The sequence below is a fragment of the Pinus tabuliformis genome, chromosome 7, assembly GCF_031772625.1.
Source record: "Pinus tabuliformis cultivar Carrire ecotype Pingquan chromosome 7, CPIR1, whole genome shotgun sequence".
Lineage (NCBI taxonomy): Eukaryota > Viridiplantae > Streptophyta > Pinopsida > Pinales > Pinaceae > Pinus > Pinus tabuliformis.
Window position 1 is genome coordinate 120,242,804 of NC_142293.1, and position 288,358 is coordinate 120,531,161.

The following is a 288,358-nucleotide window of genomic DNA, read 5'->3' on the forward strand; positions in this document are numbered from 1 at the left end:
TATGCTTACACTCAATATCTTCATGAATTCACTTTCACATTCACGTTCAGTTACCTGTCGGCGAGTCTGGGCAGCCTTGGCCCGGACTCTGCCTCACCAAGACAACATTGCACAATCCTAGGAGGGAAGGCTCTGTCTTCCTCTCCAAAAATGCGCATTTCTGCCTAGGATTTGTTCTCCAGGCTTGCTTTGTGCAAATCTGAGGGACAGTGACTGCTAGCCCAGAGAACTGTGCAATGCAGTCACTGAGTTTGCAACCATTGCCAGCTGAGATTGTGCATTGCGCAATTCCAACAGTCAGTAGCTAGACTGGATTGTGCATCGTGCAGTTCCAGCAGTCAGTCAGCGTCCCAGCAGCCCAGACTGTGCCTTGCGCAGTTTTGGCACTTAGTCTCCCGACCTCCCGGCCGAAATTGCGCGACCTTCATGATCAGTCACACAGGTATGTTGCAAGTCAATTCTCAAGTTTATTTTGGTTTTCGACTGACAGATTGCTTGCCATGAGTGTTGCCATGTCTCCAGGTATCGCAGTGTTCATATGCCTCTTAGCAGCATAAGTACAATGGTTTCCAGGAGAGCAGAGTCGAAGACACCGTTCAGAGCACACTTGGGGATGCAGTCAATCAAGTGTCTATGAGCTTTCCTACTCACGAAGATATCAACCTGTTCATAGGCAAGCACGTCAAGATGTGATGGTCGCAACATCACAACGAGTAGCATCATGAACGACAGCTGAAGGTAGCATACCAGATGCAACGAATGCAAGAGGAAGGTTGTTGACAACACGGAGGCGGAACAAAGTTGCAAGCTCAAGCGGATCCACTGATGATGAAAGCAAATTTGGAGACTCGGGCTATGAGGCGATGACGCGACATGAATATCGTGTGAAGATAAAGAATGGAACAAAGAGGGAGTTGCATGTGCTGAAATAATAACTCAAGGAAGAACATGAGCTGCACAGACAAGCGAATGAGTTGTAGTAGGAACATGAACAACAGGGGTCGCAACAGGCACTCATGAAACTGCGCCTGTACAAGTTATAGATCCATCCCAGTAGCTCGCACGGAGCAGGCATGGTGAGCAGTGTTGTTGATTGCATGCAAGGGATTTAGCAGCATGCATGTCATTGTGCTGGCGCATGCAATCCAACCCATTCAGCACACTCACCAAGGTGAAGAGAAGAAGCAAGTTTAACTGGAGCTAAACATGTAGTTGACAGTTGATGCGCATGACCACCAACACACACTCGAAGATCAGCACAGACACTTTGCATCAGTTTGTTTCCGGTTTGTCCACTCCCAAGAAGATCATGCACATGTTGAAAGATGAGTTAGATGGAGGAGCCATACCAATGCACCCAGATGCAACGGAGACAAGAGTTCCCTTCATCAAGATGTCACCATGGAGTGCATGCACACAATCAAGGATGACCAAGATTGGCATCAACTCACAAACTTCACCATCACAAGCATGTCAAAGAGTTGGTCTCACCACAACAACCCAAGTTTCAGTGATGTCTTGCATGGCTTGCTCAAGCCATTTTGTCTCACATGGGCACATGTGCATTGTAATGTAACATCTTAGCAAGTGAAGTTCAAGTGTCGATAGTTGGATGTAACATTCATAGAGTAGATGAAGATTCATGAGGTCAAATGAACTGTCACAAAGGGGAATGTCAAAGGTCACCCCACCCTTTTATATAAATAGAACCTCATAACTCATTGTAAAGGCTTTTTGGTCAGCCAAGCTTCTGATAAGACTATCTTGGAGAGAGCTTGGACAGTATTGTAACAAGCCTTGGCTTCTCCACTATGCAAAGCTAATATATCTCTTTGGAGGAGTAGGCGGTTGTGGCTATAATGTTCCGCTGTCAGAACTAGTGGTTAGACATGGATGTATTGTATGACTGAAACTTACATTTAATATAATAGAGCCAACATGTTTCATGCATATGTTGTATTGTATTCTATGCTATCTGGTTTACTCTAAATGATATATGTATTTGTTTGCTTACGCATGCATGTATGGACTATTCTGTATAAGTATGTATGAATCTTTCTTAAATGTGTTGTTGGTTTAACCATCACTTTGGATTTCTCTCTAACTTGATTTCCATCTTGTGATGGATCTTCGCTCGTGTGTCCCCTTCCAAGCTGAGTACTATTATAGGTTTCCAAGGGATGCACTCACCTCACCCTCAGTGTGGTAGAACCTCTCATGCACCTTCCTTGGCTTGCTGCAGTTGTCACACCCTTGCTACCAAAAGAGACATCTTACTTGCCTCTGTGCGAAATCGTGGTCAAGGCATTACCGTACAACCAACTGTTGAGACTCTTACACCAAACGGTTTGAGGTTTAATTGGGACTTCTTACCGGGGAGATCCCCTTGCATGTTGGTAGGTCCAGTACCATCAACATTTTGGCACTAGAAGGAGGGCCAAATGACAAGTTGAGTCCTCACATCTGTTTTGGACCTCTACATATCTATCATGACTAACTACCAAGTTGCTCTTCTGGAGTGTATGTCTTATGGAAACGATTTTATCTTCTCAAAAAAGCTCTCGGATAACTTTTCTCAAAAAACATATGATGGTGGAGGCCATGTAGCCTTGGTTAGGCACATGGTCAATGTTGTAGGCTCATGCGAAAGACATGGATTCTTTGAAGAATACATGAGTTGCACGTTGTTTGTCTACACGCTTCAAGGGCACCCAATGCACTGGTGTGCCACACTGCCGAGAAAATCTATTCATTCTCTTTCTTATATGGTCGCAAAGATAGAACGTGCTTTCAATCACTTCAATCGTAAAGCACTCAACAAAGAAATTATGAAATTATGAAAAACACCTAATGAATCTGTTGAACAGTTTCACACGTGCTTTTGTAATCTTGCATACTGATTCCCCGAAGATGATATTGATTGGGAATTTCTTGATGGGAGATTTGAGTATCTTCTTTACATATCTGAAAATCTGCAATTCTTGAAATCACTCGAATCCCACTCATACTCCAATGATGGAACTGCGCAATCACGAGTAGGCATAGTCGCTATCACAAGTGATTGTCCGCCTTCACCTAATCAAGCAGATCTACCACTGCGGAGTGATGTGGGATATCATGCACATACCTTTGTTGAACTGTCACATCCTCCCACCACACCTACTCTTGATATCTGCGCAGATTTGTCTTACAATCCTATTGGTTGTCATGAGGATGCATTCCCTCGAACTCCATCCTCGTGTCCTGTTGATCCTCCAGATTGTATTGCCTTGTGTTCTTCCATTCCATACTCCTCACCTGTTGTTGATGAGGATCAAGTTGTCGATGGAGTTGGTGTTATGCAGCCAACCTGTGCCATCATTCATGATGAGTGTGTGTGGGAATCTAAAGAAGAACCCGCGGTGAAGGATGGCTCCCTTCCATCTGCACCTCATCTGCTTCATCTTGACATCCCTCGTGATTCTGCCACTGCTGATTTCCCCTATGAAAACCCATTTCTGTATGTTTCTACTTTCAATCATTCGCAGGACACGTCGGATGCCAGTATATCATCACAGTGCGGAGAGGAAACATCGTCCTCCAGAAATCTGTCCAATCTGTCATCTATCATTTCTCAAAACATAGAGGGTGAAAATCTTTGCTTCTCATCTACCCCTCTGCCCGATTCATCAAATCATGAGGATGCCAACAAACATCCTAAATTTTTTGATCTTGGCTGTCGTGATCTCTCTACTTCTTCATATGATCACGATGTTGATTCAATCGTTGTTAATCTATCTAAGACACTGGTCTACAATGATCTATCTGTCAACGAAGTCGAAACCCCGCAGACTGTCGAGGCACTTTAGCCCGAGCTAATGGTTATGTCAGGCCCTCGCTGTCCTGAGGTTGGTTTCACTTCCGGTCAGGAAATTGTTGAAACACTCAAGGCTCCTCATCACTCTCTGCTTTGCATTGAAGATCAACCAAACACCCAAATTTTGCTTCCTCCACTCGAACTACACGATCCCATCGCTCATGCATTAATGGTATCTTACGTGGCCAACACACATGCACAACATAAGTGGTATACCTTTCTCACGTTTGCTTGCATGTGACAGTTAAGAGAATTCACACACTCAACATCTGCATGTAGTGTAGTACAACACCATGGAAGCTCCACAGAGTGCATGCCATGTGCTTTCACTCATCTCTGTTCTGTGGTCGCTTGTAAACTCAGAGTATGTTTGTCTTCACTTTTATATCTTTCTTGTTTGTTGGTTTGCATAGCCGTCTTGTTCGCAAACCATGCCTTCACCAACATGGTTTAACCAATGCGCCAGTGGTTGCATTGGAAGTATCACTTCACGTGAGATGGTCCATGCACTGTTAGCTTAGGAGTAGGAGTAGTGTTTTCTTTCAATCTGTTTGCTTGCATGCTTGTTTGCTTACTTGCTTTGTTGGTTTGTTTGCTTGCTTGCTTGTTTTCTTACTCGCTTTGCTTTCGCTTTTGCTTCTACTTCTTCTTTGCTTTGTTGTTTGTTTGCTTGTTTTGTTCATAGGTTAGTTTCACATGAAACCATGTATGACTCTTGAAACAAGCTGGGTAAAGTACGAGAGGACTTGTACAACTATCAACATTTGGTTATTTGTTGTCCGCTCTCTTATGTAAGAACTTGTTGTCTTCAGTCCATGATACATCAATGGAAAATATGTACTGTTCGAAGTGAACCTTGGTGAAAACACAACGCTTGCGCGCTCACTAGTATCACCTACTCTAGTTGGTTGTTTTTGGGTTAATCCTTGTCAGCTCAGTCAAGTAGAGTAAGGTGAGGGGGAAAACCTTAACAAACACATCGGAGGTATAATAAACTACTTCTCTACAGGAACAACCTATTCTTCTCTCAATAATTCAATATCCCTCTTCCGCCTCTGAAATGAATAAGTGCTATGCACAGTTATGAAGATGAAAAATGAAAAAATGAAAAAGTGAAAAAAAATTGAAAAAATGAAAAATGAATAAGGCGAAAGAAGAGAAAGGCTTCCTGCATAGAGAGGTGATGCAAGTAACTCCGTCGGGTACTGACCAAGCTCGCTGGCAGTAGAGCCATGCTTTTGTTCCTATGTGACTCCGACGGGGTACTATCCAGGCCTGCTGGTAGCAGAGCAACACCATAGATGAAACTAAGACTCTGACGACTATACTGCTTGTGCAACAATATACCCCTCAACCCCAATCAAAACAACTGCATTGACTTGACTTGGAATGTGTGTTAATCGACCAACAACGTTGTAGATACTACATCTTACAATCAAGCAAGTGTAGAAACCAAGACGAACTGAGAACTGAACAATACTTACAGAGGTGTTAGACTTGTTTTTCACGAACAAGGTCCATCCAGAGAGCTGGAGTTCTACCAGTGTACCGCCAAGTGTTGTAGCGGCTACAACCACCCTCCAAAATTTTTCCTTAGCTTCGTTTTGGAGCCTCCCTACCAACCTTCACAGCAACATGTCTTACTTCATCAAGTACACAAGATACAGTGAGTTTCTTGCATAGAGACAGTCTGTCGATCAAACCTTGATGCATTCCCCTCACAGGTTGTTCATCCAGACTTGGTCCAATAGTAGGCTGAGTAGCTCCTTCAAGAATTTGAGCAAATTTGGAGCGAAACCAACCTTCCCTCCAGAAATTGCACAATCCTAGCTGGCAGCCCGTTGGGCCCCAAAATTGCGCAATTCTGCTGAGCAAGTTTCACCCAGAAAATTGCGCAATCCTTCCCAGCTGGGCTACTCAGCCCAAAATTTGTGCAAATCTGGGTAGCAATCAGTTTCTCTGCTCAGAAATTGCATAAATATTCTGAGTAGCTCACCCAACTCCCAACTAGAAATGTGCATTTTCTCCCAGCAGTTGAGCAGCCTCTTGCATGTACAACTGAGTTGACCGGTTTCCTCCGGGACAAAGAAAAACAAACTTGCATGCATTCGCTGCTTCTCCCAAGGTAGCATGCAAATGCATCCCTTGTTTCAAGGATCTAGTTTTGGCTGTTGGAGGTTACATGCAAGGATAATTTCAGAAACCTCCCACTAAGTGTCGCTTTCCCTAGATTTGTGGCTTGCACATCACAACCTCGATTTTATCAAAACTCATCAACCGGACGCTGCAGAGCTCATTCCTCACATCAACCTTGCAACTCTAACATCCCACATTGCATCTAGGAGTTGTTGGCACATTCAGCTCAATTGTTTTGGGGTAAGCCTGCTTTCCATGTCTTGTGTTACATTTCTGGCGCTTTTTGTGTTTCGCTTCGTATGAACGTTGTCTCCTTGATTTCAGTGAGTGCTTGCTATTGTTTTGATACATACTAACATCGTTTTAGTTTTCATTAACATCTCACTACTGTTGCATGCATGAAATTGCTTTTCACGAATGGTCACCGATTCGGTGACTCGCCTCACCCACATGCATGTTTTTTTGTTTTCTAAATCTTTCATTCACCATTTTCATTCATGATCATTTTCTTATGCTTGCACTCAGTATCGCCATGCATTCGCTTTCACATTCGTGTTCAGTTTCCCGTCGGCGAATCTGGGCAGCCTCGGCCCGGACTTTGCCTCACCAAGACAGCATTGCGCAATCCTAGGAGGGAAGGCTTTGTCTTCCTCTCCAGAAATGCAAATTTTTTCCCAGGAGCCGTTCTCCAGGCTTTCTTTGCACAAATATGAGGGACAGTGACTATTGGCCTAGAGAATTGCGTAATGCAGTGACTGAGTATGCAACCATTGCTAGCTGAGATTGGGCATTGCGCAATTCTAGCAGTCATCAACGAGACTGGACTATGCATTGTGTAGTTCCAACAGTCAGTCAGCTTCCCAACAACCCAGATTGTGCCTTACGCAATTTTAGCACTTAGTCTCCTGGCCTCCCTGCCAAAATTGTGCAACCTTCATGATCCGTCACACGGGTATGTTGCAAGTCAGTTCTCAAGTTCATTTTGGTTTTCGACTGACAGATTGCTTGCCATGAGTGTTGCCATGAGTGTTTCCATGTCTCCAAGTATAGCAGGTGTTCATCTGCCTCTTAGCAGCATAGGTACAATGGTTTCCAGGAGAGTAGAGTTGAAGACATCGTTCAGACCACACTTGGGGATGCAGTCAATCAAGTGTCTATGAGATTGCCTACTCACGAAGATATCAAGTTGTTCATAGTTAGGACGTCAAGATGTGATGGCCACAACATCACAACGAGGAGCATCATGAATGACAAATGCAGGCAACATACTGGATGCAACGAATGCAAAAGGAAGGTTGTTGACAACATAGAGGCGGACCAAAGTTGTAAGCTCAAGCGGATCCACTCATGATGAAAGCAACTTTGGAGACTCAGGCTATGAGGAAACATCACGACATGAAGATCGCGCAAAGACAGAGAATGGAACAAAGGAGGAGTTGTATGTACTGAAGTAGCAACTCAAGGAAGAACATGAGCTGCACAGACAAGCGAATGAGTTGCAGCAGGAACAGGAACAACAGGGGGTGCAATATGCACTCACAGATGAAACTGCGTCCGTACAAGTTATAAATCCATCCCAACAGCTGGCATGGAGCAGACATGGTGAGCAGTGTTGTTGATCGCATGCAAGGAATTCAGCAGCATGCATGTCATTGTGTGCACGCATGCGATCCAACCCATTCAGCACACTCACCAAGGCGAAGACAAGAAGCAAGTCCAACTGGAGCTGAACATGTATTTGACAGTTGATGCGCATGACCACCAGCACACACTGGAAGATCAGCACGGACACTGTGCATTAGTGTGTTTCTGGTTCATCCGCACCTAAGAAGACCATGCGCATGTTGGCAAATGAGTTGGATGGAGGAGCCATACCAATGCACTCTGATGCAACAGAGGCAAGAGTTCGCTTCAACAAGATACCACCATGGAGTGCATGAAAACCATCACGGACGACCAAGCTTGGCATCAACTCATCAACTTCACCATCACAAGCATGTCAAAGAGTTGGTCTCACCACAACGGACCGAGTGTCAGTGATGTCTTACATGGCTTGCTCAAGCCATTTTGTTTCATATGGGGACATGTGCATTGTAATGTAACATCTTGTCAAGTGGAAGTTCAAGTGTTGATAGTTGGATGTAACAATCATAGAGTAGATGAAGAGTCATGAAGGTAGATGAACTGTCACAAAAGGGAATGTCACGGGACATCCCACCCTTTGCTATAAATAGAACCTCATAACTCATTGTAAAGGCTTTTTGGTCAGCCAAGATTCCGATAAGACTATCTTGGAGAGAGCTTGGACAGTATTGTAACAAGCTTTGGCTTCTCCACTGCGCAGAGCTAGTATATCTCTTTGGAGAAGTAGGCAGTTGTGGCTATAACTTTTTGTTGTCAGAACTAGTGGTTAGACATGGATGTATTGTATGACTGGAACTTACACTTAATATAACAGAGCCAACACGTTTCATGCATATGTTGTATTGTATTCTATCCTATATGGTTTACTCTAAATGATATATGTATTTGTTTTCTTACGCATGCATGTATGGACTACTTTGTATTAGTACGTATGAATCTTTCTGAAATGTGTTGTTGGTTTAACCATCACTTTGGATTGCTCGCTAACTTGCTTTTCAGCTTGTGATGCATCTTCGCTCCTGTGTCCCCTTCCAAGCCGCGTACTGTTACAGGTTTCCAAGGGAAGCACTCACTTCAGCCTCAGTGCGTCAGAACCTCTCATGCACCTTCCTTGGCTTGTTACAGCTGTCACACCCTTGCTACAAACAGAGACATCTTACTTGCTTCTATGCGAATTTGTGGTCAAGTTATTATCGTACGACCCACTACTGGGACTCCCTACACTAAACGGTATGAGGTCTAATTGGGACTTCTTATTGGGGAGATCCCCTTACATGTTGGCTGGTCCAACACCGTCAACAGTGGGAAAACCCATTATAATTTAGTTGCAAATCAATAGTGGAAACAACCATTACTAGCTATAAGGGGGCAGGGTTTCACTCTTGCCAGATGCTTCCAAGTCTTGAACAATTAACTTGTTTCCTTAGGCTTTAGGAAGACAAGCTCTTAGCCAAGAAAAAGGAATTTTAGACATGCTCGAGGCCCAATTTGTTTACATTTTTCATTTGTTTTATGAATATTAATTAATTTTTTCGAAAATTTTAATGTAATTTTTGAAAATGAGTTATAGCCTATAATTTTTTTAGTAATTCAAATATTTTACTAGAGTGTGCTACAATTAGATATGATAAAGCATTTAAAATTCTCTTTCATGTGAGCAATTTTTTTTACAATGTTTGCTTTGCCAATTTACATCAATATCACATCTTCATGCAAGGGACGTACTACAAGTTTAGCATCAAGCCCCACAAAGAGAGCTCTTTAGGACACTCCAGTGATTTGGAAATGGTACCGCCTAGGGCACCAAGTTTTATGGACTAACACCCAAGAGGCAAGTGAACCAATTGACCTACACAATCATGCCCTATATTACTAACTACATATGAAATACTACTACTCTATTGAGTTATATTAGCAAACAAAAGGTAGAATATGAAAAGTACCTCAATATTTCTTATATATTAAACATTGATAGATATCAAAAAGAAATTGTGATAACTATATGTATTTCAATTTCCTTTTTTATCTTAATCGATGCTTAATAGATATGATATAAATATAGGTGTACCCTGATCATAATTACAATTGAGTCACTTTTCATATTCCATATTCTATTACTTATATGCAATTACCAATCTAGTAAGCATCAAGAAGGATAAAAAAAATAAATGGAGATGCAAATTCTTATGCATAGAATACCTAAAATTTAAAAGGATCTATATTGGTATGTAGATCCATAAGAATATTTAAATATGCATACCAATGTAGATCCATTTAAATTTGAGGTATTATAAGCATAAGAATTTGCATCTCCGTTTATTTTATTTATGCTTACTAGATTGAAAATTGCATATAAGTAATAGAATATGGAATATGAAAAATACCTCAATTGTAATTATGATCAAGCTACACTTATATTTATATAAGATCTATTAAGCATAGACTAGATTAAAAAGAAATTGAGATACATATAGTTATCTCAATCTCTTTCTAATATCTATCAATGATTAATAAATAAAAAATATCGAGGTACTTTTCATATTCCACCTTTTGTTTGCTAATGTAACTCCATAGAGTAGAAATACTTCATACGTAGTTAGTAATATAGGGCATGATGTGGTCAATTGGTTCACTTGCCACTTGGGTGACAATTCATAGAACTTGGTGCCCTAGGTGGTACCAAGATCCAAATCCCTTGAGTGTCCTAAAGAGTTCTCTTTGTGGGGCTTGATGCTAAACTTGTAGTACGTCCCTTGCGTGAAGATGTTATATTGTTATTTCCAACCATACTAGAGGAAACTACTCCCATCCCTTTTGGTCATGGGGATACTCATGTGTCAATGGAAAATGTAGGTAGTACTATATTTGCTATTATTTCCACAACGTGCATTTTTTAGCATTGGTTTTTTTCAATTCTTATACTCTATTGATGGTTTTGACACCTTTTAATTGTATATATATTGTCATATTCATTGATTGCATTATTGTGCATACCCATTACATGATCATTAATAGGGAAAAAAATAGTGAATATCATCTATATTAGAATTAACATAATTGTGAGGTGAGCTTCCAATAAAGTAGAAGGGTTTCACTAGGATCGAGTATCAAATTTGAAGAATAGAGTCAAACATTAATTTGAAGAATTATGATTTGTTTAATACCTCTATATTAATATAATAAACTAAATTATGATTTTCATTTGAAATAAAAAATTACTATTGGATAAACTTTTTATACATATTTCTCTATGCAAATACAAACAAGCAAGTAGTATATATATATATATATATATATATATATATATATATATATATATATATATATATATATATTTCATTCCAATTATCATAATAACCCTAATTGAAATACATCAAAATATATTATTAGAACAAGCAAATATTAAAAAAATTGGCAAAGCAAACATTGTAAAAAAATTGCTCACATGAAAGAGCATTTTAAATGCTTTATCATATTTGATTGTTGCATATTCTAATAAAAGATTTAAATTATTAAAAATTTTGTAGGTTATAACTCATTTAAAAAATTACATTAAAAAAATTGAAAAAATCAATTAATACTCATAAAATAAATCAAAAAACAATGTAAGCAAATTGGGCCTATCTTATGCCCTAAAACTACTTTTGCTTTGCTAAGGGTTCACCTTCTTCAAACCTAAGGAAACAAGTTAGCTGCTCACCACCTAGATGCATCTAGCAAGAGTGAAACCCTACCCCCTTGTAACCAGCAATCACTATCTCCACTATTGATTTGACAACTAAATTATAATAGATTTTCCCACTTACCTAAAAAAAAAAAAAAATTTAATTTACTAAAAATTAAATAATAAAATAAATATTATATTTTATAGAGCTTTTATATACTTAATGAGAAACTCACTTCTAAAAAATTGGAATTTTCAAATCAAATCCTAAAAAAACAATACTCATCAAATTTTTCCACATACATATAATTGTCTCCATTACTTTCAATATGAAAATTGAAATTAATTGTTATTATAAATAGTTAATATTATTATAATCACTTACGAAGTGTTAAATTTAATTTGAGATATTTTGTTATTTTAAAATTTAATTTAATTTAATTTTTTTAATTTTAATATGAAACTAAAATGTAAATTAAACTAATTTTTAATTTGAAACTAAAAGTGAATAAATTAAACTATTTTTTCAATAAAATTTTAATCAAAAATTAAATTATTTTAAAAAAATAAATATTATTAAAATAAAAAAAAATACTAAATTCCTTTAATGGAAAAAACACAAATCTGAAATATAATATATATATATATATATATATATAAAACCCAAAAACATATATTGGCCTCGAAATGTTTTGTATCCACTCATTTCCACTATTGACACAATGTAATTACCAAAATTTCACATTATCTTTAAATTTTTCTTGTTTCCCTCCATAACTGTGAATGAACTTTTATTTTAAATTTTACTTTACAATTATAATTTAATGCTATTTTGTAAAGAGTTGGTGGAGTGTTTGAGGAGAACTGGAAGCCTCGAATTTACTGCATGACAGGACTACGCCATTGCTTTGACCTGTCGCTTCAATTTCTTTAACCTAACTGTGATAATGCTAATGGACCAGACAATTTCTGGTCAGCAAATTTTTCAGTTATATCTTGAGCCAAAGCTATTCGTTTGTTAAGTACATTTGAAAAAATATGGAATAGGAAGAGAGTAATGGAAATGGACTTGTGACCCGTGCCATGCCCATAGATATATTTCGCCGTCTCTGTAGTATACACATGCATTGAGGAACATCTAAATCTGGAGTATACACATGCATTTCATTTGCCAATCTGCAAAGGAAAATCTAAATCTGGTAAGAATCTGAGTTTTTATAAAGATTAATTTTCATATATAATATTTTAGTAATAAGCTAAAAATGAGTTGTTGCAAAAGGTATTGCCACACAGTACAAGGAGTTGCCACCACTGTCACATGGAATTGCCACAAGGTAGTTTCAACAACTACAACTACATAAACAACTATAGCTAAAAAAAACTCTCTGACGCTAACTAATTTTTCTTTTGCCCCTTCAAATTTTCAGCTTGATTGTTTAGATAAATTCACTGAAGCCAAGGTTTGCTCTAGAAATAATCCTCATGATGCCTTGCTTTCTACCTAATAACTATAAATCAAATAATTGAAGTACCCACACACCGAACACTAGAAGTATGCAGAGATACAAAACACCTGTGAACGAATCCCTTAATAACATACCTGTCTTTGCAGTTTAGAGAACTACATTTGTAGCAACACTCGATCCCGACCGAATGCATTCTTCATATCTCATTTAACTCCTCTCTTCTACAAACGCAACAAATTCAGTTTGAGGCAATAGGTGTGGTTGAAGCCAAGGCCTGCAAAGGGGCTAAAAACAACAACAACACGTTCTATTTTAAGAACCCTCAAAGCTCTTTAAAATATTCATTGAGAAATAATCATATTATAACACTCACAGTATTTAGAATAACATAAAGGAATAGATACGAGTATTCATAGTACTTAGACATGAGCCGTGAGCCCTATTCACGTGTATGTTATCTTTCTGTGCACAACAGTACAAAACGGAGTCAGAAACAACCCCACCTATGGAAATGGGCAACCCCTAAGTTCAGACAGGATATGCGAAGAAAAAGGTGTTACATTCCAACAAATTGAATTGTTTCAGTTCCCCAGTGCGACTGTTAATGCATATGCTTTAAGGCTCTATAATGCATCTCCTGCACAAACTCTGGGAAACCTACAACGCCATAAACAACCTCCAAGCCACCGATGACATTGGCGGTAGAGATCGCATATGTCTTCTTCAAGTCGACGCAGACTGCTCGTCTGTCCTCCTACTTGCGCGCATGTATGAAGATCACAGTGATCGGAGTCTGGAAAGGGTGGGCATGGCGATCACACAAACGATCCTGATGCAGGAGCTCACAACAGAGCTCGCCCTGGCGGACATTAGGCCGACAAGTTGCAAGGCGAACCACTTCTACTATTAGCTGATGAATTGGGTAAACAATCACAGGATTCAAATTTCAAATCTGGTTTCAAGCCCGCCAGTATTTCAAATTTCAAATTTAAATTGGATTGGATGGATCCATGGATGCGGATGGGTGTCAAACAACAGACGTTGGTAAACATTTGGAAACAACAACAGAGCTGGGGAGCGGACACAGAGGCTGTGACGGACTAGACAGCTAGCATCACAGAGAAATTTGAGGATGCCGAAGGGAGGAGGGCACAAAAAACTAAGGGGAAATCGTTGACTGGTTGACTGGTTAAGTACTTTCCCACCATCTTCCTTGGAATTAATTACCTCATCACCGTAAAACATATTTTAAAAAAATTGGGAGTTTAACCCAAATTGGGATACTGTTGAAATTTTCTATTGTTGGGTTAAAGCCTCGATGCCTAGGCCAAAACATTAACCTAATAAATCATAATAATAAGATGATAATGAAAAATGTGTATTATCAGAAAGATATGTCTATTAGTTAAAAAACACTTTTTATAAGTTTATAATGGGGACCCTGATTGTTATATTAATAATCATTTTATCAATTATTTATCTATCAATACATTTATACAATTATACATCTATTGTCTTCAATACAAACAATCACTAGTTTGTTATAAGGGTAATAGGTTAAGTTTGACTTTGGCTGTCGCCTAGACTACTCCAACAAGTTACTATTTCACCGTCGTAAGACAACAAAAGGGAAGAAAACAAGAAGGGAAATAAGTTACTTCAAGTGATCTCCAATGGAATTAAATACATCATCACCCTAAAGCAGACGATATCCAATGGAATTAAATACCTCATCCCCCTAAAGCATAATTAAATGATTTGGGAGTTTGACCCCAACTGAGATATTGTTGAATTCTTCTATCACTGGGTTAAAGCCTCAATGCCCAAGCTAAAATTTTATACTATATTTCTTTACCATTTATGAGCATCCCTGCTTTCCAATAACGCTATACAAATGTAGAAAAACAATTGTTTTAACCAGAAATAGATTTCACCGAGTATGAATAAAATCTGATTTTTCTGAACACCTTGAACCCATCTAGGATATACTCATTACAGTTGGGTTACAGATATGTACATTGATTTATGGGAAGGCTATACATATGTACATTAATGTACAACAGAATGGATGATGTGCCTACTGGCAATTTTTCTACTGGATTAAGAATCCCAGTTTAAAATATCACATACGTTTCAAGATTGTAGAAAACTATCCAAATGTTGCATAACACAGTATTAGAGCTATTGCATTTTGAAAAGAGAACTTGAACAGTAGTTGGTGTTCTCATTCTCTCAACCTAATTGTCCATCCATTCCTTGTTCAATTGGTATAGGACATTGAATCATTACACGCCTTAAGCAACCCCTGATTAGGTTGAAGGCAAAGCATAAGGTGTCAGCTCCCCAAGCTCTTTCTTTTCACTCTGCACATAAGACCACACATGAATTAGTTGCATATCTAATGTTGTCGAAAATGTCAAAGCGGTGGATAAAAAACATAAAGAAGCAATTTTTTTTTGGTGAAAATCTAAATAGTAACAAATAGAAGAGGAGTCTCTTTAATATACCACAACAATGTGACTCATCAATGCATTCAAAAGCATCAACAACTTCAAGTTCATAAAAAATCAAATGATCATCATCATTTCAATCACCAAAGAAAAATATAGTTTCAAAAAGCTGTGTCAAAATGCTTGAATGTTACCATCACGCTTGAGTAAGAATTGTGAAGATAAAGTGATTTAAATGATGAATGCTAATTACAACAGGATATTTCATGTAAAAAAAGATATAAAAACGTGTGTTAAGCCTTTCTTAATGTGTGTGCATGTGAATAGGTAACACATACGTAAGCAAGGAGCCACATAGAATCGGAAACAATTAATAAACACAGGCGAATCAAATCGAGATGGTCTATGGATTTATACAGGAATATATCCCATATGGCGATTAGAATCTTTCCTACACAACAAATTGTTGCCTTTGTTACCTACAAATTGTCTCTGTGTTGATTAATAATGAAAGAAATTGCATTCCTTGTAACAAATTCATGATAAACACGGCTATTAAGAATACAGAAAAAATTCCATAGGCTAGCACTAAACGTTCTAATAATCTTATGGCCATAAACATCTAATTGAGTTCAAAAGCTTTTCTGTAAAATTATGAATACGTTCACATGTTCACTCATAACTTGATTTTCTATGTTTTTAGCCATAACGTCAGACACATTTTCAAGGATTCACATTATATTCCCACATTCTGATGGTTACTGAACCATGGGGTGCTAGTCAGCTATTTTAGTCCTTTTCCATTTTCACAAAGGTACTCTTAGTGCAGACTTTTCAGTAATAATTCTAGGGATTTGTTTATCCTTCTAAAAATGATAAGAACAATGTTCCACATGTAAGACAACACATTGGAAACCAAACTCAACTATATATTAAATATTGATCTCAAAGAATGATGTACACAATGTACATTTAAATACATAAAGAAACCATTGATTTAGTTTCCAGGTCTTCTTGGACTCTAATTATTAAAGTATTCACCAAAACACAAACCTAATCCCGAAGATTAGTTGTCTAACATTCCCCCCTTACTCTGGAGGGATATATCAAAGTCCAAGAGCTCAAAATGCGAAAATTCATCTCAGCCAAGAGCTGAATGTCTCTTAGAAATAGTTTTTAAGGATGACCACAAACCAAGGATGGTGGTTTTTAAGAGAAAACCACAAACGATACCCATGTCTGAAACCTTTATAGTAGTGCTCAGAGCAATAAAAAATGTCAACTCTAGAACCATCAATGTAGTTCTTCGAACAATTCCGAATCTGGAAGTGCTCGTTCACAAAGAACTCATTCAGCAAAAAATTGAAGTCTCTCTGGCTACAACTCTGGCTCTAACTGATACAGGTTGTGGCTCATGCTCACTTGTGGATCTCTGACTCAACTCGCTTGACAAATCTTTGAACTTGTAGCAAACCATTAGAGCTCTATCAATTCCCCCCTTGTTAGATACAGGTTGAGAAGATGAAGTACTCTTCATCATTGCAAGGCTAGTCAATACTCTCGAACATATCCTGCGGTATGACCTGTATAACTTTTTGGTTGTTTTGGACCAATCCCAAGAAGCAATCCATCCAAAATTAATTCTCTCTCTTGTCGTAGTCTTCTTTCTGGAACATCCGTTTGCTGTTAGTTTTTGGTAGCATCAGATGTGCTCTAGCCATGAAAATTGGTGGAGAGGCTAAGGCACATGAGTTCTAAAGAACCTAGAAACCGTTTGATGAAATTCCACCCAGATTGTATTTTATTAAAATAATTAATATTTTTAATGGAGTTCCTAAGTCTAAACTTAGGAAAATCAAAATATTAATGAGTATTAATCAAAATATGGGTGAGAATGTTCTAGAAGACGGATCAAGTCAAGTTTTAATCTTAGCCGTTGAATAGAGACTTAATCTCGGCCGTTGAAGTCTCAACGAGAAAAGTATAGGAAGGAGACTTGGGTTTCATTTGAAAACAGACAAAGGGTTGATTAGTCAATTCGATATTCCTAGGGCGAGGTTGGCTAAGGAATTCAAACAAGTGATCAAGCAATGAGGACCAGAGGCAGCGCTGGAAGGAAGTGATTTCCAGTTCCAGTGAATATATTTCAGCGTAGACAGTGAAGGATCAGAGAGGTAGCACAGTGCTAAGGAGGGACAGCGCAACAACTGAAGGTTGATACAGAACTGTTGGGGGATAGCAAAGATCAGTGTCAGGAATCAATGTGGGTGACTGACAGATTAAATCTTGATTTCTCAGCAATAGACGCGGTAGCAGCAAGGGTGATGCAGTGAGAGGGAGTCTCCACGTAGAGGTTCACACAAAGACTGCACAGTGGGTCATCTAGGAGCTGTGACCAGTGCAAAATCTTTAGATTCAGTGTGAGAAAATTCTCACTATTTTTCTGTTAGTTATCTTCTCTGAGTGGATTACCATTTCTCTGGGGCATCAAGATTGTATTCAGAAATTTATTGCCAATAATAGTAACCAGACACCCTCAGATCTGTTGCACCGGTTTTTCCGCATTGGGTTTTTTCAGGCACTATTGTCCAAAAACAAGTGTCAATGTGATTGTTCATGTGCTAGTGTTTCTCTTGCTTTTCTCAGTTCATAATTTGTGAAGTCTGTAGCTGAATTTATTTTGATATTTACTGAAGCATTGGTAAATAACTTATTATTGTAAATAAGTAGGAGAAATAAATCAATCACTGCAGCATAATTTTTCACATGGTATCAAAGCGAAGATCAAGCAAGATGGCAGTAATTTCTGCAATATAGGGTGGTGGTGCCACATTGGTAGCAAATCGATCTCCAAAAGATTCACGCAGTCCCTTGCAGAAATTACCAGTAGAGAAAAATAACATGGAGAATAGTAGGGATCATAATATTTCCGAATTAGCTTCCAGGCTGGAAGAGGAATTTGCTTGCTTATCGAGTTCTGCATCAGTCGAGGATTGGTACATTGATAGCGGGGCTTCAACTCATATGATTGGAGAACGAGAATATTTCTCGAGCTATCAGGAGGAACAAATGAACTTCCAAATCACAATGGGTAACAGGGTGAAATGCACCCCAGTAGGAAAGGGAACCATTACATTCCAGACAGTAGCAGGAGATAGTCTTTGGGTCACTAACGTATTGCATGTGCCAGGTATGGGAATGAATTTGATTTCAATATCTCAATTACAAGATAAAGGATATGATGTATACTTCATCGGTAACAAAGTATATGTCAAGCATCCTAAGTGGAAAAAGAGGGCCTAGATTGGAACTCGAAGCAACAGGTTACAGGTTATATAAGTTGTAGCTCGAGTCTCCTATGGCACTGATGAGAAATAATGTCAGTGGAGAGAAACACTTGAATGAACTGTGGCATAGAAGGATGGGACACTTACATCATGGGGCATTAAGAATTCTCAAGGAAACTGTTATGGGGGTTACAGTGCTTCCTACCAAACATGATGATACATGCAGAGGCTGCGTACTACGCAAGTACGCCAAAGAGACTTATTCTAGAAGTAAAAATAGAGCTCAAACTGTATTGGGTTTAATACACTCAAACGTCTGCGATCCAATGTCTACAAGAGCTATCAGTGGTGTTGAGTATTTTGTCACCTTCATAGATGACCATTCTAGGAAAACTTGGATTTATTTCTTAAAAACCAAGGATGAGGTCTTTGATCGGTTTAAGGAGTTTAAGGCTCTAGTGGAAAACCTGATAGGAAGGAAGATCAAAATATTGCACTCAGATAATGGTGGAGAATACACAGATAAAAACTTCATAGATTTCTGCGCAAGAGAAGGGATCAGAAGAGAATGGACAACACCTTATAATCCAGAACATAATGGAGTCGCAGAAAGGAAGAACATACCTATTATTGGAGCGGCAAAGGTGATGTTATATGATCAGAATCTACCCAAGTTTTTATGGGAAAAAGCGTGCAACATGGTTGTATACATTCAGAACAGGACCCCTCACAGGGCTTTAGGAAAGAAGACGTCGGAGGGTGTTTTCATGGAAAAGAAGCCAGAAGTGAGTCACCTCAAGATATTTGGAAGTGTGGCTTATTGTCATATTCCAAATGAGAAGCGAAGCAAGTTAGAGCAGACTGCCGAAGTTGGATATCTCGTGGGTTACAACGAGACTTCAAAGGCATACCGAATCTACATTCCGAGCAATAGGAAGATTGTAGTAAGGCGAGATGTCAAGTTCATGGAAGATAGAGTTTTTAGGAAATCTCGAGAGATGCCTTTTGAAGAACACGCTGAGGATGTTCCTCTAGTCCAGCAACAGGGAACAAATCTAGTAAGAAGACAGATATCTGGTTCAAGCACTGTAACCAGTACTAGCATCGCCTCAAAAGAACAGAAGCCAAGAGTGTCACAACAAGTACAACAACAAGAAGAAGAACAGATGGAATCTTCTACCACCAATGGAAGGACTAGCCGAGAGGTACAACAGACTCTGAGGGACGCAGAGGAATTTGTTGGAGCTCCTAGAGCTGAGAAAAGGCAGCATAGACAACCTGATAGGTACCAAACATTGGTAGCTCAGGTCGAAGAACCCTTTAGTTTTCGTGAAGTTGTACAACACCAGGTGTGGGTGGATGCCATGGTAGAAGAGTATAGTTCCATTATGACAAATGATGTCTGGGAAATTGTACCAAGACCAGAGAACAGATCAGTTGTGGGTTCAAGATGGATCTACAAGATCAAGTATGCTGCAGATGGCAGCGTAGACAAGTATAAGGCTAGGTTCGTCGTGAAAGGATATGCTCAAAAGGAAGGAATAGACTATGAAGAGACCTTTGCCCCAGTAGCTCGGTATACCTCTATCAGATCCATTATATCCCTTGCAGCACAGATGGGATGGGAGATTCACCAAATGGATGTCAAGACAATGTTCTTGAATGGGGTGATAGAAGAAGAGGTATATATCGAACAACCAAAAGATTTCAAAACACATGAAAAGAGAATTCATGTGTGTAGATTGCATAAAGCCTTGTATGGGATGAAACAAGCACCCAGAGTTGGGTATGGTCAAATTGACAGCTACTTATAATAGTTGGGATTCATCAAGAGCGATGTCGATCCAAATCTTCATTATCTGTTAGTAAAAGATGAGCAGTTAATTTTTGGTATTATATGTGGATGATCCATTTTTTACGAGATCATCCAAACTCAGAGGATTGCAAGAAGAACCTGGAAACAAAATTTGACATGAAGGATTTGGGGCTAATCCACTACTTTCTGGGATTGGAAGTTTGGCAGTAGGATGGTGAGATCTTCCTTGGCCAAGGTAGATATGCGTCAGAAATTATGAAAAGATTCAGAATGAAGGATTGTCGACCTATGGCTATGCCGATGATTACCAATTGGAAGAAAATAGATGCATCCGGAGACAAAGAAGTGGACCCCACCTTATACAGACAGCTCATTGGATCGCTTATGTATCTGGTCAACACTAGGCTAGACATATGTTATGTTGTCAACACCCTTAGTCAGTTCATGGTGGAACCAAAAAGGGTGCACTGGGCAGTAGCAAAGCACATTCTCAGGTATGTGCGGGGAATAATCAATTTTGGATTAAGATACACCAAGGGCGATGATATCGAATTGAGTGGATTCACTGATGCAGATTGGGCAGGAAGTTCAGTAGACAGGAAAAGTACCACTAGGTATTGTTTCGGTATTGGATCTGGGATGACCTCTTGGTGCAGTAAGAAGTAGAGGTTTGTAGCACTGAGCTCGACTGATGTTGCGTATATGGCAGCTAGCACAACAACATGTGAAGCTATATGGCTCAGGAAACTGCTTGTAAATCTATTCAGGGAGAGGGTGGAAGCGACAAAAATCTTCTGTGATAACCAAAGTTGTATCAAGCTCTCTTACAATCTAGTGTTTCATGATCACTCCAAACACATTGATATTTGGTGTCACTTTATCAGGCACTGTGTTCAGCATGGGGTGGTGCAGTAGGAGTGTACTCCCACAGGAAATTAGGTAGCAGATGTACTCACCAAGGCTCTATTCTGAGAACAGATGGGTATGTTGGAAAATCCCTTTCAATAGCATGATGCAACATTTGAGAGGGAGTTGTAGTATAGATGTGGCAGTGGCAGTGGCAGTGACATGGCCATTACAGTAGCAACAACAACACAGTGTTGGTGGCTGCAATAGTGCAGAAAATAGATACTTCAGAGACAGAGCAACATGCAATTGGACATTGTTGCTAGAGCACATTTCTCGCTAAGAGGGAGTGTTAGTTTTTGGTAGCCTCGGATGTGCTCTAGCCATGAAAATTGGTGGAGAGGCTTAAGGCACATGAGTTCTAAAGAACCCAACAACCGTTTGGTGAAATTCCACCCGGATTGTATTTTATTAAAATAATTAATATTTTTAATGAGGTCCCTAAGTCTAAACTTAGGAAAATTAAAATATTAATGAGTATTAATCAAAATATGGGTGAGAATGTTCTAGAAGACAGATCAAGTCAATTTTTAATCTTAGCCGTTGATTAGAGACTTAATCTCAACCATTGAAGTCTCAACGAGAAAAGTATAAGAAGGAGGCTTGGAGTTCATTTGAAAACAAACAGAGGGTTGATCAGTCAGTTCGATATTCCTAGGGTGGGTTGGCTAAGGAATTCTAACAAGTGATCAAGTGTTGATTTGGGGTAGCATCGGATGTGCTCTAGCCACAAAATTTGGTGGAGAGGCTGGGGCACATGAGATTTCCAATACCTAGAAAGAGTTTGGGCAGATTCTAAATAGATCAAGAGATATTAAAATAATTAATATTTTTAATGGAGTTCCTAAGTCTAAACTTAGGGAAAATAAAAATTAATGTGTATTAATATGAATCTGTGTTAGAATGGTCTAAAAGACATGGATCAAGCCAAATCTAATCTTAGCCGTTGATTAGGGACTTAATCTCGACCATTGAGATGTCAACAGGAAAAGTATAAGAGGAGGCTTGAGGGTCACTTGAAAAACACACCAGGGTGATCAGTCATTCTATTCTCTAGAGCGAGGTTTGCTAAGAGAGATAGAATCAATGATCGGAGAGCAGTTGAGGGGCATTGAGTACAGAGAGACAGAGAGGCAGAGATAGTGCCAGAATAGCAGCAGAGTAGCGAGAGAGAAAGACGCAAGAGCAGCCAGTGCTCGCGCAGGGCCACGTAGAGGTAGCTAAGTGTTGCGCAGAGCACTAGAGGGGCCAGCGTAGCTAACGCAGAGGCTCAAAGAGATGACGCAGGGACTCCTGGGGCTGACACAGGCTAAGAGAGGCTAACGCAGGGCCAACACTAGGCTAGGAGAGGCTGACACAGTCCAGATTGGGCAGACGTTGGGGTTTCTGGGGCAAATTGGTGTTGAGTAGCTGCCGAAAGGATTATCCGAGGTTTCAGCCAGAAGATTTGTCAGAAACTGAGAGGTATTACTGCCAAGGAAATTCTCTGTTGGGTAAGCCAATTTTGGCACCCAGATTGTACTCTGATATTGCTTAATAAGAAAACCCTTAGATAGTTGCACTGGTTTTCCCACATTTGGTTTTTCTGGGGACACTAGTCCAAAAATAATGGTGTCATATGGTGTGTTTGTTCTTGTTTCTTTTAGTTGCTGATCTATAATATGTTGAGCATGCACTAGCGTTTATTTTCAGTATTTACATTGTAAATAACTTGTTAAGGAAAATAACAAGTAGGTAGGAATAAATCAGATAAAGTGCATGGAGGGTTTCTAACTAAGTAAATTTAGAAGCTTCAACATGGTATCAGAGCATGATTGCAGATCACAGGAGGACTAAAAGACATCAACCGAGCAGAGCAATAGCAACAGAAAACAGTTGTCCCGAGGTGACAAAAGTTGTTTCTAGTAGCGTAGAAGCCAAGGAGTGTGACGCAGAGCCAGCCAGGGCCACGCAGAGGAAGTCGAGAGCTGCGCAGAGCCCCAGAGAGGCCAGCGTTGCTGACGCAGAGGGCCAGAGGGTTGACGCAGGGCATCCCAGGGCTGACGCAGACCCATCCGAGGTGACGTAGGGCCAGCGTGAGGCAGAGAGGGGCTAACGTAGTTCACAGAGAGGCAGTTGCTGGGGTCTAGAAGGCTGCAGGAATATTGCAGAGTGGAGCTGGTGAGGTACTGTAGTCAGAACAGTACCTGATAGAGCAGGGCCAAAGGAGTTGTTACCAAGGGTTTCTAGCCGAGGAACCCAGATCAATAGTGCAGTTGCACAAGACGATCAGAGTAGGGGGCATCTCGACAAGTGGCAGAAGGATTTCCAGGAGGGAAATCAAGACTCAGAGGGAGTCTGGAAGAGAACTTCCAGACGGGAAGTAGAGACTAAGAGGAGTCGAACAGAGAACTTCCACGAGGAAAGTAGAGGAGCATCATGGCACTAAACGGGGTAAGAGACCATGATAGACTGGACGAAGCATCGAACTTCGCAGTCTGGAAGGCCAAAATCTTATCCGTGCTTGACAGGAATCGTGTCAAGAAGTTCGCCTCGAAGGTAATAGATGTCCCAGTCGACCCAGTGATAATGACAAGTATGAGGAGGTGATGGTGAGGGCCAAGAGCATTATCCTTAACGGGGTCAAGGATCATGTAGTACCACATATAGCCAAGAAGGAAACGACATTTGAGATGTGGGAGGCTCTCAAGAAGTACCAGCATACTTCTGTGCAGAGAAGAATGCTGCTGGAGAATCAGATGAGGTCATATCAGATGAAGAAGGAACAATCGATTAACACCTTCCTCGGAGGACTAAATGAGATCCGAGACTAGTTGACTGCTATAGGAGCGACATCGGATCAGGAGCTAATGGTGAGGACAACCCTAAATGCTGCCTTAGAAGATTAGGAAGTATTTGTCTAGAGTATACTGGGCAAAAGGACACTTCCACCTTGGGACGAGATGTGGGTAGCTCTTCGCCAAGAAGAGATCAGACGACAGTCGAAGACGGGTAGCAGCAGCAAGGGGATCAAAGTCAAGCAGGAGGAGGAAGATGTGGCCCTAGCATTTGAGGGAAAGCAGGAGAAGCAGAAGAAGAAAGATCTCTCCAAGATCAAGTGCTTCCACTGTGGGAAGCTGGGTCATTATGCGACCCAGTGTCCAAGGAAGAAGAGTGAGGGAGAGCCTTCCAAGACTAAGGCAGCGCCAGCACGCGCAGAGAAGGAAGTTTTGACAAACGGTGACTGTGCCATGAGTGCACACGCCTCACTTGAGCGGAAGTGGGGAGACATCGAGTTGTAGTTAGGCAGACTACAGGCGATGAGGGGAAGGATCCTCGAGGTACCCAGCCTCTTGGATTAGACCTTGCTACGGGAGCCCCGAAGAGGAGTAGCAAGACTAGATGAGTCGGGTAGAGACGGATGCAGATGGAGCGGTAGAGAGAGCTACAGTGTAAGAATCCCGATACAGCGTAAGGCTAGTAGGTTGCAACAGTGCGAGTGGCACAGGAGTGTAGCACCAATGCAGGATGGCACAAAGAGGTGTACAACGATGCAAGATGCAGGGAGTTGTTACAACAACGCAGAGGTTAGAGAGGGAGCACTTGTCAGCAACAGAGGGAGCTTCAACATCAATGGATGTCTCTAGCCCAATGGAGAGGTCAGATTGGGAGATCAATTACTTACTTCTCAGTAACTGAGTTGCAGTGCAATGGCGGGCAACACGATGCACATGATGAGAGGAGGTGCACTGCGGATGCATTGCTGGGTGAAAGGACCAGCAACAACACGGATGTAGAGGGAGCTGTTGTACAGATGCAGTAGTGGCAGTGGCAGAACCATGGGCAACAATATAGGATACAACGGTGCAGAGGATGGTGGGCAGCAAGCCTAGCATCAACATAGGTACCGATGTCGGATGATCAGAGTAATACTCAGTGAGGAGTATTGCTAGAGCACAATCCTCGCTAAGAGGGAGTGTTGATTTTGGGTAGCATCGGATGTGTTCTAGCCACAAAATTTGGTGGAGAGGCTGGGGCACATGAGATCTCCAATACCCAAAAAGGGTTTGGGTAGATTCTAAACAGATCAAGAGATATTAAAATAATTAATATTTTTAATGGAGTCCCTAAGTCTAAACTTAAGGAAAATAAAATATTAATGTGTATTAATATGAATCTGTGTTAGAATGGTCCAAAAGACATGGATCAAGCCAGATCTAATCTTAGCCATTGATTAGGGACTTAATCTCGGCCGTTGAGATGTCAACAGAAAAGTATAAGAGGAGGCTTGAGGGTCACTTGGAGAACACACTACAGTGATCAGTCATTCTATTCTCTAGAGCAAGGTTTGCTAAGAGAGACAAAATCAGTGATCGGAGAGCAGCTGAGGGGCATTGAGTACAGAGAGATAGAGAGGCAGAGATAGTATTGGGATAGCAACAGAGCAGCCAGAGAGAGACGCAGGAGTAGCTAGTGCTCACGCAGGGCCACGCAGAGGTAGCTAAGTGCTGCGCAGAGCACCAGAGGGGCCATGGTAGCTGACACAGAGGCTCAGAGAGCTGACGCAGGGCCTCCTGGGCTGACGTAGGCCAAGGGAGGCTGATGCAGGGCCAGCGCTGGGCTAGGAGAGGCTGACGCAGGGCCAGCACTGGGCTAGGAGAGGTTGACGCAGTCTAGATTGGGCAGACGCTGGGGTTTCTGGGGCAGATTGGTGCTGAGTAGCTGCCGAAAGGATTATCCGGGGTTTCAACGAGTAGATTTGTCAGAAACTGAGAGGTATTACTGCTAAGGAAATTCTCTGTTGGGTAGGCCAGTTTTGGCACCCAGTTGTACTCTAATATTGCTTAATAAGAAAACCCTCAAATAGCTGCACCGACTTTCCCACATTGGGATTTTCTGGGGCATTAGTCCAAAAATAATGGTGTCATATGGTGTGTTTGTTCTTGTTTCTTTTAGTTGTTGATCTGTAATATGTTGAGCATGCACTAGTGTTTATTTTCAGTATTTACATTGTAAATAACTTGTTAAGGAAAATAACAAGTAGGTAGGAATAAATCAAATAAAGTGCATGGAGGGTTTCTAACTATGTAAACTTAGAAACTTCAACATCAAGCAATGAGGATCAAAGGCAACACTGGAAGGAAGTGATTTCCAGTTCCAGCGAATATACTTCAGAGAAGACAGTGAAGGATTAGAGAGGCAGCACAGTGCCATGGAGGGACATTGCAGCAACTGGAGGAGGTTGACGCAAAACTGTTGGGGGATAGCAAAGATCAATTTCAGGAATCAATGTGGTTGATTGACAGATTAAATCTCGATTTATTAGCAATAGACGCAGCAACAGCAAGGGTGACGTAGTCAGAGGGAGTCTCCACGTAGAGGCTCACACAGAGACTGCACAATGGGTCATCCAGGAGCTGGGGCCAATGCAAAATATCCAGATTCAGTGTGAGAAAATTCTCACTATTTTTCTATTAGTTATCTTCTCTGAGTGGATTGCCATTTCTCTGGGGCATCTAGATTGTATTCAAAAATTTACTGCCAATAATAGAAACCCTCAGATCTGCTACATTGGTTTTCCCGCATTGGGTTTTTTCGGGGACTATTGTCCAAAAAAGTGTGTCAATGTGATTGTTCATGTGCTGGTGTTTCTCTTGCTTTTCTCAGTTCATAATTTGTGAAGTCTGCAACTGAATTTATTTTGATATTTACTGAAGCATTGGTAAATAACTTATTATTGTAAATAAGTAGGAGAAATAAATCAATCACTACAGCATAATTTTTCACATTTGAATGGTGATTGCACTTTTCACAATGCTCACATGGGTGAAGATCAAAACACCGATCTTTCACATGTCCAACCCTATCACAATGTTGGCACTGATCAATTTGTTCTGGAAAAACACCATCCAAAAATCCAGCACTTCAAAATTGTATAGGTTTAGAAAAATTAGGAATATGAAAATATACTTCCAAGACATCCTTGTTATATCCCAAACCAATTTTGTTTTTGTTGTGTACAATTTCTTCCCACGGTCTTATAAAGGTTTTGGGAACGACAGGCTTCACATCTGTATGCAAATGACTCTTGCATAGCCTTGCCTGAACATGAATTTCCGCTGCATCCAAATTTGCTCCTGAAGTGGTTTCATTGCTCTTCGACCATCATTTGGAAATAGGATCGTTTCATTGTACTTAAGACTCAATCTGGAGAAATTCAACTGTCTCCAATGCATCATGTAAACAAACTCTAATATCAACAAGACTTACTTTACTAATATTTACAGTTTCATCAATAGTGGAACTAATGAAATTGTTTAATATATCTATTACATTTTTAATTTAAGCCATTTTAGTCAATCTTGAGTGTCGGGTTCAACCGAAAATGCACCCCTTTTACAAAGTAATTTCAACTTTAACAAATTGACTGGTAGAAAGCACAAATCACAACGTGTAACAGATAACTTCAAAAAAAGTTAGCCAAAATCTCACATGCACTATGGCATTACAACAGAAAAACTCTCTACATGGCTACACGTCTTCACCAACATCACTACTTCCCCTTTAAGATCAACAATTCAGTGTTATTTTAAACTTCTCGACCACAGGCCCGAATAAACTCACTCCAAGAAAAGAAACATCAGGTTCAAGTACATGCCAGAAATATTCGTTAGGCAGTCAATTACCAATCATCTATAATAGCAGCTTCTTAATTGCAGCGAAGACAAGCAAATAATTATCTGACTTCAAGTCCTTCTTTACTGTATTAAGAATTAATAAAATCGTGATCCTCACTCAGGAACAACGTAGTGCAGTATACCCAATCTACTTAAGCAACAAGAATTAACAACAGTGAGTGGTATTGCAGCATCATACCTTCCTACAACGTCAAGACAACAAAGTTGGTGTCACCTTTCTCCGTAAAAATCCAACAACCACAAACAGCACACAAAACTTTGACAACACAAGACTCATAAATGACGATTTTTTGGACTTTTCTAGGTTATCGCTCAAAAAGTAACTACCCACCTCTATGTACACTGCAACAAAGAACTCTGGTGGATCTTCAAATTCATTGTTTTGGCTGCTTATAATGACGACAGCTTGGCCTTCAATTTCAACATCAAACAACAAGGCAGAAGCAGCTTTCAACCATTTTTGCCAAACATGCACAAATGTACAATGTTTTCTTTGGTTTTCATGCAAATAATTGCAATAGGAATATTTGGAGTAAAGAAACTTCCCTTTTCTTTTGGCTGGGTAACATCAATGACTATGATAACTCTTCAGAGCACTACGAAAACACTGGTTACATTCTTCAACATTGATGAAACTTGAACTTCTATCTAGATCAACTAATGCAACCAATTATGAATACAAAGAGAGCCAGAAACCGACCCCTTACATTGGATACCAGTTCATCCACTGAATTTACCATGGGGGGAGTCTCCAAATGTCTTGCCCACTTCGTCATACCTCTCCAAGATAAAAACAGTATCCAAAAACAGAATCAAGATGCGCAAAATCTGCAAGAGAGTGACCAAATTGAAGCCCCCTATAGCCTCATGAGTGTGGCCACTGTTGTTCGATTCCACTGGGATAAAAGATCACAACTAGAAACATGCGCCTACGCTCTAGAGTGCTTGCTAAATGTCACACCAGAGGATGGAGAGTCAAAAAGCTGAACACATTACATTTCCTGTGGCTTTTCATTTGCGAGCAACAACTTTCATGTTCCAAATATAATTTGCACAAATACTGGTCAATGTTAGTTTTGGTAGCATCGGATGTGTTCTAGCCTTGACATTTTGTGGCAAGGCTAGAATACATGAGATCTCCAAGACCCACAAATTGTTTCTGAAAATTCCACTTAGAAGTGTCTCAATAAGATTATTAACTGATTTTTAAATATTTCCAAAGTCTGAACTTAGGGAATATGGTTAATTAATCAATATTAATTGAGATAAGGTGAAAATCATCTAGAAACTCACACAAATCGATCCAAAGATGATCCTAGCCATTGATTAAGTTTTAATCTTGGTCGTTGGTGCTCCCACAGAAGATTATAAGAGGAGGTCAATGTGGTAATGGAGAATTTATCTAGTACATTACTCAGTTGCCCAGGCAGTTCGATTTTCTTAGAAGCAGCAACTCAGTAGAGAAGATAGAGCCAGACGGTGAATAGTAGGTGGAAGACGAGGGCAGTAGCATTCTGGAAGGAAGATTTCCAATACCTGGAAGAGGCAAAGGGAGGAAGGTCGAAATCTCCAGAGGGCTAGCGTAAAATCTGCACAGAGGGTGGCGCAGGGAACTCAACACAGCGCTGGGGAAGCGATTTTGGAGGCAGAAAATCTCTGTGGCGTGAGAGAAAATTCTCACGATATTTTTGCCAGTTTTTTCCTCGGATTAGATTGCTAGTTGGGCATCTAAATTATTGTACTTAGAATTGTTGTTGAATATTAATAATAAAACCCTCATCTGTTGCACTGGTTTTCCCAAGTTGGGTTTTTTCGAGGACAATTGTCCAAAAATAACTATGTCAAAATTATTGTGTGTGTGCTAGAATATCTCAATTTCCAGTATTTTATTTTCCGCAATATTTTTTTGGTGAAAATTGCAGTTGTGATTTTATTCGTTATTTGTCATAGCAAATAAATTGCATAATTAATTTTTGAGTTAGAAGAATAATTTCCAGTAGCTGCAATAGATAAAATTTCACATGGTATCAGAGCTTCATTGATCAGCCGAAGAGCTCAGAAGAGAAAAGAAGGAATTTCGCTGCTCAGTGTGGGCAGCAGGTCGAAATTCTCAAGGAGCAGCGCAATCTCTTTGTCATAATGCCGAATTACTTGAGGAAGATCGAATTTTCTGAGAGAGGAGCAGAAAAATATGATTTTTCCTGAACAAGTGATTCCAGAGGCAGAGGGAGCAGCTCAAATTTTCTTGTTGAGTAGATCTCTAGCTGGATGTAGAGGGTTTTTGCAGTAGTTTGCTAGAGTAGAGCCAGCTTCAAGGTGGAAAAGAGGAATAACACACTAAATTCTTTAAGCATAGCCATGGAAAAAAGTAACATTTAGGAGACTTCATATTTGTCTTCCAGATTGGAGGACGAATTTGCTTGCTTAGCAAGATCAGCTTCACAGGGAGTCTGGTATATAGAGAGTGGAGCATCAACTCACATGATAGGGGTTAGCAAATATTTCTCTAGCTACAAAGAGGAGCAGATGGCCTTCCAGATTACGATGGGAAACATAACGAAATGTACTCCAGTAGGGAGAGGTACCATAGGTTTTCAGGGGGAGTCAGGAGCAAGCACCAACACTACAAATGTATTGCATGTGCCAGGGTTGGGTATGAACCTGATTTCAGTATCCCAGTTACAGGATAAGGGGTATGATATTCACTTCGCAGGGAAGAAAGTGTATGTCAAACACACGAGCTGGAAAAAGGTGAGACAAATTGGAGTTCGAAGTAACAGATTGTACCAGTTACAAATCGATTCTCCAATGGCACTAATAGGCAGTGACAGTAGCAGTGGGAAGGAGTTGAATGAGTTATGGCACAAGAGAATGGACCATGTACACCATGGAGCACTCAGGATGACCAAGAAATGGTAACAAGGGTTCCAAAACTTGGCATTGAGCACAACGATGTGTGTAGAGGATGTGAACTTGGGAGTATGCTAAGGCAACATTTCCAAGAAGTGACAACAGAGATGATGGTGTGTTAGGACTTATACACTCAAATATTTGTGGCTCGATGTCCACTAGAGCTCTCAGCGGTGCCGAATATTTCGTCACCTTTATTAATGATCATTTCAGGAAAACTTGGATCTACTTCTTGAAGACCAAGGATGAGGTCTTCGATCGTTTCAAAGAGTTTAAAGCTCTCGTGGAGAATGCGACAGGGGATAAGATCAAGGCGCTTCGATTAGATAATGGTGGAGAATATATTGATAAAGACTTCACAAATTTATGTGCAAAGGAAGGCATCAAGAGAGAATGGACAACTCCATATAATCCATAGTAGAATGGTGTAGCAGAGCGGAAAAACAGAACCATTGTTGGAGCTGCAAAGGCTATGTTATATGACCAGGATCTACCTAGATTTCTATGGGAAGAAGCATGTAACACAACAGTGTATATTCAAAACAAGACTCTTCATAGAGCATTGGGGAAGAAAACACCAGAAGGAGTCTTCACAGGGAAGAAGCCAAAAGTTAGCCACTTCAGAATTTTTGGCAGCATTGCTTATTGCCACGTGCCAGATGATAAATGGACCAAACTGGATCAGACTGTAGAGAAGGGGTTCTTCGTTGGGTACAGCGAAACCTCAAAGGCATTCAGAATCTACATTCCTAGCAATAGGAAGATAGTAGTAAGGCGAGACGTGAAGTTCATGGAGGACCGAGCTTTCAGGAGATCTCGTGAGATGCCTGCAGGTGATTAGAATCAATCAACAGAAGCTCCTTTGGTCCAGCAGTAGGGGAAGCCACAGGGGTAGCCAATGGGATAGGGAAGAGGTCAGTCACAAGGGTCAAGTACTGTGACCAGCACCAGTGTTTCCTCAGGTGCAAGAAATCCAGGGAGTTCTCACTAGATGGAGCAGTAGAGACAGGATGAGGAGGAGCTGGCAGAACCTCCCACGACTAGTGGTTGAGCCAACAGAGGTTTGTTAGACATTAAGAGATGTAGAGGAGTTTATTGGAACTCCTAGGACGAGCAAGAGACAACACAAACAACCCGACAGGTACCAAGCTGTTAAACACACATGGGAAACATAAAATAGGAAAGATAAATCATGTGAGTTCATTTTTTATTAACAGGAGATATACATTTATAGTACATTATGTGACCATTGGGTTTCACATCCCAAGGTCTCTTGGACTCCTTTTGTCCATTCGGCTTCCACACTAACCCATTGAGGATTAGGTGTCCAACATTCCCCCCCTTAATCCGAAGGGTTATGTATGAGTCCAAGAAGAGAGCTATAATACAAAATGTGCAAAAATGCATGGCAGCACTAGGCTGAATGTGCTCTATGAAATGTTGGTACAAAGGGCGGTGGTTTAAGGATGACCACCAACACTGGAACGCTTAGTACAGTTCCTGGAACTCTTCCAAAAACTGGCAAGAAGCTGAAGTCTTCTGCTAGAGGAAGTGATCCTATTGTTTTAAAGAGGGAAACCTTCAACCATAAAAGGGATGTCTCACCCCGCATAAAAGGTAAAATTTCAACCTGAAAAGGGAAGTCTCAACCTGTGATGGTTTAAGGATGACCAACAACTCTGGAATGCTTAATGCAATTCCTGGAACTCTTCCAAAACTGGCAAGAAGCTGGTGTCTTCTGCTAGAGGAAGTGTTCTCAATTGTGTTCCTGGAATTCTTCTAAAACTGGCAAGAAGCTGAAGTCTTTTGCTAGAGGAAGTGTCCCAGATTACCAACTGAAGGCATGTTCATAGGCATCTTAGTCTCTGGCTACAACTCTGAAACTGGTGTGGCAGGTTGTGGCTCAGGCTCGCTTGATGTGACTTTGAAGCTTGTAGATGACCATCATTTCCCCCCCTGTCAGATACAAGGTGAGATGATGGAGAAAACTCAACTGCAAGATTGTTCAATACTCTGGAACAAGTTCTGACATGTGTTTGGAATATCTTCTTGGCTGTTGATGCCCATTGCCAAGAAGCGATCCATCCAAGATGAATCTTTGTTCTCGCAGGACGTTTGTTTTTGAAGCATCTGTGTGAAGAATGGCTAGTTTTATGACAATGCTTACATGGATGAAGATCAAAACAGTGATCTTTCATATGGCCAACTCGGTCACAGTGTTGGCATTTCACAATCTGTTGTTGTTGTTGTTGCTGTGGAAGAGGGGCAGAATCTGGAACAGCTGGAGGTGAACTGTCATGAATGAATCCAGCACTCTGAAACTGAATGGGCTTTGAGTAGTCTGGAATATGAAAGGACAAGTCCTTGTCATATCCAAGACCAGTTCTGTGCTTGTTGTGGACAAGTTGTTCCCAAGGTCTGATGATGGGCTTGGGAAGTGCAGACTGAGTTTCTGCATCTGCATGTACAACTGCTGCTTTATTTGAATGAACTGTAACATTATTGACTTGCTGTTGATGGGTGGTTGTCTCAATGTTCTGAACAAGTTCAGAATGATGTCTATTTTGATGTAGCTCTTCTTGTTGTAGCTGTGATTCAAGCTGCAAAAAATCAATCTTTTCCTGTGCATTTTGTAGACATGTCTGAATTTCTGAGAGAGATCCTATGCTGATTTGTAATGTGTCATCAACAGTAGATTGTATAAGAGTTTTCATGAACTCTAATACTTCACTGATTCTAGCCATTTTTCTTCAATTTTAGATTTACACCTTAAAAACTGATCACAATTATTACTTAATGCAGAAAAGTAATATCCACTCACAATACACAGCAATATCTTGTATAAATGTGCAGCAAATGAATCAGGGAATCAATGCATATATATATGTAGACAGAAACTATAATGGGTTTTAAATATAATGCCACAATTGGGGCAGTAGCAACTGCAAACTTGCTTGGATCCTTCAAGTACTCCTTTACTTTCAAATCAAAAATGATGGCTATCAAAACTTCAATAATTATAACACCATGTCATGGGCATTGGAATGAATCTCTAGCACGCTGAAACAGCAGTGATAGACCTCCTTACATGTCCAAATACTTAGCAAACTGTATAGTGCTGGTCATATATACCATAGCATTTTACCATGACCTTTCAAGAGCCTTCCAACTATCCACAGTTTCAGGAAAACCTCCAGGAGATTAGAGAATACTCGCCCCTGTATATGTAGCCAATTATTAAGGAGATTTGACTCTTTGACAATGATAAAATCTGCCCACAAAGGCCAACTCGAACACAAACTGATAGAACTTGATTTGAAGATGCTTTGAAACCAAATTTTCCTCTTGAAATAGGCTCCTCTTTGTCTAGACAGCTGTAAATATAAGAGCCTGAGCCACAACCTCCTGCACTGGAATTTTCTCAACCACCTCCACCTTCAACAGATGCCAAATGATGAAGAAATGGTTCAGAATATTGAAATTCTTTCTGAATTTGTTGTAAAGAATGGGCCTGAATTTGAAAATATGGCTCGGGCTAAGCAAGCAGGTAATCCAAAGTTTTCATTTTTATTTGATGGAGCACCCAGCAGTGATGCGGCAATTGGATATCAGTATTTTCAGTGGATGAAAAAAAGTGGGAACTGCTGGGGATGACCGAGATGTTTCCTCAAGTCCAGGCCATGCTTTCGAATCAATCTTCAAGTACCTGCCCATCCAACCTGTTGGAATTTTATCCCCAACTTTCAAATTATACAATCCCAACTAAAATCGAAATAATTCAGCTTAAATTTCCCAAGACAGACGCGGATTTATCAAATTTCACAATTCTGTGATCAAGCGGTGAATTAAGTGAGCTTTCTTTAGAGAGACCCGGCTTCAATCCACCAAGAACATGCCGCATTGTTACTGTGGTGAAGAAAGAAAGAAAAGCTGCTGACAACCGAAAAAATTAATCTAGAAACTCCAAGAACAAAAGTCAATGCACAGATATTGTTCTTTGGAACAACCTGAACACAGGACGAAGAAGACCAAATTTTTCATGGATCCACAGTTCAGTTTCTGGTATATTTATCGGTTCTTCGCAAGCTTCCTCATCGGCCTCCGAAGGACAATTAAACCCTGGGGAAGAGAATTGATGTATTTGAGCTTGCCGGAGTGCCAAGGCTAACAGAGCTCCTGCCGCGTACTGTTGTATGGATGACAACTCTTCCATTTACAGAAAGAAAGGAACCCCACGTTTCCTCTCACTCACAACAATCAATACCGTCATTGACCCGTCCTCACAACTCGGTATGAAGTTATAACAAGAACAACAACTATGACCAAGATCATCCGCCAAATAATCCGCCAAAATTGTTGCCCTCTAAAACAATTACACCATCAGAACTATTTATTTGTCAAGCCCTCAATTCTGATGATTCTCCATTGATTCTGAAACAAAAGAGCAAAGCAAAGACAGGTTGAAGAACCCAGAATTGTCAGCGTACTGTCAAATTCTTGCATATACAAAAGCGGTGTATACCAAAAACCGCAGAGCCCCTTCAACGCATCCGTCTCCCACGCATATACCACTCAATAATCCGTTGATACTACAAACGCTGTGTTAATAATGGGATAGTGTTGCCAATCAACAATTCAAACGCATATACCAGAACAAATACCATGTCAGTTCAAATACCATTCAACGTATACCATTCAAACGTTAAAGCAATACAGGTATCTCATTCAATATCGAACCATAACGCATTCAAACTTCGAACATAACGCATTCAACAGGAGCTGGACCTTCATCGATGGTGGCGAATCTCTGCAGTGGCACCGTCAGGCCTCAGCGCTAAAACAGGAAATGACAGTGCTATAATAAATTGACAGTATGGACAGATGTGCAGTGCTGGCAGAGGCAGGTTATTTCAGATCTGAGGGGAATAACGCAGAGTCAGAGGTCAGGTAACGCAGAACTGACATATATATAGAGACCACAAAACAAGTGGCTCAAACTGGAGCAGGACCAGCAATCGTCCGCTCTGATACCATGTTAAACACACATGATAAACATAAAATAGGAAAGATAAATCATGTGAGTTCTTTTTTTATTAACAGGAGATATACATTTATAGTACATTATGTGACCGTTGGGTTTCACATCCCAAGGTCTCTTGGACTCCTTTTGTCCATTCGGCTTCCACACTAACCCATTGAGGATTAGGTGTCCAACACAAGCATTGGTGGCTCAGGTCGTAGAACCTTCCAGCTTTTAGGAGGCAACGCAACATCAAGTGTGGGTAGATGCCATGGTAGAAGAGTATAGCTCTATCATGACAAATGATGTTTGGGAGGTAGTGCCAAGGTCGGAAGACAGATCAGTTGTAGGTTCGAGATGGATCTACAAGATCAAATATGCAGCAGACAATAGTGTGGAAAAGTACAAGGCTAGGTTCGTGGCAAAGAGGTATGCACAAAAAGAAGGGATAGATTATGAGGAGACCTTCGCCCCAGTTGCCAGATACACTTCTATCCGGTCAGTTATATCTCTAGCAGTGTAGATGGGATGGCAGATTCATCAGATGGACGTCAACGAAGCCTTCTTGAATGAGGTGGTAGAGGAAGAAGTGTACATAGAACAACCAGAGAGCTTTGAGACTCATGAGAGGCGCACGTATGTATGCAGATTGAAGAAAGCTCTATACGGACTCAAGTAGGTTGCAAGGGCATGGTATGGTAGAATTGACACCTACTTGTAGCAGATGGGATTTGTCAAGAGTGATGCAAATCCAAACCTTTACTATTTGATGGTAGAGGGTGAGCCACTCAATCTAGTTTTGTATGTGGATGATCTCTTTTTGACAAGATCATCAAGGCTCATAGAGGACTGTAAGAGGGACCTAGCAGCAGAATTTGACATGAAGGATTTGGGGTTGATGCACTACTTCCTAGGATTGTAAGTGTGGCAGAAGGATGGGGGGATCTTTCTTGGGCAAGGAAGACACACTAGAGATATTTTGAAGAGGTTCAGAATGCAGGATTGCAAACCCATGTCTACACCCATGATTACCAATTGGAAGAAGATAGATGCATCAAATGACAAGGATGTCGAGCCCACCTTGTATAAATAGCTCATTGGGTCTCTCATTTATTTGGTCAACACTAGGCTAGATATCTGCTTCGCAGTCAATACCCTTAGTTAGTTCATGGTAGAATCGAAGAGGGTACATTGGGAAGCAACGAGGCATATTCTGAGGTATATTTGCGGCACAGTCAAGTATGGGTTGAAATATACTTGAGGGGATGACGTCAGACTTTGTGGGTACACAAATGCAGATTGGGCAAGAAGTTCAGTGGACAGGAAAAGTACCTCCAGGTACTGCTTCAGTGTTGGATAATGTTGATTTGTGGTAGCATCGGATGTGCTCTAGCCATGAAAATTGGGGGAGAGGCTAAAGCACATGAGATCTGCAAGACCCGGAAATGGTTTGGGCATATTCTAACTGGTTTGGGAGATATTAAAATAATTAATATTTTTAATGGAGTTCCTAAGTCTAAACTTAGGAAAAATAAAATATTAATGGGTATTAATATAAAACTGGGTTAGAAGGTTTCAAAAGTCATGGATCAAGCCAAATCTAATCTTAGTCGTTGATTAGAGATTTAATCTCGGTCGTTGAAGGACCAATGAGAAAAATATAAGAGGAGGCTTGTCAGTTGGAAGACACACCATAGTGATCAGTCATTCATTTTGCTAGAGCGGGGTTGCTAAGCAGAAGTGAATCAGTGATCAACAACGAGGGGTAGTGACTACTGGGCAAAGAGGCAGAGACAGTGCCAAGAGACTAGCACAGAAGTAGAGAGTGAGAGCAGCAACCATAATAGGCCACGCAGAGCCCAACGGAGATAGCGCAGAGCCCAATGGAGATAACGCAGAGCCCAAAGGGACTACGTCATCCACACAAAGCGCAGAGGGAGTGATGCAGAGGGTCCCAGAGGCTGCGCAGTGCCTTAGAGGGTTGACGCAGAGGGTCTTGGGGCTAACGCAGTGCAATAGGAGGCTGACGCAAAGGCCAGAAGGGCCAGCGCTGAGCTTCAGAGTCACGTGAGAGGGTTTCGTGGGACAGGTTTTTTGAATGCCTGTTTCCGAATAGAGAGGTATTGTTGCCGTGTATTTTTTCTCTGTCGGGTGAACTGGTTAGGCACCCATTTGTACTCAAGGAAATACTGCATAATAATATACCCTCAAAATAGTTGCATCGGTTTTTCCGCATTGGGTTTTTCCAGGGACATTTGTCCAAAAATAATAGTGTCACTTGTGGGTTTGTTTTCTTTCAGCTAATGATCTGTAGATGTTGTGACTGTATTGTGTTTAAATAACTTGTTCAAAATTTACAAGTAGAAGAAATAAACCAGCAAAATACAGATTAATTTTCTAACGGATAGACTTAGAAAATTCAACATGGTATCAGAGCGTGGTTGCAGATCATAGGAAAGCTGAAGGCATCAGCTGAGCAGAGCATTTGCAGCAGATTTAGCTGTTTCGAGTGACAGAGTTGATCCTTGCAGAAAGTGACAGAGGAAGGGTTGACACAGAGGGACTGCGTCATCAGTCTAGGCCTAAGAAAGGCCAGCACAAAGGCTGAGGAGGGCAGAAACAAGCTCACGTAAAGGCTAGAAGGGCTGATGCAGTTGGCTGAGGGAGCTATCTTGCTAGTGCCGGGATTGCGCAGAGCCAAGAGGCTCAATCCTTCAGTTGCTGGGGCGAAGGAAGTTGTCGGCAGTTTGCCGGAGTGAAGTTGGTGGGGTACTGTGGTCAGAATAGTACCTAACAGGGCAAAACCAAGGTAGAGGGAATTGTTGTCAAGGAGGATTTCTAGCCAAGGAATTTGGATCAGTGTTGCAGTTGCACAGACGATTGGAGAGGGGCAACTTGACGGTTGGCAGAAGGATTTTTAAGAGGGAAATTGGGACTCAGGGGGAGTCCAGAAGAGAACTTCCAGACGGGAAGTAGAGAAACTTAGCAGAAGTCCAATCGAGAACTTCCAGGTGGGAAGTAGAGAGACTCGGAGGAGTCGACAGAGAAGAGCAGAGAGATGGTTGTGAATGGGCTGAGGGATCAGGATAGGTTGGACAGAGCATCCAACTTTGTGGTATGGAAGGCCAGGATCCTGTCCATTCTAGACAGACATCGCATCAAGGGCTTCGCCTTAACAGTAATGGCTATCCCAGTTAACTTGGTAGCTAATGAAAGGTACAAGGAGGCAATGGCCAAGGCAAAATGCATCATCCTTGATGGGGTCAAGGATCATGTGGTCCAACATATTGCCGAGAAGGAGACGGCAAAGGAGATGTGGGACACCTTGAAGACATTGTACCAACATACTTTTGTGCAGAGGAAGATGTTATTAGAGAATCAACTAAGTTCACACCAGATGCAGAAGAGAGAGCAGATAGATCTCGTCCTCAGTCGGTTGAAGGAGATCCGGGACCAACTGACTTCCATAGGGGCCATGCCGGATCAGGAGTTGATGGTGAGGACTGCACTTAACGCAGTCTCCGAGGAGTGGGAGACATTTGTCTAGAGCATACTGGGCAGGGTGAGTCTTCCAGATTGGGAAGAACTATGGGCAGCTCTTTGCCAAGAAGAGATCAGACAGCTAACCAAGAGAGGAAGTAGCAGCGAAGGAGTCTGGATCAAGAAGGAAGAGGAAGAGGATGCAGCTCTAGCATTTGCAGGAAAGCAGGAGAAGAGGAAGAAGAAGGACCTCTCCAAGGTCAAGTGCTTCCACTGTGGGGAACTGGGTCACTATGTGAACCAGTGTCCGAGGAAGAAGAACAAGGGAGAGGCTTTTGAGTCTAAGGCAGTGCTAGCGAAGGCGGAGAAAGAAGTCGAGGAGGATGATGATTGTGCCATGAGTGCTCATGTGCCACAAGAGAAGAAGTGGGGAGACATCGAGCTATAGTCAGGAGTACTATAAGCGATGAGGAGCAGGATCCTTGAGGTACCTAACCTCTTGGATTATACTTTGATACATGAGCCCCGAAGAGGAGTAGCAGGACTGGCGGATGTCGGTAGAGACAGATGCGGATGAAGTGGCAGAGAGTGCTACAATGCAGGAGTTCCTGGGTAATGCAAGGCTAGCAAGCTGCAACAGTGCGAGAGGCACGGGAGTGTTGCAACAGTGCAGGATGGCACAGAGAGGTGTGCAACGGTGCGAGATGCAGGGAGTTGTTGCAGCAGCGCAGAGGTTAGTAGAGGGAGCACTTGTTAGCGACAGAGAGGGTTTTAACATGGGGAGTGTTTCTAGCCTGACAAGGATGTCAGAAGTTGGGTGGATCAGTTACTTCTCAGTAGCTGAGTTGCAGTGCAGTAGCAGTTGACAGTAGCATGATGCAACATGATGAGAGGGGGATGCAGTGCAGATGTAGTGTTGGGAGGATGGACCAGCAGCAACACGGATGCATAGGGAGCTGTCATACGGATGCAACAGTGGCAGTGGTAGGGCCATGGGAAGCAGTACAGGATGCAGTAGTGCGAAGGATGTTGGGCAGAGAGGCCTAGCATTAGCACAGGTACCGATGCCGTATAATTAGAGTGATGCTCAGTGTGGAGTGTTACTAGAGCACAATCCTCGCTAAGAGGGAGTGTTGATTTGTGGTAGCATCAGATGCGCTCTAGCCATGAAAATTGATGGAGAGGCTAAAGCACATGAGATCTCCAAGACCTAAAAATGGTTTGGGCATATTCTAACCGGTTTGGGAGATATTAAAATAATTAATATTTTTAATGGAGTTCCTAAGTCTAAACTTAGGAAATATAAAATATTAATGGGTATTAATATAAAACTGGGTTAGAAGGTTCCAAAAGTCATGGATTAAGCCAAATCTAATCTTAGTCGTTGATTAGAGATTTAATCTCAATCGTTGAAGGACCAACGAGAAAAGTATAAGAGGAGGCTTGAGGGTCAGTTGGAAGACACACCAGAGTGATCAGTCATTCATTTTGCTAGAGCGGGGTTGCTAAGCAAAAGTGAATCAGTGATCAACAGTGAGGGGCAGAGAGGCAGAGGCAGTGCCAAGAGACCAACGTAGAAGTAGAAAGCAAGAGCAGTAGCCTGAACAGGCACGTAGAGCCCAACAGAGACAACGCACGGCCCAGAGGGACTGCATCATCCAGGCAGAGGGCAGAGGGAGTGATGCAGAGGGTCCCAGAGGCTGCACAGTGCCTTAGAGGGCTGACGCAAAGGGTCTTGGGGCTAACGCAGTGCAGTAGGAGGCTAACGCAAAGGCCAAAAGGGCCAACGCTGAGCTTCAGAGTCGCCTGAGAGGGTTTCGTGGGATAGGTTTTCTGAATGCTTGTTTCCGAATAGAGAGGTATTGCTACCGTGTATTTTTTCTCCATCGGGTGAGTCAATTAGGCACCTAGTTGTACTCAAGGAAATACTACATAACAATATACCTTCAAAATAGTTGCCTGGTTTTCCCGCATTAGGTTTTTCCGGGGATGTTAGTCCAAAAATAACGGTGTCACTTGTGGGTTTGTTTTCTTTCAGCTGATGATTTGTAGATGTTGTGACTGTATTGTGTTTATTTCAGTATTTAAATGTTTTAAGTAACTTGTTCAGAATTTTCAAGTAGAAGAAATAAACTAGCGGAATACAGATTAATTTTCTAACGGATAGACTTAGAAAATTCAACAGATAAGGGATGGTTTCTTGGTGAAGCAGGAAGCAAAAGTTAGTAGCACTGAGTTCTGTAGAAGCAGAGTATATGGCAGCCAGCATAGCGACGTGAGAAGCTATATGGCTTCAGAAGCTGCTAGTAAGCTTGTTCAAGCAGAGGATAGAGGCAACCAGTGTCTATTGCGATAATCAAAGTCAAATAAAGCTCTCTGAAAATCCAGTGTTTCATGATAGGTCGAAGTACATCAATATTCAATGTCACTTCATCAAATTGTGTACAACATGGAACAATCCAGCTACAATATGTTCCCACAGAAGAGCAGGTTGCAGATATACTCATGAAAGCTCTAGGGAGAGCTAAGTTCGTCCATTTTAGAGAACAGATGGGTATGGTGGAGAACCCGTTTCAGTAGTAGGGACTAGCTATTTTGGATGCTTTTTAGTTGTAGATGTTGCAGTAGCAGCAACAACAAATGAGAGGGAATTGTAATTCAGATGCAGTGTTGGTTGCAGTATAGCAGGGTCAGCGACAACACAGATGCAACATATATCAGAGTTGCGCAGTGGTGGCTGGGCAACAGCAGCCAGACATCAGTAGCGTGACAAGAGATGATGCAGAGACAAGGTGCTGCTATAGAGTGTGCAGTAGCACTAGAACATGCTCTTCGCTAAGAGGGAGTGTTAGTTTTTGCAGCATAGGATGTGTTCTAGCCTTGAAATTTTGTGGAGAAGCTAGAATACATGAGATCTCCAAAACCTAGAAATCGTTTCTGGAAATTCCACCTAGAAGTGTCTCAATTAGATTATTAACTGATTTTTAAATATTTCCTAAGTCTAAACTTAGGGAATATGGTTAATTAATCAATATTAATTGAGATAAGGTGAGAATCATCTAGAAACTCACACATATCGATCCAGAGATGTTCCTATCCATTGATTAAGTTTTAATCTTGGTTGTTGGCGCTCCAATAGAGGATTATAAGAGGAGTTCTATTTGGTAATCGAGAATTTATCCAGTGCAGATACTCAGTGGCCTAGGTAGTTCGATTTTCTCATAAGCAGCAGCTCAGCAAAGAAGATACAACCAGAGGGTGAGTAGCAGGTGGAAGAGGAGGGCAATAGCATTCTGGGAGGAAGATTTCCAGTTCCTAGAAGACGCAAAGGGAGAAAGGCTAAAATCTCCAGAGGGCTAACATAAGATCTGCGCAGAGGGTGACGCAGGGAGCTAACATAGAGGTTGGGGAAGCAATTTCGGAGGCAGAAAATAACTATGGGGTGAGGGAAAATTCTCCCGATATTTTTTCCAGTATTTTCCTCAGATTAGATTGTCAGTTGGGCATCTAAATTATTGTACTTAGAATTGTTGTTGAATATTAATACTAAAACCCTCATCTATTGCACCAGTTTTCCAAAGTTGGGTTTTTCCGGGGATAAATGTCCAAAAATAACTATGCCAAAATTATTGTGTGTGCTAGAATATCTCAATTCCCAGTATTTTATTTTCCGCAGTGTTTTTTTGGGTTAAAATTGCAGTTGTGATTTTATTTGTTATTTTCCATAGCAAATAAACTGCATAATTAATTTTTGAGAAACAATTTTAGACCAGTGCCTTCGATATTTGAATCAACCATCAATAAAACAAGCTATCCAGATCGATTTTCAATGTGTGATGAAAAATTGACAATAACACTACAGCATGCAAAGAATTCCAGATCTAAAATGATTATCGTTAATGACCATGAATTAATCAATCTTTTTCAAAAGCCAATATGATTTATCGCACTAGACTATAGAAGAATCATGAGAAATGCATTTAATAACACTAAGGAACTTTAAATTTAAATTTTTATTATTCCTTAGGCAATAATGTTTAATGGTAACTGAAAAATTTTAAATCTTTTAATGCGACGAAAAAACGAAAGGCATAAAATAAAAATTTTAATGGGCCATAGGCCACATTTAAATTTTCTTAACGTTAAAGCACAAACCCTTTTTATCTTATTTTTAAAATCTTTAGTCACCAAAGTTTTTAAAAATTTTATAATTTTTTAAATGTTCAGGATTTTAAATATTTTAGATTGTTTTTAGACTTTCGAAATTTTATATTTTTTTACATTTAAAATTTTGTAATATTTAAGATTTTTATAAATTTTTAGATTTTTAATTAGATATTTTAAATTTTATTTTTTATTTTTTTGAAATTTTTAATGTTTTCAGATTTTATTAAATGTTTTTATATTTTTAAATATTTTAGATTTTTTTTAAATTATTAGAAATGAAAAAGAATCAAGTCAAAATAAAAAATAAAAAATAAAATCAAAACAAAATCGAATTTGAAATAAGAAAATAATAAAAGAAATCAAAATCAAAAAACAATAAAATAAAATCAAAACTAAGTCAAATTCAAATGAAACTAAAAGATGTATATACCCCAACCCTAACCATATATCATGCAAATGAAAAATAAAAAAATCGAAAGTCAGGGTTGTTGTGTATGTGTGCAGGTGCAGCGATGGCTTGGACAGTGAAGGAGAGCAACGCACGGAAGCCATGAGAATGAAGGCCAAGGGTAACGGATTGAAGAGCTACAGCAGACGGATAGGGTATGAATCGTGGATGTGGAGGGAGGAAATGTTGTAGGTTGGAGCTAAGCAGCGTTTGGAGGAGGCTGCATGTAGAGGACAAGCAACCGAGGGAAGTGGAGCAACGGATCAGTAGATTGGCTGCGGGTGAGGGTCGAGTTAGGGAAAATCTGCGGATAGGTGATGGAGCGAGCAGGATAGGGACGCATGAAGGAGAAATGGAGCACGATGGAAAGCCAACGCTAGGGGAAGACACAAGCAGAGAAAGCTGCGTGGAATGAACTGCAAGTCGACGAGAGAAAGAACTCATGGAGAACTGAGTGAGGACAGAAATGAGATGGCTGGATGATAGTCGCAGAGGGAGAAGGAGGCTACGTAGACAAGCAGAGGGTTTGATGGGAGAGCTAAAGGGATGGACGCGGGGTTTTGATGTGAGCGTTTGCAGGTAATGGAGGTCACGTAGGAAGAAAGGGAGGAGCACGCAGAGGGATAATGAGGAAAGGGTTGCGGGAAAGGAGCATGTAGCAGAAGATCGAAGGAGGGTTCAGCAGGTGCATGGGGAAAGCAGGAAAAGTTTTGAAAGGCTGCTTTGGAGCTTCCTAAAAAAAATAAAAACGCAGGTGGCTGGGAGCGTACGAAGGATGGTGATAATCACTGAGACAACGAAGGTTTGGTGATGGGAGCCGCAGATGCATACACAGATTTGATAGACGGCAGCAAGGGCTCTAAAAAAAATTGAAAACGCATAGCAAACCCCACTAGGCAACAAATCCTAGAAACCAAACCCCTTGAAATTTACTAGAACTCCTTTACAAATTTTCCAGAAATCTTAATTTAAAATTTTGAACCAGCTTGCTTTAGATTTGACCTTGAAAACCTCACTGAAATTCCAGATTTGAAAAAACTAAATTAATTCCCTATAAAAATGATGCTAATGGACCTCGAGAGATCCAAATCTTACCCTGCAGGGCCTAGATCTAGACTTTGCACAGCTTTCAACTTCAGATCTTCCGCTGTAATACAACCAAAAACACCCAAACGATATACACAAAGACCCCAAAAGAACTAAAACCCTGAAAACCAAAGTCAGAAAACTAAATCTAATTACAGATCTATGTACATAAATGGCAGATCTATCAGATCTAGGGAGTGTGAGTTCGACTCTACTCCCAAATCTGATGATTTGCGGTTCTCAACAACGAGATCTAACGATATAACACAGAAAAATAATTTTTTTTGAATTTTAGAGGAGGTACTAAGCTTGAAACTCTTCCTGCATCACCCAATAAAAATATCTTATGATAAGCTCGGGATCAAATTTAAACTGGGCTCTTCAGAAAACATGGATCGGGAGTTCGCTGGTTCAGCCGAGAACTTCTCTGAATGCCCGATGATATAATAATCAAGGATTTTCCTGCAAAACTCGATTTAGCTGTCAACATAGAGCGAGAAAACTATAATAAAATTCAGATCTAATAGAGATACCTGCTATTATATTCAAGACTTAAATTACCATTCACACCCCAGCGACTGAGCAAGATACCTGTACTCAAATCGCTCTTCAAAAAGCTATATCAATGGCCAAAAACAAATATATGCATGAAAATAATATGTCTTACAGCGTTTCCATGAAGAGTAACACCAGCAGAAATTAACCCCAAAGCCTTTTTTTGTTGCTCATAAAAAAAATTACAAGAGAGAGCTTTTGGCTTAGTACACGATCAAAAGATCGGATGACACTGACTGGCAAATGACCTTCTATTTAAAGATAAATCCTCCAACGGCTAGTTTGAGTGATCCTTGTCAAAGTGATCTCGACCATTGATGAGGATCAAAATTTCTTTTAATCTCATCCGTCGAAATTTTAAATATTGAGGAAATTTCGAATTTTTCAATTAAATGCATTTTAATAAATTCAAAAATTAAAATTTTGCATTTATTTCCTCAAAAATTTGACTTTGACTTAACCCGAGAGACCTAAAACATAAAATTTAGCAAAATAATCAATTAACCTTAGTCCCTAGACCAGTTAAGATTTAATTTCTTAAAGGATCCACGAATTTTATCTCTAAAAAATTTAAAATTATTTAGGACCTAGGACCTACTAGGGGATAAATTATTTTTCTAACCCTCAAGACATTTTACATCATGAATTTTACATTTTTACATCTGAAAGGGGAAAACCCATTTGAACAAGACCCTCACAGACTACCCAGTTCTGCGACACAAATATAATCCAGCAGATCAAACAATTTGTAATAAAATAACCTAACAAAATAGTTAGGATTATTCCCAAATTACTTTTACATAGACTCAATCTAGCACACTAGGACTTCCCTAACATTCTAGTGACAAAATCCATTCCGACTTTGGGGTAAGGCTGAAGGAAAACTCTGCCGACCATGGGCTGGTGAGACAAAAAACCTTCCGGAATGTAGATCGCTGCCAGAAGATTAGGTTTACCTAGGCAATTACATACACGACACAGATCTACTAAGATTATGTACAGTTTACATATGCAGAAAGGGTTTACAATATAAGATGATCCTCAGGTTGATGATGATAGCTGGATGGCAGGAACACATCGATTAGGCGCTATCCCTTTTGCGAAAAAGGGGGTGTACTGCTATGGGTAGTTGACACGTAGTGGCCAATAGAGATTAATATTTTTTTTCACCCTCAAATATTTTAGTCATGGTGTTTAAGTATGAGGGACCATGCACTATAATATTTTTTATAACAAAATATTACAATTAATTCAACTCTCAAAGGGGGAATACACCTTTACATATAGACCCTCATGAAATTACCCAACTCTGCAACACAATATGATCTAGTATAGACCAAGTGGTTTGTAATAAAATAATTTAGCCAAATGTGTTTAAATTATCCTCAAACACACTTTTACAAAGATTCGATATAACACTAGGACTCACTTAAGACCTTGTCAAGAGATTCCACCCTAGCTTTGAGGTTTAAGCTGTAAGAAAAACTCTGCTGATTATCCATGTTTAGAAACACACATAATTCGGTAAGGTTAAAAACCTTACCAGGATGAAATAAGTTGCTTAAATCAGAGGTTTACTTAGGTGTTGTTACATAATTAAATGATCATACTAGCATCATTTACATTACAACTTGCAGAAATTGGATTTACGATGATAAAACTATCTTGGCTGATGACATTTGACTCACAAATTTTTTTTAATGACTTTGCATTCTGCTTCCTTGGATTGTTGACAAATTTTGGTCAACGGGGCCCATTATAACTTTTCAATTTGTTTTTAATTTGTAACTTTTGAAAAGAGCATTTCATCCCTTTGATTCATCAAGGGGATCCATTTTAAACTCTTCAAAATCCCCTTTCCAAAAAAATGATTCAATGTAACCTCTCTCTCAGCATCCATCATTCTATAAGGGATTTAGTAAAGTACATTTTTTCTTTGGAGTTAGGGGATTATTTCCCTAAGCACCCCCCCCCTTCCCCATTTGGGGAAGTGTCTTGTGTGTGCTTGAATGATTCTCTTTTGTTGTCAAACTAAAGTAGGATAGAATAATAACATTAAAGTAGTTGGCTAATTTTATTTCATGCAATATAGTTTTCTTATGCAAACTAGTTCCATTATTTCATGCTTCTAATTCCACTTTTGATTTCATTAAGAAATTTAGCTAGTTTCATTGTCGAATAAGGAAATTAACCTCTAACTTGTTGGTTGTAGTAGTAAATTAGGGACCTTTCTCCCCCTAAGTCTTCTTATTCTGAGATCGGGATCCCGGCAAGGATAAGGCCCGGGGAAGAAGTTAATTTGAAACTTGTTTAAATATTGCAACTAATTAACTTAATCTTAAGTGGCAAATCTAATTTAACTTAAAACAAACCAAGAGCACATTACATCACATTTTTATTTCAGCAATATTGCACTTGATCAGTTGCCTTTGTTTCCCATGTTTATCACTTATCTTTCCAAGGCATTTCCTTTTCAAGTACTTTGTTATTCATGCATTTATCACTACTTTAAATGGTTTTTTAGTTTTGGGCAATTATATTTTGAGTATTTTATTTCCAAGCACTTACTTTCAAAGTCATTTCTTTTACTTGTAATATTTATCTTTGCAAGTACTTTACATTTGACACTGATCTACATTTTCTTCATTTTGTTCATTGTTGCAATATCTCTACTTGTAAATGGTTATGGTCATTTTTCCCATGGAATCGATGTATATGCTTTGAATTCATTTGCTGCAAGTTACATATTGAAAAATGGATGTATCTTGGTCATTTTAATTAAGTCCTATAACTTAACTTGTTTAGCATGGATTAGTTAAGCTTTAGTTATTTCTATAGGGTCCACCCCCCTTAGCTTCGCTACGAGTTAGCCTAGATGGAAGAGTTGAGATTTAAGTGACAGCAACTCAACTCAAAACTTGCTCCTAAGACCACACCAAGCGGAGTTAAAGATTTTCTCTACAATATCCCAAGTGTGTATTCAGGCAGCAACAAGTCCCTCGACTTGATTGCCCTTGTTGGATTGGCACTAATCTCTACTTCCTTCCATCCCTCTTTTACTTCCTAAAAATACAAAAATGGTTGTTTTGTAAAAGGCACTCTTTCATCACCTTGTGCATCATTGCTTAGTTTTGGTGACTCTACTCAAGGATAGCCCCCTTCAGTTGGAGGAGAGCCAGCCTAAAGTGAAGAGGATAGGTTGCTCAGGTGACAGTGGTAACCATCATAGTAGTTCCCACTTAGGTTGAATCTTGTGGATTAGGGTTTTCATCATTAAGTGCAAGTTGGGGTGGTAACAATATGCAGAACTAGAAAACACCCTACACAATTCTTCATGAGTGACAGGAGGGAATCATCTGATCTGAGCTCAAGAATTGCCAAAGATACTACTGCTAGTTATGTTCATTCCTATGAATTGGAGACCTGAGAGAAGGTATCCAGGGACATGCAGCAGTGCTAGAGTTGGAAGCAATAAAAGATTGCAAATATGATCAAGCATTCCACATTGTAGGGTATGCTCAATTATTCCAGGGAAGTGAAATGTAATAAGGCTCAGTGGTACTAAACTGGCAAGAGAGCATTGGCCCAAACACCAATGTTTCAGACAGCAAGGCATAATAATCACTGAATTTGAAATGCAATAATTGTGTAACAATGACATCATAGTAACCTCACCTAGCTTAATTTTATAATGTTTAATCAATCTCAAGTAGAATACACACAGCTGGTGAAAATTTGCCAATAATCACAACATACTTGGAGAATTTGAAACTTAATTTGTGCAGCAATATTAATTGGATGCACCTTTCCAACTTCTATGTCTAAAGATTGTTTCATTGGTACAACTACCAAAAAATGATAAATAGAGGAAGAAATTGGGGAAGAGGGTACCATCAACTGAGACACATTCCACTCATTGCGAAATAAAAGCACAGGTCGCTCCCACTGCAAATCACTTTAAAGTCATGATTAGTATTTATTCTAGTGAGTTTCTATTATCATATTATAAAGTTCAAACAACAATTCTTGGATTCTTTTAACTACAAAATAGCACGATCAACATTTGAGGACTTTATGAATTTATGGAAGTGACGGAAATGATATCAACTCATATAAAAATGTTTTTGTAGGTCAAAATCAAATATTTGACAGAATTTTACTTCCAGATATTATATTTGAAGAATGGAAGGCCAAAACAATATATGTGTGCCAAATATACTTTTCATATTATCATAAAGTTCAAACAACAATTCTTGGATTCCTTTAACTACAAAATAGCAAGTTTGTGCTGGTCAACATTTTAGGACTTTATGAATTTATGAAAGTAAAGGAAATCATATCAACTCGTATAAAAATGTTTTTGGAGGTTGAACTCAAATATTTGACAGACTTTTCCTTCCAGATATTATATTTGAAGAATGGAAATCCAAAACAATATATGGGTACCAAATATACTTTTCATTTTTAAAGCCCTCCATATAATAACTTGCAGCTGTACTTTGGCTACTCTGTTGTGCCACAAGGGGTGTTTCTATTTTGTAAATATCACCCAGGATTTGCACTTGGCATCACCCACAAACACTTGGGTCTTTGTGCTGATACAAGTGTCATCTAGTGCACTAAACACACTTGAAAAGCGTTTTGAATTTGAACCTCAGAGCAATGTATATGTGTAAAATTTTAAATATTGTTGCAGTTACTGGTTATTACTGGTTAAATGGACAACAATATTTTTGGACAAATTGTCCCGAAAAAAACCCCAAGGTGGGGAAAAACAAATCTGCAGATGAGAGTTTTATTATTCTTCAGAAAATCTGTAATTGAAATAATACATAAACTGCTTGCCATAAATTAGCAAAGCACTGACAAATTAGTTACTTCACTTTTGGAAGCAACTTTGACCTCCTAGAAGCTATTTAGCCCCTTTGAATCAATTCAGCCCTCTTGTATGGCCTAGAATCGACCCACATGTGCATCCAGGGGAATCCACTAGCAACTCACACTCATGGTTGCTTAGGAGCGTGAAGCGGGCGCAGGGAGCGACATTTTCAAAAGCTCCCGGGTCAGGAGCGATTTTGGGAGCAAATTTTATATAATATATATTTTTATATATTTTGATGCATATATGTCAACAAAAGCATGTAGAATGATGAATTAGTGATAAAAAACATAAAAACATGGATTAAACCATATAACATCATTCATCTAGTAGTTATAATCTTCATCAACCACAAGTCCACAAATTACAAGTTCTCATTTATATAGCATGTAAGGGTGCACATAACCAAAATAGCATCGAATGCTACAACAAATACCTACATATCATCAAAATCATTGCCTATCTTGGGATCTTTGTCATTAATATCACCCTCTAAGCATTAACATAAGATAGAAAAAACGTAGCATGTCAAGTCAAGATTTTGTTTAAGTGATGGGTACCAGTGTTGCAAAAATCACGACTTTTTGAATCAGCCGATGTTATTGCCCGATTTTTATAAAGTTTTTTTTTCGAAAAAATTGTTGAAAAAATCACTATTCGATCGGAAGAAATCGTGGGGCACCAGGACAACGCGTTTTATAAGCGATTTGATGAGTTTTATTTCTCATTTTTAGTAGACAGCGGACTTGTTTGAGAGCTGAGGAGGAGAGGAAGGCGTCTACTAGGGCAGAGGAGGAGAAAAACGGGAGATTTTAGCATCTCAAGCAAGAGAACTTCGTGTTTGGACCAAATTTCTTCGGCAAACTGTGGTTTCCAAGTATGGGCACCAAATTTGACCATTTTGTTTTGGTTTTTTTCTTGTTTTTGCTTGGGTTTCTATAACCCATTGATTATCAATGATTTTTTAGTGGATTTGATGGTGTTTTTCTTTTCATTTTTGTTGCATAGAGCGAAGAGGGTTCATTTTGGTCAAAAATGCAAAAACTTGATTGTTAGATTTATTAGTTTAATTTTTTCTTGTGCTCTAATTTTTTGCATCAGTTTTTATTGGGTTTAGATTTTTTCTATTATTGTTGGATTGAGTTGAGGTCTTTTTTTTGGGTCAAAAATTCAATGTGTTGTGTCATGTATGTAATTTTATTTTTTATTTTTTAACTTGTAATTCTTATTGTGCCATAGGTTCAACTTCATCTTACATTAAAACTCAAGAGTTCAACCAAGTTACAAACATGCCAAGGAAATTGAACCCTCTGTGGGAATTTGGTGAACCTGATGGAGGGTTTGATAGATCAAACTTGTCTTGCAAGTTGTGTGGGCATCATATGTCAGGGGGGGTTTATAGATTGAAGTATCACCTTGCACAAATCCCTGGACATGAGGTAGGGCCTTGCAGCAATACAAATGCGGAAATCATCCGAAGAGCCATCAGATCATTGGAAGAATTAGAGCAAGACAAAGTGACCAAAGCAGATCTGAAGAAGCAACTAGCAGGGAGAGTGTTAGGAGGTGAATATGAAAGTGGCACTGGTTCTACTTCAGCATCAATGTCTACAACCAACCCTGTAGCTACCTCATCATTTTTTTGTTCCTAGAATGTTAAATTTAGGTATGTTCTATGGTAGAGCAATTTATTTCAATTTTCACAGTTAGCTCAATCTCTTTTCTAGATTAGCAATCACATTAGCATTAAAGTAAACTGCAGATAGAACATAAATATAAATCGCAGAAGACAAGCCAAGACAAGAGGACACAAGATGTGGTGCTAGCCAGGGACAAACCCCAATGTGGGAAAACCCTTGATCAATTCTTCTTATATGTTCTTCAATATTTTAGCATAGAGAGAGAGAGATAGTACGTTTACAACAGAAGTCAACACTTTGACTTATCTAGATAAGAGCATAGATCATCTCTAAGAATAAGATACATGAGATCAGTTGAAGACATGTTGCTTCAACTAATTCTCCAAGGTGACTCCTTCACCTATCATTGTGCTGCATTTCGTCATCATGCTACACCTCACCGCGCTACACCATGCTGCACCCATCATCACTATGATGCATCTCATCACACTTCATTAATCATGACTGTACCCATCATTGTACTGCATTATGTGCAATTGCTGCACCATGTTGCCATCCTGACCTATGTGTTGGTTGCACCTTGCTTGCTTGTTGTCCCCATGCTTGTTGTCCTTAGCATGCTTGTTGTTGCATGCTAGTTGTCCCTTGCATGCTAACTGTAACATTGCATGCTTGGTGTATTTGTTGGTAAGTACCATACAACTGTCCCAATGTTAGTTAGTTGTCCCTTGCATGCTGCTCTCCTTCGGAGACAGATGCTTCGGTTGTTTCAGCAGTTCTGGCAGTTCCGACTATTCCTGGTAGTTCCGGCAGTTCTGGTTGTTCCCGGTAGTTCTGGTAGTCCCGACAGTCCCCACAGCACCGACTTTTTCGACAATTCCGGCTTTTCCTGCAGTTCCGGCTTTTCCAGTAGTTCCGACATTTCTGGCTTTTCTGGCTTTTCCGGCAGTTTTGGCTTTTCTGGCATTTCCGGCTTTTCCAGCAGTTTCGGCTTTTCTGTCATTTCCAGCATTTCTGGCATTTTTGGTTTTTCCGGCTTTTTCAGCAGTTCTGGCTTTTCTGGCAGTTCTAGCTTTTCAGGCAGTTTCGGTTTTTCTCGCAGTTCAGCTTTTCTGGCATTTCTGGATTTTCCAACAGTTCCGACTTTTCCGGCATTTCCGGCTTTTTCAGCAACATAGAGCTTATTCTCCCATGATTGCATTTAAATCTAAGGCATGTTATCTAGGACAGCGTATACCCTAGGGCACTCCCTCTATCTCTCATCTTCATCAAACCCAAAACAAGATGAAGTGAGATCACAAGGGTGAGTGTGTGTGTGACAAATGACTTCAAGTCCTCTTCTATTTATATTAAAGCGTAGAGGTTGAATAAACATGTCTATTGGGCTTCTGAGCCTACATAAATTGCTGGCCGACTTGAAAATTTGTCCATAATCAAAATAAATTCATATCTTCATCTTATCGGAATCGGATGATCTTTAGATCAATCCTACACCTCTCGATGAGAGGGATCCAAGAAAAATATCAACTGCCATAAATAAGATGACCCACATGGAGTTTGGCCCTAGTTGCCAATTTTAACACTCCCTCTCAACTAGGGAGAACTCCATCTGCTGATCCATATGTCCGACTGTACTATCTCTGCCATCAGTGCCCTGCACTGCTTTGCTCTGCTTTGATATGTTGAGCTTTGCTTTGCTCTACTCTGCTCTGCTGAACCATGAAGAAGAAGAATTGACTGAGGATGTATCATACCATCCTCCACTGACCCAAAGTCAGTCTCAGAGTGTGTACCACTCTCACTGATCCCAGATCAGTATCATTGATCCTAGACCAATGGAGGTCATCCTAGCATAGGGAGTACGGTAGATACAACGATGTGTCCATCGATAGAACTACTATGGTCCCTATCCTCATTTCCCTACTCATTGATCAGATGAGAGGTACATCCCATGAGTCCCAGACTACATGGGTAGGATGCCTCGACAGGAGAACGAATCATCCTGTCAGTGGATGCCACGGAGAACGAATCATCATGGCCCACAGTCGCCATGGAGAACGAATCATCCTAGCCCACAGGAAAACAAATCATCATGTTCCACAGTGGCCATGAAGAACGAATCATCCTAGCCCACAGGATAACGAATCATACTGTTCCACAATCGACACGAAGAACAAATCATCCTGGTCCACAGGAGAACGAATCATCCTGTTCCACAGTTGCCACGAAGAATGAATCATCTTGGCCCACAGGAGAACGAATCATCCTGTTCCACAGTCGCCATGGAGAACGAATCATCCTGGCCCACAGGAGAACGAATCATCCTGTTCCATAGCGCACCACCAGGGGAGGGTGAGTCGCCCTGTGGTCGTATGTTGCTCCAGTAAGTACCCCAAGCCCCCCAGAGCTCCCAGAGCTCAATGCATGCAACATGCAGGACCCTTATAAGAAGGTCTCTCAACGACTCCAAGTCGTTCGGGAAAGTTACAGATTTGACCTTTCCCCAAGGCTTTGACAAAAAATGTCTACAACCTGTACATCAGTCTCAATGTGATGGAGCCTCCTCGCTCATCGACTTACCATATCCCAGATAAGGTAGTATCTGATGTCTATCTGCTGGAGCAATCATCGAATACGAGATTCCTCAATAATCGAATCCCACCTCTGGTTGTCACAGAGAATCACAGTGGTATTCATCATGTGTACAAACAGCTCACTTAAGAGCTTCTGCAACCATGCAGCTTCACACGAGATCATATTCGTAGCTATGTATTCGGTCTCGACAGTGCTTATAGCAACCAACTTCTGCTTCCTTCTCATCCATGATATCGAAGCAGAATCCAAAGAGAACTAGCACTAAGAAGTGCTCTAGTGATCCTCCACACTGCCTGCCCACTCAGTGTTCGAATAATCATGCAGTTTCATATTTCCGGCAGTGTCTCAATCCATGAGAGATTGTGCCCAGAAGATATCTCAGAAGATTCTTGGCACCAATCCAATGAGGCTCAACCAAATATGAGCTCACCATGCTAACTGCAAAACATACGTCCAGACGGAAGTTCACCTAGAACATCAACGCGAATGAGTTTATGAAACTCAAAGGCATTTCCCAAATCTGGTCCGACATCACTACCATATAACTTTTGAAAGTTAAGATCCTCGAGGTAGTCACAGGCTTGCAGTTTATCATTCCACATCCGAAATCCAACTCCCTCTTACTTCTGCAAATGAGAGGGTCTGCACCTGTCAGAAATAGGTTGTCCTCATAAGGTGTCGGTATGAGAGGTCTATCATCCACAACCTTCGGGTAATGGTTTGGATTGGTTTCACTCCTAGTGAATCTCAGCTTCATCAAAAAGCTATCAATCCTCTCATACTACGCCCGGGGTGTTTTGCTTCAAGCCATAGAGGGCTTTCTTCCACCTGTATACATGAGATTCCTGATCATGAATCTCAAACCCCTCGGGTTGTTCCAAACCTGTGGAGCTGCTACATGAGGGGAATGGTCCCCTTGTAAGATTCAAGCATCCCTGTCACCATCTGACTCACAGACCTTCGGTGCTATGTGTCAATGGGCATGGTCCCTAGTGGACTTCCCACAACTTGATATAACCCTGAACACAAAAACATCTTTGAAAATTCTATTTTCAAACACGTACCTTTCCATCGATGAGTGCCACCCTGAAACCTTTGACTTCCATTACTGAAATGGACACCAAGTTCTTCTTGCGATCATGTACATAAAAGAGATTCTGTAAATGAATTGAGTTACCGTCACTCAATTGAGGATAACATTCCCTACACCCTTTCCGAGATAGGTGGCATCAGCTCCAAGTATAATCCCACGATTGTTTCCATCTCTACCAAATTAGAGAGTGCACCCATCTATCCGATGAAGTGCCTTGAAGCACTACAATCAATAAGCCAGATTCCCAAAGAATCTGAAGGAGAGGGCCAATACAAGATAATGCTTCTTTATCTTATCAAAGACAAAATTTGATTCTTCATACATGGGGTTCCTTGCTTTCTTTGAAGAGTCGACCATTTCCTTGATGACCTGCATTACCAGTCATTCCTTTGATCATTGAATATATCCCTAGAATGATTGTTATCTTCATCAAGAGATGTGTCTCTGCCATTCAGACACTCCTTCGCATAATGGCCGAACTTATTGCAACTAAGGCATCTACCTTTCCTTTCACCCTTAGATCCGAACTTCCCAATGAAGTGATCTTTAGGTAAGCCATCAGAAACCTCCGCTGCACCATTCTAATAATATTCACTGCTTCGAATTCACCCTCGGTGAATTTGAAGAGGGATGAGGAATCCATTGATCCTTTTGTCCTTTCCCAACTGTCTTCGGTGATTGCTCTTTCACTCGTGCTTGGGCATTGTCTTCACCTCAACTCTGATACCATGTTAATTTAAGTATGTTCTATGCTAGAGCAATTTATTTCAATTTTCACAGTTAGCTCAATATCTTTTCTAGATTAGCAATCACATCAGCATTAAAGTAAACTGCAGATAGAACATAAATATAAATCGTAGAAGACAATCCAAGACAAGAGGATACAATATGTGGCGCTAGCCAGGGACAAACCCCAATGTGGGGAAACCATTGATCAATTCTTCTTATATGTTCTTCAATAGTTCAGCACAAAGAGAGAGAGAGATAGTACGTTTACAACAAAAGTCAACACTTTTACTTATCTAGATAAGAGCATAGATCATCTCTAAGAAGATGATATATGAGATCAGTTGAAGACATGCTGCTTCAACTAATTCTCCAAGGTGACTCCTTCACCTATCGTTGTGCCGCATTTCATCATCATGTTGCACCTCACAGCGTTGCACCATGTTGCACCCATCATCACTATGCTGCATCTCATCATGCTTCATTAATCATGACTGTACCCATCACTATACTGCATTATGTGCAATTGTTGCACCATGTTGCCATCCTGACCTATGTGTTGGCTGCACCTTGCTTGCTTGTTGTCCCTTGCTTGCTTGTTGTCCCTAGCATGCTTGTTGTTGCATGCTAGTTGTCCCTTGCATGCTAGCTGTAACATTGCATGCTTGGTGTATTTGCTGCTAAGTACCATACAACTGTCCCAATGTTAGTTAGTTGTCCCTTGCATGCTGCTCTCCTTCGAAGACAGATGCTCTCACTGTTTCGGCAGTTCTGGCAATTCCTAGCAGTCCTGGTAGTTTCGGCTTTTCCGGTAGTTCTGGCATTTCTGGCTTTTCCGGTAGTTCTGGCATTTCCGGCTTTTCCTAATCAATGAATGAATTGAATTGATTTACAATGAGCAATGAAGCTCAATAAATAATACAAATGTATTTACAGAAACAACAAGTTTCTACTAAGAAATAGAAATAGCAAGTTTCTAATAAGAAACTGCTAATAAGATCACAGATGATCTTATCTACATAAATGAGCATTAAACACTAAAATAGCATTATTCTAATACCCTCCCTTAATGCTCAATCTATTTACAACACCTATAGACCCTCTAAATTTTACAAACTTATCAGGACCAAGGGGCTTGGTGAAGATGTCTGTTGGCTGCTCCGTGGTGGGAACATACAGCAACTGAATGGATCCGTCTTCAACAAGCTGTCGAATGTAGTGACAATGGGTTTCCACATGCTTTGTTAGTTCATGGAAGACTGGATTCTTGGCGAGTTTGAGCACTCCCTGAATATCACGGAACAAGGGTGTAGGACCTGCCTGGGAGACATGCATATCCGCAAGCATACTTTGAAGCCAAACTGCCTCACAAGATGCCTTAACTACTCCCCCGATACTTTGCTTCTGCCGAGGAGAGAGCCACTGGCTGCTGCTTCTTACTAGTCCATGTTACAGCACCGGATCCCAGACTAAACACATACCCAACTGTAGATTTATGGTCATCAATCGAACCTGCCCAGTCGGAATCTGTGTAACCACTAAGTGTAGGATCTGAACTCCGAGTGTACAAAAGTCGATAATCAGGAGTGCCACTCACACACATGCTTCGCTGCTATCCAATGATCAGCGTTAGGAGCTGTCATGAAGTGTGAAATGTAGCTCACTGCAAAACTGATATCAGGTCTAGTGGCAGTAAGGTAGATGAGGCTGCCCACTAATTCCCTGAATAAAGATTCATCCACAAGTGGTGAGGATGACTAAGCTGAAAGTTTGAGCCCTGGTTCCATAGGAGTCGTGGCAGGTTTGCAATCCTACATTCTAAACCTGTCCACAAGACTTCTGGCATACTTGGACTAAGAGAGAAAGATGTTGTTCTCAGTCTGCCAGACTTCAACCCCCAAACAGTAATGAAGAAGTCCCAAATCTGTCATATCAAAAGTGCTGCACAAATCCTGTTTGATCCCATGGATCAAATGTGCTGAACTGCCAGTAATGATAAGGTCATCCACATAGACAACCACAAACAAAATATCATCACCAGTATGTTTGATATATAGGTTTGCATCAGATGGACTCTGCTGAAAACCATGATCTATTAGGTACTTATCAATTTTCATGTACCAAGCCCAAGGGGCTTGTTTCAGACAATAGAGTGCTTTGACTAATCTACAGACTTTCTGTTCTTAACCGGAAACCTTGAATCCTGGAGGCTGCGTCATGTAGACTTCTCCCTGAAAGTCACCATTCAGAAAAGCATTCTTTACATCCATCTGATGGACTTTCCAACTGAACTAAGCTGCTAAGGAAAGGATGAGCCGTATGGTACTCATCTTGGCTGTAGGAGCAAAGGTCTCCTCATAGTCTATGCCTTCCTTCTGTGAGAACCCTCAAGCAACAAGGCGAACCTTATACTTGTCTAGGGTTCGGTCAGCTTTGTATTTCACCTTATACACCCATTTGCAGCTAATGGGCTTCTTCCCTGCAGGAAGATCAGAAAGGGTCCAAGTGTGATTCTTCTGAAGACTCTGGAATTCAGCTTCCATAGCCTGTTCCCACTGAGGTATACCCTTAGCCTCTGAATAGGTTTGAGGCTCAAAAACACTGCGTAGGTTAGCCATAAGAGCAAAATCTATTGTAGGCTATTGTTTGCTCTTATTTCTGGAAGCTCTACCTTCAAGGAGCTCATTATCCTGGAGATCACCAATAGTTTTAGCCCACCATTTAGGCCAGAGAGTAGGAGAACCAATATCTGGAGTAGGTGGAGGAGGCTCAAGAACAACAGGAGTAGCAAGAGGAGGATTATTTTCCGGAGGAAACTCAGGTAGTGCATCATCAAACACTGATGTTGCATCATCCCTCCCATTAGGTGGACCTAACAGAAGAAGAACAATGTGAGGTTGATCCTCAGAACACTGCTCAGAAGGAGGAGACTGAAAGAACCCTCTGTCTTCATCAAATACTACGTCCCGACTGAAGATAAGACGATTAGTGTCTAGACTCTATATCTATCAGCCTATAGCCCTTGTGGTGATCACTGTACCCTGTCATCATGAGTTCCTGGCTTTTGGAATCCAACTTAGAGTGCTTAGTAGCTGGAATCCAAACATATGCAACTGAGCCAAACACTTTGAGGTGATTGATCTTAGGTTTACGGCCAGACCTAACCTCTTCTAGAGTCTTCCCCTTAACAGCCTGAGTAGGTGATCGGTTAAGAATATAGACAGCAGTAAACACTGCTTTAGCCCAAAATTTGTTCAGAACACTCCTGTGTTGTAACATGGAACGAGCCATTTCAACAACTGTACGGTTATAACGTTTGACAACATTGTTTTGTTGAGGAGTGTAGAGTGTAGTTAATTGGCGTTTGATGCCATGAGTATCACAGAAGTTGGAGAAAGCAGAAGAACAAAATCCCCCCCCCCCCGTTATCTGTCCTAAGAGTTATGATATTACAACCAGACTCTTTTTCGACTAAGGACTTGAACTTCTAAAAGATACTAAATACATCAGATTTATGTTTTAGAAAGTACACCCACATCTTTCTACTGAAATCATCTACAATAAGCAAAAAATATTTGCAACCAGTAACTGAAGATGTATTCATAGGACCACAAATATCAGCATGAATTAATTAGAGTACCTTAGATGCTCGCCAAGATTCTCCATCCTTGAATGAAGATCGATGTTGCTTGCCAGCTTGACAGGCACCGCACACTCCCAAATGCTGAATCTGAATATCAGGTAACCCTGACACAAGTCCCTCCTGAGATAGCTGAGAGAGATACTGAATGTTTAGATGCCCATATCTCTGATGCCACAAAGTGCTGATGGGAGAAACACGAGCTGCTAGAGCCACTTCTGGAGAATCACCAGTGTCAAGAAGCCTGTATAGGCCATGATCTTCTAGGCCAACAGCAACCGTAAGACGAGTTTCCCTGTCAATAATGGAGCACTTGTGCGCACTAAACACCACATCATGCTGAGGAGAGTTCCTCATACTCTGGCTGACATACAGCAGATTAATTTCCACACCAGGAACATAGTACACATTCAGGAAGATGAGTGTGCGCCCATCAAACTGGATCTAAACTGTACCTCTGCCAACCACTGTGTACTCTTCACCTCCGTCGAATACCACGAAATCACTGAAAGATGAGAAGTCAGTAAACCAGTCATGCCTGTGAGAGAAATGACGTGATGCACCAGACTCAATGTACCAGGCAGAAGACGAGGCATGATTTGAGGACCTCTTAGCCATAAAGGCGTAAAAAGCATATTCCTGTGGCTTAGAATGTTCTGCAACATTCGCTTTCTGATAAGACCCTCCCTGCTTCTTTTGTTCAGAAGCAATCCTCTGTCGGCAATCTTTCTTCATGTGGCTGAACTTGTGACAGTAATTACACTGCACATTTTTCTTCTTAGCAGGATCAGAAGGCTAAGAAGAACCTTTCTGCTGAAAGGACTGAGAGGATTGATATTTAGCAGCAAAAGCATTTTCTAAGGAGGCTGATGAAGCACCACTACCAAACTGTTGTTTCCAACAATCCTGCTGCAGGAGTTTGGTGCATAACTCTGGAAACTTCAGATCAACATTAGCGGAGGTAATGTTGAGTGTAACTATGAAGTGCTCATAAGGTTTTGGTCAGTGTTGCACACATCGCGATAAAATCGCGATAAAATCGTAAAATCGCGATTTTTTAATTTTGCCGATTCAAAGCGCGATTTTTATCGAAAAAATCGCCCCTTTTTTTTATAGCGATTTTTATCGAAAAAATCGGGAAAAAATCGGAAAAATCGGGAAAAAATCGGAAAAAAGCGGGAAAAAATCGTTTGGCACAAAAATATTCATTTTTTTTCAATTTTTTTTCAATTTGTGCCAAACGATTTTTTCCCGCTTTTTTCCGATTTTTTCCCGATTTTAACGATTTTTTCCGCTTTTTTCCCGGCGCCGATTAAATCCCGATCGCGATGTGTGCAACACTGGTTTTGGTAGACATTTCAGAGTGATGACTACCATATCTTCCTCCTCCATGGTCCGACCAATGGCTTCGAGCTGATCTCGAATGTCTTTAATCTTGTTAAGATGTTCTTGTAAAGACATACATTCGTCCATCATGATGGAGAACAACTGATTCTTTAGAAAGAAAGCTCTGCTCTTGTTGGATGTCTTGTGCAATTCCTTCAAATGTTGCCAGATTTCAGTAGTTGTCTTGCCGGAAGGAATCTGTGGTAACTGATCATCAATCATAGCGAGTTTGAGAAGCATAATAGCCTCTCGATTTTGATCATCAAACTTATCTTGATCAGCACCAGGTGTACCAAGACTGAGCTCTTTTCCCAAAACGAGCTAGTAAAGACGCCTATATTCAAAAATGGTCAACATTCTCTGTTTCCAGATGTTATAATTGGTGCCATTAAAGCGCTGACTGCCTTCCAACATCAAGTTGGTTAGCGAGGCCATCTACACGTTTCCCAAGACACAGAAAACAACAAAGGATTCCTGCATGGATTTCAATGCAGATGCAGGCTGATTCGGACAAAATCTGACAGGTGCTGGTGCAATATGAAATAGAACCAGAATGAAAACTCGGCCCTGCCAAGTAAACAATTAATTTCGCCTTCAGCAATATGTCCCCAACTTATCAGTTCTTTTAGGGAAAACAATCATACATATCAGCCTTTTAATTGGCCACGTCCAGCAGTGTTATTTCTTCTATAACACATCCCAGTCATATGCAAATTGCACCAGCAGCTTCCACGTCCAACCAACGAGATGGACTGATATGCAGCTTTAATATACCACGAAATAATCCAGTTTTGGTGCTTGAGATGGTACGCAGCCCAAGAATGAGTGGCAATAGACTGAACTCGTACCAGAGGCCCACTTCTTTCTGTCACTTCCAGAGCACGCAGGTAACAGAGAGATGACAACTCTGTCAATTTTGGAGTAGATATGCCTCTCCTTAACTCGTAGCTCAGCTTCTGCTTGATGTACGTACCCCCACACAGAAAATATAACTAGATTTACGTTTCCGATAGAGAATATAACTAGTCGTGCTTCCGACGTTCAAATATCGAGCGAGTAAACGTTCGGCGTCTGTAGACAAGTCCATGGGCTTCCTCCCACACACCACTTCCAACAGCAGAAATCGTCCGCTTATTCAACTTTGGGGACGCGATTCGATTTTTGAGGCATTTGCGTAAGCTTCGGGCTTGCGGCCACCCTTTCTGAGCTTGCATCCACCTTTCTGAGTTTGCAGCCACCTTTTTGAGCTTGCGGCCATCAAGAATAATTGTGCCAGCAGCAGCAGTCACCCATGCTCCTATGTCACAGATCAGGACGATTCCGATGACAATGTGACCGTGGCTCTGCAAATTGGGCTTCCAAATTCGAAGCTTCGAGAGTGTAGAAGCGAAGGTGCCAGAAGAATGATGCAAACCCGTCGAAATCCCGGCCCATTATACACAAAAGGCGTCGGTGATCACGCACGTTAGAACATGCGCCAATCCGTGGGCACAGGAATCCCTGGGCAAAAGGGATGAATCCACATTTGAAACCCTGGACCAATAAAGAACCCAAATTATCACAACTTCCTTGTGATTCAAGATGAAGCGATCTCTTTCCCGAGGAACCAAGGCGTTACGCGGAGTCCTGAAATACCTCGCAAACCCTAATCAAAACCACCACCAGCAAATGGCGATGGCAGACTTTGACGCCCAAAAAAAAAAATTCAGACTCCTAGAGAACATGAAATGAAGCACGAAATTTTTCAAACGATGAAAAAATTATTTCTGAAAAATACCCTAGCTCTGATACCATAATCAATGAATGAATTGAATTGATTTACAATGAGCAATGAAGCTCAATAAATAATACAAATGTATTTACAGAAACAATAGGTTTTTACTAAGGAATAGAAACAACAAGTTTCTAATAAGAAACTGCTAATAAGATCACAGACGATCTTATCCTACATAAATGAGCATTAAACACTAAAATAGCATTATTCTAATATTTCCGGCTTTTCTGATTTTTCCGACAGTTCTGGCTTTTCTGGCTTTTCCATCTTTTCTGGCAGTTCCGGCTTTTCCAGCATTTCCAACTTTTCCGTCATTTTCAGCAGTTTCGACTTTTCCGGCTTTTCCGGCATTTCCAGTTTTTCCGGCATTTCCGGCTTTTCTGGCTTTTTGAGCAACGTAGAGCTTATTCTCCCATGACTGCATTTAGATCTAGGGCATGTTATCTATGGCAGCGTATACCCTAGGGCACTCCCTCTAGCTCTCATCTTCATCAAACCCAAAATAGGATGAAGTGAGATCACAATAGTGAGTGTGTGTGTGACAAATGACTTCAAGTCCTCTTCTATTTATACTAAAACGTAAAGGTTGAATAGACATGTCTGTTGGGCTTCTGAGCTTACATAAGTTGTTGGCCAACTTGACAATTTGTCCATAATCAAAATAAATTCATATCTTCATAAATACTTATCAGAATCGGATGATCTTTAGATCAATCCTACACCTCTCAATGAGAGGGATCCAAGAAAAATATCAACTGCCATAAATAAGATGGCCCACATGGAGTTTGGCCGTAGTTTCCAATTTTAACATAGAACCACGGTTGGTTCACAACCATCTATACTTCAATGCTTAAAAAAAGGAGAAAGAACAAGTTGACAAGTTGTTGGGCAAGCTTCTCCTGTGGAGTGATATTCCTTTCAGTGTTGCAAGGAATAATCCATTTTTCCAGCCTGCTGTTGATGTTATTTCAATTGTTGGCCCAAGGTACAAAATCTCTTCTTATGATGACTTTAGAAGCCGCATTCTTCAAGATGAAAAAGTTGACTGCACCAAAATATTGGAGGAGTTTAGGGCATCATGGGCACAAACAGGATGCACTGTGATGTCAGATGGTTGGACTGACCAAAAGGGGAGAACCATAGTTTTCAAAACCGGCCTTGCTAACCGGTTACCGGTCTAACTGACCGGTTAGCAAGCCCACCGGTCGAAACCGGCCAAAAAACCCGGTCAGGCTAGTCATTTCTCCTTTTTTTGCCCTAAACTGGTCCTAACCGGCCAGTTTGTATCAAACCGGCCGGTTCCGTCCTAAACCGGCCGGTTAGGAGGCATGCCCACCGTTTTCAGAGACTGTTTTAAAAACACTGTTGTAGAGTCATTGATTGTGGGTTTTCAGAGATTGTGGCCTATTTGCTAAAGTGTATGGGTTGCTTGCTGGGGTGCTGGTTATCTCTGTGCATATTCTAGAACAACGTGCCATTCACTGAGGTAAAATTGTGCCTTATCTACTAGCAATATTTACAAGCCAGAAGTGAGAGTGTCGTTACCATTGTTGAAGGGAAACAACTATAAATAGACCCTTGCAAATCAAATCAAAGAAACGAAATACTTTGGAAGTGAGTGATTCTCCATGATCACAAAAACACTGGCCTGCATACTTATTTTGTGACTAATATTTATCTAGTAGTGGGCTGAGTTGTTGGTTTCTTCCTAGAGTTGGTGTTACTCATTGTTTGCTGAGCTTTGGAGCTGTGTATACCTTGAGGAGAGGTTGGACCTGCATGTTACTTCAAAGTTCAGATAGAGGTTTGCCATCACTTTGCCAGAAAAGAGCTACTGTCATATTCTCTCAGACTTGACCAGGTTCCCTCATTACCTCTTACTCTGTACATCTTTGAAGGCGGGTATAATGACTGTGCAATATTCCAGTATGTAGTTAATACACATTATTTCTACTTGGGTTAAAATTTTAAATACTTTGTAAATTTTGCTAGTTGGAGTTCATTTCTACACACTGAGTATTATATATGTTATGCTGAGACAAAGAAGCCCCAACTTGTCTACAACATTATGTTCTCCACATAAATCTTCCATTGGAAGAAACATCCAAACTCAAGTGAAACTTGCAATATCACCTACAACATATTGCAAATAATTGTTTGAGAAAATTACACAGAGAACAAATCCACTCCTAAGAGTTGTGTTTATAACTTTATCTATTCACTGGTATCTTCATAATCATCATTTGGCTAGAGGAACATTTGCACAAAGTCTATGGGTTATTAAAGCCATTGAATTGTATAACAGAGTGAGGATACAGCTATGCCTTGATATCATAGTAGAGTGCATACATCTTGTCTATTGTTGGTCTGGGATGTGTTAAATTTGTTCAAATGGAGTTTTTAAGACACTTCTTAAATCAACCTAACAGAGCAGTAGTTGATTGCAATGATTCTATGAGGCAGAACAACAAACCTTTCTATGATATGTATTGCACTCGGTGCCATTTTGATATATTCACCTTTACATGGTATATAAATGAGCAAACTTTGCATATTTTGTCTCTATTGGCTTGGAATCATGGTTTTAAATCTTAAAAATAGTTTTGTTTCATTAAAAAATAATTATTTAATGTATTTTTTTAAAACCGGTTCGTTTAGACCAAACTAGTCTTGGTTAGACCGGTTCCGGTCAGTAAACCGGTTCATTAGGTGGACCGGTCCGGTCACTAGTTCCGGTTTTAAAAACACTGGGGAGAACCCTTATAAACTTCTTGGTTAATTGTCCCAAGGGGACAATGTTTATGAAATCTATTGATGCATGTTCACATATCAAAGATGCAAAATTATTATGTGATTTGTTGGATGTGTTTATTTTGAAGGTGGGTGCAGAACAAGTTGTCCAAGTCATAACGCACAATGCTACAAATTATGTTGCTGCTAGCATGATGCTTATGGAGAAGCATCCTACTTTATTTTGGACACCTTGCGCTGCACATTGTATTGATTTGATGTTGGAGGACATAGGAAAAATTTCCTTTGTTAAAGATATTGTTGACTCATCAAAAAGCATTACAAAATTTATATATAATCACGCATCTATGCTTAGCTTGATGAGAAAATTCACCAACAACAAGGAGTTGGTGCGCCCCGCCATTACATGGTTTGCCACCAATTTCATATCTCTTCAATCCCTCTTTAATTCTATGTGGGATGTGAAGAGAATATTTCTTTCAGATGAGTGGCATGCTTTGACATTTAGCCGCAAACCAGAGGGAGAGGCCAAATGCAGATTAGTTTCATACCAGGGAAACTTTTGGGCGGGAGTGCAAGAGGTGTGCAGCGTTACTGAACCTTTGGTAAAGGTTCTTCGATTAGTTGATGGTGAGAAGCCCGCAATGGGCAATTTGTATGAGGCCATGGACAGGGCCAAAGAATCTATTCGAGCCTACTATGATGATAAATGAGATGACGGGTTTCAAAAACAGCTCCTCCTATGGGAAGTGATTAATGAACAATGGAACAACACACTCCATGGTCCCATTCATGCTGCAAGGATCTACCTGAACCCCGCATTTTCTTACCCATGTGGGTTCTTATTTGATGCTGAGATCAAGGATGGATTCTTAACCTGTGTTCAGAGGATGGTGCGATCTCCAGCAGAACGTGCAAAAATCTCCAAAGAAATGGAGATATACATGATGGCAGGTGGCACATTTAGCTTTGAGATGGCTGTGGTTGATAGGAAGACTAAAATGCCAGGTAATTTTTAGTTTGTTTCAAATTTCATTCTCTTCAAGTTCATAACTTCATACTTTGCTTCAACTTTCAAATTTCATTTTTTTCTTATGTTTATCTTATTTGTAATTTTGTTGTAGATGTATTGGTGGACTCGCTATGGTGCCAGAGTACGCCATCTGCAAAAGCTTTCCATTCGAATCCTCAGCCAAACATGTAGCTCCTTAGGATACGAGTGCAAATGGAGTGTATTTGAAAAAATACACAATAAGAAGCGCAATAGGTTAAACTTAAAACTTAAAACTTAAAATATTCCAAATTTCCAATTAATATTTTGAATTCATTAAACAATATTCTTTTATAATTATTATTTTATGATCTTTATATAGGTTGGAGTCCTAGCGACTTAATGACACGGTCTACGTCTACTACAATCTTTGATTGTGGGTGAGGCAACTTTAGAGGATATCTGATATGGAGGCCATCTCATTGGATGGGATTGACACCACTGATGGATGGGATCTCATTGTATATTAATATAATATGGGTGAAAAAGTTCTAAATAACGAAGATAAAGTCAAATCTCATCTTAGTCGTTGATTAGGGACTTAATCTCGATCGTTGATTCATCAATAGGAAAAGTATAAGAGGAGGCTTGAGGGTTACTTGGAGACACACCAAGTTGATCAGTCAATCCAATTTTCTAGGGAAGTGTTTGCTGAGAAATCGAGTCAGTGATCTGTTGTAGCGAGGGGCAATTCAGCAGGAGGTCGAGAATACATAGTAGAGAGGTAGAGAAAGTCCAAAAGAGACAGCGCAGAGCCTAAGAAGGCTGACGCAGAGGCAGCGAGGCATGATGCAGAGGCTGAGGAGGCCAATGCAGAGGACGCAGAGGGTTTAGAGGTTGACGTAGAAGCGCAGAGGTTGATGCAGGCAACACAGAGGGTTGCAGAGCTGACGCAAGGCTGAAGAGGTTGCACCAAGGTAATTTCGTGGGCCACACTGAGAGCTGATCAGCTGATGTGGAGCCGTAGAGGGTGACGCAGTTCCAAAGGATAGCGTGGAGCAGCGTTCGCTATCCAGCTAAGGGAACAGTGAAAATCAATGTGGGGCAAATCATCTGGTTGTTGATTAACCAGAATATCTGTCTCCGAAGAAAGATATTACTGTCGAGGACATTCTCTGTTCGGTGAGCCATTTCTGGCACCCTAGTTGTATTCAGAAATCTGCATAATAATAAAACCCTCATCCGTTGCACTGGTTTAGCCGCATTGGGTTTTTTCAGGGACGATTGTCCAAAAATAACGGTGTCCCTTGTGTTGTCTCAGTTTATTTCAGTTATTGATCTGTATATTTGTGAAGGTTGTTATTGTGTTTATTTCGATGTTTATATGATTAAATAACTTGTTAATGTAAAGAACAAGTAGGAGATAATAAGCCAGAAATAGCAGTAGGGATTTCTGATGTGTTAGATTCTAGTATTTTCACATGGTATCAAAGGGATTGCAGATCAGAGGAGGACTAAAGACATCAGCAGATGAAATCTGAAAATTTGCAGCAAAAGCAGCTATCCCGAGAGACAGCGTTGTTCCAGAGCTGAAGTGGGAACACAAGTGATGCAGTGCTTAGAGAGTGACGCAGAGGCTCACGCAGAGACTGCGACAGCATTTCCAGCCAAAGGAGGGCTAGCGCAAAGGCAGAGGAGGTCATATTAGGCCTACGCAGTGCTCGGTCATCTTTCTCATCGAAGAAGGATTGACATTGTGGCCAGGAGGAGCTGATCCAACTCTCACTGTCATTGCGCAGAGCCAGAAAGGCCCAATTTCTTCAGTTGTCAGGGCTAAGGGAGTTGTGCAAATTGCGAATTGAGGAGCTAGTGGGACGCTAATTCTATCGGTACAGAACAATGCCTAAGGAAACGGAACCAAGGTAGAGGGAAGCACTACGTCAATGGATTTCTAGCCAAGAAATCCGGATCCGAGTTGCAGCAACAAAGGAGGATTGGAGAGGAGTGATTCGACAGTTGGCCAGAAGATTTCTAGGAGGGAAATCAGGACTCAGAGGGAGTCCAGAAGAGGAGCAGAGATGGCAATGAATGGACTAAGGGATTAGGACAGATTGGACGGGGCTTCCAATTTTGTCATCTGGAAGGCCAGGATCCTGGCAGTCCTGGATAGACATCGCATCAAGGACTATGCCTTGAAGGTAGTGGCTATCCCAGTTGACCCAGCTGAGAATGAGAAGTATGAGGAGGCTTGGGCGAGGGCGAAGTGCATGATCCTAGACGGGGTCAAAGATCATGTCATACCACATATTGTTGAGAAGAACACAACAAAGGAGATGTGGGACACCCTGACCTCCTTATACCAGGGATCTTTCGTGCAGAGGAAGATGTTATTGGAGAACCAGCTGAGGGCATATCAGATGAATAAGGGAGAGCAAATAGATCCATTCCTTCTCAAGTTGCAGGAGATTCGCGACCATCTCGCTTCCGTGGAGTCTACATCAGATTCAGAGTTCATGGTAAGGACTGCCCTGAATGCAATCTCTAAGGAGTGGGAGACATTTATCCAAAGTATTTTGGGCAGGGCTACTCTTCCTGGTCAGGAGGAGATGTGGGCAGCTCTTTGACAGGAAGATCTCAGGAGATTAACCAAGGCAGGGAGTACTGGCAAGGGAGTCAGAGTCAAGAAGGAGAATGAGGAGGAGGATGCAGCTCTCACATTTGCGGGATAGCAGGGGTTACAGAAGAGGAAGAAGAAGAACATCTCCAAGGTTAAGTGCTTCCATTGTGGGGAGTTGGGACATTATGCATCCCAGTGTCCCAAGAAGAAAAGCAAGGGAGAGGCTTCCGACTCAAAGGCAGCTCCAGCAAAGGCGAAGCAATGGTTGACGAGGACGATGACGATTGTGCCATGAGTGCTCATGCACCTCTAGAAAAGAGGTGGGGTGACATCAAGTTGTAGTCAAGGGGACTACATGCAGGGGCAGGATCCTTGAGGTTCCCAAACTCTTGAATCACATCTAGCTACGAGAGCCCTTAACGACAGTAGCATGATGACAGGTGTCGGGTGGAGCAAAGTGTGATGGAGCAGCAAGGAAGGGCTAGAGAGCAGAAATCTGAGGCAACGCAATGGAGGTTGTAGCAGTGCGAGAGGCACAGAGGTGTTCGCAGCAGCGCAGTGGCAGCAGAGGCTGCATAGGATAGCAATAGAGGTAGCTTCAACATTACAAGGCTTCCAGACTGACCAAGATGCCAATATTTGGGTGAAGTCAGTTACTTACTTCTCGATAAATAAGTTGCAGTGCAGCAATTAGCAGTGGCAGTGCTATGGGTAGCATGATGCAACATGTTGAGAGGGAGCTACAGTACAGATGTGGTAGTGGCAGTGGCAGTGTCATGGGCAGCAGTATAGGAAGCAGTAGTGCAGTGGATGTGAGGCAGCAGGCCAAGCATCAGCACAGGTACCAATGTAGAGGATCAGTGTGATGCTTCTATGACGAGGCATTACTAGAGCACATTCCTCGCTAAGAGGGAGTGTTCACTTTTGGTAGCATCCGATGTGCTCTAGCCATGAAAATTGGTGGAGGCTAAAGCACATGAGATCTCCAAGACCAGAAATCGTTTGGAGAAATTCCACCCAGATATGGGTGAAAAAGTTCTAAATAACGAGGATCAAGCTAGATCTAATCTTAGTCGTTGATTAGGGACTTAATCTTGGTCGTTGATTCGTCAACAGGAAAAGTATAAGAGGAGGCTTGAGGCTCAGTTGGAGACACACCAAGTTGATCAGTCAATTCGATTTTCTAGGCAAGGTTTGCTGAAAAATCGAGTTAGTGATCTGTTGCAGCGAGGGGCAGTTCGGCAGGAGGCCGAGAATAAATAGCAGAGAGGCAGAGAAAGTGCCAAAGAGACAGGGCAGAACCTAGGAAGGCTGACGCGGAGGCAGCAAGGGTTGACGCAGAGGCTAAGGAGGCCAGCATAGAGGACGCAGAAGGTTTAGAGGTTGACACAAAAGCTGCAGAGGCTAACGCAGATAGCGCACAGGGCTGCAGAGTTGACGTAGGGCTGAAGAGGTTGTGATGAGGTGATTTCGTGGGCCAGACTAAGAGTTGATCAGCTGATGCAGAGCCGTAGAGGGTGATGCAGTCCCTAGAGGGTGATGGAGTTCTAGAGGATAGCTTGCAGCATCTTTCGTTGTCCAGCTAAGGGAAAGTTGGAATTTCTAAGTTTAACCAGTTACAAATTCTTCCTGTGCTATCTAATTTATTTCTTCCTACTTTTTCAATTACTTAACAAGTTATTTACCATGTAAATATTAAAAATAAATACAAGCACAGTATTAACAAATACAGATCAGCAACTGAAAATAAACAAGCAAACAAGTGACATCGTTGTTTTTGGACTAATGTCCCCGGAAAAACCCAACGTGGGAAAACCGGTGCAGCTATTCAGAGGGTTTTATTATTATGCAGTTTCAGAATACAACCTGGGTGCCAAAAATGGCTCACCCAACAAAGAATGCCCTCAGTAGTAGTACCTCTTAATCGAAGATAGATATTCCAGCTAAATCACCGGATGAACGATCCCACAGCAACAATGCAGCTTTTGCTGCTTTGCATCACTCTGATAGGGACTGCATCACCCTATCCAGCTCTCCGACTCCCAGTATGTCCCATGAAATTCTCCCAGCGCTGCCTCTATGCTCTGCATTAGCCTCTCTGGCCCAGCGTCAGCCTCTAGCCCAACATCAACATCCCTGTGCTCTGCGTCAACCTCTAGAGCCTCTGCATCTCACACGCTGGCCCTCTCTGACTCTGCGCAGCTCCTGGCTGCCTCTGCATGGCCTCTAGCTGCCTCTATGTGGGCTCTAGTTGGCTCTGCGTTAACCTCTCCCAGCTTCTGCGCTGATCCTCCCGGTACTAACTTTGCCTCTCTACTATGTATTCACTGCCCCTCAACTGCAACTCAGATCACTCACTCAATTTCCTCAACAAACTCTGCCCCAGAAAATCGAGTTCTTGATCTCTCTTCATGTGTCCTCCAACTGACCCTCAAGCCTCCTCTTATACTTTTCTCGTTGGTCCATCAACGACTAAGATTAAATCTCTAATCAACAGCTAAGATTAGATTTGGCTTGATCCATGACCTTTGGACCATTCTAACCCAGTGTTATATTAATACCCATTAATATTTTATTTTTCCTATGTTTAGACTTAGGAACTCCATTAAAAATATTAATTATTTTAATATCTCTCAAACCAGTTAAATTCTGCCCAAACCATTTATGGGTCTTGGAGATCTGATGTGCTTTAGCCTCTCCACCAATTTTAATAGCTAGAGCACATCTTATGCTACCCCAAATCAACAGGGAACAGTCGAAGTCACTATGAGGCAAATCATCTGTTTGTTGATTAGTCGGAATATCTATCTCCAGAGAAAGATATTACTGCCGAGGACATTCTCTGTTGGGTGAGCCATTCCTAGCACCCTAGTTGTATTCAGAAATCTACATAATAATAAAACCCTCATTTGCTACACTGGTTTTCCCGCATTGGGTTTTTCCAAGGACGGTTGTCCAAAAATAACGATGTCCCTTGTGTTGTCTCAGTTTATTTCAGTTGTTGATCGGTATATTTGCGAAGATTGCTATTGTGTTTATTTTGATGTTTTAATAATTAAATAACTTGGTAATGTAAAGAACAAGTAGGAAATAATAAACCAAAAATAGTAGTAGGGATTTCTGATGTGTTAGATTCAAAAAATTTCACATCAACTTAACACCTCTCTCTCTCTCCTCATTGATTGGGTACGGATTTCTGGGCCTCTCTCTCTCCACAGGTCCAAAATTTCAGGAGAGTGAAATTTCAGAAGGCCGAAATTTCAGTAGGCCGAAATTTGAGAAGCGAAATTTCAGGAGACCAAATTTCTGGAGGCCGAAATTTCAGGAGACCGAATTTCTAGACAGTTTGACCATGCGTTGACCAGCAACGTTGACCTATTTGACTGCATTTTTGGGTGAGATATTTCTGTTTGGGCAGACCGCATTTCAAGACACAGAAATTGAGGGCAAATGTTGACTTTGAGAAACGTAGACTATAGCTAGGGCTCACCGCAGAGTTGGCTCTTTGACCAGATTTCACTGGGTTGTTTTTGGGTTTTTTTGAGGGTTGATTCATCTTGTTGTTTGGAGGCTGAAGTTGACTACAGTTGACCAATTTGTTGAGGGTCAAATCTGCCCTGTTGACCAGTGTTGACTTTTCTAGTTAGGGCTCTTTTCTGCTATTATAAAGTATCAGATTTGTAAATTGTACTATCTCTCTCTCTCTGCTGAACTATTGAAGACAATAAGAAGAATTGATCAAGGGTTTCCCCACATTGGGGTTTGTCTGTTAAATTGGCAACTAGGGCCAAACTCCATGTGGGTCAGCTTATTTATGGCAGCTGATATTTTTATTGGATCCCCTCGTCGAGAGGTGTAGGATTGATCCAAAGATCATCCGATTTCGATAAGTATTTATGGAGATATGAATTTATTTTGTTTATGTAATTATTATTAAGCCGACCAGCACTTATGAAGGCTCTAGAAGCCCAACCGACGTGTCTATTCAACCTCTACACTTTTAGTATAAATTGGTGAGGATTCGAATTCATTTTGGACAGGTATTCTTGAGGTGATCTCCTCTCCACGTCTGGGTTTTTGGAAGGAGAGAACCAAAAGATACACTTGCCCAAGGTTGATGCCCTAACCGCAGGAAGCCACAGGCATATGAGGATGAGCAGCAGACAGAGTTGGATACGAGGCATGCAGGCCCTAATCTATAATGAATCCGACAGCACAACTCTTATACGCACAGCGATGAATGTTGAACGTTGGCATGGAAGCAATCCGCATGGCTCTTTTTCGGTTCTGAGATTTGGGACTACTATGCTCTGTCTACAAGACTTTTACTCCACAAGACTCGCTTGCTCAATCCACGGGACTCCTCTCGCATACCTGATCTGAACATGATCTCGAATAGGTATAATTGGCACTTGGATAATCATTATAATGCTATGATCTCATATAACATAACGTCATGATCTCATATGACATCTTTATATTATCCCTGGTCTCGACTTTGTGATATATAGTCTCTGCAATGTATGGTGTTAATCCTTCTGCGTCTATATATTGTCGATCTCGCTTTGTATGCTCTCCCTCTTATGTTCCAAGGTGGAACTGAGACTTTTCGGAAGGTTCCTCTCTGTATTCCACAAAAGTTAAGTCTCAGATTGATCTTATACGTCTGTAACAACTACAGTCTCAGATTACATAGATCTTTGGGCATCAGGTCATTGCATTAAGGGCATCGCACCATCACTACATCCATGGCACATTACTATGTGTTGATTAACAATAAGTATACACATTATGAATGGCGTTCGATTTATGGCTCAATGATTTGATCTCCTTTGCTCTTCAGTAACGTCACTCATGTAGTATTGAATCTTGGAGACAGTCATACGAACTCAAATACCTTTGGATGTTTTGAAGAGCAGTTACAGGTATACGCTGTTAAGAAGAGACGGACTTCTCATATCCGCAAACAGAAGAAGATTCACATTAGGGCTTGACTGCACCTCGGATGGGCATTAGGTGCAGTCATGGCAAAATCTCAGGTCCCTGATCTAATTCGATGAAGACGCAGCATTAACTAAGGTCTGGTGTAGGTTCCATTCTCAGCATACCTGTAGGTGCAGTCTAGATGAATCTCAGATCTCATACTTTGTAGATCATGGATGGATGAAGGAGAAAGGACTGCGGATAAGGTTACAACATTAGCATGAAGTCTGTGCTATTAATCTCAGCATATACATAAGTGTTTTTTGTGCCCTTACTATCCTCACTGTCTGGGTCTAATTGAGATCATAGTAATCCTGTAGTTTCTATCTCAATCTTAGCATTGATGTGATCATGTTGGAGAGTATTTAAGTGATGACTGTGTTTACTACACTCTAAGCATAATCTACAGTGATAAAATGGCTTACCTGTAGTAGCCCTATCACAATGAACAACAGGGATAGAATGCCATCTGTCAAGGCAGCAACATGATGATGATGCACATTAGTGATGATCATGGACATGAAGGGCAGCATGATGATGAATGATGAACATGGACATGAAGGGCAGCATGATGATGGATAAGATCATGGACATGAGCAACGTGATTAGTGAAGTATGGTGCAGTATGAGTGGTACAGCAAGAGAACCAGATGCAACACGATGATAGGTGAAGGAGTCACCTTGGAGAATCAGTTGAAGCAGAATGTCTTCAACTGATCTCATTGTTATAGAAGATGATCTATGCTTAGATCTAGACAAGTCAAAGTGTTGACTTCTGTTGTAATTGTACTCTCTCTCTCTCTCTTTCTCTGCTGAACTTTGAAGATAAAAGAAGATTTGATCAAAGGGTTTCCCCACACATTGTGGGGTTTGTCCCTGGCTTGCGCCATATCTTGTGTCCTCTTGTCTTGGCTTGTCTTCTGCATATTATATTTATGTTCTATCTGCAGTTTATCGTAATGCTGATGTGATTGCTAACTGTGAAAATTTAAATAAATTGCTCTAGCATAGAACATACCAAAAATTAACATGGTATCAGAGCTGAGGTGAAGACAATGCCCAAGCAAGAGTGAAAGAGCAATCACCGAAGACAGTTGGGACAAGACAGAAGGATCAATGGGTTCCTCATAATTCACCTAGGGTGAAGTCAAAGCAGAGAATGTTATCAGAATGGCGCAGCGGAAGATTATGATGGTCCATCTTAAGATCACTTCATTGGGAAGTTCGGATCTAAGGGTGGAAGGAAAGGCGGATGCCTTGTTGAAATAAGTTCGGTCGTTATGCGAAGGAGTGTTCGAATGGCAGAGACACGTCTCTTGATGAAGATAACAATCATTCTTGGGACATCTTCAATGATCAAAAGAATGACTGGTAATGCAGGTCATCAAGGAAATGGTCGACTCTTCCACGAAAGCAAGGAACCCAAAAATCTCTTTTATGTACCTGATCGATGTCCATCTCGGAAATGGAAGTCAAAGGTTACAGGGTGGCACTTATCGATGAAAGGTATGTGTTTAAAAATAGATCTTTTAAAGATGTTTTGAGTTCAGGATTGTATCAAGTTGCTGGAAGTCCACTAGGGACCATGTCCATTGACTCAGCACTGGAGGTCTGTGAGTCAGATGGTGACTAGGATGCTTGAATTCAAAAAGAAGCATGAAGGTACATGTCTGAAATGTACCGAAGGAAAATATTATAAGGGGACCTTTCCCCTCATGCAGCAGGTTCACAGGTTTGGAACAACCTGAGGAGTTTGAGAATCATGATCAAGGAATCTCATGTATACAGGTGGAAGAAAGCCATCTATGGCTTGAAGAAAAACACGTCGGGCATAGTATGAGAGGATTGATAGCTGTCTAATGCAGCTGAGATTCACTAGGAGTGAAATCGATCCAAACCATTACTCGAAGGTTGTGGATGATAAACCTCTCGTACCGGCACCTATGTCTGACAGATGCAGACCCTCTCATTTATAGGAGACAGAGGGAGTTGGATTCTGAATGTGGGAAGATAAGCTGCAAGCTTGTGACTGCCTCGAGGATCTTAACTTTCAGAAGTTATATGCTAATGATGTCAGACCAGATTTGGGAAATGCCTTTGAGTTTCATAAACTCATTCGCGTTGATGTTCTTGGAGAACCTCCGTCCAGACATCTGTGTTGCAGTTAGCATGGTGAGCTCATATTTGGTTGAGCCTCACTAGATTAGTGCCAAGAATCTTCTAAGATATCTTCAGGGCACAATCTCTCAGGAATTGAGATACACTGCCGAAAATATGAAACCTCATGACTATTCGAATGATGAGTGGGCAGACAGTGTGGAGGATCACTAGAGCACTTTTCAGTGTTGGTTCTCTTTGGATTTTGCTTCGATGCAGGAAGCAGAAGTCGGTCACTATAAGCACCGCCAAGACCGAATACATGGCTACGAGTATGATCTCGTATGAAGCTGCATGGTTGCGGAATTTCTTAGCTGTTTTTCTCTGTGACAACCAGAGGTGTGATTCGATTATTGAGGAATTCTGTATTCGACAATTGCTCCAGCAGACAGACATCAGATACTGCCTTATCTGGGATATGGAAAGTCGATGAGCAAGGAGGCTCCATCGCATTGAGATGATGTATAGGTCGCTAAAGCCCCGAGGGAAAGATCAAATTTGTGATTTTCCCGAACGACTTGGAGTCGTAAAGAGACCTTTGTAAAAGGGTCCTGCATGTTGCACACATTGAGCTCTAGGAGCTTTGGGGGGCTTGCAGTTCTATTGGAGCAACATACGACCACAGGGTGACTCACCCTCCCCTGGTGGTGCGCACTGAAACAAGATGATTCGCTCTCTTGTGGGACAAGATGATTCGCTCTCTTGTGTAGCAGGATTGATGTGTTCTCCTGTGAGGCCTGGATTGATGTGTTCTCCATGGCGATTGTAGCAGGATTGGTGTGTTCTCCTATGAGGCCTGGATTGATGTGTTCTCCATGGCGATTGTATCAGGATTGATGTGTTCTCCTGTGAGGCCTGGATTGATGTGTTCTCCATGGCAGCCTGGATTGATGTGTTCTCCATGGCAATTGTAGCAGGATTGATGTGTTCTCCTATGAGGCCTGGATTGATGTGTTCTCCATGGCGATTGTAGCAGGATTGATGTGTTCTCCTGTGAGGACAGGATTGATTAAGTTCTCCTATCGAGGGATCCTACCCATGCAGTCTGGGACTCATGGGAAGTACCTCTCATCTGATCAATGAGCAGGGAAATGAAGTTAGGGACCATAGTAGTACCGATGGACGCATCGTTGTATCTACCGTACTCCCTACGCTAGGATGTCCTCCATTGATCTGGGATCAATGATACTGGTCTGGGACCAGTGGTAGGAGTTGTACATGCTATGACGCTGACTTCGGGTCGGTTGAGACTGGTCTGGGACCAGTGGTACATACTCCGAGACTGACTTCGTGTCAGTGCAGTACTGGTCTGGGACCAGTGAGAGTGGTACATACTATGACGCTGACTTCGGGTCGGTTGAGATTGGTCTGGGACCAGTGGTACACTCTCTGAGACTGTGATACTGGTCTGGGACCAGTGGTAGGAGTGGTACTTACTATGAAGCTGACTTCGGGTCAGTTGAGACTGGTCTGGGACTAGTGGTATGCACTCTGAGACTGACTTCAGGTCAGTGGAGAATGATATGACTCATTCTCGATCAATTCTTCTTCTTCATAGTTCAGCGAAGATGAGCAGAGCAGAGCAGAGCCAGCAGAGCAAAGCTAGCAGAGCTTAGCCAAGCAGAGCAGAGCAAAGCCAGCAGAGCTGAGTAGAGCCAGCAGAGTTGGGCAGAGTAGTGCAGGGCACTAATGGCCGAGATAGTACAATCGGACATATGGATCAACAGATGGAGTTTCCCCTAGTTGAGAGGGAGCGTTAAATTGGCAACTAGGCCCAAACTCCATGTGGGTCAGCTTATTTATGGCAGCTGATATTTTTATTGGATCCCTCTCGTCGAGAGGTGTAGGATTGATCCAAAGATCATCCGATTCCGATAAGTATTTATGGAGATATGAATTTATTTTGTTTATGCAATTATTATCAAGCAGACCAGCACTTATGAAGGCTCTAGAAGCCCAACCGACGTGTCTATTCAACCTCTACATTTTTAGTATAAATTGGTGAGGATTCGAAGTCATTTTGGACATGTATTCTTGAGGTGATCTCCTCTCCACGTCTGGGTTTTTGGAAGGAGAGAACCAAAAGATACACTTGCCCAAGGTTGATGCCCTAACCGTAGGAAGCCGCAGGCATATGAGGATGAGCAGCAGACAGAGTTGGATACGAGGCACGCAGGCCCTAATCTATAATGAATTCGACAGCACAACTCTTATACGCACAGCGATGAATGTTGAACGTTGGCATGGAAGCAATCCGCATGGCTCTTTTTCGGTTCTGAGATTTGGGACTACTATGCTCTGTCTACAGGACTTTTACTCCACAAGACTCGCTTGCTCAATCCACGGGACTCCTCTCGCATACCTGATCTGAACATGATCTCGAATAGGTATAATTGGCACTTGGATAATCATTATAATGCTATGATCTTATATAACATAACGTCATGATCTCATATGACATCTTTATATTATCCCTGGTCTCGACTTTGTGATATATAGTCTTTGCAATGTATGGTGTTAATCCTTCTGCGTCTATACATTGCCGATCTCGCTTTGTATGCTCTCCCTCTTATGTTCCAAGGTGGAACTGAGACTTTTCGAAAGGTTCCTCTCTGTATTCCACAAAAGTTAAGTCTCAGATTGATCTTATACGTCTGTAACAACTACAGTCTCAGATTACATAGATCTCTGGGCATCAGGTCATTGCATTAAGGGCATCGCACCGACACTACATCCATGGCACATTACTATGTGTTGATTAATAATAAGTATACACATTATAAATGGCGTTCGATTTATGGCTCAATGATTTGATCTCCTTTGCTCTTCAGTAACATCACTCATTCAGTATTGAATCTTGGAGACAGTCATACGAACTCAAATACCTTTGGATGTTTTGAAGAGCAGTTACAGGTATACGCTGTTAAGAAGAGACGGACTTCTCATATCCGCAAACAGAAGAAGATTCACATTAGGGCTTGACTGCACCTCGGTTGGGCATTAGGTGTAGTCATGGCAAAATCTCAGGTACCTGATCTAATTCGATGAGGACGCAACATTAACTAAGGTCTGGTGTAGGTTCCATTCTCAACATACCTGTAGGTGCAGTCTAGATGAATCTCAGATCTCATACTTTGTAGATCATGGATGGATGAAGGAGAAAGGACTGCGGATAAGGTTACAACATTAGCATGAAGTCTGTGCTATTAATCTCGGCATATACATAAGTGTTTTTTGTGCCCTTACTATCCTCACTGTCTGGGTCTAATTGAGATCATAGTAATCCTGTAGTTGCTATCTCAGTCTTAGCATTGATGTGATCATGTTGGAGAGTATTTAAGTGATGACTGTGTTTACTACACTCTAAGCATAATCTACAGTGATAAAATGGCTTACCTGTAGCAGCCCTATCACAATGAACAACAGGGATAGAATGCCATCTGTCAAGGCAGCAACATGATGATGATGCTCATTAGTGATGATCATGGACATGAAGGGCAGCATGATGATGAATGATGAACATGGACATGAAGGGCAGCATGATGATGGATAAGATCATGGACATGAGCAACGTGATTAGTGAAGTATGGTGCAGTATGAGTGGTACAGCAAGAGAACCAAATGCAGCACGATGATAGATGAAGGAGTCACCTTGGAGAATCAGTTGAAGCAGAATGTCTTCAACTGATCTCATTGTTATAGAAGATGATCTATGCTTAGATCTAGACAAGTCAAAGTGTTGACTTCTGTTGTAATTGTACTCTCTCTCTCTGTCTTTCTCTGCTGAACTTTGAAGATAAAAGAAGATTTGATCAAAGGGTTTCCCCACACATTGTGGGGTTTGTCCCTGGCTTGCGCCATATCTTGTGTCCTCTTGTCTTGGCTTGTCTTCTGCATATTATATTTATGTTCTATCTGCAGTTTATCGTAATGCTGATGTGATTGCTAACTGTGAAAATTTAAATAAATTGCTCTAGCATAGAACATACCAAAAATTAACATTGTCCCTCGCTGGTGCCACATCTTGTGTCCTCTTGTCTTGGCTTGTCTTCTACTGTTTATGTTTATGTTCTATCTGCATTTTACTATCATGTTGATGTGATTGCTAATCTGAATATTGATATTGGGCTAATAAAGAAATTGAAGTAAAATTGCTCTAAAGCATAGAACATACCATTGTTGTCTAAAATTAACACTTTGTCAATAAATTCCACCCTCGCTTTTGGGTTTAAGCTGGAGGAAAAGCGTTGCCTATTATCCGTGTTCAGAAACACACATAATGGGGTGAGGTCAAAAAACCTCCTAGGATGAAATTCATCGCCAAAATCATAGGCTTACCTAGGTTATTACATAATTAAAAGGTCATACTAGCATCATTTCCATTACAATTTGCAGAAATTAGGTTTACGATGATATGGCAGGTGGTTGGTTCATGATTCTGAACTTTGAAAAACTCTGCACAACTACTTCCTTGAACTCGTGACAAAATAGGTGCAACATGTCCTCGAAATTCTGTTTGTAACTTTTCTATGTTGGAGAGGCGATAACGCACCTTGTTGACTCTGTCCTTATAATGATTAACATTTTCTTATAATCCTTTTGGGTTCACCATTTTGCCTTTTCTCTTGGCAGAACCAATTTTTTTTTGAATTAAATAATTTTAATAACTTTTGTTTTTTAAAGTTTATATATAAAAATTAACTATATAATAAATTGTTTATATAACTTATTATAATGAATGATATAACAAGTTATATTTTAATAACTATTATGCACTCCAATTGTTATATAACCAAATGTTGCATTGACTAACCTACCCGATATGTTGAAAAGTCACAGCAATTGGTCGGAGCTCTGACAAGGGACAGAACGGTTAGTCGGTGAATCGAGAGAGTGATACGACTGAGTGGAGCGGAGTGTGGGTCGGGCAGTCACGTCAATCAGGTCAAGGGTGGCGTTAAGGGTTTTTACAAAAATATTGAGCGGATTGTCAGGTTCTTCATGCAACAGAACACAACAAAACAAGAAGTATTCAATGGGGAAAGCATGCATTGTGGGAGAGACAGGGCAGCGGTAGCGAGGGTGTGTCGGGTTCTAGAGAAGAGACCGAGAATACGGGCGTGGAGTCGAGGTGCAGGCACATAAGCGGGGAACAAACGGCTACAAGGTTAGCAAGACAGTCGATAATGTTAGACGGGTAGCAGAGCACAGAGTTGAACACAATGATGGTGAGCAAGTGGACACAGTGGTGAAAGGAATGAATGGATGGTGCGAATATAAGGGAGAGATTGGAATGTGGCTCTGATACCACTATTAGAAGATAGAAAGCCAATATGTAAAGTAATTGTGTGTAGATTTCGTAAGTAACTGCAATAGGAATTGTATTATTGAATAAAATCTGAATGGTGATTACAATCCTTCGTGGTGGTGTGCCTATATAGGCATTGATTGGCCACGAAAGTGAGTGGTCACACCTTTTGACCTTTTCCCTTTCATAATTAATGGGCATTAATTAATTAAAATATTTCATTTATTATTAATATTATTATTTGATTATTGTTATTTATGAATATTTTATTCATAACAACATGCCATCGTACAAGGGTAGCTATAATAAACCCACACTTGGGTATATGAGTGCAGGAGGGAGCAATCGTGGTACATGAGTTACCACAGCCTTTGTTTTTCCACCCTTCTTCATATCTCTTTTGCTTTTGATTGATTTTTCTTCATAACTGCTCGTAGCTCCAAGGGATGAGAGCATGATGTGTAGGATACCGCAGTAAATACCCCCTTTAAGGTGGGGCAGTTCATTGCCCACAAGGGGTTGGGACAATCATGGATTCCTTAATGTGGAGGGGGCTCATATAGGGCCCATAGGAACTATTGATTTGGGGTAGCATCGGATGTGCTCTAGCCATGAAAATTGGTGGAGAGGCTAAGCCACATGAGATCTCCAAGAACCAGAAATCGTTTTGGGAAATTCCATCCGGATGAGGAGTTATTAAAATAAGTAACATTTTGAATGGGTTCCTAAGTCTAAACTTAGGAAAATAAAAATATTAATGGGTATTAATAAAGATAAGGATGAGAAGCTTCTAAGAGACGAGAATCAAGTCTATTTTAATCTTAGCCGTTGATTAGGGACTTAATCTCAACTGTTGATTCATCAACAGGAAAAGTATAAGAGAAGACTTGAGGGTCATTTGGAGATACACCAACAGATACTCAGTATCCCAAGGAAAATCGATTTTCTCAGAGAGGAAGGAAAATCGATTTCAGAGGGAGAGTTGCAGGGTGGAGGAAGAGGGGGTGACTAGCAGCAGTCAGGAAGTTCAGAAAGGGTGATGCAAGGGCTCTGAGAGACAGCGCAGAGGGAGACGCAGATCAGGGACGCAGTGGATGACACAGTGAAGGACAGAGCAGCGCAGAGCCAAGCAGGATGACGCAGGGCTGACACAGTTGGGAAAGGAAGTCCTCCAGGGTGTCAGAAAGTCTCAGAGAAAAGTCTCAGGTGTTTTCTCCCAGTGTCTATGTAAAAATCTTTCTGTAAAAGCGATTGTTGCTGAAGATTAATAAAATTGTCCTCTGTTGCACTGGTTTTCCCGCATTAGGTTTTTCCGAGGACAATTGTCCAAAAATAATTGTGTTGATGTGTTTGATTCTTGTGCATGTATTTGTTTCTGTATAATGGTGGGATATCTGCAGGAGAATTTATTTTGATATTTACTGAAGAAATTTTATAAATAACTTATCGAAAATAAGTAGGTAAAATAAATCAATTACTGCAGCATTAGAATTTTTGTTCAGAATTTTTCACAGGAACTAAGGTGATGGACATAGATAAGGAGTAGAGCCCATGTTTGGCTTTTGCCCACGTGCTAAATTTGTATGTCTTGACCATCTTTTGCATTTTGTGGTACATTTCCTGTTGAGAGTGGCTAAATTATGCTTTTTCTTTTCTTTTTAATTGTATCAACCTCTGAGGCATCGTTCTAGGCCCGACCCAAGGTGTGGGTACGGGGAGGGGGAGGCTGATGCAGGAGCATTCAGCCCAAAGAAAATCATTGTAATTAGTAGACATAGGGGGTCTTGTGTTTTTGGGAAATTAGTTTCCTAAGTCTCAAGTCAATTTAATATTTAGGCCTTAAGTGTGATTTAATTAGATGCTCTCAAAACAAATAAATGAGAACATGAGTAGCTCCATGATCCTAGGAGCAAGGGAGAGCTTTTAGGCATAAAATGGAGAATAAATGTGGACCATTGAGCGATAAGGAGGCTTTTCTGTTTTAAAATAGAGAAAAGATAGAATAAAGTCTCAAGGAGGCTTTTCTGCCATGTATGCATGCATGTAGAGCTTTAGGCTTTTGTTAGAGGATTGATCAGACCTTCAACAATCTGATCCAATGTTTTCATATATATATGTATGTAAGCCTACGGGCAAAGGAAGAGGCCACGAATAGTGGAAATCAGGCATGTGTGTCTGTGCGAGACCGAGGAGTCTCGGATGTAATCTGTCTTTTATAGTAATACATATACTAAGTTATTTCCTGTCTGTGCCAATATATTTAAGAAGCATTTCGTGAATGAATTATTATGAATTCGTAGGCCCTGCAGGTTGCAGGCAAAATTCTACAGGAAATAGAGGGACAGAGTGATCCAGAGGAATCACAATGAATTTCAAATCCAAGTGAAGAATAAGCGGAGGAAGAGTTGCACGATTTAGAAGAATCGAAGTGGGTCATTGAATCCATTAGAGCTCTGCAAGAAGGGCAAAGATCAAAGAAGAGCGAGGAGTTATTCAACTCAAGTGAAATCCAGAGTTAACTTTGGAGACGAGCTGCGAAGGAGCAGAAGGCCAAAACCTTTAATGAAGCCAATCACCGAAGAATTGAAGAAAACGCGAAGGATTTCTAAGTAAAGGGACGGACAGAGAAACGTGAAGAATTAGCGCTCAGCCACCATTGGATTTGGAAGATCCATGGTTGAAATTGCATTGCAATTAAGCCTGGGGGAATCGCAATGTATGTGTGCGATTAATCGTGGACCGTTGGATCATGGCCAGATCAACGGTCACGACTAAATCGCATATTGGCGATCAGAGGTGTTAAGGGCCAGCGGGTTAAGAGTATTGTGATATCGTCGATAGCGATATATCGGCGATCGGCGTCGGGCTTATCGGTGATCGGGCGTCGACGCGGGTGGAGATCGGGAATCAGCATTGGGAAAGCGACAAGAGGCGGACCCGACGTCATTATAAACGCGGGTCTATAAAATCTAAAGTCCAGAGTATACGGTTCTGGCAAAAATTCCTTTGTAGTTGCACTAAAGTGCGAGCGAGCCTTTTAAGGCTTATATATTATGTTTAACCGATCCGATAGTCATATCGGGGTCGGAGGGTGATAGTATATATATATATATATATATATATATATATATATATAGATATAGATATATATAACCATGTTGAACATGCGATGGCCGATTGCGATGAGGTATAGCCTCGAAAACCGTGCGAGCCTGTATGGGAAAGCGGAAAGGTAAGAAATGTGGGCTTTTCCTTTGTAATTGGAATTAAGAGGAAAACAGTGCCAATATATGGGTTATGTGCTATATATATATATATATATATATATATATATATATATATATATAGATATATGCGTGCATAAAGGATTTGAAAAGCTCCGAAGGGTTTAAAGTCCCGATATGAATGATTTGGGTGAAGGCTTTGATAAAGCCTTCAATGAAGGTTGAAGGGTGACTTATGAGTCCCGATCAGAGGTAAAGGCGAGATGATTAAAGTTTCTATACGCAAGAACGATGTATGGGCCGTAACCAAAAAAGGTCTGAAGATTTAACTCCATTGCTAAGTTAAATATCCTAGGACAATTGTGGATGCATCATCATGTGAATGCATACTGTGGGTATGTGTGGCCGGGTGTAGCCCTGCACCATTAGTGGTGTCAGAGCAGATCTGTATCAGAGCGGAATGGAGGTCAAAGTAGAATTACTATCAGAGCAGATTTGTAATCTGTAAAAGGAGAACTTTTGAAGTTCTTGGAAGACTGTAGCAGTTCCAGCAGAGGTTTGGAATAGCAGGAACAGAAGATTCCTTGAAGGAAGGAGAAAGCAAGATTGCTTAATGAAAGTTCTGAAGGAAAGAGGACTTGGAAACCAACCAGAGGACAATCCATTCAAAGTGCAGAAGAATGGGTGAAACAAGATCATGCTGAGATCTTGAAGGTATGTTCTGTTTTAAATTAAGAATGTGTGTTTTTATACTAATGCACAGGTGACAGCAAGAGAAGCTGTGAGAGAAGAACCAAGTGAGTTCTTGAAGATAGAGTAAGGAGAATACTCTGATAGAAAAGTGGCAGTGAACCTGAAGAATCCAATAAGAAATTGGATAGAGAGGACAGCTGAAGTGTTCTCAAGAGAGAGTGAGAGATTGCAGAAGCCTAGAAGGAGCAAAGGTGTTGCTCAAGAAGGAGAGGTTCCAGACAGAGGACCCATGCTTACCAAAAGATTGAGTGAGGAGAGCTTAGTGAGGTAAGGTTGCAGCCAGGAGGACTATCTGTTGCAGAGGCTTGTTGCAAAGGAGCTCATGAAGATAGAAGAAAAGAAGATGACTACTGATAGTCATAGCAGAGGTTCAAAGAGAAGCCACAGTAGAGGATATAAGAAAGAGGATGCCAAAGCAAATGGCAAGAAGATGAGTCAAGAAGAAATTGACAAAGAGGTTGTTGAATTAAAAGAACAACTCAATGCATTAAGGAGAATGCTTGAGGAAAGCCAAAGACTAGGTTGGGTCTTGAGGAAGAAGCCAGTGGAATGGCATGAGATGCAGAGAAGGCTATAGCAAAAGAAAGTAAAGTGGCTGAAGGGAAAACTCAAGGAAGTTGAGTTAGAAATGGAAGAATCCATTTGTAAACCAGAACAAGGGGAATTTCTGGGAGAAAGTGAAGACTTGAAGATTGAAACTTCAAGTGAGACCAAAAGGTATAATGATTTTAAATCTGACAATTTGTGTATGTTTACGGGGGAAGGAAAATTCGTTGATATTGTCATGAAGAAGGAAGAAGACCAGCAAAATCTAAATTTTGTTTTAGAAAAAGATGAGATAAATAGGTCTCATATACAGCTGGAGAAAGATATCAAGCAACCAAGTGAAGGATGAAGTTGGAAGAAGAGAGCATTGAAATGAAGTGCTTGCTAAGTGTGATGAGGAAATTAAACTGCTGGAGAAACTGATGAGAGAACTTGATGGTAGAACAAAAGCTACAGTTATAGTTTCTGAAGAAGAAGATGTGTCTCAAGTAGCCATGGAGACAAGAAGGTGTAATAATTTGTTTGCAAGTTCATTAAACAGCATGAATGAGTATGAGTATGTGATCAAAGAGATTGAGCAAAGGTTGTTTGAAGATGGTAAAGAGGCAGTAGGAAGCAAACAATTTCAAAGTGAAGATAATCAGCAGCAGGTTAAGGGAGAAGAAGTTCACTACTGTGAACCCAAGCAGGAAGACATCATTAGAACAGATGATGTAGAAGAGAGATTAACTGACAGTCTCATGAATTCTGCTGAGAATTCGAATCAGCATACTGATGTGTTGACAAAGGAGAAGGAGAAAACAGAGCAGCAAACTAAATTGTTGCCAAAGGAAGATAAGGCACAACAGCCTTATGTTTTTAATTTTAACAAGTGTTTTGAGTGTGCATGTTTTGTTGCAGATGCTAGAGGACATTTGGCACAAGCTGAGTCACCAGGTTCATGTTCGACTTCGAGTTCGGCGACCATGAAATTTGAATAAAGTTCGGCAACTAATATTTTGTCAATAAAGTTCGGCAACTAAAATTTTGTCAATAAAGTTCGGCAACTAAAATCAATTTAAAGTCAAATTCAAATAAATTTTTGGCTTAGCAAGAGAACAGGGGCTAGAAAAGTTGAGCATTTTCAAAAGGATTGTTAGCATAACAGTTAGAATTTTCATATCATAGTGATGTAGTATAATAGTATTCTTCTTATGAAATCATAAAACAACTAAATTGAACATTAAGTCTATGACTGGAAGTTACATAATTCCAAGATGAATGAATGCATTAACATTTGACACCCAAAAAAGTTTCTAAAAAAACAGCAGCAGTTCAATGCTTAAATGTAATGATTCTCCATGTTCATCTGAAAATAACAGTGCCTCAGGAGATTGTGGCAGAAGTTACAAGCCATAACATACATGAGGCTATTGGCTATAGATTGACAAGCAATCACTAACATTTTGTGCTTATCTTCAGCATTTTGGTGGCACATCTTACACGTTAGTTTTAATCTTACTTCCATAAACGTAGTAACAGGTTTCCAATTATACATTCCAAACCTCTTGATTGTTCTTTTTACATATGACTACTGAATGATATGAAATAATAAAACAAATGAGAGCTCATATTTCTTTCCATTCATCTGCCCAAGCAATAGTGAACTTCTCCAATATTCATCATGTTGAAAGCAAAACTGGGCAAGGTGAAAAAGGCATTTTAGAAAGCTCGGACTTTTGGGAAAATTCAAACAATATTTACACGTCTCCAGCTGGCAGCAACATTGTGAAATTAAAAAAACAATTCATGGTAAATTTGACAAAATGTAGTTCCACATAAAGATGCATTGAAAACGTCACACCAAAGTCTTGGCTAGCCAACATAAACATCAAGCCTGGTAAACACCAAAATCTGTTTCTTCAAGTTTCAGCAAACTAGAAATTATTAACAGCCGCTCGGTGTAAATTGTAATGTATCAGACTATCAGTGAAGACTCCCGGCAGAAACTTTCCCAACTGGCAACAATGACTTGTACATTGGTGACTGGACTGCAAACAATGAAACCCTCCAGCGAAGTTGCGATTAGCGAACAATGAAACCCGCGCAATGAAACCCGACAAACAATGAAACCCGCAGACTGTTCATTTGGTAAAATGCGCGTAAAAAACGAACTTCAACGAATTTTTTTCAACCCTAAACGAATTTTTTCGAACTGCAAACGAACTTCAACGATTTTATTCGCCAAAAAATTCAAATTCGTGATTAAGTTCGAGTTCGCCATAAAATTCGGCGAACTCGAACGATTAAATTCGTTTTCCTTTGAAATTCGGCGAATTTCGAACTTCAACGATTTTGTTCGCCGAATCTGGTGACTTAGGGCACAAGTGAACAGTCAAATAAAAGTGAAAGAAGAGAATTCTATGGAAGAACTCAATCCATTGAATGGAGAAATTAAATAGCTGAAAAGAATGCTGAACAGACATGATTCAGTTATGAGAGAGGGTGAGGATGATAGGGAGGCAGCAAGTAAAGCAAAAATGGCAGCAAGTAAAGCAAGAGCAAGTAAACCAAAGAATGAAGCAAGTAAAAGAAAAGTCAGCATAGAAGACAGCGACAGTAACTTGAAACAAAGAGAAGAAGACAGAAGTAAGATGCAGAATATGGACCAGCCCAAAATTATGTTGGACATAGAAATTGAAGAAATATGGCAGTAGATGATGAAGCAATTCAAATGGAGGAAAATGGTAACAACAGCAAGCAAGATCAATCAGAACTTGAATCTGATTGATAGGAAAAAGAAAATGGAGCAAAAGACAGCAAAAGTGCAGCGGTAGCAAAGGAATAAAGCATCTGGACAGCTATAGAACAAAGTGTGGGATCCAGGAAGACCAAGACCAGAAGACACATGATCAGGAAATCATGAATGTTTTCTACTTTGGGAGTCTGATGCAAGAGCATTCAGCCCAAGGAAAATCATTGTAATTAGTAGACATAGGGGGTCATGTGTTTTTCGGAAATTAGTTTCCTAAGTCTCAAGTCAATTTAATATTTAGGCCTTAAGTGTGATTTAATTAGATGCTCTCAAAACAAATAAATGAGAACATAAGTAGCTCCATGATCCTAGGAGCAAGGGAGAGCTTTTAGGCATAAAAGGGAAAATAGATGTGGACCATTGAGCAATAAGGAGGCTTTTCTGTTTTAGAAAAGATAGAATAAAGTCTCAAGGAGGCTTTTCTGCCATGTATGCATGCATGTAGAGCTTTAGGCTTTTGTTAGAGGATTGATCGGACCTTCAACAATCCAATCCAATGTTTTCATATATATGTGTATGTAAGCCTATGGGCAGAGGAAGAGGCCACGAATAGTAGAAATCAAGCCTGTGTGTGTGTGCGAGACCGAGGAGTCTCGGATGTAATCTGTCTTTTATAGTAATACATATACTGAGTTATTTCCTATCTGTGCCAATATATTTAAGAAGCATTTTGTGAATGAATTATTATGTATTTGTAGGCTCTACAAGTTGCAGGCATAAATTCTACACGACATAGAGGGAGAGAGTGATCTAGAGGAATCACAATGGATTTCAAATCCAAGTGAAGAATAAGCAGAGGAAGAGTTGCACGATTCAAAAGAATCGAAGTGGGTCATTGAATCCATTAGAGCTCTGCAAGAAGGGCAGAGATCAGACAAGAGCGACGAGTTATTCAACTCAAGTGAAATCTAGAGTTAACTTTGGAGAAGAGCTGCGAAGGAGCAGAAGGCCAAAACCTTTAAAGAAGCCAATCACCGAAGAATTGAAGAAAACATGAAGGAAGTAAAGGGATGGATAGAGAAGCGTGAAGAATTATCGCTCAGCCACCGTTGGATTTGGAAGATCCACGGTTGAAATTGCATTACAATTAAGCCTGGGAGAATCGCAATGTATGTGTGCGATTAATCATGGACCGTTGGATTGTGGCAAGATCAACGATCATGACTAAATCGCATATCTGCGATCGAAGGCGTTAAGGGCCAGCAGGTTAAGAGTATTGCGATATCGCCGATAGCGATATATCGGCGCTCGGTGTCGGGCTTATCGGCGATTGGGCGTCAGTGCAGGCGGAGATCGGGAATCGGCGTTGGGAAAGCGACAAGAGGGGGGCCCGACGTCGTTATAAACGCGGGTCTATAAAATCTAAAGTCTGGAGTATACGGTTCTAGCGGAAATTCCTTTGTAGTTGCACTAAAGTGCGGGCGAGCCTTTTAAGGCTTATATATTATGTTTAACCAATCCGATAGTCATATCGGAGTCGGAGGAGGGTGATAGTATATATATATGTATAACCATGTTGAACATGCGATGGCTGATTACGATGAGGTATAGCCTCGAAAACCGTGCAAGCCTATACGGGAAAGTGGAAAGGTAAGAAATGAGGGCTTTTCCTTTGTAATTGGAATTAAGAGGAAAATAGCGCCGATATATGGGTTATGTGCTATATATATATGCGTGCATAAAGGATTTGAAAAGCTCCGAAGGGTTTAAAGTCCCGATATGAATGATTTGGGTGAAGGCTTTGATAAAGCCTTCAATGAAGCTTGGAGGGTGACTTATGAGTCTCGATCAGAGGTAAAGGCGGGATGATTAAAGTTTCTATACACAGGAACGATGTATGGGCCGTGACCAAAAAAGGTCTGAAGATTTAACTCCATTGTTGAGTTAAATATCCTGGGACAGTTGTGAATGCATCATCATGTGAATGCATACTGTGGGTATGTGCGGGTGGGTTTTACCCTGCAGCAGAGGCTAACCCTTTGTGGACCCGAATGGGAAAAGTGATAAATGAGGTTAAAATAAGCGGAGGGGAGTGATGTATATGGTATTGAGAAGCGGAACCACACAACAAAAATCTGAATTTCCCATGTAGTGTCAGCCCTAAAGCTAATAGCCCATAAAGGAGATCCCATGGGACTAGGATACAAGGCTAACCACCAAATCGGGCAGAGGAGACGAATATAGACCTAGCCCACTCTTTCCACTGAATCACCCCACCAATCCATGCCGAAAAGTGTCCATGATAAGTAAACAAAGTTACCCAATTAAACGAATGAAAAGCCATACCTTCGAGGTTGGGAGGCCCACCTTTAAACATATGATCATAACAAATGGGCGAGGGATCCTATGGTTGGCTCAGGTGGCAAAGATAGTGGCACATCGAGTTATCTGGTGGCTACAAGGGTATGTTGGTTGTCGGCTAAGGACCATCTAGGAGAAAAAAATTCTCTTATGGATACTGTTGATCACTGAAGTGTACCCAAAATTTTTGAAGACTCTATGCCCGCGGATGTATCATAGGCTTCATGTACCATCAGAGTTCACTGTATCATCAGAGTTTTTCAACTCTATTTCTTCTTCTCATCTTCTTCTGTTGTACTCAGATTCCACAAGCCCTACGAGGATGATGTAAAGTGATGTTAGTATGATGATTTGAGGCATGTAACAAGCCTAGGTAACCTAGGACCTTTTCATCAAGTGAGTTTACTCTAGAAGGGTTTTTTTTCACTTGCTTAATTATTAGGTTCTTACGGGGACTTAATAATTAATTAAGTTTTTTCCTCCAAGCATAACCTAGAAGTTGGAGTGCAACTTGATGGTGAGGCCTTGGGTGAGTCCCAATGTCTAGAGTCATTGTATATTACCATAGTAGATCACTTGTAAAATTTCGTGGAATTTGATTAAGTCTAGGGGTCAATTTTTTAAGTTTTTAAATTTCCTACAGGGTGGAAATTTGAATAAAATCTAAATTAATAAGTGATGCCTAAAGAAGTCAGATGGAGTATGTGTGCTAAAATTTACACTTCTCACCCTCAACTTTCTACTATGACGCACTTTGAGGGGTAAAAAATAAGTTATAAACCTTCGAAACCCACTTTTCATAAGTTTTGTGAAAAATGTGGCAATTAATTAGCCCAACAATTAAATAAATGTGTAGGAATTTACAAGGTAAGTTCCTCAGATAGAACACCAGAGACACCGCTCACAAACAAATCACAGATCAATACACCAGTATTCTTAACATGGTTAAAACCCTCAAAGAGGGAAATAGTCCACAGCCCAAGCCAACGCGGCCACTTCAAGCAATTTATTAATAAGAGAAAAATAATTTACATAAGCTTCTCTCATGAACAGTCACACTACCAATGACCCTCCATGCTCTTTAAATAAAGATCATAGACCAATCGGGTGTTAAGCCACGAATCAAGTGTCGGTAATACCGAGGTGAGAATGAACCGTCAGATCACTACATATCGTCACCGTCGGATTGTAAGTTACAAAAGTACATAGTAAAGAAACACACTTTACCTAACTCTACACTAGACCAAGTTATACTTAACTATTTCCTATGTATCGGAATATCCTAACATAAGAACAACTTGGGATAGGATTGAAGGATGTACAAATATGACACAATAGGAGAAGGAAGGAGGCATTAGAGCCTATCCCCCCTTAGTGACAACTTCCTGAACTCCAACCATAAATCGAAGTTTAGTAAACTTCGCCTCTGTGAGAGCCTTTGTAAATATGTTTGCAACTTGATCATTGTTGAACAATATTGCACTTTAAGAACATGATCATGAATGAGCTTTCCGATGAAGTGCATGTGTAGTTCAATGTGTTTGTTGCGTTGAAGTTGGACTGGATCTTTGCATAGTTGAATGGCACTTTGATTATCACACCAAAGTGTAGTCGGCTGCTCCTGCTGAAAGCCAAACTCTGACAGGATCTGATAGCAACGGGGCTTACTTACTAGCTTCTACGATGCCACGATACTCTGCTTTTGCTGAAGAAAGAGACATGGCACTTTGTTTCTTGCAAGCCCATGTAATAGGTCCAGAACCAAGAGTGAAGACATAACCGGCAGTAGACTTCTGATCATCAGGGTCACCAGCCCAATCAAAATCAGTGAAACCAACCAACAAACGAGATGCTTTTGCACTGTAATGAATCTCAAACTGAACTGTACCTCGAACATAACGAAGTATTCTTTTAGCTGCTTTCCAATGACTTTCATGTGGGTTTCGCATAAACCGAGCAGTAAGTCCAACAACAAAGGAAAGGTCAGGGTGAGTATCGGTCAGATACAAAAATTTTCCTACAGATGATGATATAAGGTAGCATCAACTTCAGGGGAAGTACAAGTGACTGAAAGTTTGGCTCTAGACTAAAAGGGAGAAGGGGTTGGCTTACAATCTTCCATGTGAAAGTGGTGTAGAAGATCACGGGCATACTTGGACTGGGAAAGGGAAATACCTTCCTTGGATTACAAGACTTGAAGACCAATAAAATAATGCAAGTGTCCTAAGTCTGTCATTTCAAACTTCTTTTTAAGGTTGGACTTCACATGGTGTATAAGGTTGGGATCACTACCAGTAAGTATAAGATCATCAACATAAAGAACAAGAATGATAAGAGACTTGCCCACTTTCTTGGTGTAGAGAGTATTGTCAAAATGACACCTAGAAAAGCCAGTATCTAAAAGAAAGCTATCCATTTTGGCATACCAAGCTTGAGGGGCTTGCTTGAGACCATAAAGGGATTTCTTAAGCCGACATACAAGGCTGGAGTCTGTTTGTATAAAGCCAGGAGGTTATTCCATATAGATTTCTTCATGCAAGTCCCCATGCAAGAAGGCAGATTTAACATCCATCTGATGGACTTCCCATTTGAAAGAGGCAACAAGGGAAAGAACAAGGCAGATAGAGTTCATTTTGGCAACAGGGGAGAAGGTTTCAGTATAGTCAATGCCTTCAACTTGTGAAAAACCCTTAGCAACAAGACGAGCTTTATGTTTATCAACTTTTCCATCTGGTCCATACTTGGTTCTGTAAACCCATTTGCATCTAACAAGTTTTCGTCCCTTTGGAAAAGGAACAAGATCCCATGATCATTTGTCAGTAATGAATGATATTCTTCATCCATAGCTGTGTCCCAATCTAGATGGCCTGAAGCTTTTGCAAAGGTGTCAGGATCATAATTTGTTGAAGCTTGAGCTAGTAAAGAAGAGGCTCTATCGAATTGAGAATGTGTAAGTCACTAATCTGTAGGATCCAATGTTGCACGAAGCGGGAGCGAAGCGGAAGCGCGGAAGCGGAAGCGGAAGCGCGGAAGCGTCATTTTCCAAAAATCTAGGAAGCGAAGCGTCCGCGGAAGCGTCTGCTATATATATATATATATATATATATATATATATATATATATATATATTTATATTTTTTTGCATTTATACTCAAAACAAACATCCCAAATACCAAATTAATTGTAGAAGACATGAAAACATGCATATTTTTGCATAAATCAAGATAGATATGGCATCCATGATTCCATTGTAGTTACTAGTATGTACAACAATCATCTATATTCTAGCTATTACAAGCATACATCAAATTTTTAAGCATATTATAAAACATAAAACATTTAAGCATATTATAAAACATAAAACATAGAGCATATTATGATTTATCTAGCAAGTGAGCAACTGTCAACATTTGTCATGTCCAAAATTCAAATAATAATGTTTACAAAATATGTCACTTGGTCACCGCCAAGCCAAAAAGGTTCAAAATTCAAATTCACAAGTCTACAAGTCTAATGAGTAATCTATGACAAAAAGTAGTAGATTGTGAATATATCTACTAATCTCTCCTCCTTCCACCACGAATAGAACGTGGTGGCGGGCCTCCACGTGGTGGCAATGAAGAAGATGGTGCCTGTGTAAGTCGTGGCACTGAAACTGATGAAGAAGAACCCCCTGCTGTTGGTGTTGAACCATGGAACCTAGGAACCAAGGGACCAGATGGGGGTGGGGGTGGTGGCATATCAACACGGTCATCATCATCCTAGAATCGCTCAAAAAATTCATGCAAAAAAAAAAAACACTAGTTAACAAAAAAATTAAAAACATGAATTAGAGAAATGCTTTATAAGGGAAAATTGGAAAATTCATACCACAATGGACATACCTGGATAAGAGCATCCTCTAATTGCTCTAGTCGCAACACTCCATCCTCCAAATTGGGCTCCTCTGGATTCTTGTCCCAAATCAACAAGTCTTTATTAGACTTTGCATCTTCACAGTAATGGGACAACAATCGCAAGTTGTAATGAACATAAACCAAGCTCTCTGCCCGGTCTAAACTCAACCTGTTCCTTTTAACACTGTGGATGAAAGAATAAGAGCTCCAACACCTCTCTGCAGAAGAAGTGTTTACCACCTGTGATAGCACCCGCAATGCCAAACTCTGTAGAAGTGGAGTACCCCCTCCATGCATGTTCCACCACTCAAGAGCAGAAAAAGTCTCTCGATCTTTAATTGCATGCATGCTCCCAAATGGACCAGTGTTGAGCGTATAGTTGCTCACCTGTCTCCGTACCAATGCAGCGTCCTCCTCATCAGGGATTAATTTACTCAATGCAGCCATATATTTTTGGTGAAACTCTTGATCTTGGTGTGGTTTTCTCCTGCTTCTCCCCCCAGGTGCTGGTGTTGAAAGCCATGATGGATGATAGTATTTAGGTGTCAAAACATATGCTAATGCATGCAATGGAATATTTAGCATTTCCCATCGGTTTTGCACCTCTACACGAATATAATTGTACAAGGTGGTATCTCTAGGCTCAACAATGTCTTTAATCTGCCCCAACATGCTATCCATTTGCTCATACACCTCCCCAATTACTGGTCGATCTGAATCTGCAAACTTGATCATGTAATAAATTGGTTTGGTGAATTGCAAAACATATTTAACCTGTGACCAAAAGTAACTGTCAAGAACAGTGTCCTTGACTGCATTAGCACCATCTGTGTCAGTGTTAATTTCATCCCATGTTTCAGCACACACCAGATTAGTTAAAGCTTGTCTCACCTTCACTAGCCGCCTAAAGGTGAGGTAATAACTAGCAAATCTTGTCTTTGCAATTTTAAGCAATTGCAACTTGGAGTAAGTGCCATAGAAGTAGTTTACCCTTGTATGCCCTGTGATGAATTTAATGAGCTGCTTCCCTTTCCTGTAAACCTCAGCAATCCACCCACAATCTTTGTGTTTCACAATATCATGCATCAAAAGGTTCAATGTGTGAACCAGGCACCCAGACCAAAAGATGTGTGGATGAGTACGCTCAATAATTTTTCCTGCTGCCTTACAATTTGCTGCATTATCTATTATCACTTGAACCACATTATTCGGACCAACATCTTTGATTGATTTCAATAGGAGATCTGCAATGTTTTGTGCAGATGCAGTGATGGAGGAGGAGTCATGACATGCAATAAATACTGCAACACTAGAAGAAACACCAAGAACATTTATCAAATGTTGGTTTCTAATATTTGTCCACCCATCTGATACAATGGATACCCCAGAATCTACCCACTCATTTGTAAAACGTGTCAAAGCTCTTTGAACCTTAGCTTTTTCTCTTTCTAATAACACTGTTCTAGCTTTCTCATAGTTGGGGGCCTTGTATCCTTTTGGGGCTTCATTGATGGCCTTTACCATTTCATGCCAATAGGGAGAGCGAAGCACATTGAATGGTACACCGCAAGCACAAAGAAAACGGACTATCTTTCCATCCACATCATCCCTCCCAGCAACATTAAGGAAATCCCCTATTGTTCTTCTACCTCCAGAGCTTGCAGAAGTACCATGAGGAGATGAGCAACTACCAAATTTAGAGGTTGCACTTGATTCAGAATGAGTTTCTTGTTTCTTGTTTTTTTGTTGTGCAGCCATCTCTATTTGGATGTATTTTCTTCTTTCTTCAGTTGAAATGTTTGGGCAAATTTGTACCCCCACAGAACCCTTTTTTTCATCACTGTCCAGCACCCCACAAAGATTGTAGAAATTTTGAATAATTTAACACATATTCAACAGAGATTATCCTAATCATACAATTTAAGCGGAACATGTATAATACATAATCTCCTCTACGTTGATCATCAATTTACAGAAGCAAAAACATCCACAGGCACACATAGAAGCATCAATCAAACTCATAAACACAGTATGTATCCCGGGGAAAGCATCTCGCTAAAAACCCCACACTATCTGTATATTATATTGATTGAATCATGTAACATTACAAAGTACAATGCTTATCACAAGCAATCCAGTACCACGCCCTTCTGTTACACACAATACAGCTCAGATTTGATCTCCAAATCTATCCCACTGCTTGCCTTCCTCCACTACTCAATACCTGCTTGAGAACTGATGAGAATAGCTTCCCAAACTCGTTTTTCACCTGCAAAATAGTCACTCACTCTTTGTGGACGTGAGCAAAGGCTAAAATGTGGGCCAAATACGTGAGCAAACTCATTGGCATACTCAATCCCTTGATTGTGCAAGATCTAGTGCACAACTATAGTCACAACTGATAGCAATCTGATTCTCTAACACCTGTCCCTGCTGAACTGAACATGCACTGACATGCAACTGAGTTAACTGATGTATTCTATAGTTGTATTATGAGTTAATAATTAGTTTAACAACTCATCATTAGTCTATCTGCAGTTAGACTAACTGCAACTAGTTTAACCAAGTCAAACTGAACACAACTCCATCAACTCCACAATCAACTCCACCAAACTCAACTGATTGAGTTCTAACTGAAGTCATGCATGCAACAACTCAACTGACTCATAAGAAAAGCGTATTTCCTTCTGACAGCTGCATGTGCCACCTCTGTAGCTCAAACTGAAGTGCTCCAAGAGAATAAGATCAAGTTTATAGTCCAAATATTATTATGAGACAATAATATTTGACTTTTCTATTTTTGACAGCCAGTCTAAAAATAGACTTTGATCACTCACACTGTGATCACTCACACTTTCATCAAAAATAGAATTCCATCTATTTTTCCCAACTTGACCAATCATCCATAAACAGCAACCTACAATCCATAGACATGATCCATATGTTTAAAAATAGACATAGTCTAAAAATAGACTTGTGCCAAAAATAGCCTGCGGGCCCACTTAGTGAAGGCGACTCTTTTCACTAAGCTCCATCATCTTGTTGCACTCTCAACAAGCATTTCTTGTTGCACACTTTTCAACAAAGATGCCTCCTCAGACGGGTATATGAACCACAATATGGTTTTCCTCCATGACAACCATGAGGGCACACAAATTTGTAAGATCCACCACCCTTTCCCCCATCAAGTTTGGTCACATAGTTCCACAAGGGTGTTGATGTAGCTTTCCCATCTTGTGTTTCAGTGTCCCCTTCAAGTTCATCCCCTTCCTCTTCAAACCCTTCCTCCTCATCGTACATTGGGTCACTACTATTAGGACCATCACCAGTGTCCTCTTCTGTTTCTTCCCTTCTATTCCTCACCCTTGCCATCATTAAAACCAAGAGTGGAATGATACATAGAAGCCAAAAGAACACCATCTTGGAATATGGATATAGGTGGTGGACAACGGCAACCTGTAAATAAAGGAGCAAGTAGAAACAATGGGAAAGAGTAGGAGAGGGAGGAGAAAAATACAAAAAAAATTTCAAAAAAACAAGGGAGTTTGGGGTTTGAACTTACCTCTTTAGCTCTTGTAGATGAAGTCCTCCAAGCTCTTGCTCCAAGCTCCTCCTCCTTCTCCTAGCTCCTCCTCCTTCCCTTGGGCGCGCCCCTTTCCGCCGAAGCGTACGGAAGCGTGCGTGAAGCGCACGCTTCCTGCTCCGAAGCACCACGCTTCGGCGGCCCGAAGCGCCGTACGAAGCGCGCTTCAGAGCCGGCGCTTCAGAAATTCCAGGAAGCGCAAATTTTTTTACGAATCGCGCTTCCTAATTTCCGAAGCGCGCTTCGGAAGGCGCTTCGTACTGCGCTTCCGTACGGGGCGCGATTCGGAGCTTCGGAGCGGGGGGGGGGGGGGGGACGCTTCGTGCAACACTGGTAGGATCACCTACAAGAGAACCTGTTGCATCCCGAGTAGCACAGACCCATTTTGGAAGTTGAGGAGCTAAAGGAGGATCTTGAGAACGTGGGGGAGGATTATCATCCTCGTTGTCATCATCTGAAGAAGAAATATTTTCAGAAGTAGAAGGGATGGAGAGAGGTGGCACATCCGCCGAACTAGGCTCGTAGGCCAATATATTTTCAGCAAACTTTACATCTTTTCTAATGATAAATTTTCGACTTACATGGAATAAGTCTATATCCTTTCACATCTTCAGAATATCCAACAAAGATACATTTTTCATTCTTAGGTTCTAAAGCTTTATGTTTCTCATCTGGAATATGGGCCCATGCTTCACTTCCAAAAATACGAAAGTGACTTACATCTGGTTTAATTGACCTCCATGCTTCTTCTGGAGTGATATTCTTTAAAGCCTTAGTACGAGTGAGATTTACTATGTAATTTGCACAGTTAATTGCTTTTGCCCAAAAATTAAGACTAAGTCCTTTAGATTGAAGCATACAATTAGCCATTTCCTTTAAGGTGCGATTCTTCCTTTCAGCTACACCATTTTGTTGTGGAGTATATGGAACAATATCTTGCATTCGAATTTCATGCTCAGTGCAAAAGTTGATGAATTTGTTGTTAACATATTCTCCGCCATTATCAGATCTTAGCTTAAGAATTTGATGTCCAAATTGTTTTTCAACAAAGGCCTTAAAGGCCAAGAACATGTTAAATACTTCACTCTTGAGTTTTAAGAAGAATACCCAAGTGCGTCTGGAGAAATCATCAATGAAAGTTAAGAAATACTTGTAGCCAGAGAATGAAACAACTGGAAGTGGACCACATAAATCACTATGCACAAGCTGTAAATGGGTTGAGGCATGCCAAGAGGCACGTTTTTCAAAACTATCTCGATGATGTTTTCTGAGTACACATCCGGAACAAACACCATCTCTGCAAGATACCACAAGAAGACTTGTCACCATATTTTCTTTACATAGATTTTGAAGGGAGCGATAGTTTAAATGACCAAATCGCTCATGCCAAAGTTTGCTCACTTCATCATTATGAGCAACAAATACCGAGGGAAGATTTGATGACCCAAAGCTGTTAAACTTATACAACCTTGTAGAATCATCAGCAATGCCAGTAGCTAAAATCTGTTTAGGATCTCTTAGGTCCTTAATTACAACATTGTAAGGTGAAAATTCAACAGTTTTACCTTCACCTGAATGAGTTATCTGATATACAGATCGAAAGTTGCAGAATAAGGTTGGAACACATAATACATCATTAAATTGACCATTGTCTAGATGAACAGTTCCAGTCCCTACAACACTAAGAGATCTAACATCACCAACATATATATTTTTGGTGTTACACTCATTTAAAGAAGAAAACATGGCTTTGTTTTTGGCCATGTGATAAGAAGCTCCAGAATCAATGAGCCACTCATGAAAATGAGAAGAAGACACATTTAGTGCATACCCAAACCGAGATGCTTGACAACCACATGTAGAAAGTGTTATTCCTGATGATGAAGTTGGAGTTGAAGAGTGCTACAAATGGATGTTATGCTTCTTCATTGCTGCTTCCAAGGCTTCCATCTTTTTAAAGCATTTGGATTCTAAGTGGCCATCTTGATTACAAAAGTGGCAATGTTTATCAGTCTTCTTCCCTTTGTTTTTATTTACCTTGTCATTTTGTTGAAATGATTTTTCATTTTGAGACTAAAATTGCTTAGGACCCTTGTTTGGTTTAGGACCATTATTTTTAAGATACTGCTTCTTAGGATTCTTTGAATTTGGTTGGTGTTGGGCAGCTAAGACTTTCTTAGAAGAGTTTCCAAGATTAAGAAGACCAAGATGTAAGAGTTTTTCTTGTTCTCTTATTAAAGAATCACAAAAGGCATCAAAAGAGGGGGACTTGCAGTCTTGTCCTTGAGAAATAAAGGCTTCTCTAGTAGAATGGAAAGTGGAAACAAACACAGAGCAGGTTGGTCCCAACTTAGTAAGAATGGAATAGATAAGGCTACCATCTTCTTTCTTATATTCGTACATGCTCAAATGATGTGGAAATGAGGTGGAAATTCATCTAAAGGTCAAAGTTGAGTTACCAAGTGATGTGGACTCCACATAAGCCACAAATCAAGCAAATCGAATTTTTTGTGGAGAAGACAACGAGTTCCAGTGACAAGATCCACGATTTGAGGAAGTTAACTCGAGCTTCAAGGAGATATCATGAGTTGACTTGAGATTGGATTAGAGTTTACTTGAGTGAGGTGGAGAGTGGTCTCCTACCACTCCACTTCACTCTCCCACATGTCCTCTCATCTAATTCGAGCTCCCTCATCAAGGATTGCGTGGGCCTCTAAGGAAGAAATCAAGTTGCCACTTGGGAAATTCGAATTTGCATGAAGGAGCATTGGGATTGTCACCTATTTGTCTTGGGATTGTCACCATTTGCCTTGGGATTGGCTCCCAAACTTCTATATAATAGAGCTATGGGCTCTCACTATGCAATCATTGAAAACGAGCTATTGTGCTTGAGGAAGTTCTGCTCTTGTGTACGCTTATTTTCTATTGCAATAAAAGACTTTGGGGTTCACTTATGAGGTGTTGTTCTTCTTAAGCATGGTAATATCTTGATCATTGTGCTTCATGTTTTTACTTGTGTTATTGTGTTGATTATTTTCCACTATGCTTTTAAAGATTTCTTAATGTAGAGCTATCTTACATTGGCATTTGGTTTTGAAAATTTTCTCTAGATAGGGAATGTTTTAGTTGATTTTCCAATAAATCTCTAAAATTTATTTGTCATTGTATTTTTCTAAACCCTTATGGATCTAATGTGTATTTGAAGTTGTGTAGAAACATGGATCAAACCTCAAGCATGAGGGGAAATTTTTGAAGGAATCATTCCACTCTTGAGCAAGTTCATTGGAGAACCCGCATTTGTTGTCTCCCAAGACCTCATCTTACGATTTTGTGTTTGCAGGGATCTTTGGCCTTAGCTTGTATTTCAAGTCAAAATTCATTTATCTCAAATTCTTGTGCTAATATCAATTTTATTTTGCTATTGAAGAGCATGTTGAAGATTAGGCAAGGAGAGGAGTCTTGCTCTAATTCCTTGGTCTAATTTTGTAGAATATTTGTAGATATTATTTGCTAGCATTTCTCTTTATTTTCCACTAATCTTGAGGGTTAGTTTTGCAGAGAAAAGTCAGATTTTATTTGAGGATTGGCTCACCCTTTGTTGACAGGATTGAAGAGGCAAAGGCTTGAAACTACTTACCATTTGTTTGCAGGACCTTAGCATTGTTTGGAAGACTGATTTTTTGACAAGGTCGTGGACAAAAGAGGACTAGCCTCTCTTCTCTTGCACAAGCATTCATCTATCTTGGAGGTTGATTTTCAAATGCAAAAAGGCCTTGAGCATTTTCAAATTTGAGAGCCCTCTTGTTGTACTTCTTTAGTTATTAATTTTGATTTTCAAGAAGGAGATCTAGTGCTCAAAAGCATCACATGTTGTAAAGATCCTCCTTGAAGGTTTTCCATCTTTGTAGCAAGTTAATAAAAGATCTAATTTTCTTGCGGGAGCTTGGGTTTCACCCATGGCATCCCTTCTCTCCATTTAGGGAGAGAAATATGTGGGTGGATTGACTTTTGCATTCTCTTAGTTTTCATTTTATTTGCATGCTTAATTGGAAATTTACACAACCTCATCATCACATTTTTTTATTTAGATAAGTTTGCTACAATTTCACTTAAGCTTTGCATCTTCTATTTCATGTTGCTTTGAGCTACAAGTTAACACTTTACTTTAAGCAATGCATTCTTCACATGCAAGCACTTTACATTTCTAGCAAGCTTTAATTTAGTTTATTAACTTCTTTCTATTTAGCTTGGCAAATTGTTTCATGATCACTTGAGTACATGCTTCATTTCTATGCTACATTGTTATCTTGAGTATTGAAGCATTATATCATCATTGTCTACTTGAAACAAGTTTTATTTTCAAGCAACTTACTTGCATCATTTTAATTCACTTGCAATCGATTGCACATGCAACACTTGTAAGCTAACTTCCATTTATTTCTCCAATTGAAGTTATATTTGCAATTTATGTTGAGCACTATTTCCTTATTTTGAAGCATTGCAAACTAATATTTTTTTGGGAGAACTTACATGCATTCCATTTAGGCATATTAGCATAACTTGCATCTCTAATTCAATTTACCTCCAAGCATAAGCTTGGTTGATAGACATCATAGGGCAAAGATTTTCTTGGAAAATTCTTCCAACTAGTACAAAGCAAGGTAAAGTTGTGTGACCTTGCAGTTATAAAAATGGTTTGTCTCCTTGTAGGAACGAAGGCACACATGGTTTGTAAGGCTGAGAGGAAGGGTATCGTTAATGACTACTAGTGAGTCATCAGCCCCTCTTCCTTATAGTCACCCCAATTTTTACCCTTTGGCAAGAGTTTGAAAAGAAGATCTCTCATTTAGAATAGGCATTTAGTCTAAAACCTACCAAGATAATTGCATCTAACCTTAGTTAAGTGCATATCATTTTAACTCACTTTACTTTCAAAGTATTTTACTTGCAATTTATTTATATACTTGTTATGATGAACATCCATTGAAGTGATCATTTTATTGAAGTATTTCATTGAGCAAGTGCAATATCTTTTTGGGGCAAGTAAAGCTTTGGTTCATTTCATTTTTGCAAGTCATTTGCTATTTAACATGCTTTTGAATCATGAATGATAGTATCATTGCTTAAAGCATTTCTTTAAGAGCAATTATATATCTTGCAAATTGATATCATCTTTTTCTAACATTCATTTGTTTTGCAGGATTACTTGGTGTTTCATTTTGAAACATTTTATTTTTGAGCAAGTGTTTATTATTTTGAAGCAATCTTGAAGGCACTGGTTTTACATGTTCATCTTTGAATTATGTGTTGATGGTTATTGAGAATATCTTTCATTTCATATCTTGTATTGTTCATCATACTTGTTGAAACTTGCTCATAATCTTAAAGTAATCCAATTGACATTAATATCTCCTAGAAACCTCATATTTTTTTCATCTAACTTTTCACTAGGGACCACCCCCCTTAGCTTACCTAAGAGAGAGCTTAAAAGGAGAGAGATGGGAATAGGTGACAGCCTCATCTCTTAGTTTTGCCACCAAACCACACCTTGTGGGGTTAAGGGCTTTTCTCATACTAACTTAGGTGTGTGTGTTAGGCGGAAACTACAGATACCACCCACGGATGGTCGGTAATAGGCCAAATGAATTTTTCATATGAATAATGATCAAATAAGCAAATGCAAATAAAAGCCTAAACATCAATATGATACCCCCAATTTTTTGGTTCTTACAACCCCATATCCTGTTACAGATTAATGGGTGGGACAAAATAAGGCTAATCCCAGAAGCCTAGCAATCCTGTAATTACATGTATGACTCTATTTCTTTAACATAAATCACAGTTTATTGGGATGTCTACAAACCAAATAACCATCCCAGAATCACCATTAACATCCTGCAAAACTAGCCATTTCAAAAAAACTATGCACAAAAATTAAATCACTTAATCTACAGTGTTGAAGAACTCTTTGCAATGTATATGTTCTGCATTGGAAAATGGTAAACTTGATAATATAAGGATTCTTATTAGTATTTACCATGTCTTTTACTGTCACACAGTTATACAATTTTCCAGCCTTCTCTAGTGCTGGCCAACCTCCTGCAACCCATCTAGCAACACTAAATCCAAGTGGTTCAAGGTTGGTTTCGACTCCATATTCATGTGCCATCCGGTACTCAAAGACCTAACAATCAACTTTCCATGAATGTTACATCATAAAAGCCATACCAATAGAGAAATATGCTAAGCAGTAAAATTTCCCAAGAGTCTAATACCTCAAACTGAAGTTGGCCAATTGCTGCCAAGATAGGATCTGTTTTGGCCGAAACCACTGAGTAGAGAACCTGGAATAATCACCAAACTATATTCGTTAAACTGGTACCAAAAGAATCTGTTCAGAAATAAGATAACCATGCTTAACAAATGCAGAAGGTTTATGATCATAATGGTGAGAAAAAGATGCATGGTATAAAAATATAGAAGAGTGCTAACAAATACATGAAATCCTCAATCACAGAAGTAAAGGATGGGGCATTTTATTAATATTAGGATAAATTACAGGTATTGAAAATAAATATGGGAAAGACAATGACAGGCAATATGGGCTGTGCTTCAGTTAAGGATTATGCATTTTCAATACCATGGGGCAGAACTTATTTCAACTCGGGGAAAAATAAGTTCTTTGAGAATTGCATCACAATTCATATTCCAACCATTCAAAAAATGGTTGAGGCTTTGCAATAGCTGAAAGGCTCGTATATACGAACTTTATAGATAACTATGTCACATATCATCTTTGTGTTTGTTTAGAACAATCAATTCAAGTTAATTATAATCATCCATGACATCTATCTCATTTCTTTGTTATTTTGATGCAAGTGTAAAAAACTGGCAACTATACCCATCACTTTTGAAGTAGATCTGACTGTTGCACCCATCCCAGAAATCATAAGCTCAACTTTGGTCATGGAATATCTTTTTTTATCTGGAAAAATATGTCTTATATTACAAGAGAAAATGTACAGGATAGCTGAACTAGGGATCCCCTCTAAGGCTAGGTTAGCAAAGAGTGAGTGTTCTGATGGTCTCTGTACTTTTATCAGCACTTCAAGATGGTGAAGAATATCTTCTAGAATTGTTAGCGAAGAGTTGTTGGAAGCATATCAAGGATCAGTGACTAATTCTCCTTTAGGGAATGATTCACTCGTGGGCTGCCCTGTTTGGCAGTTGTAGCTATCTGGATCTATCATCTTTCATTGGGATTTGGCAGTGCCTAAGAGTTTATGCTCCATTTACCCTTTGGAAGATCAGGTAGAGGTTTGTTTTCGTGCATGAGGTCAGTTCTTTGCCTGCTTTTGTCCCATGTGGCAGTATGAGATATGTCACTAATCATTAACCAAAGGTGTTTACTGACGAAAGATGCAATAGCTTATTCTGTTTCTATTTCTGCACTAGTAAGTAGTAGCCTTGAGGATGTGGATATCAGTTCCACTGTATATACCCTTCCACAATTTTCATTTGCTGTTTGGAAATACTTTAAAGTAGATATATGACATATTTTTCAAAAAAGGGGAAAAAACCATTGATTTGAATTTTTAATTCTCAAACGACTGGATTGACTGAAATAGGGTCTACAACACCACCTCGTGCCTTCTGTATGAATTATCATTTAAAATTTCAAAGTGTCGGAATTCTAAATATCAAGCAAAAAAGAATGTAACATCAGTTTCAAAAGCTGGATTACTAAACTATTTAAGATACTAACTTCTTTCAGATGTGAAACATTGCAACGGCAACTATACAAATGTCGACTACATATATGATTATCATTTTGTTATGAAGATAAATTAACAGTACGAAAATGAATTTATGGAGGACTTGATTGCACCTGAACAGCACCTTCACCAACCAATTCATGAAGACCCTTCTGGAACTGTTTATATTTTGAGGGGTTTGTATTACGTAAATTACAGAATATGTCTGGGGAGAATGAAGGAATGCCTGGAAAAGACACTCTAGGACCAGTATAGACAGTATCACCAATGCAGAAAGTGTTCGGGTTGTTCAGTCCAATAACTGTAAAAAATTCAACCAACAACAACATGCATAATGTAAGAATGTCAATCAGCAAAGTCTGCAGTAGCCAATGGTTGCAAACAGTTATCAGATCTCAGCAATAAACCAAATTCAGGCATGTCCCTTAACTGAAGAATAGAACAAAAACACTTACCATCACCAGCAAATCCGACCTCCATTGTTGCTCTGCTCTGAGCAAACAATTTCTGTGGCCTTGTCAAAGTGATTGTTTTGCCAGTACGTGCCAGCTGAACTTTCATGCCCTTGCTAAACTGACCTGCTTAAGCAGCAAGGAAATGACAATGTAACTTAGGATCAAATGGTTAGTCTCTTACTACTTTATCTATCAATCAGTAAAAATAAAAGTAAAATTGCATCATGCAATATTCAGGAATCAATATGCAAACCTGAACAAACTCGAACAAATGCAACTTTATCCCTATGTTTTGGATCCATATTTGCCTGCAGCTGAGCATAGAACATTTATTTTCACGGGAAACTTTTAGTATATATATGATCACATATAATGATATTGGTATTATGACTAACGAGTCTTTTGGATGGTACAAAAAAATATGTAGTATCCAAAAACAATAACAAGTTCATCTAGGAAAAAAGTCCATGCAAAACAAGAAAACAATGCATTGCTAAGTGAATATTTATAAAAATATATGCACAAATCCTGGTATTCCAGTCTGATCTTTCAATTTATATTTAGAAGGATGCTGAAATAAACTGCTACCTAAAACGTAAAGAACACAGAACAAACAAGGTTAGATGACAATGTACTGTACATCAGATTCAAACCTGGGATCTCTTTTCCAAAAGTATACAAAACCAATATCAGTCCAACATAAAACCTAAAGGTTTTAACATATGACCTTCATGAACCTAAAATTCAACAGAGGTACCTATTACACACCCAAGTGGATGGCCTCTAGGAGAAAACTTTTCTCCTATTATGCTCAGCTTGCCAGCCAACAGCCCTATTTGATCTGCAGATAGCTACCATCAAAGGCTCTCCATCCATGCTCCAGTCAGTGCTTTATGACATTTAGCCTACTTATCACATGAAGGTGGGTCATCCATTATAAGGTACATTAACCATTTTTGTAATCAAGTGCTTTCAACTGATGCTTATTTTAGTATGGATCACAGGTTGAGTTGGATGATAGACCACTTTTGGTTGCATTCTTGTTCCCATGCTTCACCTTGGTGGTTATCCCTAGCCCCTAGTCTAGTGTGACGTTCTTTGAGGTTTTTCTTTCCATTGTCCAGGAGAGGCACAAATAGGAGGCACTGATTGTGTTGTGTGCACATGGTAATCCATATTTATCATCTTCCATCTTTCCCTCGTTTCAAGTCCCATCTTCAAGTTGATTGCTATCTATCACTGTGAAAATTCAGAAACCCGAATCCTATTGCAGCAACTGGAAATTATTCTCCTAATTGTTAATTAAATTTAACAATTTATTTATTGTTTCCTATAGCAAATACTGAATAACTCACACTGCAACCTACACAAATAAAACTGCAGAAGAATAAACGCTAGAAGAAATCCTAACACACACACATAAAATAACACAGTTATTTTTGGACCAATGTCCCCGGAAAAACCCAACTTGGGAAAACCGGTGCAGCAGATGAGGGTTTTATTATTAAGCAGCAATGAAATAATCTAAGTACAATCTGGATGTCGAATACTGGAAATCCTATAGAGAAATAACTAGCAAAAATCTAGTGAGGAATTTTCCTCACCCCACAGGCAAATCCAGGCTCTGACTGCAGCTCTAAGTGAGTTGTCCAAACTTCCTCTACATTGGCTCTGCGCCACCCTAGCACAATCCCTTCTGTGCTTAGTCTAATCAGCATCTGTGAAAATTTCTAAATCTAACACATCAGAAATCCCTACTGTTATTTCTAGTTTATTATCTCCTACTTGTTCTTTACATTAACAAGTTATTTAATCATATAAACATCGAAATAAACACAATAGCAGCCTTCACAAATATACAGATTAGCAACTGAAATAAACTGAGACAACATAAAGGACACCGTTATTTTTGGACAATCGTCCCTGAAAAAACCTAATGCGGGAAAACCAGTGCAGCATATAGAAAGTTTTATTAGTAAGAAAATTTTGAATACAACTAGAGTGCCAGAAATGGCTCACCCTTCAAAGAATTTCCTTGGAAGCAATACTTCTATTCAGAGACAGATATTCCCGCTGATCAGCAACTGGATGAACGATCCCACAGTGACTCCGACTATTCCTTGTGCTGGACAGCGAAAGCTGCTCCATGCACTCTCTGGAACTGCGTCACCCTCTTAGGGACTACGTCACCCTCTTTGGGTTTGCATCAACCAATCAGCGCTCAATCTGTCCCACTGAATCACCTCAGCACAGCCTTTGAAGCCCTCTGTGTCAACCACGTCAGCCTCTACGACTTCTGCGTTAGCCTCTACGGCTTCTGCATCAGCCTCTTGGCCCTCTGCGTCCTCTGCGCTGGCCTCCTCAGCCTCTGCGTCAACCCTTGTTGCCTCTGTGTCAGCCCTCCTAGGATCTGCATGTTATGTAACCAACTCGCAAAATAGAAGAAAAGATATATCAGCGACTTCAAAATCAGCCTCTTCGAGAGGGTAACCTCCTTTACATTACACAAATGAACAATTCTTGGATGATACAAATGACAAGACCTCCTTTCTATATATAGGAGTCTAAGGGGTCACAATATAATCAAAGCCAACATAACAATAATAATATAAGGGCACAACAATAATAATAGTGGGCTTCTATGGGGCACAATAATAACAATATGGGGACAATAGGGTCACAACAATAACAATAAGGGCTACAATGACAATAGTAATGGGGGAATCACTAGTATTATAGGGACCTAACATGTTGCCTCTTCCGGCACTCTGCTGCCTCTTTGAGATGTATTCTTCGGCCTACTACCAAACTGCCTCTCACTGCAACTGATCACTAGTTCGATTTTCTCAGCAAACCTCGCCCCAGAAAATCGAACTAATTGATCTCTCTTGGTGTCTTGGTCTGTCTCCAACTGACCCTCAAGCCTCTTCTTATACTTTTCATGTTGACGATTCAACGGCCAAGATTAAGTCCCCAATCAACGGCTAAGATTAGATCTGGCTTAATCATCATTATTTAGAACTTTCTCACCCATATTGTATTAATATACATAATATTTTTATTTTCCTACGTTTATACATAGGAACTCCATTAAAAATATTAATTATTTTAATATCTCTCCATCTGGGTGGAATTTCCCCAAACGATTTCTGGGTCTTGGAGATCTCATGTGCCTTAGCCTCTCCACCAGTTTTCATGGCTAGAGCACATCTGATGCTACCAAAAATCAATAGCCTCTCCTAAAGTCGTCTAGTTTGCTACTATCTAGGAAAATGTTTCTCCTGGCCCCTGGAACCTCTGTCCAGCCTCTGGCACTGAAACCCAGCTTTTCCCTAGCATAATTGAAATTGCCTCTAGAGGCTACTACGCTGCCCTAACATCAGCCTCTCTATGACTCTTCTGCCTCTCTGCAAATGCACTCACCAGATCTGGAAATCTTCCTCCAGTTTCATTGTCTCTGGCCCTCTTTCACCACTTCGATCTCTGACTTTCTCCGACAACTGACTGCTGCTACTCTGCAAATCGATCTGCTTAGAAATCGAACCTCTCAAGTGACTCTAGTGTATTCTCCATCACCACATCAATCCTTTATATCTTCCTGTTGGGACTTCAACAACCAAGATTAAATCTTAATCGATGGCTCAGATAATTTCTGGATTGATCCGTGTGAGTTTCTAGAGAATTCTCACCTTGACTTAATAAATTCTAATTAATTAACCAGTTTTTCTAAGTTCAGACTTAGGAAACATTAAAAAATAGGCTAATAATCTAATTAAGTCATCTCTAAGTGGAATTTCCAGAAACGATTTTTGGGTTTTGGAGATCTCATGTATTCTAGCCTCTCCGTCAAATTTCGTGGCTAGAACACATCCGATGCTATAGAAACTAACACTCCCTCTTAGTGAGGATTGTGTTCTCTCTAGTGTTGCACATCTTGTCACAACACCCTGTCTTTGTATCACCTTTTGTCATGCAGTTGATGTCTAGCTGTTGCTGCCCACTAACTACTGTGCAACTCTGACGCTGCTGATGCTGCTATATCGCTGCGAACTGTTAATTTGCACTACAAATCCCTCTTATTTGTTGTTGTTGCAACTGCAACTAAGAAGCATCCAAAATGTTGATTTGGGGTAGCATCGGATGTGCTCTAGCCATGAAAATTAGTGGAGAGGCTAAAGCACATGAGATCTCCAAGACCCAGAAATGGTTTGGGTAGATTCTACTTGGTTTAGGAGATATTAAAATAATTAATATTTTTAATGGAGTTCCTAAGTCTAAACTTAGGAAAAATAAAATATTAATGGGTACTAATATAAAACTGAGTTAGAAGGTTCCAAAAGACATAGATTAAGCCAAATCTAATCTTAGCCATTGATTAGAGATGTAATCTCGGCCGTTGAAGGACCAACAGGAAAGGTATAAGAAGAGGCTTGAGGGTCAGTTGGAAAACACACTGAGGGAGACCAGTGAGTTCGATTTCTAGAGCAGGGTTTGCTGAGAAATTCAAACTAGTGCTCTAGATTGCAGCAAGAGGTAACGAGTACGGATCAGAGAGGTAGGAACAACACTAAAAGATCAACGCGGAGATTAGAGAGGCAGACATAGAGGCAGCAGGATTGCGCAGTCATTGGAGGGCCTGCGTGGGCGACGCAAAGAGGCCCGGTGTTGACGCAGAGACGCAGGAGCTAATGCAGAGGGTCTGGGAGCTGCGCAGAGGCCAGCAAGTCTAACGCTGAGTCTGGAGGAGGGTGTTGGAGAATTTATATCTATTGAGTAAGCCAGTTTGGCACCTAGTTGTACTCAAGAATAGCTAAATAATAAAATCCTCCTCTGCTGCACCGGTTTTCCCACATTGGGTTTTTCCGGGGACAATTGTCCGAAAGTATCTGTGTTGATGTGTTTGATTCTTGTGCATGTATTTGTTTCTGTATTATGGTGTGATGTCTACAGCAGAATTTATTTTAATGTTTACTAAAGGGTTTTTGTAGATAACTTATTGGAAAATAAGTAGGTAAAATAAATCAGTTGTTGCAGTAACAGAATTTTCACATGGTATCAGAGCAAGTAATTAGAGACAGGAAGGGAAATCAATTATGGGTCGAGACCATGATGCAGAGGCATCTACGTCAGGAGACTCGCACAAATTTTTAGAAAATTGCACAAGAGACAGTAATTTCGATTTTTCTATGTTGGCTTCCAGATTGGAAGAAGAAGTTGCTTGTGTGACAAGCTCTGCATCATCAGAGGTATGGTATATACACAGTGGAGCCTCCTAGCATATGACGGGAATCCAAGAATGTTTCTTAGATTATCAGGAGGAAATGATGAATTTTCAGATCACCATGGGGAATAAGGCAAAGTGTACTCCAGTAGGGAGGGGTACCATAGTTTTTCAAACAGAAACAAGAGAGCAATTTCGTGCTACCAACGTACTGCATGTACCAAGAATGTGGATAAACTTACTTTCCGTATCGCAACTTCAAGGCAAGGACTATAACATTTTCTTCATCAAGGAGAAAGTATGCGTCAAACACCCGAGCTGGAAAAAGAAAGTGCAGATCGGGATCAGAAGTAATAGGTTGTATAGATTACAACTAGAATCACCAATGGCACTGATAGGCAGTCATGGAGACAAGGATTTGAATGAACTATGGCACAGAAGAATGGGACATTTGCACCATGGGGCTCTAAGAATTCTCAGGAAAACTGTAACAGGAGTTCCGGATCTTAGTACAGAACAAGATGATGTATGCAGAGGATGTGCTCTAGGAAAGTATGCCAAAGCGACATTTCCTAGAAGTAAAAACAGGGCCAAGAGTGTACTAGGATTGATACACTCAGATATCTGCGGACCTATGTCCACTAAAGCTCTTAGTGGTGTCGAGTACTTCGTCACCTTCATTGATGACCACTCAAGGAAAACTTGGATTTATTTTCTGAAAACCAAGGACAAGGTTTTCTGTCGATTCAAAGAGTTCAAGGCTCTGGTGGAGAACCTGACAGGGAAGAAAATAAAAGTTTTGCGCTCAGATAATGGTGGAGAGTATGTCGATAAGGACTTCACTGATTTTTGCGCTAAGGAGGGCATCAAAAGAGAGTGGACAGCTCCTTACAATCCGGAGCAGAATGGAATAGCAAAAAGAAAGAACAGGACTATCGTCGAAGCAGCTAGGGCCATGATGTATGATCAGGATATGCCAAAATTCTTGTGGGCAGAAGCGTGCAACAAGACAGTCTATGTTCAAAATAGAACTCCTTATTGGGCATTGGGCAAAATTACCCCAGAGAAGGTCTTCACAAGGAAGACACCTGAAGTCAATCATTTCAGGATATTTGAGAGCTTAGCATATTGTCGCATACCTAAGGAAAAGATGAAGAAGTTGGATCAAACTACAGAGAAAGGATATCTAGTGGGATATAGCGAGAACGCTAAGGCATACAGAATCTATCTTCCAAGTAGCAGGAAGGTAGTAGTTCGACGAGATGTGAAGTTCATGGAGGATAGGGCCTTCAGAAAATCTCGAGAAATGCCTTCTGAGGAGTAGTCAAAAGATGAGTCGTTGGTCAAACCACTTCAACCAACGGAAATAAAGAATTCATCCTCGGATCAGGAAGAATCATAGGAGGAGGAGCTAACAGAAGCACTTGCTACTTGAGGAAGAACGAGCAGGGAACTATTGGCATTATGACATAGGTTTGGCGCTATGACATAGGGGTTATCCTTGATGGCAACTCACTCAAATGATAGATCACAGTTCAGGGTCTCAGAATGAAAGAAAAAGAGATATACGCAGGTTCCTCTTAACCAAATAGCGTATATACGCGGGTTCGACGATCAAAAGGCACGTATACACGCGGGTTCGATGATCAAAAGGCGCGTATACATATGCACGCACTTTCATGCAAGGAAAAGCGCATACATGTGGGAAAAATTATTTTTGGTCCATGGTATTTAGTCCTTGGTATTTGGACCTATGGTTTGGACCATGGTATCTCGTCCGAAGTGTTGAACCCAAGTATTGGGTCCATGGTATTGATTCTCTATGGTTTTGTATGGTATTGAGTAAGGCCTACGACTATAAAAGGGGAAGGAGATCATTAGGCAAGGCATTCACTCAAGTATTGGATATCTTATGAAGAGCAAGATCTAGAATATTGGTCATTGGGTTATGGTGCATAGCTGGATCTGAACCAAGGAGGAACCTGAGCGCTAGAAGGATAAGTTTTTGGGTCAAGATCTTAAGGCTTGAATAGTAGTATCTCTGTGTGATTTTGATCTATTATATTTGGCGCATGACTTGATCTATAAATCTGATGATCTGGGTATAACTAATGTCTGAATATTTGAAAAGGGAAAATTATCTTTTATAGATCTGTATGCAGGTTCGGCACAACAGAGGTGCGTATACACGTCGGTTCAGTAATTCAAAACAGCGTATACGCCGGTTTGCCTTAATACAGAAGCGTATGCACGCAGGTTCTTCATCTTGAAGTAGCGTACATCTCATAAAATATGTTTTAGCTACTTCTATTTATTGCTGCAGTATTCTGGGTTCAGGATTGGTGTCTGGTTACTGTTATTGTATTCTGGTTACAGCATTCAGAGAAGTGATTGTTTGATTCAGTTTTGGTTGGTGCAAGGAGATTGATTGATGCAGATAGATTTGATGTTTGATTGATGTTATTGACGGATCCAGTCTGAAAATTTATGAAACGTGGTCCCTGGAAGAAAAGAGAAGGTTGTAGCCTTCTGTAGGTCAGCACCTACGTACTAGTACATCAGCTAGTACAAGAGCTAAGGGGGTTGTAGCTCCCTTCCAGGAGAAGCTGGAGAACGAGAGAAGGTTGTAGCCTTCTGCAGGTAGAAGCCTGTGTACTGGTATAAGACTGCACCAGTACAAAAATATTGTAAAAAGAAGTTTCTTATTAAAAGAAGATAGAGACGAATTGCAGCAGGTGGTTTTCACCCACATTGGGTTTCCACCTTATATCTTGTGTCCATGTGTGTGATGATCTGTTATGTTTTATTGCACCTGTTTACTGTTCTTCTGGTTAATGAAGTTCTGATGCACTGAATAAAGATCAACATTTAACGAATCATAAGTTTACTGATATACGTTGGTTGCCTTAAACGCAGTAGCGTATATACGCAGTTTCTCATAACTGAAGTAGCGTATACAAATCTGATTGTGAAATGAAAAATAATTGATTTGATAATACTGATTCACCCCCCCTCTCAGTATTATTTCCAACAGGAACTTCGTCAGATTCTGCAAGATGTAGAGGATTTCATCGGTGCACCAAGAAACAATAAAAGGGAGCGAAAACAGCCAGATGGATATCAAGCATTAGTAGCTCAGGATGGGGAGCCTGTCAGTTTACAGGAAGCTACTCAACATCAGGTTTGGTTGGATGCAATGGTAGAGGAATACAATTCCACAATGGTGAATGATGTCTGGGAAGTACTGTCGAAGCCTCAACACAGATCAGTGGTAGGTTCGAGATGGATCTACAAGATTAAATACGTTGCAGACGACAATGTGGAAAAATACAAAGCTAGGTTTGTGGCTAAGGGGTATGCTTAGAAGGACGGAATTGACTACAAAAAGACCTTCACCCCAGTAGCCAGGTATACATCTATTAGAACTGTAATATCTCTTGTAGCAAAGATGGGGTGGGGGATTCATCAGATAGATGTCAAAACGGCATTCCTGAATGAGGTGATAGAAGAGGAGGTATAGATTGAACAGCCAGAAGGCTTTGAGACACATGAGAAGAAGTCTCATGTATGCAGATTGAAGAAAACCCTGTATGGGCTAAAACAGCCACCTAGAGCATGGTATGGTCGAATTTATGGTTACTTGCAGAAGATGTGATTTGTCAAGAGCGATGCAGATCCAAATCTATACTATCTAGTTGTAGAGAATGAACCCCTAATCCTAGTATTATATGTGGATGATCTCTTCTTGACAAGATCATCCAAGCTCATCGGGGACTGCAAGAAGAATCTAGCCACAAAATTTGACATGAAGGATTTGGGACAAATGCATTATTTCCTGGGGTTGGAAGTTTGGCAACAAAAGGGGGAGATCTTCGTTGGACAAGGGAGATATACTACAGAAATTCTGAAGAGATTCAAGATGCAGGATTGTAGACCCATGGTTACTCCAATGACCACCAACTGGAAGAAAATTGATGCATCAGAAGACAAGGATGTTGATCCCACCTTATACAAGCAACTCATAGGGTCCCTGAAGTATCTGGTCAATACCGGGCTAGACATTTGCTACGTTGTCAACACCCTCAATCAGTTCATGGTGGAACCGAAGAGGGCGCACTGGGCAGCAGCCAAACATGTTCTCAGATATATACAGGGAATAGTTGATTATGGACTCTTGTACACTAGCAGTAAGGATATCAGATTGAGTGGTGTTGTCGCGCAGATTGGCACAACAACGCTCGGACCGGGGGCTGTCACTCTGATCCCCGATCCCTCCGTTTAAGCCTGTCTCCCGCGGCTAAGGGGGGTAGACCCTACGAGATAATGAAGACCAACTGCCAAACAGTTGGGTGGGAGACACGATACACGATATGATAAGCACTAGATGGATTTATAGATTTAATAGACCAGTGCCTTGTGGAGTTAATGTTTAAATGATTACTTTTTAAATGATATAGAAACATGGACCATGAACAGCAACCATCTATCATCAGCTAAATCACATGACCAAAATGATATCCAGCAATTGAAAACTTCGAAAAGATAAATGCTTAAAACCACCACGAGAATCGTAAATTATCAACCAGATATCATATTCGCATCTCGACTTGAAAAATTCAGATCTTAAGATATAACATGAAAAACAACTGGCAAAAATGATTTTCCAAATTTTTCATGTGATAAAATGAAACCTAAAAACCCTAAACCCTGATAGAAACTGCATAAAGCAAAAAATTTGAAACCCTAGATCAGAGAAAATTGAAACCTTAAGACAACTGATTAATTTATAGATTTGGCCCCTTAACAGCCAGATTCAGCAATAAGAACGGAAATATTTTAACGAAACGAAAATTTCAGATTTGTCACTGTGAAGAACTTCAGAAAATTTCTCATGCAAATCAAATAAATAAACCGAATGATAGACCCAGGATCAAATCCAACTGGGCTCAGCAAAAAATGCTTGCGGGAGTTGGCTGGTTCAGCCGAGAACTTCCCCGAACGCCCACAAAATTCCTTCAGAAAATGTTTTCTGCACAGCTCAAAATAACCGTCAACAAAGAGGGCAAAAATGCTGCTTGATCTCAAACAGTAATGGAGATACCTGCCATTACTTCAGAAACCCTAACAGCACCCAAACCCCAGCAAGTGAACAAGATACCTGTGCTCACAATACTCTATAAGAAGCTAATATTAATGGCTGAAAATAACATATGCAAAAAATGAAATGATCTCACAGCATTCCAAGAGAGTAACACCAGCAAGATATGGACCCCAAAGTCTTCCTTTATTAACCAGAAACAGATTTACAAGAGAGCTTCTTCCGTATCTGACTCACAGATCGAATGAATCTGAAATGACCAGCTAAGACCCTATATAAAGGAAATGATCCCAACGACTAGTTCGAATGATCCATGTAGAAATGATCTCGACCGTTGATGAAGATCAAGACATCTCTTGATCTCATCCGTCGATTTATTCAATTAATTTTTTATTATTATTTTTTAAATTTTTAAAATTTCTTATTATTTATTATTTTATTATTATTTTTAAAATTTTTAAATTTTTAAATTTTTTTTATTATTTTTTATTTATTTCATTTTTTAAAATTTTTAAATTTTTAAATTATTTATTATTTTATTATTATTTTTTAAATTTTTAAATTATTAATTTTTTTTATTATTTATTATTTTTTAAATTTTTAAATTTTTTAAATTTTTTTTATTATTTTTTATTTATTTCATTTTTTTAAATTTTTAAATTTTTATTATTTTATTTCATTTTTTAAATGGATCATCGAACTAAGCCTTTGGAAACATCACCTAGGACCTAGGACTTAGAACTCACGAGGGGATTTAAAACATTTTCAACCCTCAAGACACATTTCATGATGACTTTTTACAATTTACATCTCAAGGGGACAAACCCACTTAACACAGACCCTCATCAATCACCCAGTTCTGCGACACAGCTATAATCTAGCAGATTAACACACTAGGATTCTCCTAAAGTTCTAATGACAAAATGCATCCCGGCTTTGGGGTCAGGTTTGAAGGAAAACTCTGTCGATCCATGGATCAGTGAGACGAAAAACCTTCCGGGACATAGATTATCATAGAAAGTTAGGTCCACCTAGGCAATTCTACATACATGACTCATATCTACTAAGATTATTTACAATCAATACATGCAGACTGAGTTTACAATTAAAATGATGAAACTGCTGATGACTGCAGGATGGCACGGACACGTCGATCAAGTGCTGCCCCTTTCTGCCAAGAAAAGAGGGTGTACTGCATGGGAAGTTGACCAGTAGTGGTCAACATCTGGCTCTACTTGGGGACACGTTGCTGCTCTGTAGGAATGTGAGAATCCAGAATCTGCATCCATACAACACAAAACAAAATATAAGTAGCGTCCGTCCAAAAATCATCATATAACATTAAGCATAGTAAAGACAAAAGCTCTTCATTTATTAACTATCTAAAGCAGAAACGAAAATGCGGAACAAACAAGGAGTAGGGTTAGAAATACAATACAAAGGATGCCCCATGGCATCAGATGTGTTCAATATAGTGCATACTGAGCATTTGCCTGCTTTCAGACAAATCTGTCGGCTGCTTGTCGGATGTGCCATGTCCCATTTTGCATATGGTAGGACTCTTTCCTATCCGAAAATCAAGCTGCTCGCGGCCGTCTGATGCATCAAATCTTCTTCTCATTTTCTTTCTCTTGCGCTTTTTCTTTCTGGCTGGTTGAATTACTGATGACCTGGTACTTTCTGTCTCAAAACTATCAGATGAAGTATGTAAGATATGCGTGCTATGTCTTTCTTCATGTTGCATATGATCTTTATCATTCTTAAATCTGTCTGGATCACCCTCAATCAACCATCTTTCAATCGAATCAACAACCTCCCAATAATAAGATGAATCTTGTTGCAGCAAATGAGAAGACTCCTGATCTGTTGATGTTTGCTGGTTTCTCTTATCCTCTGTCAGTTGCTGAAACCTTTGAACTTGTATTTTAATGGCATCCATCTGACTAGAGTGTTCAACCTTTATAGCACTGATTTGTCTGGCATGGTGTTCTTGCACGTCTTTTATCACTTTAACATTCTCTTCCTTTATGTCCATCAAGCAATGCTGCATAAAATTTATTTCTTCTTCATGATTCGCTTGCATGTCAGCCAACTGATTGTTATGATTGAACGTTATGATAGTAATTTCCTCATCCATAGTTAATAAATTGTTTTGCATAGAGTCAATTTCCCTATCATGATCAGCTTTAATGGTCACCATATTCTCTTCTAAGACTGACATCTTGCTATGCATGTTTCCAATTTCTGTTTCATAATTAGTTTTCATGGCCTCAATTTCTCTAGCATGGTGACTTTGCGTGACCTCAATCTCCCTATTACGTTTTTCCAGGTGGGCGCATAAAGTTTTCACATCATTGACATAATTAGTTTGATTGATTTCCATATTCCTTACCAGCATCATTAGATTTCGTAAAATTTGCTTTTGCTCTTCCCTTTCATTGTCATTTGTCCCTGATTTTTCACTATCATGAACTTGATCTGCAATATTTCCGGTGGATGACACATTCTGACATGATGAATCGTCTTGGGATCTTTCAGCTGGACCTCTTATCAAATTACTTTCATTCTGTTGCACAATTTTAGAGGCAGAAGGAAGGCTGTTTGGACTATCATATCTATCTTTAAAAGCATTGAGAATGTCTTGTAAAGAAGTGAAAAAATCATTAGGAAAATTATTAAACCAATTCAAGGCATCACCCTCTAAAGAATGGACAAATAGACGCATCTTGAAATCTTCATGATTATATTGAGGAAATCTACAATATAAGATCATTACACAAGTAAACCTGTTTAAATGCTGTTCAACAGTGACCGAATCACCACCCGAGAACTTAAATAATTTACCAACGGCCTCTTTTGGAAGATCATGGAGATTATCAGTAAAATGACATGGTTTAAATGAATAATCCATGATGAACAATGAAGGATCAAATGGATGATAGAAAGAGATTTCTGCTCAAGAAAATTAAGAGATGAGAGAAGTGGAGTCGCCACTTGAACAATGAATCTGATTCTAGGATCCAAAAAGTAACCACAAGCAGATATGAGGAAAGCTTCTTGTCTGGGAAAAATGAGAAAGTGGAGTCGCCACCCAAACAAAAAACAGACCGAAGAGATGCTACTGATATGGCGAAAAATAAAGCAATAAAAGATCCAAATGATAACCCAAAAGGTTGAATTTGCCAGCTCAAAATGAGAGATGAGAAAGATGATAAGGTGAATGTCGATGAAACTCCGGGAACAGAAAAACTCTATCCCCGGCAACGGCGCCAAAAATGTTGGCGTTGCCGGCTCAAATGAATGATAAAAAGATGAACGATGAATGATGAAAAGTCGTTGAAACACCAAGGACAGAAAAACTCTATCCCCGGCAACAGCGCCAAAAAATGTTGTTGCGCAGATTGGCACAACAACGCTCGGACCGGGGGCTGTCACTCTAATCCCCGATCCCTCCGTTTAAGCCTGTCTCCCACGGCTAAGGGGGGTAGACCCTACGAGATAATGAAGACCAACTGCCAAACAGTTGGGTGGGAGACACGATACACGATATGATAAGCACTAGATGGATTTATAGATTTAATAGACCAGTGCCTTGTGGAGTTAATGTTTAAATGATTACTTTTTAAATGATATAGAAACATGGACCATGAACAGCAACCATCTATCATCAGCTAAATCACATGACCAAAATGATATCCAGCAATTGAAAACTTCGAAAAGATAAATGCTTAAAACCACCACGAGAATCGTAAATTATCAACCAGATATCATATTCGCATCTCGACTTGAAAAATTCAGATCTTAAGATATAACATGAAAAACAACTGGCAAAAATGATTTTCCAAATTTTTCATGTGATAAAATGAAACCTAAAAACCCTAAACCCTGATAGAAACTGCATAAAGCAAAAAATTTGAAACCCTAGATCAGAGAAAATTGAAACCTTAAGACAACTGATTAATTTACAGATTTGGCCCCTTAACAGCCAGATTCAGCAATAAGAACGGAAATATTTTAACGAAACGAAAATTTCAGATTTGTCACTGTGAAGAACTTCAGAAAATTTCTCATGCAAATCAAATAAATAAACCGAATGATAGACCCAGGATCAAATCCAACTGGGCTCAGCAAAAAATGCTTGCGGGAGTTGGCTGGTTCAGCCGAGAACTTCCCCGAACGCCCACAAAATTCCTTCAGAAAATGTTTTCTGCACAGCTCAAAACAACCGTCAACAAAGAGGGAAAAAATGTTGCTTGATCTCAAACAGTAATAGAGATACCTGCCATTACTTCAGAAACCCTAACAGCACCCAAACCCCAGCAAGTGAACAAGATACCTGTGCTCACAATACTCTATAAGAAGCTAATATTAATGGCTGAAAATAACATATGCAAAAAATGAAATGATCTCACAGCATTCCAAGAGAGTAACACCAGCAAGATATGGACCCCAAAGTCTTCCTTTATTAACCAGAAACAGATTTACAAGAGAGCTTCTTCCGTATCTGACTCACAGATCGAATGAATCTGAAATGACCAGCTAAGACCCTATATAAAGGAAATGATCCCAACGGCTAGTTCGAATGATCCATGTAGAAATGATCTCGACCGTTGATGAAGATCAAGACATCTCTTGATCTCATCCGTCGATTTATTCAATTAATTTTTTATTATTATTTTTTAAATTTTTAAAATTTCTTATTATTTATTATTTTATTATTATTTTTAAAATTTTTAAATTTTTAAATTTTTTTATTATTTTTTATTTATTTCATTTTTTAAAATTTTTAAATTTTTAAATTATTTATTATTTTATTATTATTTTTTAAATTTTTAAATTATTAATTTTTTTTATTATTTATTATTTTATTATTATTTTTTTAATTTTTTAATTTTTTAAATTTTTTTTATTATTTTTTATTTATTTCATTTTTTTTAATTTTTAAATTTTTATTATTTTATTTCATTTTTTAAATGGATCATCGAACTAAGCCTTTGGAAACATCACCTAGGACCTAGGACTTAGGACTCACGAGGGGATTTAAAACATTTTCAACCTTCAAGACACATTTCATGATGACTTTTTACAATTTACATCTCAAGGGGACAAACCCACTTAACACAGACCCTCATCAATCACCCAGTTCTGCGACACAGCTATAATCTAGCAGATTAACACACTAGGATTCTCCTAAAGTTCTAATGACAAAATGCATCCCGGCTTTGGGGTCAGGTTTGAAGGAAAACTCTGCCGATCCATGGATCGGTGAGACGAAAAACCTTCCGGGACATAGATTATCATAGAAAGTTAGGTCCACCTAGGCAATTTTACATACATGACTCATATCTGCTAAGATTATTTACAATCAATACATGCAGACTGGGTTTACAATTAAAATGATGAAACTGCTGATGACTGCAGGATGGCACGGACACGTCGATCAAGTGCTGCCCCTTTCTGCCAAGAAAAGAGGGTGTACTGCATGGGAAGTTGACCAGTAGTGGTCAACAAGTGGATTTACTGACGCAGATTGGGCTGGAAGTTCAGTGGATCGGAAAAGTACCTCTGGGTACTGTTTCAACATTGGATCGGGAATGACCTCCTAGTGCAGTAGGAAACAGAAATCCGTAGCTCTGAGCTCAGCTAAGGCAAAATATATGGCTGCAAGCACAACTTCATGCGAGGCCATATGGCTTAGAAAACTGCTTGTGAACCTATTCAGAAGAAAGATGGACGCGACCAGGATCATGTGTGATAATCAGAGTTGCATCAAGCTCTCTGAGAATCCAATATTTCATAATCGGTCAAAGCATATTGATATTCGGTGTCACTTTTCCAGAGACTGTGTCCAATGAGGAGCTATACATTTGAGCTACACTTCTACAGGAGAACAGGTGGCAAACATCCTTTCCAAGGCCCTTGGAAGAACAAAGTTTGATTATTTCAGGGAGAAGATGGGGATGATAAAGAATCCATTTCAGTAGCAGAAATGAGTATGATGTTGCAGTGCAGTAGCAGTCAGCTGTAGCACAATGCAGCATGATGAGAAGAGGTCGCAGTGCAGATGCAGTGTTGGAAACAAGGACCAGCGGCAGCACGGATGCAGAGGGAGTTTCAGTGCAGATGCAGTGTTGGGAGAAAGGACCAGCAACAGCACGAATGCAAACGGAGTTGCCATATAGATGCAGCAGTGGCAGTGACAGAGCCATGGAGCCATGGGCAGCAGTACAGGATGCAGCAATGCAGAGGATGTTGGGCAAGGAGGCCTAGCATTAGCACAGGTATCAATGCCGTATAATCAGAGTGATGCTCAGTGTGGAGTATTACTAGAGCACAGTGCTCGTTAAGAGGGAGTGTTGATTTGGGGTAGCATTAGATGTGCTCTAGCCATGAAAATTGGTGGAGAGGCTAAAGCACATGAGATCTCCAAGACCCAGAAATGGTTTGGGCAAATTCTACCTGGTTTAGGAGATATTAAAATAATTAATATTTTTAATGGAGTTCCTAAATCTAAACTTAGGAAAAATAAAATATTGATGGGTACGAATATAAAACTGGGTTAGAAGGTTCCAAAAGACATGGATCAAGCCAAATCTAATCTTAGACGTTGATTAGAGATGTCATCTTGGTCGTTGAAGAACCAACAGGAAAAGTATAAGAAGCTTAAGGGTCAATTGGAGAACACACTGAGGGAGACCAGTCAGTTCGATTTCTGGAGTGGGGTTTGCTGAGAAATTCGAGCTAGTGGTCTAGATTGCAGCAAGAGGTAGCGAGTATGGAACAGAGAGGCAGGAACAGCACCAGAAGATCAACGCAGAGATTAGAGAGGCAGACGCAAAGCCTCTTAGGCAAACGCAGAGGCAGCATGACTACGCAGTCACTGGAGGGCCTACGTGGATGACGCAGAGAGGCCCAGTGCTGACGCAGAGAGGCAGGCGCTGACGTAGAGGGTCTGGGAGTTCTGCAGAGGCTAGCAAGTTGACACTAAGTCTAGGGGAGGGTGCTGGAGAGTTTATCTCTGTTGGGTAAGCTAGTTTGGCACACAGTTGTACTCAAGAATAGCTGAATAATAAAATCCTCCTCTACTGCACCGGTTTTCCTGCATTGGGTTTTTCCAGGGACAATTGTCCGAAAGGATCTATGTTGATGTGTTTGATTCTTGTGCATGTATTAGTTTTTGTATTATGGTGTGATGTCTGCAGTAGAATTTATTTTAATTTTTACTAAAGGGTTTTCGTAAATAACTTGTTGGAAAATAAGTAGGTAAAATAAATTAGTTGTTGCAGTAACAGAATTTTCACACAAAATAATGAATTATCCATGTTCAATATGATGCATTTGTCTCCTGAGACTCTGACTGCTATTAGCATCTGCACTATCACTAACGAATCTGCGTTGTTGCTGACTCTACAACTGAGCCACCTGCTCTGTTGTCAACATTGCTCTGCGCTCCTCAGCATCTGACTACTACTAGTCTACAACTGTCACTCTGAAATCTGACTGCATCAACTGACACTGATCCATCCTGCTATTGAATACTACGGGCCCCCGTAGCAAGGTAATGATCCACGAGGTGGACTCCTCAAGCACCCTACCCAACCTTTGTAGCTCTCTGGGGCTACAATTTCAAATTACCCCACATCACTCCTGGCGGTATGGCTGCCATCATCGCGAAATCTTCCTCCAACCTGGAGGACAACCTATCTATCTCACCATGTGTTATCGTTTGGTCTTACGTCTCATGCTTGTACTTATTTCTAAGAGGACAATGGACACTAGGAACTATAGTGGTCCAACTCGCCACACCTAAAGCCTTGACCTTAGATAGGTCCTTCTTCTTCCTCTTCTACTCTCCTTGCCCCTAACTGGGACCCTTTGATGTGAGGACCACATTCTCGTCCTCCTTCACACCCTTCAATCCATTGCTACTGCTACCACTGATGGAGCTCTTTAGAAGTGCTCGCCTCAACTCCTCTTGCTATAAGTTAGCCCACATTATGTCCCATCCTGGTAGCATATCTCTGCCCAATATACTTTGGACCAGTGTTGCGGGGAGCGCCCCCCCCCCCACCCCGATCCCGCTCCCAATCCACACTCCGGGCAAGAGCGACTCGGAAGTGGGTCGGGAGCGTGCTCCCGTAAAAAAATTTGTGTTCCCTGCCTATTTCCAGAGCAAAGCAGGGAGCGTCGGTCCCGTCGCCCGGTAGCAGTCAGGGAGCGATCGCTCCCGACCACTCCCAAATTATAAAAATCGCTCCTAGAGCGATGTGAGCGACCGACGGGAGCGAAATGCGCGAAAGAGCAAAAAAAAATTAAAAAAATAATAAAATAAATAATAATAAATAAATAAAATTTGGCAGTAAAAAAAAATTGTGGAAAATTTGTGAGGGAGGGAGGGAGCAAGGGTTAAATAGACCTTCCCTCATTTCATTTCATCATTGTGAGAGTGAGAGTGAGATTGAGATTGAGAGAGGGCGATTGAGAGAGGGTGAGAGTGAGGAGCAAGGAGAGAGTGAGAGAGAGCACAGAGCAAGGAGCAAGAGAGTGAGAGAGCAAGAGAAAGCAAGGAGCAAGGGGAGATTGAAGAGCTTGCAAGGGGAGATTGGATGCCAAAGAGGTAGGCTCTACAATATTGAATAGAGTGTCTAGCAATTTTTTTTAATGTTTATTCCTAAATAAATAAATAAATTTTTCTCTATTTCCCATTCCCATTCCCATTCTATTTTTTTAAATTTTGCAGATTCAAAACTTCAAATTTCAAACATCATGGTTATATTTCTTAGCATTTTCTTCTTCTTGGTTCCTTTTTTGGTTATTATGGTGCTGAAGAGTAGAAAAAGGAGGGTTGAAATTGAAAATGAAGAAGGGGATGAAGAAGGGGGACATAGTGGATTTGATGAAAACCCCGGTGAAGAGGAGCTAGAGGAGAGTGAACATGAGTCAGCTCAAAAAACTAAGCAAGACCAAACCCCATTGTGGAAATATGTTAACAGGCCTGAAGCAAGGAAAGGGGGTGGAACCACTAAATTTCATTGCCCCCATTGCAACAATAATTACACAGGTTCATACAGCCATGCCAGAAAACACCTCTGCGGGAAAATGCCATGGGATGGAGATAAACAAATAGGAATCAAAACTTGTACATGTGTGTCAGCAGCGGATAGAGCCAAATACATAAGGGAAGAGGAGGAAGCGCAATAGAAATCGAAAAAATCAAAGGGTTTCTTTGAACCAAGTTCACAATCACATGCACAAAAAACTCCTTCAGCATCCTCCCAAGGCAGTGGATATGGAGGCACAGGGTCACCAGGTTTAAGGCTAGAACCATATCAAATTTCCTTCATGAAGGGTGTAGGAATGATGTGGATTCAAAAGTTTACAGGTTTATCTATGCATGTGGGATACCATTCAATGTTCTTCGCTCATCTTATTGGCACAAAATGGTTTCTACCATAAATGATGCCCCTAAAGGATACAAGAGCCCTGGGTATGACAAGGCAAGAACCGTTGGACTTGATCATGAAAAAGAAAAAATATCACATTCTTTGAATAGAATGACAAGTTCTTGGACTGACCATGGGGTGTCCATTGTATCTGATGGATGGACAAATGTAAAAGGCAAGCCATTGATAAATGTTCTTACTGTGTCTGTTAGTGGTGCCATCTTTCTTTTAGCATATGATTACTTAGACAAGTTCAAGACCGCCATCAACATTGTAGAACCATTACTTGAAACAATTGACCGTATTGGGCCATACAATGTCATCCAAGACATCACTGATAATGCTCCTAATTGTAAGGCAATGGGAGCAATTATTGAGGATAAATACCCCAACATATTTTGGTTTGGGTGTTTGATTCACACAATGAACCTTTTGATGCATGATATTGTTAAGAACAAAAACGAACAATACCCATGGCCTTTTCCACAGTCACTCAAGATTGGAGTTGTTGAAGATTGTGAGGACTAGATTTGGTAGCTATTACCTCACCTTCAAGCGCCTTTTGAAGGTAAGAGATTCATTGGCTAGCATGGTATCAAGTCCACACTGGTAGGTAATAAAGCAAAGGGCTACCAATGCAGCTGACAGGCAAGGTTTTGAACAGGTGGAGGAGGCCGCTCTTGATGGTATGTTTTGGGCATGTGTGAGGCAAGCATTGGATTTCACCAAGCCCATTTATCACATAATTCGGTTTGCAGATACAGATAAACCAGTGATTGGCGAGGTGTATGAGCATATGGATACCATGTTGGGGCAAATAAAAGATATTGTTCATAACAATGATCCCAACTTGTACAAATTGATTCACGATTGTGTGTGTATACAGTGGGATAAACTTAATGTTCCACTACATTGCTTGGCGTATATCCTTATGCCAAAATACTACTCTACATCTTGGTTGGGCCAACTTGCACCAGGGGGTGGGGTTAGGGCCAAACCTATAGATGAAGAGGTATCCACAAGATATTTGCAAGCATTAGAAAAGTTGGTACCTGACAGGGAGGAATGTGCTAGTGTGCGTCTTGAAATAGGCAGATACTTCAGTTGCTAGAGAAAGATTTCGGCGAAAATCACATGGAATCTCATTTGTCGACGCATTTCGAACCAACCAGTGTGGTTCATCGTCAGGACAAGTTGAAGAAACAGATCCAGCTTAGCATGTTATATAGACCGAGCAGAGCCTCCAACGGCTAGTTTGACCAACCGTTAATACTGACTAATGGACCGGGATCAAAATAATAGTTTATTAATAAATATTTAAAAATTAAAGGTCAATTATTTTTAAAAGGAAATTAGTTGCACTGGTTTGTTTGGTACCTTTCATGCAATGGAAGATAGAGACAGATTTGATGCTCTCACATGTTGGGAATCATATGGCGGCCATGGACTTTTGCCAAAATTCGTAAAAAAAGTTCTCTCACAGGTTGTAAATAGTTCTTCTACAGAGAGGTGTTGGAGCACCTACAGCTTCATACATAATGTGAAAAGAAACAGACTCAATGAAAACCGAGCAGAAAGCTTGGTTTATGTGCACTACAACTTGAGATTGTTGAGTCATTACTGTGATCGGGCTTATGAGAATCCAACATATAAAATTTGGGACAACCACCTAGAGGATAATAATTTGGAGGATGGCACTATACATCTTGAAGAACTGGAAGCGGAACTTATAAGAGAGGAAGATGAAGCAACAACCATGCCACCTCCACCATCCAGTAGCAGTGCTCGAGTTCTGAGTCTTGTTCCTTTGCAGTCACCGCCTCCATCTACACCCTCACGTGGAGGGCATGTGCCTTCTGGTTCTCGTCGTCAGGCTGTGTGGGAGACTCCTAGAAGACCACCACGACCTGCTCATACATGAGACACTTCTCGTGGCAAGGGCCACATGTAGTAGTAGATAATAGATTTACAGTTTACTTGTCTTTTCTAGTTTCTATTAGTTTTCATAACTGTTGATTCTTGACTCTTTCATATCATAATGATATTTTTTGTAAACAATATATGACCGTGACAATTTAAGTTTGAAGTTTGAAGTTGGCAATTATAACTCATTGGTAATGAGTCTGAATTATGAATATGATGCTTCGTGAAAGTTGTTTCATTTCATTTCATAATTCATTTTATAACATTTCATTTCATGTTAGATATTATTTCTTGTCATGGTTGAAGTTTAAACTTTAAACTTAGCTTACAAGTACAGCTTTGGTGATCAATGATGATAAATGTTATATATTGAATTTTCAATTTTGAAAACTTGAAGTTGAAACTTTAAGATTGATGAATCATGATTCACGAGACTCAATATGTTGTATGTTACTAACTTGTGGACGTGGTTGATGAAGATTATAACTTCTAGATGATTGATGTTATATGGTTGATGGTTCAATGATCAATCTATGTTTTTTTATGTTTTTTATATCTAATTCATCATTCTACATGTTTTTGTTGACATATATGTATCAAAATATAAAAATATAAAAAATATATATATTATATAAAAATCTCTCTGGGATTCGCTCCCAAACTAGGAGCTTTTGAAAATGTCACTCTTGCTCCTGTTTTCGCTCCTGCTCCCAAGTAACACTGCTTTGGACAAAGACTTGTCAATATTCTAAGTCATTGTTTTGTTGGCATTATGGCACAGGATTGGAGCTATGGCACAGGTGTTGTCCTTGATGGCAACTCTCTTTGGTAACAGATCTCAGTTCAGGTTTTCAAAATGAAGGAAAAGACATATACGCAAGTTCATCAAGACTAAGACGCGTATACACGCAGGTTATACGTTTCAAAGGCGCGTATGCGTATACACGCACTTTCATGCAAAGGAAAAGCGCGTATATGTTGGAGAACTTATCTTTGGTCCGTGGTAGTTAGTCCTTGGTATTTGAACCTATGGTTTTGGACCATGGTACCTCGTCAGAAGTGTTGATCTCAAGTATTGGGTCCGTGGTTTTGGTTTATTATGGTTTTGGACCGTGGTATTGTGGAAGGCCTAAAACTATAAAAGAGGAAAGAGATCATGTGGCAAAGTATCATCTGAATTATTATTGAATATCTGATAAAGTGTGAGATCTGAAATATTGGTGATTAGCATTGTGGAGCAGATCTGGATCTGAATGAAGGAGGAACCTTAGCGCAAAGAAGGATAAGTTCTATTGATGGGTCATAATCTCTTGGCTTGAATGATAATATCTTTGCATGATTTTGATCTGTTATATATGGCGCATGCGTGATCTATAAATCTGATAATCTGGGTTAATCAGTGTTTGAATATTTGAAAGAGTGAATTGTCTTTTGTAGATCTGTACGCAGGTTCAGTTCAGCGAGGGCGCGTATATACGTTGGTTAAGTGAAGGAAAACAGCGTATACGCAAGTTGTTTCATACGCAGAAGCGTATGCACGCAGGTTTCAGGCTATTAAAGTAGCGTATATATTTTGAGTTGTGATCTTGCTGCTTCTGTTTATTGCTGCAGTGTTCTGGGTTCAGATTTGGTGTGTGGTTACTGTTACTATGATCTGGGTACAGTCATCAGAGAAGTGTTTATTTTGATTCAGTTTTGATTGGTGAGAAGGTGATTGGTTAATGCAGAAATTCTTGATGTTTGATTGATGTTATTTGTGGATCCAGTCTGAAAATTTATGAAACGTGGTCCCTGAAAGAAAGAGAAGGTTGTAGCCTTCTGTAGGCCAGCACCTACATACTAGTATCTTGGCTAGTGCAAGAGCTAAGGGGGTTGTAGCTCCCTTCCAGGAGAAGCTGGAAAACGAGAGAGGGTTGTAGCTCTCTGCAGGTTGCAGCCTGCGTACTGGTAAAGGACTGCACCAGTACAATTGTAAAAAGAAGTTTCTAATTAAAGAGAAGATAGAGACGAATTGCAGCAGGTGGTTTTCACCCACATTGGGTTTCCACCTTATATCTTGTGTTCTTGTGTGTGATTGTCTTCTGCTCTGTTTTTACTGTTCCTGGTTACTGGTTAATTGATTCTGATACACAGATTAACAATCAACATCTGACAGATAAAGTAAATTATAAGTTTGCATTGTATACGCAGTTTTATTTCGACATAGTTGCGTATATACGCCGGTTTAATTAGTTGAAGTAGCGTACATCATATGAATTTGAAAAAGGGAATATTTGACTTAATAATACTGATTCACCCCCCCTCTCAGTATTATTTCCAACAATTGGAATCAGAGCAGGTCCTTCAAGAGAAGCTTGATCGCTTGAAGGAAGATCGTTCATCATGAGCAACTACGAGAGGGAAGCATCAATCAGGCCACTGATTTTTGATGGGACAAACTTCGTTTATTGGAAGGTAAGAGTTACTGTCTATCTTCAATCTCTTGGTACAGAAGTCTGGGATATCATAGATACAGGGTATACTTTTCCATCAGCAACTCCTACAGATCCGGCTGAGAAGAAGAAATATGAAACAAATGCAAAGGCGGTCAATACTCTATTAGGATGCCTATCTCAATCAGAATTTGTCAAGGTAATGCAGTTTAAATCCGCAAAAGAGATATGGGACAAGATTGTTCTGAGCTATGAAGGAGATGATCAAGTAAAACGAGCAAAACTTCAAACCCCTAGGATTCAGTATGAAAATCTCAGGATGTATAATGATGAAAGTGTGGCTAACTATTTTCTTCGTGTAGATGAAATTGTTAATTGTATGAAAAATTTGGGTGAAGAAATAAAAGAGGTTGTTGTGCTTGAAAAAGTTCTAAGATCTTTGTCCCCTAGGTTTGAATCTAAAGTTTCTGCAATAGAAGAAAAAGAGAATCTACAAAGCCTTAAAATGTCACAGCTGCACGGAATTCTAACTGCTTATGAAATGAGGAAAGGAGGTCCATCAGACAGGAGAGAAGTTGCCTTCAAGGCTTCAGGCAAAGGAGAGTACTATGAGTCAGGACACGTGTCAGAAGAAGAAGAAGAATCAAATTTTGTTAGAAATCTTCAACAGGGTATTGGACGGTTCCGAGGTAAGTTACCTTTCAAATGCTTTGCTTGTGGAAGAATCGGTCACTATGCTGCCAAATGTCCTCACAAGAATAAGATTGACAAAGGGAAGGAACATGTTAGATGGAACAAGAAACAGAATGCAACTAAGAAAAGTTACTACACTCATGAAGACAGTGATGGCCTATCAAATAGTGACGAAGATGAACGAGGTAATGATAATAAACTTTTAATGGCCTTTGAAGATGATGATTACATGCGCGCTATAGATGTAGATGGTTTTTATGAAGAGATTTCTCGACTCAAAATATGTTTAGAAGAAAAAGATATGATCATTGATACTCTGCAATTCCAACTTGATGAAAAAGAAAAATCTCTTGAGAAGTTAGAATGTGAAATTGTTGGCCTTAGAAAAGAAATTGAGAAAACAAAGGCTCTTAATCTTAAATTTGTTAAAGGATCTGAAACTTTGGATGACATTATCAATGTACAGCGTTCTCCACTAATCAAGACAAGTCTAGGTTATAATGGAGAAACATCTCAAGCATCCACCTCAAGGAGTTATCTTGATGCAGCAAGGAGGAATGAGCAAAAGCCCAATGGAGATCACCAGGTAAAGCAGGGACGAATTACATCAAGAACAAACAAAGACTACCAGGTAAACCAGGGGCAATCCATCTTAAGGGTGAACAAAAGCTACAACCAGCCACAAGTAAAAACTTCTCAATTTGCTTCAAGAATGGATGACAATAGAAATTACAATCATTTGGCTAGTAGATTTGATAATCGCAGAAGTTTCTTCAATGGCCAATGTTTCTCTTGCCATAAATTTGGACACAAAGCAGCTCAATGTGTTGCTTATAAGACAATCATGACTAGAGAAGCGCAAAAACAAAGAAGTATGACTGGGATTACGAAAAGGACCTATAACAACTTTTCGGCCCTTGAAAATGAAATTGAATGTTCTATTTGTAATAACTTCGGTCATGAAGATTCTGAATGCAGGAGCAGGTTTCGGCAGACAAAGGAACAAGCCTCAAGCACCAGAACATGGAGAATAAAGGAACCAAAAACAGAAAGATGTGGGATAGCTTTTTATGCAGAAGGAGAAGAAAATCTATGGTACATCGACAGCGGATGTTCGAAGCATATGACAAGTGATAAAGAAAAACTTGAATCATATACTGCTTTAGAAAAGGGAAAGAAAGTTTCTTTTGGAAATGATACCCCTGTAGCCATAAAAGGAAAAGGCAATGCTCAGTTGAAAGAAAAGGTCAAAGCTGGAAATGTTTTGTATGTTGATGGCTTGAAGCATAATCTACTAAGTGTCAGTCAGATGTGCGATCAAGGAACAAAGGTAATATTTCGATCAAATGGATGTAGTGTTTGTGATCTTGATACAGGAAAAACAATGATCAAAGGCAGAAGAACTCCAAATAATCTATACATATTTGAAAAAGGACAACAACAATGCTATTTGAGCAAAGGATGATGAACATTGGTTATGGCACCGGAGGTTGGGGCATCTAAGCTTTTCACAAATAAGGAAAGCATGCAAATACCAGGCAATTCGTGGTCTTCGAGATATCAAAATTCCAGACAACATCATATGCAAATCATGTCAGTTTGGTAAGCAAACCAGAACTAACTTCCCTTAGAAGGAAGGATCAGCCAGCAGGCCTCTTGAACTAGTCCATACAGATGTATGTGGTCCATTTAGGACAAGGTCACCTCGAGGAGAAGAATACTTTATATTATTCATTGACGACTTCTCTAGGATGGTTTGGTTGGGACTTATGAAACACAAGGACGAAGCATTCGAAAAATTCAAATCTTTCAAAGCCTTGGCTGAAAACGAATCAGATCATAAAATTAAGTGCCTCAGGTCCGACAGAGGTGGGGAGTTTACCTCAAATGAATTTTTCGATTTCTGTGAAGAACATGGAATAAGAAGGGAATTCTCTACAGCTAGGACTCCTTAGCAAAATGGAGTGGTGGAAAGGATGAACAGAACGGTCCAACAAATGGCTCGTGCTATGCTTGATGAGTCTGGGACTCCCGCAACCTTCTGGGGTGAAGCTGCATTTGCTGCGATTGTTATTCTCAACAAAACAAATGTCCGAGTGAACAGCACTCAAACTCCTCATGAGCTCTGGTATGGTGAGACTCCTTCGGTAAAGCATTTCAAAAATTTTGGAAGCAAATGCTATATTAAGAATAATGATGAACAGCTTGGCAAACTTGAACCTAGAGCAGATGAAGGCATTCTCCTTGGTTATTCTCCCCACAGCAAAGCATATAAGTGTTACAATAAAAGACTTGGAAGAATTGTTGACAGCATTGATGTAGTGGTTGATGAAAAAGGATACATTCCTAGGCAAGTAAATTATGAAAATATCAAACAGGATGAAGACTACTCTCCAAATCAGACTGATGATGAAGAAGAACCTCAAGAGGCACCAGATGAACAGATAAGGATAGAAGAGAAGACTCCATCCAGGTATGTTCAGAAGAATCATCCAGAATCTCAGATTCTGGGACAGAAAGAGGCAGGTGTACAAACAAGAAGAACAATTGCAGAAGCCTCAAGCTATTTGGCATTTCTATCCTCCACTGAGCCACAAGATGTAAAAGAGGCATGCAAAGATGAATGTTGGGTCAAAGCAATGGATGAAGAACTTGAGCAAATCGAAAAGAACAACACTTGGGAGTTGGTTCCTAGACCAAAAGATAAGAATGTCATAGGGACAAAATGGGTCTTCAAAAATAAGTTGAATGAAAACGAGGAAGTAATTAGAAACAAGGCCAGACTTGTTTGCAAAGGGTATGCTCAACAAGAAGGAATAGACTTTGAAGAAACTTTTGCTCCTGTTGCAAGACTTGAGGCCATCCGAATGTTCCTTGCTCTCTCAAGCTTTCAGAAGTTCAAAGTATTTCAAATGGATGTGAAATCAGCCTTTCTGAATGGAGACTTAGAAGAAGAAGTATACATTGAGCAGCCAGATGGTTTCATTCTTGGGAATGATCCAAATCTTGTATGCAGACTGAAAAAGGCTCTCTATGGTCTTAAACAGGCTCCAAGGGCTTGGTACTACCGCTTGGACAAATATCTTCATCAACAAGGTTTTTCAAAAGGATCAGCAAATAGCAATCTTTATATAAATTGAAAATGACAAATTGCTAATACTTGTTGTGTATCTTTGGCAGCAATGAAGAAGCTATGAGTCAAAGCTTTGCCTTGGTGATGCAAAAAGAATTCGAAATGTCTTTGCTTGGAGAACTGACATACTTTCTTGGATTGCAAATCCAACAAAATGAAGGCGGTATCTTCTTGTCTCAAACCAAGTACCTCAAGCAGATTCTGAAAAAGTATGGCATGGAAGATTCGAAACCAGTATGTACTCCTATGGTTACAGGATGCAGTCTCAGTGCAAATGATGAATCAGCAGCAGTACATCAACCAACCTATAGATCTATGATTGGAAGTCTACTTTATTTGACAGGTACTTGACCAGACATCATGCATGCAGTGGGAATAGTTGGAAGATTTCAGACAAATCCAAAGGAAACTCATCTTCAAGCAGTGAAGAGAATTTTCAAGTATCTTCAAGGAACTCAAAACTATGGCTTATGGTATCCTAGAAATACAGATCTCACTTTTCATGCTTATACAGATGCAGATTGGGCTGGAAGCGTGGATGACAGGAAGAGCACAAGTGGTGGTGCATTCTTTATGGGTTCCAAATTAGTATCTTGGTTCAGCAAGAAACAGAGTTCGATTGCTTTATCTACAGCTGAAGCGGAATATGTGGCCACTGCATCTTGTTGCACTCAACTTCTTTGGATGATGCAAGCCTTGCAGGACTTTCAAATCACTTGTACGCCACCTATCTCCATCTTGTGTGATAACACAAGTGCAATCAGCATTTCAAAGAACCTTGTCATGCATTCAAAGACCAAGCACATACCGATCAAGTATCACTTTCTCCGGGAACAAGTGTTGGAACAAAAGGTCAAATTGGAGTATGTTCCTTCTAAGGAACAAGTTGCTGATATTCTCACCAAACCACTGCCCAGGGAGACATTTGAATACCTCAGACAGAAGCTGGGAGTAGTTGATGTATCATCTTGCTGTTAAAACTCGCCTATTTTAGAGAAAAATGGGTGTATGCGAGTTTCCTGAGGAGGATCCGCATACATACGCCGATTTGTGCAGAGACAATCGCGTATATGGAGGTTTGATGGATATCAGTAGGGACAGGCTCTGGTTGAAGATATTCTGATATGGGTCTGACAGAGACCATCCGGCACAGGTTTAGGGGGAGCAGATAATCTTCTAATAATGCATTGTTGGCATTATCTTAGAAGCTTTTGGTTCTAGTTCACAGCTGTTGTTGGTTTCAGGTGGAACAAAGGCAGAAGGAGAACAGAAGGAAATCTTGGTTGCTGATCTGAATGGTGATTGACAGATGCTGCTGCTATCAGTTATTGGTGTCTTTCATAAGTCTTGTTTCTCTTTTATGGTGTCAAGGTCATGTAACGGCCTATTTTTGGTTTCCCCACTATGCCTGGGATGAACATGTAATGAACTTGGTTGTCATATGTAAATTTCTGATGTATCCCCACTTGGTTGGGTGGATGATCCCCACTTGGTTGGGTGATGGATGTATGTATTGAGTCTTTTGGTGATAGGTAGGTCTTTCATGATGTATATGTCTTGGTTGTTCTTGAAGAACATCTTTTGCAGATCTTGCCTACAGTCAGGGGGAGCATGGTCAGCACAACAGCGCAGAATTTTCAGCATGTACTCAGGGGGAGCACAACCCTTTAACCTTGATGTCAAAGGGGGAGAACGACTTTGAGGATTTTCGGTTGCCATCAAGTCCAAAGGGGGAGATTGTTGGCATTATGGCACAGGATTGGAGCTATGGCACAGGTGTTGTCCTTGATGGCAACTCTCTTTGGTAACAGATCTTAGTTCAGGTTTTCAAAATGAAGGAAAAGACATATACGCAGGTTCATCTAGACTAAGACGCGTATACACGCGAGTTATACGTTTCAAAGGCGCGTATGCGTATACACACACTTTCATGCAAGGAAAAGCGCGTATATGTTGGAGAACTTATCTTTGGTCCGTGGTAGTTAGTCCTTGGTATTTGAACCTATGGTTTTGGACCATGGTACCTCGTCAGAAGTGTTGATCTCAAGTATTGGGTCCGTGGTATTGGTTTATTATGGTTTTGGACCGTGGTATTGTGGAAGGCCTAAAACTATAAAAGAGGAAGGAGATCATGTGGCAAAGTATTATCTGAATTATTATTGAATATCTGATAAAGTGTGAGATCTGAAATATTGGTGATTAGCGTTGTGGAGCAGATCTGGATCTGAATGAAGGAGGAACCTTAGCGCAAAGAAGGATAAGTTCTATTGATGGGTCATAATCTCTTGGCTTGAATGATAATATCTTTGCATGATTTTGATCTGTTATATATGGCGCATGCGTGATCTATAAATCTGATAATCTGGGTTAATCAGTGTCTGAATATTTGAAAGAGTGAATTATCTTTTGTAGATCTGTACGCAGGTTCAGTTCAGCGAGGGCACGTATATACGCTGGTTCAGTGAAGGAAAATAGCATATACGCAAGTTGTTTCATACGCAGAAGCGTATGCACGCAGGTTTCAGGCTATTAAAGTAGCGTATATATTTTGAGTTGTGATCTTGCTGCTTCTGTTTATTGCTGTAGTGTTCTGGGTTCAGATTTGGTGTGTGGTTACTGTTACTGTGATCTGGGTACAGTCGTCAGAGAAGTGTTTATTTTGATTCAGTTTTGATTGGTGAGAAGATGATTGGTTAATGCAGAAATTCTTGATGTTTGATTGATGTTATTTGTGGATTCAGTCTGAAAATTTATGAAACGTGGTCCCTGAAAGAAAGAGAAGGTTGTAGCCTTCTGTAGGCCAGCACCTACGTACTAGTATCTTGGCTAGTGCAAGAGCTAAGGGGGTTGTAGCTCCCTTCCAGGAGAAGCTGGAAAACGAGAGAGGGTTGTAGCTCTCTGCAGGTTGCAGCCTGCGTACTGGTAAAGGATTGCACCAGTACAATTGTAAAAAGAAGTTTCTAATTAAAGAGAAGATAGAGACGAATTGCAGCAGGTGGTTTTCACCCACATTGGGTTTCCACCTTATATCTTGTGTTCTTGTGTGTGATTGTCTTTTGCTCTGTTTTTACTGTTCCTGGTTACTGGTTAATTGATTCTGATACACAGATTAACAATCAACATCGACAGGTAAAGTAAATTATAAGTTTGCATTGTATACGCAGTTTTATTTCGACATAGTTGCGTATATACGCGGGTTTAATTAGTTGAAGTAGCGTATATCATCTGAATCTGAAAAAGGGAATATTTGACTTAATAATTCCGATTCACCCCCCCTCTCAGTATTATTTCCAACAATGTTTAGTGTTAACCGTACTAGCTCTGAAGGTTGAGATGCTGCCCCAACAACTGCAAGTTGGTCTTGGACTTCCTCAATCCTGGTGAGAAAGAGATTTATGCCTTCCCCCTTCTGCATCTCAACTTTTCTTCCAGGAACATCTACCACTGCTCGGATGTACCCTAGTATAACATGGAGAGAGCTACCCACATTTCCCTGGCAGTATTCTTGATAGAAATATGCGAAACTATGTGATCTCGGACTCCATCCAAAATCATTCTCTTTGCCTGTACCATCTCCTTCCTATATTCCTTCAGCGGATTTGCATCCTGGGGAACTACCACCACATTATCTATGTAGGCTTTCTGACCATATTCATCTAGAAGGAAGGACATCCTAGCCTTCCACATGACATAGTTGGAAGCTCCATCTGAACTACCCTGATCTCTAAGCCTTGTTGTGGCCATATTTGATCAAGTCGAAAACTCCCTTTTTCCCTCTGCTTGGATGCTACTCTGTTATACGTACTCCCTTATGGAGTGAGGAAATTTGCACTCTGTTGACCCCTACTGGTCAACTACCCATGCAGTGCACCCCGTCTTTTCTTGACAAGAAGAAGCAGCACCTGATCAGCATGTCCGTGCCATCCTGCCATCATCAGCAGTTTGATCTTTCTGATTGTAAACCCAGTCTGCATGTATTAACTGTAAATAATCTTAGCAGACATGAAGTCATGTATGTAATTTGCCTAGGTGGACCTAACTTTCTGATGATAATCTACGTCCCGGAAGGTTTTTTGTCTCACTGATCCACGGATTGGCAGAGTTTTCCTTCAAACCTGACCCCAAAGCCGGGATTGATTTTGTCATTAGAACTTTAGGAGAATCCTAGTGTGTTGATCTGCTAGATTATCGTTGTGTCGCAGAGCTGGGTGTTTTGTGAGGGTCTGTATTAAATGGGTTTGTCCCTTAAAGATGTAATTTTGTAAAAGTCATGATGTAATGTATCCTGAGGGTCGAGAAATGTTGTAAATCCCCTCATGAGTCCTAGGTCCTAGGTCCTAGGTGATGTTTCCAACGGCTTAGTTTGATGATCCATCTTAAAATGAATTAAAAAATTAAAAATGAATAAAAATAATAAAATAATAAAAAATTAAAAAATGAAGCAAAAACCCTAACTAATAAAATAATAATATTTTAAGTTAATAAATCGACGGATGAGATCAAGAGATGTCTTGATCCTCATCAACGGTCGAGATCAGTTCTACATGGATCACCCAAAACTAGCCGTTGGGATCATTTCCTTTATATAGGGTCTTAGGGGGTCATTTCAGATCATCTGATCTGTGAGTCAAAGACTGAAGAAGCTCTCTTGTAAATTTGTTTCTGGTTAATAAAGAAGACTTTGGGGTCCATATCTTGCTGGTGTTACTCTCTTGGAATGCTGTGAGATCATTTCATTTTCTGCATATGTTATTTTCAGCTGTTAATAATAGCTTTTGTAGAGTATTGTGGGTACAGGTATCTTGCCCACTTGCTAGGGTTTGGGTGCTGCTAGGGTTTCTGGAGTAATGGCAGGTATCTCCATTACTGTTTGAGATCTAGCAGCATCTTTGCCCTCTTTATTGACGATTGTTTTGAGCTGTGCAGAATAACATTTTCTGAAGGAATTTTGTGGGCGTTCGGGGAAGTTCTCGGCTGAACCAGCCAACTCCCGCAAGCGTTTTTTGTTGAGCCTAGCTGGATTTGATCCTGGGTCTATCATTCGGTTTTATGTTTTAATTTGCATGAGAAAATTTCTGAAGTTTCTTACAGTGACAATCTGAAATTTCTTATCTTTAAAAATTTTCTGTGTTTACTGCTAAATCTGGCTGCTAAGGGGCTAAATTGTAGATTAATCAGCTGTCTTAGGGTTTCAATTTTCTCTGATCTAGGGTTTCAAATTCTTATTTTTGCTGGTTTTCATTAGGGTTTCTTCTGAAGATTTGATTAGGGTTTTATTCTTTTTCCTTTTTATTTGTTTTGCAGCTGCTCAGCCAGCAGATCCAAGCCACAAGAAAATGCCCAGCACTGAGCCAACTTGCAGTGAAAGGGAGGAGAAGTTCTGAAACAGCGTGGGTGAAAGCGTGCATTAAAAATGTGGTGATCTTTCTTCGACTTGCACCAGAGATCCGTGAGGCAAAGTCTGATCAGCGTAGAGAGTCATTTAAATTTCCAAACGAGCCACCTGCGTTATAAATCCAGCGCATCACGTTTGACTCAGATGATCGCCCATTGTGTTTCCCTTTAAATGCCACGTCAAGCTTCAGTCAAAACACATGCGTAAACGTGATTCTGTCGATCAGTGGCATTGTTGGAGGTCGTAGATTATAACAGCCATTGCAAAACCTTTCGTGGGCCTCAGATCGTTGTTAAAATTCCTTTGTTAATCAAGCAGAATCGAGCCCGACCTCCCTTCACGAGAACAAGCAGCAGTTTCACCCACGTTTACACATTTCTGATACGCCAAGAATCAATCCGAAAGCAGCTAGAGGTATCCGCCGTCAGCTTCATCGTTTCTGCAAAATCGATTCATGAACAGGTAAAAGCATTGTGCACAGATCCGCCATCAAGAACTGGAAAACGCAGGATATCCACCACCGGGCAAGGTAATTGCTTCAAGTACCTGCGTATCATCATCTCCAGGTATGCTTGCGTTTTTATTTTTCAGCGTCGGTAAGTCAGCTCGCAGGTCATTTTCGTGCCTAATGTTTTAAGCGTTCAGCGTTTTAATCGTAAAGAAATCGGAATTCAATTTGGCTTATTTTGATTTGGATTTAGGTTATGGTTTCATGTGTTAGGGTTAGCATCGATTTAGTTTTTTTTATTTGTTTTATTTAGATTGTAATTTGTTAGATTTGTTTTATAAATTTGTTTGATTTTTGTTTTAATGTATGATATAACAATAAAAATAAAAAATATAAAAAAAAAAGTCCATTTTTATTCAAAGTTAGAATTTAGATTTATTTCTTTTTACGTTGTTACATTTTAGGATTTTTATAATATATAAAAAAATAAAAAATAAAAGATTTTTAGATTTTAGTTTCCTTTTTTTTAAAATAGTTTTAGTTTTAGAATAGAATTTTAAAATTTAATTTTTTTGATTTTTTAGATTTTCATTTAAAAAAAAATAATAATAATAATAAAAAATAAAAAAGGATTTATTTTAAGCTTAGTTTTATTTAAATTTAGGATTCAGGTTAGGTTCAGTTTTTATTTTTGTTTTTTTTTTTTATAAAAAAAAAAAAAAAAAAAAAAAAAAATTGAAAAATATAAAAATTTGTGAAAATTATTTTTGCGAGATTCAGTGATTATCATGCTATATCTTTCATGCTGAATATTCTGAGTCGAGATATGAATTGATATCTGGTTAATGGTTTAGAATTTTCGTGGTGGCTTAAAGCATTTATCTTTTAAAATTTTCAATTGCTGGATATCGTTTTGGTCGTTTTAAAAGCATAGTGATTTAGCTGATGATAGATGGTTGCTGTTCATGGCTCATGTTTTTTATATCATTTAACAAGTAATCGTCTTATCCGCAATCTCTTAAGGCACTGGTCTGTCAAATTAATCAAATCCATTAAGTGCTATTATATCGTATCTCGTGTCTCCCAACCAACTGGTCGACAGTTGGTCTCATCATCTCACAGGGACTACCCCCCTTAGCCGCGGGAGACAGGCTTAAACGGAGGGATCGGGGATCAGAGTGACAGCCCCCGGTCTGAGCGTTGTCGTGTCAATCCGCGCGACAACACACTCAACTATTGCCAATCTACTTGGAAAATCGAACTTCTGAGACTTGAAGTTCGCTGAGAGAAATTTTCCCTCTGAGGTGCGTGCTTTTCTCTTCCACCCAACATTGATTCTGCTATTGCAAACTGTTGCAAAACCCTATACGTCCAACCAAGGAATTTGTGCAACTAAAATCTAAGTTGCAGTTTCTCCCTCTAACCAATGTTGCACGAAACGGGGACGTTTTTCGGAAGCGGGGATGCAGAAGCATCATTTTCCAAATATCTAGGGAGCAAAGCATCTCGGAAGCTTCTACTATATATATATATATATATATATATATATATATATATATATAGCTTTTATATTCAAAACAAATACCCCAAATACCAAATTAGTTGTAGAAGACATGAAAACATGCATATTTTTACATAAATCAAGATAGATATGGCATCCATGATTCCATTGTACATCAATGATTAATTATTCGAGCATCAACCATCTATATTCTAGCAATTACAAACAGACATCAAATTTTTAAGCATATTATAAAACATAAAACATTTAAGTATATTATAAAACATAGAGCATATCATGATCTATCTAGAAAGTGAGCAATTGTCAACATTTGTCATGTCCAAAATTCAAATAATAATGTTTATAAAATAGGTCACTTGGTCACCGCCAAGACAAAAAGGTTCAAATTCACAACAAGCCTACAAGTCTAATGATTAATCTATGACAAAAGTAGTAAATTGTGGGTATATCTACTAATATCTCCTCCTTCCACCACGAAGAGAACGTGGCAGTGGGCCTCCACGTGGTGGCAATGAAGAAGATGGTGTCTGTGGAAGTTGTGGCACTAAAACTGATGAAGACGAACCCCCTGTTGTTGGTGTTGAACCTTGGCACCTGGGAACCAAGGAACCAGATGGGGGTGACATCTCAACTCGATCATCCTCATCCTAGAATCGCTCAAAAAATTATTACCAAAAAAAACCACTAGTTAACAAAAAAAATTAAAATCAGGAATCAGAGAAATGCTTTATAAGAAAAATTCATACCACAATGGACATACCTGGATAAGAGCATCCTCTAATTGCTCTAATTGCAACACTCCATCCTCCAAATTGGGCTCCTCTGGATTCCCGTCCCAAACCTTAAGGTCTTTATTAGTCTTTGCATCATCACAGTAATGGGACAACAATCGCAAGTTGTAATGAACATAAACCAAGCTCTTTGCTCTATCTAAACTCAACCTGTTCCTTTTAACATTGTGGATGAAAGAATAAGAGCTCCAACACCTCTCTACAGAATAAGTTTTTACCACCTGTGATAGAACCCACAATGCCAACGTCTGTAGAAGTGGAGTAGCACCTCCATGCATGTTTCACCACTCAAGAGAAGAAAAACTCTCTCGATCTCTAATTGCATGCATGCTCCCAAATGGACCAGTGTTAAGCGTATAGTTGCTCAATTGTCTCCGTACCATGGCAGCCTCCTCCTCATCATGGACTAATTTACTCAATGCAATCATATATTTTTTGTGAACCTCTTGATCTTGGAGTGGTTTTCTCCTACCCCCCCCCAAGGTGCTGGTATTGAAAGCCATGATGGATGATAGCATTTAGGTGTCAAAACATATGCTAATGCATGTAATGGAACATTTAGCATTTCCCATCGGTTTTCCACCTCTGCACGAATATAATTGTACAAGGTGATATCTCTAGGCTCAACAATGTCTTTAATTTGCCCCAACATGTTATCCATTTGCTCATACACCTCCCAAATTATTGGTCGATTTGAATCTCCAAACTTGATCATGTAATAAATTGGTTTGGTGAATTGCAAAACATATTTAACCTATGACCAAAAGTACATGTCAAGAATAGTGTCCTTGGCTACATTAGCACCATCTCTATCAGCGTTAATTCCCTCCAATGATTTAGCGCATGCCATATTAGTTTATGGTTGTCTCACCTTCACTAGCCACCTAAAGGTGAGGTAATAACTAGCAAATCTTGTTTTAGCAAGTTTAAGCAACTGCAACTTGGAGTAAGTGCCATAGAAGTAGTTTACCCTTGTATGCCCTGTGATGAATTTAATGAGTTGTTTCCCTCTCCTGTAAAGCTCATTAATCCACCCACATTCTTTATGCTTCACAATATCATGCATCAAAAGGTTCAATGTGTGAACCAGGGACCCAGACCAAAAGATGTTTGGATGAGTACACTCAATAACTTTTCATGTTGCCTTACAATTTACTGCATTATCTGTGATCACTTGAACCACATTATTCGGACCAACATCTCTAACTGATTGCAATAGGAGATCTGCAATGCTTTGAGAAGATGCACTGATGGAGGACGAGTCATGACATGTAATAAACACTGCACCACTAGCAGAAACACCAAGAACATTTATCAAATGTTGGTTTCTAATATTTGTCCACCCTTCTGATACAATAGATACCCCACAATCTACCCACTCATTTGTAAAACGTGTCAAAGCTCTTTGAACCTTTGATTTTTCCCTTTCTAATAACATTGTTCTAGCTTTCTCATAGTTGGGGAACTTGTATCCTTTTGGGGCTTCATTGATGGCCTTTACTATTTCATGCCAATAGGGAGAGTGAAGCACATTGAATGGTACACCGCAAGCACAAAGAAATCGGACTATCTTTCCATCCACATCATCCCTCCTAGCAACATTCAAGAAATCCCCTATTGTTCTTTTACCTCCAGAGCTTGCAAAAGTACCATGAGGAGATGAGCTACCAAATCTAAAGGTTGCACTTGATTTAGAATGAGTTTTTTGTTTCTTGCTTTTTTGTTGTGCAACCTCCTCTATTTGGATGTATTTTCTTCTTTGTTCAGCTGAAATGTTTGGGCAAATTTGTATCCCCACAGCACCCTTTTTATCATCACTGTCCATCACCCCACAAAGATGCCTCCTCACACAAGTATATGAACCACTAAATGGTTTTTCTCCATGACAACCATGAGGGCACAAAAATTTGTAGCTTCCACCACCCTTTCCCCCTTCAAGTTTGGTCACATAGTTCCACAAGGGTGTTAATGCATCTTTCCCCTCTAGTGTTTCAGTGTTCCCTTCAGGTTCATCCCCTTCCTCTTCAAACCCTTCTTCCTCATTATACATTGGGTCACTCATATGGGGACCACTATTCTCTTGTTCTTCTTCCCTTCTATTCCTACTCCCCTTTACCATCATTAAAACCATAAGTGGAATGATACATAGAAGCCCAAAGAACACCATCTTGGAATATGGATATAGGTGGTGGACAACCTGCAATTAAATGAGCAAGTAGAAAGAACGGGAAAGAGTAGGAGAGGGAGGAGAAAAATACAAGAAACAATGTCAAAAAAATGAGGGAGTTTGGGGTTTGCACTTACCTCTTTAGCTCTTATAGATGGAAGTCCTCCAAACTCTCCTCTCTTTCTCCTCTCTTCTCTTCTCCTCTCTTCTCCAAGCTCTCATAAAATAAAAGTGAGAAAATGAGAGATGAAAGGGTCTTTAATCCGTTCACTCCTCACCCTAACCCAAGGTGGACCCACCCCCAACTGTGGCCCGCACAGTGGAAACGGTTGCTTGCCTGGTGAAGCAGTCGCGATCTGTACAAATCCAACACGAAAACATCGCGGATCGTACGCCCAATCTACCGTATGAAATGCGTTTCGGAAAAACCAAAACACGGATCGGGCCATACGGTTCTGAAATGGCAGGAACTGTCTTTTTCAGCCCAATCCATGTTTCGGTTTTTCCGAAATGCGTTTCTGAGGGCAGATCGCCCACGGATCCGTATGGATCGCTTTTCAGGCTTTTGATCCGGGGGGGACATATCACTCACGTGTTGAAGTTTCTAAGTCTAGTAGTTAGAAACCCTCCATGCACTTTATCTGATTTATTCCTACCTACTTGTTCAGTTACTTAACAAGTTATTTCTAATGTAAATACTGAAAATAAACACTAGTGCATGCTCAACATATTACAAATCAACAACTGAAGGAAACAGAAACAATCACACCAAATGACACCATTATTTTTTGACCAATGTCCCCAGAAAAAACCAATGCGGGAAAACCGGTGCAGCTATTTAAGGCTTTTCTTATTAAGCAATTTCATAGTACAATCTGGGTGCCAAAATCGGCTTAGCCAACAGAGAATTTCCTTAGCAGTAATGCCTCTCAGTTTGAGACAAATGTCCTGGTTGAAACCCCGAAAAAACCTTCTGGTAGCTCCTCAGCTCCAATCTGCCCTAGAAACCCCAGCGTTTGCCTTTCTGGACTGCGGCAGCCTCTCTCTGCCTAGCATTGGCCCTGCGTCAGCCTCTCTCTACCCAGCACTAGCCCTACGTCACCCTAAATGGGTCTGCGTCAGCCTCAGGAGGCCCTGCATCAGCCTTCTGGCCCTCTGTGTCAGTAACATTGGCCTCTCTGAAGCAGTGCGCAACTCCCGGTTGCCTCTGCGTGGCCCTGCATGAGCCCTAGCTGCTACTGCGTCACTCTCTCTGGCTCCTGCGTTGCTCTCCCCGCACTATGTCTACCTCTTTGTCTCTCTGTACTCAATGCCCCTCAGCTGCAACTCCAATCACTAATTCTATCTCTCCTAGCAAACCCCGCTCTAGAGAATAGAATGGCTGATCACTCTGATGTGTTCTCCAAGTGACCCTCAAGCCCCCTCTTATACATTTCTCATTGACATATCAATGGCCGAGATTAAGTCCCTAATCGACGGCTAAGATTAGATCTAGCTTGATCCATGTCTTTTGGACCATTCTAACACAGTTTTATATTAATCAACATTAATATTTTAATTTCCCTAAGTTTAGAATTAGGGACTCCATTAAAAATATTAATTATTTTAATATCTCTGAAACTATTTAGAATCTGCCCAGACCTTTTCTGGGTATTGGAGATCTCATGTGCCCCAATCTCTCCACCAAATTTCGTGGCTAGAGCACATCCGATGCTACCACAAATCAACACCCCCTCTTAACGAGGACTGTGCTCTAGCAATACTCCTCACTGAGTATTACTCTGATCATCCGGCATCGGTCCCTGTGTTGATGCTAGGCCTGTTGCCCACCATCCTCTGCACTGTTGTATCCTGTACTGCTGCCCATGGTTCTGCCACTGCCACTGTTGCATCTGTACGACAGCTCCCTCTGCATCCGTGCTGCTGCTGGTACTTTCTCCCAACACTGCATCCTCACTACAACTCCTCTCATCATGCTGCCCACTGCTGCACTGCAACTCAGTTACTGAGATGTAAGTAACTGATCTCCCAACTCTAACCTCTCTGTTGGGATAGAGACCCTCCTAATGTTGAAGCTCCCTCTACCGCTGACAAGTGCTCCCTCTCTGACCTCTGTGTTGCTGCAACAATTCCTTACATCTCGCACCGTTGCACACCTCTTTGTGCCATCCTGCATTGGTGCAGCAATCTTGTGCCTCTCGCACTGTTGCACCCTGCTAGCATTGCGCTATCTCGGGACTCCTGCACTGTAGCTCTCTCTGCTACTCCATCTGCATCTATCTCTACCCACATTAGCCAGTCCTACTACTCCTCTTCGAGGCTACCATAGCAAGGTCTAATCCAAGAGGCTGGGTACCTCGAGGATCCTACCCCTTATCGCCTGTAATCCACCTGACTACAGCTCGATGTCTCCCCACTTCCGCTCAAGCGGTGCGTGTGCACTCATTGCACAGTCATCGTCTGTCTCCACTTCCTTCTTTGCCCTTGCTGGCGTTGCCTTAGTCTCGGAAGACTCTCCCTAACTCTTCTTCCTTGGACGCTGGGTCGCATAATGACCCGGCTCTCCACAGTGGAAGCACTTGATCTTGGAGAGATCCTTCTTCTTCCGCTTTTCTTGCTTTCCATCAAATGCTAGGGCAACATCTTCCTCCGCTTCCTTTTTGACTCTGATCCCTTTACTGTTGCTTCCCCCTTTGACTATCGTCTGATCTCTTCTTGGCGAAGAGCCGCCCACATCTCGTCCCAAGGTTTAAGTGTCCCTCTGCCCATTATACTCTGGATAAATACCTCCCAGTCTTCTGAGACAACATTCAGGGTTGTCCTCACCATCAATGCCTGTTTTGGCGTGGCTTCTATAGTAGTCAACTAATCTCGGATCTCATTCAGTCCTCTGAGGAAGGTGTCAATCGGTTCTCCTTTCTGCATCTGATACGACCTCAACTGATTTTCTAGTAACATTCTTCTCTGCACATAAGTATGCTGGTACAATTTCTTTAGGGCCTCCCACATCTCATATGTCGTTTCCTTCTCGGCAATGTGTGATACTACATGGTCCTTGACCCCGTCAAGGATGATACTCTTGGCCCTCGCCATTGCCTCCTCGTACTTGTCGTTATCATTTGGGTCAACTGGGATAGCTATCGTCTTCAAGGCAAAGTGTTTGACACGATTTCTATGAAGTACATATAAGATTTTGGCCTTCCAGACTGCGAAGTTTGATGCTCCATCCAACTTGTCCTAGTCTCTTATTCTGTGTAGTGCCATGATGCTCTTTTACTTCCCTCCTGGAAGTTCTCGATCTGACTCCCTCTGATTCTCGATTTCCCTCCTAGAAATCCTTCTGCCGATGTCGAGATGCCCCCTACTCTAATTGTCTGTGGAACCGCACCACTGATCCAGGTTTCTCTGCTAGAAACCCTCGGTAGCAACTCCCTCCTCTTGGCCTTGCCCTGTCAGGTACTGTTCTGACTACAGTACCTCGCCAACTCCACTCTACAACGTTCCCACAACCTTCTAAACCCCAGCAACATGAACGTGAGAGCTCCTAGTCTCTACGCAATCCCGACACCAGTAACCCGGCCTCCTCAGCCAACTGCGTCAGCTCTCCTAGCTCCTGCGTGGCTCTGTGTGTGGCTCCCTTTGCCTCCCTTAACCTCTACGCTACCTCTTCCTGGCTCACCCTTGATGATGCAGGCACTGTGTCACCCTTCCCTTGTTGTTGCTTTGCTAGAAACAGCTTCTGTCACTCGGGACAGCTATTTTCTACTGCTATTGCTCCGCTCGGCTGATGTCCTCAGTTCTCCTGTGATCTGCAATCATGCTCTAATACCATGTTGAATTTTCTAAGTCTAGCAGTTAGAAACCCTCCATGCACTTTATCTGATTTATTCCTACCTACTTGTTCTGTTACTTAACAAGTTATTTACAATGTAAATACTGAAAATAAACACTAGTGCATGCTCAACATATTACAAATCAACAACTAAAGGAAACGGAAACAATCACACCAAATGACACCATTATTTTTGGACCAATGTCCCCGGAAAAAACCAATGTGGGAAAACCGGTGCAGCGATCTGAGGGTTTTCTTATTAAGCAATTTCATAGTACAATCTGGGTGCCAAATCTGGCTTACCCAACAGAGAATTTCCTTGGAAGTAATACCTCTCAGTTTGAGACAAATGTCCTAGATGAAACCTCAGATAAACCTTCTGGCAGCTCCTCAGCTCCAATCTGCCTCAGAAACCCCAATGTCTGCCTTTCTGGACTATGTCAACCTCTCTCTGCCCAACGTTTGCCCTGCGTCACCCTGAATGGGTCTGCGTCAGCGTCAGGAGGCCTTGTGTCAGCCTTCTGGCCCTCTGCGTCAACAACATTGGCTTCTTTGAAGCACTACGCAGCTCCCGGCTACCTCTACGTGGCCCTGCGTGAGCCCTAGCTGCTACTGCATCACTCTCTCTAGCTCCTGTGCTGCTCTATCGGCACTATCTCTGCCTCTCTGTCCTTTGTACTCAATGCCCCTCAACTGCAACTCCAATCACTGATTCTATCTCTCTTAGCCAAAACCTGCTCTAGAGAATAGAATGACTGATCACTCTGGTGTGTTCTCCAAGTGACCCTCAAGCCCACTCTTATACTTTTCTCGTTGACATATCAACAGCCGAGATTAAGTCCCTAATCAATGGCTAAGATTAGATCTAGCTTGATCCATATCTTTTGGACCATTCTAACACAGTTTTATATTAATCCACATTAATATTTTAATTTCCCTAAGTTTAGACTTAGGGACTCCATTAAAAATATTAATTATTTTAATATCTCCTGAACGTGCCCCAACCTCTCCACCAAATTTCGTGGCTAGAGCACATCTGATGCTACCACAAATCAACATACTGCTCTGATACCATGTGAAAATTTCATCTATCACAACTGGAAATTATTTTTCTAATTGTTAATTTATTTAACAATTTATTTGTTGTCTGCTACGACAAATATCAAATAATTCACACTGTGATTTTCACAAACAAAATTGCGGAAGAAAAATAGTGTTGGAAACTGAGAAAATCTAGCACACACAAACACATAAAAGTGACACCATTATTTTTGAACAATTGTCTCCGGAAAAACCCAACTTGCGAAAATCGGTTCAGCAGCTGAAGGTTTTATTATTAAGCAGCAATTAAATAATCTATGTACAATCTGGATGTCGAATATCGGCAATCCTGCAGAGAAAATACTGGCAAAAATCTAGTGAGAAATTTTCCTCACACCACAGGAAAATCCAGGGTCTGACTGTAGCTCCAAGTGAACCGTCCACACTGCCTCTACATTTGCTCTATGTCACCCTAGCGTAGTTCCTTCTGCGCTCAGTCTGAATCAGCCTCTCCTCAAGTTGTCTAGTCTGTTGTTGTCTCAGAAAAGGTTTCTCCTGGCCCCCGGAACCTTTGTCCAACCTCTGGCACTGAAACTCGGCTTTTCCCCAGCATCAGCCTCTCTGTGACTCTACTGCCTCTCTGCAAATGCACTCACTAGATCTGGAAATCTTCCTCCGACTTCACTGTCTTTGCCCCTCTCTCACTGCTTCGATCTCTGACTCTCTCTTCGGCAACTGACTACTGCTACTCTGGAAATCAATCTGCTCAGAAATCGAACCTCTCAAGTGACTCTGGTGTATTCTCCATCACCACATCAATCACTTATATCTTCCTGTTGGGACTTCAACGGCCAAGATTAAATCTTAATCGATGGCTCAAATCATTTATGGATCGATCCGCATGAATTTCTAGAAAATTTTTACCTTGACTTAATCAATTCTAATTAATTAACCAGTTTTTCTAAGTTCAGACTATGGAAACACTGAAAAATAGGCTAAAAATCTAATTAAGTCATCTCTACGTGGAATTCCCAGAAACGATTTCTGGATTTTGGAGATCTCATGTATTTTAGCCGCTCCATCAAATTTCGTGGCTAGAACACATCCAATGCTACAGAAACTAACAATCACCAAGATCAATTCCCTGATTTCCTCATTCTTGAGTAGGGGACCGAAACATTGACCTAAGAGGTTGATGCAACAAAAAGAAAAGAAAAAGCATGAACCATTTTGTGATTTAGTGGCATATCATTCAAAACCTTTTATCTTGACTATATTGACCTTGGATGAACTTTTATCATGTCACATACCTCAACACTAGGTCTAGTATAGTCTCTCTCTCTCAAGGGTTTTTTCGTGGAAACTCATTTTAGCTTTCTCCCAAAGCTCGCACCCCAATTGAGCATTTCCATTGAATGAGCCATCCTTGCCTCACTTCAAACCCTAGTATAAACACATTAATCACAAGTGAGGGATACTAGGACTCCTCCCATCAATGAAATTCCAAGAAGAGAAGGGGACATAGGTTGTGGTGACAGTGGGCCTTTGTTCCAAATTGTTGTCGTGCCCTCTAGCTTTAGCCTACAAACTAGGCTTGCTAGTTTGTGTAGCAACAAAGCCCAGAAAAATGATGTAATCTCCTACAGGAAACAAGTTTGAAACACTTGAAGAAAAACCCTCTCTACAAGAAACAAGTTAGCAAAAAACTTTGCACCGGAGAAGAGAAAGCCTCTCGGCGTAGAGAGGAGACACCCCTGCAACAACTCAGCCCTTTCAAACAAAAATTTATGATAGAGGCCAAGCCTTTAAATGATGCTTTCACCAAATCGATATGGAGAATCGCCTTCGAAAAAAAATTATGATCAAAACCTCTATAGAAATTTCACTTGGAAAGGAGGATAAGTTCCTCAAATGCTTGTGGCTCAATGAAAATATCCTCAAAATATGCTTGTGGCCTGCTCAGAAAATTTGTATCAGAGATTTGCAAGAAATTTTGAAACCCCAAAGCAAGCTTTTCCCAATTCAATCTTAGAAAAAAAGTTGTTAAATTAAAACCCTTGAGGATCTGTGCTTTAGGAGCAAGGGTGAGCCTCAAAAGGGCTCTCGGCATAGCAAAGAATTTCTCCAAAAAAATTACAATTAAAATCTAAAGATTAGAGCTTAAATCTTCTTCACAAAATTTATGCCAAATCCCTCCAAAGATCACCAAAATTTTTGCAAGTCATCAAGGCCAAAAATTTCGCACCAGAGGTAAGTAGGAGACCTTCTAGAGATTGCGGCCTTGAGAGACAGCCCTCAAAGAGCTCACGGCTTCCCTTAAAAAAAAATTGCAATTAAAATCCAAGCCTTAAAATATGAATCTCCTTCAAAACATGATGTCAAATCCCTTAAGGATTTATGGATTCTATGCAAAAAAAAGTCAAGGGATAAAGATAGGTTCTCGGCCTTAGTATGGAGCAAGCCCTAAAACACTTGCGGCCTTGATGAAATGGTTCCAACAACCCTCGGCCTTCACAAAAAAAATTGCAAATAAATTTCAAACTTCAAAATAGTCCTTTTCTTGTTGGATCTGAGTTTTAGCTTTTCAAAATCCTAGCGGTTAGGGTATGAGAAGAACAAATGAAGTCAAGAGGTTTTAATAGCAATGAGTAGGGGTTTTCCTCCATAAAAAAATTCAATTTTGCTTTTGATTCCCAAAATCCACTTGCAAATAAAATTTAACAAAAATTCCAATCCAAACCCCTATTTTGTTTTCAGATTTGCAAGGAGAGAAATAGAAGATCCACAAAGTTAGATATAAAAGGGTTAGATTATGTTGAAGTTTCTAAGTTTACTTAGTTTAGAAACCCTTCATGCACTTTTTCTGATTTATTCCTACCTACTTGTTATTTTTCTTTAACAAGCTATTTACAAAGTAAATACTGAAAATAAACACCAGTGCATGCTCAACATATTACAGATCAGCAACTAAAAGAAACAAGAACACACCACATGACACCATTATTTTTGGACCAATGTCCCCGGAAAAATCCAATGTGGGAAAACTGGTGCAGCTATCTGAGGGTTTTCTTATTAAGCAATATCAGAGTACAGCGTGGGTGCTTAAACTGGCCTACCCAACAGAGAATTTCCTTAACAGCTATACCTCACAGTTTGAGAGAAATCTCCTGGTTGAAACCCCAGAAAACCCTTCCAGCAACTTCTCAGCACAAAACTACTCTGCAACCCCAGTGTCTACCCAAACTAGACTGCGTTAGCCCCTCTCTGTCTCACGTTGGCACTACGTCAGCCTTTCTAGGCCTATGTCAACCCCAGGGGGCCCTGCATCAACTCTGGGAACCTCTGCATTAGTTGCGTTGGCCCCTCTAGTGCTCTGCGCAACACTTGCCTGCCTCTGCGTGGCCCTGCATGAGCCCTTGCTAGCTCTACGTCACCCTCCTTGGCTGTTGCGCTGCTCTCCGAGCACAATCTCTACCTTCTTTGTTTCTCTGTACTCAATGCCCTCAGCTGCTCTCCCAATCACTGATTCTATCTCTCTTAGCAAACCCTGCACTAGAGAATAGAATGACTGATCATCTGGTGTGATCTCCAAGTGACCCTCAAGCCTCCTCTTATACTTTTCCTGTTGACGATTCAATGGCCGAGATTAAGTCCCTAGTCAATGGCTAAGATTAGCTCTGGCTTGATCCATGTCTTTTGGACCACTTTAACACAGATTCATATTAATACACATTAATATTTTATTTTCCCTATGTTTAAACTTAAGGACTCCATTAAAAATATTAATTATTTTAATATCTCCTAATCTGTTTAGAATTTGTCCAAACCCTTTCTGGGTATTGGAGATCTCATATGCCCCAACCTCTCCACCAAATTTCGTGGCTAGAGCACATCCAATGCTACCCCAAATCAACAGATTATATACAGAATTTATACACAAAATACAGATCTACTAGATCTAAGGAGTATGAATACAACTCTACTCCTTGATCAGTAGAAATAAGCTTTACTTTACCCAGATCTAATATTTATTCAATAAAAGCACAATAATTGAGAAAAGTAGATTAGAAATAGATTGTCACAAGCTAAGGCCAAGAAAACCCTGCAAAATTCGTTAGATAAGTCTTTGATTGCAAGCAAAGTAGGCTCTTCAACTTCTTGTTTTGAGAGTTCGCTGGTCCAACCAAAGACGTCCCTAATGCCCAAGATCCGAATCACAAATTGATCTCTACACACTTAAGATAAAATTGCTAGATCACAAGGAGTTAGATAATACAATGAATCAAAAGATCTAGAGATACTTTCTAAATCGATTAATTTCAAAATGCTTCTCTAACATCAAATACTAATGCAAGATAAATGTGCAAATAGTAGATCCGCAACTGGCTAGTGAAATAACAATAATTTAATTTAAAACCGGTAGAGCATTAGGAGCAAAATTCAGAATGAGTTTTCCATAAAAGACTTCTTTAGTATTCATAAAATATTTGCAATACAAAACTGTGTCAGAGCTTCAGTAACCAAGAGCTTGACTTTTCATGTTACAAATGAGGAGCTTTGAGCTCAATCTATAGAAAAAATGAGAGATCTAAATCCCTCTCCAAGTGAAAATGACTAGGTCCAATGAGTTGCACAAATTTGACTTGATCCCAGAAGAAACGGCTAGTTGAAAGCTTGATCCATTTCAAAATAATCTCATCCCTTGATCTGGAGGAAAAATTTTGATTTCCTTGAGGATGGAGTTGAGCCTAGGCCAAAAATATTTTTTCCCAATTCCTTCCTCAAAATTTTCTCATTCAACTTAACCTCCTTGGACCAAAAATTTTGATTTTTCCTTGGAAATTAATTCTTCTTGGGCCGATGGTTTTTTTGTGGTATTTTCCTTGCTTGAATCGTGGAGATTCCTTAACTTTTTCCATGATTCCTTCCTCGGGAAAGTCCACATCTTTTTAATTATTTTTCCAATTGGAGAGAAATTTATTTTTCTCTCATTTTAATTTTCTAACCAATTTCCGGCTAATTATTTGCCATTTTTTTCCAAAAAATAAAAAAATGACTCGAGGGGTTTAAACATATTTTTCCACCCTCATAGTGTGTCTAGATAGAAAATTGAGAAGTTGAGGTGTAATTTTAAGCACTCATACCCCCTGCAACTTCTATAGATAACACTTTTTACATTTTACATCAAATATTACATAAAAATCCCGTTCAGCGGGGGAATTTTGACAATTAACAATTGACGTCTACACAACCAAATTCTGTGAGACTGTAGACATGATCTAGTATGACAATTTACATTAACTCTATACACTAGGATTCACCATAAAACCTCACTCTAGCTTTAAGGGATATTTGCGAGAAAAACTTAATCGATTACAAGTGTTTAAAAACACAAATAATGAGCTAAGAAAAAAACTCCCTGGAGTGAAAACACTCTAGCAAAAATCTTAAGCTACCTAAATGTGTTACATGGCTTTATATGCATCATACTAGAATCATTTTACAGCATGACCCATAGATCTGCAGAATTTGGATTACAACATGATGACTAGAAGCTGAAATGATGATGATGAAGTCTGAAAATTCTGGCTGTTCTGACCATGATGGCATGCTCAAAAATATACTCTAACGTGGGGTAGTTGATACTTGAGTGGTCAACAGGCCTCAACTGTTAGGAAAGATAGATCCAGTCGATCATGATCTAGTCCCTGGCTGCTTTCTGCACAGCCTGCACTTGGAGTCCAGGTTTTTCCATGTTTTCACATTGAGACATTATGTTTCTACATTATTGTTTTTGTTCTTTATACAAGAGACCTCTTTGTACTCCTACTTGGATCGACATCATTGTACTCGGGAGTCCAATTGACCTACTTTCATGGTCATTTGTTGGACATTAATATATTTATCTTATCTTATCTAATAACTAATAATCCCATCACAGATTGCCGACCAAGGCCACTCTAATAATGAGTAGGCAGCCTTGACATAGAATGGCAACCCATCTTAGAATATGATTGCAATTTCAGGTAGGCAACCAAGGCCCTTACCAATTCCTTTTCAGATTCACAAAACAAGGGATTGTTCACAATCAAATTTTGACTAACAGCATCAATGATCGTGATGTTGTATGCATATATTCTGCTATCAGTAGTATCTTGCTAAAACAAGAATTAACCCACAGAATCTTGAACTAATGTTACCCTGTGGAATAATGCATCCGAAAAAGACATGAAAAGTTTTAGGAGTCCAAGATGGATGCTTATTCTGAAAAGGCAATTGCTCTATATTAAATATTTACATTTCCAGAGATGTGGACGTATTTTGATGAATCATCAAGACTAAATCAAGTGTTTCATAAGAAGGTCAATAGTATATCGCCATATATAACTTCTAGTGACAGCACTGATGTCAAACAACATAGCCCACTGGAGAGGATACTGCTCTATCAAGAGACAGGGATCAAGCAGCTTAATCATATAGCCAATAATATCATATTGATTACAAAAAAAAAATCTTTGCACTTCAAGAAGAATACTCAGCACTTACTTTAAAGACAAACCCAGTGAAGTGTGGATAATCAGGTAGGATTTGCCCTATGTTGCTCTCGTGTGCACCAGGTTGCATGGCATATTGCAAGAAGCTGTCAAGAAACAATTCAACCTATACCATTTCGTTAATTAGAAATTTCATAACACTTAGGCATGGACAGTTGTGAAAGCTGGTGGAAACAGACCATAAATAACAGCAAAGATTGAATACTAGCATAGGCAAAATTCTTACCCCAAAATTATTCATAGCACTACCAAAAAATACAGGGGATAAATCACCAGAATGAATTTTTGCTACATCCATGAGTGGAAAGAGTCCTTCAATCAACTCAATTTCGTCCTGCCATCCAAACGAAAATCATAACAGCATTAAGTAAACTCGACATCAATAACAATTTTCAAACAAGCATCAAGTATACACATCCTCACCTCAAGCTGCTTATATAGATCAGATGGAATTATGGTATTCAGAGTAGAGTCACCAAAGGGAACAATTTTTACAGAGGCTTCTTTACTCCCATGTTTTGAATCTTTTTGGAATAAATGAACATTCTTGCTAGGTATATGATACAATCCAATGAACCTGAAAGAATGACATACAAAGTCATTTACAAAGTACAACAAAATTAGGACATGGAAGCTTTTACCCAAATATGAGCACTCTGGACAAAATGTGTGCTATGAGACATCATGGGTTTCTTCTAGACTTCAGTTGGTTATTCACATTCTGGTTCCAATAGATGCAATTACCTATCACCAGACCCTATAGGCCAGCTAACTGGATAGGTAGCAAGCCCAAACTCCTGCTCAATTTGATCAAGTAACTCCAGAGGTTCTAGTGCTGGACGGTCCATTTTGTTCATAAAAGTAAACACAGGAAGCTTCCTCATTCTGCATACCTGCCATGATATTCGATGTTAAAGTCACATTATTGTGTATGATGCAGTCAGTATCAGTGGCAGCAAGAAATACACTTATATGAAAAGATGATTATAATAATATACAGGACCACAAATAAAAAGGAAGCATATTAAAGTGAAACCTTTTATGGTTAAATATCTAACATCCAACCATAGGAACAAAGTCCTAGGGTACAGATGCTGGAACTGCAGATGTGATCAGGATAGAAAATAAACTATTTTCTCAACAACGGATAACAAGGCTTGTAAAATGCTTGTATCAAACATTTGTCTGGCATGTAAAGTAGCAGAAACAAATGTTCATAGAGGAGCACATGAATAGTTTTGTGGACACCAATATACTAGGATGAAAAATCCTTCTGCATTGAAATAATCTAGAAAGCTGGGGAGACTGAAGGAATCAGCAATTATTAATGTAATTGTCTTCACCTCAAAAAGCTTTTTAGTTTGTGGTTCTAGACCTTTTCCTGCATCCACTAACATCACTGCATTATCTGCTGCTGCTAGCGTCCTAAAGAAATTAATTCAGAACAAAATATCATAAGAATAAAAATGGCAAAAATGCAAAAAAAGAATCTGAAAGAGAAAACATTTCAATATTTTAATAGAAGTACTCACCTAAATGTATCCTCTCCAAAATCCTGGCACAAGAAGGTAATATTGAACAGTTAGAAATTTAGAATAAGTTGCCTGTAATGAAAACAAATTGCAAATACAAACATGCAAACACAATGTGCCCAGTGATACAGAATAACTTTTTGAGTATCCCATCTTACGGTGAAAACAAGTCCATGCTTTGAGTAGAGGTATGAATTTGTGCAGAGCTATATTTTAGCAAGAAATTTTAGCTTGCATTTTAGCTAGAAATTTATCTCCATCAAGGAATCATTTAATTTCTTCTAGAATTAAAAATCACAGAAATACATATTAGCCTTCTAACAGCCATAATAGTATAATACAATTGGAATCTCAAATTAAATGTTACAAAAAAACATATTGATGATGGTAAATAAAAAATACATTGATCACTGATTGGCTCCGTTGCCCACCGGAAGTGGGCACCCCTAGGAGAGCATTTTTTCTATTCATCTTCTTCCAGCCGGCAGCCAGAAGCCCCCTGACAGCCACCTTGTAGCCGATGTGATCTGCCACTTTATCTCCGCCACCTACATCAGTTGTATGTTCCCTCGCCCATTTGTCAAGAGCATATGTTAGAAGGTGGGAAATCCGGCTTGTTGAGCACTATGTGTCAACTACCCTATAGCAGTACACATTGCATTCCATCATGTTCGAGCAATCAAGCAGCCAAAGATCATCATCATCTTTCAGCATTTTTACCAAAAGTTGTAATCTAAATTTTGTAGCCTTGTGGGCCATCATTGTAAAAATGATTCTAGTATGACTATGAAGCCATGTAAAAACATCTAGGTAAGCCTTTGATTCTTAGCAAAGAATTTCACTCTAAGGATTTTTTTTACCCTCCGTCAATTATTCACATTTTCTAACCTAAATAATCGGCGGAGTTTTTCTCCCACATATACCCCAAAGCTAGAGTGGGGCTCGATGGTAAGGTCTCAGGTGTAGTCCTAGTGTTATCGAGTCTATGTAAATTCTCATACTAGATCATCTGTCATGTGTCGCAGAATTTGGTTGTGTCTAGAGGTCATGTTTTAATTGTTAAAATCACTGTTGATAATATCGGCGATATATAGCCGAATATCGGAAATATCGCGATATTTTCGGCGAGCCGATATATCACCCCGGAAATATCGGCGATATTTTCGAAAATATCGTGCGACGATCTAAAATATCGCCGAGCGTGTTTTTCCGCAGCTACAAAAAACGAAAATTGGTTTTTTTTTTCTTCATTTCTGTTTCTGAGTGTTGGAGAAGAAAGGGAAAGAGTTTTGTGGTGCTTGTCAAGGAGGGTTTGAAGATCAAACGACGATTATCACCACCAATTAAGATTTTTTTGTGGATCAAAGATTGAAGAATAGTGAGACAAACTTCATTTCTTCCATTAGCAGGTATGTTCTTAAAAACCCCTATGTTAATGATTTTTTCATAGATTTAGGGTTATGCTTGCTTGCCTCTTTGCCTAACAACATTTTGTTTCTTTGTTTTTTTCCATTTGCTATGGTTTTCATGCCCATGAACCAATGCAAGGGTTTTCTCCATATTTGGACAGCAAGCTTCATTTTTTTTTTTCAACTTTCTTATGCACCCTCTTATTGCCATTTTTCATTCACAATGCAAAATGCAAATAATGTAGTAATTTTTTTTGAATGAGGTTGTTATTACTTATTATTTTTTCATTTTGTGTTGGGGGGTTTAATGCCAATTTTTTGTTTTTTTTGTGCCCTAGGTTTGAATTAGTTCACTACAAATGTCAAATATGCCAAAAGCCTTGGACCCATTTTGGGAGTATGGGGACGCTGTTGGTGGGGCAAATCAGGCATATATATCATGCAACTTGTGTGGGACCAAGATGTCAGGAGGGATTACACGATTGAAATACCATCTGGCTAAACTCTCTGCATATGATGCAGATGTGATGCCTTGTATGGTTTATAGTGCAGAGGTTATACAAAAAGCTCGTGAAGCAATTGCTGAACAAGACAGAAAGAAAGCTGCTAGGGAGAGGCCAATGGTCTCAGATAGATAGCTGCTAGTTTTATTTGTTTTGCAACTTTTGCTACATATAAGTTTATAACTCATGATGATGAAATATTTTTAAAGTTTTATATATGTGATGTTGTTTTGTTTGAGTCCTTGATTGGACAATTATCACTATCAGGGATCAGCAGGATATGTGATGTTATTTTGTTTGAGTCCTTGATTGGACAATTATCAATTTATCACTATCAGGGATCAGTAGGATATGTGATGTTATTTTGTTTGAGTCCTTGATTGGACAATTATCAGGGATCAGCAGGATTTGGTATCGCCTTTGAATTTTGATGTATCATTTCAATTTGACATCATATATATCAATGCCTTCTTCATATTTATGTGCCAATGTGTTTAGTTCATGTTGTTATTGCTTTATATGTTTAGAAATCTGAAAAAAATGAATATATTATGCATTTTTTATGCTTGTCGATATTTGCCGATATTTTGCCGAGGAAATCTCTCTAAGTGAGACAACAGAGAGGTATGATTTCCAATTCGTGAGTTTGTAGAGGCAGAGGAGAGACGCAGTGCTTGAAGGGCGTAGTTTCTACCGGGGCAAAAATTAGCTGGAAAAGAATGAAGACACGTAGAAGGGGAATTTTCTCCTCAGAGAACTTTCTGCCAAAAAGTTCGAATTTCTCACTTGCTGAGCAGCTGAGCAGTGGTAAGCAGTGACTAGAGGAGTCAGTTCGACAGTTGGGTGAAATGGCATCACATGGGCTTAGAGATCACGACAGGTTGGAAGGAGCTTCCAACTATGTCATATGGAAGACCAGAATCTTATCTGTTCTGGAGGAACATGATCTCGAGACCTATGTCAATAGTGTTGTAGTTGTTCCTACTGACAACGATCAAAAGAAGAAGTACAAAGCTGAGCAGTGGAAGGCAAAGAGACTCATTCTCGATGCAATTCGAGATCATGTGGTCTCACACTTGCAGGGCAAGGCTACAGCCCGAGAGATGTGGGAAGCCTTGTCTTCACTGTATGAAGGCTCTTCCGAACAGCAAAAGATGTATTTGGAGCAGAAGTTGCAGCAGACTTTGATGCAGAAAGGAGAAGGGGTGAACCTCTATCTTTAGCATCTTCAAGACACTAGAAACCAACTTGCTACAATGGGGTCCACTCCTCAACCAACCACGATGGTGAGGATAGCCCTGAATGGTTTCTCAGATGAATGGCAAGTTTTCGTCCAAAGCATATTGGGCAAAAAGAAACTACCTTCATGGGAGGAGATGTGGGCGGCTCTTCAACAAGAGGAGTTAAGGAGGGACCTAGTGAAGGTCAGCTTCAGTGGCAGTAGTGGCAGTGGCACAAAGATGAAGGAGGAGGAGGAGAACCCAGCTCTGGCATCAAAGGGACAGCAGAAGCCAACGCAAAAGAAGGACATTTTGAAGGTGAAATGTTTCAGTTGTGGCGAGATGGGCCACTATGCATCCCAGTGTCTTTTGAAGAAAAAGGACAAGGATGAGAAGCATGATCCTAAGGCTGCTTCAACAAAGATTGACGAGGATGAGTTTGCCATGAGTGCCCACGCATCTCTAGGAGGGAGATGGGGCGATATTGAGCTATAGTCGGGAGAACTACATGTGGGCAGGATCCTTGAGGAGTCCACCTCTTGGATCAATTCCTTGCTACGAGAGCCCAAGATTCAGCAGTAGCGAGATGGACTTAGTGTCAGATGATGCAGTAGAGTGTTTGGAGGACAGATGCAGTAGCTAGGGACCAAAGACTGATCAGCGCAGAGCAAGGTTGGCAGCAATGCAGTTGGCACTGTGCAGGAGTCAACAGCAGCAACGCAAAAGATTCAAAGGGTCAGAATCAGCAGCAGTCAAATTCCAACATTCATTGTATTATGTTGGACACAGTGAAGTTCAACTAATTTTGGATGTTTTTCAGTTGCTTCTCTCAGAAACTAAGTTGCAGTACGGATGCAGTGTTAGCAGTGACAATGCTAGCAGCATAGCAGATGCAGCGCTTGAGAGGGAGTTGTGGTACAAATGCAGCAGTTGTAGTCGCAGTGTCATGGGCAGCAGTACAGTAGCAGCAGCAGCACAGTGTTGGTGGTAGCAGCAATGCAGAAAGGAGGTGCTTCAGAAACAGAGCAGCATGCAAGTGGACGTTGTTGCTAGAGCACTTTCCTCGCTAAGAGGGAGTGTTAGTTTTTGGTAGCATCGGAAGTGCTCTAGCCTTGAAAATTGGTGGAGAGGTTAATGCACATGAGTTCTAAAGAACCCAGAAACCGTTTGGTGAAATTCCACCCGGATTGTATTTTATTAAAATAATTAATATTTTTAATGACGTTCTTAAGTCTAAACTTAGGGAAATTAAAATTTTTTTGGGTATTAATCAAAATATGGGTGAGAATGATCTATAAGGCGGATCAGGGAATGTTTTAATCTTAGCCGTTGATTAGAGACTTAATCTCGGTCATTGAAGACTCAACAGGAAAAGTATAAAATGGAGGCTTGGGGTCCATTTGGAAATACACACAGAGGGAGAGAATTGAATTAGAGTTCGATTTTTGGGGCTAGGAAGCTGAGAAATTCGAACTAAGTGATCATTCAGCGGCAGAGAGAATCCGGAAGGACTTTCTGGAGAATACTGACAGAGAGGTGGGAGAGCTTGCAGAGAGGCAACGCAGAAGCCGGGAGAGTTGATGTTGGGCTAGTCTAGGCCCACGTAGTCCTAACGCAGAGCCAGAAGGGCCAGCGCAGAGCAAAAAAGTTACCTATCACGCAGAATCCAGAACTGTTGGGAACAGCCGGAACTGCCAGAACAGCTGGGATAGCTGACGCAGAGAGCAGAAGAGGTGACGTAGGGCTGATACAGAGCCTGAAAGGCTAACACATGGCCTACGTAGGGCCAGCGCATAAATAGCTGGGGTTAGCCAATCTTGTACCGGAACAGTGGGAATTTTGTCAGGTGCAATGAGGTAAAACTCACTCAGATTTTCCGCTAGTATTTTTCTCTGTAAAGGATTGCTAGATGAGCATCCTAGATTTGTATTCAGATAGTTCTCTTGCATAATAATAAAACCTCATAATTGTTGCACCGATTTTCTTGCATTGGGTTTTTCCGAGGACTATTGTGTCCAAAAATAAGTGTGTCCTATGTATCTTGTTCTTTGGTCTGTTTTTTGTTTAATGAGATCAAATATTTAATTAGTGTAGGCTGCAGAAATAATTTGCTTCATTATTCAGAAGAATAACTTGATAAATGTAATATAAAAATCAAGTAGGTGAAGTAGATTCAGATTTGTTATAGTAGGGGTTCCTTCGAGTCTAGGAATTTTCACATCTCCTAGCGTTCCAGTACAACAAGTCATTAGAGAAATCGAGTAAATGAGCTTACCTAACCATGGACCACAGGTGGGGACTTCATAATAGCCTTCCCTTCCATAATGGGCTTTGGGATATGCCAATGTCTCCTGAACTCCAAATGGGGTTAACCAAGTGCCCTATTAGGTGGTTTCTACTCCTAAAGAGAATAATATAGTCAAGGTACACCCTTCAAAAGGTGGTGGCATGTGGCAAATATATGAATGAAGTAGGGAATGAAAAGGGACAACCCTGGGTCACATGCTGGGGTACAAGGGTAGCTGATAAGAGGGAAGCCCACACTTGGGTTTATAATGTATAAGAGGGAGCAGTCGTGGTACATGAGGTGCCCCGACCTTTGATTTTTCCACCCTTCTTTTATGCCTTTCGCCTTTTTTATGATTTTCTTTGATTGACTACTCGGGGCTCAAGGGGTTATGGCATGATGTGTAAGATATAGCAGTGGAATCCCCTTTTTAAGGAAGGGCAGTTCATCGCCCACCAGGGGTTGGGACAATCATGGGTTCCTATATGATGAAGAAGGCTCATAGAACCTATAGGAACCAGGGTGATGGCCATAATGATGGAGTAGAGCTCATGTATTAGCTTTTGCCCGCGTGCTAAAATGTTTTTGTCCCGGCCATATTTTGCATTTTGTGGTACTTTTCCTATTGAATGTGGCCATATATGCTTGTAACTTTCTTTTTAGCTGCATCAACCTCTGGGCTTCATTCCAGGCCATGACCCAAGGTGTGGGCAAGGGGAAGAGGAAAGCTAACCCTATGTGGACCCAATGGAGGGATGTGGACCCAGATGGAAAAAATGATGGATGGGGCAATAATGGATGGAAAGAGAGTAATAGAAGCAGATAAGGGAGCGATTCCATGCAACCAAAATCAGGGTTTCCCGTGAAATACCATCCCTGGAACCAAATGGTCAATAAAAGAGATCAATCCAAAGTTAATTCCTAAAAGGGGTCTAGGGGACATAAGCACATACCTAGCCCATTCTTTTTGTAGATTCCCCCCATTAATCCATGCCCAGAAGTGCCCATGATAAGCAAACTACAATAGTCAATTTCAAAATGACAAGGCATATCTTTAGATTTGAAAGGCCCACCTTCAAACATACAATCATGGCAGATGGTCTAGGGACCACATTGTTGGCTCAGGTGGCCGAGAAGATGGCACAATGAGCTAGCTGGTGGCTACAAGGGGCCGCTAGCTGTCGGCTGAGGACCATCTTGGAGACAAAAATTCTCCTAGGGATATCACCCACAAAGTGTTGGTTAACACAGCCATATTGAGCATATACAGAATTGTAAACCCATTTTGGTGGTAAGATTGAAGGAGGACCCCTTTGAAATTACTAATATATCTTTTGCAAGACCTTTAACACACATTTGGGTGGACCTTTATCAAGATCATGAGCATTTTTGGGCAGATTTTTGTGTTGCCCGTGAGCCCTCTTCAAGGCAGCCCTCTTTCTTTGACAGGGTCGTGAGCTTTTAGAGGCCTAGCCTCTTTCTCCTTGTGCAATCTTTCAACTTCTTGGAAGTCTGATTTTATATGTAAAACAGTCCTTTAAATTTCAGATTTGAAGGTTCTTCTTTTATACCTCATTTGCAATCAATCTAGTTTATCAAGAAGAAGATCTAGTGTCCAAGCTTTCAAGCAATTATTGTAAATATCTTTCTTGAGTTTGGTTGAGGCCTTTGAAGGGTTCTCATCTCTTGTAATCTGTTAAATTTAGGTATGTTCTATACTTGGAGCAATTTACTTCAATTTTTCATATAAGCCCAATGACAATATTCAGATTAGCAATCACATCAGCATGATTGTAAAGTGCAGATAGAACATAAACATAAACAGCAAAAGACAAGCCAAGACAAGAGGACACAAGATGTGGCACCAGCCAGGGACAAATCCCAATGTGAGGAAACCCTTGGTCAATTCTTCTTATATTTTTCAATAGTTTAGCAGAGAGAAAGAGATAGAGTACAATTATTTGAAGTCAATAATTGACTTGCAAAATAGGAGATCAAAGATATTCTCCATGAGGTTGGAATTCTGACACCAAGGACTGAAGATATGCAGTATATGATAGGCCTAGAATTGCTCAACCAATTACCAGAATACTGAGGCTTTCCTTCAATAAGACTCTCCTTTCTTTGTTGCTTCACTAATCATGACAAGGCTGCTCATCTAGCATCTTATATATGTTGTAAGGACTGGTGCATATCTTGGAAATCCTAATCCCTGGTTAGGGCACAAACTCAGTGTTCTACAACACCCCACAATCCACCTATTTACTGCGGTTAGCCTTCATATAGTCCTCCAATGATATGTTGCCTTATAGGGTTGCTAACCTTCTGAATTCAACTCCTAAAAGGCCTCCAACTGTTGGCTATGTCCTGCGGCCTAGCCCAGCAGTGGACTGTAGCTGAGGTCCCTTCAATCTGTGTTCCAATCAGCCCTTTAAACAATGATCCCTTGCTGCTCCTTTAAGCAGCTTCAAATCAAGCTCAAGACCAACCTTATCTTGCCCAAATAGCCTTGCATTATACCATGTTGTCACCTGCAGTAATGTGACCCTTCACGCTATTGAGATACTTCCTTTTGCTGCGGCTAGGTCTATTCTTCTAACTGCGTCTAAGGGTCCCTTGTAAGTTGTGATAAGGGCTCCTCTAACTGCGGCTTTATGCCTTCATATGCTGTTGATTAGGGGCTCTCCAACTGCGGCTAATTGAGCTGCGTATAAGGCATTTTCATAACAGCAAATAGGAGCTTCATAAGACTACGTATGCGTCTCTCTTAATAGTAGATTAGGGCTGCTAATTAGGCCTCTTGTTGCTGCGGAATAAGGCCTGCGTTTAGGACATTAGGGAACCTCCAAGACAATGGCTAATACATCCTTTGTGATTGCGGCTAGGGCATGGCCAGATCTCCTTTCAAAACAGCGTCTAGACTTCCTCCATCAACTACGTAAGAACCCTTCCTCCACTGCGTCTAGGGCTTCTCCCTCTTGATCTCTCTAGCCACCAAACCCAAATGAGTGGAGAGAGATCTTTAGGAGAAGTGTGTATGCAAAATGACTTGAAGACCTCTTCTATTTATAATGAAACGTTGAGGATAAGTTGGGGTAATTTGGTTGCTGGCCAACCTTGACAAATTGTCAAATAACATAAATAAATTCATCTCTGTGTATACATGTCGGAATCGGATGATCTTTAGATCAACCCTACACCTCTCGATGAGAGGAATCCAAGAAAAATATCAGCTACCATAAATAAGAAGACCCACATGTAGTTTGGCCCTAGTTGCCAATTTTAACACTCCCTCTCAACTAGGGAGAACTCCATCTACTAATTCATCTGCCAGACCATACTATCTCTGCCATCAATGCAGTGCCCTACATTGCTATGCTCTGCTGAACTATGAAGAAGAAGAAGTGATCAAGAATGTCTCATAGCATTCTCTACTGAACCGAAGTCAGTCCTATATAAAGAGAGGGTTTCATACCACTCTTATTGATCCGAAATCAGTTCCAAATAAAGAGAGTGTCTCATACCACTCTTACTGATCTGAAATCAGTTCCAAATAAAGAGAGTGTCTCATACCACTCTTACTGATCTGAAATTAGTTTCAGATAAAGAGAGTGTCTCATACCACTCTTACTAGCCCGAAGTTAGTGCCAATTGATCCCAAATCAATATCATCCTAGCATAGGGAGTATGGTAGTACACGATACATCCATCGGTAGTACTATGGTCCCTATCGTCATTTCCCTACTCATTGGCCAGATGAGAGGTACTTCCAATGAGTCCCAGACTGCATGGGTAGGATGTCTCAACAGGAGAAGGATGAACCACTCATCCTGCCTACATGTCGCCATGGGGTATCCCAGGGGAAGGTTAAACCACTCACCATGTACACAACAAATCATTAGGGGAAGGCTGAACCACTCACCATGTACACAACAAATCATTAGGGGAACGCTGAACCACTCACCCTATGATTGTGTCTCAATAGGAGAAGGATGAACCACTCATCCTGCCTACATAGAAAACTACTAGGGGAAGGCTAAACCACTCACCCTATGGTTGCTCATCGCTCCAAGAAGTAACCCCAAGCCCCCCGGAGCTCCCAGAGCTCAATGTCCATGACATACAGGATCCTCAGGAGAGGGTTTCTCCACGATTCCTAGTCGTTCTGGAAAGTCAAAAATTTGACCTTTCCCAGGGGCTTCGTCAGAGTATCGGCGACCTGCACATCAGTCCCAAAGTGTTGGAGCCTTCTTGCTCCCCGTTGTACCATATCCCAGATAAAGTGGTACCTGATGTCTATATGTTTGGAGCGATCATAGAACACGGGAATCCCCAACAATCGAATCCCACTCTAGTTGTCACAGAGGATCACGGTGGTATCCAACACGTGTCCAAATAGCTAACTGAAGAGCTTCCCCAACCAGACAGCTTCACACAAGGCCATACTCGCAGCTACGCATTTGGCCTCAGCAGTGCTCAAAGAAACCGACTTCTGCTTCTTGCTCATCCAAGATATCGAAGTAGAACCCAAAGAGAACCAGCACCTAGAAGTGCTCTTGCGATCCTCCACAATGCCTGCCCAATCAGCATCAGAATAATCATGCAGCCTCACACTTCCAGCAGTGTATCTCAGTCCATGAGTGATTATGCCTCGAAGATATCTCAGAATATTCTTGGCACCAATCCAATGTGAGTGATGAGGCTTAGCCATATGTTGGCTCAACATGCTAAATGAAAAACATATATCCGGACAGGATTTCACCAAGAACACCAATGAGTTGACAAAACTAAGAGGCATTTCCCAAATCAGGTCTAGCAGCACTACCACTTTACTTCTTAAAGTTAAGCTCCATCGAGGTAGTCACAGGCTTGCAGTCCACCATTCCAAATTCGGAATCCAACTCCCTCTTACATTTGTAAATGAGAGGGTATGTACCTGTCAGAAAGAGGTCGTCCTCATAAGGTACTAGTATGAGAGGTCTATCATCCACAACCTTAAAGCAATGGTTTGGATCAGCTTCACTCCTAGTGAATCTCAGCTTCATCAAATAGCTATCAATCCTCTCAAACCGAGCACGGAATGTTTGCTTCAAATCAAGGAGAGCTTTCTTCAACCTACATATATGAGATTCTTGATCATGAATCTTAAACCCCTCGGGTTGTTTCTTGCTATTACATGAGGGGAATGGTCCCCTTGTAGGTTTTCCTTCGGTACATCTCGGACATGTACCTTCATGCTCTTCTTTGAATTTAGGCATCCTTGTCACCATCTGTCCTACATCGAGTAGGGCCTTACAATGAAGATGGGAAGACCTCCGATGCCATTGAAGAGATGAGTCACCCGACATGGTCCCTAATGGACTTCCTACAACTTGATACAAAGTGCCAACCCTGAACCCAAGAGTAAAAGCATCTTTAAAATTCCTTTTCCAAACACGTACATTTCCATCGATGAATGCCACCTTGTAACCTTTGTCTTCCATTGCTGAAATGGACACCAGGTTCTTCTTGAGATCAGGTACATAAAGAACTTCTTGTAAATGAATCGAGTTACCCTGATCTAATTGAAGAGTAACATTCCCTACACCCTTTACGGGATAGGTGGCATCATCTCCAAGAATAATCTCCAAGTTTGTTTCCTTCTCTATCAAATCAAAGAGCGCTTCCTTGTATCCGGTGAAGTGTCTTGAAGCACACCACTATCAATAAGCCAATTTCCCAAAGAGTCCAAAGGAGAGGTAGTGGAGAGGGCCGATATAAGATAATACTCCTTTTGCTTATCAGAAACAACATTCGATTCTTCATACTTGGAGTTGCTTGCTTTCTTGGAGAGTCGACCATTTCTTTGATGTCCCGCATTCCTTTTTCCTTTGCCATTGTACCTGTCATTCCTTCGATCATTGTTATTGAAGTTGCCCCTGGAATGATTGTGATCATCATCATGTGATGTGTCCCTTCTATTTGGACACTTCCTCGCATAATGGCCAAACTTATTGCAAGCAAAGCATATGCCCTTCCTTCCACCCTTAGATCCGGGCTTTCCATTGAAATGACCTTTAGACCCTACATGATTTCTCCTTTTGGCATGAGCGGAGAAAGCAGTGGGGTTGCCTTTATTAGAAGGCATTTCTTGCTCCACCATCTTGGTTTCTTCTTGAATGCATCTCGACATCAATTCTTCAAACCCTGGAATTCGATCATTATTGAGAATAGTGGTTCTCAATATATACCACTTAGGTGGGAGTCCTCCAAGGGTGGTGATAGTAAGTTCCCTGTCAGATATGATTTCTCCAATCGATAGAAGATCATTCTTGATCTCGGTGATCCTTAAGAAGTAGGATTGAATATCCTCTTCCTTGCCCTTCTTAATATCCTTAAGCCTATTTTTGAGAAATAAAATTTGATTTGCATCACTAACCTTGAACATGCTTACCAATCTGTCGTAGATCTCCTTGGAGGTGTTTAGATCAGAGATGTAGGCTACCAAACTCTTGTCAATGGAATCTCTGATAATCTTCTTCCCTTTGACTTCACCCTTGGTGTACTTGTTCTTTGTAACAACTGGTGCATTTGATGGAGGCTCGGGGATTTTGCCCTTCACATAATCCAGCGCTTCTTGTACTTCCAATGTCAGATCAAGAGACATCTTCCATCCGTGATAATCAGACTTTTCACGGAGCTTGTCTTCAACCGAGAAGTGGGATAAAGAACCCATTGAGCCTTTTGTCCTTGTCCAACTGTCTTCAGTGATTGCTCTTTCACTCTTGCTTGGGCTTTGTCTTCACCTCAGCTCTGATACCATGTTAAATTTAGATATGTTCTATGCTTAGAGCAATTTACTTCAATTTTTCATATTAGCCCAATGACAATATTCATATTAGCAAACACATTTGCATGATAGTAAAGTGCATATAGAACATAAACATAAACAGCAGAAGACAAGCCAAGACAAGAGGACACAAGATGTGGCACCAGCGAGGGACAAACCCCAATGTGGGGAAACCCTTGATCAATTCTTCTTATATTCTTCAATAGTTCAGCAGAGAGAAAGAGATAGAGTACAATGATTTGAAGTCAATACTTGACTTGCAAAATAGGAGATCAAAGATCTTCTCCATGAGGTTGGAATTCTGACACCAAGGACTGAAGATATGCAATAGATGATAGGCCTAGAACTGCTCAACCAATTACCAGAATACTGAGGCTTTCCTTCAATAAGACTCTCCTTTATTCACTGTTTCACTGATCATGACAAGGCTGCTCATCTAGCATTTTATATATGCTTTAAGGAATGGTGCATATCTTGGAAAACCTTATCCCTGGTTAGGGCACAAACTCAGTGTGCTACAGCACCCTTGTTGATTTGGGGTAGCATCGGATGTGCTTTAGCCATGAAAATTGGTGGAAAGGCTAAATCACATGAGATCTCCAAGACCCAAAAATGGTTTGGACAGACTATACCCGGTTTGGGAGATATTAAAATAAATAATATTTTTAATGGAGTTCCTAAATCTAAACTTAGGAAAAATAAAATATTAATGGGTATTAATATAAATCTGGGTTAGAAGGTTCCAAAAGTCATGGATCAAGCCAAATCTAATCTTAGCCGTTGATTAGAGATTTAATCTCGACCATTGAAGGACCAACGAGAAAAGTATAAGAGGAGGCTTGAGGGTCAGTTGGTGAACACACCAGAGTGATCAGTGATTCATTTTACTAGAGCGGGGTTGCTAAGCAAAGTTGAATCAGCGATCAGTAGCGAGGGGCAGTGAGTAAGAGGCAGAGAGGCAGAGACAATACTGAGAGACTAGCGCAAAAGTAAAGAGAGCGAGAGCAGTAGCCAATCCAGGCTACGCAGAGCCCAGCAGAGACAGCACAGAGGCCAGAGGAACTGCGTCATCCACACAAAGGTTGTTGGAGTGACGCAGAGGGTCCCAGAGGTTGCGCAGTGCCTCAGAGGGTTGACACAGAGGGTCTTGGGGTTGACACAAATCAGTAGGAGGCTGACGCAGAGGCCAGAAGGGCCAGCGTCGAGCTTCAGTTGTGCCGGAGAGGGTTTCGTGGGACACGTTTTCTAAATACCTGTTTGCTGTTATAGAGGCATTGTTGCCTTGTATTTTTCTCTATCGGGTGAGCCGATTAGGCACTCAGTTGTACTCAAATAGACTGCATAATAATATAACCCTCTGAATAGCTGCACCGATTTTCCCGCATTGGGTTTTTCCGAGGACATTTGTCCAAAAATAACACTGTCACTTGTGTGCTTGTTTTCTTTCAGTTGATGATTTGTAGATGTTGTGATTGTATTATGTTTATTTTGGTATTTAAATGTATTAAATAACTTGTTCGAATTTAAACAAGTAGAAGAAATAAACCAGCAGAATACAGATTAATTTTCTAACGGATAGACTTAGAAAATTCAACATGGTATCAGAGGGTGGTTGCAGATCACAAGAAAACTGAAGGCATCAGCTTAGCAGAGCATTTGCAGCAGATTCAGCGGTCCCGAGTGACAGAGTTGATCCTTGTAGAAAGCAACAGAGGAAGGAGTAATGCAAAGGGACTGCATCATCAGTCTAGGCCAGAGAGAGGCAGCGCAGAGGCTGAGGAGGGCAGAAACTGGCTCACGTAGAGGCCAGAAGGGCTGACGCAGTTGGCTGAGGGAGCTGTTTTTCTGGTGTCGGGATTGCACAGAGCCAAGAGGCTCAATCCTTCAGTTGTTGGGGCATAGGAGGTTGTGGGTAGTTTGCAAAGCGAAGCTGGTGGGGTACTGTGGTTAGAACAATACCTAACAAGGCAAGACCAAGGTAGAGGGAGTTGCGGCAGAGGCAGATTTCTAGCCAAGGAATCTAGATCAGTGTTGCAGTTGCACAGACGATCGAAGAGGAGCAACTTGATAGTTGGCAAAAGGATTTCTAGGAGGGAAATCGGGACTCAGAGGGAGTCCAAAAGAGAACTTCCAGACAGGAAGTAGAGAGACTCGGACGAGTTGAACCAAGAACTTCCAGACAGGAAGTAGAGAGACTCAGCATGAGTCGAACCAAGAACTTCCAGGCAGGAAGTAGAAAGACTCAGAGGAGTCAACATAAGAGCAGCGAGATGGTTGTGAATGGATTGAGAGATCAGGACAAGCTGGACGGAGCGTCCAACTTTGTGGTCTGAAAGGCCAGGATCTTGTCCATTCTAGACAAACATTGTATCAAGGGCTTCGCCTTGAGAGTGATGGCTATCCCAGTTGACCCAGTAGCTAATGAAAGGTACGAGGAGGCAATGGCTAAGGCAAAGTGTATCATCCTTGATGGGGTCAAGGATCATGTGGTCCCACATATTGCCGAGAAGGAAACGACAAAGGAGATGTGGGACACTTTGAAGACATTGTACCAACATACTTCCGTGCAGAGGAAGATGCTCCTAGAGAATCAGCTAAGGTCATACCAGATGTAGAAGGGAGAGCAGATAGATGTCTTCCTCGGTCGATTGAAGGAGATCCATGACCAGCTAACTTCCATAGGGGCCACGCCGAATCAGGAGTTGATGGTAAGGATCGCACTTAACGCAATCTCCAAGGATTGGGAGACATTTGTCCAGAGCATACTGGGCAAGACGAGTCTTCCGGATTGGGAAGAACTATGGGCGACTCTTCATCAAGAAGAGATCAGACAGCTGACCAAGGCGGGGAGTAGCAGCAAAGGGGTCAAGATCAAGAAGGAAGAGGAAGAGGATGCGGCTTTGGCATCTATGGGAAAGCAGAAGAAGAGGAAGAAGAAGGACCTCTACAAGGTCAAGTGCTTCCATTATGGGGCACTTGACTCGAAGGCAACACCAGCAAGGGCAGAGAAAGAAGTCGAGGAGGATGACGATTGTGCCATGAGTGCTCATGTGCCACTTGAGAAGAAGTGGGGATACATTGAGCAATAGTCAGGAGGACTACAGGCGACGAGGGGCAGGATCCTTGAGGTACCCAACCTCTTGAATTATACCTTGCTACGGGAGCCCCAAAGAGGAGTAACAGGACTGGTGGATGTAGGTAGAGACAGATGCGGATGAAGCAGCAAGGAGTACTACAGTGCAGGAGTCCCTGGGCAGCGTGAGGCTAGCAAGCTGCAATAGTGCGAGAGGCACGGGAGTGATGCAACGGTGCAGGATGGCACAGAGAGGTTTGCAACGGTGCGAGATGCAGGGAGTTGTTGCAGCAGCGCAGAGGTCAGTAGAGGGAGCACTTGTTAACGGCAGAGAGAGCTTTAGCATCGGGAATGTTTCTAGCCTGACAGGGATGTCAAAAGTTGGGTGGATCAGTTACTTACTTCATAGTAACTGAGTTGTAGTGCAGTAGCAGTATGCAGTAGCACGATGCAGCATGATGAGAGGGGGATGCAGTGCAAATGCAGTGTTGGGAGGATCAACCAGCAACAGCATAGATGCAGAGGGAGCTGTCGTATGGATGCAGCAGTGGCAGTGGCAGGGCCATGGGCAGCAGTGCAGAGGATGTTGGGCGGGGAGGCCTAGCATCAGCATAGGTACCGGTGCCGGATAATCAGAGTATTGCTCAATGAGGAGTATTACTAGAGCACAGTCCTTGCTAAAAGGGAGTGTTGATTTGGGGTAGCATCGAATGTGCTCTAGCCATGAAAATTGGTGGAGAGGCTAAAGCGCATGAGATCTCCAAGACCCAGAAATGGTTTGGACAGATTGTATCCAGTTTGGGAGATATTAAAATAATTAATATTTTTAATGGAATTCCTAAGTCTAAACTTTGGAAAAATAAAATATTAATGGGTATTAATATAAATCTGGGTGAGAAGGTTCCAAAAGTCATGGATCAAGCCAAATCTAATCTTAGCCATTGATTAGAGATTTAATCTCAGCCGTTGAAGGACCAATGAGAAAAGTATAAGAGGAGGCTTGAGGGTCAGTTGGAGAACACACCAGAGTGATCAGTCATTCATTTTGCTAGAGCGGGGTTGCTAAGCAAAGTTGAATTAGTGATCAGCAACGAGAGGCAGTGAGTACGAGGCAGAGAGGCAAAGACAATACTGAGAGACCAGCGCAGAAGCAAAGAGAGCAAGAGCAGCAGCCAGTCCAGGCTACGCAGAGCCCAGCAGAGACAGTGTAAAGGCCAGAGGGACTAAGTCATCCACACAGAGGTTGTTGGAGTGACACAAAGGGTCCCAGAGGCCGCGTAGTGCCTCAGAGGGTTGACGCAGAGGGTCCTGGGGTGACACAGGTCAGCAAGAGGCTGACACAGACGCAAGAAGGGCCAGTGCTGAGCTTCAGTTGTGCCAGAGAGGGTTTTGTGGGTCAGGTTTTCTGAATACCTGTTTCCAAATATAGAGGTATTATTGTCATGTAATTCTCTGTTGGGTTAGCCGATTAGGCACCCAGTTGTACTCAAATAGACTGCATAATAATATAACCCTCTAAATAGCTGCACCGGTTTTCCCGCATTGGGTTTTTCCGGGGACATTTGTCCAAAATAACGATGTCACTTGTGTGCTTGTTTTCTTTCAGTTGATGACATGTAGATGTTGTGACTGTATTGTGTTTATTTCGGTATTTAAATATATTAAATAACTTGTTTGAATTTAAACAAGTAGAAGAAATAAACCAGCAGAATACAAATTAATTTTCTAACGGTTGGTGCATATCTTGGAAAACCTGATCCCTAGTAAGAGCACAAACTCAGTGTGCTACAGCACCCTGAACACACCCCACAGTCCACCTATTTACTGCAACTAGCCTTCATATAGTCCTCCAATGATACACTGCCTTATATGTTGCTAACCTTCTGAACGGAGCTCCTAAAAGACCTCCAACTACTGGCTATGGCCTGCGGCATAGCCCAACAGTGGAATGTAGCTAAGGTCCCTTCAATTTGTGTTCCAATCAACCCTTTAAACAATGATCCCTTGCCCCTCCTTTAAGCCGCTTCAAATCAAGCTCAAGACCAACCTTATCTTGCCCAAACAGCCTTGTATTATACCACATTGTCACCTACAACAATGTGACCCTTCACGCTGTTGAGATACTTCCTTTTGTTGCGGCTAGGTCCATTCTTCTAGCTGCGTCTAAGGGTCCCTTGTAAGCTGTGATAAGGGCTCCTCTAACTGCGGCTTTAGGCCTTCATATGTTGTTGATTAGGGCCTCTCCAACTGCGGCTAATAGAGCTGTGTATAAGGCTTTTTCATGACAGCAAATAGGAGCTTCACAAGACTACGTATGGGTCTCTCTTAATAGTAGATTAGGGCTGCTAATTAGGCCTCTTGTTGCTGCAAAATAAGGCCTGCGTTTAGGACATTAGGGCACCTCCAAGACAGCGGCTATACATCCTTTGTGACTGCCGCTAGGGCATGACCAGATCTCCTTTTAGAACAGCATCTAGGCTTCCTCCATCAACTGTGTATAGAACCCTTCCACCACTACTCTAGGGCTTCTCCCTCTTGATCTCTCTAGCCACCAAACCCAAACGAGTGGAGAGAGATCTTTAGGAGAAGTGTGTGTGCAAAATTACTTGAAGACCTCTTCTATTTATAATGAAACATTGAGGATAAGTTGGGGTAATTTGGTTGCTGGCCAACCTTGACAAATTGTCAAATAACATAAATAAATTCATATCTCCGTGAATACATGTCGGAATTGGATGATCTTTAGATCAACCCTACACCTCTCGATGAGAGGAATCCAAGAAAAATATCAGCTGCCATAAATAAGAAGACCCACATGGAGTTTGGCCCTAATTGTCAATTTTAACATAATCAAATTAATAAAAGGTTGATTTTTTTGAGGGAACCTGGGAATTTTTCCCATGGTATCCCCTATTTAGAGGGAGGATCTTTGTTTGTGGGTGGACTAATCTCTTTAGTTTAGTTTCTCTAAATTCTCTTTTGTTGTTAATCTCATTCATGCATGGTTAGTCTCTTAACATAACATTCATATCTACTTTCATTTTACATAAATTGAGCTTGGTTAGTTTGCCATTTCCATTTCTTGAATACTTGTATTGTGCAATCTACATGCAATATTTCTTTTGAGCAAGCAAGTACTTTACATTTATTTGGAAAGCTTAGACTAGATTACTTACTTATTTACTTGGTTTCACAAGTCTCTTGAATACATTGCTTCATCATCTTATGTTCATATGGCATTTTGATTATTGTTGATGTATCTTAAAGCATTTTTATGTCATTTCATTTAAAGCAACTTTGGCATCTATTTCATGTACTTGCAAACAATCTATTTGGAACTTGTGGAGCTACATTGAACTAATTTTCACTTTCATTTTCCCATTTAAGATATTGGTACCATTTACTTGAGCAATATCTCTCATTTTGAAACATTGATATCAACACCTTTCTTTGGAAGCACTAATATTCACTCAAACATCTCATTTAGGCATTTTTAGTATTAATTTGCATCTTTAAAACTTACCTCCAAGCATAAGCTTGGTTGTATAGACACAATAGGACAAAGTTTTCCTTGAAAAATTCTTCCATTTGGTATGGAGTAAGGTAAAGTGTGTGACCCTGTAGTTATGAAGGTGGTTTTGTCCCCTGTAGGAACGACGACACACATGATTTGTAAGGATTAGGGGAAGGGTATCGTTAATGATGCCTTGTGCCTCCTCAGCCCCTCTTCCTTGCAAGTCACCCCAATCTTTACCCCTTGGTAAGAACTTGATAGGAAAATTCCTCAACTTAGGATAGGCATATAGTTTAAAACTAACCAAGATAATTGCATTCCACATTAGATAGGTTGCACATCATTTCAATTTAGTCATCTTTGAGCATTTTAAATTTACTTGCAATATTGTCTATCCCATGTACTTGTTATTTTAATGATGAATTGTCTCATTATTATTTGATGTCATTATCTCTTGTTACTTGAGCATTTCCTTTACAAGTACAATCTCTATTTATATTTTGCAAGTAATATTTTATAAGCTCATCTTGATCTAACATTGGTTTTGCAGGATTGCTTATCATTGTATTTTGAATTTCCATTTGAGCAAGTACTTGTCATTTACTTTGAGCAATTATTTGTTTAAGCATTGGTCTATGTTCTTTATCTTTTGAATGAATCATTGAATATTGCTCATATATATTTACTTGCTTGTTCATATCATGGAATCAAGTTATCTTTGATAAGTCTTGCATTAACCTTAGAACCTCATATTTCATTTACTGGCCTTCCTTAGGGACCACCCCCCTTAGCTTAACTAAGAGAGAGCTTTAACAGAGAGAGTTGGGATGAGATAACAGCCCCTTCTCTTAGTTTGCCACCAAGATCACGCCTTGTGGGGTTGAGGATTTTTCCCACACTAACCTAGGTGTACAAGCGAGGCAGCAACATCACCTAATGTTTCATTGAGTATATTTCAATGTGCTTCATGTTATCATTGTCATTGTTCTAAAAAATCTTGATCTTGGGATTAGCATATTCATCTAATTGAAGTACTTTGTAACTTTATTATCTCATTGAAGCATTGGCATTTTGCATCTTCCATTTTAAAATTTACCTCCAAGCATAAGCTTGGTTGTATAGGAAGTTTTAGGGCCGCCTTCTTCATCAAATTTGAGAGGCTAGACCCTTACTCAACTGTTAAAATTAGTGACCTTGCAGTTCTCTTGCGAGAAATCCTTTGTAAGAACGAAGGCACTAGGGTCGTTAGAAGCAAAAAGAGGTATCATTAATAAAGCCCTAGCTTTCTTCCTCAGACCTTCTTTCTACAACCTTATTTAAGACTAGTTTCAAAACAACTGAGGAGAAGGATTTCATCTAGATTAGGCATCTTAATTCAAATCAACGAATATATTGCATCTCACATAGATTAATCTGCATTTCGTCTGTCTAACTTTCTCTCTTGTGGCATACTGTTAATTTTGAGCATTATATTTTTATTTGCAATATCATATTGTCATTCTTGTATTTGTCTTTAATTTATTTGCTCATTGTTCCTTCATATTGTCATACTTCACTTGAGCATTTCTCTTGAAGTACAAGTTATTTTTCTTGCAAGTTGCATTTATCTACTCATAATTTAATATTGTGCCATTTCCTTGTACTAACGTTTTCCTTGTAGCGTTGCTTATCTTGTAACTTGAATCATTTCCATTTTGCAAGTGGTTTAATCTTTGTTGAGCATTGTCTTAAGGCACTGGTCTCTAGTTTTCTAATCTTGTTATTGCTACATTGATCTCAATTGGATCCATCTTCTTAAGATACACATTGCTCATTTAATAAACACACTTGCTAATTCTAATTCAAGTTTCATAGAGAGGTAGTTGCCTTGCCCTTACTCTCCTAGGACTTGTTATTTCAACAAGTGTCCCCCTTTCATTCATCTTTAGGGACTACTCCCCATAGCTTTTCTAGGAGAGAGCTTAAACAGAGTGAGTAGGGATCAAAGTGACAACCCCTACTATTAGCATTGCTCCTTAGGTGTACACTTTAGGCAACAACATTTTGTGGCGTCGTTGCCAGGGATAGAGTTTTTTTGTTCCTAATCTTTGACTAACCTTCGGTTCTAGCATTTTGGGTTTCTAGAGTTAGATTTATATTTGAGTGGCGACTCCACTTATTCCATGTTAATTTTAGGTATATTCTATGCTTGGAGCAATTTATTTCAATTTTCACAGTTAACTCAATATCTTTTCCAGATTAACAATCACATCAACATTAAAGTAAACTACAGATAGAACATAAACACAAATCGCAGAAGACAAGCCAAGACAAGAGGACACAAGATGTGGCGCTAGCTAGGGACAAACCCCAATGTGGGGAAACCCTTGATCAATTCTTCTTATATGTTCTTCAATAGTTCAGCAGAGAGAGAGATAGTACATTTACAACAGAAGTCAACACTTTGACTTTCTAGATAAGAGAATAGATCATCTCTAACAAGATGATACATGAAATCAGTTGAAAACATGCTGCTTCAACTAATTCTCCAAGGTGACTCCTTCACCTATCATTGTGTTGCATCTCGTCATCATGCTGCACCTCATTGTGCAACACCATGTTGCACATGCTTGCTGTGACATTGTGCCACTGCTACACAACGTCATGGCTGTCTCGTTGTGCCACTGCTGCACTATGTCATGGCTGTCCCATTGTGCCACTGCTGCACTATGTAATGGCTGTCCCATTGTGCCATTGCTGCATAATGTCATGGTTGTCCCGTTGTGCCACTGTTGCACTATGTCATGGCTGTCCCGTTGTGCCACTGTTGCACTATGTCATGGCTGTCCCATTGTGCCACTGCTACACAATGTCATGGCTGTCCCGTTGTGCCACTGCTGCACTATGTCATGGCTGTCCCATTGTGCCACTGCTGCACAATGTCATGGCTGTCCTGTGTATCCACCATGAACCATTGCAGCACTATGTACTTGTTGTCCTATGTATCCACCATGAAACATTGCAACACTAAGTACTTGCTGTCCTATGTATCCACCATGAAACATTGCAGCACTATTTGCAGCACTTTTGCTGTCCTATGTATCCGCCATGAAACATTGCAGCACTATGTTCACTTCTGTCATGCTGCCATAATGCCTTAGTCATGCTGCCACACAGCCTTAACAACTAGATAGACTATGATCCCACAGTCCTAGGAAACACACAATGTTGATCTGTGTGTTATAGGAGCTTGACTGGTCTTTAGACAGCGGACAAGATGTGCACCTTACAGCAGATATGAGGTGTAGAAGACTGTGTTTACTGCTGTTCCTTACTGTGACTGGTTGGGGCACCTATGTGCTACAACAACCCTCAAACAGTGACCTAAAACATCCCTCAAAAACTGCGGCCTTGTCAAGGGAGGGTCTCCTCCATTCGTGTCACTGTTCTGGGTACTTTTCAGCCCAAGAAGCCTCCACGCTATCCCTATTTTAGTTAGGCAAGGCCTGCGGCCTACCACAAGGATTGCTGTCACCTATTAGCCAACCAAACAGTGTCACCCTTACCTTAAAGCTGCCCACCTAACTTGGCCTCTTTGTAGCATGGAACAATCCTCCACGCAGTCACCAAGAGGTTCTAACAGCCCTAAAACACCCACGCTGTCCCTACCTTCTTTGCTGGTTAGGGCAGTGAGTTAGAGAGCCTCTTTACTGCCTCTTTTCCAGCATCTAAGGGCTGTCTCAAACAGTGTATAGATTAGGGCATCTAGGGTATGATAAAACTGCGTTTAGGGTCAGCTGTTAGGCCTCCTTCACCGTGATTGATCTCCCTTTGAACTGCAGCCAAACCTTCACAAGACCTGCGGCTAGGGCATCCTTCTTTTACAGCAAATAGGGTCTCCTTCTAGACCTGCGTTTAGGGCTTCCTCCTCTTAGACTTCACTTCCACTAAAACCCAAAACAAGTGGAGAGAAATCAAGAGCGAAGTGTGTGTGCAAATGACAATCTAGTCACCTCTTTTTATATAAAAACGTTGAGCACATGTGGGGTTTATTTCGTTGTTGGCTGACCTTGACAAATTGTCTTATAATACATGTCACAAATAAATTCATAACTCCATGAATACGTATCGGAATCGGATGATCTTTAAATCAATCCTACACCTCTCGATGAGAGGGATCCAAGAAAAATATCAGCTGCCATAAATAAGATGACCCACATGGAGTTTGGCCCTAGTTGCCAATTTTAACATTCCACCTTTTACAAGAGCGTATACTAGGAGGAATCTAGGTAGCCTAGTTAATTCCTACTCTGGATTGTGAAAAGGCATTCAGAGATCGATTAAACAAACTCACTTCTAGTAAACTTTTTGTTTATCTCAGACATGAAGCTCTCTTTGATATCCATTTGTTTTTTCTTAACCCTGTTGAACAAGACATCATGGACTTGTTCGCCCCCTGTAACTTTGCTAACATTCAAGGTCATCTGCATGATCTTCCAAATAGTGGCATTGACAAGTTGCCTACTTTCCAAGGTAACAATGCAATTAGTGTTAAAGCTCATCTCAAGGATTTTAGCACCTGGTTGGAGAGATATGCCAGAGGTGCTGATTATAATCATGAAGATGTGAAGATGAGCTTCTTTGTCCTTACACTACACAAAGATGCTTTGGATTGGTTTGCAGAAAAGATTGATAATTTGTTTAATTCATTGCAATCGATTATAAATGCCTTTAAGGATAAGTTTGGAGATAAAAAGGAAGAAAGGCATTTGCTTAGAGCTATTAGCACCACAGCTGGCTAGGAAGAAAAGAAGAAAGCATAGAAAGAGAAATGATATAAAAGATAAATCATCAGTGGTAAGTAGTGTCAGACCCCGGTAGGATAAAAGCCAGAAGAAAAATAAATAAATAAATAAAATTTGATGGCCACATACAGCACAACACTGAATAATTCAGCATCCTAAGCTGATCAAAATTGGACAGGGCACATCACATAAACAACCCATGGATCTGCCTGTGAGTAGGCAGGTTCTCAAAATGGAATTCATTGAACACATCTGATGCCATTGGCCATATTCTGTATTGTATTTCTAACCCTACTCTTTGTTATTTAAGTTATTGTTGATTTTATTTCAGCATTTCTATTTCATAGATTACAATTCATTTATGTTCTTAGAATAGATTTACATTTCATGTTAGTAGAGTACTTTCTATTTACAGAGCTTCTATTTCATGAACTCAATGTTATATGATGGTTTTTGGATTATATTTGGATGGACGCTACTGATATAAAATCGTGTGTTATGGAGCCAACCACTTGCTTTGGATCAATTAAATACCAGGTGACCGGATGAACAATTGTTGCTTAATCAATTCTTGACTATCCTAGATGAAATGCAAATCCTACAAACTAGGTGATATGCAAAAATCTTGATTGATTTTAATTATATGCCTAGTTAAGTGTATCCCTTGATCCTTATCTAGTTTGAGGCTAGTCTCAAAAGTAAGTGGCAAAGAGAAGTCAAGGTGAAGCAAGCAAAGGTTTGCTTAACGATCCCTCTCTTTGAAATCTAAAATACCCGGTGCCTTTAGCGCTATAGAGACTGTGGCTCTAGTGACTGCAAGGTCACCGTTTTAACCACTAGAGAGGGCTAGACTTCTCAAGCAAAGATGAAAGGGTGTTCCTATCTCTCTATCAACCAAGCTTATGCTTGGAGGTAAATTATTAATGCAAGACTAGTTCTAAGATGTCGATGCAAGATTATCGAGTGCTCTTGAGTTAAGATTGTTTATGTTAAGTACTTAATTGATTCTTAATTATCACACAAGAGTACTTAATAAATGAAGGACAATCTTAGATAAGATGAAGTGCTCAATATCACAAGTGCTCACAAGATGTCAACAATGTACCAAGATAAAAAATATCATCCATAAAATAGATTATCCATGAAACAATAATGCCAATAACTACAGGGTTCTTGTTAGAGACAATATAATGAATGATTGCTTAAGAGATTGACAATTAAATGATTAGTGTTCTTTAACCACAATTAGCAATTCTTCGAGTTACTCTAACAAACTATCACAATGCCGGTTTCATGTATGACAATTAGATCATCAATGCCAATGAGATGCCAATGTCAAAAGAAATTGAACAATATTAACCAAACAAGATGTTAGATCTTAAGCTTATGTGCTTGTGTGAGTGAGCTTATCAAGTGAAAAATTGAAACTTATGCAACTTATGCAACTCACAAGGGACAACAATGTATTAGTGTGTCAAATCACTCAATGCAAACAATGTAAAACAATTCCCTCCACAATAAGCAATTATTGTCAATAGAGCATAAACAACTAAAAGCCTTAACGTTAGCTATTTTCCAATGTTGTGACAGCAGCAAGCTACTTTGATTTAGAGCACTTTAGGATGCCAATTATGAGATGCATATGACCACAAAATGCAAATGAGGACAGCCATTGTTAAAATTATGTAACTGCAGTCAAATTCCACTTTGGACAGCTCATATGATGAAGATAATAATTGCAATAGATTCCTCTTTTCGAGAGGACAAAAATCGACCTCAAGATCACCTCATTTGGACGAGCAGAAGTTGGTTTTTGAATTTATGTTCCCACTCATGTATATTGGATCAGGTCGGCCCTACGCATATGTACAATTGGACAGGTCAGCCTCAACATCAAATGGACCCTCATGGAAGCCTATAAATAGAAGAGACCTCAAGCTCATTTGGACATATTGATCAAGCCATCTTCTCTTCTCTTCTATTGTCTTGGTTCGCACAGGTCTGACAGAGAAAGTTCGCACAAGGGTCCAAAACTACAGGGTTGAAGCTCGCACGGATCTAGGGTTTCTATTTCTCGGTCGCACACACGTAACTGAGTATTTTCAACCCCAAACGCATGCACAGAGTGGTCAAGGGTGCGTCTAGGAAGTCTCAGATGCTCACACATAAGCCTGAAGGGAGTGTCTGGGATTTCTGAAGCAGATCAGGGAGTTTGGTCCCCAGCACTGTTTTAAGAATCGGCCAACTCGGAACTGATTCGGCCGAGTTGGTCCGAGTCAAGCCCTCACCAGGTCAACTGGCCATCAAACCAGTTCAGCCGGCCGAGTTATTACCAAGTCAGCTGAGTTGTCTAACAACTCAGCCGGCTTGGTGACAGTGGCCCGAAAACTCAAAAAAACAACGATTTTTTTTACTTGCTTTTTGGTGAAGAGATTTGTGTTAAAAGCTGGTGGACACATGAATTCCATATTAGCTGACTGTTTTCATAGGTTGTTTACTTGTTCACACGACTTCTTGTGGCATGAATTGTTTAGTGCTTGAAAATAAAAAGTGATGAGTCTGGCGCTGGCAATTTGATAGGATCTAATGTTGTGAACTTTTTGCCAAGAACATGAAATCTCCTGTAAGAATGGAGCAAGACATTTGTTGCCTTCATTGTATAAAATTCCTCAAGGAACAATGTGAATTTCTAAGTAAACAATGATACTATCTAAGAACCATGTAATAAAGAGGGCACATGAAATTGAAACACTGATCAGACATGTGATCCTAGTTAGAATGTTTATAGGTGCAATTCTCTCTTGGAAGATGGCAGTTTATCTTTATACATATTACAAAGTTGATGGGAACAAACTTGAAGTTGCCCCAAGGGATCCTAAAACTAGAGAATAGCCACAAAATATTCTATGGGGTGTAGATGGGTCTGTCATGACTGCATGTAGATGTGGATGCAGAAGTTTTGGTGTTAGGGATCCTATATCTTGATCTGTGTCACATACAAATTGCTTTTGTAGTTCTTCTCATGAATACATCTATTAACATCCATCTTGGTGAGATGGTCTAAGATGATTGATGAGGGTACAAGATTAAAAATGAGTTACAAACTATGAAGCATGTAGATATGCTACCAGTGGTTGATCCAGATGATCTTGGCTCCTCTAGCAGTAGCCACTAGCCAGTAGTACTGGTCACAGTTTACTTTTGTTGTAGAGGCCATTTCTAGCCTCCTTGGTTATGTGTTTTTGTTTTGATCTCTATATCATCATCATGTATGTATTGGACAGTGCACTAGGTGCCATTTTGATATAATGGATATATTCATGAGCCTACTTTGATCATATGTTGTCTTCTATCTATATTCTAATGCTGTGTGTTTGGAAACATGAATGAAAATCTTTAAAATTATGTTTTTTTATAAATAAAAAAATATTTAATGTGTTTTTTACAGCGACTTAGTCATTGAAATTGAGTCGGCCGAGTCGATACCGAGTCGGAGTTGACCCTCAGCCGAGTCGGAGTTTTAAAACATTGGTCCCCAGACGCATGCACAGAGTGGTCAAGGGTGCGTCTGGGATGTCTCAGACCTCGCACATAAGCCTGAAGGAAGTGTCTAGGGTTTTTGAAGCAGATCAGGCAGTTTGGTCCCAAACGCACACATAGAGTGGTCAAGGGTGTGTCTGGGCAGCCTCAGTCGCTCGCACAGTAGCCTGAAGGGTGCGTCTAGGGGTTTGAGGCAGATCTGAGTGTATTTGTCCCCAGTCGCACACATACATTCACTAGGGAGCATCCAGGACTGCCATAATCGCTCGCACAACTCCTCCTCCATGCGTCTGGGACTAAAAGATGAAATTTCAGTATTCCGAAGACTCCGCTCAGTGACAACAGTGTTCAGCAGTTGACTACAGACAGTGACAGTACATTACAGTCCTCAGAATCAGGGTTTTGAGTATAAGCATGATTAGGTTCATTTCATGGATGTCATAGTTGTTTTACTAGTTAGTTGCATAGACGAAGATATGGATCATTGTACTCTCTTTTGCTAAATCATTTGATGAAAATCTAAGAAGAAGAAGAATTTGCAAGGGTTTTCCCCATAGTGGGTTTTGCCCTGGTCTCAGACCAATCCTGGCGTCTCTATGTGTGCATGTTTTTTTCAATTGTTCCTTTATGTTCCACTGCATTGATGATAATGATGTTGTTCTTTCTACATAGTTGCATATGTTGATGAATAATGATGTAAATCTGAATAATGTAATGATGATATGGGGTGAACTTAATGTGTTAATAAAGAAATGCAATTATCTAAGCAAAGAACAATATAGCCCTTATAAAAATTAGCATGGTATCAGAGTTGGGCTGAAGAAAAGTCATGGAGATCACTTCAATGATGACACCTTTGATGGAAGAAAGAAGAGTGTGGTGGAGACCTAAAATAATTCTAGGGTTTGAAGAAAACCCTAGGAAACTTGGTTATTAGGGTTAGGGTTTGAGAGAAACCCTGGTTTATGGAAACAATATGAGATATGAAACCTAGCATGGTCAATGTGAAGATGCTCAAGCACTTGTGAAAGATTTGATGAAGCCCTGGATGGGATAATCCCTAGTAGGCCTGGTTGGTTGATTAAAGGTAACACTGTTATGTGGACAATGGATGGTGATGGCTGGTTCAAGAGGGAGAGGATCACCTCTCATTGAAGATAAGTATTTCTTGACTTATGATGCCTCTTACTTTTGTTTAGACTTATGGATCGTATTATTATGTTTATTGTTTATACTTCCTGAATATGTATTTGAGTATATGGATGTTTTCTAACCTCCTTGATGAGATGTTATGAGTGGATCATTTTAAATGCAGGAAGAATGGCTAGAATTGGAAAAGGTAAAAAGGTACTATATGAATAGGTGACACTAGTTGCCTATGTCTAATGAGAAGGTGCACAGGTATTTGAACACTACAAGGTATTGTTTCAATGTTATGTTTCAGCTATTAAGCCCCTAAGGTATGATGAGAATGTCTCCTTCTCAAATGGTCCATGCATATGAAAGTGACTTGGATTTATGTTTCCTATGATGAAATGGTACACCTGGTGTTGAACATTTTGATCTTCTTGAATTCTATGAGGCTACCTAATGTTGATACATTGATATACTTGATGTTTGGCTAACATCTATCTGTTGAATATCTTGATCCTATAAAGAAGGCTAGCACCTTGACTCTAATAAATGATACTCTTGACACTTGACATGCATGAGACATGATGGATCTCATATAGAAGGTTACCTCATTGATTTCTATATACAATGGTATTGATAATGCTTGTGATGAGCATGATGAAAGTATGGGAAAAAGAGGTGAAACTCTTGTTGTGTTGATAAAGTTCTATCGAATGACCTTACTTGATCCTATTGATGATGAAAAGCATGGTAACCTTGATATAACTATGAGGTTGATATTCTAGATCATGTCTTGATATGATGAGTAACTATGAAACTGAATGCCCTAACTTGATGGATTGACTCGATAGAAAGTGTTATTGTGTTCACAATATTTGAGATATGATATTACATTTGTTTGTTGCCTTGAGTCTAATCACTCGATGAAAGATTGATGTCATGGTTACATGTTTGATTTGATGATAAAACAAATCTTCTATTAGATGACATTAATATAGACAGGTTGATGACATGAATGAAGAGGAATGAAGTGGATTCCCATTCAGAGGGAGAATCTCTCCTCAAGATTCTTACTCATATTACCATTTGCATTATATATTCTGTACTGTTGAAGTATGATTGATATGCATCTGACATTGTTGAACTGCAGCAAAGTTCTAATCTGAGAAAAGAAGAGTTTTCTCTAACTTAAAGCCTCAGTCACACGGAAGAAAGGCTACAGGTGCAACTATAGCCTCCCAGTCGCATGGAAGAAAGGCTCAAGGGTGCGTCCAAGGCCCTAAAATAAGTTCTGGGCTTATTCAACCAAAGTATAACATCTTGAAGAGTGTGACTATGGGTCCCAGTCGCACTGAGGAAGGCCTATGGGTGTGACTATGCCTGCCGAACACAGAAAAATGAAGTCTTGTGCATGAAATCATATGTTCATCGATGTGTTGCAAATAACAGAAAGATCTGAAAGCAAGAAAAGCTTGAATGTTTGCCATAATATGAACATGAAGATTGAACTTGTGTTTGCAGGTGACTGGGACATACATATAGATATGTCATTATGTTTGAAGTTTGTGCTACAAGAGTTTGGCATGATTTGGAGCAGTGTTTGGAGTTTTGACATGATGCTTGACAATGACTTAGAACTTTGACTTGATGATTGAGATATGTTTTGGACTATATATCTCTCTACGATAGCAAATTTCGATTTGACCCGATGACTAATGATTTGATTTGACAATTGTTGATTTGCCCTAATGTCAATGCTATGTGGGCATAGTGACCTTCAATGACTTATGTGGGTATTCGGAAAAATAGTTTTGTATTGGCCTCCTTGTTCCTAGCACAATGGTTAAAGTATTGATAATTGTGATTCAGTATGAAGATGGAACCTGCATGACTTATCCTTGGTGTATGCATTTGCATCTAGTGACAGAAATGACTTGTATTATGATCATAAGAATGACTTGATGAAGTTTTGGATTGATATTGCATGGTTGATGACAACTTGTTGACATGATAATAAATGAAGTCAAGACTTGATATGAGCTCTACCTATCACCTAGTTGAAAGAATTGATATTGTGATATTGATGACTTTGATATTAGTTTTGATCTGGCTTCTAAACTTTGATGAGTTGACTTTGTTGATGTGATGGTTCAACATTGATTTATGTAAGGTTGATTATGTTGGCTTAGTAAGGCATTATGTCTACAAAGAGAATTGCATGCAACAAGCTCCCCGATCCAGATATGTCCATATTTGACAGTTATCTGATGAAGTTAGGATGATGAGTTCCAAGGTATGGCTTTGATTTTGATTTTGGTTTTATATACTGATGGTCTACTCTTGACAGGTGATGAGCCTCTGATGATCTAAGTAAGAGGGAGATGACTTCTGAAGCTCGAAATGATGTATCATGGCATGATGAATCGATTTTTGAAATTTGAAAAAGAAAATCCATATTGCAAAGCTATTGCAGAAGTATTGGAAAGTGGAAATGCAAATCCTTGGACACTCTGATTTGAAGTTCAAGATGTTGTTGAACTTGACATGGCATCCGACAATTGATTGAAGCATTGATGTTCCGCTTTGAACATCCATCCATGTATGTATATATATATATATATATATATATATATACTTGATGTGCATAGAACCTGAATGAGTTCATGATTGAGCTGCTTCATTCACATTGAGTTGCCACCAAGCATCCTTTGAGATATCTGCATAAGATGATCAATTCTTGATCTAAGATATTATTTATATGATATGTGACCACATGGATGTATTATTGATATTTGAGAATCGAGATTATTGTTGATGAGCACATTTGGATGCTACTTTAGTATGAGATCTTCCATGATATCTTGGATGAGAGATCCATAGCTCGACCGAGGTTGAGCATGTTGCTAGCATGGCTAGCAGTGAGGCAAGATGAAGAAGCTCCTTAGAGAGTTGTTTGAGCATGATCTAGATATGACATGGATACATTGCGATGACAAAGAGTGGGATCTGATTGGCAGAAAATCCCATATATATAGTTGGGACTGAGATACTCTCATATATTGAGACAGTGCAGTTGTTCCAGACAAGCTTAGGCTTGTGATTGACACCTCCTTGAGAGGGAGGATGATTATGGTATCCCTTTGTGATTTATATGATTATTTATGATCTAACATGATATTTGATTTGATGTTTTGTATGAATATTAAACAACTGCTATTAAGACAAGCAAATACCAGATTTGAGTACGATGAGAGCAGCACTGATCGAGGACACTGAGCCAACTCTTCCTCCCTGTTTGAGCTCCCAAGGTGAGGAATTGAGATAGAGGGCTCCTAGGGTTGAGGGAACTCTGGACAATAGGGTATGACCCCTATTTGTTACCCATAGGGTTGGAGATGTTGCTCCCCTATCTTCATAGGGTCGGAGAATGTTGCTCCCCTGTCTAGTCTTTGCAGAGTATACCCCAGTTGGCATCATACCCACAAGCAGGGCTTGTCGAGAATATCACTCCCCGTTTGGCCAATGGGTTGAGAGTGTACTTGGGGTGTATAACCCAAGTCGATTATGATGCAAGTGTTCTACCACATGACTATTCAGGGTCATCGATGGGAAGATCAGTAGGAAATAGGATGGGTTGAGATAACCCTATGCGGTTTTGGGTTGAGATTGAGCTCCCTGATGTGATCCCAAGGTCGAGATGTGCTCCCCTATGTGTTTGGATATCCTATTGCTCAACATGGGGTGAGAGTGTCCCATAGGACCTTCCCCACTGTCATGGACATGAGGTAAGAGTGTCCATTAGGACCTTCCTCATTGTCATTGGTTTGCAGGTGGAGACGTGCTCCCTAATGATATGCTCTCTGATGATGATTGATGATGAGATTCCGAGTAGTAGCCCGCTGACAGAGATTCCGGACCATAGTCCGATGACAAATTCTTCTTCTTTTAGATTCGAGAATGTTCAGCATATGAGTAAGAACAATCAAGAGATAAGCAGGAATAAGCAAGGGATAGATCGAGATGTACATTGATGATTTGTGATGATGAGATACTTGAGATGGTCATGGCATGATGACTACATGACAGAGATGATCAATGACGATACATGATGACACTTGAATGGCATATTGATCGATGGACAAATATCGGCAGGTGGAATTCTCCCTAATTGAGAGGGAGTGTTAAAATTATGCAACTGCAGTCAAATTCCACTTTGGATAACTCATATGATGAAAATAATAATTGCAATAGATTCCTCTTTTCGGGAGGACCAAAATCGACCACAAAATCACCTCATTTGGATAAGCAGAAGTTGGTTTTTGAATTTATGTTCCTACTCATGTATATTGGATCAGGTCGGCCCTATGCCTATGTACAATTGGACAGGTCAGCCTCAAAATCAAGTGGACCCTCATGGAAGCCTATAAATAGAAGAGACCTCAAGCTCATTTGGACATATTGATCAAGCCATCTTCTCTTCTCTTCTATTGTCTTGGTTCGCACATGTCTGACAGAGAAAGTTCGCACAAGGGCACAAAACTAAAAGGTTGAAGCTCGCACGGATCTAGGGTTTCTGTTTCTCGGTCGCACGCACGTAATTGAGTATTTTCGACCCTAAAAGCATGCACAGAGTGGTCAAGGGTGCGTCTGGGATGTCTCAAACGCTCGTACATAAGCCTAAAGGAAGCATCTAGGGTTATCGAAGCAGATCAGGGAGTTTGGTCCCTAGACACACACACAGAGTGGTCAAGGGTGCATATGGGATGTCTCAAATGCTCAGGCATAAGCCTGAAGGGCGTGTCTAAGGTTTCTGAAGTAGATCAGGCAGTTTGGTCCCCAAACATACGCACAAAGTGGACAAGGGTGCGTCTGGGAAGCCTCAGTCGCTCGCACAGTAGCCTGAAGGGTGCGTCTGGGGGTTTGGGGTAGATTTGAGTGTATTTGTCCCCAATCGCATGCATACAATTCACTAGGGAGCATCCAGAACTGCCATAGTCGCTCGCAAAGCTCCTCCTCCATGCATCCAGGACCAAAAGATGAAATTTCAGTACTCTGAAGACTCCACTTAGTGACAGCAGTGTTCAGTAGTTGACTACAAACAGTGACAGTACATTAAAGTCCTCAGAATCAGCGTTTTGAGTATAAGCATGATTAGGTTCATTTCATGGATGTCATAGTTGTTTTACTGGTTAGTTGCATAGACGAAGATATGGATCATTGTACTCTCTTTTGTTGGTTCATTTGATGATGATCTAAGAAGAAGAAGAATTTGCAAGAGTTTTCCCCTGGTCTCAGACCAATCCTGGTGTCTCTATGTGTGCATGTTTTTCTTCTATTGTTCCTTTATGTTCCGATGCATTGATGATAATGATGTTGTTCTTTCTACATAGTTTCATATGCTAATGAATAATGATGTAATGGTGATATGGGGTGAACTTAATGTGTTAATGAAGAAATGCAATTATCTAAGCAAAGAACAATACAGCCCTCAGAAAAATTAATAGCCACTTTAGCAATGATGCAAATGGAGATAAGAGAAACAAGTTAGAGCTCCTTTTAGATGCCAAGATGATTGTTATAAATCAGATTTTATTACTTATGACAGTCATCTAATTTTCAAGAAATTAAGCCCAAAAATAGATGCCCAATTTATGCAATGCCTTATTAATTTGTTTAGATGACTTATTAACCAATTTAGGCCACTTTAATGAGTTTTGTACCATTGTTATCAAATGATAAGATAGCTGTGAGTAAACAGTGAGGAGACTTAGGGTTTGAGTGAGCAAACCAATATGCCTTTAGGCCTAGTAGAGGACTAGAGAACTTGCCCAAGATTTCTTCAATAGTTAGGCCACCTACAGCCACAAAATTTTACCAAATTCTCTGCCAGACACCCACTATTGGCTTTAGAAATCAAACAATACCCAAATCAGAGATGGGGGGGGAAGAAGAGGCTGAGATAGGACAACGCCAGGCCTAATAAGGCTAGCGGATAGGGTAATGGGGCTGCCAAGGGCTACAGAAAGGCCTTAATGCCTGCAGTTATGCTAGAAAGAAACCCTAAGGGTCTACAGTCAAGGCAAAAAGGCCTAATAGGCTTGTCGTCTAAGGGAAAGGAGGTTGTCGAGGCAAGGGAGAGGCCTTCTAGGCTTGCGGTAGCAAGAGAAGATGTAGCGACAGAGGGAGATGAGGCCACGGGGCCCATGGCAAGGGTGAGGGAGGCAAACGGAGGGAAGCAAAGGAGAAATAAGAGGCAGCGAGGGAGAGAAGAGGTCGATAAAGGGAAGAAAAGCCCACTGGAGAAGGGCTAGAGCAGGGTTGCGGGGGAGCACTCCGCCCCCCCACGAACTCACTCCCAATTCGCACTCCACTCAGGAGCTAGTCAGGAGCGCGCTCCCTTTAAAAAAAACGTTCCCTGGTTTTTAGGGAGCGATTAGGGGAGCTCCCTAGTCTTTTTTGCAAAAAACCATTTGCAATAACATTCCAAATGCAATTTTTGTTCAAAGAAACAAATAATTGTTGAGTGGGGCAACCTAATGATCAAACCTATGGCCCTAATATTGATATGTGATTCATGGTAATGTTAAATTCTTAAAGTAAAAGTCCTTTTACTTAAATTTTTAACATTACCATGAAATGACTCAGGATGTTTGAGAGTGGTTCCAACCTCATTGGATTTCATATGGAAAAAGTAGAATTTTAGATCTCATTCAAAATCCAGCAGACTTATCAGTTTTTCAGGATTTCAAGATTGGGGGGATTGCAATGTTTCCATTGGATTTTGTCATGTTTTAGGGTATGGAGCTCGTATTTAATCAAGAGCACCAATCCCTTTATGTACCTTGATGTTCGTGACATTGTTTGTCGAACTCCTCTATCACGACCCTACTAAAAATGTACCCATCACTCAAACAAAATCTTGACTTTACATGCTATGTTTTTTCTATCTTATGTCAATGCTTAAAGGGTGATACTAATGACAAAGATCCCTATACAGATCCAAAGGTAATGACAAATATGCCTCTGGATATTAATGCTTAGAGGGTGATATTAATGTCAAAGATCTTGATTTTCCAACAAGACTAAAAAATTAGACATTTCTTGTGGCGGAAAGAGGCCCAAGCATTAGCAATAGATAATAGATTTACTTGTCTTTTCTAGTTTCTAGTAGTTTTTATAACTATTGACTCTTTCATATTTATTATGATATTTTTTGTAAACAATATATGACAATTTAAGTTTGAAACTTGAAGTTGGCAAATATATCTCATTGGTAATGAATTATGAATATGATGCTTCGTGAAAGTTGAAAGTTGTTTTATTTCATTTCATTTTATAACATTTCATTTCATGTTAGATATTATTTGTTGTAATGGTTACACTTAGCTTACAAGTACAACTTTGGTGATCAATGATGATAAATGTTATATATTGAATTTTGAAAGCTTGAAAATTTAAGATTGATGAATCATGAGACTCAATATGTTGTATGTAACTATGTTACTAACTTGTGGACGTGGTTGATGAATTATAATTTCTAGACAATTGTTATATCGTTCAATCAAAGTTTTTTATGCTTTTTATATCTAATTCATCATTCTACATGCTTTTGTTGACATACATGCATCAAAATATAAAAAATATATATATTATATAAAAAATTGCTCCCAAACTGGGAGCTTCTAAAAATGTTGCTCCCACTCCTGCGCCCACGTAACCTTAGGCTAGAGGGTTGTGCCTTAGGGAAGGAGGCCACTAAGGCCTGCAGCCAGGCCTAAAAGGGCTGACAGCTAGCCTAAAGAGGGCAGCGGCTAGGGTTAGGAGGCCCTAAAAATTTTCAAACGCTTGCAAAAAATTAAATTTCAATTCAGGTCTTCAAAATCACTTCAAAACCACTGATGTTGGCCCTGCACATCAAATGGAGACTAGATCTTACCCTCAAGGGCCTAGATCTAGCTCAAAACCCTAACAATTCTTCTTTAATAGCTTGAATCTCACCTACACAAATGAAAATAAAATTTTCCAAAACCCCGTCCTCTTGGGGTAGTTCAATTGCAATTGGCCATGGAAATGAAGTCTCACCGAATCAAAAGTCTTGGGTTCAAATCTTGTGCTATCCCCACCCACCCCCCCCAATCGAGGTGAGAAGTTGGACATGATGAAGATGTAATCCTACCAAGCTTACAAAAAAAAAGTCCTAAAACCCCAATATATACAAAATTTTAAAATAAAACCCCAAACCCCAACTGTTGCAGAGCAAGGGTTAGAGAAGAAATTATTTTACAAAATAATTTACAAAAGAAATATTTACAAGATATATGCAAATGTACAATGCTTGTGAAATAAATTTGTTTTTGAGAAAATAATCTTTTAAATAATGACAATGGCCCAAATGTATTTGTGAAAGTTAAGGTATTAACCAAAGTCTTAGTGAAGTAAGAAAATCACATAAATTTCCTGGAGCCCAAACAAGGTCAGTCTGTGCCCATAGTCTATGAACTTGGAGCCCAAGGGTTGGTGTACCTGCAAATCTCTATATATTTCTTCAAGCAAACTTGTTAGACATATGGTGAATCAGATCACCTAAGATAGACCCAAAATCTACCAATAGAATGCTCTTATCACCAACAAATGAAATAACAAGTTTATATAAAATTTAGCACAATATAGGAAAGCACATAGCCAGCACGTACCACAGATCAATGAGACAAAGACACCATGAACTGAACCCCAAAGTATTTTATTATGATATTCAGACGTTCCCAGCAAATCAATTGATCAATACCAGTGTTACAAATTTACATCAACCAAAGATATTCAAATAGAAGCAAAATGACTTCTATTTATAAAGAAATCCATCCAAGTGGAAAATAACGGCTAGTTGGCTTGATCCCCATCAAAATAATCTCGACCGTTGATAAATATTTGATCATCTTTTAATCTTTGTCGTCAAAAATATTTATTTTTGAGGAATTTTCAAATTTCTCATAAAACCCATTTTTTATTAATCCAAAAATTAAATTTTTGAATTAATTTCCTCAAAATTTTGACTTTTACTTAACCATCAAGGTCCAAGGGCCTAATTTTTCTTAAAAAATCCATTTTTTTTCTTGGCGGGGGACCTCCAAAAATTAACTTCTTTTTGACCCACGAATTTTCTTGGTCATTTTCCACTTGGAGAAAAAGTAATTTCTCTAAAATTAATTGTTTAACTCTAAATTAATCAATTTTTTGCTTAGGATTTAATTGTATATTTGCCAGAAAAATTAATTGATTGACATCAGAGGCGAATAATTGTTTTTTCCACCCTCAAATATTTTAGCCATGATGTCTAATTGCGAGGGACCATGCACTAAAATATTTTTTACAGTAGATATTACAAGTTCAACCTTCAAAGGGGAAATACCGATTTGTTATAAGCCCACATAATCATTTACCCAATTCTGTGACGCAATATGGTCTAATAGACCAAGTGGTCTGTAATAAAACAATTTAGCCAAATAGCTTAAATTATTTCCAAACCACTTTTATAAAGACTAGATATAACACTAGGACTCACCTAAGACTTTGTCAATAAATTTCACCCTAGCTTCAGGGTTTAAGCTAGAGGAAAAACTTCGTTGATTATCCGTGTTTAGAAACACACATAATGCAGTGAGGTTAAAAAAACTCCTAGGATGAAATTCGTCGCCAAAACCATAGGCTTACCTAGGTTGTTACATAATTAAACAGTGTACTAGCATCATTTACATTACAATTTGCAGAAATTGGGTTTACAATGACATGACAGGTGACAAAATAGGTGCAACAAAGCCATGTAAAAACATCTCAGTAAGCCTTTGATTCTTAGCAAATAGTTTCACTCTAGGGAGTTTTTTTTTTTAAACCCTTCGATTATCCCTAAGAACCCATGATTGTCCCAACCCTTGGTGGGCGATGAACTGCCCAACCTTAAGGGGGTAATCATTGCTTTATCATATACATCATGCTCTCATTCCATGGGGCCCCAAGCAGTTCAAAGAAAGAAAACCAAATGAAAGGAAAAAGGCCTATGAAGAAGGGTGGAAAACAAAGGTCGCGGTAACTCATGCACCATGATTGCTCCCTCCTACATCTATACACCCAATGTGTGGGCTTCCCTCATTATAGCTACCCTTATACCCAGTGTTCCACGGGGACTCGCCCCCCCCCCTAGGGGTCTAGCTTCCTCACTCCCCCCCGCTCCAGGGACTTGGGGACGAGTAGGGGACGTTTCCCCACGCTCCCAAAATGGAGGAAACTCGAGGGGACGTGCCAGGGAAATGTTTCCCTTCCCTGAGGGGGCGTTTCCGAAAAGGGGGACGTGGGGGGAGGGGGGACATGGGGGACGTGGCACACTTTTAATGCATTAAAAACCATTTTAAATTTTTAATTAACTAAGCACTGAACTTAATCTTTAATTAAGAGTTAATTAACGTTTAGGGTTTTGGAAAATTGTTGTTTCATGTTATAAAACCGGCACCTTGAACCATGAACAACACACTCACAGCGGCACAGCCTTTGCAAGTTCGCTGAGCGCTCCACTCACAGCGTTGGATTTCATTGTTCGGATTCATCATTCCAGAGGGAGCTGATTTCATCTCATGTGAATATCTAACAGCCAACTGGCATACTTGAGTAAGGCCAGGTATTCATATATACATAAGAATTTTAAATTCAGTTCAATTTATCTAAAATATATATTTGCACATATAACTTCTCCAAGTTAAGGTCTCGTCTGTACTGGTTGATGTTTATCGAGGCTCTTTCTGAACAGAAGATTTGCAAGGTGGAGTAAAGCCCAACTTTCATATTTTCAGATTTGCAAATTTGCGGGTGTTTCGGAGATATAATATAATTCTGCATAAAAGCCGACCATATTCTGTTTGTGCAGTCTATCTCTCTCTCTCTAGGTGAAGTGAGGGCCCATTATTAGGTTGCCTTCATGAAAAGAGATCCATAATATATCATGTTGCGTTTCATTTCTTGCTGCAAATAAAAATCATATGCTTATTTCTCTCTCTCCAGGTGAAGCGAGGGTCCTTATTTGGTTGGCTTCATGAAAAGAGATCCATAGTATATCATGTTACTTTTCATTTCGTGCTGGAAATAAAATCATATGCTTATTTCTCTCTCCAGGTGAAGTGAGGGCCCATATTAGGTTGGCTTCATGAAAAGATATCCATAATATATCATGTTACTTTTAATTTCTTGCTGGAAATAAAAATCATATGCTTATTCTGAGTGAATCATTTCACATCGACAATGGTCAGAGTGGACAAACCAGGGATCCACAATGGGAGAAGCACTGTACAAGTATTGTAAATACTAAAAAAGCTATGTTACAGTTCAGAACATCTCAGGCTCCCTAGAAGGTTTTATGGTGCAGTCAGGCTATATTCGAACAAGATAATTATAATAAATTGGAGATTTATATGTTTTACGCTTTTAGTTTTAATCATGTCCATATTTATCTACTACTAACTATTTGTCTTGTGATGCTGTTAAAGATTGAAGTTTATATTGCATGAAAGATATCATTGCAGTTAGATACACTTATACCTATTGGAAGCTCAGTGTAATGTTCATTTCAAATTAAAGAAAGTTTCTGCAGCTGCAAAATGTGGCTTTTTCAGGGTAATTTCAGCCGTGCCTAATAATATAAAATTGTTTTCTATAAAAATTTAGAGCATATGGGAGCCTTTAGCATTTGGCATTTTTTGCCAATGATGACTCTTGATGTATCAGACTTGACTTTAATCTTTTATAAATTTGGATAATGTCAATGATATTCATATCAAGGATCATGCTTTGTAGCTTTTCAATTCAAACCAAATTGTCATAGTGGACTCAATTAATAAATTATATTTTATATTTATAAATTTTTAAGACCCTGACGCTCCCCCACGTTTCCTAAAAAATGGTAGGGAGCTTTTGCATAGGCCGCTCCCGCGCCCCCTCGTCCCGAAACCTTGGTGGAACATTGCTTATACCATGGCATGTGGCTTGGAGCCTTCCTTCTTGTCCCACTCTATTCCACCATCATTCCATATGACACCTACCATTTGGCGGATGTACCATGGACCTGTTACTTCCTTAGAGGCTGAAACCACCTAATAGGGTCCTTTATTAACCTCTCTTGTTGAGCTTGGTGACACATGTACACTCTAAAGCCCATTTGGAAAGGCATGCCACTATGAAGTGTCCACTTTGCCCCTAGTTTGCAAGCTTAATTACTCAATTGCACTAATGAATTGTTGTATTGGAAGGTGAGGAGATGCATTGGATCTTATACAAGATTGCAGGTGGGTCTCCATTTGGAATTGATCTCCCTATACAGAGTCCAAGCCCTCCAGAGAGTCATAATGGCACTTGCAGGCTGAGCATTAAGAGCCATGGGCCTCCACCACAACAGAGCATTGATAGCCACGCCATTGGCTTCTCCAGCACCACATATTACTTGTCCATGCCCCAACTATACAGATATGATGATGCACTTGGACCACATTGCCCAGTCGGCCACATACTTGCACTTGACACTTGGCAGTTGATCCAGGGCCCAGATGGGGTGTTGTCTCATCCGAAGAGACACGAGAGGGCATGTGTCATCATTTTATCCCTTATTGATGGAGCATCAACATGATTGATCCAGTTGGAGACCCATGAGACCCTTGCGTGTGCCCCACAACCACTTGGAAGCACCATAGATGTTTTGCTTAGAAACCAAGGGGTCAACCCCTTGGTCTTCATTATGAGAGGCCTCCTCCTCATCTTGGCACATGGAGGACTTATCTTGGCCTTCCAACGGCCTTTTTGCACCATTATTTATCATTTCTCCCTCATTAGGAAGGCTTATTTCACACTTACTGAGCTATTTGGTGGGCTTATCACCAATAGAATTATTATTTGCACATTAAAATATGTTTAGAGGCTTATTTAGGCTAATTAGAACTTGTGGAGCCTCATATAAATAGAAGGAGAGCCTCATTTGTAAATCATCATCACTTGGATTTGGGATATCTCTCTCTAAAGAATTCAGACCTGTAATTGTGGAATGATTTGGATGAATAAATGCATTTTGATATATGGAAAATTTTCGCTATCTCTCTTGGAGCTTCTTGTTGGTAAGATTGTGGATGGATATATTCTTCTTTGTCTTGTAGGTGCAATATAATGTTATATTTATGTTCTAATGGATGTTGAATGGAATAATTTTCTTATGGTGAAATAAAGTGCCCCAATTAAGGCGAATTAGTGGAATCATTGAAACTATTGGAGATTTTTTTGCATGTGCTACTCATTTGACAAAGAATGAATGAATGTTCCTAGGGGATAATTTGAATTTGCATCCTTGAAACTCCATAATAATTGCCATCAAAGTGTAAAAGTATAAGGTTGCCTTGTAATTGCATCCTTAGATAGTGAAGCTACTTCTTTAGGCCTCCTTGAAGAGCGAAGTTCCCAAATCTTGATCATTTTGACTCCAATCTTCCCAATAGCTAGGCACTGGTCCTAGATCCTTGGTGATCACATTAACTCAACGAAATATCATTCTTCCACCTCTTTTCTTGCTCTTTTCTTTGTCCCTCTAAGGGTAAATAGATTTTCTAGGGCTTGGTGCAAAATTTTAGGGAGGAGGAATTTTGGGATTCTGTCCGGACACATTTCTTCATTTATGTCTCCTCTAGGCATCCTGTAGTTTTGAACGAATTCCGACGGTGGGATTTCAAATAAATTAATGCCCTAGCTATCACACCAAGTGGGAACCCTTGGCGCTGCTTTTGACTTGGGGATTTCTTGAAGGTTTGCACTTTGTAGTTCATCATTCAAAACCTTTTCTCTTAACTATAGTTGACCATTGCATGAGCCTTTACCTCAGTATATCTCTCAACCCTAGGTCTCTTATAGTATTTCTCTCAAAGGGGTTTTTCGTGGAAATTCATCCTAGCTTCTCCCAAATCTCATACTTTAATTGAATCTTTCCATTGAATGAGCCATCCTTGCCTCACTTTGAACCCTAGTATAGACATATTAATCACAAGTGAGGAATATTGGAAGTCTTGATCTTAGGCTCTCATCATTATTGAACATTCTTGAGCCTAAGGTCTAGTCATCCTTCATAGGTCTTTCTCGGAGATTCTTTTAGCTTTCCTTGAAGCATTTGAACCATTGATTGAGCCTCTCCTTGAATGGGCCTTGGAAATCATTTCATATCACATCATTGATCCTATCATTCAAGTGATTTCCCTTATATCAAAGCTTCTCTGATCAGTGAAAGTCTGTAAAGAGTAGGGGACACCGATTGATGTGACAGTGGGTCTTTGTCCCATTGTTGTCATTTGGTCTAGTAGTTGTCCCTTGGGTACCCCTCCTAGAACCCCTACTAGATTGTGTGGCAACATTGACCATGTGCACTTTTTCTCTCATAAAGTCACTTTTAAAATATAAAAGTCACTTCAATATTAAAAGTCACTTTGTATTTTTTCTACCTAAAGTCACATTTAAAACATAAAGTGACTTAATTAAAAGGTACCTAGCACATGTACCACCTCATAAAGTGACTTAACTCCAAGATATTAATATAACTCATAATGTCTTATGACAAAAGGTTATTAATGTGTTTTCCTATGCCAAAAGGATAAATGCCTAGGAAACACTTCTTTGGTACCATTTTTCTCAACATTCCCCCTTGTGGGGTTTTTCCCTGATCATTGACCAAAAATTTTGGTGTCTCTTGTGTCATTGTTTACTGTGATCTCTATTGCTCTATAGAAGAAGTTAATGGTTGAATTTTTTCATGTATAACTGCTTAATGATTGGAGTGCTTTAAAGAAGTCAAATTGTATCTTTGGAACTTGGAAGTAGTTACCAATTTGAAAAAATGCAATAGTCTTGTTTGCACTAGAAAATCAACACATGAGACCCATTATGTGCCCCAAACACAAAACTGGGGTCCACATGATAATTTGCATGGATGATATCTAGGGGCCAACCCCTAGAGGATGAGTTTTGGAGCCTCTTGACTCAGTTTGGCACCAATGGAGCTCAACCCATGCCTCCAAGAGGCCCACGCAGTGGTGACGTCAACATTTCAGCCCTCTTGTGGGTTGACTTTTATGATTTCACATTGCCTGTGTAGTTGGCTTGTAACCACAATTAGTTTTACTTTTTTCCAATCATTCGACAACTAAAAGAGGCTTTAGGCTAAAATAGGCTTGATTAGGCATGTATAAATATGAGAGACCTCATTTAGTCTCTCATCATCATCACACTTGGAATTTGACTTCTTGAGAAGAACTCGCACTTGTTTCTTTTGGCTATTGGAGATCTTTTGGATGCATTTTGATGTTTGGAAGCTAGTTTGATTTTGTCTTTGGAGCTATTTCTTGGATAATGGATGGATATATTGCATGTCATCTTGTAAGAGCTCTATGTTGATGAATTTTACTCTTTAAATTGTTTAATGTATGGAATTCTTGCTTTTAGAATGTGTTAATTATGCCCTAATTATTGAAAATTAATTTTTGAAAAGGCTTTCTAGTTGAGTATTGCATATATTATTCATTGTATGGCATGTAATGAATGTTCCTAGTGAAGGAATCCTTTAACTCTCCATCAAACTCCATTATCTCTAGATGTTTGGTACCTAGGACATCAATTTTAAGCCTCCTTAGAGGCTTATCTTGAACTTCCTAAGGCTCCTTAGGCCCAAAGGACAAGGCACTAATCCAAGTCCTTGGTGGTCAACTTCACTTTTTCTCCATAAATTTTCCTCACTAAATTTTTGTCCTCCTAAAGTAGGATGGCTAGGCTAGAGCTTAGAGCAAATTGCTTAGGGAGAGGTTTTACGGGAATTCAAGAGCCTAAACATCAAGCTTAGGGACTAGGCTACCTATTCTCCAAGTTTGGTGGGCATCCACTCGATTTTTCTCCATAAAATTTTGTGCCCTAGGTGTTGCCCTAAGAGAGAAACCCTAGCTAGTTTTCCTCAACTTGGGGACTTCTTTGAGGGTTGTATGAGCTTAGTACTTGGTGAAGTATATCATAAGAAGCCCTTTCTCCTTATTGCCTTGATCTCGGGAGTACCTTCATCCACACAAATTCACAAAACCGTAGGCCTTGCACAATCCATTTATAGGTTGTCTTATGGTAAGCAAAGTGCCTTTTGAAGCATTATATCTTAACTTTGAGCCTTCTTTGAGAGATCTAAGTCCATCACCTTGCACCTTAAACCCTAGAATACCTATCATTGGTGATCATAAATCTTACCAGGACTCCTCCCATCGGTGAAAGTCCGTAAAGAGCAGGGGCTTGGCTATGGTGACAGTGGACTATTGTCCCATTGTTAATAATTAGTCTAGCTCTTTGTCTTGTAGGATTTCCCTCTTCAAGGCCTGCTAGATTTTGTGGTAAAAAGGCTTAATGCTTATCATTCTCTAAAATGAGAAAAATTCCCTTTAAACTGACATGGCATCTTGCTTTGTGATTTCAGGGTCTTTTATTTGGTTATCCATTGATTTCTTGCCCAAATTCATCTAGGAAACCTGTTAGTATTTAAATATGCACAACAATCATACTTCAATAAGAAAATGCCATTTCATGAGTTCTATGGTCAAATAAGATGCAGATATGTAATGAAAATGAAAATGACCCATAGTGATAAAGCAACATAGTGAGAAATTGTTGCCTGCAATATTTAGTTCAATAATTTAAATAAAAGAACCATTAGTGGAAGACTACCTCTAGTTCTAGGTTTCTAATACTTGTTTCCATCTCTGTTCTTGCCACATTTAACTGATTGATATAGAATTTTTTGAACCATAAGCATTTATTGTGCAACTTCCTTCTTTCCTTCCATCCAATTTTTGGCTCGCAGTGTTCAATTTTTTTGGGGGGGAAATGGAAAATATGTACAAAAGGCAGAAGAACGCATAAAGAAATTATGTGCAAGGAGTCAGGTCTCTAAGTTATTTAAATCATTACTTGAAAACTTACACTGAGTTTATCTATCTCATTATTTTTGGTTTCTGAATTGAGATAACAACAATAAGAGAATTATGGAAGAAATGCAAACTAAAATCAGATATCTTGTAAATTATATGTAATCATAGCAAAGTTTTCCTTCACAATAAATTTATGAGAAAACACTCTTGCTAAAGCAAATTTCATAAACTTTTCATTATCACAAGATCAGCTGAGCCAAGGAAATAAATATAAACTCCTCTAAATTATATCTAGTGTTGCTATATTTGCAGCTTTGGGGGTCAAATTGAGCTTGAAATCTACATATAATATCCCAATTTCAAGATTAAAAAGGATCATATTTCAGAACACAGTCACGAGAAGAATTATAGGCAATAGAATCTAAGGATAATTGTGAAAAAAGAGAAGAACCTGATGCCCAGGAGTGTCAAGAAGTGTTATTTGGAAACCTTTCGTCTCAAACACCATAGCAGTTGACGTGATTGAGATACCTGTAATCAACTTCCAATCAATGCATCCCATATTTACGATGATATGATATCTAATACTCACACAACTCCTTAATTAAAGGAAATTTTAAATATATTCTTAACTAGTCTCTAAATAACCATAAGCATCTGAAGCTCAGATTACTTCAATTATAATAGCATTGCTAAAAATGGGCCCATAATCAGGTAACTATAAAAAATAGTATAAAATTACAGCATACTAACCCCGCTGCTTCTCTAATTCCATCCAATCTGATGTAGCATGACGTGCTGCTCTCCGAGCCTTTACAGCACCTGCTTCATGAATGGCTCCCCCATAAAGCAGTAACTTCTCTGTCTATGTTTGGCAACTAAAGAAGTTAGAATGCGCAATATGATTTAGTGGAACACTTTTAGAAAACAATCAAGCAGAGAAGCAAACTAAAAATGCATTTTTACATTAGATAGCTAAATTGTTTTTAACTTCGATACCTACGTTTACCCTCAAATCCTTGCTAGAAACTACAGTCAATTATGCCGACTAAGCGTAATTTCAAAAGAGAATACATAAAACCAATTAATACCTATGAAAACACTTATAAAAAAATGAGAAAGGCCATAAATAGAGCAGACGAATTCTAATTACCACAGAAATAAAAGAGAGGTGACACAAATAAGTATTAAGAGTAAGAACTCAGTCACAGGGAGATAAAGTTAGTCAACATGATCAACATTGGCCAACTATCGAATGACTTTGGGACAGGTGGTAAGAATAGGTTGATCCATCTGCAAAAGTGCTACAGAACTTGAAGGGAAAGAATATAGTAAATGTTTAATGAACGATTAATTGAGGCAGTATGCAATGGTGTGTTTCAGATCCTAATGAAAATTTTTATCAGAATGAAAGAAAAAATGAGTGGAAAAACATTGCCCCTTAGATGGGCAATAGACCCTGTTACTTTAGCAGTTTCGACAAGGTCGACGCACTAAAGAGGTACTATACAACATAAGTGCCCACTGACAACTTGGCACAAATCTCCACTCTTTAAGCCAACTCCTACTAAAGGAGTTTTGGAAGCTTTCGTAATCTACACAGAAAACTTCACCAAAGATAAGTAGACACGTGCCTAATAATGTCTAAGGTGAAGGTAGGAGTTAATTATTAGTTTCACTGATATGAAATAATTATATAAGTTGCAGAAAAAAGCAAACCAGCAACAAAAGAACACTCAAACCTTTAAATATGAAGCTATTATAACACCAAAAGATGAGTGATAGATGCCCTTACGAATTATGAGATGAATTTATTGAATTACCCTTGGACAAGTGGATGAATATGTTATTGTCCTATGTTAGTTTATGTAGCATTGGATAGGTGTTCTAGTCTCCACTTGTGTCAAAGAGGCTAAGAACACGAGATCTTCAAAACCAAGAAAAGGTTTCGTGAGATAAGTTTGTGAAATGCCTTAATTAAATTAATTAACCATCATTTAAATTTTTCCTAATTATAAGTTAGGAAAATTGATTAATTAAGGAAATGTGAGAATGCTCTAGAAACTCACACAGATTGAGTTTGAGATGATCTTAGCCATTGATGGAGATCTAATCATGGTCGTTGTTTTCCCAAAAAGAAATTATAAGAGCAGCTCAATGGAGATGGAGATGATACATCGAGGGAGAGGAAGATCAAGGCAAATCTAATTTCCCGGAGAGCAAAGATCGAGCTAGGGAAGAATTTGAGCCAGTGATCGAGTAGCGGAGATTTTGGGGCAGCAGTAGAGAGATTCTGGAGGAGTTTTCCAATGCTGGAAGAATCAGCGAGAGGAGGCCGAGTTATTCCACAGAGGTTGCACAGGGGCTTGCACAGGGCCTCAAGGAGGCAGTTCGATTCAGCCAAAGGAGAGATCGATTCAGTAGCAGTGTCGGGAAAATTCTTCCAGAGGGCCAGCGAATCCTTCGCAGTGGCAAAGACAGTCAACAAAGGCAGATAGTAGTTATTCCAGACAGTGTGAGTTTCAACAAAGGCAGATAGTAGTTATTCCAGACAGTGTGAGTTTCAACCTGAGGAGAGGTTGATGCAGAGGCAGATTGGGAGTTGATTGTGGGGCCAGATCAGGTCAGGATTGCTTGTGGAGAGAGGGAAATTCTCTCAGATTATTTTGCTAGTGATTTCTCAGGAGAGGATTACTAGTTTAGGCATCCAAATATTGTATTCAGATTTTGTTGCTGAATAATAATAATAAACACCTCATTTTTGTACCAGTTTTCCCACATTGGGTTTTTCCAGGGACTTTTGTCCAAAAATAATGGTGTCATTTTATTGTGTGTGTATTCTTTTTTCTCAGTTCCAGTTTTTGCTTCCGCAGAGTATTTTTATTTTTGGTGAAAATTGCAATAGTGATTTTATTCATTGTTTGTTGTAATAACAAATAAACTGCACATAATAATATTCAGTTAAAAGAATAATTTCCAGTTGCTGCAAAAGTGAAAATTTCACATGGTATCAGAGCCGTTTGAAGACAGATCAGAGGCTTAGTGACGAGGGAGAAATTTTGCAGCTTGGGCGGAATTTTTGGATCTGCACAGACCATTAGCAGACATAGTAATATTCAGTTAGAAGAATAATTTCCAGTTGCTGCAAAAGTGAAAATTTCACATGGTATCAAAGCAGTTTGAAGACAGATCATAGGCTCACTGATGAGGGAGAAATTTTGAAGCTTGGGCAAAATTTTTGGACCTGCGCAGACCACTAACAGAAGTGTGAATTAGTAGAGGCAGGGTTCGATTTTCAGTTTGCAGGCAGCAGAAAATTTGAAGTACCTCAGTTACAGTGATTTGTAGGCAATGGTGTTGCTAAGAAGCAATTCAGATGAGCAAATCAGTGATTTCGTTGAGCAGATCAGGGCACAGTTGGTTTTCAACAGGGTTTGCAGCAGCAGATCAACGCTAGGCAGAAGAGAAAAGGCACACGAAATTATCCTCACGATGTCTTCAGTAAGTTTCTCAGAATTTTCGAGTATAGTCACAGACATATTTGATATTCAAGAGGCTACAGATTTGGCTTCTAGATTGGACAATGAGTTTGCTCAAATAGCTTGCGTATCTAGCTCAACTTCACAGGGAGTATGGTATATAGATAGTGGAGTGTCAGCTCACATGACAGGAGTTAGAAGATACTTCTCCAGCTATAATGAGGAGGAGATGGACTTCCAAATAACAATGGGAAACAGGACTAAATGTACTCCAGTTGGGAGAGGTACCATTGACATTCAGAGGGAGTCAGGAGCAAGCACTAGTGTTACAGATGTATTGCATGTGTTGGGACTAGGTATGAACCTAATTTCAGTATCCCAGCTACAAGACAGTGGATATGATGTCCACTTTGTAGGGAAGAAGGTGTTCATCAAACACTAGAACTGGAAGAAGGTGAAACAGATTGGGGTACGAAGCAACAAATTGTATAGGTTGCAGTTTGACTCTCCAATGGCACTAGTTAGCAATGGTAGTAACAGTGGGAGAGACCTGAATGAGTTATGGCACAGGAGGATGGGACATTTACATCATGGAGCACTTAGAATGCTCAAGGAGACAGTAACAGGTGTTCCAGAATTAGGCACGGAACACGATGATGTGTGCAAAGGGTGCGTACTTGGGAAGTATGCTAAGGCAACATTCCCAAGAAGTGACAGCAAATCGGATGGTGTGTTACAGCTTATACACTCAAATATTTGTGGTCCTATGTCCACTAGATCCCTCGGAGGGTACAAGTATTTTGTCACCTTCATTGATGACCATTCCGAGAAAACCCAGATCTATTTCTTGAAGACCAAGGATGAGGTCTTCAGTCGCTTCAAGGAGTTTAAGGCTTTAGTAAATAATGCAACAAGGAAGAAGATCAAGGTGCTTCGCTCGGGTAACGGAGGTGAGTACACAGATAGTGACTTCACGATTTCTGTGCAAAGGGAGGCATTAGGAGGGAGTGGACAACTCCATATAATCCACAACAAAATGGGGTGGCAGAGTGAAAGAACATGTCTATAGTTGGAGTTGCAAAAGCAATGATATATGATGAGGATTTGCCCAAGTTCTTATGGGTAGAGGCATGTAACACGGTTGTGTACAAACAGAACAGGGTTCCTCATAAGGCACTGGGGAAGATAACACCAAAAAAATTCTTCTCTGAGAAGCAGCCAAGAGTCAGTCACTTTAGGATCTTTGGCAGCATAGCTTATTGCCATGTACTAGATGAGAAGCGCACAAATTTGGATCAAACTGCAGAGAAGGGGTACTTCATTGGGTTTAGTGAAACCCCTAAGGCATACAGGATCTACATTCCTAACAGCAGGAAGATTATCATGAGACGAGATGTGAAGCTTATGGAGGACAGAGCCTTCAATAAATCTCACGAGTTGCCTGCAAGTGATCAGAGTGGGTCAGTGGAAGCCCCATTAGTCCAGCAGCAGGGGCAGTCACAGGGATCTAGTACAGTTACCAATATGAGAACAACCTCAAGTGCAGAAGATCTTGTGAGTTCGCAGTAGAGGCAAGATGAGGAGTTGGTCAATCCTCCCACTATTAGTGGTCGAACCAACAGGGAAGTTCGTTAGACATTGAGAGTTGCAAAGGAGTTTGTAGGAGCTCCTAGGACAAACAAGAGAGAATGCAAACAGCCAGACAGGTACCAAGCTTTAGTGGCACAAGTTGTAGAAACTTCCAGCTATCAGGAGGCCACACAACATCAAGTGTGGATACATGCCATTGTGGAAGAATATAGCTCCATCATGACAAATGATGTTTGGGAGGTAGTGCCAAGGCCTATGGACAAGTCAGTTGTGGGCTCTCGATGGATCTATAAGATCAAGTACCCTGCAGATGGCAGCATGAAAAAGTACAAGGCTAGGTTCGTGGCAAAAGGGTATGCACAGAAAGAAGGGATAAACTATGAGGAGACCTTTGCCCCAGTTGCCAGATATACTTCTATCCATTCAGTTATATTTCTAGCAGCGTAGGTGGGATGGAAAATTCACCAAATGGACGTCAAGACAGCTTTCTTGAATGGGGTGATAAAGGAGGAGGTATACTTAAAACAACCAAAGGGCTTCGAGACACATGAGAGAAGTGCGCATGTGTGCAGACTGAAGAAAGCTCTATACGGGCTCAAACAAGCTCCGAGGGCATGGTATGGTCGACTTGACAACTACTTGCAGCAGATGGGATTCGTCAAGAGTGACGCAGATCCCAACCTCTACTATTTAATGGTAGAGGATAAGCCACTCATCCTAGTGTTGTATATAGATGACCTCTTCTTGATTGGGTCATCAAGGCTCATAGAGGACTACACGAGGAACCTAGTAGCAGAGTTTGACATGAAGGATTTAGGGCTTGTTGTCGCTCAGATTGTACGGGCACTGCAACAACCGCTTAGGGCGGGGGATTTCACTTTGATTCCTGCCCACTTCGTTCTAGTTGTCTCCCAACAACAAGCTATGGGGGGTAGTCCCTATGGAATGAGGTGAAGGAAAACAAGTTGGAAACCAACTTGTTTGGGAGACACGGATGAGTGGCCTAGTTACTTGGTTAAATTTAGCAAGATTAATGATTAGATTAGATTTTAAGTATGAGACCAATGCCTTAATGGAGTCACAATTCTTGCTTATGGTAATTTGAAACCAAGTGACTAGATAGACACCCGTTGCTTCAATGATTAACTATCCTATATGGTGTGCAAGTCCTAGGATCTACGTGAGATGCAGTGATCTTGGTTTATTTTAATTATATGCTTAATCTAAGTATGGCCTTCCCTTAACTATTTTGAAGTTGGGCTCCAAGGTAGGTTGTGGGAAGGAGGCCAACAAGAAGCAAGCTAGGGCCTGATTAACGATACCTTTTGTTGTGCTCCTATCACCCGATGCCTCCAGCACTACAGAGATTGTGGCTCTGACAACTGCAAAGTCACCATGTTAACCACCGAAGAATTGCCAAGCCCCTCAAGCTAGGTGAAAAGAGTTGCCCTAGATTTCCATCAACCTAGCTTATGATAGACGGTAAGTTTTAATGCAAGCTAGATCTAGGATGCTTATGCAAGAGATTATGAGTGAGATTATCTTGAATTAAAATTTTTTATGTTACTTAAGTACTTGGTGTGAATTAGCTTATAGCAAGGGTACTTAACAATGATGAGATGACAATCTTGAACAAGATAAATTGCTTTAGAGACACCAATGCAAAACTTCAACAAATTCTCACAAGATGTAAAATGTCAATTTTTCAACAATGTTTGATACCACTTTAAAATAAACTAATCACCATTCAAGATAAACAAATGAAAACTTAAATTTCAAGATTTAGAGTGATTAGCAAAGACAAAGATGCCAATTAGATTCCAATTATCACAAGATCAGATCTAGAGCTTAAATATAGGAGTGCTTTAGGTGCCAAATTCCGGAAATTTTACAAACTTAGAGTAAACCACACAAGTGTTAGATCTCAACAGTTAAATCAGCAGTAGTATTTCAGAAAATTTCAGCACTTATTAATGTTATGACAACAGAAGAAAAATCACTCTAAATTATAAAATTTGCCCAACATATGAAGTACAAAACTTTTCAATGACCAGCAGAAGTAAATTTATGTGTCTAGCTTACTTTATGAAGATATATTCAGTAATATTTCAGACCTGTAATAAGTTATTACAGCAGTAAATTGACCCACAGATCAACAAGCTAGAGATGTCAGAAACAATGTCCAATATACCCAAAAATAGTAAAATTCACACAACTTCAAAAAAAAATCATTTTTTAGGGTTTTTAGAGAGTGTGATTCTGAAAATTTCAGATCTGATCTATTTACTACAATAGTGAATAATTGACAGAGCAGCAAACTAATGCAATTACAATCAATGCCAAAATTGCCTAGAAATAGAAAAATTTACCGAAAACTGAAAATTTCAAGTTTTAGACCATTATTAAGTGTATGCTTCAAAATTTTCAGATCTGAAAACTTCAGTTATGTAGTAAATTTCAGCAAGCATAAAAGTTAGATCTAGGCTAGATCTGGGATGCTCAAGTAGCCAAAATTTATGAAAATGAAGATTTTGTAATTTTAAACAATTTTGACCATGTAGCATGTGATTTTAGGGCTTAATTGTTATTATTTTGACTTTTGTAATAAATCAGAGATAAAACTAGGGTTTAGAGGTCAAACCCTAGGCCCAAGGCCTTGATGATTACTTGCCCAAATTTGCCAAAATTTCTCCAATGTACTTGGCACCTGAAAACACAAGATTTGAGCCAAAATTGCTGCAAAACAAATTGTTAGAGATAAAATGTCAATCCTTTGAAGAAACTCTTGTTTGCAATGAGATCTAGCCCTTGTAGGGCTTATGGCCTTCTTAATGCTTGCAAAATAGATCTCAAACACTAGTCTTTTAGGTTGGGTAAGAGCTAGGGCTTTCAGAAAATGGGCTTTTTTCCTAATTTGAAAATAAGCAACCTACAAAAATAGCCTGAAAACCCTAAACGTCTAGGGTTTTTGAAGTTTCCAATGCCAATTTCTTCCTCAATCCTGAAACAAATTTAGAATAGAAACCCAAATAACCAATATAAAAAATTTAAATTTCAAAACCCCAAATATATACAAAAATACTAAAAATTCCCAAAACCCAAGTTAGAAAAAATAATTTACAAGTTATATCTACAAATATACAAGGGTTTTAAAAAAATTAAATTTTTGAGAAAAACATTTTTATGGAGTTTTTTCCTTTGAAGAATGGCTAAAAATACTTTAGAAACCCCAATGTATACTATAGCTTTAACAAAGATTTAATCCGCCATATAAATATTTGGAATCCAAGCAACAATGATTCTTGCCCAAGTTTATAAACTTCGAGGCCAAGGACTAAAGTACCTGCAAGCACTATGAATTTATCTCAAAATAATTTGTTAAATCACATGGGGAATCAAACCGCCTAATAGTATGGTTCTATCTCCATCTAATGAAAAAACAAATCTTAGCAATATTCAGCGCAACATAGATATGTTCGTAGTCAGCACATACCACAAATCAATAAACAAGAACACCTTGAATTGCACCCCAAAGTCTTTATTATGATTGAAAAAATAGTTCTCAACAGGACAATAGTTACAAAGTTGCTTCAGCAGAAATTTTCTAGCCAGAAATCAAGATGTTGGAGATTCAAATGACTCTAATTTATAGATTTATCCTCCAAGTGGAAAAATAACAGCGAGTTTCTTTGATCATTGTCAAAATAATCTTGATCGTTGATAAACAGTTCCAGATCTTTCAATCTTGACCCTTGATTTTTTATTTCTGAGGAATTTTCGAATTCATCATTTAATTCCATTTTTATTAACTCATAATTAATTATTTTGAGATAATTTTCTCAAAAAATACACTGACTTAACTACCAAGGTTCAAAGGTCCAAATTTTCTTAAAATATACAATATTCCCTTAATGGAGGACCTTTAAAAATTGATTCCTTGGGACCCACAAATTTTTCCACTTGGGGAATTAATTTTCCTAAGACAATTTAATTTTGATTTTATTAATTAATTTTCTGACTTAGGATTTAATTTTATTTTGCCAGAAAAATTAATTAATTTACACATTAGGGATTTAATTATCTTTCCACCCTCTAATACATAAGATTTTACATTTTCAATCCTCAAAGGGGGAATACACATTAGGTTTAGACCCTCAAGACACATAACCCATCTGCGACACAATATGATCTAGTAAACGAAGTGATTTGTAATAAAATAATTAAGCCAACTAGCTTAAATTATTCCCAAATCACTTTTACATCAAACTCAACTAAAAACACTAGGACTTGCCTAATAATTCGACAATAAATTTCACCCTAGCTTTGCGGTTTAAGCTGGAGGAGAAAAGCTCTTATGATTAGTCATGTCTAGAAACACAGGTAATCAGCGAAGTTAAAAAACCAGTGTTGCGAAAATCGCGATATTATCGTGATAATATGAAAACATCGCGACTTTTTCAAATCCCCGATAAACTCGCCTGATTACTACGCAGTTCTTTTTCCAAAAAATCGGTGAAATAATCGCGATAACTTCAAAAAAGGGCTATAATTTCGAAATAATTGCGATTTGATGGGAAGTTATCACAAGGGTGGCGGACAACGCGTTTTATAAGAGAAAACATGAATTTTTTTGTCATTTTGAACAGACAGCAGCATGGATTGAGAGTTGAGGAGGAGAGGAACCCTAGAAGGCATCTACTAGGGCAGAGGAGGAGGAAGCCTAGAGATTTTAGCATCCCAAGCAAGAGAACTTCGTCTTTGGATCAAATTTCTCCGGCAAACCATGGTTTCCAGGTATGGGCACCAAATTTGGCCATTTTGTTTTGGTTTTTTTCTTGTTTTTGCTTGGGTTTCTATAACCCATTGTTTATCAAAAAAAAATTAGTGGATTTGATGGTGTTTTTTTCATTTTTGTTGCATAGAGTGAAGAAAGTTCATTTTGGATTGAGTTGAGGTTTTTTGTTTGGTTGTCAAAAATTTAATGTGTTGTGTCATGTATGTATTTTTTTATTTTTTTTGTAACTTGTAATTCTTATTGTGCCATAGGTTCAACTTCAAAGTTCAAACTTCATCATACATTAAAACTGAAGAGTTCAACCAAGTTACAAACATGCCAAGGAAATTGGACCCTCTATGGGAATATGGTGAACCTAATGGAGGGTTTGATAGATTGAACTTGTCTTGCAAGTTGTGTGGGTAGCATATGTCCGGGGGGGTTTATAGATTGAAGTATCACCTTGCACAAATCCCTGGACATGATGTAGGGCCTTGCAACAATACAAATGCGGAAATCATCCGAAGAGCCATGAGATCATTGGAAGAATTAGAGCAAGAGAGAGTGGCCAAAGCAGAACTGAAGAAGCAACTAGTAGGGAAAGTGTTAAGAGGTGAATATGGAAGTGGCACAGCATCAATGTCTACAACCAACCCTATAGTTGCCTCATCATTTTTTGTTCCTAGAACCACGCCTAGTTCACAACCACCTATCAGTTCAATGCTTAAAAAAAGATGAGAAAGAACAAGCTGACACGTTGTTGGGCAAGTTTCTCCTTTGGAGTGATATTCCTTTGCTGTATTGAGGCTTATGTGATCCATATTGAGTTTAAGAGAGATTCCTTCGGCGTAAATCACGTGATGTTTCATTTGTCGACGTGTTTCGAACCAACTAGTGTGGTTCATCGTCAGGACAAGTTGAATGAACAGATCTCGCTTATGCATATTAAATAGATAGCAGAACATTCTAGACCAGGTAACGGCTATAATGACAATGGTTAGATTCGACCGGGAAACGGCTAGTTGACTTGGATAAGGGTTAAAAACTTTATTAAATAAGTCAATATTCTTATTAAAATACGAAATGGATCATTTTATAATTATAAAAATATATTAGAATAAGTAAAATTTGAATCCGTAAATCATAAAATAAATTAATCTAAAGTTGTTAGTTATCAAAGTTATTATAAATATTAGTTAGTTATAGAGTAATCCAAAATTAGTTAAATTATATTTTAATCAAAATATAAGTTAAAAGGACATGTATTTATAAATATATATTGAAATAAATTAATTTTAAATTAATATATATTAAAATAAATTAAATAAATTAACTTAAAATTGTTAGTTATAAAGTTATTATATATAAGTATTAGTTAGTTATAAAAGTAAATTAGATAATCTATAAATAGTTAAATATATTTTGATCAATAATAAGTTAAAGGGACATATTTATAAATATATATTAACATAAATTAATTATAAAATAAATCAATTTTAAATTAATAGTTAAAAAGTTTTTAAATATTTAAATTAATGGTAAGTGAATTAAATCTAAAAATTATTAGAGTCATTAGTTATAGGAATATATAGTTATATTTATTGAAAAGGGACAAACACTTATAAATAAAATAATAAAAAATAAATAAATTCTAATTTAATATTTAATATATAAATATTAAAGTAATTTAATGTGAGGAAAGAAAACTCTAATAACTAAAATTTTATTTTTAAAATTAAGGTTGATTTAAGGGTTAAAATTATCATAGATTAATTTCCAAATAATTTTCTATGCCAGCTAAATCAATCATGCAGAACAAAAGGCCACAAGAAACAGAAAACCAAGGGAAAATTTAAAAAGCAAAAAGAAAAAACCCAGACAAAGGGAGGGGAAGACAAGAAGACAACGACTAGGAGGAGAGGGGCTGGGACCCAGCAACTACTGATCTTCCAGCCATCCTCCCTATTGAGGTTGTTCGGCCTTTTTTCAATCTCAAGCACTTCCCTAAATTTTCAGTGATGGAATTGGGACACTCCAGCAATAACACTAGCCTCTTCGATGCAGATATGATGATTGGTTTTCTCCACATGCTCTGCTAACGCAAAAGACTTAGCCCTCCTATGCTTAAGGTCAGCTGCGTGCTCACTAATCCTCTGATTAATGGAGCAACTAGTCTCACCAATATAGGGGATCCCACACGAACAAGGAATAATATAAACCACTTTCATGTCCTTGGGGTCGATAGGATCCTTCACTGATCTTAGGGACTTACGAATGGTGTTGAGAGGTCTAAAGGTCGAGGGGACATTATGCTTCTTAAGAATCCTCGCAATCCTATCCGTGGTCCCTTGAACAAACGGAAGGTGGACACTAGGAAACCGCTCCTTCTTATCCCTTTTAGCGAATGAATTCTTAGCAACTTTGAGGAAAGCCTTCTGTCCCAAGTGTCTACTATAACCGTTCTCAACAAAGACATTAAGGAGATGGGATTTCTCCTCCTCGAAGCTCTTTTCATCAGAGATCCTTAAGGCACGAGTAGCAAGGGTGTTGAGAACCCCCAACTTCTGAGCAGGGAAATGGTGGGAACTAGCATGAAGATATTGCTCCGTATGAGTTTTCTTACGAAACACACGGTGGGAGAGGGAACCATCACTATTCTTAGAGATAAGAATATCCACGAAAGGGAGGCAGCCATCGGTTTCTTGATCCTTAGTGAACTTAATGGCCGAGGATTGACTATTGAGATGATCAAAGAAGAGGTCTAACTCCTCTTGGCCATGAGACCAGATGACATTAGTGTCATCTACATATCTCTTCCAAAGCTTAGGCAGGAGGCGGGCTGAGTTAAGAGCCTTGGATTCAAAATCCTCCAGAAAAAGATTCGCAACGACAGGGGAAAGGGGAGAGCCCATAGCGACCCCACAGGTTTGCTCAAAGAAGCATCCCTATAAATGAGGCCATGGAAGTGATCAACCGTCTAACCGATCCTGATATCGCTCGGTTAGTTGAGATCTGCCTCACTTCGACCTTTTTCAGTTTTGAAGGTGAGTTCTTTGAGCAAACTTGTGGGGTCGCTATGGGCTCTCCCCTTTCCCCTGTCGTTGCGAATCTTTTTATGGAGGATTTTGAATCCAAGGCTCTTAACTCAGCTCGCCTCCTACCTAAGCTTTGGAAGAGATATGTAGATGACACTAATGTCATCTGGTCGCATGGCCAAGAGGAGTTAGACCTCTTCTTTGATCATCTCAATAGTCAATCCTCAGCCATTAAGTTCACTAAGGAGCAAGAAACCGATGGCTGCCTCCCTTTCCTGGATATTCTTATCTCTAAGAATAGTGATGGTTCCCTCTCCCACCGTGTGTTTCATAAGAAAACTCATACGGAGCAATATCTTCATGCTAGTTCCCACCATCTCCCTACTCAGAAGTCGGGGGTTCTCAACACCCTTGCTACTCGTGCCTTAAGGATCTCTGATGAAAAGAGCTTCGAGGAGGAGAAATCCCATCTCCTTAATGTCTTTGTTGAGAACGGTTATAGTAGACACTTGGGACAAAAGGCTTTCCTCAAAGCTGCTAAGAATTCATTCACTAAAAGGGATAAGAAGGAGCGGATTCCTGGTGTCCACCTTCCGTTTGTTCAGGGGACCATAGATAGGATTGCGAGGATTCTTAAGAAGCATAATGTCCCCTCGACCTTTAGACCTCTCAACACCATTCATAAGTCCCTAAGATCGGTGAAGGATCCTATCGACCCCAAGGACATGAAAGGGGTTTATATTATTCCTTGTTCGTGTGGGACCCCCTATATTGGTGAGACTGGTCGCTCCATTAATCAGAGGATTAGTGAGCACGCAACTGACCTTAAGCATAGGAGGGCTAAGTCTTCTGCATTAGCAGAGCATGTGGAGAAAACCAATCATCATATCTGCATCGAAGAGGCTAGTGTTATTGCTAGAGTGTCCCAATTCCATCACCGAAAATTTAGGGAAGCGCTTGAGATTGAAAAAAGGCCGAACAATCTCAATAGGGAGGATGACTGGAAGATCAGTAGTTGTTGGGTCCCAACCCTCTCCTCCTAGTCGTTGTCTTCCTGTCTTCCCCTCCCTTTGTCTAGGTTTTTTCTTTTTGCTTTTTAAATTTTCCCCTGGTTTTCTATTTCTTGTGGCCTTTTGTTCTCCATGATTGATTTAGCTGGCATAGAAAATTATCTGGAAATTAATCTATGATAATTTTAACCCTTAAATCAACCTTAATTTTTAAAATAAAATTTTAGTTATTAGAGTTTTCTTTCCTCACATTAAATTACTTTAATATTTATATATTAAATATTAAATTAGAATTAATTTATTTTTAATTATTTTATTTATAAGTGTTTGTCCCTTTTCAATAAATATAACTATATATTCCTATAACTAATGACTCTAATAATTTTTAGATTTAATTCACTTACCACTAATTTAAATATTTAAAAACTTTTTAACTATTAATTTAAAATTGATTTATTTTGTAATTAATTTATGTTAATATATATTTATAAAAATATGTCCCTTTAACTTATTATTGATCAAAATATATTTAACTATTTATAGATTATCTAATTTACTTTTATAACTAACTAATAATTATATATAATAACTTTATAACTAACAATTTTAAGTTAATTTATTTAATTTATTTTAATATATATTAATTTAAAATTAATTAAAATTAATTTATTTCAATATATATTTATAAATACATGTCCTTTTAACTTATATTTTGATTAAAATATAATTTAACTAATTTTGGATTACTCTATAACTAACTAATATTTATAATAACTTTGATAACTAACAACTTTAGATTAATTTATTTTATGATTTAAATTTTACTTATTCTAATATATTTTTATAATTATAAAATGACCCATTTCGTATTTTAATAAGAATATTGACTTATTTAATAAAGTTTTTAACCCTTATCCAAGTCAACTAGCCGTTTCCCGGTCGAATCTAACCGTTGTCATTATAGTTGTTACCTGGTCTAGAATGTTCTGCTATCTATTTAATATGCATAAGCGAGATCTGTTCATTCAACTTGTCTTGACGTTGAACCACACTAGTTGGTTCGAAACGCGTCGACAAATGAAACATCATGTGATTTACGCCGAAGGAATCTCTATTAAAGTGATATTCCTTTCAACGTTGCAAGGAATAATCCATTTTTCCAGCTTGTTGTTGATGTTATTGCAATTGTTGGCTCAAGGTACAAAATCCCTTCTTATGATGACTTTAGAGGCCGCATTCTTCAAGAGGAAAAGGTTGACTGCACCAAAAGATTGGAGGGGTTTAGGGCATCATGGGCACAAACAGGGTGCACTGTGATGTCAAATGGTTGCACTGGCCAAAAGGGGAGAACCCTTATAAACTTCTTGGTTAGTTGTCCCAAGGGGACAATGTTTATAAAATCTATTGATGCATCTTTACATATCAAAGATACAAAATTATTATGTAATTTACTGGATATGTTTATTTTGGAGGTGGGGGCAGAACATGTTGTCCAAGTCATAACGGACAATGCTGCAAATTATGTTGTTGCTGGCAGAATGCTTATGGAGAGGCATCCTACTTTATTTTGGACACCTTGTGCTACACAGCGTATTGATTTGATGTTGGAGGACATAGGAAAATTTTCCTTTGTCAAAGATATTGTTGATTCATCATTAAGCATTACAAAATTTATATATAATCATGCACCTGTGCTTAGCTTGATGAGAACACTCACCAACAACAAGGAGTTGGTGTGCCCTGCCATTACACGATTAGCCACTAGTTTCATATCTCTTCAATGCCTCTTGAATTCTATGTGGGATGTAAAGAGAATGTTTCTTTCAGAGGAGTGGCGTGCTTTGACAATGAGCCGCAAACCAGAGGGAGAGGCCATATGCAAATTAGTTTCATACTAGGAAGACTTCTGGGCGAGAGTGGAATAGGTTTGCACCGTTACTGAACCTTTGGTAAAGGTTCTTCGATTAGTTGATGGTGAGAAGCCAACGATGGGCTATTTGTATGAGGCCATGGACAGGGCCAAAGAATCCATTCGGGCCTACTATGATGATAAGGGAGATGAGGGGTTTTAGAAACAACTCCTCCTATGGGAAGTGATTGATGAACGATGGAACAACACACTCCATCGTCCCATTCATGCTGCAGGGATCTACCTGAACCCCGCATTTTCTTACCCATGTGGGTTCTTATTTGATGCTGAGATCATGGATGGATTCTTAACCTGTGTTCAAAGGATGGTGCGATCTCCAGCAGAACGTGCAGAAATCTCCAAAGAAATGGAGATATACAGGATGGCAAGTGGCACATTTGGCTTTGAGATGGCTGTAACTGATAAGAAGACTACAATGCCAGGTATTTTCAAATTTCATTGTCTCTTCAAGTTCATAACTTCATACTTTGCTTCAACTTTCAAATTTCATTTTTTTCTTATGTTTATCTTATTTGTATTTTTGTTGTAGATGCATGGTGGACTCGCTATGGTGCCAGAGTACCCCATCTGCGAAAGCTTGCCATTCGAATCCTCAACCAAACATGTAGCTCCTCAGGATGCGAGCGCAACTGGAGTGTATTTGAAAAAATACACAACAAGAAGCGCAACAAGGTAAACTTAAAACTTAAAATATTCCAAATTTCCAATTAATTTTTTGAATTCATTAAATAATATTTTTTATAATTATTATTTTATGATCTTTGTACAGGTTGGAGACCCAGCGACTTAATGACATGGTCTATGTCTACTACAATCTTCGATTGTGGGTGAAGCAACTTGAGAGGATACCTGATATGGAGGCCATCTCATTGGATGGGATTGACACCACTGATGCATGGAGGGTTGAGGCCGAGAGGCCTCCATAGGGTCTGTCGATGATTGGTTAGAGCATGAGGTAGTGGAAAGCGTAAAGGGGGAGGAGGAGGAGGAGCAACAGGAGGAGGAGGTGTACCCCTGCCACAAGTAGAGGACGTGGTCTACCTCCTGTACAATGTTGCACGAAGCGGGGATGTTTTTGGAAGCGGGGACGCAGAAGCGTCATTTTCCAAAAATCCAGGAAGAGAAGCGTCTGCGGAAGCGTCTGCGAAAGCGTCTGCTATATATATATATATTTATATATTTATATTTTTTTGCATTTATACTCAAAACAAACATCCCAAATACCAAATTAGTTGTAGAAGACATGAAAACATGCATATTTTTGCATAAATCAAGATAGATATAGCATCCATTGTATATTAACGATTAATTATTCGAGCATCAACCGTTTAGATGCGTCAACCATCTAGAATCTAGATTCTTCTCCTCTTGTCTAGCCTTTGCCTCTACCTCGATTGTCTAGGGATATTAGTCAACATTGCCCAATTTTGATCAAACTACCTAATTCAAGACTTAAAATATGGTAGAAAAAGCTTAACATACTTGATCGATGATTTTGACTTGATTGAAAGGTAATTTTTTGCTAAGGGCGTGCCGTGTGACAAAGGAGTTCAACAATTAACACCACCAACACTAGGGTACATATAGGGCTTGGTGCTCTTAATTAAATGCTAATCGCATACCTTCATGCTTGATATAATCTAATGAAATACCACAATCCCATTGATCCTGAATTCCTGAAAACTGTTAAGTCTGCTGAATTTTAATTAGGATATGAAATTCTATTTTCTCCATATGAAGTCCAATGAGGCTGGAACCACTCTCAAACATCCTGAGTCATTTCATGGTAATGTTAAAAATTTAAGTAAAATGATGAAAATGAAAAATAAATGAGAATGTCACTTTTACTTTAAGAATTTAACATTACCATGAGGGAGCATCTACTATATTTATATTTTTTTATATTTTTTTTGCCTTCACTCCTCACCCTAACCCAAGGTGGACCCACCCCCAACAAGCAAACTCACCTAAAATTTTAAAAAATAAAAATAAAAACGATTTTCTAAACAGCGCAGCGCTTTTCCGAAATCGTACGGGAAGCGTACGCTTCGCCCTCCGAAGCGCCGTACGAAGCGTGCTTCGTATGAAAGCTTCAAAAATTTCCAGGAAGCGTCCAAAACAAGCAAAGTCGTGCTTCCGAATTTTGGAAGGGCGCTCCCGGTGATGCTTCCTGGACGCATCTGCACGAGACGCACTTCGGGCCTTAGAACCGTGGGGGGGGGACACTTCCTGCAACATTGTTCTTGTAGCTCCTAGTTCTTCAGCTTCTAAAGCACAGCAGAATCCACTACCAACTCCACCGACATCTACATTTAGAGGGAAAGGGAAAGCTATTGCATTTGCTCGCAAGAGGGGCAGAGGAAATTAGTGGTATTAGTTATTTGGTTCATTTCATTGTATATGGCATTATGACTCATGATATGATCTACATTATTATATTTTTTGTTGATATTTCGAAACTGAGTTGGGAGTCAGGAGTCAGGGCTTACTATTCAGGACATGATTCACTGTTATGTGTGATGTAGCACTAGAAATGATATTACACATCTTATATATTAGTTCTTTTATCATATTTATGTGTCAATGTATTTATTTTGTGTTGTAGATGCTTTAGATATTAAAAAAATTGAAAAAAAAAATGAATATTTTTGTATTTTACGATTTTTTCCCGATTTTTACAATTTTTTCCCCTCGCTGATTTACTCCCAATAATGATTTTCACAACATTGTAAAAAACCTCCTAGGATGAAATTCATCATCAAAATTATAGGCTTACCTAGGTTGTTACATAGACTCAAGGTTTTACTAAGATCATTTACATTACATAACTTGCAGAATGGGTTGATCATGACACATGGACTGCTAAAAGGTGATCCGATCCTGTCGAAAAATTTCGTATTTTTGCTTCCTTGGAATTTTGACAATTTGAGTTCAACAATCTTCAACAACCAAGAAGATATATTGGTCATACAACAGAGTTTAGGGGAGATTCATCTTCTCATCTTGTATCTAACAAGGGGGGAATTGATAGTCAGCTACTAGTTTCAAAGTCATATCAAGCAAGCCTGAGCCACATTTAGAACCAGAGCCAGCTGCTAGAGCCTAGAGCCAAAGTTAGCTAGAGCCAAATTCATGGTTGTAGCCAGAGACAAACTCGTGTTCCATGAGCATGATTTGGTTGGTGGCCAACCTTAAACCACCACTGGCAAAAGACTTCTACTCTACTACCCATTTCATCAGTTTGTGGTCATCTTTAAACCATCATCAGGGAGCACTTCCATTTTGCAAAAGATTTCAGATTCTAGCTAGAATCAGAATTGTTCAAGGAACTGCTTCGAGCCAAGTTCCAGAGTTGGTGGTCAGCCTTAAACCACCACTAATAAAAGACTTCGGGTTTTGCTACGTTATTTGGTGTTTTTTCTACCTCATTTGGACTCACATACACCCCTTTGGGTAGGGACCAAATGTTGAAAACATAATCCTTTTGGGGTTATGTAAATTGGGCACATTCACTTGAGTGGAAGGCGAAAAGCCTCAAGTGAATGCGAACAGGCATGAGAAGTCCAAGAGACCTTGTAAGTTGAATCCAATGGTCACCAAATATGTATAATGTTGATTTTGGGTAGCATCGGATGTGCTCTAGCTCCGAAATTTTGTGGCGGGGATAGAACACATAAGATCTCCAAGACAGAGAAATCGTTTGGAGAAATTCCACCCAGATTGTGAGTTATTAAAATCATTAATATTTTTAATGGGGTTAATAAGTCTAAACTTAGGAAAATAAAAATATTAATGAGTATTAATAAAAATATGGGTGAGAAGCTTCTAAGAGATGTGGATCAAGTCTATTTTAATCTTAGCCGTTGATTAGGGACTTAATCTCGGTCATTGATTCATCAATAGGAAAAGTATAAGAGGGGGCTTGAAGGTCAGTTGGAGATACACCAAGTGATCAAATCAATTTGATTTTTCTGGGGCGTTGTTTGCTGAAAAATTCGAACTAGTGATCTGAGTTGCAGTGAGAGGGGCTGAAGCAGAGATTTGGATCAGAAAGGAGTTCTGAGCCAAAGAGTACCAGGCAGAGAGGCAGCAGTAGCATCAGAGAGGCAGCGCAAAAGCCTACGCAGCCCAGGAGGGGCTCACGCAACGCTAACGCGAGCCAGGACGGTCTCTTGCAGTGGCAGCGCAGGATATTTGTCAGAAGCCAGAGATTTTGCTGAAGAAGCGAAGTTTTGAGCCGGGAGGCCTGAACAACAGCCTTCCTTCAGCAAATTGATCCTGCAGAAGGGGTGACACAATGTCCTAGAGGCAAGATGCTGGCCCAAGCAGTGATTGCGCTGGGATTTCGCAGTGTTTGCCGGAGTCAAGCCACTCAATGGATCAGTTGTGACTTGGAGAACGACCAAAACCCTCGTATGTATTTCTTGTCGCTGTGATTTCTCTGTAAGGTTAGCCGATGTGAGAGGCAACCTGTTGTACTCAGATTCTGCGTGCTTAATAATACAAACCCTTTATCTGCTGCACCATTTTTCCTGCATTGGGTTTTTCCGGGGACGTGTTGTCCAAAAATAACAGTGTCCCTTGTGTGCTTGTCTCATCTATTGTTTCAGTTTATGATTTGTACATCAATGTAGTCTGCAATAGTGTTTTTCATCATTGTTTATAAAATAACTTGAATGAAATAACAAGTAGGAGATGATAAACCAGTGACTGCAGTAGGATTTCTGTTTGTATAGATTCACAAATTTTCACATGGTATCAGAGCATTGCATATCATAGGATACTTGTTAAAATTGGCAACCAGGGCAAAACTTCATGTGGGTCATCTTATTCATGGCTGATAATATTTTTATTAGATTCCTCTCGTCGAGAGGTGTAAGATTGATATAAAGATCATCCGATTCTGATAAGTATTCATGGAGATATGAATTTATTTTGATTATGGAATTATTATCAAGCCGACCTACAACTCATGTAGGCTCAGAAGCCCAACAGTCGCATCTATTCACCCACCAACGTTGTGTATAAATATAAGAGGACTTTTCCTCATTTGGACTCACTCATCTCATCACATCTCTCTCTCTCTACTGCGCAGATATGAGTCTCTTCTCTACTGCGCTGAAATGGGTCTCTCTCTCTCACACATGTGAAGCCGGAAGCTGTTGAATTTGAAGCTGCAACTGCAGAAGTAAAGATTGACTTGCGTGGCCTAGAAGATCTCCTCTTTGGAACTGCGTTGTAGGTTCATCTGAACCTCCTTTGAAAGCCGCAACTTTTGGTGGTGGAATGAAGTCAATCCGATGAACGGTTTGCAAGATATCGACTGCCCTAGTTTGAAGCCGGAAACTGCTGAAACTGAAGCTGCAACTGCAGAAGTAAAGATTGACTTGTGTGGCCTAGAAGATCTCCTCATCTGAACTGCGCTGCAGGTTCATCTGAACCTCCTCTGGAAGCCGAAACTTTTGGTGGTGGAATGAAGTCAATCCGACGGTCGATTTGTGAGATATCGTCTGCCCTAGTTTGATAATGAAGCCGCTAATGCTGATGCTGCTGATCTAGGGTTTGCTACTGCTGATATGAATCAGATTTATTGTACTATTTCTCTCTACTGAATTATTGAAGATAAAAGAAGATTTGATCAAAGGGTTTCCCCACACATTGTGGGGTTTTTCCCTGGCTAGCCGCCACATCTTGTGTCTCTTGTCTTGGCTTGTTTTCTGTCGATCGTTTAATGTTCTATCTGCACTTTACTTTATGTACATGTGATTGTTAATCGGTGAAATATAATAAGAAAAAGAAGTAAACTGTTATAAGCATAGAACATACCATAACTTAACATGGTATCAAAGCTGAGGTGAAGACAAAGCCCGAGCAAGAGCAAGAGCAATCATCGAAGAGAATATTGGCAAGGCTATCCTAAAAGAACTATGGGGTCCTCAACAATCTTTCTTGTTGAAGACAAGCTCCGTGAGAAAGCTGACTATCACGGATGGAAGATGTTTATCGATCTAACCCTTGAGAATCAAGGAGTGTTGGATCATGTGAGAGGCAATATTGTTGAGCCTCCATCAAATGCAACCGCTGTTGCCTGGAACAAATGAAAAAATGGAGAAATCAAAACAATAGAAGATCATCCGGGACTCTATCGACAAGCACTTGGTGGCCTACATCTCTGAACTGGACACCTCCAAGGAAATCTACGATAGACTGGTGAGTTTATTTAAAGTTAATGATGCAAATCAAATTTTGTTTCTTAGAAATAAGCTGAGGGAAATCAAAAGGAAAGGCTGGACCTAAGGCTAGAAGAAAATGACGATGTTACATTTGCAATAAAGCAAGTCACTATGTATGAGATCATGAGCATCATGATGGATAAAATCATGGACATGGGCAGCATGATGATAATCATGATTAGAGAAGCATGGTACAGTATGCAGTGGTGCAACTCGAAATCCCTCTGATGGCAATCAAAGGAATGACAAATTCAACAGCAAAGGTAAGAGGAGAGCTGGGAATCAAGGAAGAGGACAAGCATTCAAGAAGGCTAGAAATTCTAGGATGTATTAAATGCACCTGACCTCAAAAGGAACCTGGTGTCCATCTTGGCAATGGAAGACAGAGGCTTCAAGGTAACCTTCAACAATGGCAAGGTATGTATATGGAAAAATAATGTTAAAGATGCCTTTACTCTTGGGTTTAGTGTTGATTCATTATATCAGGTCGATGGAAGTCCGCTAGGTGTCATGTCTTGTGACACATCTCTTTAGTCCGAACTTTGGCATCGAAGGTTTGCCCACCTTCATTACAAAGCTCTACCCAATGTAAGACAGATGGTAACAGAGATGCCCGAATTCCAAGTAGAGAAAGAAGGTGTATGTCTGGGATGTGCCTAAGGAAAGCTCAAAAGGGGACCATTCCCCTCAAGCCAAAGCAAGACCTCCGATATATTACAATTGGTTTACTCAGGCACACCTGAGGTTGGCATTAAGAGGGAGACTACTACACCACATACTCCTGAGCAGAATGGTGTGGTGGGAAGGAAGAACCACACGATGATGGAAGCTATCCGGGCCATGCTACATGATCAAAGACTTCCAAAGTTTCTATGGGCTGAAACTGCAAACACTGCCGTATATGTACAAAATCAATGCCCTCATCAAGCATTGGGTTCCAAGACTCCTGAAGAAAAATTCACCGGTAAGAAACCTGATGTTTCTCATTTTAAAATTTTTGGAAGCCCTGTATACTTTCATGTGCCGAAAGAGAAAAGAAATCAATTGGGTGCATCTGGAAAGAAGGGAATTTTCGTGGGCTATGGTGAAAATACTAAAGGTTATAGAATCTATGTAGCCGGTCAAAGGGAAGTCATAATTAGTCATGATGTCACCTTTGACGAAGATATGGCTCTCAGCAAGGTGATCAATCTTCCGACTTTGAGGAGCTCTCAAGAAGCCGACACCAGGGAACCGAAAGAAAAGGATGATGAATCAATGCCTGATGTAGAAGAACCCATGGATCCGATTGATCCTCCTCCATATGAGCCTTCCTCTTCTAGGAAGAGGCCTTCATGGCTTAAGGGGTTACTTGATGATGCTGAAGGACATGCTGCACCCCGAGGAACCTTTCGTGAAAGTAAGAAACCTAATAGGTATCAAGGATACCTGACCATCATGAGCACGATCATACAAAATGAGCCTTTGTCATTCTCAGATGTCGTCAAGCATAAAGTATGGAAGGATGCTATGACCGAAGAATATGAGTCTATCATAAAGAATGATGTTTGGGAAGTAGTTCCCAGACCCCAGGACAAGACTGTTGTTACTTCCAAATTGCTTTACAAGATAAAGCATGCAGCAGATGGAAGCACGGAAAAGTATAAGGCTTGTTTTGTTGCTCGAGGATTCTCCCAAAAGGAAGGTATAGACTATGATGAGATATTTGCACCTGTTGCCAGATATACGACCATCCGCTCGATCATAGCCCTTGCCGCTTCACAAGGATGGAACCTACATCAGATGGATGTCAAGACTGCGTTCTTGCATGGCTCGATCAAAGAAGAGGTCTACGTGGAGCAACCCGAAGGATTTGAGATTTATGATTGAAAATCTCATGTATGCAGGTTGAAGAAGGCTCTCTATGGGCTGAAGCAAGCACCCCGAGCATGGTATGAGAGGATCGATAGCTACTTGATGAAGCTGGGATTCACTAGGAGTGAAGCTGATCCTAACCTTTACTTTAAGGTTGAAGATGACAAGCCTCTCATACTGGTGTTGTATGTGGATGACCTCTTTCTACCAAGTGCAAACCCTCTCATTCACAAATGTAAGAGGGAGATGGCTTCTGAATTTGAAATGAAGGACCAAGGACTTGAAGTGTGGCAGAAGCCAAGGGAAATTTTCCTATCTCAAGGAATATATGTGGTAAATATATTGGAAAGATTCGGTATGATGGACTGCAAGCCTGTGACTACCTCGAGGATCTTAACTTTTAGAAGTTATATGGTAGTGATGTCGGACCAGACTTGGGAAATGCCTCTGAGTTTCAAAAACTCATTCGCATTGATGTTCTTGGTGAACCTCCGTCCGAAGTCTTGCAGTTAGCATTGTGAGCTCATATTTGGTTGAGCCTCACTGGATTGATGCCAGGAATCTTCTGAGATGTCTTCAGGACACAATCTCTCATGGATTAAGATACACTGTCGGAGATGTGAGACTACTTGGATATACTGATGTTGATTAGGCAGGCAGTGTGGTGGACCGTAAGAGCACTTTCGGGTACTGTTTCACCTTGGGATCTACTTCGATATCTTGGATGAGCAGGAAGCAGAAGTCGGTGGCTTTGAGCACCGCCGAAGCAGGATATATTGTTGCTAGCATAACCTCGTGTGAGGCAGTCTAGTTGCGAAAGCTCTTCAATGAGCTGTTTGGATTTACATTGGATACCACTGTGATTCTCTGTAACAACCAGAGGTGGGATTCGATTATTGAGGAATCCTGAATTCGTCAATTGCTCCAGCAGATAGACATCATCTGGGATATGGTACGTCGATGAGCAAGGAAGCTCCATCACATTAAGATGATGTACAGGTTGATACACCTTGTCAAAGCCCCGAGGAAAGATCTAATCTGTGATTTTCCCAAATGACTTGGAGTCGGCAAGAAACCTTTGTACAAGGGTCCTGCATGTTGCATACATTGAGCTCTGGGAGCTCTGAGGGCTTGCGGTTCCTACTGGAGCAACATATGACCACAAGGTGACTCACCCTCCCCTGGTGGTGCACACTGGAACAAGATGATTCGCTCTCTTGTGGGACAAGATGATTCACTCTCTTGTGGAACAGGATGATTCGCTCTCCTGTGTAGCAGGATGATTAGTTCTCCTGTGAGGCCTGGATTGATGTGTTCTCCATGGCAGCCTGGATTGATGTGTTCTCCACGGCGATTGTAGCAGGATTGATGTGTTCTCCTGTGAGGCCTGGATTGATGTGTTCTCCATGGCAATTGTAGCAGGATTGATGTGTTCTCCTGTGAGGACAGGATTGATTAGTTCTCCTGTCGAGGCATCCTACCCATGCAGTCTGGGACTCATGGGAAGTACCTCTCATCTGATCAATGAGCAGGGAAATGAAGTTAGGGACCATAGTAGTACCGATGGACGCATCGTTGTAACTACCGTACTCCCTACGCTAGGATGACCTCCATTGATCTGGGATCAATGATACTGGTCTGGGACCAGTGGTAGGAGTTGTACCATACTATGACGCTAACTTCGGGTCGGTTGAGACTGGTCTGGGATCAGTGGTACATACTCTGAGACTGACTTTGAGTCAGTGGAGGATGATATTGGTCTGGGACCATTGGAGTTGTACTCACTATGACGCTGACTTTGGGTTGGTTGAGACTGGTCTGGGACCAGTGGTACATACTCTGAGACTGACTTTGAGTCAGTATGATACATCCTCGATCATTTCTTCTTCTTCATAATTCGGACAAAAGCAGAGCAGAACAGAACAATGCAAGAGCAGAGCAGAACAGAGCAAAACAGTACAGATCAGTGCAGGGCAGAACAAGACAAAGCAGAGCAGGCAGAATAGAGCAGAGCAGGGCAAGGGTCAGGCTGTAGAGGGCAGTGCATTTGATGGATGAATAGTAACGAATGATAGACAGATTGCAGATGAAGTTCTCCATGGTTGAGAGGAAGTGTTAAAATTGGCAACCAGGGCAAAACTTCATGTGGGTCATCTTATTCATGGCTAATAATATTTTTATTAGATTCATCTCGTCGAGAGGTGTAAGATTGATATAAAGATCATCCGATTCCGATAAGTATTCATGGAGATATGAATTTATTTTGATTATGGAATTATTATCAAGCCGACCTACAAGTCATGTAGGCTCAGAAGCTCAACAATCGCATCTATTCACCCACCAACGTTGTGTATAAATATAAGAGGACTTTTCCTCATTTGGACTCACTCATCTCATCACATCTCTCTCTCTCTACTGCGCGGATATGAGTCTCTTCTCTACTGCGCTGAAATGGGTCTCTCTCTCTCACACATGTGAAGCCGGAAGCTGTTGAATTTGAAGCTGCAACTGCAGAAGTAAAGATTGACTTGCGTGGCCTAGAAGATCTCCTCTTTGGAACTGCGTTGTAGGTTCATCTGAACCTCCTTTGAAAGCCGCAACTTTTGGTGGTGGAATGAAGTCAATCCGATGAACGGTTTGCAAGATATCGACTGCCCTAGTTTGAAGCCGAAAACTGCTGAAACTGAAGCTCCAACTGCAGAAGTAAAGATTGACTTGCGTGGCCTAGAAGATCTCCTCATCTGAACTGCGCTGTAGGTTCATTTGAACCTCCTCTGGAAGCGGAAACTTTTGGTGGTGGAATGAAGTCAATCCGACAGTCGATTTGTGAGATATGGTCTGCCCTAGTTTGATAATGAAGCCGCTAATGCTGATGCTGCTGATCTAGGGTTTGCTACTGCTAATATGTATCAGATTTATTGTACTATTTCTCTCTGCTGAATTATTGAAGATAAAAGAAGATTTGATCAAAGGGTTTCCCCACACATTGTGGGGTTTGTCCCTGGCTAGCCGCCACATCTTGTGTCTCTTGTCTTGGTTTGTTTTTTGTCGATCGTTTAATGTTCTATCTGCACTTTACTTTATGTACATGTGATTGCTAATCGGTGGAATATAATAAGGAAAAGAAGTAAACTGTTATAAGCATAGAACATACAATAACTTAACAATACTGAAGCCATCAATCGGGAGATCCAGCAAATCTGCTATAGAGAGGCAGTTGTCCCGAGTGACAGCATTGTTCCAGAGCCAAAGACGCAAAGGGAGAGTGATGCAGTGCAGAAGAGGTGACGCAGAGGCTCACGCAATGCATGCGTCAGCATTCTGAGCCAGGTGAGGGTGACGCAGTAGCTGGGAGGAGCCCACGCAGTAACTGTGTTAGCTATCTAGGCCAACGCAAAAGCAGAGAGGGGCAGATCAGGCTCACATAGAGCCACATCATCTTTCTAGACCAGGAAGGAGTGACGTAGTGGCCAAGAGGAGTTGATCTAGCTCACGCAGTGATTGCGCAGAGCCAGAGGAGCTCAAATTCTTCAGTTGTCGGGGCAGTAGGAGCAGTGCAGATTCGATTTGAGGTGTTGGTGGGACGTTGTTGCTGCTGGTGCAGAATAGTGTCTATGGAGACGAAACCGAGGTAGAGGGAGTCACTGCCTTGATGGATTTCCTGCCAAAAGAAATCTAAGTATGGGTTGCTGAGCAGTAGCAAAGGAGGATTAGTGAAGGGGTGATTCGACATTATTTTGCGCGAGGATTTCCGTGAAGGAAATCAGGACTCGGATGGAGTCTAGAAAGAACTTGTTCCTTAGAGGATTTCTAGCGCCAAAGAAATCCAGATCTAAGTCTTGCTGGGGCAGCAATACAAGAGGGAGAAGAGAATCTGTTCTACACTTATTTGAGCAGAGATGGCAGTCAATGGACTGAAGGATCTGGACAGATTGGATGGAGCATCCAACTTTGTCATCTGGAAGGTCAGGATCCTGGCAGTCTTGGACAAGAATCGCATCAAGGATTATGCCTTGAAAGTGGTGGTTGCACTGGTCAATGTTGATACTCTCAAGAAATACGAGGAGGCTCCAGCGAAGACGAAGTGCATGATCCTGGACGGGGTCAAGGATCATGTGATCCCACATATTGCTGAAAAAAAAACTGCAAGGGAAATGTGGGAGGCCTTGACCACCTTGTATGAGAGAACTTTCGTTCAACGGAACATGTTGCTTGAGAATCAGCTGAGACAATATCAGATGCAGAAGGGAGAAGAAATCAATCCCTTCCTTCTCAAGTTGCAAGCGATTCGAGACCGGCTGACTTCCGTGGGGTCGACACCAGATCCTAGGTTCATGGTCAGGACTGCCCTGAATGCAGTCACTAAACACTGGGAGACCTTTGTCCAGAGCATCTTGGGCAGGGCTTCTCTCCCCAGTTGATGTGGCCAGCTCTTTGACAAGAAGAGATCAGGGGGTTAACCAAGGCAGGAAGTAGCGATAAAGGAGTCAAAGTCAAGAAGGAGGATGTAGCTCTCGCATCAATGGGACGGCAAGGGCAGCGGAAGAGGAAAAAGAAAGGCATAACCAAAGTCAGATGCTTTAGGTGTGGGGAACTGGGACATTTCGCCACTCAATGCCCTCGGAAGAAGGGCAAGGAAGAGAAGTCTGACTCGAAGGCTGCTCCAGCGAAAGCTGACAAGGAGGATCATGACGAGGATTATGCCATGAGTGCTCATGCACCTCTGGAGAAGAGGTGAGGCGACATCGAGTTGTAGTCAGGAGGACTACATAGGGGCAGGATCCTTGAGGTGACCAAACTCTTGGATCACATATGGCTACGGGAGCACTTAATGACAGTAGCAGAATGACGGGAGTCAATTGGTGCGAGGGATGATGGAGCAACAGTGACAGAGCTAGAGTGCCAGAGTCTGAAGTAGCACAGTAGAGGTTGCAGCAGTGCGAGAGGCACAGAGCAGATTGCAGCAGCGTAGTAGCAGCAGAGGCTCAGCATAGATTAGCAGCAGAGGTAGCTTCAGCATCACAAGGCATTTAGACTGACCAACATGTCAACTTTTGGGTGACTTTTCAGTTGCTTACTTCTCAGCAACTGAGTTGCAGTGCAGCAGTTAGCAGTGCCAATGCTATGGGCAGCATATTGAGAGGGAGTTGTAGTACAGATGTAGCAGTGACAGTGGCAGTGTCATGGGCAGCAATACAGGATGCAGCAGTGCAGTGGATGAAGGGTAGTAGGCCAAGCATTAGCAGCACAAAGGACCGATGTCGTGGATCAGTGTGATTCTTCCATTGGGAAGTATTGCTAGAGCACATTCCTCGCTAAGAGGGAGTGGTGATTTTGGGTAGCACTGGATATGCTCTAGCTCCAAAATTTTGTGGAGGGGCTAGAATACACAAGATCTCCAAGACCCAGAAATCGTTTGGAGAAATTCCACCCGAATTGTGAGTTATTAAAATAATTAATATTTTTAATGGGATTCGTAAGTCTAAACTTAGGAAAATAAAAATATTAATGAGTATTAATAAAAATATGGGTGAGAAGCTTCTAAGAGACATGAATCAAGTCTGTTTTGATCTTAGTCATTGATTAGGGACTTAATCTCGGTTGTTGATTCATCAACAGGAAAAGTATAAGAGGGGGCTTGAGGGTTAGTTGGAGATACACCAAGGGTTAGTTGGGGATACACCAAGTGATCAAATCAGTTCAATTTTTCTAGGGCATGGTTTGCTAAGAAAATCGAACTAGTGATCTGAGTTGCAGTGAGAGGGGTAGAAGCAAAGATTTGGATCGGAAAGGAGTTCCAACCCAAAGAGTACCAGGCAGAGAGGCAGCATAGAAGCCTACGTAGCCCAGGAGGGGCTCACGCAATGCTGACGCAGGCCAAGAGGGTCTCTTGTAGTGGCAGTGCAGGATATTCGTCAAAAGTCCGAGATTTTGCTGGAGAAGCGAAGTTCTGAGCCAGGAGGGCTGAACAGCAATCTTCCTCCAACAAATCGATCCAACATAAAGGGTGACGCAGTGTCCTAGAGGCAAGACGTTGGCCCAAGCAGTGATTGCGCTGGGATTTCGCAGTGTTCGCCGAAGTCCAGCCACTCAAAGGATCAGTTGTGACTTGGAGAACGACCTAAACCCTTGTATGTATTTCTTGCTGCCGTGATTTCTCTGTAAGGTTAGCTGGTGTGAGAGGCAACCTGTTGTAACTTGTACTCAAATTCTGCTTGCTTAATAATACAAACGCTCTATCTGTTGCACCAGTTTTCCCGCATTGGGTTTTTCAGGGACATGTTATCCAAAAATAACAGTGTCCCTTGTGTGTTTGTCTCATCTATTGTTTCAGTTTATGATCTGTATGTCATTGTAGTCTGCAGTAGTGTTTTTCATCATTATTTATAATTAAAATAACTTGTTGAATGAAATAACAAGTAGGAGATGATAAACCAATGACTGCAGTAGGATTTACGTTTGTGTAGATTCAGAAATCTTCACATATAATATGTGTACCATTTGAGTAATAAAGCAACTCACAACATCCATGATGACACATTGAGCTTAAATGTTCGTCTTTTCATGAGTTGCCAACTATGTTGCATCTGTTGGTGATTGAATTTGCTTATCAACAATCTCCCAAAGGTCATTTTCTTTCAGCAGTAAGATAACCTTTTCCTTCTAGCACGGGAAGTTAGATGCTCCATCCAACCAGTCTTCAAACTTAAGATCGGTTGTTGCCATTACTAGATTTGATAATCATTGACTTGTGCTCAGTGCTTCCAACACCCACCAAAAAAGAAATATTCTCTTCGTGGATCTATATTTAGGTCCTTTAAAAGCAACCACAAAATTAATTCTCTATCAAACCCTTGATTGATACGGTCTTCCTCTCTCCCTCTAAAGTATGGCCTCCACCAATCACTATTGGTTGCAATCTGCTCTACACTTTCGTACAATTTGTTGACTCTATCGTTCTATGACTACTACACATGTTGTACAACAACCCTATCACTGTTGAACTTTGTTAGCACTATCATACCTCCCTGTCACCCACTATAGCCATCACATCATGTTGTTGCCTACATGCACATACGGCCAGTGTGTGACTTCTGGCTACTGGCAATTGTACTTTGCGTACGCCTCACACTGTATGTTTTGTGGTTTTCGAACCTGAAGTGTACGTTGTACAGTAGTTGTGGCCCCTTGCACTCTTCCTTAGACTTTGCACACTTAGATAAATGTCTTCCACCCAATCATTGAGATCTCATTATTTCATTGTCTTGTGCTCAAAATTTATCTTCTCCCTTAGTCTAGTCTTCCTTTTATAAGTTTGAGTTACTAATCAAGTCCACAACCCTAACCTCCAAAGTGATTGACAATTGAGATTAGATCTTAACATCACTTGAGATCAACGATTAAGATTCATCTAATTCACTATTGTGAATAACCTTTGCATTTCATTAGGTTAACTCACTTTTCTTATAAAATTCAAGTACTTTAATAATTGAAGTAATTGCTAAGGTTAAAGGATAATTAGGCGACTTCCACATGTCTAAACACTTAGACCCTTATATAAGTACCTACCTTAGCTATTAACATCAACAATTTAAAACCCTAGTTTGTAATATAAATGAGCATTTTCTTGATTTGGTGTGTTCGAAAAACCCATTAGAGCCTCTTTAGGTCAACCATAGTCTCTAGATTGAGTCATAGCTACCTTGAACCTAAATCTGGAATTTACCCCTTCATCCACCTCAAACCCTAATTGGTTATCTAGATCTGATGGATTTTCATTGTAGGGTCCTTGGGGAGCACTTAGCTTAAGATCCTTAGATAAATTGATCCCTAAGCCCTACCAAGGAAGCCTCCCCTTTGTCGGATTGTATCCATCACTAAAATGAGGGGATTTGTTACTAAGGTGATAGTGGTGAAACTCTCAAGTGTTGCACATTGTCTGGCTCATCTAGTGAGTCTTTGCACTAGGATGCTAGATTTTGCTATGACAGGGCCTTCTACGAGTGTAACTTATGATAAAATGTTGACTTGACCCAATTTTTACCAAAGGTGAATGTGTCGGGTCCTTTCCTTGAACTAGCAAACTTTCCTGCACAAAAAGAAAAGTTGAAGAAACACCTTGGTTTTGATGCAACTAATGAATATTGTCTTGTAGTGATACAAGCAATGAACCGAGGAAGAAATTGTAGTCATAGGCCCTCATTTATCACCTTGGTGGTGGTCAATGATCTATTGTTGCACATTTACGTGATAGATTCTGGCACATCAATCAATGTCATGTCCATCAAGGTGATGAATCTGGCACATCAATCAATGTCATGTCCATCAAGGTGATGAATCTGGCACATCAATCAATGTCATGTCCATCAAGGTGATGAATCGGTTTGTCCTCAAGACCAACCGGCCTTCTAGGAATGTATGTGCTATGGATTCAAGAGAAATTAAGGTGCGTGGCCTGATCAAGGATTTGCATGTGAAGTTGGACATCTACCCAAATATATATGTTTTGGAAGACGTAATTTTGGTTGATGTTCCAGATGTTTAGGGCATGTTGTTATTAAGAAAATGGACTGCAAGGTTGGGTGGCAGTCAACAGATGTATTTATCTTATGCCACCATTTTGACATGTGAAGGTACCTTTGTCACCTTATATAGAGAGCATCCTAGGAAGTACCATGTAAAGACCCAAATGAGCCTATGAATCAGTTGGTCTGCATAGAATATGATGAATTTGGAAATTATGCTATTCTAGCTCCCTCCTTAGCACAAAGATTAAGAATAAGAATCTAAAGTGAAGAGTAAGAAGAATTGGAAAATGCATTTTGATAGAGCTCAGTCTAGATCAGGTGCAAGTGCAGGTATTGTTTTACCTCCCCCTAGGGTGATACAACAAGTTTTGCATACATACTGGAGTCCGATACCATAAACAATGTGACAGAGCATGAAGCTTTGTTATGGTCCCGAGTTAGAATGAGACATGGGCATCAAAGTCCTAAAATTTACTCGATATTCAGATCTTGTGGTCACGTCAGTAAAGAATACCTATGGATCAGTGAGAACCCTGACTTCCTGGATTGCCGGATTCTGACAACTAGAGGGAAAGTTGCTAAAGATTAGACAGCTCTGTAACCAAATCTGGGCCAGCTTCTGAAAGAATCTGGGGTTCTAGTTCTTCCTCTTCTCTTCTACATCCTAATACTTCTCTAAATTCTGATCAATATTGTCAAGGAAATGTAGTAAGACCACCCAGAGATGCCAAGCGAGAAACTAAGTGCAGAGAACTGTCGTTGAACCCTCCAAACTATTCAGTGAATGGTGTCCACTGAACATTATGGTAATTGCTACCCAAAGCGTATGCCTATGGGGCCTGAATTTAGAATTCTGTTCGACGCTGTGATAAGTTAAGGCCACAGCCCATAAGTGAAATGCTGAAAGTCTTACACACTGAAATACCAGAATTCAAGGACATGGTCGTCTTGTGTAGCCCTTCACCAGGTACAGCAGACTTCCTTAGACTTAAGTGCCATGTCTAAGGGGTAGTAGGCCAGGGACTCGCACAAAGTCTCATCATCCCTTTGAAACTCGTACCATTCAGGTAGATGGTTAATACTAAGTCAAACTCACCAGTGAACAAGTGCCATGTTAGCTGTTAGCTACTCACGTGGAGCAGAGGATAGAAATGGAACAAGATAGCTTAACACTCGTCTACCTCGTTAACAATCCAATGCCCAGTTTGCTATTTTTACTTATTTGCAAGTCTAAATCTTACGAAAAATAGCGAAAATAAGCGACCGCTAAAATTTACATGTCAAGCAGCTTACAAGCGTGGTTTTTCCTGCATCTGGATGGGAGATGATGGCGAAATTCCTCCTCCTACTGATGTTATCTTTAAAACTGGGGGCATTGTCCTCTGTGCCTTCAACCGAGCTCTCTTCTTCCGTAGCTTCGCCATCCTGTTCTTCGATTGTTTGTCTTAAGCTACCATTTTCAGTCAACTGTAATCCATTTTCAGTGCTAATTTTTATGTGGACATCTCCTTCAATAGCTGGAGAGGGAGATAGGGCAGCTCTGTTGAGTGAAGCGTTTCGTTGTATGCAGTTAAGTGGGTCAAATTGCAGTGCATTAATGATTTTTTTGTTTGAGATGAAGCTGCTTGATTCAAAGTTTATGAATTTGGGTTTATAGACCAGGGCATTATTGGTGATGTTGGGATTGCAGCTAGTGAGGGTTGAAAGCGGAGATGGCGATTGAGATCGCATAGAGAGTAGGGTCGCCATTGTTGTTTGCCCACAGAAACAACAACCACCCTTAGGAACCTCAAGCCAAGCCAACAAAACCAAAAAGATATCATTGGATATGATGGATAAAATTAAGTGAAGGAGATTCGAGACTGAAAAAGCTTGCAATATGGTAAGAAAATGAGGGATAAATATTGTTCAAAGAGGAGCAGTGGCGTTTTCATATATATGGGTATCAGTTTAGAGTATCAATGTCCTTGGCAAGATGAAATAACATTGGTAAAATCAAACCCACTATTCTTAGTCCTATCGTTAATTAGAAAAATGTTTATTGATTAGGAAAGTGAGTAGCTATTCATATTTTTGAGGTTTGATTTGTAAATTTATTAAGAAAAATGTTTATTTATTAGGAAAGTGAGTAGCTATTCATATTTTTGAGGTTTGATTTGTAAATTTATTAATTTTCTTCTCCCGTAACTGGAGTCGTTTTTGAGTAAATGTCATAATATCGTTTTATGTATTTTTGTCTAATGGTTAAGATAGGGATTTTAATCTAAGATATGGATTTTAATTTCGGGTTATATTACAAAAACATGGATTTTAATTTCAATGAAAACTTTAATATAAGTGAGATTAAATCTTCTAAAGTTAAAGAATATATATTTAGAAAAATGTTTATTTATTAGGAAAGTGAGTAGCTATTCATATTTTTTGAGGTTTGATTTGTAAATTTATTAATTTTCTTCTCCCGTTAGTCGTTTTTGAGTAAATATCATAATATCGTTTTATGTATTTTTGTCCATTTGTTAAGATATGGATTTTAATTTCGGGTTATATTACAAAAACATGGATTTTAATTTTAATGAAAACTTTAATATAAGTGAGATTAAATTTTCTAAAGTCAAAGAATATATATATATATATATATATATTCTTCTCCGTTGTTTTTTGAGTAAATGTCATAATATCATTTTATGTATTTTTGTCTATTTGTTAATATATGGATTTTAATTTCAGATTATATTACAAAAACATAGATTTTAATTTCAATTTATATGGGGAAAATTTTAATACAAGTGATTGTTTTAAAAAACAAGTTAAATAATATATATATATATGAATTGTTTAGGGATTTTAGATAGACAATGATCATGTAAGTTCTTAAGGCATTGTTAGATATTAAGTCATTGGTTTAATTTCCCACTTTATTCGGGTGTTATTGTTGGACATGACTATGATGTAGTCTCACTAGCCGAACTTACAAAAAAAAAATATACAAATTGAAAATTTAAGAACTTTTTTTTTAAGTTCAAATTAAATTACGAGAAAAATGAATGCATGATCTATGTTGAATTTAAGTACTAAGTATGGGAATATGGACTTTTGATGTGGGACTTGTCAACAAACATGTTATTTGCTAGTGTTGGTGACATTAGCTACTTTGGGAAAAATAACTAATAATATTAAATCTATAAAACGACGACTATCATACTAAAACCTCCCGTAACATCTCCAAAACAATGTGATCACTAATCGAGACCTACAACATCAGTGAAAGTGTCAAGTCATGTTACCTAACCATTCAATTAAGGGTGAATGGTGATGTGTATACGGCAATGGTTCCCCCTTTTTGTAGAGAGTTAGATTAAAATGTCCCTGCAAGGAGATAAAGGGACATGACAAATAAAAAAACTCAATTTTGAAAAAGGACATAATATATCCATCAATTTTAGGGGTGGTAGGAGTGGGGGGTACTATATGGCCTAGGTGGACAAACTAAAAAAAGGTACTCTTTGATTTTGGGTATAATGAGCAACAATCTAGCATAAATGTATGCTTGCTCATGGTATAAATTTGGCAAACCAACTCTCTACTCATACCCTTATAATTGTGGGATATTTTTAGATAACTAATCCTTAGGGATTTGGTGAATTGTGAATATTTTGTCAACATGTAAATATGAGAAATTTTTACTATTAGAATAGGAAGAGATATCAAACCTTGGAAATTGAAACCAAAGGTCACGACATCGTTGTATATATCTATATGCTTGATTAATGGGAAATCAATGAAGTTTGGAATTACATCACCTAGCTTGACATGGCATAAGAGCCAAATTTAGGCACCTCTATCATGCTCATTGTCTCTCCTTTGCCATCTTTGCCTCCACTCATTTTTTAGCGTGTCAGAAATATCTCTCACTACCGAGTAACCAAAATAATTCTCTACCTCGTTTTCAGAAGTGTTTCCTCTACTTATTTTCCACTACTAGATCTAGCCATCCTTCTACCAAAAGTTGTGTACGTTTTTTAGTGTTCAATGCTTGCACAATCCTAAGTCTCATTGTTGGTGTCAAGAATTACTGATGTTAGATTATTCATTTAGTTTGCCTTCTATTCTCCATGTGGACTAGCATTGTAGTGGTTTTTAAGTTTACTCTCATCAATGGCCTCTCCCTTCAATTTATGTTGTAAACCTTGCACTCTGGCCACGAGAGTCCAAGGGGGTGACATAGATTAAGTGAATCACCCTAAACACCACTAAAATCTTAGTCCTTCGCTTGAAGACCATTGCAACCTCGCACTTGACTTCATTCGAGAGCACATTCTCGTTTGAGAGTTACCAACCTGGAGGGTTTGAAGTCATTTCACTTGGGATTTTTGAAGGACAATGTTGAACTAGACAAGGTGACAACGAACGTGAAGCTGAATCCCAATTATGGTGGATCCAGTCTAATGTTAGGTCTAAGGGCAGTTATCTACACTGCTAAGAGTGAAACTCCTTTGGCTTAGGCACCAAGTCTAAGGGCCACAACTATTCCACCAAATTCATGCAAGCTTTGTACCCCACCTCATCATTGTGAAACTCTTGATCCACAGGTTAGACAACCGATGGATAGCTCAACACTCAGTTGAACTCACCAATGAACTTATGCCCTAATAACAAGTGTTTCAATAGTATTTGGTAAAAATAATCAAATATTTCACAAAAAATTTCAATGTGTAACTTATATTAAAATCCCTACTTAGAACACTCCTGTCAACCTGGCCCTAGTCACTCCCATCTTATGAACTGTGTCTTTACAAGGTCAAAACATGTTATATTGAGGCCTCACCTTAAGACTTTTCTTAAGATGCATTGTCACATCTCCATTGTCGGTGTGGTGGTTAATGGTAAGGAGAAAGAATGGTCCAAAAAGATTAGGCACGCCCTTATTTTTAATGAATTATGGTAAGGAAGATTTGAAGGACAGGAGGGCAATGCACCTACCAAGCCCGCATCAAATAAAGAGATAACCATTTGGGAGAAAAAGGAAAACAAATCCTATGACCTGATTGTTGCTTTTATAATTGAAGAGGTGAGTCGCCATATAGTTTCAAGTACAAATTCTTATGGTGCATTGAATTGAAAGATCTATATGACTCACACTCAACATTGTAGATTGTTCAATATATGGTCAACTCTTCAACCTTGAGTTGAAAGATGATGATCCTTTGGCCCTAGCCTCCGAAATTAGATCCATCATGCATGATATAGATGCCACTAGAATTAATATGGACATTCTTCCCACATACTTTGTTAAGGCCCTTTGCCCTATATACTCTAATTATCATAAATCCTTGCAAGCTAGTAAGTAACTCAAGTTCATTACTTTTGACACCCTAATGGAGAAGTTTGCAAGATGAGAGAAAGCTTTTGGGAAGAGGAAGACAACTCAATCCCCTAAAGAAGTAGTGTGCCTTGCTCAGAAAGGGAAGGATTTGTCACATGATTCTCCCAAAAGAAGTGGCAACATAAGAGGACATTGAAGAAAGAATTTTAGAGGTTAAGGGGTAAACACCATCAAGGAAAAAAACCTGATATTCATTGCACTTTCTGTGACAGAGATGGACATGATGCATCAACATGTAGAATCCCTTGAGAGATAATCAAAGAGAATCAAAACCATAAAAAAGACAAAGGTAAAACATGAGATCCAACTAAAGGTATAACACCTGAATCTGCTCATTATATTGTTTCCCACTGCAATATTGGAGTAATTGAAGATCATTTCTTCGTTTTCTTCTTAGAGATATGCATGGCATCTTGATTCACTTGCAACCTGCCATATGACCTTTCAGAAATATTTTTTAGAAGATGTAAGTGAAAATGTAGAAGGAATAATGTATTTTGCAGAAAAATCAAGTCTCAAGATATTAAGAATTACAACATCAAACTTAAACTGCTTAGACCACCTGATTTTTTTTGCATGGTTGTAATGACCCTAGTCATCTTGCGAGCTATGTAGGTGTTATGTTAATCGTCTTGGTCATAGTACATTCTTGTATATAAAGTAAGCATTATCCTAGCCACTTTGCATTTGTATGGTCACTGTAAGAACTTCCCTAGTTGCCTATACCTATGCATACATGTGTATGTAAACAGGATTTAAATGTGTAATAGTTCTTTGGAAAGAATGTAAAAAGGCATGTATATGGTTTTTGTAGACATTTTGGCTATTGTGAGTTAATATGTGTGTGTGTGTATGTGACTATTGTAAATTTCAATATGTACGCATTGGGCCATTGAAGACCTTATTTGGTTTTTGTGACACATATTAATATTTATCAAGATCAAATAATCTAAACCTATTGATAAATCCCTAGATTATTTAAAAAGGAAGGCGTTTAGCTAAGGTCCTTACCCTAACTTAAGTAGAAGGGCATAACTAATAAATAAAGGGTTGAGTAACGTAGAAAAAAGGGTTAAAACATAAAAAGCGAGGGTGAGTTCCTTCAAATCCCCTAACTTGCATGAATATAGATGATATGAATATTGACTATCACATTTGACTTAATAATTTCTAGCACATGTATATACCTAGTTAAGTTTATTGGTCGACCTTAACTCTACAAATGATCATGAACACTATGGGTGTGACATGCTCATTAAAACAATGATTGTTTCCAGATTATCGTTTTTTCTTCTTACTACAATTACATACCTCTCTATGCCTTCGGAAACCCTAGATGACCAGAAGCCCTTCATAACTCAAACCCATGACCTAGGAACCTTCAATCATCATCGTTGTAGGAAGTTCATTTTAGAAGGTCGTGTATAGCTATCATATTTAGAACAAGTGCAAATATTAGCATATGGTCGAGTAGATTTTTTTTGGATCACACTCTATTGGTGATAGAACCAGTCTTGGAAGAAGACAGATGGCAAGAAGTAAGGGAGAAAGGAGGCCAAATGACACAACACAAATCAACTAACAAGGTTGATCAACAATGACTAAGCCAGGGAGACGGGTGAAATATCTCAGTTGGTCCAGAAAGGTTGTACTCTAACTAACATCCTGGCAGTAGAAAAGGAGAGGAAGTAGAGATAGGAGAACACAGAGGGAGAACCAGATGAAGTAAATAGTAGAAGCGCAGTAAGAGAGGAACAAAGGAAACAATAGAAAATAAAAGGTTAGGATGGAAGCAACATATCAAGAGCACAATTTAGGGCATTCGCAACCAGGGAAGGAGAGACACGAGTTCGAAATTGTGTGGTTGACATCACGAGGGAAACAGGGGAACCTGCAACACCAAAGGTTAGTCATGGTTAACCTGCAAAAACCTAGGTGTGAGATTCTTACTACTTCGTGCCTATTTAATGTTTGGATGCTAGGGTTATTTTAGCAAACAATACCTTGTTTGACATTAGGTTATCTGAAATATTTGTGGTGAAAAACATGACTTAGGCCATTGCAGCGGTGCCAAACCTTATTGTTATTTCATTGCCTTAGGTACCTTGGTTATAGGGCATTCATACACACAATGATTTTCTGACTATCCTTTGTAGTTATGTCCCTTTTGCAAGCAAACTGGTATATATACCCTTTGGTAATATAATTATCATTCAAAGAACCAGAACTTAAATTAAAGTCAATTTGACTTCACTACTATCCAGTTGGGTTGATGGGAAAACCCTATGTCAATCCTTTATGTCTCATACCATTACAATGAATATGTAGATTTATGGTTATGTTAATCAGTTATTGTTTTGAGTTCTCTAGAGTATTCGAGAGGGCTGAGGATGGAGATCTCCATCCTTGGAGTCCCTCGTTGATTATAGGGTGGAGGCCTCCTGCTACCTGAGATTAGTTTTATTGCTAAGTGCTCAAAATTAGTACACTCTGGATTCCCAGCATTGAGTGGAGTTACTGAGCAACCTCAGGGTGGAGGAACAACTTTGGAACACCTTAAATAAGTGAGTGTGGAGTTTTTTAACTTTGGAGTCCCTCATTGGCTGATGGGTGGGGGGAAAACTACCTCTGGAATCCCTATACAAGCCTACAAATAAACACTAATATGAAGAGTGGAGGTGGGATAAACATCTGGAATCCTTGGTTTGATCATTGGAATAGGTTTCACAAGCTAGAGCGTGGAAATTGCACTATTAGTAGTTTGTTTATGGTTGGGTGGAAAAATTATGAACCTCGCCCCAATGCCCATTCTAATATACCTTATTGACTGTAATTATATACTAGAGTTACAAGATTGCAAAACTTCTTATGGATTTTGTAGTCATAGATGATACTAAAGCTTAGGGAATTGTTATTAACCCATAAGCTAAAGTTACCTCCACAAGTGGGATGGTTTACACGGCCCCTGGGACAATATTGTTCTTAGGGAATGTTAACATGAAGCAAGGTTTCGAACCTCCTTAAGAATGAGCCACCAGGTACTTGGCACTTTGAAAGACCTCATAATGTCAGGGTGGGGCTTCCCTTGTTGCCTCAGACACAAATTATGAGGTTCATATGAAGAATTCCTAGTGTTCCAAAGCCATCTAAAGTGACATTGCTTGTTTTATTCACAAATTGACATATACAAATAATTGTGGTCTGTTATAGTCCAGTTCCTGGTATTTCCCTATATAAGTTATGTTGCCATATGTTGTGTCTGTGGCTTATCATAAATCTGTTCCTAGTGGTTCCTTGCATAAGTCTTGTTGTTAATACTACTTATATGCATCTTTAAGGACTATGCATTTGTTATCACCAATCCTTCACTTATTTTTATGAATACCCTCACTAAGGATTGTGCAACTGTCATGAAGGCTTGTGTGATTGTCACTAAGGATTGTGAAACTACAATTGAATAGAGAAGCTAGTACCAAGTGTTGGGTGTAGTTTTTAAGCATATCTTAGACACCTCCTTCCCCATTTTTTATCATTCTCTCTCTATAAACCTATGAACTTTATGTCCCAATTACCATTTTCCCTGGTTATAAGAGCAATCATTTCTCAACATATTATTTTGCCATCTTTTGTTAAATATCGAATGAAGTGATGTCTTTTTGAGATGGCTAACCAAGGTAATTGTGGAAGAAGTTTTCTAGTTATTTTTCTTTCAGGTGTTGCCTACAACTAAGGACTAAGGATGAGCAGTTGTTGTTGTTACTTGCTATTACACTTCGAGGATTTGTTGTTATAGTCTAAATTTTTGTTGTTACACCTCGAGTTATTGTTACACCGCAACTGCCAAAGACCGTGGTTGCTGTCTTCAAAGACAGTTGTCAAGAATCATGAATTATCTACGAATGGTCAAAGGATCTCAGTGGTTATGATTGTGGAGATGGTGTAACTTGAATTGGTATTTTATTGGGAAACTGTTTGTAACACTTTCTATTTTTCTCTTAATATTGATCAGCATGAGAATCGTGAGATTCTCATGACTGATATATTCCCTAATTTTTGGGGCTTGTAAATGTCGGAATTTCTAAGTTTAACCCATTATAAATTCTTCTTGTACTATATGGTTTATTTCTTCCTACTTGTTTAATTACTTAACAAGTTATTTACCATGTAAACACTAAAAATAAACACAAGTACAATATCAACATCTACAGATCATCAACTGAAAGAAAACAAGCACACAAGTGACATGTTATTTTTGAACCAATGTCCCCGGAAAAACCCAATCCGGGAAAACCGGTGCAGCTATTCAGAGGGTTATATTATTATGCACTTTATCAGAGTGCAACTGGGTGCCTAAACCAGCTCACCCTACAGAGAAAAATATACGACAACAATACTTCTATATCCGGAAACAGGTATTCAGAAAACTTGTCCCATGAAACCCACTTTGGCACAATCGAAGCACAACGCTGGCCCTTCTGGCCACTACATCAGCCCAGGACCCTCTGAGGCATTGCATAGCCTCTGGAGGCTTTTGAGTCACTCCCTCTGCCCTCTGCGTGGATGACATAGTGTCTCTGGGCTCTGCGTTGCCTCTGTTGGGCTCTGCGTAGCTTGGACTGGTTGTTGCTCTGCTTATCTCTGCTTATGCACTGGTCTCTCAGTAACATCTCTGCCTCTCTCCCTCGTACTCACTACCCCTCGTTGCTGATCACTGATTCACTTTTGCTTAGCAACCCCGCTCTAGCAAAATGAATGATTGATCACTCCGGTGTGTTCTCCAACTGACTCTCAAGCCTCCTCTTATACATTTCTCGTTGGTCCTTCAATGGCTGAGATTAAATCTTTAATCAATGGTTAAGATTAGATTAGGCTTGATCCGCGACTTTTGGAACCTTCTAACCGAGTTTTATATTAATACCCATTAATATTTTATTATTCCTAAGTTTAGACTTAGGAACTCCATTAAAAATATTAATTATTTTAATATCTCCCAAACCGGGTACAATCTATCCAAACCGTTTCTAGGTCTTGGAGATCTCATGTTCTTTAGCCTCTCCACTAATTTTCATGGCTATAACACATCCGATGCTACCCCAAATCAATAGTAAACTTTATAAAAAGGTCTGGTTCCATGAAAAAGGAACGACAACATAGGAACACCATCGACATTTTGATCTTGTAATTTCCAGTCATTTTGAATACAAAACACTTCTGGTGATGTTCATACAGATCTCGTGTTGAGTTTTTAACTAGTTTCGATTTCATCTTTGTGCCCTGCTAGGGAGGAAGGGCCCTCCTCTTTAGCAAGGATTATAGTAGTAGTAGATTAGCTGCTTTGGTTTATCTTTCTTTTTAAGTGTGGATTCATTAATGTTGTTGTATGAATGGTAGTACTTATGCACTTCTGTTTTCATATTTATTATATGTTGTTACACATGGCTGGTTAGAACTATAATATTTAATCATCTCATACAGTTTTATTAATGATGTGTGGCGTATCTGTTATTTGAGAAAAACATGAAGTGTGATGAGTGAATTTTATTTGTGTAGAATGTCTTTTTAATTTCTACATGAGTGCTTTAAGTTCTGCAATTGTGTTCAATGACATTTTCTTTCATTTCTTTCCCTGGTTGTTATGTATTGGCACAAATAGTGCAGACACCTTTGAAATAAACAGACTTATCCTAGTTGACAATTAAATGCTTGTGGTTCAGTCAAATTAAACAGTGATTAATATTCTTACATGGATAGCAAGAAAAATTCGAGACTCTGTGCAATTCCTGTAGCTTCAAATTTCATTGTCATAACAGATGACCATATCCTCTGTATGATTGTCTAAATTCTAGCATATGTTGTTCCTCTATAATATTTTGGGTGACTAATATGTGTTGTTTCATTACGAAATATTGCTAGAAACTAATAATATGAAACCCAATATGTTGTCATTGAATATGCATGACTTGGGCATGATGACAAGTGTGATAGTTATTTTAACCATGGATAGGACGCAATGTTCATTCCTTGTTGGGTATGGTGTCATATGTGGGCTTAATATGTTGTTACAAAGGTGCTATCATTAATTATTCATGTTGGTATGTGGTGTCAATGTTCAACACAATACATCAGATAATGTGACCTAGATTGTGCAACCATTATTTCATTTTGGGAATGATGCATTGATACAATAACATGTTGGTATGTGTATTGTTGCTTATGGAACCTTGTCTTTCCAACTATGCTATGGAACATTGTCTTGCCAACTATGTATATTAGTATCCATTTATGTGCTTGTTCTTTTGTAATGTGCATTGCATGTCTCACATAAAGTTATGAGATACTTGGTTAAAAAATGAATATTGTATCATTTATTGCACCATTGGTCCTAGCATATCATTAAGTTGTATTTTCCTATGCTCTCAGTTACATCTAAGTGTTCATACTTGTCAATCTGTGAGATGTTTTATATTTACACAATGATAATGAGTGGATCTGAAATTTACATGATATGCTTGCAACTATTTGTTTGGGTATATGAATTTTAAACTTTGTTATAGTTAAAGATCTAGCCCAAAAAATTATTATGAAGATTGTAATTACTGAATTTGAAATATACATTATCCGCATGCAACTCTTTGTTTGGGTATATGAACTCTAGACTTCGTTATAATTAGAGGTAGAACTAGCCCAACAAATTATTATGAAGGAAGAAATTCACATGTAGTGCACTGGAGCCCAAGGAAGACGATTGGGTATGTGACACCATGAAACATATCAACTATTACTTTCAACAGTTTAAAGACTATTAAATCTCACGAAGTTCAAAATCTAGTTGCATTGATATTGTGTATGTAGTTAGTAAGAACGAGATCCCTCGAATGGGAAAGACAATTGGTTAATGATGCTTGCATTGATTCAAAGTTTATATCATTAATGTATTTAATGTAAAGTTTGTGGTATGTTCTCTTCTAATGAGGGAAGTGGGTTGATATTTAGTCATGTCCACAATATGGATGTTAGAAACCATTCTTTACAAACAAACCAACTCCACCACCGTCATAATCGAGCTTATAAAGCGAGGATGCCACAAAAAGTATTTTTCCATTAGCAAATAGAGCCATCACCACAAATTGGGAGCAATGTCTATGAAATCATATAAAAACGAGTTGCATGTATAATGACTAGAACCTCCTCATATCAAACATGGTTATTCAGTGCCATGAAACTAACTCATAAGCTCAGTCTCCACAAACTTAGAATGTGTAACCACCTAATTGTTCAAGGAATGGTATTATCAGCTGAGCACCCCACGTATAAAAGGAGACCTACTCAAAAGAGGGGACTAAGCCATTTAATACACCCAGATTAAAATATATATATAAGGAGGTGTTACAAGTGGTATCAAAGCACCAAGTTTCAACATTAGGCCTCGAGGTGAAACTAATAAACAAGTATGTTAATGAACTTAATTGATCATGTATGTATATGTTTGCTAGTTAGTATTAACAACCATAAGTCTAGAAGACGTTGGTATGATGCACCTCTATCAGATTTAACTGGTAGTTTCATAACTCGATGTCAACACATCACAGACACCAACAGGGAAAGGGAATGACGAGCAAGAAGAAATATCCATCGGATGGGAGAGGTCAGTTGAGAAACTTGGGGAAGGAGACTCTCTCGACTAGGTAGACACCCTAAGGTGTCTCAAGGCCTAGGTAAGAAGTTACAAAGATGATAACAAGGCCCAAGAAAATCAAGAAAAAGTAAATGTTGCTATCTTATAGAGCCTTTAAGAATTATAGAGGCAAGGACAATATGGGCCAAGAGACAGTCCTAGAAATAAAAAAAGATATAGGAAATCAAAGGAAGAGACAAATGGAGCAGATGGAAGCTGATCAAGGAAGAAACATAGATAATGAAGTGATGATACAATAAAAGGAGGTACTTTAATAAGTAACATTGAGTGGGGAACTAGTATACATAGACAACATTTTGATTCCCCTCCCAGGAAGCATTATCATCATTAGAACAAGGAGGCAGATTACATGCTAGGGGAGTTCAAGAAGGAAAAACCCCCTACCTTTGACAGAGAAATGAGGAAATCCGAAGATGCAGAAGCTTGGTTGCTGGGAATGAGGAAGTTCTTCAGGATTCACAATTATTTTGAGAACATGAAGGCAAGGGTGGCCACATTCAGCTTGAAGAGAAAGGTTGATATATGGTGGGAAGACTTGAAAAATGTGAAAAATATATAGGAAGAAGATCTGACTTGGGGTGAATTCGAGGACTTGTTTCTGAAAATTACATGTCAGAGAGATATTTCGATAGCAAAGAAAAATGATTCTATGAGCTTAGGATGGGACAAATGTCAGATGATGAATATGTCACCAAATTTCTAGAGTTGTTGCGATATGTACCCTACCTAAAGGATGAGAAAGAAAAATTCCAAAGGTTTATTAGTGGACTACCCCGATCCTTCAAGGATCACAGTGAATTTGATGAACCTCGGACATTAGAGGATGCCATGAGAAAATTGAAGCATTTTTATGAGCAATCAAGAAACAGGCCAAAATTTAAGCATGTTTGGAAGTCAGAAAGTAACAAAAAAAATAAAACAAGATGGCATAAGATAGGAAGGAAAATGCAAACCATAGGTAAAAAGGAAGGTGCAACCTCAATCAATATAGGTTGACCTCAAACAAAACAAGGGCATGTGCATCAACCTATAGGAGGACAAAATAGATCAGATGATAAGAAACAAATTCAATGTTGGACATGTGAAGGAAATCACTGTAACATAGATTGCCTACAACATAAGTATTCTAGGCCACATATCTACAACATACAAGAAGCTTGCACTATGAGGGATGTAGCCCAGAGTGTACTTAGGATATATGTCACCAGGGACAACAGATAGATTGACCATCATGCCTCCATCGTCGAAGTGGAAAGTAAAATTCATAATCAAATTGGCTGTATTTTACTTGACCCTAGCTCCAATTACAGTTATATTAGCCTTGAGATTGTAGAACACTTCTAGTTAGTTGTAGAAACCCATCGAGAAGTGTGGCTAGTTTAGCTAGCCACATGGACAAAGAGAAGAGTAAGCCAATGGGTAAAATCATGTGCATTTGAACTCAATGGCATGGAAACCATAGAAAACCTTAATCTTCTTCCCCTGGGTGCATATAATATGCTACTGGGTGTGGATTGGTTGTATGTATGTTGAACAAAACTAGATTTTTATGAGAAGGTCGTTGAATATCTAGACGAGACTGGGGAAAGAAGAATGTTACAAGCCAAAAGAAAACCTAGCTTAGTAAGAATAATCACAGTTATGCAAGCTAAGCGTAGCCACTGTTATAACATCATTCAACACTCTTCGAGACCTTATGCTCTTTTATGGCCTTGGGCATTCCCTTTACCCTTGCAGACTTGAGTTTATATATATATATATATAAAGTATATTTTGAATTTCATATGAAACTATGCCCATACAAAAACGCGTACATACACAGGTCCCAGAACACTATACTCACATATACATCTTTATATTTGAAAAAATAAAATAAAAATGCTCTTTTTCGAGCGATTTACCGAGAGCCCACCTACAGGAGCTCGTGGCCCAACTGAAACCAATTTGAGGTGGTATATATACACCACTTGGGTAGGCCTAATTCATAAGAGAAGAGATATATCAACATTATACTCGATTTCCCCCAGATCAAGTCTTCTTTTCCCGTGCCTTCTACACTCCTACTCTCTAAGAAACCTTGGTTTCCTTTATAGAGATGCTCAGTATCCTTATCTAGCATATTCTTGCATCTATTAGAGAGGTTGTCTTCGTGGCTCGAGCTGGATGGATCCAGAGGAAGGCTTCATCAATGCCTTTGGCCTAGATAAGGTTATATCTATCATGTACTTACTGTTATTCATCAATAAAGAAGCTATTGTCTTGTTCCCGATATATGTTGTCATCTTATGAATGATAGTCTAAATTGTTATTTATGATGATTTAACATAGTCTTATGCAAGTACTTTGAATTATATATTATATCTCTTGTTATGTGATTGTTTTGCAGGTCTGCACATCCTTGAGGTAGTCAACTAGGAGGTTTGGTAGTCTCTCATGATGATTTTCTAATTCCCTTTCCACTTTGAAACCACATTTTAGTTGTAGTTGTGTTGTAGCCGCTACAACAACTCCCAAAAATTTCACCCTGTACATTTAAAATTTTTGGGTCCCCAATTATTTTCATAGTTTTCATGGTCATTTCTATTGTGTTACTTAGACATACTCTTTAGAATGGCCTAATCATCACTGAATGTAGCCCATGAATGAATCATTCTCATGGATTTCTTCCATAAGAACTCCATCACCACAACAAAATTTGCATAGACTTTGATGAAGATGTCAATTATGTATCCTTTGGAAGTGTGCTTGCTCAAGCTCTTGTTTCAACTAATTGTCAAAATGATCTTCAAGCCTAATGTAGGGATGTAAGTACTATATCTCATATTCTAAAGAATAATGTGTAGTGCAAAGAGAGGGCTCTCCACATCCAATTAGAGGTTCTAGTTTTATTGTGATCAACACCAGAGCTCCTAATGCCACACTATGGGTATTGGAAAAGAGGTTGAGGCAATGTTCTCCTTTGTGCATAACATTTGGAAGTCCACTAGTGGGGGATGTAGGACTTGTTAAAGCAATTGGCCATGAAAATTGGGTAGACAACTTTTGTCATGTGGTTTCGAAGCATGATATTATTCCTCGAATGCTCCTTACACCATTTGAATCAATCGTTGAACCTTTGATTGCTATCTTGCCTTACTGACAAGGCATAATGGGTAGTGATAGTAAAATTATACCTGATTCTTTTATTGAATATTCTTGTATGACTCTTCTTGATAATATTCTCCAAGTATACTCATACATTAACAAACTACGGGCCTGAATCTCTTAGGGAATTAAGAGGAGTTGTCAAGAGAATCCCATACAAACCTTTTGGCAATTACATGTTTTGTTCAAGCGAGGGTGCATCTTGCATTGATAATTCTGAATTTTCATTTAACAATGCAAAGCCACGAAAAACATTATAATAATATAGTACAAGATGGTTTTCCAAAGCATGTAGAGTATGGGTCTATCAACAACCTAATATCCATGAGGATCCTAATATTCTTACAATTTCACTAAAATGATTTCAGGATGGAAATATTGGCAATGTTTCTTAAGCAGATATGAGTTTATTTATGTTTCACAACTACTTTGTGATCACTTGAACATATATTTAATGGAAATAAACATACTGGATCAACTTCAATATTGGTTCATTATCTTCTCAAGTTCTTCATTTTTAAGGTCATAATATCATTTTGGTTCTTTCCTTAAGGGAAGAAGGACTTATATTTTGGTACTTTCTAGGGAATTTCACTTCATTGTATCCAATTAATTGTATTTTTAAGATGATTGTAAGTTCTAGAACTTCTTCAGGTTATGGATATAAATTGCTCTGGACTAGATAAAGGCATCTCAATTAAGGATTCTATGAAGGGTCTCCTTAGATATACAGTTGAATACAAAGTTGCAATGGTGTGTACCACTTTATTAAGCCCCAATTCTTATAGTCTAGCTTGCATCAGAAACTAATTGCTTAATAGTTTCTAAGGCCAGTAATATGCCATTTATGTTGCGATCAACACCAACTTATACCAAATATGAGATAAACTTGTGTCAACCTTCTTGAAATAGGTCTAGGAGAATATCTTATTGATAGCCACTTCCTTCACCTGATCAAGTGTTGAACAAGTTAGATATTGCAGATGTGGATAGAGGCTATAATAGAGACATTAAGGTTTGGGATTTCAAGGGGCGTGAGCTAAAGTTCTGACGGGAAGTTGAGGTCCCATTAATATCAGTTAGGAAATGGTCTTCTAGAAAATGTAGTAGATGATATGATTCTTCATTTATTTGATGTCAATGTTGTGCACCTTGTGCGCATATTTTTTGGGCACATGGACCGTGTCATTGATTTTTTTTAGTGGAGATAGGAAGTGGTTATTGGCATCTAATATGGATGGGACCATAAGAATTTGGGATGTAATTTCATCTAAGTGACTCGATAGAATGCACATGGATTCAACTGTAATGATTTTGTTATTGTCACCAAGTATGGTTATGTTGGAAACTACTCGTGTTGGTCACAATAACATATATCTCTGGGAAATTAGACGATTTACTCAAAGGTTATAGATATGATTGTTGCCATAACTGGGAAAAGGAATTCAAACAACTGAAAGTTCCAATTGTTACGTTAGGAGAAGGAGCATTGCTTGGAATTATTGAATGAAACTGATGTTGAATTTGAATGTGATGCATCATGATATCTCCCCAAACACGTTGCAAAATGGTTTTCTTGTTACTTTCCCTCCGTGTGCTACAATGCAACATATTGGCCCAATATATTCAATGTCCTTGTGCTACTCTACTCACCTTCCTTGCGTCACAACGCAATCCACTATCATAGACTATTAATTCAAAAGATGCTCAGGATGCCTATCTAGGGATTGCTTGTCGAATTGTGTAACTCAAGAAATGAAGAACAACTTACGTTTTTACTTAATAGTGTCAATGGCTCCCCTTTTCAATGTTGGGCTTGTAACCAAGTTCTTAAAATATAAAATTCCTATACACAATAAGGGGATTTACAGAACAAAACACTGCCTCGATTCCCTTATTGAGTTACATACTTTAGTCCTGTCTTTTACTTTCAAGACTAAAGAGAGATAACTATTTTGTTTCAAAATAGTTTATCAACCCATAATAAAAAATAATTTAGGACACCTCTAACTTAAATCAATAGACAAAGGGTTCAGTTGTTTGGTACCAACCCTTTTAGTTTTCCAACCCTTATCTCTTTGCAGCGAGAAACCTTAAAATCAAAAGAAAAGGACAGACAGAAGACGGATTTCCAAGTTAGCATGGATTTGTTACTTTAGTTTGGTTAGAACTTAACTAACACAGAATATAAGGAAAGGAAAATTCATAACATATGACTGCTAGTGGATCTGATTTGGAAATTATCAATAATGCTATTGTGGTGCACTAGATTGTAGGCATATTCTAGGAGCTAAGCCCAACAAATATAAGAGGTCTTCATATGTATCTATGAAAATAATGACCCACGAGGTTATTCTTCCAAGGTCCTTAAAGAATCCACCTCTATATTCCCGAAGGGGTACCTTTGACCTTTGATAATGTTTATCCACCTATCTTCCCTATAGATGGAATAGAAAGCTCTTGTTCCAAAGTTGCAATTCCTACCTTGTATGAGCTTTCTACAGAAGAACAAATGGAAGAGGAGAAGATGGAAGAAAAATCATTACAAGTGGCTGAGGTAAGTTATGACACTTCCCCTTTTTTAGATGTTACCTAAGATTTGAAGGACTCAGAATCAGTTTATTGTGATCGAAATCATGAAAATCAATCAACCATTAGTGTTATATCTAGATTGAGTCAAGAAGAGTTACTTGGGTTCTCTCATCGATCATTATCATGATTGTCTCACCAAATCAACTCTTGAACCTTCGTTACTCAAGAAATATTTGTGGCATTATCATCAATTTTTTTAATCATTATGGATGTGAAGAAGTAGACCAACCTACTAGAAGTGATTGTATTGGTATATTAAATGACTAAACTAAGATCTTGCAAGCTACACCTTGCTCTGATGAATGTAAGCTTTCTCTTTAAAAGGTGGTTACTAAAAGGCCTATTTCATTATGAATCCAACAAAGAAGTGCAACTTATTGTTACTTTTCTTTTTATATGGAGGGGAAATTTAATTACAATCAAGTTCCTTACACTAGACCTAAAGGTTTACCATCAGGGTTGAGAGAACGTCCTGAAGTAATAGAAAATAAAGCCCTCAACAAGTTGTTGTTTGTAATAATTTAAAATATAGGGAGTCTTTTCATTTCTTGGTTTAGCATACCTATTATTATTTTTACTTCGATTTGTTTGATGGCCTTGATGTTCATATAAAGAAATTTATAATGCTAAGATAGTTTCATTGTGGCCTAGCTCAGATCCAACAAAAAGTGATAGTAATGGTCTTAGGGAAGAGAAGCAAGGTATTTTTTAATTTGTGGAGGATTTCAAGTGCCTACCATATGAACCATTTAGGGAAGAAAAAGATGATGGCATGGAAGTAAGGTTAAATGATACATCTTTCAGGGATTTAAGATCATATTTTAATTATTTTGATACCTCTTTGTTGGAAAATATGGGAAATGTGGTTGTTTTTGTATTCCACAAACTAAGATTTAAGCTAACAATTGCTTGCACGCCAATGACTCTCTTTCGTCAACAGTGGATTGTCAGACATACACATTTACAAATTATCCTAGTTCAACTTAGACAACCGGTTAATTTCCATCAATGGTAGAATAAATTTTGGATGGTAATCTTAGCTTAATGATGTGGATTTAAACAAGAACGCAACAAATTACAGATATAACCATAAATACGGAGATGCAATAGAAATAACTCTTCATTTCATTAATATCCAATACTGAAATATGCTTACAAACAGAATGGAAATAAGACTAGCTCGGGCGATGGTAGCTTATCTATGAGAAGAGATGTGGCGGCTACATGCCTCTCAACTATGTTACAATGAGGCGCGAAGGCCTATTTATTATTGAGAAACAATGGAAAACGCTAAACATCCAAAAACCTAACCCTAGGAGATGAAGCACCGAACTATGGGCCCCGTTTGATGCACACAATACCTCGTTAGAAAGATCTATCCAAGGACTACAACTTTTGATTGACCAACATTGGTCCATGACCCATGGTGGTCCCAGTTTTCCCAAAAAATGTTGTTTAGGGCCTCAAAACGGCTCTGGAAGTTTAGGACTCGAAAAACTGCCAAAATTAGTAAATTGTGCTACAAATAAGGAAATTAAAAGAAACGATGGCGGGGGTCCAAGTGGAATAGGCGGGTGGCCACCAGTATCCACCTAGATCATTCCTCTCCCCTTAAGAAGAAATGGTCCACATTGCATTGAGTTCCTACACGAGATGAGGAAAATTCTGTTGAACTTGGTCCGTGGTGAGCCACTTGCCCAAGTGAAGGAGTTGGCCTACTTTGACAACTCGATATAGTTGGATCCTTTGTTGTCGGGTGTTCTTGATTTGTGTGTCCATGATCCGATCAGTTGTGGCTTGTTCCATGCAATCTGGATTTAACTCTGTAGGTGTGAGTTGTTCTGCAATGTCTGATGTGTCTAGCAATGGTGGGAAGTATGGTCGAAGGCGGTCCACATTGAACACTAGGTGCAGGCCAAGGAATGGGAGAATGTTGAGCTCAAATGCATTGTCTCCCATAGCCTTGGTAATGGTGTAAGAACCATATCAGAGTGGTATGAGTTTTCGATAGGCTCCGGTAAGGCGTTCCTTCTGCAATGCAACCTGACTTTTTCACCCACCTGAAACTTATGTGGCACCCAATGTTGATCATGTCGCTGCTTGTACTTGGCATTTGATTTCTCCATAATGTTGTGGACCTACTGGCAGATATGTTGGATGTGCTCAATGAAGTTGTTTTCCTTTTTGACTTTGGACTAGACATGAGTCGAATCTGCCTGATTAGCTGCAAATGGTATGAACACATCAATGGGACATAGTGGCTGGAATCATAAGCCCACCTGAAAAGGGTTGTGGCCAGTCGAGCTGTGGAGAGCCCAGTTATAGTTGTGCTGGACATAGGGGAGGATTTCATCCCATGTGTGTGGATGCTTTGAGTTGTACATGCACAAAAGTTGTATGATCATCATGTTGACAACCTCTGTTTGGTCATTAGTTTGGGGATGGAAAGTTGTGGACTTAGTGAGCTTGGTGTCTAGCATCAACTAGAGACTAAACCAAAATGCATTGAGGAACCTATTGTCCCGAACTGAGATGGTAGATAGTGGGGTCTCAAAGTGTACCCACACTTGTTCAAAGAAAAGTTTAGCAGTGGCTTCTGCTGCGATATTCTTCTTGCAGGCCGCCACAATGGCCATCTTCGAGAATCTGTCGACGACCACAAAAACACAGTCATTGCCATGCTTAGTAGAAGGAAGGCCCGACATGTAATCCATGGAGATGGATTCCCAAGGTCGATTAGGGGTAGGCAACGAAGTATAGAGGCCTTGCTTCTTGATGGTCAGTTTTGCAATGATGCAGGCAGTGAAGGATCTGATGTACTTCCCAACATCCTGTCAAAGATTCGGCCAATAGAAATACTTCTGCAATACTGCCACCATTTTCTTGACCCCGAAATGCCCAGTGGCTCGACTATAGTGCACTTCCCAAATCATCTTGGCACGCTCGCTTGAAGGAACACAAAGGTATCCCAGGTGGCATAACAAGGCATCTTGGAGGTGAAAATCTGGAACTTGCTGACCCTCCAAGAGTGTTTGGTATGTGTGGTCAAATTCTGGGTCGCTTTTGTAAAGAAGTGGCCAATCAGAAGTCTCGTGCTGACAAGAGTTGAGCACGATGGTTAATGCCATGATCGGTGGTCGGCTGAGGCAGTCTGCAACATTATTGGTGTTGCCCTTCTTATACTTGATATTCAAATGGAACTATTGCATGTATGTGGATCACTTCTGATGGTGATCATTCTGGAACTTCCCTTCCATTTGTATGAACTACAAGGGTCGATGGTCTGTGTGGATGATCGTTTCCTTCCAAAAAATGTAATGCTTCCATTGTCGGCAGGCCTGCACAATGAAATACATCTCTTTGTCATAAGTGGAATACTTTTGGACTGTGTCTGAAAGTGTATCACTATGATATGCTACTATATGCCCCTGTTGAGTAAGAACTGCCCAATAGCATAATCAAAGGCATCTGTCTCAATCTCAAATGGTTGTTGCAAGTCTGGTAATGTGAGCATTGGTGCAGAGCAAAGGCGATGTTTCAACTCTGTGAATGCCTTCTGTTGAGATTCAAACCAAAAGAATTTTGCTTTTGCTCCACCCTTGGTGACTTGACTTAAGGGCCAAGTGATATGAGAGAATCCCAACACAAACCTGTGGTAGAAATTGGCAAGACGCAAAACGCTGCGGAGCTCTGTCAGAGTGGTTGGGGCTGGCCAAATTTGAATGACTTAGATCTTGGCTAGATCCACATGCACCCCCCGTTCATCAATAATGTATCCTAGATATTGAACCCGGGTCATGCCAAAAGTGCATTTCTCCAAATTTGTGCATAGCTTGTGTTGCCACAGTGTTTGGAGAACTTGTCGGATGTGGTGGAGGTGTTCTTCCCAACTCTGGTTGAAGATTAGGAATCCATCCAGGTATACCACTACAAATGAGTTGGTGAATGACCGCAAGATGTTATCCATCATCCTCATGAAGGTTGTAGGAGCATTTGTTAACCCATAAGGCATAACCAACCATTCGAAAATTCCCTCCTTGGCTTTGAAGGTAGTATTCCACACATTGGAGGGTTCGATTGGTACCTGGTGATATCCGAACTTCAAGTCAAGCTTGCAGAAATATTTTGCCCCTTGAGTTGGTCCATAAGGTCATCAATCTTTGGGATCGGGTACCTATTCCAGACAGTGATCTTGTTCAACACCCGATAGTCAATACAGAGTCTCCAAGCCCCATCCTTCTTCTGCAACAACACAATCAGGCTCCCATAGGGTGATGAAATCGATTGGATATGACCTTTCTGCAACAACTCCTGAATCTGCCTCTTGATTTCATCGTTCTCCAGAACAGAGAGCCGATAGATTGGTCCATTGGGAAATGACACACCTAGGTGTTAGGATATTTCGACACATAGGAAGTAGTTAAGTATAACTTGGTCTAGTATAGAGTTAGGTAAAGTGTGTTTCTTTACTATGTACTTTTTGTAACTTACAATCCGACGGTTCATTCTCTCCTCGGTATTACCGACACTTGATCCGTGGCTTAACACCCGATTGGTCCATGATCTCTATTTAAAGAGCATGGAGGGTCATTTGTAGTGTAACCGTTCATGAGAGAAGCTTATGTAAATTTTCATTCTTTTATTAATATATTGCCTGAAGTGGCCGTGTTGGCTCAGGCCGTGGACTGTTTCCCTCTTTGACGGTTTTAACCACGTGAACAATACTGGTGTATTGATCTGTGATCCATTTGTGAGCGATGTCCTTTGGTATTCTGTTTGAGGAACTTACCCTGTAAATTCCTACATGGTATCAGAGCTATTTGAGGGCCGCATCCGTTGGTGATCCAAATTTGAAGCAGGTAGAACTGCATCCGACTGTCATTTCCTATATATACTATTTCTGACTGCTTTCGGGCCGAGAAGACTGCTCTGTTGTGTTAGGAGCATCTGTTTCAGTGAGGAACCCCTTTCGTTTCACACGAAAAGGTTTCTAGTAGCCCTAGCTATGTCATTTTTAAGATCTGGAGGTATACAGTGTTTATTTGCAGTTTACAGTTATTTTCTCTCTGTTTATTTCGGATTATTTAGCTTTTTGCTTTTTTTATTACCGGATCTATACCTTTCATTTCTGCGTATGCTCTTTGCCCCACGACTCTGTGCGATCTGGGCAAATCAGAAACAGAAAGGAAGGATTTTTCTCGGAAAATTAGAAACATTGACGAAAATAGTTAGTTTCCGGCTAAAGCTAACTTCAAGCCGTAAGGTTTGTTTTTTTTGTATGTCCGTGTTGGGTTTTGTGTTTTTTGTTTTGTAGGGAAAAAGAGCTTTCTTAAGTAAGCACGCAGCCCAAAGCTTCAACGACTAAAAAAAAACAAAACAAAACAAAACCCTTCCTCTTTTCCAAAAATTACTAAACTTTTAGTTTAGCTCACTTGGTCCAAAGCTACTTTATGAGAGTAGAGGTCTTGAGTTCAAGTTTTCTTTTTGTTGAGCTAATTAGATTAAGTTTGGAAAGGGGGTGGATTTTTTTTTAACATTATCATTCATTTCCGCACATTCCCGCACTTCGTCGGCATCTTCATCAAATTTTCTTCAAAAAGCCATAACTTCTTCATCCGAAAGCCGTTTTCAGAGCCATTTTTTTTAACCAGCCTAATTTTTCGAGATCTTTCCATTGGAACGGTTAGTTTTAGCATCTATAGCTTCAGTTTCCATTAAAATGGAAAGTCCATGCCAAGTTATTCTTGACAGCACCAACTACTTCCAATGGTGGTCCTACATTGTGGATTTACTTAGAAGTAAAGGTCTCTACAGAATAGCCTCAGGCCAAGAAACCAAACCGAAAGATGAAGATAAGGCAGCTAAATGGGAAAATAGGCAAGATCAAGCACGAGGGTTGATAGGGATGTCTATTTCTCCAGATCTTAGATTCCATATTGCAGAACTTGATACTTCTGATGAAGCAATGAAACAGATTACTAAAGTTTTTGGAATTAAAAATGAACTTAAAGCCCATCAACTCAAAAATGAGTTGCTTACATTGGACCCCAATAATTTTTCTTGCACTGAAGATTTTTTGTCCAAATTCAAGACCCTTAGACTTCTCTTGAAAGGTGTTAAGGTTAAGAAAGAAGATAGTAACCTTATCGATTCTATTCTTACTAAGTTGGGACCAGCCTACTCTGTGTTTGTTTCCACCTTCCATTCTACAAGAGAAGCCTTCATTTCTCAAGGACAAGTCTACAAGTCCCCTTCCTTTGATTCCTTTTGTGATTCTTTAATAAGAGAACAGGAAAAATTCTTACACTTTGGTCTTCTTAATCTTGGAAACTCTTATAAGAAAGCGTTAGCTACCCAGCAGCAACCAAATTCAAAGAATCCTAAGAAGTTGTATCCTAAAAGGAATGGTCCTAAACCAAACAAGGGTCCTAAGCAATTTCAGCTTCAAAATGAAAAATCATTTCAACAAAATGATAAGACAAATAAAAACAAAGGGAAGAAGGCTGATAGACATTGCCACTTTTGTAATCGAGATGGCCACTTAGAATCCAAATACTTTAAGAAGATGGAAGCCTTGGAAGCAACAATGAAGAAGCATAACATCCATTTGGAGCACTCTTCAACTTCAACTTCATCTTCAGGAATAGCACTTTCTGCATGTGGTTGTCAAGCATCTCGGTCTGGCTATGCACTAAATGTATCTTCTTCTTCTCATTCTCATGAGTGGCTCATTGATTCTGGAGCTTCTTATCACATGGCCAAAAACAAAGCCATGTTTTCTTCTTTAAATGACTGTAACACCAAAAATATATATGTTGGTGATGATAGATCTCTTAGTGTTGTAGGGACTGGAACTGTTCATATAGACAATCGTCAATTTAATGATGTATTATGTGTTCCAACCTTATCCTGCAACCTTCTATCTGTATATCAGATAACTCATTCAGGTGAAGGTAAAATCGTTGAATTTTCACCTCACGATGTTGTAATTAAGGACCTAAGAGATCCTAGACAGATTTTAGCTACTAGCATTGCTGATGATTCTACAAGGTTGTATAAGTTTCACAACTTTGGGTCATCAAATCTTCCCTCAGTATTTGTTGCTCACAACGATGAAGTGAGAAAACTTTGGCATGAGCGATTTAGTCACTTAAACTATCGCTCTCTTCAGAATCCATGTAAAGAAAATATGGTGACAAGTCTTCCAATGGTAGCTTGCAGAGATGGTGTTTGTTCCGGATGTGTACTTGGAAAACATCATCGGGATAGTTTTGAAAAACGTGCCTCTTGGCACGCCTCAACCCCTATACAGCTTGTGCATAGTGATTTATGTGGTCCACTTCCAGTTGTTTCATTCTCTGGCTACAAGAATTTCTTAACTTTCACTGATGATTTCTCCAGACGCACTTGGGTATACTTCTTAAAACTCAAGAGTGAAGTATTTAACATGTTCTTGGCCTTTAAGGCCTTTGTTGAAAAACAATCTGGACATCAAATTCTTAAGCTAAGATCTGATAATGGCGGAGAATATGTTAACAACAAATTCATCAACTTTTGCACTAAGAATGGAATTCAAATGCAACATATTGTTCCATATACTCCACAACAAAATGGTGTAGCTGAAAGGAAGAATCGCACCTTAAAGGAAATGGCTAATTGTATGCTTCAATCTAAAGGACTTGGTCTTAATTTTTGGGCAGAAGCAATTAACTGTGCAAATTACATAATAAATCGCACTCCTACTAAGGTTTTAAATAATATCACTCTAGAAGAAGCATGGAGCTTAACTAAACCAGATGTAAGTCACTTTCGTGTTTTTGGAAGTGAAGCATGGGCCCATATTCCAGATGAGAAACATAAAGCTTTAGAACCTAAGAGTGAAAAATGTATTTTTGTTTGATATTCTGAAGATGTCAAAGGATATAGACTTATTCCACTGAAGTCCAAGAATGTTATCATTAGAAGAGATGTAAAGTTTGCTGAAAATATATCGGCCTACGAGCCTAGTTCAGCGGATGTGCCACCTCTCCCTATCTCTTCTACTCTTGAAAATATTTCTTCTTCAGATGATGAAAGTGAGGATGAAAATCCTCCCCCGCCTTCTCACGATCCTCCTTTAGCTCCTCAGCTTCCAAAATGGGTCCATGCTACTCGGGATGCAGCAAGTGATCTTGTCGGTAATCCTACAGATCAGTGACATACAGGTTCTCAGTTCGATAGAGCCTCTTCTTTACTGGCTCAAGCTTCAGCAAATTATGATCCTGACACCTTTGCAGAAGCTTCAGTCCATCTAGATTGGGATGCAGCTATGAATGAAGAATATCGTTCATTATTAGCAAATGATACATGGGATCTTGTTCCTCTACCAAAGGGACGAAAACTTGTTAGATGCAAATGGGTTTACAGAACCAAGTATGGATCAGATGGGAACATTGATAAACATAAAGCTCGTCTTGTTGCTAAGGGTTTTTCACAAGTTGAAGGCATTGACTATACTGAAATCTTCTCCCCTGTTGCCAAAATGAACTCTATCCGCCTTGTTCTTTCCCTTGCTGCCTCTTTCAAATGGGAAGTCCATCAGATGGATGTTAAATCTGCCTTCTTGCATGGGGACTTGCATGAAGAAATCTATATGGAACAACCTATTGGCTTTATACAAACAAACTCGAGCCTTGTATGTCGGCTTAAGAAATCCCTTTATGGTCTCAAGCAAGCTCCTCGTGCTTGGTATGCCAAAATGGATAGCTTTCTTTTAGAATCTGGCTTTTCTAGCTGTCATTCTGACAACATTGTATACACCAAGAAAGTGGGAAAGTCTCTTATCATTCTTGTTCTTTATATTGATGATCTTATCCTCACTGATAGTAATCCCAACCTTATCAACCATGTGAAGTCCAGCCTTAAAAATAAGTTTGAAATGACAAACTTAGGACACTTGCATTATTTTCTTGGTCTTCAAGTCTCACAATCCAAGGAAGGTATTTCCCTTTCCCAGTCCAAGTATGCTTGTGATCTTCTACGCCATTTTCACATGGAAGACTGTAAGCCAGCCCCTTCTCCCTTTCAATCTGGAGCCAAACTTTCAGTCACTTGTACTTCCCCTGAAGTTGATGCTACCTTATACCATCAACTTGTAGGAAACTTTTGTATCTAACCCATAATCGTCCTGACCTTTCCTTTGATGTTGGCCTCGTTGCTCGGTTTATGCAAAACCCACATGAAAGTCATTGGAAAGCAGCTAAAATAATACTTCGTTATGTTTGAGGTACATTTCAGTTTGGGATTCATTACAGTGTTGAAGCATCTCCTCTATTGGTTGGTTTCACTGATTCCGATTGGGCTAGTGACCCTGATGATCGGAAGTCTACTGCAGGTTATGTGTTCACTCTTGGTTCAGGACCTATTACATGGGCTTGAAAGAAACAAGGTGCCATTTCTCCTTATTCAACAGAAGCAGAGTATCGTGGTGCTGTAGAAGCTAGTAAGGAAGCCTTGTGGCTTCGTCAGATCCTGTCAGAGTTTGGCTTTCAGCAGCAGCATCTGACTACACTTTGGTGTGATAATCAAAGTGCCATTCAACTATGCAAAGATCCATTCCAACATCAGCGCAACAAACACATTGAACTACACATGCACTTCATCAGAAAGCTCATTCACGACCATGTTCTTGAAGTGCAATATTGTTCAACAGATGATCAAGTTGCAGACATCTTTACAAAGGCTCTCACAGAGGCGAAGTTTACTAAACTTCGATTTATGGTTGGAGTTCAGGAAGTTGTCACTAAGGGGGATAGGCTCTAGTGCCTCCTTCCTTTTCCTATTGTGTCATATTTGTACATCCTTCAATCCTATCCCAAGTTGTTCTTAAGGGGGGGTGTTAGGATATTCCGACACATAGGAAGTAGTTAAGTATAACATGGTCTAGTATAGAGTTAGGTAAAGTGTGTTTCTTTACTATGTACTTTTTGTAACTTACAATCCGACGGTCACGATATGTAGTGATTCGACGGTTCATTCTCTCCTCGGTATTACTGACACTTGATCCGTGGCTTAACACCCGATTGGTCCATGATCTCTATTTAAAGAGCATGGAGGTTCATTTATAGCGTAACCGTTCATGAGAGAAGCTTATGTAAATTTTCATTCTTTTATTAATATATTGCCTGAAGTGGCCGCGTTGGCTCAAGCCGTGGACTGTTTCCCTCTTTGAGGGTTTTAACCACGTGAACAATACTGGTGTATTGATCTGTGATCTGTTTGTGAGCGTTTTCCTTTGGTATTCTGTCTGAGGAACTTACCCTGTAAATTCCTACACTAGGGTCATATTGATGGAGTGCCTGACCTGACAGTGCAGAGGCACCCCTACGGGGGAGGTGAAGATGTCCTTGTACTCCTCCACGACCTTTTCCATCTGTTGTTGTTGTGTAGAGTGGCCCTATCTTGAGGTCGTGGCCACCATCTTCTTGTTTCTCTAAGGGCGTATCATCAGGAAAACAAATTTCTCGGTTTTGGAAATGAGCTTACTGCATTGTTTTGCAGTAACCAAAGAGATGGCAGTGGGCGATGCTACCTCCTATATCCTGTACAACTTATCTCCCAAAGTAACAATAACAATGCGAGGTCTTGACTCATACACATCATTTCGCTTCCACAAGTATGGTTGGCCTAATAATACATCACAAACATCAAGGGGATCAACGTCACATAATACCTCATCCGTGAAGGGCTTGATGATGTATGGAAGGCGACACTGTTGGCTCACGTGAAGATCCCGTCCTTGGTGAATCCACCCGATGGTGTATGGTTGTGGGTGTTTTGTGGTCAGTTAGCCTAGCTGCTTCATGACCTCTGCCGAAATGAGGTTCTTTTGGCTCCCACTGTCAATAATGAATTGTAACGGGGAACCCTTTACCCACATCTGGCAGTGGAAGGGAGCTCCTCCTCCTCTGGATCTTTGGGTTCCTCCTTCTGGATCTTCGTGGTGGCAACAGTGGTGTTTGGCTCTGCATTGATAATCTGCTTCCCTTTTTCATTCCCCTTGTCGAGTTCTGACTCAGAGTTAGAACATGCATCTGATTCCGAAGCCTTCAGCTCGGTCACCAGTGACTTCTTGACCCGACACTCACTTGTGTTGTGAGTGGAGCTCTTATGGAACTCACACCACTTTCCTGTGCCCTTCTTTAGCTTCACGGTGTTTTTCTTTGCTTGCGGTTTTGGCGCGTTGTCCTAGGTCGCCCCGCCTTGGCTTTGTCCTTTGTTAAGTGGTTTGGGAGCACCTTTCCCTTGCTTCGGATTTGCAGATCCAAAGTCTCTATTCTTTTGTTTAAACTTCTCCTCGATCTTGATGGCGTATCGGTATGTTGTGCCGAGAGAGAATATGTCTAGGAACTCCATCTCGTCCTAGATGTACTTGTGTAGGCAGTCGCGGTACTTGAGTACCAAATGTTTCTCAGAATCCTTGATGCCCAACTTTGTGCAAAGGGTATGCAAAACATTGGTAAACTTCGGCACATCTTGGTCCCTTCCCTGCCGCAACGTTGTCCACTTTATGTATTTGTCCTCATAGCTCCCGACGGGTACTACTGCTCCTTGATGGCACCTGGAACGAATTCTAAGTGGGTGAGCCTAAAAACAGTGAGGTCATACTTTCATCCTTCTGCTCACAGTAGGTTTCCCACCAGTCCTTCACATGAGGGGTGGCTTTGAGAAGAGCAAAAGTAATCTTTTCTCGACTGGAAAAGTCATGAACAGAAAAATATCCTTCTAGCATATTTAACCATTTATCTACAATGTCTGCATCTATTTGGCCTTCTAATATTGGAATGTCAAATTTTACTTGTACCTTAAAAGGAGTGGAGCCTCCAAGGTGGTTGCTGGATGTGGATGCACTGTCGGCGGGCAATCGTTGAAGGATCTGGGCAAAGTTATCCATCATTGCGTTCCTTTGTTTCTCGAGGGCCTCCTCGAGCAATATTTTGATAGGATCTCCCCCCTTGTCTTTCTTTTCTTCCCCCATGGGTTGTTGTTGGGGTTTGCGAGGCTGATCTTGCAAAGGTTCAACCAGATCAAGCCCAAACTCCTTCTATCTCGACCTCGTTGGGGACATGCAAAGAAAAACAGAGAAAGAGTAGACTTCTCTAATACCACTGATCCAGATTATAGATATAACCATAAATACAGAGATGCAATAGAAATAACTCCTCATTTCATTAATATTGAATACTGGAATATGCTTACAAACAGAATGGAAATAAGACTAGCTCAAGCGATGGTAGCTTATCCTTGAGAAGAGATGTTGCAGCTACATGCCTCTCAACTATGTTACAATGAGGTTCAAAGGCCTATTTATTATTGAGAAATAATGGAAAACACTAAACGTCCAAAAACCTAACCCTAGGAGATGCATCGCCAAACTATGGGCCCCATTTGGGTAAATTGGTACATCAACTTCCTGGGGTCGTAATTTTGGCATATGATCTTTGTTTGACACACACAATACCTCGTTAGAAATATCTATCCGAGGACTACAACTTTTGAATGATTAACATCAGTACATGCCCATGGTGGTCCCGATTTTCCCAAATAAATTGTTTAGGGCCTTAAAACGACTTCGGAAGTTGAGGACCCGAAAAACTGCCAAAAATAGTAAATTGTGCTACAAATAAGAAAACTGAAAAAATGAAAGAAATAATGGTGGGGATCCAAGTGGAATAGGTGGGTGGCCACCAATATCCACCTGGATCACTTAACTTCAAGGGAAACTGACACCTCTTACAACATGATTTTCTCATCAGGTATTGTTTCACAATCACATAATTTTTAAGTTAACTAGATATGGTATGTATCCTTAAACTCCTTTGAATATCTTACTACTGATCATATGTTTATAGAATTGAAATATTGTTGGAATAATCCTCTTGAAAAGGTTTCATCCAACTAACAAAGAAGCAATCACATTCATAGTAAATGGACGAATACATGTTACAAATATCCTTATCTTGTTGTGATGAAATGTTTCAATCTTATGTCGTAACTATTGATTGTATTCCTACAGGGTTGAAACTGCTTGGATGGTTGCACTGGTTATATGATTTTACATGCTACAACATCAAAATTCATTATATCTCTTTTATCATATTGTAAATATTGTTTTTCCATGAAAATAGAAAAAAAATAAAGTCAAGTAAGAAATAATAAGAATATGAAAAGTCATTTGGAGTGCGATAAGCCATGAAGAAATTGAAAAGTCATGGGGAACGTGAAGAGTCACCTACCCATTTGTATAAATATATTCTCATGGATTTTAGCAATTGAGAGGTTTTTATCATTTAGGTGGTTGTTAGCGCTTAAATAACTCCTAACACTTTTACTCTTGGTATTTTGGCGATTGAGTTGTAGTGAGGTTTGGGACTTATTTTAAGGATGGTATGAGCAATTTTCCTTCCACTATTGGATCTTGATGGACTTGTGGTACATGTAATTGAGATTTCAACATTGTCAATGAGAAGTGTTACACAGTAATTTGTCACCATTTGTCACCGTCCCTGTTACCCCTCTCCTGCACTTTGGAGGACTCATTCCGGGACCTGTGAGAAGTGACATAACTTGAAAACACTTGCATTATGTCCCCCTAAGTATGGACTTCATATGCCCTGAAGACATCTCTTGCAGAATATCCTTAAAAAGTTCCCTTTTTCCATTAGCGTGGATCCACAGTGTATTACTCATGCCAATGGGGGAAATCCTCCAAAGAGGTCGCGCCAGTTGGCACTCTGTCTCAGATCTATACCCGCAGAACCAAGTTTGGGAAAGCTTTTGAACAAACGCATGCGCGAAAGTTTTTTCCTTTCGACTCATGAAGCTTTCAAGGATAATGCCAATCCCATGGATGTCCTGATTCATCGTATCTCCCTTTCCTCTATCCATAATAGCTTTTTGAGGATAATGCCAATCCCATGGATGTCTTGGTTCATCGTATCTCCTTCTCCTCCATCTATAAAAGCTTGTTCTGTTGCATTTGACAAGCTAGTTCGAGCATAGGGAGAATTATACTTTCAGAAGTCTAAGAGATTGCTGTAAGAGTCTTCTTTGCATTCATAATCAAAGAGAGAGGCTTGTTCCCAATCCCAACAAGCTTTGCAAGACATATGTAGCTGATCACCCAACCAAAGGAGGATTTGACGTCAGAACTAGGGTTGTATTCTTCTTTGTTGATTATCAATAATAGATTACTATCATTATGGTTCCACTCTTGTTGTTCATTGTAATGATGTTTGAGTTATATCTTTTCTGACCGATATATAATTGCATCTATTGGATTTTATGCTTGTATTTGTGTCGCTCTTTGCACGTGCAGGTGTCCATTCATGGAGATCGTGAGGATCGTGACTGGCCGGAGAAAAGGAACGGAAGTGTCGACTCTTCTACAACACTAGCATTGGAATCCAAGTAGGCTCTCATCATTTACCTTTAATTTGTAATTGGGAACCTGCGTGGTAGCATTGTTTGATTGTTGCTAGACCCATTCTGGGCTAGTGGGGATCGCCTCTGTCCGCAGAGGGGATTTACCTCTCCAACAATTTGGCGATTACCAAGAAGCTCTTCCCTTATTGGCAAGATCATCACGCACTTTCATGATGGTTGTAATGGCTATCCAATACTTCTATTATGTGTGCATGTTTGGTTTCACATAAGTTATATGTTGATGAATTAATTAGTGGCTTATGAGTCACATTATTTCTAATGGATCTATGTTATATTTCATTCCATTCATTAAGCTATTTATTAGTTTTGAAATACTTAGCAATTAATTTCTAGTGTTCTCTTTACTCTTGTATGTCTTGGACGGTTTTAGCTAACTAATTCCTCTCGAGATGTAATTTGTCTTATTGTTGTTTTGTTATACCCTTGTACTTTGTGTTTGAAGTTTTTCATTTGTGACCTAATTCATATTCACACTATAAATATTTCACACTTGCCTTCACATTAGCATCTCTTCACTCATAACATAAGAAGAAAGAAATAAACATGGTGGTAGTCAGTCCCACATACCTGATGAGACTCCTATCCCAAATGGTGTGAGGTCTAATTGGGAATTCATACCAAGGATAACCCCTAATTGTTGGTAGTGCATTTTCCCTATAAACATGTTACAAGGGGTCTTAAGATACTAGTCAGTGTTCAATTGCAAGCTACACTATATTATCTATGGTTGAGCACACAAGTGGTTCTAATGGTAGTTATACTCATGCACATTGAATTAATTTAGGTTATGCCCCTTTGATCAAATAAGTGCTAGAATATCAAAAACCCATGTTGAGTAAGAGGTTCCTGTTTGCGCTCTATTTTATTACTTCTATTGGCATATTTATTATGCTAAGTTGAGCACTTCTATGGCTACCTTGTATATTATTCCCACAACTATCTTGAAATCAACTTAGGAGTTACATCATAAATGAACCTCATACATAACTGTGATTGATCACATTTAAAATATTTCAGTTAGTAGGATTAAACAAAATGCATAACATACAATAGCACAAGTACTCTATTCAATATACTCTAATATTTTTAACTATAAAAGAAATAAGAGGAAAGTGTGGTGATTATATATACCTTTGAGTCAAAACCATAATAGAAGCAAAAAAGTGAGTCTAATTTACAAAAGAGTAGGTGGGTATATATTAGCATATATTGGGGTATTCTTTATGACAAAAATATGACAAAAGGTAATTCAACACTAATATTAATATGTTGTGCACTGAAAACCAATATGATAAACACAATTAGTTTTCATTAACAATTTTAAAGGTTTCTCTATCATGATATTTTCATTGAAAGCAATTAGAGTTTTCCTTTATCTTATGTGGTGTCGAGTGTCTTTGATAGTGAATAGGAGATATAAAAATTTAGGCATCACTAAAAAATTCTATATTAAAGTCACCAAGTAACTAGAAGTTTCATTAACCAAAATTTCTAACACGACTAACAATTTGGTATTAGATTTACTAGGAACTCTTGCAAATAAAAGAGGGTCATATCCAACCATCAAATAGGCCAAAAAGGATCAAGTTGAATATTCGTACATTAGGTTTTTTTTTTTTTTTTTGGTAGGGTTAGGCACTTTGCATTACATGAAAAGAAAATTACCTAAATCAATATTATCCACTATTGGTATGCCCAAAGGGAAGTCAGACCAATACCACAAGTTCAGAGTTTTGAGGTCACTAATTTCTTGTCTAATTAGAGCATCTTTTAAACAAGAACTATTATGATCAGTTTGGCTATTCTAGACCTTTACATATTTTAGCATGGCTAAACAAAATTGATCACTTAAAACATAAACACAATTCCATAAACGCATAATAGCTAGTGTGGATAATCCCTGTGTATATGTGATTGCAGGGCATCTTCCTCGTCTAAGGAAAAGGTGATGGAGGTTGATCTCCTAGCAAGATTTCTCAACTTACAATCAATACCGTCAATTTTATCCTTTAGCTCTGCAATTCTAATTGTGTTTTCATGTTGGATTTCCACTTGATATGTGAGGAATGACCCCATAAGAATTTTAGTGTGCTAGTAGACACTGATTGCTTGCATTTACCAAGAAAATCATGACCACGAGGAGGTTACTGTATCAATAATCCAATCACAGGTGTCATTTTCAACACTAGGGTTTGGCATGAAGTGTCAAGTGTTACGCACATCAACCTCCACTTGTTCTATTTCATGACAAACCAATAATGGAATTATCTCCTAGTCATGCATAAAGGAACCGTGGGCTTGGGCTTAGGCACAAATCTAGGAAGAGGAAGCATCATGCTTGTCCATCTGAGCAAAGTTAGTGGTGTGACCACACTTGTGCCCCCGACACCTAGGAAAAAACCTTCCTCGGGGTATGATTACTGAAATATTAGAAGCAAAGGAGATAGGATTGGGTAAAATGGCTTTAAAGTCCTGGTCAGGGGTCTAGGGTGGGGAAAGTACAATGTAGGAAACATAACCATGTAGGATAAAAGTGAATGAGATGGAAATCCTGTTGACACCTAATCCGAAACGGATGAGGTGAAGCTGGACAGTCATCTAGAAGATGAACTGATCCGTTGTGTATGTGTATAAATAAATAATTGTCTAATGCATAAATCAACCAGTTTTGTCTTGCGCTCATTAATTGCTGGAGTTACCCTGGCCTGACATGGTATCAGAGCTCAGGTCCCAGTCCCTAAAATAGTAGTAACTCCTGTCTTGAGAGCTGCTCTGGCGTGATTCCCTGGCTCTGCCTCTGCCTTTGCCTGAATTCGCTGCCCCTCTGACCTGAATTCGCTGCGCTCTCTGACTGTCAGAGACTGCGCCTCTGGAGACTGCTGTGCCCTCAGACCATGAATAATTGGTATGCGTTTTGATATTGAATGTATTTCCTGAGCGTGAGCGTTGATGCATTCCCTGGAACGCTGCGTTTTCAGGGAGGAAGTGCGAAACAACTTTACAAATCTGTGCACTCAAAGATTTTGACATAGCCAAAGGACACATTGCTGTTTCCTGCTCATGATTATAAGGGCCATACAGTCACGAGTGTAGAGGAAGAATCACTCTATAATCCTCGGCTTTCAAAGGATATTATGTTAGGTCATACAGTCACGACTGTAGAAGAGGAATCGCTCTATAATCCTCGGCTTTCAAAGGATATGGATATATTCAAGAAGATAATGGAAAATCTTGGTCTTTGTTATCCAAAAATGATTGATGTAGCAGTGCCAGCAAATATGGTGTGTGGTATTCAAGATGCAGTGAAAGTGTCAAGTGGAAAGTTCTTTTCCGCTACTATTCAGAAATCGACAGACACTAAGACGTGATTAATCCAAATGGACGTGAGGTTTCAACGCATCAAGGTAATGGAGCAGTATACTTTGCAGATCAGTCAAAAATCAAGCCATCAGGGCTTGGCACAATTAGGCTTAAACTGCCTGGTCTTCCAGACTTTCTTCTGGATCATGTTCTATATCTCCCACAGCTGAAGAGAAACTTGCTGTCCCTGGTCCACATCTGCCAGCAAGGTCACTCCATTCACATGTTTGATGGCAAGCTTGAGGTAAGAAAGGCATCTGACCACTCACTTGTCATGAGGGCTATAGAAGAAGAAAGACTCCTTAAACTGCAAGGAACCTCTGCTCATGCACAACATTTTTCATATGTTTCTCATCATGATGAAAGTACACTTCCATCAAGTTTATTATGGCATGCTAGATTTGGACATTTAAACTATGATAGTCTCCGCTTGTTGAAGAAAAATAGTGTTGTTGGTTTGCCTACAATTCCTAGTAAACATAAACAATGTGATGCTTGCATTCTAGGAAAGCATAGCAAACAGTCTTTTCATGATTCACATTCAAGAGCACATAGGAAGCTTGAACTTATTCATTCAGATTTATGTGGTCCAATGCCTGTTCCTTCTGCAAATGGAAATAAATATATCATGACATTTATTGATGATTATACCAGAATGTGTTGGGTTTACTTATTGAAGAACAAATCTGATGCTTTTCAAACATTCAAGAATTTTCACAAATGGATTGAAAATGATGCACAATCTCATATTGGGTCTATTCGCACTGATAATGGAAAAGAATATACATCAAATGAATTTGAACACTATCTTCGCCAACATGGGATTAAACATCAAACAATTGTGCCTTATAATCCTCAACAGAATGGTGTAGCTGAAAGAATGAACAGAACAATTTTGAATATGGTACGATCCATGCTTTTCTTCAAAAATGTAAAGACAATGTTTTGGGCTGATGCTGTTCTATGTGCTGCATATATAAAGAATAGATGCCCATCTAGTGCTATAAGAAACAAGACTCCTTATGAATTGTGGTATGGACATGTTCCTTCGGTAAAACATCTCAGGATATTTGGTTCCACCTGTTATGCTTTAATACCAAAGGTACATAGAAACAAACTTGGTGCTAGAAGTCGTAAGTGTATCTTCCTGGGGTATTCAAACACATCTAAAGCATACCGCCTCTATGATGAAGTAAATAAAAAGTTTGTTTTATCTAGAGATGTCATTTTTCTTGAATCATCCAAATCTGACAGTGTTGTTGAGCGGCAACTTGATCGCTTGGATAGATTCACAAAACCAAAATCATTTCAAGAGTTTGATAATCAGATTCCACATCTTGAAGGGGGGATTCCTATACTAGATCAACATGTGGAATCTTCTTCTGAAGAACAATCTCCCCTGCATGACACTCCAACAACGGATGATGCTTTAAGTGATGTAATTGATAGAATTGGGAGACTCAATCTTGATTCAGACCCAACTCAATCAACAGAAAAGCCTGGACCATCTCAGAAAGGTCCCCCAAAGTGGCTGACAAAGACACTTGAAATTGGAAAAACAGGAACCAGAAATTCAAACCAACAAGATGGAGGTGATGTAGATAACTCTAATTCACCTGTTGATATGGATGTTACTTATGATTGTGAATTGAACTTGTCTACAGATTTTGAACCAACTTCCTTCAAAGAAGCTGCTTCTCATGATGAATGGAAAGAAGCGATGCAGAAGGAGTATGATGCCCTCATAAAGAATGGCACTTGGAAGCTGGTTGATCCTCCATTTGGAACCAAACCAATTGGCTGCAAGTGGGTCTACAAGAACAAGTACAAAGCTGATGGCTCACTTGACAAGCACAAAGCTAGGCTTGTGGCAAAAGGTTTTGCACAGAAGGAAGGGGTCGATTATGAGGAAACTTTTTCTCCCACAGCAAAATGGGCCACCATCCGGACACTCTTTGCACTAGCTGCTCAGAACGGTTGGAAAGTCCATCAAATGGATGTAAAAACTGCATTCTTGAATGGAGATCTAAAAGAGAATGTTTTTATGTCCCAGCCTGAAGGATTTGCTGTGAAAGGACATGAACAAAAAGTATGCAAACTTGTGAAATCCTTGTATGGCCTCAAACAAGCACCACGAGCCTGGTATGAAAAACTAACTGAGCATCTTCTGAAACTCAACTTCAATCATTTTGATCTTGATGATGCAACTTTATTTGTCAAGAAAGTTGGCAAAACAGTTGTATATCTTGTGGTATATGTAGATGATCTTTTAATGACAGGGAACAATGAAAGCTATATTGCATCCATAAAGAAAGAATTAGGAAATTTTTTTGAAATGACTGATTTGGGCTATGTTCATTACTATCTTGGCATTGAAGTAACCCAACATCCAAAGTCCATATTTCTTTCTCAAAAGAAATACATTGGAGATTTGTTATACAGATTTGGCATGACAGAGTGCAATCCCCTTTCTACTCCAATGGAACAAAACTTGAAGCTCACATCTACTGAAGGAAAGGAATTTGAGGATGCAACAAAGTATAGACAGCTTGTAGGAAGTCTCATCTACCTCACTACTACCAGACCAGACATTTCATTTGCTGTTGGAATCCTCTCCAGGTTTATGCAAAGGCCTTGTGAGGGACATTGGTCTGCTGCAAAAAGAGTTCTAAGGTACTTGAAGGGAACTCAAGACCTTGGAATCAAGTATACACAGGTGGACGACTTCAACTTGATTGGATACTCTGATTCAGACTTCGATGGAGACAAAGAAACTGGGGTATCTACTTCAGGATATGCTATGAGTCTTGGATCGGGAGCTGTCTCCTGGAGATCACGCAAACAATCAGTACCAGCAGATTCCACAACAGAAGCAGAATATGTGGCAGCAGCTGAAGCAACGAAAGAAATTGTGTGGCTCAGGAAAATTCTTGAAGATTTGCAAGTAAAACAAATACAATCAACTCCACTCATGATTGATAACACCTCTGCAATAAAATTGGCCAAGAACCCAAAGTTCCATGATCGTACTAAGCACATCAATACTAAATATCATCTGATCCGACATCATGTTGAGGCCAAAACAATCCATCTCCGTCATTGTTCCACAAACGAGCAAATTGCAGACATCTTCACCAAAGCACTTGGAAGAGAAAAGCTTGAAAGATTCAGAACGATGCTTGGACTCACCAACATCCCTTCAGATTAAGGGGGGGAATGTTGACACCTAATCCGAAACGGATGAGGTGAAGCTGGACAGTCATCTAGAAGATGAACTGATCCGTTGTGTATGTGTATAAATAAATAATTGTCTAATGCATAAATCAACCAGTTTTGTCTTGCGCTCATTAATTGCTGGAGTTACCCTGGCCTGACAAATCCGAGTAGTGAAGAGTGATTGGGAACGTGTCAAGAGTGGCAAGGGAAAGCCTAATCAAGGATCTAGACGAGCCCAAGAAAAACAAGCTCGGAGGTGGAAGGGTCGGAAAGGAAAGACAAAAAATTGAATTAATAGCATGAGCATTGAAAATGCACTTGGAAAATGTTATAATCAACAATATATCATTGAAAACAACAACAAAAAATGAGATGATGAAACCCTAAAAAGGAAACTGACCTTTGTGATGGGAAACAAAAATGAAACAAGGCCAAGGATAGAGAAATGATATCATCAGGCACTGAGAGACTTCCATTGAGAAGCTAAGACCGGGAACACTAAAGTATTTTGACAAAGAGGAGCTATATATTATCACAACACCAACGAGTTCTAACATGGTTAGCTTTGGAAATTGTGTATCCTTTAGGATGGAAATTATTTCCAATGCCGAGAAACCAAGCATAGAAGGACTGATAATTCAGTGGCCAAAAGAAATAACTATCCCTAGAAGAGGGATATCAAAATCAAAATAAGAGCTGGAAGAGCCAACATTTTGGCGCCTGTTGACGTTGTTGGACCCGCCAACATGTCAAGGCGATCTCCCCAGTAAGAAGTCCCAACTAGACCTCAGATCGTTTGGTGTAGGAGTCCTAACAGTGGGTAGTACAGTATCGCCTTGACCGCGGTTGTGCGCAGAGGTAAGTAAGATGTCCTTGTTGGTAGCAAGGGTGTGACCTTTGTAGCAAGTCAAGGAAGGTGCATGAAAGGCTCTAACACACAGAACGAGGGATGAGTGCGCCCCTTAGAAACCTATGATAGCACGCAACTTGAAAGGGAACACACGAGCAACAAGACATCACAAGCTGGAAAGTAGGATAGCCGACGATCCAAAGTGATGGTTATACCAACAACACATTTCGATAAGATTCATACAAACATATACAGAATAGTCCATACATACATGCGTAAATAACAACTACATATATCATTAGAGTAACCAAGATAACCGAACTACAATAACAACATATGCATGAAACATGTTGGCTCTATTATATTAAGAAAGTGAAAGATCCAATCATACATACAACCAATACCAACCACTAGTCCCAATAGCGGAACGTTATAGTCACTGCCGCCGGCTCCTCCAAAGAGATATACTAGCTCTGCACTATGGAGAAGCCAAGGCTTATTACAATACACTCCAAGCTTTCTCTAAGTTACACCTATAGGAAGCTTGGCTCCCAAAAGCCTTTACAATGAGTTATGAGGTTCTGTAGATAGCAAAGGGTGGGGTGACCCTTGACATTCCCCTTTGTGACTCTTCACCTACCCTCATGACTTTTCAACTACTACATGACTGTTACATTCTACTATTGATGCTCGGTCTTTCACTTTTACAACATGTTACATTACAATCTGCACATGTACCCATGTGAGACAAAATAGGCTTGAGTAAGCCATGCAAGACATCACTACGACTCAGATATCTATGGGAAGACCAACTCTTCGACATCCTTGCGATGATCGACTGTGGCGAACTGATGCCAAGATTGGTAGTTTGTTATGGTGTTCGCTTGTTGTGTGGTGGCATCCTTCTGAAAGCGAACCCTTGCCTCCGTTGCATCCGGGTACACTGATTTGACACCTTTGTCTAACTTCTCTGATAACATACACATCATAGTCTTGAGTGAAACGACCAACAACATATTGATGCATAGTGTCTACGCTGATCTCCAAGTCTGCGCTGGTGGCTACGTGTATCAACTCATCAAAGTACATGTCCAACTCCAGTCGGACTTGGTTCTTTGACTTTACCTCGGTGAGTGTGCCAATGGATGGGATCGCATGCGTGCGCACAATGACATCCATGCTCCTGAACACCCATGCATGTGAAGCATGCAAACTAGTGATTAACTGCAGAAGTTCCTCATAGTTCCAGATGTGACTCCGAATGCGTGCCTCATCTAGTATTGCTCACCTCAACTCTGCTCTAGCGGATGCTGTAACCTGTTCTCTTCCCTGCTTGGCTGCTTGTAACTCCTTAGCCATGCACTCGTTCTCAACTATCAAGAATTTAACACTCGAGTTGGTGGCTTTGGCATATGCTTTGGTAGCATCGACCAATGTAGCTGGATTCTTGCGCATATCAGACATGATCACTCGCTCTTCAAACTACACAGAAGATACATGGACATGTGGAGTAGGAACTCTGCGTGATTTCGTAACTTTTTATTGTGACTCATCGAAAGATATGTTGTGCATCTCTGCCTCCAGATTGTATTCAAGGATTTATGTGTTTCCTTGATCACTTGGGACTTTCTCTACTTCCGGATTTGGTGAAGCCAGTGGGGTGACCTCTTGGTTTTGAAGCATGAGGTCAATATCTTGATCTGACTCTGGCTGAACCATATTTGTGTCCATTTGCTCTAGCATTTGTTCAATCTCTTGAGCAAGGTCCTGCTCCTGTCACTGCTCATCCTGTTTGCTTTGTGCCAACTACTCAAATGAGTCTATAACCTGTATGGACGCAATTTCATAAATCTGTGCATGATGCGCCTCCTACTGTACCTATTCCTGTCGCGCTTCCTTCTCTCTTCTGCGCAACTCTTGTTCTTCCCTGAGTTGCCACTTCAACTCCTGCAACTCCTTTTCTATTTCCTCTGTCCTCTATTTATCTCTTTGCCTTTGCACGATCCTCCTATCGCATTGTCACCTCTTAGCCTCAATCTCCAAAGCTGCTTTCAACACAAGTGGATCTGCTTTGAACTTGCATCTTTTCTCTGCCTCTGCGCTGTCAACAACCTTCCTCTTGCCTTTTTCACGCGTAGGTCTGCTACCCTCTGCTGCTGCTGATGATGCTGCTCTCTGAGATGTTGCTTCCCTCTGCTTTGCTAACCACTCTACAACTATGTTGACCGGTTCATTGAGCCTGGAGAAGTGATAGTAGTATCTCCATGGGTCTTCCTTAGGCCAATGACATGCCCCGTGGATCCAAGGATGTTGCACTCTCGCACAATGGTCCTTCACTAAGAAATGTGGGTCATACGGATTGAAACTTCTAGTGCCAAAGGTGAATCTCTTGAATTCCTCCATCTCGGCCTCAACATGCTTGAGATTTTGGATCTCGTACAACCCAATCCGCAAAGGAAGAGTGGGCCAAGGTGCCTTCTTCTTCCTATGCAGTCTCGTTGACAACCCTGTCGAGATGTGATACAACACTTCTTGCATGACAAGCTTGTCCATGGAAAACTTCGGTAAAACATGTAGAGCCTTCTTCGCGCTGTACATACGTATGAAGGTGCCAAGGGGTGAGGCATACCAATCTGCTATGTCGATCAATGCCTCCATCGCTGCCTACGACATGTAAGGTGGATCCTGCTCAAATATCATTTGTACACTGGGGTGACGAAGTGGTATGATAACTCTGCGGACGCTGCATTCAGAGAATAACTTGTAATAAGTGTGCACATAAGTTTCTGAAGGTGTCCATGCCCAACCCAAGCCTGGGAACTGCTGACGGGCACAGACTGCATCCAGTATGTAAGCGGGCATGTATATCTTCACTTGTTGACCCTTGGGCAGATGTCGGACTTCTGTTACATGTTCCTTCAACCTGAGAGCCAACATGTCGCACCAGTTGCAAGGCTTGCCTTCACTCGCCAGTTGATCCAACACGATCACCCAACCCTGCGATAAGGTTTCTATGCTCTCTTGGCCGTATAAGAGGCATGCAAAGATGACCAAGAGCTGATATGCATTCCGCAGTATCTTCGTCTTGTAAACCTGGCTGGGTGTTGTCTTGAACTTGGCTGGCTCTTTCACCCAACTCTTCAAGATATCTCTTGAGTTTGCATTGCTGCTAGGTCTGCTGAAGGGTTTATCCAACATGATCATTGGTTGTGGAAAGTGATACATCTCCTAAAAGTCCTTCACCCTAAAGGTAGCAAGTTGTGTTCCACTGGCACTTCTCAACACCATTGTCTCTTGATCAGTGTGCGAGATAATCCAGTGGATCATGTCCACACATGGAAACACAAGATACTTGCACGCAATTTGGTACAAGCCAGACTTGTGTATGTTGACATAGACCCTGCGGTCTTCTAGATTTTCCTCAAATGTGCCCGAGAATGTATCATTGATGTACTGTCATTTCATCTTGATGTTCGTGTCTATGAAAAACTTGGTGTTTTCATAGAGAAGCAATCTCATAGACACTTGCTCAACTGCATCTCTAGTTGCACTCTCAACGGTGTCCTTTGACCCTGCGCTCTTGGAGGCCATTGTACATGTACTGTTGAGAGACAGACGAACACCTGTGATACCTGGAGACATAACAACACTCATGGAAAGAAATCTATTAGTTGAAAACCAAAAGCAACTTGAGGACTTACATGCAACATACCCGGGTGACTAACTCGGAAGATTGCATAATTTTCATCGGGAGGCTGGAAGACTGACTACGAAAATTGTGCAAGGCACAGTCTAGGTTGTCAGGAGACTGACTGGACGCTGAAACTACGCAATGCATAGTCCAACCTAACCTACTGAAGACAGTCCAGTCCAGCAATGCGCAGTTTCAATGCAAAGCAAACCTGGAGGCTAGTGTTGGGCTAACTTTGCGCAATTTCTAAGAGGAAGGCAGAGCCTTCACTCTTAGAAATGCGCATTACCAGCCGGGCAAGGCAAGGTTTGGGCCAAGGAAGCCTAGACCCGCCGACGGGCGACTGAAAACATGAAAAGTATGAATGCATGGTGAAGCTGAGTGCAAACAAGAGTGAAAAATCATGCATGCAAATAGTGATTGCATGATTCACAAAATAAGAAAACAAGCATGTGTGTGAAGCGAGTCGCTGCAACATCGACTGTCAGTGCAGAAACAATGTCATGTATACAACAGTAGCGAGATGCAATGAAAAACTTAAAACAATGCTTCTACAAGCTAACATGCATTAAAATGACAGCAAGCGTTCAATGAAACCAATCAAACAACACTCACATAAGCCAAAATAAAAAGCGACAAAAATGCATCAAAAGACATGAAAAAAGACTTACTCAGAAAAAGTTGAGATGAATGTGTCGAATTCTCCTAGATGCGATGTGGGATGTTAGAGCTCCAAGGTCAATGTGAGGAATGAGATCTGAAGCGTTAACCAAATAAGTTGATAAGATCAAGGCTTATGACACGCATGCCACTAATCTAGGAAAAATGACACTCAGTGGGAGGTTTTTAAAACAACTTTTGCATGTAAACACCAGATGCTAAAAATGGATCCCTTATTTATTTATTTTATTTTTATTTTTTTATATTTATATTTTTTATTTTTATTTATATTTATATTTATATTATTATTATTATTTATTTATTTATTTATTTTATTTTTATTTTTATTTTTATTTTTATTTATTTTTATTTATTTTTTTTGAGGGAAAAACATCCTATGCATGCAATCTTAGAGGGTACTGGTCAACCTGGGAGCACATGCAATAGTCTGCAAGCATTGGAATCACAATTGCATAGTTTTTGGGCCAAGAAAGTCTGGTTGTCCCTCATGTAGCAATTTCTACACTGAAGCCCTGGCTGTCATTCAGAATTGTGCAATTTTTGAGATGAAGCCCAATGTTGGGCTGCATTGCGCAATTTTCAGAGGGAAGGTTGCCTGGCTGAATTGCACATTTCTAGAGCCCAACAGGGAACCCAAATGGATTGCAGAATTTCTAGAAGGAAGGCTAGTTCCCCTCTAGAATTGCGCAATTTCCTAAGTGAGCGTCACAACTAGAAAATGACTAAGTCCGAGAGTGTCAGCTTGCGGGTGGAAGATAAACAAGTTGACAAGCACAAGACAGTAACCCACTAAAACTCAACTGAATCATTTGTACTTGGACAATGCAAGACATGTTGCTAAGGATGGTTGGTAGGGAGGCTCCAAAATGAAGCTAAGGAATTTTTTTTAAATATGTTCACCAGTGATCAAATATGCTCTTACAAGGTGTTATTAGGGTGTCAAGTCAAATTTTTGTCATTTCAATGAATCTTCAAATAAAAATTTGGTCACTGGCTATTGTGTCTAGGTCACTGCTGCTCCTTTCACTTACTCATGGTCTTCATCACTCATCATGGTCATTATCTTCTTCGAGGTATCATATATTCATTTAAATGTGTTGGGTCATGAAATGGTTAAATTCCTCATTTTAGGTCATGGTCTAGGGTTTCATTGCATGTGGTATCATGATACCATATGTAAAAAAAAACATGTCCATCATGTGATTCAGTGGGTAAAGGGAGTTAGCAGCTTAGGGAAAGAAAAATAAAGGTAAAGGTAATGTTTTATTTCAAATAAGACAATGTTGCAATACACTACCTCGTCTCATCATTTCTCATAGGGACATTTTTGCTTCAAAATATGTTTATGACCAAATGGAGAAGAATTTTACAAAAGTGAAAGAGGTTTTTGTCAATTATAGTCCAAGGAACAAAAAAATCCTTCATTTTATGCACAGGTATTATGATTTGAGAGAAATTCCCAAACTACACTTGCAACGGGAGAGTTGTTACACTTCTGGACAACTTGACTTCAAGACAGTTTTTCAGGGATTTGGAGCAGGTGTTGGCAGTGCTTAAGGACTCTATTGTGTAGCAGACATCATAATATTTCCAACCATACCACTTTCAGCTCAAAAATCCTCCAGGAAGGTAGTCAAAAGTGCTCTGCAAGTTGGTGTTGTGCTTTTGTCAGAGACACCCTGCGTTTTTGGAGTGACCTTGGGAAAATCAATTTTTCTCCTTGCTGGAGTGTCCAAATTACATTCTTGAGGAGTCCATCTTATAGAAGACTTCAAGAGATTTCCAACGAGCTATCAAGTTCACAATTTGTAGTTTAAGGCCTCCAAAAGCAGGTTAGAAGGCGGTGTTGCATTTCTAGAGGAGGCACTGCGCGTAGAAGCACTACGCTACGCTTTGGTGCTATGCATTGGTGAACTGCGCTATGCACGGGATAGTGTCTCCCAAAAATCATAAAAAATAATTCAAATCAAAACTTCAATCGTATTCCAATTTCTTCATCCTCTAAGCCTTGCAAAAAGTAAGTACACTCATTTTCATTCCCTCTCTTCCTTTGACAAAACAAACAAAATGATTGTGAGTTTAGTCCTCTAGGGTTTTCTATGAGTATCATGTTTTGAGTTTGCAAATGATGAGTTGGAGATTTGAAACCCTAAAATTATTATCCCTATACCTCTATTTGCATGCAACTCATCATCCCCATTCACCAACAAACCATTTCCCTTCATTCCACTTCATCTCCCTACAAACCCTAGCCCTAATCTATCAAATTGAGTAGTTTCCCTAGCTAGGATTGTGTTTAAATTTTCTAGCTCATCTCCCTCATTCATTTCCATTCATTTAACTTCCTAAGGATTCCTAAAACACATGTCCATCTCCCAAAATTTCTCTACTCCCATGTCCTTTCCCTAACTCCCTTATTTCACCGCTTCAATCACTTTTCACTCTTTTTCCCCTTTCCTATCATCTAGGGTTTCAAAAATGGAAGGACACTCTTCACCATCAGAGAAAAGAAAACAACATAAAGGGGGGAAGATTCTGAGTTATGAGCCCACAAATTGCAATGAGATCAATTCTTCACCATTTATAAGAGAATGCTTTGAAGATGTCAACTACCTAGGGTTTTGTCAAAGAGTGGGAGAGGTAGATTTTTATGAGCAGCTCAATGATTTGATTACCACCAATTTGAAAGGAGAAAAATCCACCATTGCAGGGATTGATTTTACATTCTCAGTTGCTTCCATCCCTCTTGCCACAGGGATACCAAATCATGAGAAGTATTGGTTCAAAGGCATGACCCTAGACCTTGAGTAATACAAACCCTTCTTGAAATCACCCTGTAAAGAGGATCATTCACACATCATTCCATTCAGATACTTGTTGGAAAAGTATGCACCATTGATGAAGGTTGTGATGAAGTTTTTCACTTGTGAGGGGAGGTTTTCCAGGTTGTATCAATATCACATTAGGCTACTCATGCACTTCGTAGCTATGAAACCTCTTAACCTGTGTAACTACTTATGTAGAAGAGTCATCAAAATGTCTAAAAAGGTGAAAATGAAAAACAAAGAGCATTACCCTAGCGTTTTCCATCACAATTTGATAAAGGTTGTAGTCCTCCATCAGTTGGCAGAAAAGAACATAGCATGGGATACTTTTATTGAAACAACCTTGCAGAGGCATGGGATTACTTCACCAAGCCATCACTAAGACAAATCAGCACAACCTATGGAGGTAGGGTCATCAAACAAATCAGAGGAGGTTCCCAAGGCACCTAGACCTGAGGTGACTAAAACATAACAGAGAGGAAAAAGACTTATGTTTACTTCTCAAGTTGAGAAAAAGGCCAAGCCTTCTACATCAGCACAATGAGGATCACATTTGTAGGATGAGGAGCTAATTGAGCATGATTTTGACCTAGTTGACTTGGAGGAAGCAGATGAGAATTCAACCTTGCAACAAGCTATCAAGGAGAAGGATTCCCAGATCATGGAGCTCCTGGACAATTTGGCAAGGGCCAAATTTATCATTTCTTTCCTTGAGCAAGAAAACAATCAACTCAAGGTCAAACAACTAATGATGGAAAAAGAGAAATCTAGGGTGATGAGGCAAGAGGTCAAAGGTAAAGCAGTGCTAAAGCATGATGAGAATGATGAACAAGAAAATCAGGTTGGAAGGAAGAGGCCTAGGACTATGGGTCTCAAAAGAGCATTGCAGAAGGAAAGGGACTAAACCCTACTAGATGAGTATTTGGATATTGAAGACAAAGTTTCTATGGAAATCAATGAAGACAGGGAATATTAGCTAGGAAACATCAATGGCCATATAGAGAAGCTTCTTAACAAATCCAATAGGGATAACCAGATGTTGAGGCACATGGCCCACCACTACCAAACCAAAAACAAGATTTGCAACATCAAGGTCAAACAAATGCAAAACAAGTTGAAGGAAATCTCAAAAAGAAAAGATGAGAAGGACAACTTGGAGATTCTTGTTGAAGCATCCATGATAGCATATTACACCTCATTTGGCTCTTCTGGACCAATTTGGGAGTTTTTTTGAGCATTTTTGGTTTTTGGTGAACTTTGTTGCAAATTCAAGAAAATACACTAGTCTGGTGCTGCGCTTTTTCCTCAGGGCTCTAAATGACAAACGATTTGCATTTTTAGAAATCTGATGGCCTCTTCTCAAAACCCATTTCCTCAAACTTTTCAAACAGGGCCCTAATTTTGAGAAAAATGAGACAAAGGGGTCAAAAATCAACTTTCTACCCCTCTTTTTGATAGGTGCTGAGCTTCTAGAGACACCTTGGGAGAATGCATTTTTTGAGGCATTCCCATGGGTCATTTTCACAAATTCAAGATGTTCTAGAAACTAGAAAGACTGGCTAATTTAATGTTCTCTCAGATTTCAATTTTGACTTCAGGAAGGCACTTAAAAGTGACCTCAAACTTCCCGCTGCGCTTCTGCAATTTTCTGAGGCTTTAATTAAAATTTTCAGTGTGTAATTTCTCACATTTTCTAGTTTGACTTGGGTAAAGGTATATTGATGATGTAACTTAAGTAGTTTGAATTCTTGATGATGTAATCATAAATAAATTAGCATGATAGGTTTTTTTTTATGTTTAATTAGGCCTCATAAATGAAGAAAAACTCAAATCAAAGTCTAAGAGGAGTTTGTTTTTGACCTTCTCACTCTCACTTGTTGGTTGAGATATTCTTGGAAACTGTTCCACCACTCATGGATTGGACCTTTGACGATGGGGAAGTTTTTGTTATCTTAGTTTATATGTATCATTTTCTCAGTCATAGAGAAGGGTTGGAAATTTGACGAGAGAGCTCTTGTAACTTCTGCTTCAGCGTTTTCAGGAAATCAAAGAACAATTGCAACTATTATCTAGGAATTCATGTGCAGCGAGTTTGTGATTTTGTTTCTTCTCAGTTATAGTTTCATATCATATATATTCATCTCTTCTTTCTATTCATCAGTTTCTTCAGTGATTTTTCCTAAGTTTATAAGCAGAATTCATGTCTTTAAGCTCTGTTTTGATGGAATTATCACTATATGTTATTTGCTTTCTAACTTAATGAATTCATAACACATATGCTCATGAAGTATTCTTATTTCTTTTGAAACAACACACTACATTGACAAACCTTAAGCCATCACAAAAATAATGCTATCTTGCTCCATTATATTTCTGTTGTTGTTACTCTTTGATCTTATGACCCAGTTACCCAGTTTTTGTAGGAATTTACAGGGTAAGTTCCACAGAAAGAATACCAAAAGGACACCGCTCACAACCAGATCTCAAATCAATACACCAGTATTTTTGACGTGGTTAAAACCCTCAGAGTGCAAGGAGGGAAATAGTCCACGGCCTGTCCCAACGTGGGTACTACAGGCAATTTATTAATCAAAGAATGAAAATTTACATAAGCTTCTCTCATGCACGGATTACCCGAACAATGACCCTCCATGCGCTTTAAATAGAACTCATGGACCAATCGGGTGTCAAGCCACGGATCAAGTGTCGGTAATACCGAGGTGAGAGTGAACCGTCGGATCACTACATATCGTGACCGTCGGATTGTAAGTTACAAAATGTACAACGGTAAAGAAACACACTTTACCTAACTCTAACCTAACTCTATACTAGACCAAGTTGAACTTAACTATATCCTATGTGTCGGAATATCCTAACATCCCCCCTTAAGAACAACTTGGGATAGGATTGAAGGATTTACAAATATGACACAATAGGAGAAGGAAGGAGGCACTAGAGCCTATCCCCCCTTAGTGACAACTTCCTGAACTCCAAGCATATATCGAAGTTTAGTGAACTTCGCCTCTGTGAGAGCCTTTGTGAAGATGTCTGCAACCTGATCATCTGTTGGACAATATTGCACTTCAAGAACATGGTCATGAATGAGCTTTCTGATGAAGTGCATGTGTAGTTCAATGTGTTTGCTGCGCTGATGCTGGACTGGATCTTTGCATAGCTGAATGGCACTTTGATTATCACACCAAAGTGTGGTTGGATGCTGCTGCTCAAAGCCAAACTCTGATAGGATCTGACGAAGCCACAAGGCTTCCTTACTAGCTTCCACGGCACCACGATACTCTGCTTCTGCTGACGAAAGAGAAATGGCAGCCTGTTTCTTACAAGCCCATGTAATAGGTCCTGAACCAAGAGTGAAGACATAACCGGCAGTAGACTTCCGATCATCAGGGTCACCAGCCCAATCAGAATCAGTGAAACCAACTAACAGAGGAGCTGCTTTGGCACTGTAATGAATCCCAAACTGTACTGTACCTCGAACATAACGAAGTATTCTTTTAGCTGCTTTCCAATGACTTTCACGGGGGTTTTGCATAAAACGAGCAACAAGGCCAACAACAAAGGAAAGATCAGGACGAGTATGGGTTAAATACAATAGTTTTCCGACAAGTTGACGGTATAAGGTAGCATCAACTTCAGGAGAAGTACAAGAGACTGAAAGTTTGACTCCAGACTGAAAGGGAGAAGGGGCTGGCTTACAGTCTTCCATGTGAAAATGACGAAGAATATCACAAGCATACTTGGACTGGGAAAGGAAAATACCCTCTTGGGATTGCAAGACTTGAAGACCGAGAAAATAGTGTAAATGTCCTAAGTCTGTCATTTCAAATTTCTTTTTAAGGCTGGACTTCACATGGTTTATAAGGTTGGGATCACTACCAGTAAGAATAAGATCATCAACATAAAGAACAAGGATGATAAGAGAGTTGCCCACTTTCTTGGTGTAGACAGTATTGTCAGAATGACACCTAGAAAAGCCAAATTCTAAAAGAAAGTTATCCATTTTGGCATACCAAGCCTGAGGAGCTTGCTTGAGGCCATAAAGGGATTTCTTAAGTCGACAAACAAGGCTGG

At 39.8% G+C, this 288,358-nt stretch overlaps 1 protein-coding gene across 4 annotated transcripts; it reads right to left on the reverse strand.

Moving 5' to 3' along the window:
- Positions 1 to 14,674: 14,674 nt before the first annotated feature.
- Positions 14,675 to 238,191, reverse strand: LOC149246037 (uncharacterized). 4 transcript variants are annotated; one of them, XR_016266515.1, is made up of 16 exons: positions 237,641 to 238,190; positions 204,668 to 204,779; positions 204,366 to 204,445; positions 158,661 to 158,683; positions 158,472 to 158,553; positions 157,873 to 158,021; positions 157,552 to 157,705; positions 157,355 to 157,462; positions 157,121 to 157,234; positions 107,689 to 107,749; positions 107,436 to 107,558; positions 107,094 to 107,281; positions 105,481 to 105,549; positions 105,243 to 105,400; positions 49,460 to 49,513; positions 14,675 to 15,129 (listed from the first exon to the last, which is right to left on the reverse strand). XR_016266515.1 is itself a non-coding variant. In XM_089457823.1 (16 exons), the coding sequence occupies exons 1-16, from the start codon at positions 238,094 to 238,096 to the stop codon at positions 15,076 to 15,078; spliced, it is 1,968 nt and encodes a 655-aa protein (XP_089313949.1). In that variant the 5' UTR covers positions 238,097 to 238,190; the 3' UTR covers positions 14,675 to 15,075. The 4 variants fall into 4 exon arrangements, 3 of the variants coding, with proteins under 3 accessions (XP_089313949.1, XP_089313948.1, XP_089313950.1); XM_089457823.1 differs by having other exon boundaries at positions 105,243 to 105,389; positions 107,689 to 107,743; XM_089457822.1 differs by having other exon boundaries at positions 105,243 to 105,389; positions 237,641 to 238,188.
- Between the last annotated feature and the right edge of the window lie 50,167 nt (positions 238,192 to 288,358).

Excerpts from the sequence above, each read along its gene's own strand:
- LOC149246037 (XM_089457822.1), bottom strand. The coding sequence starts at position 238,096 with ATGGCGACCCTACTCTCTATGCGATCTCAATCGCCATCTCCGCTTTCA. Across the intron at positions 107,750-157,120 it reads TCACTGGGTTTGTCTTTAAA|CTGCAGGCAAATATGGATCC; the intron begins GTAAGTGCTGAG and ends TTCTATGCTCAG. Across the intron at positions 105,550-107,093 it reads TTGGTGAAGGTGCTGTTCAG|GTTCTCTACTCAGTGGTTTC; the intron begins GTGCAATCAAGT and ends TGATTATTCCAG.